The sequence below is a fragment of the Lontra canadensis genome, unplaced genomic scaffold (genome assembly GCF_010015895.1).
Source record: "Lontra canadensis isolate GAN:19392208 unplaced genomic scaffold, GSC_riverotter_1.0 scaffold292, whole genome shotgun sequence".
In the NCBI taxonomy this organism is placed as follows: Eukaryota; Metazoa; Chordata; class Mammalia; order Carnivora; family Mustelidae; genus Lontra; species Lontra canadensis.
This window is the reverse complement of record NW_022631286.1, coordinates 1-203,517: the sequence shown is the minus strand read 5'-3', so window position 1 is coordinate 203,517 and position 203,517 is coordinate 1. Positions and strand designations below refer to the sequence as shown.

General features: G+C 42.2%; 3 protein-coding genes and 1 non-coding gene across 15 annotated transcripts; 2 read left to right on the top strand and 2 right to left on the bottom strand.

Moving 5' to 3' along the window:
* The first annotated feature begins 16,992 nt into the window (after nucleotides 1-16,992).
* On the top strand, nucleotides 16,993-40,196 carry LOC116862663 (feline leukemia virus subgroup C receptor-related protein 2). Its single transcript, XM_032850027.1, has 9 exons — nucleotides 16,993-17,263; nucleotides 19,975-20,115; nucleotides 28,716-28,783; nucleotides 30,355-30,458; nucleotides 33,495-33,605; nucleotides 34,709-34,814; nucleotides 34,965-35,076; nucleotides 35,661-35,716; nucleotides 39,492-40,196. The coding sequence occupies exons 1-9, from the start codon at nucleotides 17,209-17,211 to the stop codon at nucleotides 39,576-39,578; spliced, it is 840 nt and encodes a 279-aa protein (XP_032705918.1). The 5' UTR covers nucleotides 16,993-17,208; the 3' UTR covers nucleotides 39,579-40,196.
* A 1,999-nt stretch (nucleotides 40,197-42,195) lies between these two features.
* LOC116862665 (probable ergosterol biosynthetic protein 28) lies at nucleotides 42,196-51,373 on the bottom strand. The gene is made up of 5 exons (XM_032850029.1): nucleotides 51,265-51,373; nucleotides 48,516-48,679; nucleotides 45,792-45,882; nucleotides 43,070-43,188; nucleotides 42,196-42,941 (listed from the first exon to the last, which is right to left on the bottom strand). Exons 2-5 carry the CDS (start codon nucleotides 48,646-48,648, stop codon nucleotides 42,862-42,864), a joined length of 423 nt encoding a protein of 140 aa, XP_032705920.1. The 5' UTR covers nucleotides 48,649-48,679; nucleotides 51,265-51,373; the 3' UTR covers nucleotides 42,196-42,861.
* Nucleotides 51,374-51,737: 364 nt separating this feature from the next.
* Nucleotides 51,738-196,692, top strand: LOC116862662 (tubulin polyglutamylase TTLL5). 12 transcript variants are annotated; one of them, XM_032850020.1, is made up of 31 exons: nucleotides 51,738-51,910; nucleotides 53,226-53,394; nucleotides 58,916-59,022; nucleotides 70,686-70,768; nucleotides 72,122-72,228; nucleotides 79,269-79,399; nucleotides 83,933-84,015; nucleotides 91,128-91,197; nucleotides 91,596-91,680; nucleotides 102,740-102,841; nucleotides 104,593-104,684; nucleotides 105,464-105,571; nucleotides 115,899-115,980; nucleotides 117,545-117,606; nucleotides 118,982-119,076; nucleotides 121,282-121,323; nucleotides 129,715-129,780; nucleotides 130,110-130,201; nucleotides 136,844-136,906; nucleotides 142,163-142,201; nucleotides 148,997-149,154; nucleotides 150,155-150,461; nucleotides 154,721-154,841; nucleotides 157,528-157,674; nucleotides 158,787-158,890; nucleotides 161,721-161,848; nucleotides 165,169-165,252; nucleotides 165,859-166,260; nucleotides 166,953-166,976; nucleotides 174,744-174,931; nucleotides 196,219-196,692. In XM_032850020.1, exons 2-31 carry the CDS (start codon nucleotides 53,321-53,323, stop codon nucleotides 196,426-196,428), a joined length of 3,456 nt encoding a protein of 1,151 aa, XP_032705911.1. In that variant the 5' UTR covers nucleotides 51,738-51,910; nucleotides 53,226-53,320; the 3' UTR covers nucleotides 196,429-196,692. The 12 variants fall into 12 exon arrangements, with proteins under 12 accessions (XP_032705911.1, XP_032705905.1, XP_032705914.1 ...); XM_032850014.1 differs by having other exon boundaries at nucleotides 129,715-129,828; XM_032850023.1 differs by lacking the exon at nucleotides 121,282-121,323.
* Nucleotides 60,661-60,850, bottom strand: LOC116862666. Its single transcript, XR_004381675.1, has one exon. It is a non-coding gene; the product is annotated as a U2 spliceosomal RNA (small nuclear RNA).
* Nucleotides 196,693-203,517: the final 6,825 nt, after the last annotated feature.

The following is a 203,517-nucleotide window of genomic DNA, read 5'->3' as shown; positions in this document are numbered from 1 at the left end:
TATACATTGAGGGTTCCCATGACCCCTACTCAGGTTCTATGATTGGCAAGAATGGCTCACAGAACGCAGGTAAACATTTTGTTTACTAGTAAGGTAACTCTACTCGTTATTATAAAGGATACAACTCAGGAACGGCCAAGTGGAAGAGATGTGGGGGTCTCTCTGGGCCTGTCACCCTGTCTCCCCACCCTGATGTCATGTGTTTTGACCAGAAAGCTCACCGAATTTTCTTGCTTATGTGTTTTTATAGAGCTCAATTTCTAGCTCCCCTTCCCTCTTCAGAGGTCAGGGGAGGATGAGGCTGAAAGTTCCCAAACTTGAATCACGTAATTTTCTGGAGATTAGCCTATCCTAAGGCCATCGACAGGCCGTGCTCTGAGTCACTTCAGCAGCATAAAATCAGGTGTGATGGAAAAGGGATTCTTATGAGTAACAAAAGACACTCCTACACTCACGAGATGCCAACAGCTTTCAGAACTCTGTATCAGGAACCGGGGACAAAGAGCAAATATGTTTTGATGATACCACAGGTACAAAGAGTACTCAAATTCAGAGAGACAGAAAGTAGGATGGCAGTTGCCAGGGACTAGGGGAGGAAAGAACGGGGAGTTACTGTTTGATGAGTATAGAGTTTCAGTTTGGGAAGATGAAGAATGTTCTGGAGATGGGTAGAAGTGACAGTTGCATAGCAATATACTTCATGCCACTAAACCATATAGTTAAAAATGGTTAAAATGGTAAGTTTCATACTATGTGTATTTTACAAAAAAAAAAAATCCATTGCTTGTGAGGTGTTTCCTTCTGGCTGGGTGCCTGCTCACCTCCTGTCTTCAACTCATTAGTGTCTGTGCTTGGAGGAGAGCATTCTGGGCCCTCTGTGTGCTTGCTGAGTTCACTGGGACACTGGGATACTTTGTTTCCTGATGGTTTGTGTTTTCCCCTCTTCCTTATCTTTTCTCCTGTCCTTCCCTCCCTCTCCCCGCCCCTCTCCCCCTTTTTCAGCTACACGGGAAACTTATCAGAGGGCTGGAAATTTGACTAATAAACCTCTCCCATATCTCAGAGCAGGGCTCTGGGTGTAACAGGTGCTGACAGATGGACAGACAGATTAATACACAGGAATTAAGGTGACTACCTAGTTGAGAGCTCAGGTCATTGGAGGAAGGAACTGTCATACCTGGATTTGTCTTTCTGATGTGATTCAGTCTTGTTCCTTCAGTGGAAAGAGCTATGCAGTCCTTACTGTGTGCCTTGAACCATGCCAGACCCAGGGTGGTTGAGAACACCATCGTTAGCTCTGCTGTGTTTGTTCAGACAAGTCCATTAGGTTTTCTACGTTTTGATTTCTTCTTTTGTAAGCGGGAGAAAATAGTGGCTATTGCAGTAGGTAAAGGAGAGGATTAAGTGAGACATAATGGAAGGCTCTCAGCTGGCAGAATTTGTCTGATAAAAAGGTGCTAAATGAAGAACAGATGTTATCAGTACTACCATCAATAAACACAATTGCTCCTTTGCACAGGGGGCTCCTGATCTAGAAGGAGAGGCCAACACTGAAAGGCTCATAATACCACCATGTATGTTCATGGGACCTTACAGGTCACAGCACATGGGAGGACATTATCCCAGTATGAGCATAATGGGGAGCAACCAGGACAGCTTCCCTGAGGAGGTGATCTTATTAGCTGATTTTTCATAGTGGAGTGACCAGGGGTTGGGTGATTAGGGAGGGCGGGCCATTCTGGGAAGTGTCCAGGCAGTATCACAATGGGGACTTGTCCCACTTGAAAGCCACTCAACTGGACAGCTATATGTAGGGGCTCGGAGGTGGTGTTTCTTTCCCAGCATGTGGTGATGACACCTGTTGTCTGTGATGAAGACTTTCGAGTCTCTGGGATAACACAGATGCTGTGTTATCATCAGTCCTTCATCTCACAAACCTAAGGTTAGGTGGACACAGCTGGTTTCTACTGCCTGGTTCTTGATCTTTTTCCAGCAATGCTGTTAACAGGATATCCTTTCCTTGACTTAGACTACACCCCCCATCCCCAACATCAAACAGCCCCGAGTGGATCTCAGGATAAGGGCTGGAACCCCATCAAGCGTGATAAAAAACTGTGTGGTTCACGTGACAGCCAGTGTCTCCTCTTCTTTCTTTGTTCTCTGTCTCCTGACTTCTACCCAGTACCATTCCTGAAGTGAACCCAATGGAGCATCTTTCTTCTCTTGGTTCTGAAGGACTTTTTTCTTTACTGAGTGGTTCCGAGGGGGGAAGCCTTCCTGCAGGCTCCAGTTGTCCACCTTGATTCTTCTGCTTTCTGACCTCATTGCAGGCATCTTTCCTTTTCTATGCTGTGCAAAAACATGAGCTCAGCTTCTCAGCACCATGCGGTTCAAGACGAGGCCTTGCTCGGGCATGCGGGCAGATGATAGAAGTGCCATCGGGGTGCTGCAGGGGAGATGGGAGGTGCACTGGGCTCTCATTGCCTGCCATCTTCTTGCAATCTGTGTGTCTCAGAACCTCATAATGGAGCAGTGTTGCTTTGGAGCCTGATTCCTTCTCTAGAGCGGAGGTGAACACAAGTCCCTTTCTTTTGATTGGACAGCTTTTGATTGGACAGCTCTGCTGGCTCCCGAGAGGCTTGTGTGGGGGGTGAGAGGACACAATGATGGATCCAATTTAGGAGTTGGGTTTTTTTCCCCTCCTTTTTCCCCTCTCCTCTTCCTTGGAAATACGTGCTTTCTGCCCCAAATTACTGTGTTGGCATGGCTGGGTCTCCTCTGATGGCTCTGGCGACCGCTCTCTGTACACGAGGCCAACTGTGGTGTCCATCTATTCCGAGAAGTGGGAGGGGCCCATTCCAATGGGCTGTTTGTTCGGGGTGGTGGCTGCCCCGTGAAGCAATCTGTGCCTCCTCAGACCTTTGCCCTGGGCTTCTAGTTCAAGTGCTGGGCATGTCTGTGGAACCACTCAGTGAGCTCACTCGGAGGACCGTTTCCTTTCTCCCGAGGAGCTTGGCAGGCATACAGATCCCTCTCTCTCCCCCCACCCCTATCTAGGACGCACAGGGAAGATAGCCCTGGAGAACAGTCTCTTGACTTCTTGCACTGAGGGCAGCCGAGAGCCACTGCGAAGGGAGGGCCCTGCGTCTCCAGCACCAGAAGCACCTGAGGGGGTGGGGGGGGTGTGTTAAAATGCAGATTCCTAGGCACCAAGCAGACCCAGGGAATCAGTGTCTCGGGGTGGGGCTTGGGAATCTGTGTTTTTGATCCTCTGTTAGGGATTCTGACACTCTCTGAAGTTTGAGAACTCCTGGGATGAAAGAGCCGTGGAGCCCGGACCCGGCGCTGCTTGCCGCTGTGTTTGGGGCATCCCGCAGGACACCAGCCCTCCTCGGGCATCAGCCTTGTGATCTGTAGCAGGAAAGTCTGCCTCCCAGGGTTGTTACCAGAATTAGGTGAGGGAGCGGGTGAAGGCTCTCGGAATCAAAGAAGCCCTCCGTAAATGGTTCCTGATCCCACACCCGCCTGCTCCCTCCGTACCACACTCTGCAGCGTCTTTCGATTTCAGTCACTTTCCTTCATCTCTGCTGCCATCCCTGAAGTTTAGGCTGTCAGATGCCCCTCCCCAGGTCCATACGTGGGGGAACTGAAGCAGCCCACACCCCATGTCCACTCTCTCAGCCTCTCAGCGGTGAGCTGGTTGGGGCCAGCCATCATCACCCTCCTGCAGAGAGGTCACCCTCCCCCCCCAACTGCTTGCTTGTAACACACCGACCAGAAGAGGCCACGCCTGGCACATAGCAGCGACTGAGGCTTTCTGGATGGAAAGGGGGATGTCTGGTGCTCTGGCTTTTTTACGCTTTAGCCATGGGACCTTATCTTCTCATCACCGAGGGAAGATTTCCAGAGCATTTTCTGTGATTATTGTCTCATACCCTGTCAGCTGTAGCCTCAGGAGGAGAGGAGTGGGGGTGAGGGAAGAATGTGGCTTGACTCAATTCTCTGACTAATCTTTTCCACCTTTTCTCTGTAACTAGGCCCCAGGAGAAAATCCCCTCCACTTAGAGCCTCAGTTCCCGAAGCCTTGGAAGCAGGTGGTCAGGAAAGGCAGCAGGTGGTGATAAAGCCTCCCTTCCGGGCTGCCTGAGGGGGGCAAGGCGGGGAAAGATCAAGGCTCTCCGGTTTCTGGAGCAGCTTCCTGGAAACCCTCCCCACCCCTATGTCCTGAGTGTCATTGGAGTATCACTGTCCCTGTCCCAAGGGATAGTCTCAGCCCCTGGCCTGCCGTGTGGCCTTGAGGCAGGCATCTCAACAGCCCTCCCTGTTGGTGGAGCAAAACCGTCCTTGCCAGTGTTTGCTTCTCAGGCTGTTGTGGGGGGTGGGGGGGGAGATGAAGTCGTGTTCCCAGAGCCCAGATCACTGGCCAGAGGTTTGTTTCGAGGGACCGAAGGAAACATTGACGTTCTCTCCTCCCATCGGACTGCTTTCTGATTCCCTATCCAGAAAGAACTTTGATAAGAGGTGCTGGGTAAATGTGTTTGCCATTTTATGATGACCCAAACACGTTCCTCAGTTCTACCACAAACGCCCTGCAAAGGAGTCCATCAGGCCCTGGGTCATCTGGAGTCTCAGACCACGTCTCCCAGGCACATGTGGCTGGTTGGTGCCTTGTCGCGGCTCAGCGAGGTTCTGTGGGAAGACAGCAGGGCCGGGAACGGGACCATCAGAAGTCCCAATATTTACTTCACTGCTCTGAACTCTGCAAGTTGCTTAAATTCAGTTAGGGAATGAGGAACACAGCATGTGCCTCCCAGGGCAGTGTCATTTCACCTGGACTTTGGGCATCCTGCTGTTGACCTTGACCTCACCGGGTTGCCTTGCTGCTCAGGTTATATGTTGTGCAAACCTAGGCTCTTAAGTGCCTTTAAGGAAAAAATGACTCTGGACTTGCTCAGTGACACTCAAGGAATAAAACGTTGGACATGCGTGAAGCGCATGTCCCGTTGCCTTTGTGAAGTGCGGTGTTGGAATGCACTTGGCTCGAGGATGGCAGCCTCTGTCTGCAGAGCTTGGCGTTCTTGCCCTTTAGAATCTCCTCTTCGTTTCCGAAAGCTCTCTGGTCATTCTGGCTGTAGGAGCCTATCCCAGAGCTTCTGGGTTCTGGAGACTTCCTGCTAATTTGAGCCTCTTGGCCTGACCCATTCTGCAGCTCCAGGAATCCTGCAGAACATTCTGATTCTTTTTGGTGGCCAGAAGGGGCTTTTGCCAAGCACAAAGCAGCTTTTCAATCTATATGTGCCCTGGACGGCTCCTTTCTTCAGTGAAGGTGGGTATCCATCGTGGCACAGCACAGAGCCAATTTGGTCTTCACGGAGGACATGGGGCCCAGAGTGAGGAGCTTTCTTTTGAGGGCATGGTGATGTTGGCCTTACCCTATTTCCACCCAGGCCCTTTACAGTTAGTGGCAGTGATAAGTGCTAACAGACAGGGACTGGTGGGGCTTGGGCTGTCCTTGTGAGGATATTGTCTTTTTTCTTTCCAGAGTTCCTTCCTTCTCAGAGAAGAGGCTACCCCATTATCTGCCCCAGGAATGGCTAGTCCTGCATTCTCATGCTGCTCCCCCAAAACCCATGGCCTTTCGAAGGGTGCTCCTGCCCTGGGCCACATCTCTGTCCCATGCAAATAACCCACACAGTCCCCTGGCCATCCTCTTTGTCTTCTTGAATCCTGCTTGTTCCAGATTTCATTCCCTCCAGCCAGCCTCCCCACATCCCCCCGGTTGATAGCAGGTAATGTGACTAATGGGAGCCAGGGAATGAAGGCTCTCATCCTCTTGGCCAGTCCATCTCAGGAAGGACAGCCTCGGGTTAGAGGTCACACACTGTGCTTCTAGAACTCAGTGCTCTCAGGAGCTATGGTTTGTTTCTTTTTTGTTTTTGTTTTGTTTTGTTGTTTTGAGACCGTGCAGCCCAACTGTCATTTTTGTATTGCACAAATGTTTAGTGAGCATGTACTTTGTTCTGAGCAGCAGTCTGAGTGCTAAGCATGAAGCAATGAATGGGAAAGAAAAGGTCCCTGAGTTCACATTTAAGAGAGGAGAGATGAAACTGTAAGGCAGCGAGTAATGGAATGATGAATGGTGGAAATATCAGGTCAAGGAGGAGGGGAGGTATCTTCAGAGCAGGATTTTGGGAGATGTTCTTGTGTAAGTAGGTCCCTGAGTATCTCCCTAGATCACAGAGCCAGATCGGATGATGCTGCTTCCTTGGGGCAGGGTTAGCTATGGGTGGCAGATTTCTCCTCGGGATCACGAGGCAGGGTTAGTTAACTTGTGCAGTTGACTTCACAAGCTGGAAAAAGCAGCTTTGGAACCACCCTGTCTGTTTCTGGTGGCACACCCTGCAGGAAGAGGAACTGGGTCTTTCCATGGCAACCCACAAAACAATAATTCTTCCAGGGCTTGCCCCGTGAGTAATCACCTGGGTCCGAACTTCACCCTTGAAATCAGAAGGGGAGGATGGTCACTCAGAAAGTCCAATCAGACTTTTGAAGAAATGTGGGAGGGATAGAAACATTTATTGTCACATGAACTCCTTTTAGGGATAACAGCATGTGACACTGCATGTGTCTGGGCTGTTTCCGCCATTTGTACCCAGGACAGCAGGACTGATCCATTGGCTACTATGTACGGGCTTCTGGGGCAGAGTTGGTGCAAAGTCCCAAAGTCTTTGAATAGAGCTAAGCACGTTGCCTACTTCCAGGGCGGAAAACTGGGAGTTAGTGAGGTCTGTGCTCCGCTGCTTTGGCCGGCCTGGTGGTTCGAAAGATGCCCCCTCGTTTTTCCTCTTTTGCAACAGAGTCATGGGGAAGTTCTGTGAGCCTGTGGTCATCGGCCCTCAGCAGTGTCAGCAGAGGGACCTTTGAGTAGTGAAGCCAGCAGCGCCACGGGCTCTTAGTGAAAAGGGAGGCAGAGGAGGCTTCACATCTGTGTTCATATAGACCTAGACTGACCCCTTTGCAGATGTCACCAGGAGGACAATTTCAAGAGGAACCCCAACCCTGAAAAGGAGGAGAGCCTCCTGAGTGGATGACTTAAGCAGGAACAGATAGGAGGTTCAGCTAAAAAAGAAAAAGAAAGAAAGAAAGAAAGAAAGCCCTTTGTAAAAAAAAAAAAAAAAAATTCCCTGTAGAACTCAGACCCCTCCCCTAAACCTAGCCTCTTCTCTGTTTACAGCCTAGGGCACCTCTGCTCTTCAGCTACCTTGCACCCCCCCCCCCAAAGATGAGAAGGAAACCCAGCTCCAAGGCTGTAGGTCAAGATCAAGGTATATTCGATAGCTTATAAGCTTGGTGATACAAGCGCTTGGTCTCCTCCCTTTCTTTTTAGTATACCATTTTGTGCTCAATCAGTACTGAATGTAGGTTTGACGGTGGGAAGTCCCATATCCCAGTGGCTTCCATCTCGGATCTTCAGAGCCCAAATCTGAGGTCTTCTCTAGGTCATTCCTCCTCACTTCTGCTTTCTTGTGGTGGTAAGCTCTCGGAATGGACCTAATTGCTGCTATACCCAACCTGTCAGCTGTAGATACTTGAGTTAGGTCTGAGCTGCACAATTCTGAGTTATCTCTTTACTTAGAAGCTGTTTCCCAAGCACCTTCTCTCCCCTTGGCATTATGCCTGGTGCCATGTGGGGAAGAGTCACAGAAGGCAATGTAAATCAGTGACCCTGAACTCAAGGTGCTAACCATCTATCTGGGGAGACAACACCACCCTACGTGGAGAAAAATCCAAAAAGCATCCCATAAGAATAAGAAATTGCGTAAGGTCTAACTAAGTAGTAAACAAAACAGACAATGGCTGGAGGTACCTCTCATCTCCAACAGCTAGACCTAGAGGGAGGGGCTTGATTTACGGAATGGAGCCTACAAGACTGGGGGCGTTTGAAGACACTCACTTCTGTGACAATCACCCTGCATATTGGATTTGGAGTCAGTCTTGCTGTTAGAAGCTGAGTGGCCTTGGGCAAGTCAGAGATGTTTTGTCATCTATAAAAACCGAGTTCGACACAACGATGTCAACTTCAGGTGGTTGCCATGGGGATTAAATGAAATAACGTGAAAAAATCACTTAGCGCACGGCCTAGCACGTAGTAGGTGCTCGTTATGCATCAAAGCTCTTCCTTTCAATTTCGCTAACAGCCAAGACCTGATCATTTAACCCAAGTCTTAGGGTACAGACTCTAGTCCAGATGGCCTGAGCTTGAAGTCTGGCCTTATCACATTATTATATGACCTTGGCTAAACTACTCAAATGTCATTTCCTCAAATTTTTTCCTCCTGAATGCTCAATTTTTAAATTATTTTTTAAAAGATTTTATTTATTTTATTTGACAGAAAGAGAAAAAAAAGAGAGAGAGCGCACAAGTAGTCAGAGGGGCAGGCGGAGGGGGAGGGAGAAGTAGGCTCTCTGCTGAGCAGGGAGCCCAACACGGGGCTTGATCCTAGCACCCTCGGATCATGACCTGAGCCAAGACAGGTGCTTAACTGACTGAGCCACCCAGGTGCCCCTGAACGCTCAATTTTAAAATAGGGATTAAAAGATTGTGCTTGTATGTGTGTATGTGGCTTAGTAGGGCCACGGTGACTCGGGCATGTGAGCTCCACGTATCAGCTGCTATTAGTTCTTTCCCTGAGAAGCAGGCCGTCCTAATTTCTCTAGCTGCTGCTTCCTGCATTTCCCTAACCTCTTTTCCCCTAAAGGACTGAAGAAGCCCAACAGTGTCCAGGTGGTAGAAGCCCCCAGCACAGTTGTAGATTTGAGGACAGACGCTGTGAATGGGGCGGGAGCCCTAAGGAAGTCTTGGGTTGACTAGCTGTGACCACTGTGACCTTGCTTCCTCAGTTCTTAGAGACCTCTGCTTAGCCTTCTAAATCCATAAACCCCCTTGGTGAGTGATTTCCTCCTAAATCAATGGGATTGTTTTTGTTCCTGAAGGTCTGCTCCCTCCTTAATCCTGAGTTGGTCTTTTCAAAAGAAGCCAAACGCTTGGATTTGGGAATTTCAAAAATACAGTCATATGAGTGGGCTTTGCAGGCACATTATTGCTTACCATGGCATTTCCTAGGAGCTGCCTGGCATTCCTAGGTGGCCTGAGGCTCACTTCTATAATTCAGCTGGTGTTCAGCTTTCGTGTTTCAATGTCCCGGCACCCACCCCATTCTCCTTGTTTTTTTCTGGGGCATCCGCAGACTCAGTGCCAGGATGCCCCTTCTGCGCCTCCCCCATAGATCCAAAGATGGCTTTCCTGCCCAGTGCCTTTCCTCTGGCCTAGTACCTTACATTTGGGACCCTGGAGCCCCTGTTTGCATCATTTTACCCAGACGTAGGTGTAAAAACAGATGTTTAAGTGACATACTGGAATGTGCTAATGTGTGTTTCCATAGAAGCATTTTTGCCGTGTTTAAATGCCCACACCAGCACATACCAGGGATGGCCAATGAGTGTTGAAGTCACTCCTGAGTTGCACCTAATTCCCCACGTGTATGTGGTCCCAGGAGACAAAGCGTGAGTGGCGCCGTGCTGTTCATGCCGAAGACACCGTGTCAAGCCACGCAGCCCCAGAAGTGTGTGGGCATAATTAGGTATGGGATGGAAATCAGGCTTACTGCATTTTTAGCACGTTTTGGTGTCCATAAATTCTGCATGGACTCAAATGACCTTTTGTGTAGTAACATTTCCTAACATTGGTCTGTGTAGTTGAATTTTTTTTTGAAGATTTTATTTATTTATTTGACAGAGAGAGAGACAGAGACAGAGAACAAGCAGGGGGAGCAGCAGAGGGAGAGGGAGAAATGGGTTCTCTGCTGAGCAGGGAACCCAACACAGGGCTCGATCCCAGGACGCCAGGATCATGTCCTGAGCCGAAGGCAGGTGCTTAACCGACTGAACCACTCAGGCGCCCCTGTGTAATTTAACTTTTCCTCAACTGTGGTACTCTGTGAACCTTAGCTTTGGGTTAATTTTTAGGGTGTAAGACCATTGCCAGTGTACATAGAGACGTGTAGGTTCGCACGTGTATCTCGTCACTCATGATATAAAAATACCCTCCTGGGGGTGGTGTTGGGCCGTGTGCTTTAAGATTGTTCACGTGGGTTGATGGGCTTTAAGCATGTGAAAATCTAGATTGAACCCCAATGTATCTTTCACGTGGCTCTGATTTTAAAAGGGCCTTCAATCACATTTTTGTTTTGTTTGGCTTGGCTTGGCTTGGTTTGGTTTTAAATAGCAAACTTTCTCTGAGAACTTGGTCTGCATTTCAATTTCCGGCAATGTCTTTCCCCAGGTCTAGGCTCGTGGCTAATCTGGAAGGGGAGTGAGGTGTTCCTGACATGCCAATGAACTGAAGCCTCTTCATTCAACACCTGTTTATTGAGCGAGCCCCTGCTCTGTTTGCCAGGCACCAGACTAGAGTCAGAAAAATGGCAGAAGACCAAGGGATTAGAGGAGTTCAGGGCAAGGAGATCTCTCCTCGCTAGGATAATCAAAGAAAACCCAGTAAAGGAGCTGATGTTGAGATGGGCTCTGAAACATTGAAAGAGGGAGCCCTTTCCAAGCAGGGAAGCTGCTTGCATAAAGGTAGAAACTAGACCACGAAGAGACTGGAATCGTGACTCGTCCAAGTCCAATCTGGCTGGAGTACCAGGGACACAGCAGGAAGTGGGTGGAGAAGGGCCTGGAAAGACAGTTGAAAGTAGGTGAAGAAAGCCAAGAACAGCAGTCTGAGGGGTTTGGACTTCCTTCCTCCCTCTGAGAGGCCTGATTCCTTGGAGGGGACCCCCCCCAGGGGCTTGGTGGCCAGCCCTGCACTGAGGAACGTGTGCCTGAGTGTGTGGCATAGGGCGGTAGAGGAGAGCCCATGGTTACCCGCTCAGATCGGGCTCCAGGGAGGGCTTGGGAGGCTCGAGGACAGAGTGAGTGTGAGAGGGCAGGGTCAGGGGTGACTGAGAGAACAGAGAAAGAGCCACAAGAAGGAAGGAGTTGGAGAGGGAAGACGAGGAGAACCGGGGAGGACAGTTTGACTGCCCTAAACAGACCATGCCTTCAAGGCCTGGTAGCTTCTCATGGTCGCCATTACTGTGAGAGGGCATAAGGGGAGAGCCGTGGCTGTAGCCTTCCCTTGGTGTGAAGCTTCCTGCTGCACAGTCCACTGAAAGGAGCTCATGTAGACCCCAGAACAACCGCGAGAGCTAGACAGTGTAACTAGATAATGGTATCTTCCTTTTGTGCATTACAAAACAGGCACAAGGAGGTAAATCCACTTCCCACAGTCAGACATGTAATAGCAGATAGAGCTGGGATTTGAACTCTGATCTCTCTGATCCAGAGCCTGAGTCCCTAACCACTATATTAGAGTGATGATGTCTTCCAGGACTGTTGAGATTGAAAGGAGGAAAGGTGGGGGTTTGTTTGTTTGTTTGTTTAAAGATCTTATTTATTTGAGAGAGAGAGAGAGAGCATGAGAGGGGGAAGGTCAGAGGGAGAAGTAGACCCTGCGCGGAGCAGGAATCCCAATGCGGGACTCGATCCTGGGACTCTGGGATCATGACCTGAGCTGAAGGCAGTTGCTCAACCAACGAGCCACCCAGGCAACCCGAGGGGTTTGTTTTTAAATATATGCAACATAGGTGTGAATTCTTTGGGAGTAAGTGAGCCCATTAGGTCAAAAGCAGACCATGTTTGAAGTAAGACAAAGACTTATCTTTGTTTTAAAGGGCTCTGTGGCAGGGAAAGCTGTCCACCAAGTTAGGGGACATTTTGTACCCATGACACCAGGGTGTCAGCTCCTGGGAGCCCAGAAATCCCAGAGACTGCCTGGTCCTGACCTGGTGACTGGGCCCAGGGGAAAAGAATGAGGCAATGTCTCAGAAATGGCCCAACCCTGGCGCGGAGTGGGCTCATCTCTGTCTGGATGGCAGGTATGCCCCAGGGAGGAGTGGGCAGAAGAGGGAGTTGGGCAAGTGAGAACTTGTTTGCTGAGGTGGTAGCCTTCTATCAAGAAGAGCAGTGTCCACCTTACCAATGGCCCAAGGACAGGAGGATGAGGTGCCTAGGAGCCTAGCAAAGGATTCAGATGGGGACCAGTGTTCTGTCCCTGGGATATTAGGACCAAAGACCTGACCATGGTGTTGGCACAGAGCTCCGTGCCTTTCTTGGAAGGCTCAGGGTCCTCGTTTGATGGCTTGGGTATCTTCATGGCCACACGACATTTAGGAGGACAGCTCTGTGCCACGATTCTGACTCAGTGGTGACTCCAGGGCTTTGCTAAATGCCCCATTATGGTCAGCGATGGGGATAGTGGTTCTGTGGATCTTAGAGCCAACATAACACATGCTTGGTCCCATGCAAAGGGATTAAATTTGGAAATCTTACCCTCTTAGAGGCAGCCTGGTGGTTTTCCAGGTTTCTTTTTGCTCTGCCAAATGCAGAGTAAGCAAGAACGACAAGGAGTGCCTTACACACAGTATGGCTTTTTCCTGTTCCCCAATCCCCTCAGGCGGCGCTGGTGTGGTTTTGACTGTGACACTTGCTCTGGAAGTACTCATGACTACTGATGCTGCAAGAGCATTTAGACATCACCCTTGGGTTTGCAGAAAGGGCAAAAAGAAAACAGGGTGTGAGCACTGAGTACCCCAGCCTGCCTGTTTTTCATGCTTGTGCTCATCACGTTTTTGTTAAATGCCTTCTTTGGGGTGAAGTGAACCAGAGTGATGAGACTGAACAGCTGTGTGTTCCAACTTAAGGTCTCCCGCTTCCAGCTGTGTGACCTGGGGCAAGTCACTTTTCTGTACCTCCCTTTCATTGACTATAAAACTGGGACAGCGGGACACCCACACCTCTCTTTCTGGGGTTGTTTCGAGGATTGAGATCCTCCACTCCGTGCATTTTACTGATCAGTATCACGTGCTAGGCTCTAGAGACCAATGGGAGCCCTGCCCTCCTGGTACTTACAGTCTGGTTGGGGAGACAGATGGTAATTGAATAATCATGCAAGTATAAAACTACCTGGGTGGGGCCTGACTTCAAATGAGACACTAGAGAAAGCTTCCCTGACCAAGTGTGGCTTGACCTCAGGCCTGAAGGATGTCTGCATTGACTTGGTGAACCGGAGGAGGGAGGGCATTCTAGTATGGTCAGAGGCAGCTGGTGCAAAATCCCTGTGGGTTCTTGGACATGAAGGTGCTTTGGACATTTTTTTAAAGAAGATTTTATGTATTTATTAGAGAAAGCATGCATATGAGCGGGAGCTGACTCCCTCTTGAGCAGGACGTGGCACCCAGACACCCGACTTTGGATGTTTGAAAGATGGAAAGGAGGCCAGTGGGGCAGGGTTTCAGGGAGCAAATAGTTGGCCTGGGCAGATGACCTCCAGTGCAGAACTTTGTGGGTGTGCTTAGGTTTTTGCCTAATTTAAAAGCAAGGGGAAGTCACTGCAAGGTTTTAGGTAGAGGAAAGACATAATCCAATCATATTTTGCCAGTATCACGGGCTGCAGAGTGGAAAATGTCTGCGAGCAGAGCCACGCGGAAGCTGTTAGGACACCATGACCAAACTGTCACCCAAGTTCCCTGGATGGGTGACAAGGATTGCCTACATATGAACATACAGGTACTCAGGATGAATCCCAGACCTGCGGGATCACAGTGGGGTCAAGGCTGGTGGCCTTTTCAGGCAACGTGGGCAATCTTGCTATTGGTACTGTAGAAATGACGAGAACCTAATTCCACTTGAAAAGCAATTTTTTTTAAAGATTTTATTTATTTATTTGACAGAGATCACAAGGAGAGAGGCAGGCAGAGAGAGAGGGAAGCAGGCTCCCCACAGAGCAGAGAGCCCGACGCGGGGCTCGATTCCAGGACCCTGAGATCATGACCTGAGCCGAAGGCAGAGGCTTAACCCACTGAGCCATCCAGGCGCACCTGAAAAGCAATTTTTAAAGCTTAAGTTCCTGTAGAGCCAAGACTGGATGGTTTGACTGTGTATTGTGTTTTTTGCCCATGACTAATAATTTGTTGAGGATGATAAAACTAGGACAAACGCTAGGACATAAACCAATCAAACCAGTTAGCAATTATTTTTAATCATTTTCATTCACGGCCCAGGTCTTGTTTTTGTAATGCAGGAAAGGAGCCGGCACACCCTCTTGGGGTGGCATTCTCCCATCTCTTTGAGTTAATCTTGTACTGACTTGGGCTGCAGGTCTCTGATTTTTACCCTTGAGGTGTCCTAGAAAATTCATGACAGAACTTGAATGGGTGAGAACCTAGGCTTCCATGTTGACTAGTGTCATACCAACTTGTCACAGGAGATGGGAGGTGAGCCCAGGTTCTGGAGTCAGAACTGGTATAGGAGGGCCAGCTCTTCTGCTAGCTGCCCATGTGACCTTAGGCAGGGTGTGGACCATCAGTGTTTCTCATTTTTGTCTTTATTGTAAAATTTCTTGGGTTAAAGGAAAAAGATAAATGCTGTTAGATACACAGTACATAGTAGATGCTCAAGAAATGGCCAGCCATCCTACCTTCTCCCTACCTCCTCCCCTGTAAACCTTTTTATATTCCCCTTACCCCTCTGAATCCAATGTGGTTTGTAGAAAGAACAGGGACCCTCATGGGCAGACCTGTGCGATACCACCAGCTTTGCGTAGAGAAGATTTTTCCACCAGTGTTCATCCATCCATCTGTCCAGCTAGCCAACATGACTGAACACCTGCCAGGGGACAGACTGAGGAATTGGGAGCAGAGCAGAGCCTGTAAACTCTCACTGAACACAGATCTCAAGAAGAAGGAACAGATACATCTTGAAAAAAACAGAAGAGGCAGCAGCAGTTAACTGTCCAATCTGGATGTTTTTGTTTTCCACGCTGACCACGGAAGTACCTCCAAAGTCAACTTCCTTCTGAAGAAAGGGTACCTTGTGGCAGTGTTGCTCTCTGGCTGGATCACCACAGGCCCCTACAGCTGACTGCCTCAGCCTGCTGTCTGGAGAAGGCTTCCATGTGGAATAGCACTCATTCAGGCCTCGTGTGTAGACAGAATGGAGTGTGGTCTCTGAGGAATCAGAGTCTGGTCTGGTGTAGAACCAGCTGGGAGGACTTCTTTCTCAAAGCAGAAGATTACTGAGTATTAGGTTTTCCTGTATCAAGGTCCTTTGGGGAATGAAAGAATCCTAGAGCCTTGGATAATATCCCATATCTGCCCTCATTCTTTTTTTTTTTAATTTAATTTAATTTTTTCAGTGTTCCAAGATTCATTGTTTATGCACCACACCCAGTGCTCCATGCATTACGTGTCCTCCTTAATACCTAGGGATGTTTTGGGGTTCGGTTGAACGCCTAGATCTCCAACACCGAAGTAGTGGGAGACCAGATAGAACCTGCAGGGGGCCCTGTTTTCCAACTGTGCCCGTTGTATTTGTCCCTTTGTCTTTGGCTGGTTTTAACCCCTTAAATTCTTGGAGATCAACCCTTAAGCTAGACTTAACTCTGGCAAATCGTCGTGACCAAGGATCAGAGAAGACTCCAAGGACATGAAATATCTTCTCTTCTGGAGAAGTCTGCTCACTTGGCCCTTTCTCAGGACTCTTAGCGCTGGAGAGACTTGTCAGGCCCAGTGGGGGAGGCCCTGGCCAGAGAAGCTAGGAGATCTGTTTTCTTATCTCAAATCTGCTAGAACTCTTATGACCCTGTGTGACTCACCTCCTGGAGCTTACCTTCAATTAACTTCCACTTGACCCTCTATTAATCAGGCTGTACTAGACTATGACAAAGGAACTTTCAAAACAATAACATCCTATGATTTCAACCCACAATAACCCCATTTGTGTTATTCTTTTGTATCTTTGTTTTAAAGTCCCTGCCCCCCCCTAGATTATAAAGTTACTTGAAAGCGAGAATTGTGCCATATCCATCGTGGTACCTTGGTAAAATATCTAGCAGAGTACTTTTCACACAATAGATGGTTTAAAGATCTGTTTGATTTATTGATTATATATTGGCAAATTTGGAAGAACCCTATACTGTGCCTATCGATGATGACTTTTGCCACTGTTCCAGAGCTGAGAATCACCATCCCGAGTGGTTGTAACTGACAGGCTGGAAAAGCAATCAAGGTGGTCAACAGACAGGTTGTCAATAGACATTGTTATAGTGTGGCATGAAACTAACTCGTCCTCTATCCCGCAGTTCCTTTCAAGTGCAGTAAAGAAAAGTGGGACCTTAAAAGATTAACTCATCTTCCTTCACTTTGGGAATTTGAGGCTTGCCTGAGTTCTTAGGCTGTTTTCCGATTTCTGCCTTGGTATGTATGTGTGGCGGAAGGGCTTTCGGGAGTTACGTCACAGTAAGCCATTACTGAATTGAGGCATTTGGGAACTTGGTAATGCCCAAGTCATGTTATCTGTCAGGTCCTGGGAATTTGAACTGTGAGGCAGGTATGAGATGTTTTAATTCGCTGGTGTGTGTGCGTGCATGTTTATAACCAGTTTTCATGTCCCCGTGTCCTGTGTGCGTACCTTTACGTGGTGACATGTGACTTCACACTATAGATGCTTTGTAAATTATGAGTTATTTACACAATGAACTTATTTTTTCACATGTGTGAGTAGGATAACAATTTTAGGCTTTCATTTCCTACTGAATGCAAGGGGTTGTAGGGTATAGAATTTTTCTGTCAGCCAGTCTCAAAGCTCCAGGTTAATGGATTCAGTGAGATGAAAAATTCAGTGGAAAAAAAAATCAACATTGTTTTACTCTACTATAGAGCACATTGTTCATTAGTCTGCAGCTAGAGAAGAGCCAGCCTGCCTTGAGAACCCCAACTCTAATGTTTTGCAATAGGTATCAATAGTTAGGGTGATCAGGGGTGAGTTTCAATCAATAAAAAGAGTTGAGCTGTCAATGAAATGAAAGATCTCTCTGGTGTTTTGAGAGGGGGGAACCAATCCCTGTTGGGGTTTTAAGGAGGCCTGGAAGTTAGGGTTTATGTTTCTTATCAGGAGTCTCTTTAAGTTTATGCTATCATCTCTTGGCTGTTGGAAACTGTGATTGATTGTCTCTGTCTTCTATAGCTTGGAATTGCAATTGGGTTCTTGGTCCCTCCTGTTTTGGTACCCAACATCGAAGACCGGGACAAGCTTGCCTACCACATCAGCATCATGTTTTACATAATAGCAGGCGTGGCTACTCTGCTTTTCATCCTTGTCATCATCGGTAAGGTCATTGGTAGAATGATGGGGGGCCATGAGGCAGGGAGGTTCTGCTGACTTGGGTGGGGACCTTGTGAACATGACCTTAGAATACCACGGACATTTACAGAAAGTAGATGCCAGGCTGCTAGTCGAGGTCTTCAAATGTCTTAGCCAATAGAGTGCTAGCTGATCTTGTGTACTTTGTTAGCTGCTCAGTAAGGATTTAATTGTAATCAACCGGTTCCCCAATAAAACCTCACCAGAATTAACGGGCAGGCTGTTGATCCCTGTGATGAAACCCCACTGAGTGCTTACGATATATATCCAGGCACTGTGCTAAGCATGCCTGATCTCCTTGAATCTTGAGGGAAATTCCCATCATCAATCCCATCAACCCCTCTTTCCAACAAAGAGGAAAATGAGACTTAAGGGGAGTTAAGTAAATTATTCAAGATTAGATGGGTAGTAAGTGGCAGAGATCGTCTAATCCTGTGTAACTCCATACTCTAAATTTCTGGAACAAAACTAAAACAGAAATGACCCACAAACACTAATATTCTTGTAGATTCATCTGAGAATACATGGGGACCACATTTTTTGAGGCTTTTTGTTTTTTAAACCATAAGAGGAATACATGTTGGTAATGGAACAATCTGGACAATATGAAAAAGCATAAAGAAAAGAATAGCCAGGGTGCCTGGCTGGCTCAATTGGTAGAGCATGCGACTCTTGATTGAGCTCAGGGTCGTGAGTTCGAGCCCCATGTTGGCGGTAGAGGTTACTTCAATAAATAAATAAAATAAATAATTAAAATAAAAAGAAATAACCATTAACTTAGACTGTACCAGTTAATCCCCACCACCAACCTCAGACAACCACTATTAATTTTATGTGCATGTACATTTGATCGTTGAGATATTGCTTAATATATTTATATATTCTCTTCTATCATCTGAATGTGTTGTGATAAATTCAGAAATAGCATAGTAGAGGCTTTTTAATTTTCAGTTAGTCATTCGCCTTTGAAGGTTAACCAGCTTTCTTCCTAACATTCCATCTCACGTGGTAAAGGTCTCATTCTTCCCTGCCATCCCCACCTCCTGTTTTATGATCGTGCACCCCGTTCCACTGTTCTCACTGAGTCACTCTCTCCCCCTGGGCTCCAAGATGAGAAAGTCTGATGGCTTTTCGAAGCTGGCAGGATATGTTGGGTGGAGGACTTGCTGATTCTGGGAAGGGGAGAAGCTACGGGAGTGTGGATGGCAGCAGGAAAGAACAGTCCACCCAGGGTCCCTCTTACTCAACCAGACCTTAAGTTTCAGCTTGTAACGTGCCCAGCTTCAAATGCCTGTGCTCATAGCGGATGAGCGCGTGGTTCTTTGCTTTTGAAATCCTGAAGGTAAGACATTTCTACGTTTTGACATTTTATTATCAAGCCAGAGAGTGGCTAATGGAGTAAAGAACTGAAAAATCTGATCTGAATTCTGGTTTGTAGTTTCTCCAGGCCCTTGGAGAAATGGAATAGAGATAGCCTCTTGACTTGCTTTCTTTCTCCTCATGCAAAGGGAGGTGAATGGACAAGACAGTGGATGAATGGTTTCCAACACCAGGAAGTAATCCAGGAGTATTTCTGGAGAAGGAAGAAGCAGGGCTCTGAAGTTAGGGCTCTGAAGGTTTTCTGCGGCGGAGGGGGTGGTTGATCTTCGAGAGTAAACCTCACGTCCAGAGCTTCCTCTAACTAGAGACAGTCTACTGACCTTTCAGGAGCGTTCTCATGGCATGTGGAGAAGCTACATGGAGCTTGCCTGGACCCAACTTGGGGTGGGGAAGCAATTTAACCAAACAAATGGTTACACTTGTTTGCCCCCAGAACCTGAACAGCGATCAGTGCCATCAAATGGATTGTACCAGCTGTGCTGGAAATCAAATACAAAATGAATGGTTTTCGTGCTATCTCTCCCCAGTCCTTCCTACCCCTCCTGCAGGGGTATGTGTTAATTCTCTTGTCTCTTCACGAGGCAGACATTAGAGTCAGAATTTGACAAACTAGGAATTGACTTGAGGTTTTTTCCAACAGAAGATCTTTCCACTTATTCAGGGAATATTCCTTGGCCGCCATGTGCCAGGCTCTCTGCTAAGCAGGGGCGACACAGTTCCTTCCCCCTTGGGAGGAGCTCTGGTGCTAAGCCATTCACTGGGCTCACTAACCCCAAACTTTCTCACTTTCTCTCTCTCCATGTGTTACTACTATGTTATTTTCAGTGTGCTGTGATATGTTATTTGCTGATTGATTATGGGACTCCTTGACCCTCGAACGCTGCCTGGGAGGCCCAGGGAGTGCAGCCATCTGGAGGCCATGAAGAAAAAGCCACAGGTGGTGAGAAACAGCTTCAGGAAAGAGGGACTGATGGATTTAATTGAAGAATTAATATTTCCTTTTTGAGTCTTTTTTTTTAAAGATTTTATTTATTTATTTGACAGACAGTGAGAGAGAGCATGAGAGAGGAGAAGGTCAGAGGAAGAAGCAGACTCCCCATGGAGCAGAGAGCCCGATGCAGGACTCGATCCCAAGACTCTGGGATCATGACCCGAGCCGAAGGCAGTCGCTTAACTAACTGAGCCACCCAGGCGCCCTCCTTTTTGAGTCTTAACCTTTTCTCTTGTCCATGTGTTAGCTCTGCAGGGGTGGGGCCATGGGGATTTGCAGTGATATCTCTGTTTCTTTCCTTTCAGTATTCAAGGAGAAGCCTAAACACCCCCCGAGCAGGGCACAATCTCTGAGCTATGCCTTGGCGTCCTCTGATGCATCGTACTTAAGTTCCATTGTCCGGCTCTTCAAAAACCTCAACTTTGTCCTGCTTGTCATCACCTATGGTAAGGTGCATGTGTGTCCAGGAGTGTGTTTAAATTGGTTACGTAAGACCTCATGTGTCTGTGTGTCTTACTCTTTCCAAATCCCTAGTGTGTATATAAAGCTATTGCTCAGGACCAACCCAGAAGAGTCAGTTGTGCCTCAGGGCCTTTGCATGTTCTGTGAAGTTCACTTAGAAAAGCATTCCCTCCCAAATCAAGTTGTCTTGACAAATGCCTGCTGATCCTTCAGGTCTTACCTGAGTATCACTGCTATAAAGGTGACCTTTACCTGTTTTATTACGCTGTTCCTGGTGCATCTTAACACTTACCATTTAAAAAGAAAATTCCAGGTCTCTTTTTCCCCTAGACTACGAATGTCCCAAGGGTAGGGATTTATGGCTTTTCATCTTTATAGTTCCTTAGGAGTGGCCAGCCTGGATTGGACACTCTAACAGTTATTTAGTGAATGAATGAATGAATGAATGAATGAATTCATGAGTCTTGTCACATAAACCGGTCCCCAACCAATCCTCTGTCATTTTGTAACACTGACTCTTTTTTTACCTGAATACAAGACAGTATCCCTCTTTTAGTTCCCTTTTTGGCTTTTGGAAGATACAGTTGAATATGCATTAAAATTCTTTAAAAGATTTTATTTTATTTATTTTAGAGAGGGAGAGAGAGAGAGAGAGAAAGAGAGAGAAAGTACATGAGTGGGGAGAAGAGCAGAGGGAGAGGGAGAGGGGAGAAAACTCCCTGCTGCACAGCAAGCCCAACATGGTGCTTGATCCCATGACCCCCAGATCATGACCTAAGCTGAAACTAAGAGTCAGACACAACCAGCTGAGACACCCAGGTACCCTTACTAGTTAGTTTGTTAAAAATCAAGAGTCAACAGTTGTGTAACATGCTTAGTAACCATTAGAAGAAAAGAAACAAGGTTGGTTTGACATAATTTATGCTTAGTGAAACCCCAGTTGGCTTTAACCTTGTTTTTTTTATAACAATAGCATTTGCTATGTGCCAAGACTTCCAATGTATGATTTTATTTATTTAACTCTCATCATGCCCATGTGAGGTCGGTACCATAGTTTTCCCTATTTAACAGAGGAAAAAACTTAAACTCAAGACAGGCTAAGTAACTAGCTCGAGAAGACACAGCTTTGCATTGGCAGAGGCAGAATTCAAATACAGGTTTATCTAACTCCAAAGCCTACACAATTAATGCCTATACCCCTTTTTGAATTATGCCAGAGTTTCATGTTAATTATTAGAGTGTTTATCTGCGGAGGCATGAGAGAAGAGGTAGTATCACACACAGGAGAGTGGCACGCCTATTTTTCAGGCACTCACAAAAATAAGTGATCTCTCACCTGGAAAAGTGTTGGATGAACAGATTAGTCTTCAAGGTCTCAGGTCTCCATTTCTCATTTCTCCAGCTTTTCCGTTCTGAGAATGTCTCTGCCTTCACCCACAACATGCAGACAGACTTTCCAATACTTAAGATGTCCAATTAAACAAGTTACGTGAGTTGTCCATAAGTAGGAGGCACTCAAGTGTAGATGGGACCAATCACTTAGTGGGGATATTTAGAGAATATCAGGCTATATAGATGGATAGTAAAGCCACATGACCTTTGGGATCCCTTTCAGATTTAGGATTGCATGGTTCCAAGAACTTTCACTTTTCCTTGAGTTAAATATCTCAAGTGCATTGACTTTTGAACACCATAAATCTTATTGCATCTGACATTAGGGTATTTTAGGCCTACCTTGGCATTCTAGGGCAGATGAGTGCTTAATAAAGTTTTGTTTTTTTTTTTTATGGGTGAGAATGATGATAGTGGTGATAAGTGGGCAATGATCCCAGTGTATAGGCAGGGAAGCAAAGCAACTCTTCCCTTCAGCTCTTGCATGGCTGGTTGCTTATATGGTCTTTCATTTGGCAGTGTGGTTTTAACACTGTACTTCTGCACATTCATCTATTTGGTTAAATGATAACACAGGAAATAGGGAAGCACTTCTGGAATGGTGGAGTGAGGACCTTGGATAATCTATTTTTCCATAAAGCAACAAGTACACTGACAAACATTGTCAAAATCAAATTTCCAGAACTCTTAAACAAAGGTTTGCAACAATCCAAGGGGCATTTATTCAAGGAAAAAAAAAATGACTGAATATCGGCAAGAACAGTGAGCTTTGTGTTTTAACTTGCCCTATTCCAATCCGCCTCTCCCAGTCTCTGTGGTAACCTTGACAACCAGCAGCCTAGCAGCCATGGTAGTTGTGAGAATCAGCAGCCTCACAGCCACTTGATGGGGCAAAAACAATTCTGGAGCTCCCCCCAAAACCCCATTCCTAGGTCATTATTTGATATCTGACAGTTCCCTAGAAGAGCCCCATTCAGAGGACTTGCTTTTATTTAACCTGACTCAGAGCTTGCTCTGTGGGAAAAGCACTATTTCTAGGGCATTTATTGAAAATCATCACTGTTTAGCATCATAACTGCCTAAGGTAGTAATAACCAGTTTAGGTAAACAGGAAGCTGGCCAAAAATCTTGAAACAAAAATCTAGAGAATGAGATGGTCATAGGAGCTTTGAAAAGCTCTGACATATTCTTAGGAATCTAGATAGAAGTCCACATGCATATGAGCCCTAAACTCTCACCTCTGGCTGACCTTGAGGCTCTGGGCAAGGAGGAAGTGAAGGCTAAGGCAGGGTTGACACCTGCCTGCTGGAGCATTGAAGGAGAGCCTCAGACCCCATACAGAGGAGGTCCTTGGCAAAGGTGGGGACTTACTGGTTTAAGGTATTTAAAGAAATATCTGTCTAATCATTACCTCACCACTAAACTGGTGTAGAAGAAACCAGCAGCTGCACATGACAAAGAATACAAACTTTACAAAATTAGTCCAGGAAAGTCACCAAGCAAACAGCAGCAATAGCAACAAATCCCAGGGAGGGAGGAGAATCTCATTTCCAGAGCTGACATGGTATTTAAAATGTCCAGCTTTACCAAAAGATTATGAGACATGCAAAGAAATAGGAAAGAATGACTCATACACAAGAGGAAAAAAAGCACTTAATAGAAACTGTTCCTAAGGAACATATGGACATAATAAACCTATGGACATAATAAAGATTATAAATCAACAATATAAATAATGTTCAAAGAACTAAAGAAACCATGCCTAAAAAATGAAAAAAAAAAGGTGGAGAATAATGTCTTACCAAATAGAGAATATCAGTAAAGACAGGAATAAAAAAGAACCAAATAGAAATTCTGGAATTGAAAGTACACTAACTAAAATGAAAAACTCACTGGAGGGCTCAAAATCGGATATGAACTGGCAGCAGAAAGAATCATTGAACTTGAAGATAGATCACATAAAATTATCCTGTCTGAGGAACAGAAAAAATAAAGAAGAAAAATGAGCAGAGCCCTAAGACCTGTGGGAAACCATCATGCAAACCAACATACGCATAATGGGAGTCCTAGAAGGTGAGGAGAGAAAGGGTGAAAGTAAATTGTCATTTAAATTGGGATACTGCTACCCAGAAAAACAATTTGCTTCTGAGTCTCTAGGAGCATTTGACTCCATTGCAGAGATAGAATTTATTAATTTTTTTTTTCTGTCAAAGACCTGGGGTTATTCCAGTGAGAGAGAGTTAAACTAATCTGGATGTTTGCATATATTTAATTATAGTTAGAAAACTGCAAGCCTTTTTCCATGATAGAAAATTGGACTTGGTGACTAAACTTTGTACCAACAAGGATACGATTATTAGGCTTAATAACAGATTTGGATAGAATTTTATTGAGCTATTAATGTATGTCAGGCCCTCTGTTAAGTGCTTTACATAGATTATCACATTTAATCTTCAGAACAATCCCATGACATCGGTTCTCAACTCCATTCCATTTTATATATGAAGACGCTGAGGCTCCGTTTAGTTCCTTGCCCACAACTGGACAGCTAGCAAGCAACAGAGCTTGGATTTAAACTTCTGTCTGACTGATGCCGAAGCCTATCTTCCTCACCACCATGCCATTTTTGTGTCCTTATGGAGAAAGGAACATCTAGAGACAAAGCCAGAGCTCTTTTAGCCCCACTTGTCTCAGTGGTCCTTGGGTTTACTTAGGGGAGGTATTTCCTTCTTCAGGTTCAATCCTCTAAACTAGCTGCCTAGGAGTTGCCTTCTCCTAAGATGCAGATCAGTTCTGGGGTTTTCAAAGCAGGATCAACTTATATTGACCAGCCATCTTTGGGATTTGGAAACGATGGGGTCTTGACTTTAGCGTCTTTCTAAGGCTTAGAGGTCATGTAAAGGCAGTGTTTGGGACTCAGTCCACCTAAGAATCACTGCTCTCCTACAAATGGAATCTTTGCTCCAAATTACAAACAAAACAAAACCCTCTATAAATTCACCTAGGTGTTTTGAAGCTCTCCCGAGTGTCCCACCACTCATCCTGTAGTTTCAGGTTGGGCTTTGAAAAATGAAATGGTTCATACTTTTTATATTGTACGTATGATGTTCATATTTTCCTCTGCATTACATGCACTTAAGAGCATGTGGCTTGAATCAAGCTGATGACAGCATTTCATGGGCACATTTGCTGGATGTGGGTGAACATGTCTTGGAGTAAGAGCCTTGAATGCTGGAGTGGTGAATTCAGAGTTGGCACGTAAGGAACAAGGAGTCTGGGTTTTAATGTCTGCTCTGCCAAATTACTGAATGTACCTCCTTTACCCATCCTGTGCCTATGAAATAAAAATCTCTGAAAATAAGAATCAAATTTGGTTCCCACTGGAGTGCTCTGAATGGTGATGAAAGCTTCTAACGCAGTCGCAGAGAGATACTGCGTGAATGCCCATTGCTGTTGTGTTGGCGAACTTGATTTCCCACGTTCTTTCATTGGTCTGAACTGCATTTCACCAGATAGGGAGTAGCTCCCATGTTGCTGGTGGGATGTCCAGTACTGTCTTTCTCATGGCTTTCCAAGTCTTCCCCAAGCTGCTGAGTCTGCTACCCAGAGTAGAGCCTGGTGAGGGCTTTGGAGGAATTTCAGGGGGCTTTTTCTTGTAGGCCTCTGGTCATACCGTTAGAGATAGGTTTGAGAGATATAATAAAGACTGTCCAACTAAATTGAATGTCAGTAAACAGCACATTCTTTTCAGCATAAACATGTCCCATGGAGTATTGGGGGCATATTTATGCTGAAAAAGTATTACCTGGGGACGCCTGGGTGGCTCAGTTGGTTAAGCAGCTGCCTTCGGCTCGGGTCATGATCCCAGCGTCCTGGGATCGAGTCCCGCATCAGGCTCCTTGCTCTGCGGGGAGCCTGCTTCTCCCTCTGCCTCTGCCTGCCATTCTGTCTGCCTGTGCTCGCTCTCTCTCCCTCTCTCTGACAAATAAATAAAATCTTAAAAAAAAAAAGTATTACCTGAAATTCAAATTATAACTGGATAGGTTGTTTTTGTTTTTTTTTTTCCTAAATCTGGCAGCCCAGCTTAGAGAGGAGGGGGCCGAGATGGGTTTTGTGTTTGATATTGCTGAAATCACAGGAATAAAAAAACTGCCTTTTCCTCTAGTAAAATATACCCCCCATCCCCTTCTCCAGGTTTGGCAATGCAGGAAGACCCAGGGCTGGAACCATATTCTCTATAGGTCTGCCAGAGTCTGGGGGCCCAGTGGGTCTTAGGATTTGTATCAGCAGAGTTGGGCAGTGGTGTGGCATCAGAGAATAACCTTTCCTTGGCTACCTTCTCCTTGAGTCCCTAGGCCCTGCTTTCACATGGCCCCCTCTTCTGTCCTATCATCAATGGCACAACAATTGCCACATTGAAAAAAATCACTGAAAAGGCTTCTCTTCTAAAGAATGTCCTCAAAGGGAACACTTTTCCATGTTGTCCCCCAGCCTTGCCTTCAGCTACCCTTCTGAATAATCTTCCAGTGCTGGACATCCAAACTCACATCCAAACACGGGAAGATTATCACCTTCCCTTGGGGCTTTCAAGGGCTTTACTACTGCCCACAACCCTATGGGTTTCGGGAGGGTGATTGCGCTTCCTCTCAGATCCTGCTTGAGAGTAGGCATAATATCCTTCTTGTGATTCCCTGCAGCTTTGCTGAGGTGAGGCTGGACCTTTAAAACGAGGGTTTACTACAAGTCCAGGAAGGAGCCAAGGGAAAGGAACACAGAGTATCCAGAACCCAGAGATAGAATCTGGGATCAGTGTTTCCCAAGCTTGCCTGATGACAGAATTGCCTGGGGTGCTTGGCTGAGTGTGTGCCTGAATTTCCCTGCCTTTCTTCTAGAAATTCAGTTTCAGAAAGTCTGGGTGAGGGCCTGGGAATCTGCTCTTAAAAGGCATTCCAGGTGATTCTGGTTTGCAGCAGCATTGAGCAGCTCTAACGTAGGGTCATTCTCATGGTCTTGAAAACCCTTCTCATACCATTTGCCGCCATGTTAACCTGGGAGCCTGGGCCTAGTCTTGGATCTTCCAGATTCCCAAGGTCATTTATTTATGAACTCTACTGAGTCTAAGAAATGGCTAGGGTTGTTGTTGTTGTTGTTAAGTGGGCTCTATACCCAGCATGGAGCCCAGTGCATGGCTTGAACTCAAGACCCTCAGATCAAGACCTGAGCTGAGATCAAGTCAGACACTTCATCGACTTAGCTACCCAGGCACCCCTGTTGTTATTATTATTATTATTATTATTATTATTTTAGATTTTACTTATTTATTTAATTTTTTAAAATATTTTATTTATTTATTTGATAGAGAGATCACAAGCAGGCAGAGAGGGAGGGGGGAAGCAGGCTCCCTGCTGAGCAGAGAGCCCGATGCAGGACTCGATTCCAGGACCCTGGGATCAGGACTTGAGCTGAAGGCAGAGGCTTAACCCACTGAGCCACCCAGGTGCCCCTTGCTTATTTATTTAAGATAGAGACAGAGAGAGAGTATGTGAGTGAGCAATGGGGGAGGGGTGAGAGGGGGAGGGACAGGGGCAAGGGGACTTCCCACTGAGCACGGAGCCCAACACAGGGCTCGATCTCGTGACCCAGAGATAGTGACCTGAGCCAGAATCATGATTCTGATGCTCAACTGACTGAGCCACCCAGGTGCCTGTTGTTATTTTTAAATTACAGATTCCTAGCTCTATTTCAGGAAAATCAGATTTAGTAGATCCAGGGTGGGGCCCAGGAATCTGCATTTTAAAACTCTTTTGCACTTAACTTTGTGTCTCATTTCTCTGGGAACCTGATAAAGGGAGTAAGTGAACTGCATTTAGGCAACATCGCATATGATAAAAATGACCTCAGTTTTAAAAATGACTGTCTGGATTGGGGGACCTTTTCATATCTGCTAGGAGGCCATTCTTTGTGCTTCTCTGAGTGTGCTGACTCTTTTCACTGGCCTGTCCTCTCTGGGGCCCTGAAGCTATGCCTCTGGAGATGCCACCAGCAATAGTGGCTCCTGCGAGGTGTTAAACCAGGGTGGCTGCCATGCCCACATTTCCCTGCACCTGTGCTATCACTGTGAGGCCAAAGAGGATGGGTTCTGGATGGCTCCATGGTCTAGGCTTCATGGAAGAGGAACCCCTGAGGCTGCCCTGCTCGTGAGCTGTGTCCTGTTACTTAGAGTCTTCCAGGGCATCTAATGTCAAGTGTACCAGTGATGGTCTTGTGAGCCTCAAAATTAGTTAAAATTAAGACCCCTGGTGAGCATTAAAAAGTGACTTTCTGTATTTGTTTTAAAACTGGGTGCATTTTCCTCATCTATAAAATGGGGATGATAATATTAGCTACCTTGCTATAAGGATTGTAAGATACCTAAATGGTATCTAGTACATAAAAATGTGCTACTGCCACCTTCCTCCCCACCTGCTTCCCCACTCTCCTCCTCACCCTCCTCCTCTCCATCCTCCTCCTCACCATTATCTTCCTCACCACCATCATCATCATTATCTTCATCGCCATTGGGTCAGTTTCAGTCTCATCAAAGCTACTATAGCTTTGCACAAATGGCCTCGTGGATTCTTACGGTATATTCTAGGTGTTCCTTTTATCCGTTGGATGAATTGATGAGTTAGGAGAGTCAGCTCAGTGCTCTTTAGGGTGCTTTCTGGTTTCAAATATGAGATTTTGTGTGACATTGGGCCAAAAAGAAAGCTGAAGGAAAAATGGGGACAGAAAAGAGAAATGACCCACAGAAGGAGTGATGTCAAGGGTCAGAGGCCTGGAGCAGTCTGGGGCGGGGACAGGTCATCAGGAGGAGATGGAAGGTGTCCAGTGGTTCTGCTGACCCTGTAGGTCAATAGGTCAATGCTTGAGAGGAATGTAGATGGTTCTGACCTGGGAGTAATGTTTCTAGCGCCTGTGTTTCCAGGGCAGGGTTAAAGGGATCCGCAGGCAGTGGTGTGGTCTAAGAAATGGTTAAAATAGTTACTTTGGGTTGTTTTGGAGTCTTGAGTAGCCTCCTACTTTCTGGGGACACCACTCATAATGGCAGTGAAGCTGAGGACTTCTGACCTCCCTACCTGCCAGGGGGAGACGTTAGCAGTGGTCCAGCAGAGGCTGCCCCTAATGCTGTGTGTCTCCCTCCTTCTTTCAGGTCTCAATGCTGGTGCTTTTTATGCCTTGTCCACACTGCTGAATCGCATGGTGATCTTGCACTACCCGGTAAGGTAGTCCCCTGAGCACGCTGAAGAGAGCTCTCAAGCTCTGTCCATCCCGGCAGGAGCTGGGGCAGTGGTTAACTCTAGTACCCCTAGCACCCTGCCCTCGCCATTCCAGACAGTGTCGTATGGTGCTGTGCTTACGGGATTTGGAGGGAGACGGCCCTGGTTCTCAGCCCCAGCTCTGGTGGCTCTAAATTGTGTGGCAGGCTGGTTAGCCTCTCTGAACTCTCATTCTCCTTTCTGCAAAAGAAACACAATTACTTATTGAAAGATTATTTTTTAGCATTAGAAACTAATACTATGTATGTGTGCCCATATGTATATATTCATATGTTCTATGTATGTAAAGTACATGGCATGGCGACAAGCTGTACAGTAGGTAAACCTACAGACATACAGATCATGTATGAAAGATTTAATTTGTAAAATAGGGGCAGAGTTTAATTTTGAACTCTTGGTTGCCCAACTGAAAGCATTTCTCCTTCTTCTTTTTTTTTTTTTTAAGATTTTATTTATTTGTCAAAGAGAGAAGAGGAAGAGTGCACATGAGCAGGGAGAGGGGCAGAGGCAGAGATAGAAGCAGGCTCCCCGCTGAGCAAGGAGCCAGACTATGGGACTCGATCCCAGGACCTTGGAAACACGCTCTGAGCCAAAGGCAGACACTTAACTGACTGAGCCACCCAGGCATCCCTGAAAGCATTTCTTAAATGTTTGTGGAACCAGCAAGGGCTGGATCCTAGGAGTGGGATAGTGTGTGTCCTGGAGTCCGGAATCCTAGGTCCAACCCCCTTTTGAAAGGAGAGGGGTCTCGGGGCACCTGGGTGGCTCAGTGGGTTAAGCCTCTGCCTTCGGGTCAGGTCATGATCTCAGGGTCCTGGGATCAAGCCCCTCATCAGGCTCTCTGCTCAGCAGGGAGCCTGCTTCCCCCTCTCTCTCTGCTTACTTGTGATCTCTCTCTGTCAAATAAATAAATAAAATCTTTAAAAAAAGGACAGGGGTTTCACACTTGCAGAGCTGGTAGGCCACTGTGGCTAACGTGTTCCCATTTTGGAGTTTGACAGGTCTGAGTTCAGATCCTAGCTCTGTTCTTAATAAATGCCTCACGACCTTCCCGCTAGCAGGTTCATCTCACTGTGCCTTGCTTTTTTTTTTTTTTTTCCATCTATAAAGCACAGACTATTGATTTCTAACCTCACAGTGGGGAATTTTGAGAAGCAAACGAGATTATATAACTGTCATATTCCTATTCTTTTTGGCACTAATAGTTCAAAAATTAAAAAAAAAACAACTAAGCACAGAATATTTGGATATATGTATTTCAGTCTCCCTGTTTGTGAAATGGGGATAATGACAAATAAGATAAAAGGGCTGCCGTAAAGATTAAATTTAAAAAGATCTACTTCAGAGTGGCTCTGGGACAGTTCGGTCACCTTGTCCTGGTACGTTCAGAGAATCAGCTCAAATGGAGCCTGAGTTACTTGCCTTTCTTTCCCCTGTCACCTCCTGCTGACTGTGCTCTGTCTGGTGTCTTGTCCCATGCCTGGGTGATCACGGGGGCTGTGGTTTTCCCAGGGGGAAGAAGTGAATGCTGGAAGAATCGGCCTGACCATCGTCATTGCAGGAATGCTTGGGGCAGTGATCTCAGGCATCTGGCTGGATAGGTCCAAAACCTACAAGTAAGTGTCCTCCTCTTGGACTGACAGTTGGGGACCCTTGTTTTGAAATGACACATCCCTCAGCAATTTGGCTCCAGAGGGTTGGGTGTGAGAGCTGGGGGTCTCAGTGGTCGAGCGGTTCACATTTATCTTCTCTAAGCCTCAGTTTCTCCATTTATTAAATGAGGGAAATAGTACCCATTCCATGGGGGATCTGATAAGATCAGAGACGGAGGACATGAGGCCTAGCCCAGTACTCTTTCCCCATCCTCCCATGTAGTTTGCGAAAGGGGCAGATGAGGGAGAAATGAAAACAAAGGTAGAAAAATGCCAGCAGTTGCAAAGTTAATGGAAATCCCAAAGAATGGCGATGAGGAAGTGATGCCCTGCCCTGTTCCCCTGGCTCCCAGGGGTTAAGCAAGGTGGCTGGGCTTCCTCTGGATTACATCGTATCATCTTGCTACTGCTTATACCTCCTTCGTAAATACCGTGATGGGCTTGGGGCCTGAATGCCCAGTGTGTTTCCAGGAGCCCCGAGCAGCCTTTCTAAGATTTTAGTGTATGCCAGGCTCATCCAGGATGCTTATTAAAAATAGATTCCTGGGCCCCATCCTCATGGCTGCCAGGTCAGTGGGGGAAACCGCCTTTGTAAAAAGCAGCCCACCCAGTGCCTCAAGCCAATAGCCAGGCTTAGAGGAAAGGCTCTGGAGAATGGAGACCTGACACCCTTCCCTTCTTGTTGCTCCTTTCCAGTGCTGTGTATACACTAGGTGCTCCATTAATGCGGGTCAGCTGGGGAGCTGCCAGGGTTGTCCTACCCTGGGGCAGGGTGGCTGCTTTGTCGAGGCCTCCAAAGCGCCCCGTGTCTGGAGGCGACAGACAGTGGCAGACCTGTTCTCTGTCACACAAACCCGCTTCTGTGAGGCTCTGGTCAGACCAGGTCTGACTCTGGCTGCCCCAGACAAAGGGCAGTTGAGGTCATCCCTGGGGATGTGGCCGCCTGGCTGAATGCGACGTGAAGCCTGGCTTGGCTTAATGACTGCTGGGGGAGCTTGGTTGCCGCCTCGTCTCTGCCATCTGTCAGTGGCTTGCTTCAGCCCGGCCCGAGGGCAGTGAGGACTGGCCACTCCCCAAAACCAGTGAACAGCAGTGTCCCTCTTCCCAGGGCTCGATCTGTAGCAGGAGAAGGAAGGGATTGGAATGGTGGTGGGGCTGGGATGTGCAGCCAGATGACTGAGAAGAACTAGAAAATACAGGGAAAGGGCTGAGGGCACACTTGAGGATGTAGACACCACTGTTTGTTAGTGTCCCTAATGTCCAGCTCCTGCCATCAGTGTGAGATCCTCTTCACCCTGTGCTATGACCCAGGCAGAGAAAGATGCTCTGTGATCGGGGCATTTTGGTGCCCCATTCTCTTCCCTCTGAGGTTCCCAGATTTGACCCATTTGACATGGTGGCTCGAAATTGGGTGGGTCACATCCCGTTATTTGAGGCTGGGACTACTTATAGTTTTTCTAAATGGGTCAGTGGTTTAAAATGAAGCTGTAGTTAAGCAAACTCGGCAAGAGGGGAGCTTGTATGGCCGGCAGAAGAAATGGGTATCCATGAAGTTGTCTGTTGTGGCGTGGGTGGGACCAGACACAGGTGCAGGGTGGAGAATGTGGAGCCCGTCTGCCCTCCACAGCTGCTGTGAAGCCCTGAGTGGGAGGGGCATCCTTTGCAGGCTCTGGCCTTGAGCGTTTCCAAAGAGGCAACCACGTAGTGTGTCTAAGTGTGTTAACGTATCAGGTCCTGTGTCCAGCAGTAGAAAGAGCAGCATAGGTTTCGATCCCAGGGCTGGGTCCAAATCCCAGCTCTGCATTTACTCAATGGGTGACTCTGAATTAACCTAAGGGGTCTGTGCCTCAGTTTCCTCATTTGCAAAATTAGGGGTAGTCCTACGTTTCTTGTGGGGCTTTTGTCAGGCTCGAGTGAGAAAATAAATGCACGTGAAGCACTTAACAGAATTCCTGGCATCCAATAAATGCGGGGTTAGTTTGATAGAACCAAAGTATACATCTACTGGTGCCCCCACCTTGTTTCTGGTTTCAGGGGGGATGAGTGAGGGTTTTTGGCTTTCAGTGTCTGAGTGCTCATTTCGTGGGAAGGTGGGCAGGGGAATGGCGGAGCCCGCAGCCTGCCATCAGCAGGGCAGGGGGAGGAACATAGGTCCGGTGGCAGGGGTGGGGCTGCGGCAGAGTCACGAGTGGGCAACGTGGGAGGAGAAATGTAGGGAGGGGCGCATGCAGGGCGAACCCCAGACGGGAAGCAGCAGACGGCTGATGGTCCTTCTGAGAGGACTGGCAAAGGGGAATGTCATGGGGAGTGGGCAAAGCTTTTGCACTTGGGCTTTGGACTCAAGCACTTAGTTCAGGGCTGGAGAATGTTCTTGCTTAGCTTCAGGCTGTCTGGAGCGGAGCAGTTTGGGTTTGACGAAAAATCTGCGCTGCCCCTGCGCCATTGGCAAGAGGAAGTTCCAGATGACAGAGAATCTAAAAACTCAGCTCACTGCCCGCCACGGCCATGGGGTCTTAGGGCAAAGCAGACCAGAAGGAGGAGGTGGCTTCTGAGCTAGTCCTGCATGCCACTGCTGCCTGACTGGAGCTGATGTTTGTTCTGTAGTTTTTTTGTTTTTTTGTTTGTTTGTTTTTTGGTGGAGGACGAGGAAAGGAGAGGGTTGTGTCCTTCTTGCTTGGGGTGCAGCGTGATATTGTTGAGAGGGTTCTGTGGGAGTCAAACACACACATGTAACAAGAGGGCCTCATCCTCTCCTGGGCTTCCCCTTTGTAGCACTGGCCACAGTGTATTTAAATAACTATTTGTGTGATCATTGGTTCAGTGTCCATCAACTTTATGGACAGAATGTTCTGTGAGAACTGATGTCCCAGCACACAGCAGAGGGCTTGACACATAGCAAGTGCCCAAATGATACTTGTATAATGAATGAATGAATGAATGAATGAATGGTCCTGTTATAGTCAGAAGCCAATGAGTCAACTTCTTTGTCTCTGCTTTTAGAGAGACAACCCTGGTGGTCTACATCATGACGGTAGTGGGCATGGTGGTGTACACACTGACCTTGAACCTGGGATACCTGTGGGTAGTGTTCATCACCGCTGGCACAATGGGGTAAGTCTGACCTCTGACTTCTCTAGCAGGAAAGTGGCATCCTGTGGCTCCTAGTGCTGCCAGCATCCTTGGAAGCAACACTCGTCCCTTTGTTGCCTTCTCATTGATCTCTGGAGATGTGGAAATCGTAGTCAGAGGTCTTGTTTACTTGCAACACTTCAAAAGGCTGCCTGGGGCTTCCATACTATTGGGATGGAGTCTGTCTTTCACAGAACTCAGGGAGGCTAGGAAATGTTTTGAGTCTCTTATAGCTCTGCCTGGGACAGTGGGGTGGGCAGAAAAAGTGCACAGGGCTAGGAATCAGGAAGTCAGGTCTTGGTCCCAGTTCCGCTGCTGACCTTTAGATGATAGGTGTATCACCTAACTGCCCTGAGCCTCAGTTTCCACATCTGTAAATGAAGATGAGAGTGGCCTGTCTTGTAGGGTTGTTGCAAGGAGTGAGAGAGAAATAAGTGTGAAAGTAGCCCAAAGTGTGCTACAGATGTAAGAAATTAGAGTTGGAACTTTCTGGACCTGTTGTATGAGAAAACACAGGAAACAGCACACCTTCTGTGGGGGCCTCTTCTTAGCTGCACATCCCCGTTATTTTCCTGTGGGTGCTACATGAGTATGTGTATGAGAACAGGGAAGACCGAGACAGAGATACACAGATAGTCAGTCCTTCTCAGCTGGTGAACCTCTAGAGGGAAAAAGGAGGACACTGAGATCCTCCTTCCAGGTCCCAGAGAGCAGGGAGATGCTGTTTAGTGTCCAGGGAGTTCCCACTGCCAGCACAGGGCCTGTGGACCGATGATGCAGAATTTCTCAGCTGAGGGCTGAACACCGCAGGCATCCTCATCCCTTCTCCCAATGCTGACAGTAACTGATGGTTGGGCATAGAAGAAGCAGCGGACACCCAGGGGGCTCCTGAACATGAAGCCTCCATAGGAACTTCTTCCTGACCTGCAGGGGTATCTCTTTCCTTGGTCACCAGAGGGATGGCCTGGAATATCTTGGTACTAGAAACAAAGCAGGAAAAGGAGTTCTAAGTGGGTGAGGTGGGCTCCCTATCCTCCTTGTTCTTGAAGTTCTCCACCATCTTGTTTCTATGATCTGGCCTTCAGCTTCTTCATGACGGGCTACCTCCCGCTGGGATTTGAGTTTGCTGTGGAGTTGACATACCCAGAATCGGAAGGCATATCGTCTGGCCTCCTGAATGTATCTGCCCAGGTAGGACTCTTATTTGGTGGTGGCCCCAAAACAGTGGCTCTTTTTTCCCTACTTGACTGGGCTGCCGCTGGCATTGTATCATGACAGCTCGGTGCTCCCATGGGCTGGTTGGCCAGGCCCTTGTTTCCAGTCTTCTTTGTGCCTTTCCAGGTGTTCGGGATCATCTTCACCATCTCCCAGGGCCAAATTATTGACAACTACGGAACCATGCCTGGGAACATCTTTCTCTGTGTGTTCCTCACCCTTGGAGCAGCCCTCACTGGTGAGTTGGGGCCTTAAGACAAGATGGTGCTTAGGCCGCTCCTGAGCTTAGGCTGTTGACGATTTGAGACCTCAGTGTTTTGATTGATCATACAGATCGTGGGTACACTTGCAGAGGGGCAGAGGGGAAGGCTTATTAAGAAATGTGTTTGGGGGGCAGTAGCATGTGTTGGTGGAATGAGCCTAGAATTTGGTGCCAAAAGACCCTTGTTTGCATCCAAGACCATGACACTGACCTCCATAGCTTTTTGACCTTGGACAAGTGGACCAACTTCTGGAAGGCTCACTTTCTTAAACTATAAAATGGGAGTTGTTGTAAGGACTAGCGCAACATGTGCAAACTCCCTGGCAAATATCACGGGTATATAAATGAAGGCCTAGGTCATCATTGGCTTCTGCCTGTCAGGCATATCGGTGATCCCCAGGCTCTGTCAAGTTGGTGGGGGGAACTCCATCTCCCTGGGATATCTATAGGTCTGAGATACCTGTGACCCTTCGGAAAGTGAGGACTCCCTCTCGGGTGAACTTCATCATTGGTCTGTTGTTAATTCTGTGTTTTGGTGTTTCTCAATCTCTTGACCTCAGCGTTCATTAAGGCAGATCTCCGGAGGCAGAAAGCAAACAAAGAAACTCCTGAGAATGTGAGTATGTGGAAGCTTGCTGGGCTGAGAGCGGGGTCCCAGGTTTTGTTTGAGGCTGTGGCAGCATGGGTGAGCCCGGGGGGCTCCCATTGTGGGAGGCTCCCACTCTGGAGGCCATGAGATCAGCTCAACTCACATAAACATGGCACCCAAGAGCTTCCTGGGTGAGTGTTCGGCCTGGCTGTTGTGCTGCTGTTTCCTGGCCTCTTCTGCTTTCTTCCCTTCTTCTGGCCTCCCTGCTGTGGTCCCCAGAGTATGTCACTGTTGTCACAGTCTGCTGAGCAGCAACCCCTCCTTGGATCCTGAGACAAGTCCCGAGACCCCGGCTCCACTGTTTTCGCCCAGGGTTCAGTGGCTGGAGAGGAAAGGTGGGAGCCTACCTTGAATGTGGTGGTGGTGGCCCCAAGTCAGTGGTTCTCCTTGCATGTTCCAGCCCCTTAGACAGTGCAGTAGAGCTAGAGGGGCTGGTGCCAGTGCATTTCCAACAGGGCTCACAAAGGGCAAGTCAGGGAGTAGGCAATGATGGTGGTAGATGGGGGAGGACCAGGAGTATGATTTAGAACACAAGAGGGTATCCCACCTGCTTTAATCAGCTAGGGACTATTTCAACCAAAATGTTGGGTTGAATCAAATCAGCCAGGATGAAAACAATTTCAAATGTGAGGAGGAAAAGTGGGATATTACTTAAAAAACAAACAAACCACCCAAAACCCATTACAGAGGTAATACATGTTCTTTGTAGGAAAATTTAAAAAATACAGAAAGGTATACAAAATTTAAAAATCATCTGTAATATTATCACCTAGAGATGAAATGCTGGTTTTTTTGCAATACTTACATGTCTATATCTACATATAATATGTATGTATATCTATATCTATATTTGTTGTATATATGGATATGTAAATTTTTTTAAACAAAGATGGAATCTTCTGCTTTTTTACTTGTGAACACCTTATCAGGTCATTATAACATGCTTCTCATTTCTACACAGTGTTTTAATGAGTGCATATGGATAAACCATGATTTAACAGTCTTGCTGTCTGTGGACATTAAGGTTGTTCTCAATCATTGTTATAAACAATATCATGACTAAAGTCCTGGAAGCTGAACCTTTGTGCATGTTCCCAAGCACACTATTTCCTTGAGAAATGGATCAGTGCTCATGCACATTTTTAAGATCTTGGTACATATTGCTGAACTGTTGTCGAAAAAGGTCCTATCAACACTATCAGAGTATATTGCTCTAGAAGTGTAGGAGTGCCAACACGGAGGCCTTATCATTTTGGAAAAGCTTGCCAGTTGGTGAGGCAAAAATGGTATCCGAAAGAGTATATTTAGTATTGTAAGGACATATGTGGGCAGATGGATGACAAGCTTTCATTGATTATTTGTCTTCTGATATCACACTCTGGAGTTGGCGGGCCAGTGGGTAGCATGTGGAGGGCAGAGCCTAGCGCAGGAAACTCAGTGGGGAGGCAGGGAAGGCCTTGGAGCCGAAATGCTGCTCTCTAGACTGGCGCGAGGACCCTGGCATTACCTCCATGAGGATGGGCTTTCACCTGGCCCCACTACAAGGAGGCATCAGGGTTTGAAATATAGAGTGAGCCTGGGAACAAGATGCCCTATAATAAAACAGGAGAGATTTCTTGTGAGAAGGTTTCAATTTGGAATGTGACATCTTGTGTCAGGGGATAGGAGGTTTTGCTGTTTACTTTGTAATCTGTGTTTGCGTTGGCAGATGTAGGCAAACAGGAAGAAAGAAAAGGTCACCTATAACCCTAATACCTGGAGATTAACATTGCGGCCCATCATTCAGGGTTGCTTTGTGGGAGTCTTCGGGAGCAGATTGGGGTCCTAGCCTGCTTTTTGCTTAACAGTAGTTTAGCAAACTTTCCGTATCTGCGTAGATATATTTCCATTTCCTCTTGTTTAATATTTAGGTTATTGCGATATTTCACCATTCTCGCAGCCGTATCTTGGTGCACAGGGACCGGGTTTGTTAGTCAAGGTTGGAGCTGTTGGCTTGGTCATCTTCTGTATGGAGTATAGGAAATAGCACTGAGTAGGAGTAAGGAGACAAATCCGGGGACGGTACTCCAAAGTCTGTGTCCCTGGATAACTCACCATGTGCCTTTGAACCTCCCTTACACCTGGGGAAGACTATTGTTTAGGGAAGGTCAGAATCATGGTGTGCTGACACCCTGGGAAGGCAGGGCTGTCACAGAGCCTCCCCCCTCTGGAACCCACCATTATGCACGCCATGGCAGTCCGCGTAAGAGAGACCCGGCCACCGGCACACAAATTCATGATCAGTGCCAGCTGAAGACAGGGCACCCAACATTTGTGGCCAGAGCTGCTCTTTCTAATCAGTGAGATATACAGTTTTGGTTAAAAGAAAGAAAGAAAGAAAGAAAGAAAGAAAGAGAGAGAGAGAGAAAGAAAAAGAAAGAGAGAAAGAAAGAAAGAAAGAAAAAGAGAAAGAAAGAAAGAAAAGAAAAGAAAAGAAAAGAAAAGGAAAGAAAAGAAAAGGAAAGAAAAGAAAAAAGAAAAAGTACGAACGAACGTCTAGCTTGGGGCTAATGGCTATTTGAGATGATGAGAATCTTGGTTTGGGTTTCCGTTTTTCTTCCAGTTGGTAGTTCTCCTCTAGAGACAGCGGCTGTACTTCTGCCCCCACTAATCTCTGTTTCTGGTTGTGATTTCAAAGTGCTGGCTTTGGAGGGGGCAGGCATGCGTGGGCGTGCACGTGTGCGTGAGCGAGAGGCGAGAGGCTGCTTGATTGACGTAAGCAGGCGGCTGGTGGCCTGAGTGGAAGCTACTCATGGCTGAGGCTGAGCTGCTGGCAAGGAACCGGCAAGAGAATGAGTAGGTTGGGTTTCTACAGCTGTTGTCCCAGCTGCGGACTAGGCCCGAGACAGTCCCTGGGGGAGAAGCACCATGTGTCCAGTTGGCACTGGGCCTGTAGATGTCCCTTGAGCTCTCGAGTGGTGATGGTGCAGTGCTGTGCCCGTGCCAGGGCTTTCCCGCCGACGGATGAGTGCTTGAGGTAAGAAGCAGGGCACAACATACACCTAGGGACCCCAGAGGATCATTTCCAGGCCATACTTAATTCCAGACCCACCTGAACAAGTGTGAGCCACAGGACTCTGCTAATCCTGGGCCATCTTTCCCCAACAAAGTCAAAGCCAGACTGATCCAAAGTCTTCTTCTCTAGGTATAAGGTATATATACATAATTTTAGCCACTGAGTTTATATCCTGCCTTTACAAAAATTCTCTCTTGCCTCCATTCCCTGCACACCATAATAACATTCCTCATGCTGGCGGCCGCCTCCAAAGGAAGGTAGTCAGAATTTCTGTGGGGGTTGTAGAGCTGACACTTTGGAGAACTACTCAGTGGTCAGTCCAGGTGAGTTTTAGTCAGTCAGAATGGGGAGGGAGGGTGGGCTCTGCTTCTCTCGCAGGCCCCAGAGGGAGCCTGAACCGTGGTACCCGGAGCGGGACCATTTGTGGTGGCCGTGGTGTCACAGAGAGCTGGCCTTTCTGGCTTTTCTTTGATGACACAGTGAGGGTGTGTGTGTGTGTTTAGAGAGCACACTGACAGAGGCTGGGTGCTGCTTTTCTACTTCCCTTTGTTTGCTCCTGGGGCTGCTGAGGGGCCTCTGGCTCTTGGTTTTCCCACTGATGACATCCCTGACAGGCCGCTGTTGCAGCCAAGGGTGCAGTCCTTTTCCTCTTCACCCAAAGGGCTGCCTCCTTCTTGTGCCTTGCAGAAGCTCCCGGAGGAGGAGGAGGAGGAGGAGGAGGAGGAGAGTAACACCAGCAAAGCGCCCACCACTATGTCTGAGGAGCAGCTCTGAGAGGAAAAGGTGGTGGCGACTCAGGGAACCAGACAGCACTCCCCACCTCTTCCATCAGCACCTACCGCCGACACATAGGCCTTTGCCGCAGCAGCTTTTGGAGGGAACCGGCTGGAATACTGGGGGCTTGGACGGCAGGGCCTCTGCCATCTGGAACCCACTCAAGAGCTTGCATGGTCTAGCTGGGGAAGATGGCACCTTCTACTGGGTGCCCGCTCCATCCCCGCCCCCCTCGCAGGCTGTGGGAGCTGGTGCTGGGAGAGACTGCTGGAGAGCCGTGGTGCCTCGTCTTCCCCCTTCCCCTCCAGCCCGCCAGGAGAGGGCCTGCAAAATTATCACGGAAAGAAAGCTTATTCAGGATATTAACTTTTTTTTTAGAATCATAAGACCCTTAGAAGCCCAGTTCTAAGGAGAGGCGGCTGCTCCAGAGAGGGGGTAATTTTGGGGTCATCACATTGTGGCTAATGTTCTGTGGGAGAGAAAGCACCATCAGAAAAACATCAGAATGAACCCATCAGGACTCGGCCTAGCTTCTCCTGCCCTAAGGCTGGGGTCTGTTTCCAGACCCTCTCCTAAGAGCTGATCAAACCCAACATCAATAAACTTGACAGAAACTTTGCTGTGGCCGTGAAGGAGAAGCCTGTCTGGGAGGGTGACCTGCCTAGCAGCGTGAGGCCGCTTGTGAAAGTCCAGCCTTTGGGAACTGTGGTAGCTAGATTTGGGGACAGGATGGTTCTTTTCTACAAGATCTGTGCCCAGGGACTTCTTTGTGTGTGTGTTGTCGTCACCGCTGATGCCTTGAGAAACTGTCATCAGCCTTAGTGCTTCCTTTCTCTGAAGGGAGGGAAATCCCAGCCACCTTCCTGTAATCTTTCCTGAAAACTTTGTTTCATTCCACCCTGAGAAATCCACAGCTTCTGAGAGAGGAGAGGAAAGGGGCAGAAGGAAAAGGAATTGAGTTGGCTTGAATTAAGTGCCTTCTGCCTCTGGAGGGGATCGTATTCGCACATCCAACCCCTCTCACCGTCCCCTTCCAGCAATCACCTTTTAATAGATGTTGTGAATGTAGAGGGATTCCCCCTTTTTTTTCTTTCTCAAGGGATTCCCTCTAAACCAACCCAGGGAGACCTCCTCGCCTGCCCAGCCTGCTATCTGGCTCTCCTCATGGGCTGGGGTAGTGTCCCCCCAAAATAAGACATTTGAATCATTTCTCCTGCGCTGAGCAGCTGTGATCATGTCCATGGTGCTGCTGGGCTGTGGCCACTGCCTGGTCTGGGCATCTGGGGGCAGCCTGGGTTGGCAGGGGGGCTGCTGCCTGAGGGGAGCCGTGTGTGTGTGTGTGTGTGTGTGTGTGTACAAACATTCCAGATGTGCTGTAAGAGAAATTCACACTTCTGCTAGGGGAGTGTTGGGGGGTGGAAGAGAGGTGGAGAGGAAGCATGTCTTGCTTTTTAATAAGGAGAAATGTGTTTACTCTCCAGCTCCTTAAAACTTTTTAACAAAACGTTTACCAGATTGGTCATTCCTTTAAAAGCGTAATTTGTATTTTCTACTTATAATGCCAGATATTTTAAGACAATAAAAGATTCTCCAAGTGGCCTGCCATGTCATTAGATGGAGCAGAGGTGTCTTGTGGTAGCCGAGATTCCAGCTCATTTGTGGGGCCTGGGCCCACGGGACGGGATGGGAGGGGCCTGGGGCTAGAGCAGCAGTTCCCAGGGCCCACTGCAGAGGTGGATCCTCTGTTCACACAGATGTGACCCTCCCCACGGCGCCTACTGTTTCAAGACAAGGCTGGAAGACTGAATGTGGGCCTATGTGGTACCTTGTACCTCACCGGCCTGCGCGTGACCCTGCCTGCCTTCTGGGCTGTGTACACATGTGAACGGTCCACACACGGGGGCGCCGCTCAGAGCCCGCGGTTGTTTCTGGCTCTTCCTCAAAGTGTGGCTGAAGTGTTTGCTATACGACTGCACCATCTGGCCCTGGCCAGAGTCCATGCTTTTGGCCTCTGCAGTTGTGTCACCATTTTTCCTTCTGAACTATCCGACCTACTGCCACTTCTCCCTTCCCGGGCGGGTGGGCCTTACGCTGTGGCTAGGACATGCTGCTCTCAGTTTTCTGTACGTTTCTTAGTGAATGCACGGTGCCTGTGGCATTCTGGCACCATTATCTGTTAGCAGTTCTCAGCTGGAGAGAGACTCGACGAATTTTACTTTAAATCATCTTGAAAGGGAGCCAAGATGGCTGTTAAAGAATGATAAAATTCATGATGCATTCTATTCTAAATCATCTCTTCAGATCCTTTGGGTCTTGTCTTGGCTTATCTGGAATTATGTTTCTATGACGTATGCTTAAAGCATCCAAATCCAGACCATGCATGCTTTCATTCACTTTCTAAGGTGAGCAACACGTCATCTACACTCACATGCTAACACCGTAAGATCACTGCTTTTCTTCCTACCTCTTGACAATAGTTGGTGGGTCCCTGGGTCCTTGAACTGTCCTACCAGTTAGGGTGTATTTGATCAGCAAAAAGCTTTGATTCTCCTACACTCTGGCTCGGAGAGGGGCAGGAGTGCTCCTGGCTTAGGGGAGATCAAAGTACAAGGACTGATCCAAGCAGAGGATTTTTCTATTTATTACAAAATTTGTTACACAAATAGAGCTGACCAGAAGGTCTAAAAACAGCCCAGACTCTTCCAACCCTGATCCACTTGTAGACACAAGTATGCGAGCCATGCTTACTCACAGGGGAGCCCTTCTTAGAAGAACTGCCTGTTCCTCGGATGGTTCAGAGTCTTGGGGCCAGCAGCAGAGAGGAGCCCAACCTCGGGGGGCGACCTCCTGAAGCAGCCCTTGGTGGCAGCTGCTCTGGGTAGCGCAGCAGCTGTAAGTTTCATAGTTCACGTGTTCCCACCACACAAGTCAGAGGAAGGGATGAAAATAAAGGGAAAAAGCAGAAGGCTGGAAAAGGGATCCTGGAAGAGACTGTAGGTAGGGGAAGGGCACATAGTGGGTTTCTGAGGTGCTGGACATCTCTTGATCTGGGTGAAGGGACAGAGTATGCAATCATTTAAAAGGATTCTTTCAATTGTATGTACACATTATATTTTCTGTGTGAAGGTTGTAGCTTAAAAATTTTGAAGTGTAAGAAAAACCCCAAACCTAAAAGGCTAGGAGTGGTAAGAGGGCTCAGGATGGAGCAGAAAGAAGAGGATGGAGGATGAAGGAAGGGGACGCAAGGTGGAAGACGAAGTCTCAGAGGTGGTTAACGCCGGCCTCAGTTTCTCTTCTTCTGTCTGGATACTGGTTCGACTTCTAGGTACCGGAGGCCAACTAGCATACCCAGGATTGAGAAACCTTAAGTAAGAGAAAAGAAAGGTGGCGGACATCAGCACAGCACTTTCTTATCCTCTTGTATGTCTGCTCTCCCACCCCAGGCCCTAGGGTACAGTTCCCATAGGAGGTCTGGGGGGGCAGGTGCTTACTTGCCACCATCAGGGGGGCCAAGACGCCAATCGTGGGAGCTGCGGTCCCAAAGACAAACAACTCGGACAGGAAGTGCCCCAGGGCGAGGAGGAAGGTCCAGAGTGTGATGTGGTACAGCCTACAAAGGAGCAGACAGAAATGGGAACAGGAGGCCTGCTTGTTCCGTGCACGGGACAAGCAATGGTCCGATTCCCACTCCCCCCAACGTCAATCCAGACTTGGGCCCAAGAAAGACCCATCTGCTCCACTACACTAATTTACCCTCTACTAGGGCAAAAGTGAAGGCTTCAAGGGCGAGACTGAGAGGAGAATGGTCCTGGCATCCAGAGTGGGTTTCTAAGTCACAGCAAGGTGGTGAAGCCAGCCAGAGCAACGCAGAGTCTGGGTTACGGCACTCCTAGCAGTAGAGACAGCTGGGGAGCAATCACGCTTACACATTCTACTTAATCAGACTGGCTTGGCTCTGTAGTCCAAGCCTACTTGGTAGGTGTTGGACCAGGAGCTGGTCAGTGCTCAGAGGATGGACGCCACAGAATGAAGGGCCTGAGTGCAGCATGAGCCGTGAGGACCTCTCTGGGGCTTTTAGATGCTCTTGCCATGCGGGCTGTTGTTATTTTGGGTCTTAGCCTGGGAACATGATCAGGTGGAGGACACAGTGATAACTCATGGGAAGAGAATGTGTTTCTCAGTTTTGACAAAGAGGTGGAGGGGAGAAAGGCTATAGGATGACTGACCACTTCGATTGGAGATCTCTTTTTTTTGACAATGACATTTTTAAGATTATGAAATATTGCAAAGGTACAAAAAAGCGTTGATGACAGAATACGATAATTAACCCATTTGCAACCAGTACCCAGCTCCATCCAATCAGGATGTTTTGGCATTTTTGCTCCAGATACTTTTTTCTAAGAAATGAAATGTCACAGATATCAGTTAAAGCATTCTGTGTATCCTTATCCCACCCAGACCCCATTCCCCTGCCTTCCCCTCCCCAGAAGGAACGGATATGTTAAATTTCAATTTTATCATTCCTGTGCATGTTTTTATACATTTAGTAAATATGTGTATATGGGTGTTGATTTTGAATTTCTGTTTAGGGAGGAAATAGAATCAGAATGTATTATCAGAAAGAGCATGTACTAAAGTCCCAGGTTACAAAAGGCTAGAAACAGAAGTCCGCATTGATGGCTATCCTGTGTCAGGACAAGGGGAAATGAATGGGATTATTTAATTCTTTCGCCCTCCTAGTCACCCTGCCCTCAGATCTACTAGTCTCATTGTATACATAAAGAGACCAAGAGGCAGAGGTCAACAGCTGATCCCCTGAACAACATGGGTCCACTTATATGTGGATTTTTAAAAAAACACATCGTAGTACAGTACGGTAAATGCATTTTCTGTTCCTTATGATTTTCTGAGTAACATTTCCTTTGCTCTAGCTTACTTGATTTTAAGGATACAGTACCTAACACATAAGACACACAAAATATGTCTTAATCAACTTTCTTATCAGTAAGGCTTCTGGTGGGTAGCAGGCTGTTAGTAGCTAAGTTTGGGGGGAGTCAAATCTATACAGTGGATTTTCGCTGTAATGAACTTTTACAGCTCCAAAAGGAGTTACTAACACAATGGAGACAAGGGCCCATTTTCTTGTTTTCATGCCTGGGCCCCAGGCTGTTTCCACTGCTACTTTCACTGGGAACCATAATGCTTCCCAAAACACATGTCAGTCTAGAATGAGTCAAACCATAGTTTCAAGTTCAAAAAAAATTTAAAAAACTTGGAGAGATCAGAGAATTAACAGCCCTGCTTCAAATCCCACTTGAGTCAGTCTTCCTTAGTTCAAATTAATTGCATCTCTAACATGTAGATCTGCAGACTCAGGAATGAAAATCATTACCCCCCAGGGCTGCTGGGAGACTTAATCAAGGTTATGCAGGTGAAAGCTCCAGGCATCATCAGGAGTGCTCAGTAAATATCATTACCCTCTTTTCCCAAATGCTGAGAACTTAGATATGGCAAAAAAATATTTTGGTGTGAAGTTGACATTTTGGTGGCCTCGGCCAGGGATCTGAGCAAACTTCCCCCTTTTGACTGTGGTGAGGATGGTTGGAAAGGAAGTTCAAGCCCCCTCCAGTGGTCAGCACCGGTTATAGCGTGATTCAGACGAGAGGCTGTGGTTGTCTGCAAAATGTTTCAGCCTGGTCTGAGTACCCTAGAGAGGCAGAATATAGGAATCCTGGGTTCACTTTCACCCTCACCTATGGACGGGGCACAAGCATGCAGCAGTCTCCTCGTGGGTTCCTTTTTTCGGGGACTGGAGTTTCTGTTCATTCCTATTTCTTAAGGAGGAATGTGAGAATAAGGTCTATGTGGGTGGCTGTTCTAAAAAGAGTGCACTACTCTCCTTCTTTAGTAGAAGAAAGGCTGATTCTTTAGCGAAGAAGTAGAGGGGTGTGATGCAGGCCACTGGATCATGACACGGCCTGTTGCTGTCCACTTCCAAAGAATTTTCAAACTGTAAAGACCTGTGAGGTCTATTATGGTTTCTTTTTTTTTTTTTTTAAGGCCTGGAAAGAATAGAACCATTATCTTTTCATTATCCACTTTCTCGGCTAATGTATGAAAATTAACAGGTCTCCAAGGGGAGGCCCACACTGGGTATGCCTAGCACCTGATTTCCAACGACAGGATGCTAAAACTCTTCCTTCCCTTACGTACGTCTTGTTGTGGATGTCGATGGCACAGAGGCAGCGAATCACTGATGACAGCAGTGTCCAGATCCCAAAAGTCCGAGCCTGGAGGCCATTCACTGTAGAGCAGAGAAAACCAAGAGTGTCGAGAGGGGAGCGTCAGGGTTCCCTCCAAACTCCTCTTACTTAACTGGTGGTTCATGGGAGGCAGGCTGCTGAGCCTGAACTCCCTTCAGCCGGACAGAGGGGAGGCTCTGGGGCTGCACATGGTAACGAGAAGGAATGGAAGGAATTCCACAGTGAGAACTGTGCAGCTCCTCTTCAGATGTCTACAGTTGGGCGGGGGCATTCCAAGAGTAAGAACCCAACAAAGAGCCCACACTTAGGCTGTAAGTCCTGACTGTAGCAGTTTCCACCTCTGTCCTGAAAACCACTCTGGTGCAGGTGACGTCCAGCCCGACTGGATCAGGATAGGTCTGAGGGAATGTTGCACACTGTGGGGCATCAGGACAAGATGCCTAGGAGGTCAGTAAGCCTTCAAGGCTGATGCAAGAGGGAGCTCAGAAATCCTGCAACATATTTAGATGCTCAATCTGGCCTTGAAGAGACCTAAGTCTTCTCCTGAAGCCAGATCTATATTATTTGAACAAAGCCCACACTGGGCAGGTTTCCTGTGCACTTGGTACTGGAACAAAGTGCTGCTTCCTTGGTGTTTGCTGAGGCCACCCTACTCTGGGTGACTTTATTCTGGTATTGCTGTATGAAATATCTTGTCCTGAAAGTAGGGATCACAGTCTACCACAGCAGGTTCTTAACTCTGGGCGTTTCTGAGAGTCAACTAAAGAAGTTTTATGAAATTACCAAGACCTGGGTAGCAGACCAATTAAATCATACTCTTTGGAGGTAGGCCCTGGGAGTAAGTATTTTCTAAAAAGACTTTCTTTCTGGGTGACTGTAGAATTCTTTATCTAATATATTCTGTGGCAGGGGATGCCATGAAAGTAAAGATACTTCCTTTGCTGGTCTATTGAGCAAGAGAAATTTCAAGGGACAAGACTGATAACCAAAGGTCTACTTCTTTTCTTTTCTTTTTTTTTTTAAACACATTTATTTATTTTTGAGAGAGTGCGTGCATGTACAAGTGGGGGGAGGGGCAGAGGGAGAAGCAGGCTCTGAGCCTGATGTGGGACTCCATCCCAGGTCCCTGGGATCGTGACCTGGGCTGAAGGCAGATGCTTAACTGACTGAGCCACTCAGGCACCCTGAAAGGTTTATTAATGTTTACTTGGGCCTTCAGGATTTTCCATCCTTTGGAAAACCACACAGTGATACCAATTCCTACAACACTGAAGACCTTCAGATGGTAGTAAGGTGAGAAAAAAAATTCCACATGCCAACCAAATATCTAGTGGTTGGCCCTGGAAGGCTACATTCTTTATAAACCAATTTGATAGCTCTTCTGATGAAAACACTGAGGAAAGAGTTCTAACTAGACCCAGAGCCCGAATCTGGGTCTAGTTAGTGAGATACAAAAGTGGAGTATTTCACCAACCCCAGGCAGGTTAGGCATCAGGCAAAATTCTGTGGGATGCTCCAGAACACTGTTTGCATCAGCTGAGTATTATGAGAGCCTCCTGATTGGGGGGGGGGGGGTGGCAGTCTCTACTTCTGGGCTGGAGGCAGACTACTCCTCCCAGCCCACCATGCTCCCTACCTCCCAATAGTTCTTCAACTCGACTATACACCCTTGAGTGAATCGCATAACCCCTGGGTTTTTCTGTCAACTTTAAACTTAAAGGACTAGACCGGATAATCCCTAAAATCCTGTGGATCTACAAAGGGTTCCTGGACATCAGAGAGCAGCATTTGAGGGGGACACGGTGGAAATGTCCTACCTACGTTCCCAGGTACTTTACTCCAATTGAGCTTTGTTCAAAGGGAGGCTTAGCCTACTTTGATCTATTCTGTATGGAGATCTTGCAGAAACATGAGCTAGGTCACAGCCCGAATCTGGGTTAGCTATAAATGTGACACAGAGTTGTCAGCTGCGTGAAATGGTGCTGCAGCTCAAACACCATTATCCCACACATCAGTGCAAGGAAGCACAAGCTGAAATGTGAAAATACGCTCAGCAGGGAGGTTCAAGAAACTGGGAAAGGCCACCAGAGGCCTTCTAAGTTCCACTCTGGGAGACCAGCTCAGTGGAATTTTGGATAGCTTCTTGGGGCCTCTTCACAGTTTAAGAAGTCCTTAGGTCAGTAACTCCCCATCTGGAACACAGAATAAACTATATGTGGCACAACCTAGCTTCTGAAGAGGAATGAAATAATATGAAAAGGTTTTTTATAGCTTTCTAGTGGGGCACCCCAGTGTCACCAAATAACTCTCTTCTCACTGCCCTTGTAATACTTTTTGTATTGCCTGTAATATGCAAAGGACAGTATAAAATAGATGAAAAGATATTCAGACAAGCTTGGGAGGAAAAAGGGCCAAGTGCTATCCACGAAGGCCATTATTCTAATGGCCACCAAAGGTTAGATTAGCCAGCATCGGAATCACCTGGGAAGTTATGAAAAATTAGGGCCCGACTCGGGGTGGAAGTTTCAGGAGCTAAGTCTAGACAAGAAAATGGACACCTGTGCTGTGTGTGTGTTTGTTTTTGAACGTCCTAGCTTGTTCTTAGGCACAGACCAGCCTGGAAACCACAGTTTGGGACCACTCCCATGAAGAATTCCATTCTCCAATTTCTTACCGAGATCCGGCTTGCCTGTGTAGAGCTTTTCATAGAGAAAGGTGTGGTCTCGGAAACTTTGCAGGGTGTTTCCTACGGCTATGATGGACACCATAACCAGCCAGCTTCGTAACACGTTCAAGAAACGGCTCATGACTTCCCTCCAACCCTACAGGGCTTTTTGCCTTGGGAACAAAGGCAAAAAAACAGGAGACAGCAGTTAGCTTACTCAACCATAAGCTCCCTGGCTTGGGTAGTTAACTTGTGCCCCACTCCCGGAGGCTACACGAAGCTTATCTTGGGAATCACTTCGTTAGTTCCTTTCCCAGTCCCTGAAGTTGCCCACACCCTGTTATCTTCCTGTACTATTCTTACTTCACAAGGTTCGCAAGCTGCCTGGACATCTACCCTAAACCCAAGGGTGCTAACCTTTACCAAGAGTGACACAGGCTAAATGCAGGGCCTAGAAATGGTAAGCCAAGCAAAAATAACGGAGAAAAAAGGGAACAAAGAGAAGGTGTACAGATATGACTATCAGGTAATAAAATGGCCTTCTGTGTAAGAGTCATAGAAACCGGTCTTGTTATTTATTTACTCTCACTGCTCGTGGTGAATGAACAGGATACTTTGCAGTAAATGGCACAGTACTTACTTTTGTCTAAGCAACTTCTCCACAGTGTTAGCCTAAATCAGAACCCTTTTCTCTTGGCTGGAATCAGTCTTTTAATATCTTTACTTCTAGCCCAGTTTTTTTGTTTGTTTGTTTGTTTGTTTTATGTAATTCCCTTGTAATCCAAGTGGCTCACTTAGATCTACCAACAGATACCTGCCTGGCTATTGATGACAGAACCTTCGAAGCTCACAAAAGCCACACACATTTGAGTGGTATCTATGGAGTGAAGGCAATATGTACACTCTTGGGTATTCTCTACTCTGGTTCTCAGGTAATTCGTGCTCCATAAGCTAGAATGATATAAAAGTTAAATGAACTGCTGTGACTTGAGAACTAGCATGAAAATTATGTGGAGGAGGACCAACAATGTTGGTGTTGCGTTGCAAGAGAAATTAAGATAGCTAACAGGTAGTGGGCACTTGTATGTGTCACGCACTGTGCAAGCACCTAACATAAAGTATCTCATTTAATCTCTAAACAAGGTGGATAGGCACTATCACTATTTCCATTTGACAGATGAGGGCTGGCACAGAGAAATCAAGTGATTTGCTTGAGGTTACACAGCTAACAACATGGCAGAGCTAAGAATCCTGCTCTGCAATACTGCCTGAGAATATTTTGATGAAGTTTCTATTTTTAAGGAAGGCAAGCACACTGTATCCACTTCTGTCTTGAAGTTGTATACAAAATATAATTACATTATTTACTTTTTGTTTAATAAAAAAAGCTTAGATAAACCCTTGAAGAGCAATGATTTCAATCAACTTGATTTATTTTTTAAAAGATTTTACTTATTCATTTGAGAGGGAGAGGGAGAAGCAGGTTCCCCACCGAGCAGAGAGCCCGATGTGGGGCTCAATCCCAGGACTCTGAGATCATGACCTGAGCCAAAGGCAGGCATTTAACCAACTGAGCCATTCAGGGGCCCCTTAATCAACTTGATTTAAATAAAACTCATGTAGATAAAGAATCCAATAATACAACTACTTCTTCTCATCTTCACTGTAGTGTTGTAGTCTGTGTTTTTTGGGTTTTGAGGTTTTTTTTTTTTGTTTGTTTGTTTGTTTGTTTCTTTTTTTGGCTGTCTTTTGTTTTTTCCAAAGTTTATCTGTTGTCAGGTTGACTTCTTGGGCCTGAAGTGGTGATAAACCATCAGGCTTCCTTTGACACTCTGACAGAAGTTTCAGTATGGTCTTATGCTACCCAGCTGAAATAAATGTGAAAGTCAGCCATGACCTAAGACAATGTGAAGCACTAAAAAGAAAGAACAAACAAAAAAGAGCTCTAGAGGAGGAAGCAAAATCCCTCAGGGAATGGTAGATTGCAACAATGGATGTTATTGAAGTCCAGGGAGAATAGAGTTTTACTGGCAATCAGAAGCGGTCAGAGCATGGGCCAAGATCCCCTGATCCTCCTTATTTTTCCCCATTTCTCAACAGGTGACTCAGGCTTTGTCCTCCCAGGGTCAGAAAAGCCATGTGGATGGCTCCCCTCTTTGAGAGAACTTACGCCCATTTCACGGAAGCTCTTAGAAATCCCAACAGATAGCTGATGAGGGCAAAGCCAGAGCACTCTTCGGAACTGCTCTACCAAATCCCTCAACCCCATTTCCCTAAAGCTTTAGGGCCTCCTAAAGTATCTAACATCTGTTCTCAAATTTTGTCCTGGCCTGGTCCAGCAAAGATGTGGTGTTAAAACTAGTCAGGAGGGAGGTTCCCATCGTTCCACAATCATTTTGTAGCTGTACGACCCTAGGTGAGAAATCTGCAAAACGGAGCTTTAAAAATACCTATCACAAGGGTTACTGTGGGAATTACAAGAGAAAGTGAAAAGGTTCCTTGCTTGCCCTGCGCTAGGCTCCGAGTGGCTGGTCATTCGTTCATTCATTCTTTGGTTCCCCGAACCTACCAAGCCTTCTTCATCTTCATAGTCCCAGCTCCCCCTTGTCAAGGTCTCTTGAACCCCTTGGTCCCCCCAAAAAGGTTGCTATCAGCGATCTTCCATCCATCTCACCTCCATTTTTCCAGACTCTCTCTATGCGCTCAATTAGATGCCGCAAAAACGCCTCCCTCCCTCTTCTCCCAACACTCTCGGTACCTGGTGACCGGACCCCCAGCACAGCAGCGGCAGCACCAGCAGGAGCAGCGGCAGCAGCAGCAGTGAGAACAGCAGCAGCAAAGCCCTGAAGCACATCTAGCGAGGAGTCCACCTGAGCCATTTGTCCTCGCCCCCGCCCACAGCCCGGCTCCAGGATTGGGTTGTTTCCGTCAGTCCTCGCTCTGATTGGCTGCTCCGGTTTTGCTCGAGCAGGAGATGGGGCGTGAATCCCTTTACTGCCAATCAGTGGTTGCCGCTGCCCAAGCTTCACCCAGGTACCGCCGCTCACGCAGCGAACCCTCCTGCTGAGCGTGGCGGAAGAACTCCGGGGCTGGAGTCTACCCATTAGGAGTGGAGGGAAAGAGAGCAGAAAAAAAGAAGTCTAGACTTCTACCGAGAGCAAAGCTCTGCGCCCGCGCAGCGCGGCGGTGACGACATTCCTTCGCGCCCGAAGCCGAGCGTTGTCAGCGCGGGGAGGCGGGCGCCTGCGCAGTGGCTCCGAGCGGGCGGTTGCTTGTTGGTTGTTGTAGTAACGGGGGAAGCAGCCGTCGGCGGCTGCAGTGAGCCGGGCTGGGGAAGGAGGAGGGTGGTAGGCGCAGAGCGCGGTCCCCGCCGGCCCTCCCGGAGCCATGGGAAGATGAGACAGGTAAACGCCTGCGCCTGCGCGCTCCCCTACGCGAGGGAGGTGAGCTCCCGAGCCTGGGCGGGCGCCGGCGGCTACACTTCCCTCTCGGAGCCCGGGAGTAGCTGTTGGCTTCCGGGCGCACTGGGCTGAATCGCTGCGGTGGAGTCATCCCTGTCCTTCCCTTGGGGAGCATCTGAGGATCTACCCGGGATTGGGGTGAGCCGGGGGTGGGGCCGAGGGGCTGATCCTTTAGGACGAAGACGATTCTTGGGCGAGTGTCCTTAATCTTCTTCCGATCTCCGTGTCTCTACTCTGCTGGCAGCCTGGGACAGGTTTGTCATCTCTTCCTCGCTTGGAGGTTTTGCTTGTTTTGTTTTAATTTAAAGGACTTTCCAACATTTTGGGAAAGATCTAGAAATCCCGTCGGGAGTCCTCGGAAGAACGCGTTTGAAGTTATTAGATACTGCCCATTCCGCTGAAGATCTGTAGGGATCGTCATCGGGATCGGCGGTTTTTTGGTCCCGATTACGGTCTTACCATATTTTGAATGTATAACAAAATAAGATTTGCAGAGATAGACATCAGATCGTTATCTCTGAGTAACAGGATTATGGTCATTTAAACTTGTTCATTTTCTTTATCTGTAACTTCGATTTCATCCTTAAACACACAACACACTTGTACTTTTTACATATGCAAAAATATTTTAAGTTAGAAATATCCTATTCTAATGTCTATTTGAGATTCAAATCAGAGTTTGTGATTTTTAGTAAGGGAGAATAATTTTTGAGAGTGGAAGGACGAGTTTTTGTTTGTTTTTTGTTTTTTTCCCCAGCTACTTAATCACTTTGATTGAGGAGAATATATTAATCTTTTAGTTTAGTGGTTGAATTTATTTTAGTGAAATATGAAGGCATTTCAGCTGTGTGCTTGTCCTAGTGTCTAAAGAAATATTCAAGGGTAGTAAATCTTGAGTTTTTATTTTTAACCCAAGTCAAGCTTTTCTAGCAAGGAGTCTATGTTTTAGTCAGTCAGCCACCTATCTCAGACTTTCCTAGGAGCTAATTCTTGTTACGTTTAGTATATAAAAGAAAAATGAGAAACTTAATAACAGCTCTCAAACTTAACAAAAGCTCTTTAAATACATAGAGGACAGACAGTATGTTTGAAACAATCTTGATTTTTGTGGCATAAGTGAGGCATTGTGATAGAAGGTAAGCTTCTTACCTAAATGGACGCCATTTAGGTAAACATTCGTATTTATTACTTGGAAGATCAATAGCAATAATCAAATAGAAAATGCCATTGTTTTTCAAATCATTTGGCTTTCTTGCAGGAATCAGTGCCACCTAAATTGTTTGATCCGGTGAATCTGCAAGAAAAGGTCTCTGAGGCCCCCATCTGCTGACTGCATGACAAACCCTAAAGGAAATGCCAGTCGTGATGGCCCGGGACCTGGAGGAAACAGCATCATCCTCAGAGGATGAGGAGGTGGTAAGCCAAGAGTAAGTAAGAGCGAGCCTGCGTTTGACCCTTTGCCTTTAGGGTAGAAAATAATTCTCTTTTACTTATACCTTCTTTCACGCGGTCTCCTTCCTTTGGTGTAGTCAGACTCTGGTTTTAGTTTCTATCCACAGTCTAATCCAGGATTTTATGAGTTGGTCTCCATTAGTTATCTGAAATGAGAGAAGGCTCTGTTTCTGGGCTCATGAATGAACATTGGCCCTAGGTACTGCTCTTCGCGAACTCTTGATTGGAGCTCCTAACGTAGGAGATTTAAATTTTGTAGATACGAAGGCAAAGGAGGTCTCCAAACCCTGTGAGACAGGTTACGTTATTTTCTCAGAAACCTTTACAATGATAGAATGATAGTCTATAGAGAGGTTAAGTAACTTATCAGAGGAACTGTGGGACAGTACATTAGAATTCTGTAACCTCTGCTGTGCCGTTGAACCACATTGCTTTCCCGAGTTGTTAGGAAAGAGTCAGGTTTCTTGACTGCTGGCTTCTTGTAACAATAAAAATGAATGATGGGAATAAGTGTAGCTTATCATTTGGCATAGATGATGGTGAGGGCCTTAACTGATGTGTCTCATTTAATCTGAAGATGTTATTATTTCCACTTTAGTAAACTCAGCCTTAAAGATCAAAGAACTTTTTCAAGGATGCAGAGTGTGTGATGAATTGAGAATCAGACCCAGTTTTCGTGGATTTTGAGGCACTTTACTCTTTTGCCTCTGTTAGCATTATTCCTTGACACAGAGGAAAAAGAGAGAGTCTGACTTAAGTTTAAGATTAGTTTTTCAGTTTCTCTGTGAGTCCTCTTGGATATGTGTGTGCTATGTAACTTGAAAAGTCGGGGTAATATCTCTCAGGCTGTTTTGTAGGAGTATGGTTAGGATCAGATAGAATGATATGTATGAAATGACTTTTTAAATGAAGATGTGCCATACAAATGTTAAGGGATTATTCCTACTGGCTTTAATTTTGAATTTAAAGTGCATTTCTTTCTATAAAGTAGAAGATAACATTTAATGTAACTAGAAGAAATTATTGAAGCATTCATAAAGCTTTAGGAAAGGTTTCTCATCACTGTGAGGTCATAGAAAATAAAAGAGATTTAGCATTATATTTGGGTCATTCTTATTCAGGATAATTAAATAGATAATTCCCTGTGGTCGCTTTATCTTCTTGTGACTTTTTGCTTTCTGTGTGCTGCGTCTTACCTATTTCACAAAATTTTTAACTTCTACAAGCATCAGTCTAATTTCAAGATCATTCTTTTACTTCATGGCTGTTTCTTTTATTAGTGGGCTAATGAGTTGGGTCTGATGAGTATTAGGTTGAACTCCATGAAACTGGTGTTTTGGTAGGTTAAAAATAGTCAAATATTGACAATTCCAGACGACAGTGTCAGATTTTCAACCTAATATTGCAGTGTGTACTCGGTAAATAGTTCAACTGAGTAACCCACCGACTGAATGAATAAATGGAGACTTTCTGCTTTAGATCATCCTAGAGCATGGGGTTCTAAAGGTTTTTGGTGTCATGTAGTCCTTATCAGAATAATATTTTTAGGTGCTTAACATAAAATACACATCATTGCAAGTAGTACCTATTACCTTGAAATGCAGTTATTAAAATTAAAAAAAACTTCAAACTTGTGATATTGTAATATGTGCTCTTTGCATTAAACAAGATTACTCATTTAAAACCTGGGAAAGTTAGATTTTATTTTGTAAAGACAGCAGCCTTAAGATTGTTTTGCTCAGTTTGCATAAGCTCATCACCCTGTGGGTAGTTGGGGTAGTCTTTTTTTTTTTTTTTTTTTTTTCCCCAATTTATCTATCCATTTTAGAATTGGGGTGGGGGAGAGAGTCTCAAGCAGTTTCTGTGTTAAGTGCAGAGCCTGGCTCAGGGCTTGAGCTCACCACCCTGAGACCGTGTCTTAAAACTGAAACCAGGAGTGGGATGCTCAACCAACTGTGCCATCCAGGTGCCCCGACCCTGTGGGGGTAGTTGTAAGTGGGGAATATTGGGAAGCATCATAGGTGTCTGGACCGCCACTGTGATGTGTCACCATTTAGCAGCTGAATGGTTGCTTGGGAGGAGAGCTGCCAAATTGTTGTCCAGCCTCATCATGCCAGATGAGGAAGATCGTGACCACAGGGGATCTGGTGGCAAGTGTAATAACTACCATAACTTAGAGGTAGTGGTAAATGTAAATGATATTTTGAGATATCTGCAACAGCTGTAATATGGTATAAAAAATGTATAATTTCAGATAGACTCAAAGACACAAATAATGCTTTGTGGCCTATATTCATAATTGAGAAATGGCTAAATTTCTAGTACAAGTAAGTGAACCTACAGGTGTAATTCCCTACCCCTTCCAAATTCATGGATTTTTTTTTTTTGCTCTTCCTTTCAGACTCCTGGTGACTTTTGCCAGTTAACGTTCCATTGGCTCATGTCTTGTCTATCAGACACTTATTATATATATTAGGAATCTTAAGTTAATGTGATTTACACTTGGGATAATATGCTTACATTTTTAAAGTTTCAGAAGTTGTAAGTCCTTAAATCATCTAAGGGTGTTGATGTGATCCAAAGATGTCTATCCGTGGGCATCTGCTAGATCTCCTCAGATCCCAAGGCTATGTTAAAGTGTTAATGGACTTTAGGGCTAGGATCTGTCCAGGAAATCCTTGTTTTGCACGACATTATTTCAAATACTAAGTTTAAAGGGGCCCTTTTTCTATATTTAGCTAACAGATCCCAAATACAAATTTATATATAGATGTGGAAGGATGTGATATAAGGTTTCTTCGGGCACTAAAAAAATAATTTCAATTCCTATCATAAAAGCCAGCTTTAATAGTAGTTCATGAACATATACATGGGGGATAAAAATATCTTCAACAAATATACAAAGTATATTTGTATACAAAGTATACAGTGAACACTACAGGAGTTCAGAGACAGAAGGCATCATCACTGTGGGCTGGAGGAGCTGGGGGAAGGCCCCACATGGATAGTGAGATGTCTTGGGCGTAAATGTGGGATCAGATGGACAGAAGCAGGGAAGGCATTTCCAGTGAGGGCATTGGTATGAATTAGGCCTCGAAGCTTCGAGTAATGTAGGCTAGGCCCCAGGAGTGAATAATATATATGCCTCATGAAATTCCTTCTTAAGAACCAAAATGTTAAGCATTCAATAAAGTGAACCTTACAACTGTTCTACTTTGGTAATTAAGCATCCAAGTTTGGTGTTCATTCATGCCTATACGAGCATGTTTTCTTAATATATACCAGTTTCTGGTGTGAACGAAAATTGGAAGTCCCAATTTTCAGTTTCCTCACCATTTTGAATCTTTTGCCTTTAGCACCACCTGGTGGGAGCGTGCTTTTAAGGATAACAGCATCTGCTCAGAGTGTGTTTTGGTTGACTGTACTGAATTCATAATGTGTCTACCACATCTTTTATCTTTTCATAGGTTGCAAGTGCAAGGATTTCTCTGACAGGGATTTGGCTTTCCACAAATAGCATAGCTGGGGCCTTGGCTCCTCTCAGCCGTATATCTGTTTATTGTGTTCCTGACCCTTGTCAGGCGTTTTAACTTGAAGCAGTAATCCATTGTTTGTAAATGGGAGGGCACAGTGGTGCCAGTTTGTAGCTAATGCTAGATTGACAGGAACTTTGGATAATTTCCAGAGTTTCTGTCCAAGACTTTGCAGTTTAGGCTGCCTATTTTTTCTCTATCCTCTGACTTAGAAATAGAGCGGAAAAATTATAGTTGGAAGAGATCCTAGGAATCATCTGGCCCCCTGCCCACATTTTACAGGTGTTTAAGATTAAAAAGCAAGCAAACCATGAAAAAAAAATCCTTCTTTCTAAAAAAAGTGCCCGTGATAAATACCTTTTCTCACAAATGGGCGCTATTACTCAAGTCAAAAAGCAGGAACAGAGAAAACAGGCAGTGAACTAGGTATGGTGTTCTTTGCTTTTCCTCACTAAAACACTTTGGCAGCTCATCCCAAGTCCCAAGGCCGCCTCACTTCTCAGACTGGTAGCCTGGCAGCCTGTGCATTCAAAATGGGGAACTTTTTAAACTTGGGTTGGGAAGGTCTGACTTGACCCTGAGATTTGTAGTATGACCTTTTTTAAAGGATGTGGTCATGTGAGTGTTTGAGAGCAGCCCAAATTTTGGCTAAGTGGATCTTATTCTGCCTTAAGGAACTGATTAGTGTACGTTCCCAAAAGGGTAGGTTTTGAGGTGTTGTGTGTATAAAACATCACTTAAATGTGATCAGGGAGATGGGAGGGTGTTAGAGCGCAGTCAGGCACTTGGGTTCAGATATCTGTTCCCTTACTTATCCAGCTCTCTGATCCTGAGCAAATCACTTATCCTCCCCGAGACACCTTTTTTTTCAGTTCATAGTGTGGACAAGAGGATTAAGTAAGACAACATGTGAAAGCTCTTACTTTAATTCCTGGCGCACAGTAGTGGCTCAGGTCATTTCTTTCCCTTCTGGCTCCCTAGCACTAAGGAGGTTGAAGATTTTCCCAATCTGTGAGTAAATACCTATCTGTCTAAGATTGATTAAACAGATTTCCTGAGGCTACAGTAAGAGCATAAAGTCGGAGGTCCTTTTCTGGAGAGTATTTTCTGGAAAAATATTGTTCTATTTAGTATAGGCCTGCTTTAAAATAATGTGGTTTTAATTGGAGCGCTTGTATTAATTTTGGGTTCCTAGCTCAGAATCATAGGATGGGTTATCAAATTGTCCTAAAAAGGGACTATAGGGCATAAAAAGGTATATAAATTATTGTAGATGCTACATATTAGAATTCTTTATATATGCTAGGGATTAAAATAAAAATTGTCCTAAATAATAAAAGGAATTTAAAAATTTCATTTTAAAGATTTTTTTTCCCACGGTCTCCCATAAAAGGGAATTTATTAACTCATATTTAGGAAAGACTTGATTCTGTAATGCCACATTTGCCTCTCAGGATCTCATTTTTCTCATTCTTCCAGTGGGGTTCCCAGTGACTTCCTCCTTTACCTGTAGCTCCAGGCTTTCCTCTCAAGGTCATAAGATGACAATTGCACTTACATACCTCATTCTCTTATACCATCCAGGGGAAGAGGCCATCTCTCATGTCACTGCTACAGAAGAGAAAAAAGATCTCTTTATCAGAGGGTCTCACAGTGTACCTTCTGGCACTCACTGGCTGCATTTGGTTTATGTGCTCATTCCGGATCCACTAACTAGAACTGAGGGGTGGAAGGCCCTGATCGGCTGAGGCCAATCGAAGGCCATCCCCGGAGCAAGGATGGAGTTAATCATAACTAGACCCCATGGCTAAGAATGGGAGCTGAATGGTTTCCCATAGGACATTTGGGATTCTTGTTCCAAGAGGAGGGAAAGTTGTTAAGCGGCAAACCATGGTGATTTGCTTCAGTCATTAATTCAGATTTTGAGCTGTCACTTAATAAAAGCCTTTCGTTATGGCTGTAGGGATCATCCGTGTATCATGTGGACCGGAGGCTGCAGGAGAATTCCAGTTTTGGTGTTCCACGCTGAGGCTATTTTGACAAAGGACAACAATATTCGAGTAATTGGAGGTAGGTATGGCCTCCCCAATGGCGGGCAGGGCTGGGCCTGGCCCTGGTAACCTCGTCTTAAAGAAGTTGGTATCATATGTAAATAGGAAAAGGGCCTAGGTCATGAGAAAAAAAACAAATCTCGTGATTTTTTTTTTTTTTATATACTTTGGGATTATTTGGAATTTCTTAAATTTTCTGCATCTGAAATTGCTTTCCTTCTTTGAACTTTTTCTTCAGAATTATGTGCCTGTGTTACTGTTATTTTTCGTGGTAACAGACACAGAACAAAATGTGCCCTTTTAAACATTTTAGAGTGTACACTTCACTGGCGTTTAGTACAGTCTCTGTGTTGTACAACCCACACCACTGTCTAGTTCCAGAACATTTTCATCATCCTAAAGTCAACCCCATTTCCATTAAGCAGTCACTCCCTATGGTTCCTTACCCCAGCTCGTAGTAAACTGCTCATCTCCTTTCTGTCTCTTTCGATTTGCCTATTCTGGATATTTCTTACAAATGTACTCCTACAATATGTAGTCTTTTGTGTCTGGCTTTTTTCACTTAACAGAATGTTTGCAAGGTTCATCTGTGTTGTAGCATGTATCAGTACCTTGTTACTCTCATGGAGGGCCATGTTTTGTTTATCCATTCTTCAGTTGATCGTTTGGTGGTGGTTTCCACCTTTTGGCTATTGTGAATAGTGCTGCTCTGAAGATGCACGTATGTGTTTTTGTTTGAACTGTTTTCAATTCTTTTGGGTCTATGCCTAGGAATGGAATTGCTAGGTCTTATGGTAATTCTATGTTTAACTTATTAAAGGGCTGCTAAAGGATATTCTGTAGTGACTGCACAATCCTACATTCCCACCAACAATGTAGGAGAGTTCCATTTTCTCCACATCCTCACGGACATTTGTTATTTTCTGTTTTTTAGATTATAGCTTGACTAGTGGGTGTGAAGTGGTATCTTACTGTGGTTTTGATGTTCATTTCCCTGATGACTAATGACACCGAGCATCTTTTCATGTACTTCTTGGTCCTTTGCATATCTTATTTAGAGAAATGTCTGTTCAAGGCCTTTGCCTTTTTTTTTTTTTTTAAGTTGGCTCCATACCCAGTGTGGATCCCAATGTGGGTTTGAACTCATGATCCTGAGATCAAAACCTGAGTGAACCGAGATCAAGAGTAAATGAAGCAAGATGGGATTGGGAGGGAGATAAACCATAAGTGACTCTTAATCTCACAAAACAAACTGAGGGTTGCTGGGGGGAGGGGGTTGGGGGGGTTTATTATGGACATTGGGGAGGGTATGTGCTATGGTGAGTGCGGTGAAGTGTGTAAACCTGGCGATTCACAGACTTGTACCCCTGGGGGAAAAATATATGTTTATAAAAAATAAAAATAAAGTACTCATCTAAAAAAAAAAAAAAAGAGTTGGATGCTTAAGCAGCTGAGCCACCCAGCGCCCCCCCCCCCCCGCCGCCTTTGCCTCTTTTTGAATTGGGTTGCTTCACTTCTTGTTGTTGAGTTAGAAGAGTTCTTTATATATTCTAGATACTAGACCCTTATCAGATATTTGATTTCCAAATTCTTTTTCCTATTCTCTGGTTTGTCTTTTTATCTCTCTTTCTTTTTCTTTTTTTTTTTTCCAATTTGGTGGGGATGCACCATTCCTGAAGTACTGCAATACCAGGTTGTTCCGTGGAGTGGACCCAGCAAGCTCCTATTCCATCTCTTGGCTCCAAAAATCCATTTAATATATTGTCCTTGGACAGAGGACTTATCAGATATTAAACTGATAAGAACAGATACTACATATGATCTTAGCCAAAAGGCCAAGAAGCGATATGTCTTTTTATATCTTGATAGTGTTCTCTCATGAGCAAAAGTTTTTCATTTTGATGACGTGCAGTTTATCTATTTTTTCTTTTGTTGCTTATGCTTTTGGTGTCACATCTAAGGGAACCATTGCCTAATCCAAGGTTATAATCCCTATGCTTTCTGCTAAGAGTTTTATAGTTTAAGTGCTTACATTTGGAGCTAAATGGTCTTTGATCCATTTTGAGTTAATTTTCCTATATAGTATGAAACAAGGGTCCACCTTCATCTTTTGCATGTGAATATCCATTTGTCCCACTGTGATTAGTTGCAGAGACTGTTCTTTCCCTATTGAATAGTCTCGGCACTGTCATTGGAAATCAGCTGACTATGGATGTATGGGTTTATTTCTAGACTCTTAATATTCCATTTATCTTAACTTTATGCCAGTGCCACATTGTTTTGATTACTTTGTCTTTGTACTAAATTTTAAAATTGGGTTGTGTGAGTACTTTAACTTTATTCTCCTTTTTCAAGATTTTTTGGGTTATTCAGGATCCCTTGCAATTCCGTATTAATTTTAAGATCAGCTTTTCCATTTGTGCAAAAAGGCTGTTGGGATTGTGATGGGGAGCATATTGCCATCTTCGTATGAAGTCTTCTAGTCTGTAAACATGGGATGTCTTGTCATTTATTTAGGTCATCTTTAATTTCTTTAGCAATGTTTTCAGTGTACAAGTTTTAGAGTTCCTTGGTTAACTTTATTCCTAAATATTTTATTCTCTTTGATGCTATCATAAATGGAATTATTTTTTCAGTTCCATTTGGGATTGTTCATTGCCAGTGTGCATAAGTACAACCGATTTTTATAAGTTGATCTTGGATTCTGAAACCTCGCTGAACTCATTTATTAGCTCTGTGTGTGTGTGTGTGTGTGTGTGTGTATTCTTTAGCATTGTCTGTATATAAGATCATGTCATCTGCACATAGAGATTTTACTTCTTCCTTTCCAACCTGGATGTCTTTTGTTTCTTTTTCTTGCCTAATTGCTCTGGCTAGAATTTCAAGTACAATGTCAAATAGACATTGTAAAAGTGGGTATCTTTCTCTTTCTTGTTTTTGATCTGAGGGGGAAAGCTTTCAGTCTTTCACCGTTCAATATATTAGCTATGGATTTTCATGAATGCCCTTTATCATGTTCAGGAATTTTCCTTCTATTCCTTTATTTGTTGTTGTTGTTGTTGTTGTTGTTGTTTTTTTTTTTTTTTATCATGCAGGGGTATTGGATTTTGTTAAATGCTTTCTCTGCATTAATTTAGATTTTTTTTTTCTTCGTTCTATTAAGGTGGCGTATTACATTGATTGACTTTTGTATGTTGAACCATACATACATTCCTGAGATAAATCCCACTTGGTCATGGTATAATCCTTTAAATATGCTGCTTGATTTGGTTTGCTGTTATTTTGTTGAGGATATTTGCATCTGTACTCATAAGGGATTTTGATCTGTAGTTTTCTTGTGATAGCTATCTGGATTTGGTATCAGAGTAATGCTGGCCATATAATGTGTTCCCTCCTCTTCTTTGGAAGAACTTGAGAAGGATTGGTGTTGATTTTTTAACTGTTTGATAGAATTCACCAGTGAATCCATATAGTCTGGGCTTTTCTTTATTGGGAGGTTTTTGATTACTGATTCAAACTCTACTTGCTATGTGTCTATTCATATTTTATATTTTGTATTGATGCAGTTTTGGTAGTTTGTGTGTTTTTAGTTTTTGTGTTTATCTAATTTGTTGGCATACAGTTATTCTTAGTATCTTTTTATTTGTTTTTTTTCATAGTATTCTTTTTTTTTTTTAAAGATTTTATTTATTTATTTGACAAACAGAAATCACAAGTAGGCAGAGAGGCAGGCAGAGAGAGAGGAGGAAGCAGGCTTCCTGCTGAGCAGAGAGCCCAATGCGGGGCTTGATCCCAGGACCCTGAGATCATGACCTGAGCCGAAGGCAGAGGCTTTAACCCACTGAGCCACCCAGGCACCCCTTCATAGTATTCTTTTGTAATCCTTTTTATTTCTGTAAGATCAGTTGTAATGTCCCCATTCACTTCTGATTTTAGTCATTTGAATCTTTCCCCTTTTTTTCTTAGTCTAAAGGTTTGTCAATTTTGATAATTTTAAAGAGACAACGTTTACTTTTGCTTATTTTCTCTATTGTTCTATTCTCAATTTCATTTATCTCTACTCCTCTTTGATATTAAGCAGTGCTCTGAATTCTGGGGTTAGCCTGTAGCTGTCTTCAGAGGTTACAGAACTCTGAACACTGTCAGAACTGGATCAGAACTGTTGTGTGATACAGTGGAAAGAGTCTTACATGGGTTGTCAGTCACTGGTTCAAATCCCGCTTTGGCATTTACTAGCTGTAAGTCTGGGGCAAATCACTTAAACTCTCTCAACCTGTTTTAGTATTAGTTAGGTGGAGATAATAGCTACCTTATAGGCATTGTTTATGAAGAATTAATGAGATCATTCAATATTTGGCACATAGTAGGCGCTCACAATTTGTGCTATTTACTTGTTGAATAGGATCTGTTCTACTTTGATATGACTTTAAAGTCTGTTCTTGCCCCACAATAAGCCAGGAGTTCAGAGGACAGTGAACACCTGCTTCTGGGATTTGAGCCCTCCCTCCCCAAAGGGTCCTGTTCTAATCCCTTTAGCAAGTTGCTAGGTTACCACTTAAAGGGATAGGTTCACTCATATTTTCTGAATTTGGAGGAACTGATGATTTTGCTAACATTGCAAAGAAACTCCCTCTCAATATGATTGGAGTCAAACATCAAAGGTAGGTAAAACAACAGAAGTAAATAATCTCCCCCAAACATACATGTTTTAGTCTGCTTTTCACGTAAATGAATCTCTGTATTCTGTGGCAATAAACAGGCCCTTCTTTTTTAGAATAGCTAGCATTTATTGGAAATCAGTATTCATCAGTGTTGTCATCTAGTTTTTCAAGCAATTCCTGTGTTTTTAGAACTTAAATGTCTTTTTCTTTCCCTTGACACAATCTTGTGATTAAAGAAAAAGCCACTGTACTTTTTTTTCAAACTTTGTTTTCAGATTTTCTGTATCTTTCCCATTCTTTGTGGTTTCATGATTTTCTAAACCTCCTTTATGAAAAGAACAATTTTTAAAAAAGATTTATTTACTTTAGAGAGAGAAGAAGAGAGAGTGAAAACAAGAGGCAGGGGCAGAGGGAAAGAGAGAGAGAGAAATCTTCAGCAGACTCCCCACTGAGCACAGAGCCTGACGTGGGGCTGTGTCCTAGGAACCAGAGATCATGACCTGAGCTGGAATCAGACACTTCACCAACTGAGCCACACAAGCACCCCTGAAAAGAACAACTTAGAATGAGTATTTCTAGTTACTGCCTCAGATTTCTGAATTGTTAAATACTCTGGGTCTTTTTTTTTTTCCCCTCCTCTCTTAAATAGCTGACATAGATCTGCTCAGATCATAATCCTGTGTTTAAATCCCCTTGAGAAGTGTTTCTGGGGCATTAGGTACCTTCTGCTGATCTTAGAGTGTTAGATGCCAGCCTTGTTTTTTCTGTTACCTGCTAAATGTTCCATTGAATTTACTTTTAATATTTTTGGTACAGTATGATTTCGTATACTTTATTTGGGAAATATTCCAGAAATAGATTTTTTTCCTTACTTAGCTCCATGGTTTTTTTCAAAATTGCGTATACTTTGAACATGTAAACGAGATTGCATTTTAGAGGCAAGAGAGATATTTTCAGTTTAAGGTAATCTGTTCCTAGAAAGAAACATCTTTTTATAATTTGCTTCTGAATGTGTCAATTGCATAAGTTTGCATTTGTGTAGGCTAGCACTGTCCAATAGAAATATGATATAAGCTAGGTATATACAAGTTTTCCAGTGGCCTTATTAAAAAATGTAAAGAGAAATAGGGGCGCCTGGGTGGCTCAGTTGGTTAAGCGTCTGCCTTCAGCTCAGGTCATGATCCTGGGATCAAGTTCTACATCGGGCTCCTTGCTCAGCAGGAAGCCTGCTTCTCCCTCTGCCTGCCGCTCCCCTTGCTTGTGCTCTGACAAATATATAAAGTCTAAAAAAGAAAAAAAGAGCAATAAGTAAAATTAGTATTAATAATATATTTTATTTAATCCAAAGTGTCACTTCCACATTTACTCAGTATAGAAAATTTCATTAAGATGTTTGACATTTAGGGGCTCCTGGTTGGTTCAGTCAGTTAAGTATCTGCCTTTGGCTCAGGTCATGATTCCGGAATCCTGAATTGAGCCCCACACAGAGCTCCCTGCTCAGTGGGGAGCCTGCTTGTCTTCTCCCTCTGCCCTTTTCCCCCAATGCTCTCATTCTTGCTGTCTCTCTCACATAAATAAATAAAATCTTTAAAAAAAGATATTTGACTTCTAGTGTATATTTTACACTGTAAGTATACAATCTCAGTGTGGTACAAAATTTTCATCAGAAGTTTTTATCAGTATTTAGACTTTATAAACATTATAGATGAAAAAGTAAATTCTTATGTTCAGGTTGTTCCAAACAAGTTTTCCAATAACTGAATTAAGTGTCCGTTTTCACATTTAAATTTAAATTAACAAAGTTAAATAAAATTTAAAATTCAGTTCCTTGGTTACACTAGTTACATTTCTTCTTCTACTTTTTTCTTTTTCTTTTTTTTTTTTAGAGAAAGAGAGAAAGGGAGGCAGCGAGGGAGGGACAGAGGGAAAATCTCAGGGAGGCTCCACACCTAGCACTGAGCCCCATGTGAGGCTGATCTGACAACCTTGAGATTATGATCTGAGCCAAAGTCAAGAGTCAGACTCTGAACTGACTGAGCCACTCAGGTGCCCCACACTACTTACCTTCCAGGTGCTCAGTAATTATATGTGGCTCTCAACTACCATCTTGAACAGTGCAGGTCTAGACCTCATTTTCTGACACAGGCAAAGCTATACTCTCTTGTCATTAGAAGGGTTATTCTTATATTCTAAAAGTTAAAAAAAAAAAAAAGAAAAGAAAATTCTGTTTTATCTTCATTCTAGTTTCCCAGGTTATTTTTGTCCAGACCTCTTAGGGCATTCATCACTCCCTAGGTGCTTCTGTGCTGACAGATTATTGGTTCCTTGTTTTAGTTCACCCTGCTGCTGCTGGTCCTGGAATTTGCCAGGAGTCTTGGTGCTTTAGGTTGCCTTCTGATGCACATGGGAGTGGTTGGAGAGGAGGAAATTCTGTAATCTCCTGGAATCGATGCAGAGTGTGTCCGGAGGCTCAGATAGCAGATGTTTGGCAGTTTGCTAACAAGACAGTTCCATGCCCTGCTTCTTGTTTTTATATGGAAGGAAATATGGATAAGGTGGTTATTTCTTGGGCAGTGGGACCACTCAGTTTATAGTCGCAAAGCCTCCATTTAACTCTTGCCGTGGGAGCAGAGCCCAGGGTTGCCAGGTCTTTCAAGTGAAGCCCAGAAATCGAGATTTTTATATGAATTCTTTCAATTTTAAAAGATTAGTGACTAATTCGGTTTTAAATTTAAAACACCACAAAGAATGAACAAACCATGTCTGCAGGCTAGATTTGGGCCTTGGGTCACTAGTTTATAACTGGTTATCAGCATTGCTGGACACAGAACATGAATGTGCATTAAAATCCCCAGCAATCACACTTGCCTTATGTCATTCCACCCTGGTTTTCTTGCACTCCCCTTTTGAAACATGCACAGGGTATCAGAGTTGGGTTATAGCTAGTTGGTATGGATTAGAAGTAGTTGATCACTGCTTGCTTGGGTCATTGAGTGCAGTGATAATTGCATTTTTCTTCTATGTTAGGAAAAGCAGGAGAAAAAGTATTAATAGCATTTTTATTTTTAAAATTGCTATGTAAAATGCATAATTTATGCATGACACTATATATTATGGCTCTTTTACCACATATTTACTTTTTTAAGATGATTTTTACTGTTTAAAAAAAATTTTTACTATGAGCGCTGGGTGTTACATGCAACTAACTGATGAATCGTTGAACACTATACCTGAGACTAATGATGTATGATATGTTGGCTAATTTAAATTAAAAAAAAAATTTTTACTACACAGCAACAAATGTTCTAAAAGTTTTACGCTTGGTTATTGATGCAGTGCTTACTCCTACCCCATGAGGTAAGTACCTTTATTATCAACCCCATTTGAGAAGGGGGGAAATTGACCATAGAGAAATAACTTATTCACAATTACAGGCAGGAAGTGGTAGAGCCAGGATTTGAGCTCTTGGCAGTTCCACTCCAGAGATATATTGTTTCTCTTATCATCTCCCTTTCTTCCCCAGTCCCTGGATAATCATTCTCTGATTTTCTGCTTGCCTTAGTGACTCCCTTCCCTATGGCCTGGCACTGCGAGGTGAGCATTGCTGAGCAGGCGTGGAATCAGGTACACTTCTGGTCTCCAGCACGGATGATGCTTTTGGCTTTTGCATGTGCAGAAATGGAGATGTCAGTGGTCGTGGTTATCATGATGAAGAGTCCTGATTTCCTTTCACTTTCTAAACATTCACTCTAAAAAGATTAAAAACCCTTAGACAAGCTGTAAGGATAGTACATTCATTGAATGTGTGTATACTGTTGCCATACGCTCACCACCTGGTAATGTTCTGTCATATTTCTTGTCTCTCTCTGAACCATTTGAGAATTAGTTCAGATACTTCATAATTTAACACCTTATTCAGCAGTGTGTCCCTAAGCTCAGGTGCACCCTGCGCATAACCACAGTACCACGGTGACGCTCAGGAAATCCGCCATTGGTGAGATACTCTGGCATACAGTGCTTATGCGCATTACCCCATTTGTCCCCCTTTTGATCTTTATAGCTGTTATTATTTTTCCAGAATCCAGGACTAAATCAAAGATTATATTTAGTTTTCATATTTCTCTTCTAATCCCCCAGACTTGGGGCGTGTGTGTGTGTGTGCGTGCCTTTCATGGCATTGACATGTTTAGAGATTTCCCAACTAGCTGCTTTGCAGATGTCCTTAAGTTTGAGAATGTCTGATTGTTTCTGTGTGTTTAGACTCAGGTTTAAAAATTTTGTAAGACTATCACTTAGTGCAGTTGTGTCCTCCTCAGTGTATCACATTAGGAAGGATGTGATGTCATTGTACTGTATTACTGGTGATGGCAGATTTCATCATTTGGTTGAGATATTGTTCACCAGGTTGGCTCATTGGAAGGGTGCCTTTCTTCTTTGTTACAAGCATTCTCTGGAGTGATGTTTTGAGATGCATGGATATCCTCTTTCCCAATAGTCTCTCACCCATGGGTATCCATTGGTTTTGGTCTGAACTACTTCCTCTTATGGTTTTTGTAAAATGCTGATTTTCTCTTTCTTTCCTTTTGTATTTATTAGCTGGATTTTCTGTAAAGAAGAGCTTTCCCTTCCATGGGAGGCAGAATAATGGTCCTTCCAAAGATCTCTACCTTCTAGTCCCCAGAACCCGACATGGCAATGGAAAATTGAGGTTGTAGGTGGAATTAAGGTTGCTAATCAGCTGACCTTAATTACAAGGGCCCTTTAAGTAAGAGGAGGCAGGGCACCTCAGTGGGTGGCTCATCAGTTAAGCGTCTGCCTTTGGCTCAGGTCATGATCCCAGGATTCTGGGATCAAGTCCTGCTTCGGGCTCCCTGCTCAGTGGGGAGTCTGCTTCTCCCTCTGCTGGCCGCTAGTGCGCAAGTGCTCTCTCTCTCTCTGTCAAATAAATAAAATCTTAAAAAAAAAAAAAAAAAGTAGGAGGAGGCTAGATGCTATATGAGAAGGACTAGACCTGCCATTGCTGGCTTTGAAAATAGAGGAAGTAAACTATAAGCCGTGGATCGGGGGCAGCCTCTAAAAGCTGAAAAAGGAGTAGAAATGGACCCATCCAGAGCCTATAGAAAAGAGTGCAGCCCCAGTCTTGCCTTGTTGACAGTCATATCAGACATATTGGTTAAGCTGCCAAGTGTGGTAGTTTATTTTAGCAGTGATAGAAAACCAGGAAACCTTACCTTCTTATCAGTGTGGACTCATTGGTAAGGGAATTGTAGTCTATCTCTGTCATATTCATATCTGTGTTGAAATTGTCTTAAATTTGGCCACTGGCATCCTTGTGACATATCCATTTTTGAGCACTTTTCCTCTTTCTTGGCAGAACAAGATATCTCAGGCCTGTCTTGTGCTTTCCCTCCCCACCTTGGAGTCACAAGACAAACTCTTAAGCAGGGCACTGTTTCTTACCTTCTACTCTGCGCCGGAACCAACACCGAGGACTCTAAACTGTTTTTCTTATGATAGTATTGCAAAGGCAACGTAATAGTGATTAATCACTGGGGAAACCCTGTAACTGGGCTTTAGAAGTTTGCCACAAGAATGAGAAGTATGGAGTGTCTGGCCTTTTCATTCTATTTTCTTCCTGTGTCTGCTTTGCATGGTGTTCCTGCCAGGGCTGGGCAAGTAGCAGCAGGGATTTATGGAGATTTTCACATAAATTCATGAAAAGGTGTGTGTCTCTTTCTAGAGGCTGAATTTTGTTCTAAGGCCTGTTCATAAGTTTCTGTATTATTCTCATTCAGAAAGTGTTCAATATGTAGTCCTTTAAAAAAGTTGTTCTGCACATGGGGTACCTGGCCAGTGGAGCCTGTGACTCTCAGGGTCATGAGTTTGAGCCCCACACTGGGCATAGAGATTACCTCATTAAAAAAAAAAAAAAATTTGTTCAGTAGAATTTTTGGCTAATTTTCTCAATTTGAAGGGATGCATAGAAATATTGCCTTTAAGGGGCCAGAATAAATGTTAGTCTTTGGGGATATGTAGAAATCTCACATGATTACAGACTTTTGTCTTAGGGAGCAGTGACTATGCTTGTAGAGCCTGGCAGGAAACTGTGGTGGGGACTGTGCTGAACTAGAGTGCCGGAGTCTGTGCTGAAGAGAGCGCTGGTGTTTCCCTGTTGACTCTTGTCCTGGCAAAGAGAGCTACCCCAGGAATGCCGGGGTTTTCAAGACGGGCCCAGAAATCTAGATTTTTACACAAATCCCTCTAGTTTCAAAAGGTTGGTAATTCAGTTTTATTGAGAAGTTAACACACAGGGAGAAATTAACAAACCCTATCTGTAGATTGGATCACCAGTTTGCAATCTCTGGCCTAAGATACACTGGTAAGCAGCATCACAGCACACAGAGGGCTGTCCAGAGCAGGGGTTCTTAGCCTTCTTCTGCAGTGGACCAAATGTGTAAGGGGTGGGGAAGCCGGTAGGTCTGTTGTCAGAATAATGTGTTTTAAGTGTATAAAGAAATCTATAGGATTATAAACAGAATCAATTGTATTGACATGGAATTACCAAAATATTTCTTAGAAGCTAAATTTGTGACATATATGCATTTTTATTTGTGCATTAAATAACATGATCTTGTGGAAGGTCTGTTCATTAACGGTAACTTCTAAATACTGTGAGAAGTGATATTGTGAGATAACCGTAACAACTGTAAAATAATATTAAAACACCTAGTATATGTAGGAGGCAGGGTCACAGGAGTTTGCTACCACTGCTCTCTTTTATGCCTACATTCATAACTGTAGGTCATGTAAAATGTAGACTAGCAGTGGAAACGAAGATGTTATAACCCCCAGTGAACCTCACGTTAAGAACCCTTAGTCCAAAATGATCTGCAGCCCACTCATCATAGCATGAGGGGAGCAGTATATATTCTTGAGTATAATTAAGAATTAAGTCACACAGTTTAGTTTTGTCTCTACAATTAACTTTCTGGTTACCGAATTTGACTCTGTTTTTCTTTAGAACGTTATCATTTGTCTTACAAAATTGTGCGAACAGATAGTCGCCTGGTACGCAGCATTCTGACAGCCCATGGATTTCATGAGGTAAGTTCATTTTTACTATCTCACCTGATCTGCTCCAAAGCTGAAAATCCTAGCCCCCTGACTACCGGTTAAGAGGGCAGCTCTAGAAGGTTCATGGGACCTATGCTTAGTGATAATGCAGAGCCTGCACTGGATTTCCGAGTGGCTTTGTCAGTTTTTCTTGACATACATGGAAAACATTTTCACAAGATTTCTCTCTCTCTCTCTCTCTTCTTTCTCTTTTTTAAACAAACAAAAGCCCAAACATTTTGCTATGATTTTTTGGGTTGGGGTGGAGACAGACTTGCCCCTAAGGGATCCTCTGATACCTAATTAAGGTGCTTTGATTGCAAGCAACAGAAACAGAGTTTGCCTAACTTAAACCAAAAAGGATTTGTGGGTAAGGTATATACAGCATAGGTAGCAGAATCAGAGGAAGGGTTGAGAAGGTGGGCCTTTGGAAGGAGAGAGCCTAGGACAAATCCTGGGGATCTGGAAATAGGAATCAGGACTGTCTCCTCAAGGCACTGCTACAGAAGTGACTCAACTCCTTTCACTGTCCTTGTGCTCTTCTTCCCTGAAGAATCACATTCTGGAGATAATATGGCTGGTCCAGCTTGGGTCATGGATCTACACCTTGTAAGGGGGGAGGGTAGTGTGACTGGCAGTCTTTTGAAACTAAGTAGTATGTTATTCCCCCCCCAAAATTGGGAAAATTGGGATATTGATATCAAAGGGACAGACAAAAATGTTGGATAGTCTTACCCTGTAGATATTTCGATAAATTGATAAAAGTCTAGTTGCTAGCCCCTTACCTTAGGTTGAGGTTTGAAATAGAGTATTTGAGGAAGTTCTGTTACTAGTTCATATCCTGTCCTGTTGTTTTATCTCCAGGGCCTAACATGGTACATATCCCATCATAGGCGTCAAGTACATAATTGACAAATGAATTCTTAGGAATTAATGAATGGATGGCTGATAGTCTAAGTTGGTTTGTCACCACAAGGTTTTAGTTCTGATCAGTACTTTATATCCATCATCTGCAGGGATATGAGGACACCCTGAGAAGGGAGTTGTGGGGTTGAGCCCTCTTCTCATACTTTGATATGCAAGAATGTTAAGAGACGTAACAGACTTCTTTAGAAGGATTCATTTTTTCTACTTTCTGCATTTGAGATTTGCCCAACTATCCCATTCTTTAAACTTGATCGTCCCCGTGTTCTTTATACTCAGCTTTTATTTTATTAGGCTTATATACTAACTGGGTACCCACTGTGCTCTGTAGGTGAGAAATCTCTATGGCCTTTCTTGCCGTCTCTCTTTCTGGAGAGAGGCTATCTCTGATGTTTCCTTTATCTTTTTATCTGCCCTCAGGTTCACCCAAGCAGCACTGACTATAACCTAATGTGGACGGGATCTCACCTGAAGCCCTTCTTACTTCGCACACTCTCTGAAGCACAAAAGGTTAATCACTTTCCCAGGTAATGCTCTTGTAGCTACTTTGCTCCATTTAAAGGCGCCTGACATTGGGCATGTAGCCAGCAGAGATAATTAGTGTCCTTAAAAAAAGAAGTCTGTGATACAGGGCAGCAGTCTGCAGATCAAACTGAGGTGTTCACATCCATAAGCATGTATTGGACTATGTAGACATGGATGTTTCTGAAGGAAACTGTTTCTGGATTATAAATTCCATAGGTTCTCTTTCCTAAAATTACGCAGCTTGAGAGCCCTTCATATGGATGGGTTCTCCCTTCTCACCTCGTTTTTCCAGTGTTATTGTTTTCCCCTTTATTAACAGTGGCCCCGTTAGAATCTTCATATGGTGCAAACATTGTCCTTGGGTGCAGACAGTTTTCAGGATTCTAAACAAAAGTACAAAAAAACATGATGTTGAATTGAATTCTGACAAGGACAAATGACCAAGCAACAGAAACCATCACGATGGTGATTTCCATTTCCTTACTTTTAATGGAACTAAAGGAGGACATAGGTTGTTAGCTGGTAGACCATTAATTTGAATTTTTAATGATAGATCATCTTGTGACTTTCTGACACAGAACGAGGGAGGAGTTCAGAGAATTGAATGTCATTGCTGTAGAAAACTCCTTCCAATCACATTGTTAATGGCAGCCTAGGGAGGCAATGCTGCCTGGTGGCCAGAAGCATGAGCTCTGTAATCAGTTACCTGGGCCTAGATCCCAGCTCTGCTGAGTGATCACCAAACATGACCTCTCTGAACATCAGTTTCCTCATTGGTAAAAAGATGTTGCTAAAGACAGACTTTGTATAACTGTCATTAGGATTTAACCTATTAGGATCTAAGACGTTTAAAACAGTGCATGCCTGTCACATAGTAAACACTGTAGAAGTCTTAGCTACTGTTTTCGTGACCAGAGTTTCTTAGTGTTTTCATCCGCGAAAAAGAAAATAGGAATAAAACGGATGCTAAAGGGGAGCCTGGGTGGCTCAGTGGGTGAAAGCCTCTGCCTTCAGCTCAGGTCATGATTCCAAGGTCCTGGGATCGAGCCCCGCATCGGGCTCTCTGCTCAGTGGGGAGCCTGCTTCCCTTCCTTTCTCTCTGCCTGCCTTTCTGCCTACTTGTGATCTCTGTCTGTCAAATAAATAAATAAAATCTTTAAAAAAATAAATAAATAAACGGATGCTGAAACCCTACCTTATTCTGGCAGTCATACTCAACCATGGAGAGATAGATAGATGACCTTATAGAGAAGAAGGAAACAAATCTCATTTAATGAAGAGACGGAAATCCAGTACAAAATTTTTTAATTTGGTCAGTAATTATGTTTTATATTATTTCCAGGACTTATGTCCTACAAAATATTCTTATGTACTTAGGCTAACAGGTCTCATTTTCAGTTATGTTCATAGGCTTTTCTCATTTTTATCTCATGAAATTTCTTTCTTGATTTTTCAGTTCTGTTGTCTTATATCTCGTCACTGTGTCTAAGTACCTGGCCAGTGTCAAATAGTTTCTTCATCGGGGATAAATGTGTGTTTTGAGTCTTCATAACAAGTTCCAGTTTTATTTGATGTCTCAGCTTCATTCGCAGAGAGTAATTTAAACTTTATTTTCTTCCTCACTGTCTGGAAGATGTGGATTTGGTATTCTAAATGTGTGACTGGATGATTGAAGTCAATCAGATGCATCTGTTTTAAATAGGCATTGAAAGAGTCCTTGAAATAGCCCACATTAGAGTCTGCATTCCAAATTCATGTGAGCAGTGTATTATTTATTTTAATAGTTTCTGAAATACTCCCGTTGGTATATAAGAATTCTATCTTAGTTTAGGCTCAGTCAGTATTCATAAATTCAATCCTATCTTCTCTTGAGTACTTCTTGAATGTATTATTCTTGCATGTTCGAGCACATTAATAATCCATTATCTGGGGGCACCTGGGTAGCTCAGTGGGTTAAAGCCTCTGCCTTCAGCTCGGGTCATGATCACGGGGTCCTGTGATCAAGCCCCGCATCGGGCTCTCTGCTCAGCGGGGAGCCTGCTTCCCCATCTCTCTCTGCCTGCTTCTCTGCCTACTGGTGATCTCTCTCTCTCTGTCAAATAAATAAACAAAATCTTTAATAATAAAAAATATATAATCCATTATCTAAATGCAATGTCCTTTGTGGCTTCTGCTGCTCTGTTTCTCATGTTTTCAATCCAAAGGCTTGAACTCATATGCAAGAGGAATTCGAGCACTAAAATGTTTCTAATGTTATTGTCAACTCTTTCTTAATACAGTTTTTTAACTTTTTAAGTAATTTTAGACTTCTAGAGAAGTTGCAAAAATATAGTTACTCAGTATGCTTTACCTTGTTCTTCCAACATTAACATCAGTTACAACTGTGGTATAATTATCAAAATGGAGACCCAAACATTGGTATAATATGCATTTTAATCAAAATTTATAATATTTATGGTGTTTTGATGAATCGTGTACTACAGTAGTTGCAGGGAGAGTCAATTTAGTGTAAGTGGTTTGTAGCCGAATGATTACAGGGAATTTGAAAATAATGCATATTAATTCACATGCATATTTTATTGTAGAGAAGGTATGCTATGATATAAAAGATCTGCAAGCATTAATATGTTCTGTGAGGCTAAGCCATTCTCTGGGGGAAATGGCATAGGAGAATTAAAAGCAAGAGTGATTGGGGGATAATTCCTGGGTGGGAGGATGAAGGAGGCTTCTGGGGGTGCTCACACAGGTGACCAAAATTCATCATGCTTTGCATTTGTGATTTGTAGACTTTTCTGCATATATATTACCTCCAGTAAGAAGTGTATTTTAAAAAGTGAAAAATGTACTGACAGAAAAGAGCTTTCTCTTTGATAATATTTTTAAAAGGTATGGTAGCTGTTGAATCCTGATGTTATTTAGGTTCCCTTGAATATACTGAAAAGGGTAGTATTAGGGTTTTATTTTAAAATAATATTTATCATTCATTGGCTCATTTGGGACAATTTAAGTTGTTTTTTTTTTTGGTTTTTTTTTTTTTTTTAAGATTTTACTTATTTGAAAGAGAGAGTGAGCAAGAGAGTGCACAAGCTGGGGAAGTATCAGAGGGAGAGGGAGGAGCTCAGTGTGGGACTTGGTCCCAGGACCCTGGAATCATGACCTGAGCTGAAGGCAGATGCTTAACTGACTGAGCTTCCCAGATACCCCTATTTAAGTTTTTGATGAAGAATCTTAGATGTCAACTAAAGGATACATAGTTTCCCAAAATTTTTATAGGGGGCATTAAGCAGAAGGATTTGGAGACCACTAGGATTGGGCATCTATAGGAAATGTATTCCTTTTTCTTGTCCTCTCCTCATTATTTCTAACTGATGATAAACATCACTAAGGATCCTTTTTAAAAATAGACAATCACACACACACAAAAATATATAATCATAGATCCCATTGCAGATTCGGGGACTCACCATATCCAGGGAAGGTGTATATTTAAAAAGTACCTTCTTCTGGGTGATGAATATCAAGGAGGCCACATGTTGTGACTAGCATTGGGTGTTATACACAGTGAATGAATCATTGATCTCTACATCAAAGGCTAATGATGTACTATATGTTGGCTAACTGAACAGAATAAAATAAATAAATAAATAAATAAATAAATAAATGCCTTCTAGGTGCTTAATCTTCCCAGGTAAATATATACCTAGAAAGCTATATATTTAAAAAGCACTAGGGTGATCTATATCTGGGAAGTTTTAGGAATTACTATTCCAGACTAAATCAGCATTATAGTGTGGACCATCTGTACCAAAATCACCTGGGACACTTGTATAAAATGCAGAATCCTTGGCTTTATTCCAGAATTGTGAGAGCTGGGGGCCAGGAATGGTAATTTTAGTAATTCACTAGTTACAGAATTTAGTAATTCACTTTCTAGGTGATTCTTACCTGAAATTTAAGGACCTCTTCTCTGCATTTATGAAGAGGACAGTGGGTTTGTGATACCTAGACTTGTCAAAGCTACCTTTGAATTTTAGAAATCATAGTGAAAAATTAGAATGGAGGAAGAGGCACAGTAAGTTTTTAGTGGTTACAGCAAAGATTCTTAGATGGTTTTTAATTAGTAGAAGAAACCGTGACTGGAAGCCGGTAGTGGAGCTCATGAGTCCAGCTGAGGCCAACTGAAGTAGCTGCTGTAGAACTCCAGAACGTACTCACTGATAGGTGGCATTTGCTGCTTGAAGTTTATAGGGGTCATTTTCTGCTTTTCTTTAACATTTTATCTTTTACATATCCATCTTCTAAGGATGTAAATTTGGTTGTCAGTGGGATCCTTTTTTTTTTTTTTTTTTTTAAGATTTTATTTATGTGAGAGAGAGACCGTGAGAGAGAACATGAGAAGGGAGAAGGTCAGAGGGAGAAGCAGACTCCCTGAGGAGCTGGGAGCCCGACACGGGACCCGATCCCAGGACTCCAGGATCATGACCTGAGCCGAAGGCAGCTGCCCAGCCAACTGAGCCACCCAGGCACCTGTCAGTGGGATTCTTAAAGTAGTGATCTGAGACTTTACTCCAGTAGGCCCACTGTAGTTTAAAATTAAGGTCTATCTTGGACGCTATGTAGGAGAAACATATCAGACCCTTGATTCTTGTTTTACTAATGATGATGCAAGTTCCGTGTAGTTATAGCAAAGGTTGGACAATTATTGCTGTTAAATATGGGTAAGGTAGCCATATCTTTTATTTTCCTGAATGGTACTATTTTCAAGTATGCCAACCTTTGCCCAGGCCATGTTTCTCAGAAGGTCAAATCCTCTAGATATCTTTGTAAAAATTTCCAGAATGCTTTGGGTTTAGAACTTGTTAGTTGGGGTACTAGTATTTTTTCATTATTTGGGTAATCTAGATTTTTTTTTTCTACTACTAAAGAATTGTGATTCAGTGAACATACAACATGTAGTGTTCCTAAATGTTTCATAATTATTTTTAGTAGTGAATAGTCACAGGCTGCTAATGAAGCTAGAATTTATTTGATGTATTTGGTTTGTGGACCTTGAAAATTTGAATATATTTATCAAAAGTCAAACTTAGAAACAGTCTTTTTTGCTTAAAACAGTCTTTTTTGCTTCTTTATATTTGAATTCTGTTTTAGAACAGATTTTATACTCATAAGACCCACTTGGCAAAAAGAATCGGATTTAAATCTGATTCTAAAACTAAAAAAATTCTAGAAGAAAACATAGGAGAAAATCTTCATGTGCTTGGATTTAAATCATAAAGATTTCTTAGACATAACAGTAAATGCACAGTCCATAGGAGAAAGACATGGATAAATTGGATTTCCTCCAGATTTAAAATGTCTGCTCTTTGAAAGACATTGTTAAGAAAATGAAAAGATAAGCCACAGACTGGGAGAAGATATTTGCAGAACACGTATCTGATAAGGAATTTGTATCCATAGTGTATAGTGAACTCTCAAAACTCAATAATAAACAGCCCTCCTTTTTGCAAAATGGGCTAAAGATATTTGAACAGATGCTTCACTGAAGAAGATAGATGTGAAAGGACGTTCCACATCAGTAGTCACTAGTGGAATTAAAACCACTTGAGGTACTTCTGCCTACCTGTTGGAACGGCTGAAAACAAAACAGTAAAAACAGACAACACCAAGTGCCGATCAGGACTCAGTGCAATGGAAGGCGGAAACTTTGCCAGTGGGAAATGCAAAACGGTACAGCCGCTTTGGGTCATAGTTGCTTAGAAAGTTAAATGTATACTCATACATGTGTTAGTTCTAAAACATGTCCACAAATTCCTTGACATGGCCTTCAAAAAGTTGAGCTTAATTTCTCTGTTCTTGGGTGTAAGCCAGCCTTTGTGCCTTCTAATGGATAGAATATGGCAGAAGTGACAGCCTATTGCTTCTGAGGCTGTCATTAAAGACATTGCAGCTTCTTCCTTGTTCCCTTTCCCTCTTGAATCACCTGATCTGGGAGAAACCAGCTGTCATGTTACAAAGACAAGCCTTACAGAAGAATTCACATGGGAAGGGACTGAGGCTTCTTGTCAATGACCAGCCCCAGGTGAGAGAGCTATTTGTCACGTGGGTCCTTCAGTCCCAGTCAAGCCTCATGACCGCAGCTCTGGTCAGTGTCTTGACTGTAGCCTCATGAGAGACCCTTGGATAGAACTACCCAGGCCTGCTACCCCAACACTCCTAACCCACAGAAACCAATAGAAAATGTTTATCATTGTTTTGAGCTATAATGTTGTGGCAATAATTTATAATGCAACAATAGATAACTAATAGAATTTACTAAACAATTTTACTGAACTTGGCAGTCTCATTCCTGGAGAGATTGGAATTTATGTCCATACAAAAACTTACATTCTTACAAAAGTCTGTGCGTAATGCTTTTAGTGATTTTATTCATAATCTTCAAAAACTGAAAAGAGCTTATATGTCCATCTACTGGCAAATGAATAAGCAAACTGCAGTCTTTCTGAGCAATGAATTACTCCTGAGCCCTAAAAAGGAGTGAGATCCTTATGCAGGCAACAGCGGGGATGAATCTCAGTCGTTGTCAGTCTCGGGGAAAGGAGCCAGTCTCAAAAGGACACATACATATGATTCCATGAACTTGACCTTCTGGAAGAGGCAAAACTAAGGGACAGGAAACAGATGACTATTTAATAGTGGCAGAAGGATTGGCTCCTAAGGGACCGGAGGTAACTTCTTGGGATGCTAGAACCATTCATAGTAGCGATTAAATAATTGTATATGTTTGTTCAAACTCATAGAATTATATACTAAAAAGGGCAAATCTTACTGTAGGTCAGTTATACCTCAGTGAATAAATCTGAACAAAAAAATCCAGTTCATGAAAATGATTACTAAACTTTGGGGTTGACGGAGTGGTCGATCTCATGTAATACTGTCCTTGGTACCCGTTCCAGCTCTGAACTACGAACTCTGTAGTATGTGGTAACACAGGAAGGCCTCGGAGTCAGACTTTACTGAAATGGAAAACTTTTATGATTTTTAGGTCCTATGAACTAACCCGGAAAGACCGACTCTACAAAAACATCATTCGAATGCAGCACACACACGGATTCAAGGCTTTTCACATCCTCCCTCAGACCTTCCTTCTGCCAGCCGAGTATGCGGAATTCTGCAGTAAGTGCTTGTCTGTGAATGCCCCCTTCCTCCCCCACCACCTCACCCCCGCAACTGAGCTCGGGGCAGACTTACCCCAAGGGCCACCTTGAGTTAGTAACTACTTAGGGCTTTTCAAATCCTTAAAACAGTGTGTCTCTTTAGTAAAACAGCTGGAGGGATGACTTTAAAACCGTTTTCGTTGTGGTTGTGTCCCTGTATGTTTATTTTTAGGAAGCCTGTTGCTCTCATTTCTAGAAGGATACATGGGTGTCACACCTGTGCCCCTGTCTGGTACAGAGCATTTCTTCACCAGCAAGAGTCAGTGCCTATGGAAGGGTGTATATACTTCTGCCTTTGAACTATATATGCTTCCTTTTTGTTGTCTGCTTTTTCTTGCCATTTAAGGAATATTCCTATCCCCTTGATTTCTCGACTTGTATGACTTATGAGGTACAAGTATCACGCATTGTTTAGTGTGAGGGTTTAGAGGTACCCTTTAGTCACACTCTGGTTGGAGTACCCTGACAGGTGTTAGCCCAATAGGGATCTAAATGTCCACTTTCTTGCCTGTAAAGCTCGCTAGGAGCATGTGGCTTGCTTCCCAGTCTCAATGGGGCCTTCCAATTCCTTTTGCCTTGAAGTCAGCTATCTTCCTCAGGTCCAAGTAGACGAAATGGGCTATTTCAGACTTTCCTCTCTGGGGGCAGAGCCCGAGTCAGGAGGCCTGGTGCATGGAAGAGGTGTGAGCACAGAGAAGGTGGGAGGCAGGTCTATTGTGAGAGTCTGAAAAGTAACAATAATAGAAGCTAACGTGGAACGAACATCTTGTTTCTATTAGGCCCTCTTCTGAGCGGCATTTCTACTCTGAGGTAGGTACCATTGTTTTTCGCAGTTTTACAGATGAAGAGACAAATGTACTGAGAGGTCAGGAGCTTTCCGTAAGTTGTGTAGTTTGCCAACGGTGGTTCAGACTCTGGTTCGGCTTCAGAGACCGTGTTCTTCACCACCAGGCCTTACTGCTTGAGGACCCGGGGCTGTGTGTACACATGTCAATTTCCCAGTACCACCAGTGAGAGAGGCCTCTTCCGTGAGAAGGGTCTAAGGACAGACACATAGATCCCTTTCTTCTCAGTACGTCCAGGAGAGAGACTAGGCCTGTCTTAGGAAGCACAGAGAGAGGAAGAGAAAGTTCTCTCTAGACTTCCTGACTTGTGATTTTCTTAACTTGTCGGACATAACAGTCTGATCTGGTTGCCCAGTGGGGGTGTTCGTCCTCTGGGATTTCCGTCATTGGGATCTCCCGCTTCACGTCGGTGAGGCCATTTCTCTGATAGCACTCCTTGTTCAAGCGGGGACCATTAACATTAGATATGTTCAGTGTTTGCCCGCAGAAGGCTCTGAAATGGCTCAGAAGAGACTAGTAATTAAATGAATCAAGTTCAAAATGACAGTGGATGCAAAGCTGAAAACTTACAGTTAAGAATTTTTGTTATGTGACTTTAGCCACATTACTTAAAACACTGTGTCTTAGCTGCCTCCTCTGCAAAATGGGATTATTACTAGTACTGACCTCATAGTATTGTTGCGATGTTTAAGTAGGTTAATACATGGAAGGCACTTGGAATGGTACCCAATAGGTGCTTAATAAATGTTCAGTATTACTCCTTATTTCGAGTTATGTTGAGATATATCGTTATGTAGTAAAGGTAAAAAATTATGCAATAAGCCCAACACGATAGCATAAAAATACTTCAGTTAATGTGTTAGCAGCATGTCCCAGATGTGAACTCCTCCTGTTAACTTCTACAGTAATTCCCTGTTGAAGTCTACAGGAATCTGAGATGAAAATTCCCTTTGTCCTCTCTCTGCTATTTCTTATTTTTCTGTTTACCCTTTGGAGGCAGGTTGGGGGGGTGGGGGTGTTCCTTCAGATGACTGGATAGACTTAGGGTTCCTCCATCAGTTCAAGCATGACCTGTCTTTTAGTAGGATTGCTTCTTTAGTGTATTATTCAAACTTGTGTGCATGCTACTTTTTAACAAAAATGAATTTAAAAGGTCAGCAGAACACATGGAATTAATATAGCCATAACTCAAAGCCACCACGCTTAGCCCCAGGGCAGTTACTGTAGGCAAATGGTGTTCCTCAGTCCCCCAAACAAATCACTTACTGACGTTATCACCAAACACCACAGCAGGGACTCACTGTGTTTGTGGGAAAGGGGAACAGGGACAACGTGATAGTAGAAGGGTCTTCTTGGTTTCAGTCTTGCCAGGATGCCAGTGATTCTTTACCAGTTGTCTAGAATCTATGACCTCTATGCTAAAATTCATTTGGCGGTGGGGAAAGGATCCAACACTGTAAGGTTAGTTGTGTTGCTAAGGTTACGTCTTAGGGGAGAAACCCACCTACTGGTACCACTTCCTCTTTCAAAGAGACGTTCCTCTTCTTCACGAAGTCTGTCTTAAGTTCTTCTCTTCCTTTGATGTCGTGTCCCCTTAGCATATTGTAACCCAGAAATTTCCATTTTCTCCATGATTTTTGTGTTCCTGTCCCTCTGCAGCTCACTTGAGTGTGGGCACTAGGAGAGTTTCGAGAAGGAAAGAGGCACAAACAGATTAGCCTTTAGAAAAATAACTGTGAAATGAATCGGAGGGCGCGAGGGGAAGAACATGGTGATGACTTGGAGGTTACGAAGGTAATCCAGACAAGAAGCGTAGTTGGATTGAGCTAGGTAGCTGGAGTAGAAGAGAGGGAGCAGAAAGAGTGGTAGAGTAAAGTGAACCAACTGTCTGTGAGTAGTGAGGCAAGGGCCAAAGATGGCTGCAGAGGGGTGACTGTGAGAAGCCAGGAGCCTCAGCACGTCTTTCACCAGGGAGCGTAACCAGGGCTGTAAAGGAAGAGCTATTAAAAGGGATGAAGAGTGTGAAATTTGGGTCCGGGTACGGATTTGAGAGGCCTACAGGTTTCCCTGGGGTGATTTGCTGGCAGCTGTAAAGCCAGAGTTGAGTTCTGGCCAAAGGTAATAGATCCTGGAAGTTGCAGGGATGGAAGAGGAGGTGATTATTAGAGAAAAAGAGAAGAAGCACCCCAGAGAGGAGAGTGAGCTTGAAGATATGAACAAGGGAATGGGTCCCAGAGGAGACAGGAGAGGGTTAAATCAAGAACAGACATGTGGAAGGAGGCTCCGCGTCACTCATCAGGGAAACGCAAACGCGAACCCCAATGAGGTGTCGCCTCACACCTGGCAGAATGTCTAGTATCAAAAAGACAGGAAATGACAAGTATTGGCGAGGCTGTAGAGAAAAGGGAGCCCCTTGTGTACTGTTGGTAGGAAAGTAAATTGGTGCAGCCACTATGGAAAACAGTGTGGAGGTTCTTGAAAAAATAAAAATAGGAATAGCATATGACCCAGCAATTCCAGCTCTCGGTATTTACAGGAAAAAGATGAAAACACTAATTCAAAAAGTTCTGTGCTTATTGCTGCATTATTTACAACAGCCAAATTCTGGAAGCAACCTCACTGTCTATTGATAGACGATGGATAAAGGTGTGGTATATATACACGATGGAATATGACTCAGCCATAAAAAGAATGAAATCTTGCCATTCATGACAACATGGGTGGACCTAGACGGTATTACACTGAATGAAATACGTCAGAGAAAGACAAACACTGTATGATTTCACTTATATGTGGAATATTAAAAAACAAGACAGATAGATAAACAAAAATGAGAAGACTCCTCAATACAGAGAACACGCTGGTGGTTGTCAGAGGGGAGGCTGTGGGCGGGGGGGAAGGGTGAAACGGGTGAAGGGGATTAAGAGGTACAAGCTTCCGGTTATGAAATAAATGAGTCACGGACATGAAAAGTACTGCGTAGGGAAGGCAGTCAGTATCGTAGTAACTGTCTGTGGGGACAGATGGTAACTATGCTCATTGTGCTGTTTCATTATGTATATAGATGTTGAATCACTGTATTGTACAAAAAAAAGTAAAGGGCACCTTTCGATCACTTGTAAATTAATGTCCTCTTGCACCACTTGCACACAGTTTGACTGACAGCGATTTTTTTCATCCAAGCCAAGAGAAATCACTTAAGGAATGCTATCATTTCAGGTGATCTAGTGTTTGACCCCCAGTGGCACTGTCTGCAGTGGGAGCCTCCGGAGGTCCTTGGGTTGACGGAGGCGAGAACCTCAGATTCCCGTAGGCCATTCGTGATAGTCATAGACCAGTATGAGAGAGCTGCCTTACTTTGTTTTCATCCTCTCATTCAAGAAGGAGGGGGAATGGTGGAAGTGATGTGTAGTTTTGCTGCCTCCTCCTTCTTCCTTTCCTTCCCCTCTCTGTTTTTGTGTTGATGTTTGAAGCCAGTTCAAAAATATAGGTATTTTAGCCTGGCCGCCCTCCACTTAGAAATATGGAAACTTCTTTGGGTGTCTGAGTGGATAAACCATTGTTGAAATTTAAAATAATAAACTCTTGTCCTTTCTTTCTCTCTGTTTCTCTCTGTCCCTCTTTTGATCTCCCAATATTTTGAGCAGATTCATATTCAAAGGACCGGGGACCTTGGATAGTAAAACCAGTGGCCTCTTCTAGGGGGCGGGGCGTCTACCTGATCAACAATGTAAGTATGCAGCAGGTGGCACCCTCTCTTCTTCCTCTTCTATTTCTTTCTTCTTCTTCTTCTTTTTTTTTTTTAAGTAAGTTTTATACCCCATGTGGGGCTTGAACTCATGATCCCAAGATCAGGAGTCACATGCTTCACCGGCCGAGCCAGCCAGGCTCCCCCTTACCCTATCTTCTTACTAGTTTTTTCTTGTTTCACCCTTTGTCTTAGCTACTAATATGATTTTCTTTTTTTTTCAATTAAGAGTAGGTGCTCCCTTCTGAAATCTGCATTCAGACGTGTGAGTCGAGGGTGGGTATGAGTTGGCTACTAGTCCCCTTACCTAAGCAGTAACCTCTTCCTGTTCCAGCAGTTACTCCGTGGCTAAAAAGTCAGTTGATCAAATGTTAGGGAAGAGAAGCCTTTGGTGTCCGCAGAAAAGAGGTTCCTTTTCTACCTGAAGCATATTGTCATATTAATTCCTCAGTACCAAGCATTAATTGGTAGCATATACATTTAGTTTCTTAGTGTGAGAATTGTGGGTTCCTGCCCTCGAGATCATTGAGGAAATTAACCTCAGTTTGGTATGGCATCCTTGATGCTGTTTCTGCATCTCCCTCCCTCCTCCTCATCCTCTTCTTTTTTTCAAAACTTGTCAGTATCTTGATTCTTTGCAAAATCCTTATTAAAAGTGGTTTGTAAGTTGAACAAATACAGAATAAATAAAGTAAAATCTCAACCCCAGGCTCACTTCCTAGAAGACTTTTAACAGTAGTTTATAACCTAATGGAGTTGATTTTATGTTTCTTTTCTTGGCTTTACGTTGTGTTTGTTAAGTCCCAGTTTGATGTGTATTGTATTCACATAACCTCCTGCCCTCCCTTCCACACTCCTGTTCTTTATTGTTTTTATATTTTGAAAGTTTATACAATTATACTATCTTCAGTAACTGTGATTCCATTTCTCTGCTTTATCTATAAGTTGAGTAAAAAGAATTAAACTCAATAGTAACCTCACAGCATTGGAATTCTGAAAAAAATTTTCTAAGTTTTATTTGTTTAAGTAATCTCTACACCCAACGTGGGGCTTGAACTCACAATCCCAAGACCGGGAGTCATATGCTTCTCCCACTGAGCCAGCCAGACACCCCTGGAATCCTGAAATTGAATCAGTATTTCACTCTGGGTCTTTCCTCATTTTTACTCCTGGACATTTGGTCAGCCCTTTTAGTCTGGAAACTAGTGTTTTTCTTTGGTTTAGGGAAAATTATCCTTTTTTCTTTTGCCTTTGTTTCTGCTTCTAGACCTCATTTTTGAGGCATCCTGGGTCTTTCCTTTATGTCAACTTTCCTCTGGTATTAAATTCTGTTTTTCCCCATATTGATCTTTCTGGATCACCAGTTTGGACTTTATCCATTTTAGTATTCATTTTATCTACTATATTTCTCTGTTGGCTATCATATTTTATAGAAATCCTTACTTTCTGTTTGCCTTTTTTTTTTTTTTAATTAAAAAAAGCCTGTTGTTGCTTAATGGATTAATGGGTGCGGTTCGCCTACTGGCCTTAGTGAGGATATCAGTTGAAAGTTTTTTGAAAGTTCTCTTTTGTTTCATGATTTTTCTTGGGATTGTCTTTTTTTACCCCCTGCTGTTGGGTTTTCTCAGTGTCAGTGACCTTGGGTGTATTTATGAACTTAAAGACTAGACTGACTGAAACTGACAGCTGGCCCCAGTTTTGGGTACTCTTGTTTAGGACTGATTCCCTGCAAAGTTTCTCCCTGGACAGAAGGCGAACTCAGTTTGGTGCAAGGACAAACGGTGTTGACTGACAGGCCGTGCCTCAGGTGGGTGTGAGTGAGGAGCATGCTTCTTCCTGCTGCCCCCTACCAAAACAGAACAGGCCTAACTGTGAATTACAGAGGAAGATTCTGGTGATTTCCCTTCTGGGCAGCACTATCTTTCCTGTCTTTTCCTCTCTGTGTCTGTTGTAGGGATAGAGCGGCCTCAAATTCCACTCTTCTGTCAAATCCCTCTGCCTACACAAGATGTCCTCCTCAGAGTATTATCATTAGGTTTTATCCTGAGGGCAAAGCTCTGGGTGTTGGAGGAAGCCCCCTGAATGAATTAAGAATTAATTATCTGATTTTCGTTCCTTGGCCCATTCCTGCTCCTCATGTTTGTTTCCTGCCAGCTTGGAGCTTCTCAGAGGCTCCTTGAGAAGATCATTCTCACCTCTGGTATTTTGCTTCCTTTGCTCTGTTTTCTCAACCTGATCCCATCTGCTTTCTGTCTCTGAGGGTTTCCTTCAACTTTTGGTCTCTTACTGGCTCCTTTAAATGTTTTCTAACTTTGTTATCATTTCGTTCTTTTAAAAATATCTTCTCTGTCCTTCCAGTGGGACTCTGGAAGGGAAGAAGGGGAGGTAGATATGTGTGTGTGTGTGGTCAAGTACTCTGTTTTCAAATTCCCCAATTTTCTTTTTATGTAGTCCGAGCTACTTCCTACATGTGCACAAACTAACTTTCTGAGAGGTCTTTCACATCGAAAAATCCTTACATTCAGTCTGGACTGAAAACTATTTGGTGACTACTGATGGCCGGACCTTACTGGGCCTCGTTCTGGTACAGGAGCTACTCCAGCCTGAGGCCTAGGCTATAAGTCCTGTTACCTGGCCCTGGGTCAGTCCCTCTGGAGGCCTTTTGCCCCTGAGTCTCTTGTGACAGGAGGCCCTGGTCATATGGCTTGGAGCTCTCTTTTCTTGTTTCTGTTCTGACCTTGGCATGAAGGCTCCTGTCTGACAGCTTTTCCTTCAGCTCCGTGCCAGGAGCTCCAGTGTTGTTTGAATCTCATAGACGGCACTCGTTTGGGTTTGGGTTTTAGCTGCCAAATGGAATTGCTATTGAAAGTCAACTGTGGTACAAGTTTGCTTTTTATTTTCTTAGACATGAGTCAAAAGGAATAGGATCTATTTCCAGCTCATCTGGGACGTTTTTCTTTTGGAATGCACTTTTGCTCTAGTGATTTGTTATTTTGAAACCAACATTATAAAGAATAGAAAAGTTAAACTTTACTTGGTGGGGCTGAGAACCCGGTGCCCTAACTCTTCCCTGGATGGAGTCTCATAGAGGGTGACAAGTCTTTAGAGAATGTGTTTGGCAGGCTTTCCTTCTCCCTCCCACTTCTCCCTGGGCTGAATCCCTAGAGACCCCCTGCATAGATCAAAGTACTTGGCAGGACCCTTTGCCTCCCTCCTCCCCCTCAGTGAAGCTTTGGAATGAGTCTGATTCTTTGAGGTATTTGGTGAAGGTGCCAGACAGAAGCCTGGGAAGATGCCAGCAGGCACCAGGGGAGCTGGCAACATGTGGACATAATGGGAAAATATTCCCGTTTCACTCCAAAAACTGGAATTTTATCACCTTTTACTCAGACCTACAAACCATGTAGTTAATACTCTTCTCTCTCTCCTTATACACAAGGCCTCACCATCCTGTCTTTTCCATACCTGGATCCTTTCCCATGGAATATGTGACCCATTAGCCAACTGGATGAAGTAACTCTTTCCAAGGCTGCTGCCTGCTTTCCTTTTAGATTTGGTGGGGGGGGGTGGGAGTGCTCAGGCGGAGGGTCTGTGAACAGAACTAACGGGAGTGGGTGAGGGACTTGGGGGGGGGGGGTGGAGTTAGGTGTGAAGGCCAAATGAAAACATCTTTCCTTGTCTTTACCACTGGAGAGGGCCTCTTATTGAAAATTCCCAATTATAGTCATAACCTCCTGGAAAATGTCTACAAATAGCAACTTTTACCATTACAAGAACAGGATAAAGGATAGAAAAGGCGTTACTTTTATGAAAGACCAAAGGGAGAAGCGTGAGCTCTTACAGACGGAAGTACCTTGGCCTCTCAGCTAACATGCATGGCTTCTTAAGATGTGCTCTTTACCTCTAGAAATACAGCACAGAGGAGCACAGTTGCGTTTGCCCCAGCTCCCTCAGTAACCATGACTAAATGCCATATTTTCCCAATTTAGTATATTCAAGTTAAGGAGGGAAAGATCTGGCATTTTCTGATTAAGGTACAAATTTGATTATGGAGGTCAAATTTCGTCATCCTCTTCTCACACATTAGCCACAGTAAATACAACATTAATGTTTTCTTTGAGATTTTGAAGTAGCAGGAGAATAGGTCACTCTATTTGCTTCCTATATTTGTGAATATAATTCTTTATAGTGCTCTTTCCATTTGTTTCTATTTGTTTATATGTTGTCATCTAAAGTGCTCTCTATTTTTTATCATGGTTCAAGAACTATTTAGGGAGTCCTGTGCCAGGTGCTGCCACTCCTTAAAACCTTTTGAGGAATAGGGATTATCTCTTAATACTAACACTGATACTAAGCTAATGTGTCTTCATTATGACTTAGTGCGCAGCTCTGAGTGGAATGGCACGTTGTGCGCCGTGATGAAGGCTGTTGAGTTACAGAACTTAGTGGAACCATAGAGTTACTATTGACTTTACACTGGTAGGTCTTGAGCATTTAATGTGTGCCTGTCATGGTACCTTCCAAATATAAACTCAGTTAGTCTTTAGAAGAACCCTAGGTAGTTACTGTTATTTCCTTAGTAAGTGGTAGAGTCAAGATTATAACTCAGGTCTAGCTGATTCCAGAGCATAACACTCTTAACCACTGTACCATTCTGCCTTACAATAACTTAACAGATACCATGAGCTTTAATCTCAAAGTCCAGTTAGAAAAATGGATATGTTTCCAGCTTTCCCAACAATTTAGATCTTGCTTTAGCATGCTTTAGAGGGCAATTTGAGCTTGGAATTGAAATCATTTGAAATGAGTTAGTTAGTTGGGGAATGATGAAAAGGAAACAGGCTTGAAAATACCAAAAAGCTTTCATTAGTTGCTTCTTAGTATGTAACATTATACAAAGAAACTATACCCAAACTATTTTTTTCTTTGATGAACTACAATTTAACTCCTGATGTAGGTAGAAATGAGAGGCTCAGACCACTGAACAAATATTAAAGTTAAATAATGTACGAGATAATGCATAACTCAAGGGATACATGTGTGTGATGAGGGAGGGGAGGGAGGAAGTGGGCAAGGACATTAGATGTGTCATGGAGTGATGGCCATCGCCAGTGTAGTCTCTGGTTCCGAGGAAAGTTGGATGGTCACGTATCTGCCGAAGCCTATAGGTGTTACTCAGTGGGAAGAGGTCTGCATTTGTTTAATTTTAGGTTTGGAACACAGCCTGAGGCTTGCTCCTTTGTACTATGATTCATCACTTCTTACATACTAAGCTGACTTAAAATGGAGATAGTGCTTGTGAGAAAGTGATCAAGAAATGTAAGGGAGTCCGGAAATGGTGTGGGCGATCAGGTCCATGAGTCTGAATCAGCACTGACCGTCGCCGGGTCCGTGTGATGCAACAGTGGGAGATGAGTGGGGAATCTCTTTATCTTAACTCTGGGGTTGCTCATCGTGGTTGTGTATGATGTTACAGGCCACAAAATTATCCTTATTTCATGGTAACTGTAGTATTTGGGGGTAGCAAATGCATTATTATAAAGACCGTCTTTTGAATTTGGGGGTTAGTATGTCAGGTCAGAACTTTGGGGAAAGATGTTAATCGTACTCTAAGAGTTAAGTCTCTGAGGCAGACTGGCTGGGTTCCAGTGCTCCTCTGTCACCATGTGACTTTGTCACCCTCTCTGACTCTTTCCTCATCTGTAATATTCGAATGGTGATATACCTACCTCAGAGGGTTGGGTGAGGACTGTAGGAAATAATATTTGTGAAGATTTAGAACAGAGCTGGACGTGTAGCAAATGTTCTGTGCATTTATTACATTTCTTTTCGTGCAAATGTTAATAGTTACTTCTGTTGCTTCTACTGCAGCCATTATCATTACAATTATGAATATAGCCACTTCCCTTTTCCAGTCCTTTTGTCCTGTATAGATTGTGGTGGCTTCCAGCTGACTTTTCTCTCTTCATCTAATCTCACTAAGAGTTGTGCTATTCCATGTATTTTAATCTTACTATTAAGAATCCACAATCGTTTCCTCCTTCCCACCATGTTCAGGCTAAACTTCCTTTGTTGGGGGTTCAAATCCCTTTGCTGGTGGTGTCCCCTCACTCCTGATATGCTAACCAGACCTTTCATTATTCCTCAGGTCGGTCTTTTAGCCCCAGGTCAGTGGTCTGCGTCCTCTCTTTTCTACTAAACTTTGTTCCTGCCACCTTTCCGTGGCAGCTTCCTTTCCTTTCCACCATGTGCTAGTAGCTTTCAACACTCGCTTCTGCACCTACTCTTCCAGAATAGACCTTCCTTCACTGATTCACGAAACTGGGCAGTGCTTGTACTGTGCAGTCCCATGTCTTGCGCTTGTAACTATGCTGCTTTGTGTTCTTTTAACTTGTACATTTTACTGTCCCCTTACCTAAATATTAAACCCTTTGGAAGGATGGATTAGGGTCTCTGAGGGCAGGGAGTCTCTCTGTCTTCACTGGATCCTCAGTGCCTTATGAGTATCAATCAGTCCTCATGATTCTTTATCGTATAACAACTCTTTTTTCATTGAAAAACTCTTTAAGATCTAGTTCAGGCTTTATAAAGTAGCATAGGAAATACAACTGAATGAATCAATGAAACATCTGTCCTGTTTCTCGAGGAAAATGCCAGGATCCATTGGGAAAAGATCTGTAAGTTCTCTAAACAACTTGATGAAAGCCTTTGCTTAAGAATAATGGTAATATTTTAAAATTTCCATCACACCTTACATTTTGGAGAAAGCACGTTTTTATTTATTTTTTAAGTAGCTTTTGTTTTCTTGGCATGTAACTTTTTAATACCATGTATATAAATCTTTAAAGCTGTTATTGCTCTCTTTATTATGTGAGAAGTGGTATGTAAATTTATTTTTCCCTCACTGTAATTGGATACCCATAGTGTTTATAAGTCTTGTGTTACCTGACCAGTTGAATGTAGGGGTAGGTTGGAAGAAAACTTTTCTTAAGAATTGTAGTTTTCTGCTTTATTGTTTCTGAAAGGTCGAGAACTCTGCTCCCTCATTGTGAGTTAGGATTTCTGTCCTTTTATTCTTTCTCTTTACTCAATAGCCGAACCAGATTTCCCTGGAGGAGAACATCCTGGTCTCCCGTTACATTAACAACCCCCTGCTCATAGACGGTGAGTTGAGATTGGGCCCTTGACGGGCTTGATCTTGCTAATTTTAAAGAATATTTTCACAGTCTTCTCTAGTAAGTCTTTATGAAGCTGGTATAATTCTTGGCAGCTGTGGCTCCAGAGATGAGGCTGGTGCCCTACCTACCTCATAGGATTATTTTGAAGGTGAAATGAGAGAATAGAAAAGAAAAAGTGCTTTGTAGTACATCTACTTGAGAGCTGCACAGTCTGTATATGTAAGCTCTCTTTCTCAATGGATGTGTATGATATATATATATATTTGTAGGAAATGAATAATGATTTATTCTTAAAGGGCAAGGTATGAAGGCAGTATGTGTTTTGTGGGGAGAGGAAGACTATTCTTTCTTTCATATTCCTTTATGAACCCCAATTTTTTCTAGATTTCAAGTTTGACGTGCGCCTCTACGTGCTTGTGACTTCCTATGATCCTCTTGTCATCTATCTCTATGAAGAGGGATTGGCTAGGTAAGAGACTTTTGGGGGGAAGGGGTGTTTATCAAAATGGCTCCATTTAACAAGTGTGTTAAGATCAGGCTGTTTCTGTCACATTCAACTCAGAAGATGAGAGTGTACCCAGATGGGCTTCAGATGGCAGAACATCAATCATGTTACTTTGCAGTCTCCCTTGCATCTCTGCACATAGGAACGTGCCTCTCTATAAAAACCCACACCTTTCCCAGCAGGGATCCAGGATCACTTTGTGTTTTCAGGCCACGGTGGTAGTTATGATGACCCTAGGGTCATACCTGAGATACCCTGAGATAATTTGTCACTTTTCTTCACAACCGATCTAGGAAGGAAAAAATCCAATATTGATATACCTGTTCTATAACAGACATTTATTTCAGTGCTCCCAACAACCTTGTAGTTGATGCAGTTTTGCAGTTGGGGAAACAGGCTTCTGGGAGTGAGGAGAGAACTTGGTCACTTTTCAGAGCTCTCCCAGCTGGATGGTAGTGGAGTGGGGCTTTGTACTGGTGGATATCACTCCAGAGCTCATAGCCTGAGCTGTTTCATGGCCTCTTGTTGCCCTTTTGTATTTTGGAGACATTAGCTGCTTTTTTTTCCCCCTACCTGTAAATAATATTCCTTACAGTGGTTGTATATACGTTTTAAGATAACAAAAGTGACTTACTTAAAAAATTAAACTCAAGTTATAATAATTTGAAGTTTTTTTTCCACAGCCAGAAAATTTTACCGGTGACATAGGCCTTTTAAATTGTTTAGAATAAGTATGTAATTTTGCTGTGCTTGTATTCTTTTCCCCTACAAAACTAATATATAAATCTCTTTACTAACTAGCTTGCCCTGAAGTTCCTTTTCTGCTTGGTGGCCTTTTAGGACCCAGCAGTTGAGGACTTACTTTGCGTCTGCAGTCAGCCATGGCAGGCTAAAAAGTATGGTCTGTATTTGTGTATTTTAGAAAATGCACTTGGAAGATGGGAAATATCACGGTTAAAAGAAGGCTACCTATCTAAGTTTAGGTGCTTTGACACAAATTATTGTCCTCTGAAAGCTGTTATTTTTTTTCTTTTTTCTTTTTTTTTTAAGAATTTATTTATTTATTTGACAGAGAGAGATCATAAGTAGGCAGAGAGGCAGGCAAAGAGAGAGAGAGAGGAGGAAGCAGGCTCCCCACTGAGCAGAGAGCCCGATGTGGGACTCGATCCCAGAACCCTGAGATCATGACCCGAGCCGAAGGCAGAGGCTTAACCCACTGAGCCACCCAGGTGCCCTGGAAGCTGTTATTTTAGAATGTTATTTTAATTCTGTCATGGACTCACGTTTTTGATGCATCCTGTGACTATAATCAGGGTGAGCGCCTTTAACCGGCTTGTAGCAGTTTAAGGTGAGCCTCCCCTTCCCCTCTAGGTGGCAGCGACAGCATTCAGAAACACGGTCATGGAAGATTCCTGAGTCTGAGTGTGAGGAACACTGGAGGCTACTGAAGCTCCGTGGTTCTAAACTCTTGTTCCTTGGAAAGGAGGGGGAAGCTAAAGTCTTTCTCAGTTCTTAGGGAAAGGGCTGATCCAGGCATCTGAGCACACCAGGCCTCCTAGCTCTAATCAGCTTTTCATAGGCAGACAGTTTTCTGTCCTGTTTGTAGACACACTTGCTCTCAGACTTTGAAGTAAAGGCTTAAAAGCTGAATCCCCATACTATGTAGATCAAAAAGAAGGGAAAAGATACCCTTTCCTCCTGCTCAGAAGTATAAGATGCTGAGGGGTTTCCATTTTCTAAGTCGAGGTACATGAGCTGACCCTCTTGTCCAGCGTGAGCTTCTCCACCTCCTTTCCTCCCTGCCTCCTCACCCCATCTTGCCTCCTGTGCCTTTTGCAGGAACTGATTATGTCCTGCCACAAAGTGAACTTCTTGAATAGGGAAAAGACCTCAAGGTTACACCCACTGTTTCTCAAGGATGCCGTACCAGCATCTTCTGCATATTATTCCGAAGACCTTGCACTCACGCTATCAGTAGCCCTCTCTCTTGATAAAATTGAGTGTAGCTTTCAGGCCTCACTGGTTCAGATATGAAATGAGAGTACTACAACATTGGTTATAGAACTTCCTACAGATATGCGAGTGCTGTGTCTACCGGGTGTGTGTGGGAAATCAGATCCTCTGAATTGAGTAACTGTCTTCCCTCACCCCCAGCAGGGACTGAGTGTGTGTATGTGTGGGTGCGTGTGTGTACTTTTTTTCCCCCACCAGAATTATTTGGAAGAGAGTTTTTTTTTTTTTTTAAGATTTTATTTATTTATTTGACAGAGATCACAAGTAGGCAGAGAGGCAGGCAGAGAGAGAGGGGGAAGCAGGCTCCCTGCTGCGCCGAAGGCAGAGGCTTTAACCCACTGAGCCACCCAGGCGCCCCTGAAGACAGTTTTTAAAAAAAAAACTCAGACCAAATTGAACCAAATAATAATAGGACTGTTCAGGGCTTGGGCTCAGTTAATGTAAAAGTACAGGTACATCTCCAGGCTTCACACAAGCATGGTGAAGTATGGCCTGTGCCTGGCATTGGTGAGGCCTGCGAGGCTCCGCTGCCGTTCACAGCCACTTCCATGTGCCCGAGTTCCTGTGTCTTAACTCACTGTGTATCTTGGCATTCGTCTGCTTCTTTTTAATCCTCAGAATCTGCTCAACTGTGTCATTACATTCAACAATAGTCCGTAGCGTCTCCAGATCTGCAGCCTCTGGTAATTTGGGGTCACGTGTGTTTTCTGTAGACATTGCTGAAGATAATCAGTTCGGGATGAGATTACTAGGCTGTTTTACTTTGAGGCTCAACAAGGAAAACCATAATTTTTCCTGAAGAGAAAGCATTGGCAGCAAATTCAATTGGCTTCCTCTTTAGAAAAGAAGGGCCTTCTCCTGTGTCACTCCTGTTTTGGGCCCCGAATTAATGCTTAGGAGACATAGAGATTAAGTGCATTTCCCAAGACTGTTTTGTAAACTAGATATTTTGTGTCAATTCTTGACCTTTTTAAACTTATTAAGAAAAAGACCAGAAATAGTTTCTTTTTAGATTAATAATTTCCAGTTGTCTTTGTTGTTTTATTAACACAGAAAAACTGTCATTGTTTTCCTATACATGGGCAAACTATGGAGATGTTTAGAAAAAAAACTGGGTTCCTCGTTATTTGGGCCCAGCATTTTTGCCCCAAAGGTTCACCCTGTTTTTGAGTTTGACAAGTGTGTTCCTGCTTTGCCCCAGCAGGGGACACTCAATTTCCAGAAAGGGATACCATTCTCTACCAAAATGGTGTAGATTCTTTTTCTTGTCAGAGGTGGGATCCAAAAAGACTTTGTCCTGGATTTTACAGTTTTAAGTGGATCCAGTATGTGGTCTAAACGATTTGATGAGGCCTTTTTTGAGACAGAGCTAATAGGCACATTTTCACTACAATGGGAAAAATAAAAAGTCAAAATTGACTTGAAAACCAAGTGTGTTGTCAGACACCCAAAGGTAGGTCGCACTGGCAACTCGGGGGCAGCAAAGGTGCCCATCCACAGAACTGGATACTCCCATCCACACTGGAAGGTGGGAGGCGAGGGCAGTGAGAAGGTCCGTCAGGCCCTGCCTCTCTTCTGCCTTAGCCGCATTATTCAACAGGAATTCAGAAAAGACCCCAAAGCATTTGTAATGCCTTTCCCTTCTTCCCCACCCCCCAGTTCCTTCTTCAGTAGCCTTCCTTGCTAATTAACACTGGCTCCGCAGGGATATTTACCTTTTCTCTGCTGGATTCCTGTGGTTTTGAAAGAATTCAGGTACTCGTTGGTTGCCAAGGAATTCACATTACCTCACAGGCTGCACACTGTCCAGAATCTGCCACAGCATTGAGGGGGGTGGGGGGCTGTGGAGACAGCATCGAGGGCAAGAAAACCCTCTCCGGTGCTCATTGTCACCCTCGCTGGCAGGCCTCTGCTGTTTGTGAAGTTTGAGTCATTTCTGGCTCCGAAGACCAGGGATCAGGCTGGTAATCCCCTCCCAGACGGCTCCGTGGGGCGCTGCCTAGTCAGTGCAGCGCGCTGGCAGTCTCCCGCCTGCAGCTGGTTGACAGCAGATCAGAGAGCCCTTGGGCCTCTTGTTCTCGTCCATAAGATTTGTCTGGGTCAGGCCAGGATGAAACCCAGTGGCTCCTGGCATGGCCGCCGGAGGTGCTGTCTCTTCATTCTCCGGGCCTTTCTGGCTCGGAATGGCTACACCTGCCGCAAGATAATTCAGGTGCCCCAGCCAGGGGCTCCACGGGGCTGGCTTCCTCTTTCTTTTGTACTTTTGGACTGAAGGTTTGTTAGACGATGTGGACTCTCAAAGGGGAGGGGCTCACTGCCCTACTTCCAGATTATCTCTGACTCCTGCTATTCTGCTGTATCTGTGAAGAACAACATAGGTTTTGAATGGAGGAAGAGAGTTAAAAGGATTCCACTAAGTCTGTGCTTTCCTTCCTGTTTTGGTTCCACACTGGTGACGTTCCTGGGACAAGCAGCTCGTGTGCAGTTTCAGTTCATGCTTGTCCAGTAGCTTCTATGTGCCTAACACAGGATCCCTTCCCATGGACACTCAAGAGTTTTAGGCAGATCGTTACTGTTGTCCCCATTCTCATGGAGAAACATTAAGAAGCAAAAAGGAAATGTAGCTTTTGACTTCAGAATTCATTATCAGGGGGCACCTGGGTGGATCAGTGGGTTAAGCCTCTCTCTTCCGCTCAGGTCATGATCCCAGGGTCCTGGGATCGAGCCCCACATCAGGCTCTCTGCTCAGCCGGGAGCCTGCTTCCTCCCCTCTCTCTCTGCCTGCTTGTGATCTCTTTCTCTGTCAAATAAATAAATAAAATAGTAAAAAAAAAAAAATTCATTATCAGAACAAAGATTATGTATTTCAGTGTGGTTTATAAAAAGGCGTATACTTTTCCATCGGTGGGCTGTAAAATAGTAAACAGAGTTTCAGATTTGGCAAAGAAGTCCAGGCTACCCCCCTCTCGTATTTTTTATTTTTTTGGTTTAAAGGTCAAGGCTGTGAAATGCTGTCGTCAGAGCTTTTTCTAAATTTTGATTTCATTAAGAGGGAGGTTCAAGACTCAATTCATCACTTTGATTTCAGTATGTGCCAGCATAAGTATTTGCAAATGTGGTCCTGGAGTGGCTGGTGAATTACGTTTTTTAGGTTGTGGCTAATGAAGAGCTCGCGTTGAAGCTTGCAGACCTAGATGGGTTGAAATTTGATATGTGAAGTTCTAAATCAGGGGTCACAAACCTACAGACTCCCAAGGACATTCACTGAGAGGGAGCATGAGTGTGAGTAGGGGGAGGGGCAGAGGGAGAGAGAATCCCAAGCAGACTCTGCCTTGAGCAGAACTCGAGGCTCCATCTCATGTCCCTGAGATCACAACCTGAGCCAAAATCAAGAGTTGGACACTTAACTGATTGAGCCACCCAGGCACCCTGAGAATATCTAGATTTTTATTGAGAAGCTTACTTCTGTTTTTAGACTTTGAATTTTGAAACCATTTCAGACTTCTAGAAAAGCTGTAAAAGTAGCGCAAAGTTATCTTTTACCCTGCATGTAGAGATCCCATTCAGATTTTGCCATTTGTCCTAATAATGTTCTCTGTAACAAAAGCCTCTGAGCCCGGATCACGTGGTTTATTTAGTTGTCATGTCTCTTTGGTCCCCTTTGGTCTGGAACGGTCCCCTCCGTCTTCCCATGACTTTTATGACCTTAGCATTTGTGAAGATGACAGGCCAGTCATTTTTTAGGATGTTCTTCCATTGGAATTATCTGATATTTTTTCATGAGTAGACCCAGCTTATGTATTTTTGGCCAGAATACCACAGAAGCGATGCCATGTTGTTATTGCATTAAAACTGATGGCACGCAATAATGATTTATTGGTGTTTGGCCACTTGGTTAAGGTTATGTCTACTAGATCTGCCTGCTGTAAGATTACTTTGTTTTCCGCTCTCTCATTAATAAGTGTCTTCTGAGGAGATTTTGAGACTACGTAAAATCTCATCCCTCCTCTCACTTTAATTCAGTGATTTTACTATCCATTGATGTTTCTTGCCCGAGTTATTACTAGGACAGTTGCCGAATGACGACTTTCTGATTCCATTATTCCTTTTCCTTTTAGTATTTGGCATTTTATTCCAAGGAAGAGCTGTCTCTTCTTCCCGTTTATTTATTCATTTATTTATTTATACCAGTGGACACTCAAGGACTCCTCTATTTTATTTGATGGGTTATAATCCTTTATCATCAGGATTTATTTTGACATCATATTGTCTCAGATTTGGCCAGTGGGAGCCCCTGTAAACTGGCTTTTGTGTCCTCTCGTTTCTTTGAGCACAAGATGTTTCAGGCTTCTCTCATTCTTTCTGCAGCCCAGCTCTGGAATCAACCATTTTCTCAAAGGGGCACTAGTTGCTTATAATGGAGAACAGTATTTAGAAATCAAGATCCAAGAGCTAGATAATCTTATTGCTCTGGGATATCTCTGCTTTCAGGTCCTTGAAATGGGTAGACCAAGGAAATCTATGTTTGTGTATATATATATATGTATATATATATACATGGACAGAGACACACATTGCCATTTATATTTATTTTTGTATCTGTTTCCATACGTTGAAAAACAGGAATTTATATGAATACCTCCAGTTCTTCAAAACTACAGAGTTCATTTGAGACTTTCTCTGTCCTTGTTTTTTATCTCTCTTCTCCAACAGTGAGAAATCTGACTCTCTTTATCTTCAACATATTTATTTACCCAATTCCCTTGTGTGTAGCCAATCTCTGGACCTCGTTGTCCACGGTCTCCCACAGATGCCCTTCTTGTGTGGACTCTGACCCTGTAGGGCCGCCATCCTGCACAGATAACCTCTGTGTACTGCATGTGGGCTGCCTTCCTATGCTGTCCTCCATCTTCCTCCGTATCAGTCATGGCTGCAGGAAGGAAGGTCTAGTTTTTAAACACTGGCCAAATCATCCAGGTTTTTTGTTTTGTTTTGTTTTTTTAAAAACAGTTTGTTTTAAATCAGAACTTGATTGGTAGGCTGGTAGAACCTCTAGTCTAGATAATACGAAGGAGATGTTGGGAACTGGTGACCAGAGATGAACATGGTCTTTTAATAGGGGCTTTAGTGAGAACCTTATCATTTTAGGAGGGAAGAGATGAGCATGCATACACCTATGTGGCCTTCTACATTCCCCATCAGGCTAAGCAAAATAGAGTATGGCTTTTGGCCCTTTTGGTAACTTTCCACCGAGCCTAAGTTTGTTTTTGTTTTTGTTTTCTCTAATTCTCACTTCTTACTGCTTTTTATGCTCTTTAGAAGCCACTCTATGACACCAATAATCTTGTCCTTGCTGGAGTTCAGAATATAAATTCCTCAGGGAAAAGGAAGATTAGGACGAAGAAACATTGTTAGAGATGCAGTCCGATTGAAAAAAGAAGTGTGGAAATGACAGATGAGTGGAGTACCAGGTTACTCAACTGGCAGGCTTTTGCCAATCTTTTCATGTTGTCGATCAAGTTAGATCAGATCATCATATCAAGGAGAGATGAAAAGCCTCTTTCTCTGAAGCAGAACCTTTTCCCTCCCTCTCCATTCTTTTGGAGGGAGAGGATGGCAGGAGGTATGTCACTGTGAGGTAATGTCTGGGTGAGGCAGGCAGGCCCCATGGGTCCTCTTTGCATTTCTTAAGAATTCAGAGAATGACTGTCTCCCATTTGATTGGGGAATGGCTATAGAAGGAAGATTGGGATGCATAGGTAGGGTTTACTTACCATGGAGTGACATGGTTAGAAGTTAGGTGATAACTACTGGAAGTTTCTGAAAAATCAGAGGTCCTTCTCACGCACAGACATAATGGACATCAGACCCTTGTCCCTTAGCCATACTTGCCTGGTCAGCATTTTCTCTTCGTCCACATCCTTCTTCCTGTCCTCATGTTTGTTTATTTTAATTTCGGGGTTTTTGGGGGTTGTTTTTCACTTTTCTTTCTTTGGCTTTCATATATATCCAGTACAGGGAATTAGGAAGCGGAGATAGTGGGTGGGTGAGAAGAAATAGAGAAGAGGAACATTTTTAAATGCTGCCCTTTAATGTGGTGGAAATTCATGTTGACTTCATAGTCTGAATAAGCATATGTAAATAATTTGTAAATCATATGAAAATAAACTTGTGGCCTTCCAGGATTTTTTTTCACACACTTGGATGTGCCTCTTGGGAAAACCACTTTAGCGAAGGGTGATATGGTTATGGCGGTATGTAAACAGGGGTTGATACTTACCATAACCATTCGACTCAAGTGTCCTTTTGTTGATGTTGCGCATCACTGGAAAGTTTTCTCTTTCCCTGGTTACTTCCTTCAGAGGCACGTATATTTTATACTTCGGTCTTCTTTTGGCAGTAGTCCAGGGTATCAAATTGCTGCTCTGTTTTCAGTGGGCTCCATGTTTAATCCCTCCGTCTTTTGCCTTCATTCCAAATTCAGGAATTAGTCTCCTACACGATGCTCATATTTAAGCTGTTCTTGCAGACCTAGGCTTTGTGTGCTGTTAACGCTGCCATTGTTATTTCTTAACATGAAATTTAAAGATCAGCTCTGGTATTTCTGCAGATGAGTTTTAAATCTATATAACCTTATGCTGACAGTTTTTTCTTTTTGCTTAATGTTGTCCATAGAATCCTATGGTGCCACGCACTGTATCCACACCAACGGGGTGTTTCTTGACCAGCTCATGCCCTGTCATCCACAGCATCCCACACACAATTTCCCAGGCATGGGTAACTCTGTTTTCATTTTTCACCCTTCCTATTGGTCTAAGGTTCTGTAAAAGTAGCAGCAACATGTGTTGCAGAGTCAGTGTAGGGGGTGGGGAATATTGATGAATTTATTCAAGTTCCATTCTTTGAACTTAATGTTACTTATGGAAATTCAGTGTGTTATTACAACAGCCAGATCTGCAGACAGCAATATGGAGGGTGAGAAAATAATTCAATTTAGGGAGAAATGATTATTTCAACACTGAACCAGATATATATGGGACAACAACATTGTGACTAAGAACATGAGTTTTAGAGTTGGGACAGCCTTGGTTTCAATTCTGGGGTGTGCTATTTATTTTTTTTTAAGTTTTTATTTAAATTCCAGTTAGTTAACATACAGTGTAATATGTGTTTCAGGTGTTACAGTATACGGATTCGACACTTCCAAGCAACACCTGTGCTCATCACAACTAGTACCCTCCTTAATCCCTCCCCATCCTTCACTGTGTAGAAGTTTTTTATTTTGATGTAGTCCCAATAATTCATTTTTGCTTTTGTTTCCCTTGCCTCAGGAGACATACCTAGAAAGAAGTTGCTATGGCCGATGTCAAAGAAGTTACTGCCTGTGTTCTCTTCCAGGATGATTTTTATGGTTTCAGGTCTCACGTTTAGGTCTTTAATCCATTTTGAATTTATTTTCATGTCTGATGGAAGAAAGTCTAGTTTCATTCTTTCACATGTGGCTGTCCAGTTTTCTCAGTACCATTTGTTAAAGAGGCTGTCTTTTTCCATTGGATATCCTTTCCTGCTTTGTCCAAGATAAGTTGCCCATAGAATTGTGGGTGCATTTCTGGGCTTTCTGTTCTGTCCTACTCATCTGTGTTTCTATTTTTTGTGCCAATACCAGTACCACCCTGTTTTGATGACTACAGCTTTGTCATGTAACTTTGAAGCTGGGAATTGTGATGCCTCCAGCTTTGCTGTGCTTTTTCAAGGTTGCTTTGGCTATTCTGGGTCTTTTGTGGTTCAGTACAAATTTTAGAATTATTTATTCTAGCTCTGCAAAAATGCTGTTGGGATTTTGATAGGGATTGTATTAAATGTGTAGATGGCTTTGGGTAATATAGACATTTTAACAATATTTGTTCTTCCAGTCTATGAGCATGGAATGTCTTTCCATTTCTTTGTGTCCTCTTCAATTTCTATCATAAGTGCTCTATAGTTTTCAGAGTACGGATCTTTTAGCTCTTTGATTAGGCTTATTCCTGGGTATCTTACTCTTTTTGTTGTAATTGTAAATGGGATTGGTTCCTTAGTTTCTCTTTATGCTGTTTCATTTTTGGTGTATAAAAATGCAATGCATTTCTGTATGTTGATTTTGTCCTGAGACTTTACTGAATTTATCAATTCTAGCAGGTTTTTGGTGGAGTCTTTTGTGTTTTCTATGTATAGTATCATGTCATTTGCAAATAGGAAAGTTTTACTTCTTCCTTGCCAATTTGGATGCATTTTATTTCTTTCTGTTGTGTGACTGCTGTGGCTAGGACTTCCATTACTGTGTTGAATAAAAGTGGTGAAAGTGGACATCCTTGTCTTGTTCCTGATCTTAGGAGAAAAGCTCTCCGTTTTTTTTCCCTTTGAAAATGATGTTAGTTGTGGGTTTTTTCATATATGACCTTTATTATGTTGAGGTGTATTCCCCCACTAAGCCTACTTTGTTGAGGGTTTTTATCAAGAGTGGATGTTGTAGGGGCGCCTGGGTGGCTCAGTTGTTAAGTGTCTGCCTTCGGCTTAGGTCATGATCCCAGGGTCCTAGGATTGGGCTCCACATCTGGCTCCCTGCTCAGCGGGATACCTGCTTCTTTTCCATCTCCTACTCCCCCTGCTTGTGTTACCTCTCTCACTGTGTCTCTCTGTCAAATACATAAAATCTTTTAAAAAAAAAGGAAGTGGATGTTGTACTTTGTTAGTGTAATTTTGGACAAGTTACTCAATTTTTCTAGGTTACCCTTTAGTTTTTATATCTACTCTAAAAATGAGATATAATATTATCTACTTCAGGACTTGCTTTAAGGAATGAATTAAATACTATATATGAAACACTTACACCATGGGAGTGGGCACTTACCAAGCACTCATTATTTGTTAATGATGTTAGCCTCCTTTTATGAATATCACATTGATCCTGAGTTCTAGACTGCATTTCCTTGAACCCCTGTTCCTGACATTTAACTTACGTCCTTTCTGTCAGGTTTGCAACTGTGAGATATGATCAAGGAGCCAAGAACATTCGGAACCAGTTTATGCACCTGACAAACTACAGTGTGAATAAGAAGAGTGGAGACTATGTCAGGTACCAGCTCCGTCTGAGCCAACATCCGCCTGCGGGTGTGGTGCTTGTGGAAAGTCAGCTCGCTGTCCTACATTTATCTTCATGGAACCTACGGGAAGCTGTCGTCATCTGGCACATTTAGCTCCCGCTTCTCCGTCGCTTGCCCTCCCTGTTAGAGTGTCGCCTTTCTGTACCAAAATATGCCTTCCCACATTTCGTCTTCACTGTCTTTCCTCACTTCACTTAACGGGTGGGAATTTAATAGGCATATGGAACTTTTTAGAAGTCAAGAAATGAGGTTATTTCAGCACTTGGCAAAATGTATCAAAAGCTTTAAAAATATTGGTACCCTTTGACCCAGCATTTCCATTTCTAGGAACTTAAGCTTAAGAAATAACAAGAGATGTGCACACAGTTTCAGAGAGAAGAACGTTCACGACTATACATTGTCAGGTGGAAAAAAACAGATTGCCTGACGCTACTTGCAGTTTAATTTCTTTTTTGAATATATAAGATAACTAAAGCTGTTTATGTTTGCCGAGGGGGAGAAGATAGAAACTAGAAGGATATATACTAAAATGTTAGCAGTGCTTAACTGTGGTGGACGGGATTATGGGCGGGTGACTTCTGTTTTCTTCACTGTGCTTTTATGTATTTGCTACATTTTTCTGAAGTAAATACTTGTATGATTGGGGGGAAAAAAGTTAGGAATAAATTAAATGAAGAAAGAAATGAGGCCATCTCAGAAAAAGATTCGGTGGAAGGGAGTGCCAGCCCAGCTGTGTGGAAATATTCCTTCTGCTCTGTTTTCTTTCATCCTGATAATTTTGCCAGAAAGTGGAAAAATAAAAAAGAAACCCAAACAGTTACTTTCTCCTCAGACTAAAAATAGGTGTCTAGAAGGTCCAAGGAAAGAAAGAAAAGAATCTGGAAGTGATGGCACAGTTGCCAGAGCTCTATAGATTTCATGGAGTGTCCTGTGACCAGTGTTGGGAATGGCTGAAGATACTGTATCCTTCACTCTGGAAGATGAGCAGACGCGCAGCTGGTGGGTGGTGGGGTGGTGGTAGAGAATGAGGGGGCAGCTGTGAGACATGGTCACACATTGCAAGACCCTTCCGGTGGTCATGGCAGTGTACTCCATTTGCTAGTCTGCTGCTCTGGCCGTGGGGTACTTCATCGCTTTCTTGTTGCCTCAGTGCCTTCTCCCTTCAGTGTTACCTCAGAAAGTACCAAAAAAAGACCTGTGTCTACCGCTAAAGAGGAGGGAGCTTGCTTCAGATGCTAATGCGGTTCTGTGCTGGATTAGCTCATTAAAATGCTACATGCTACACTACCGTAAGCTCATTAGCCCACAGACTCAATTCTGGTCTGAAAATGGCATTAGAAGTTGTTCTGTGGGCTCGTGGGACATTTACCTCAAAGACTAGGTTAGTATCCCTGAACGTTTCACTTTATTAATGTATCCACTCTTCCGTTGTTAACATTCTTCCAATACATTTCTTCCACCTTTTCATGATACATTATTGTTTGCTTAAAGAGGAATTTGCTGCCTTCTCCCCACCACCCCAATCAGGGAAGCCATATGCATTTTCATTTCAATGGTAGATAGGGCGTATATATGACAAAAAGGACCAAGAAAACTTGCTGAGTGGAGGCCAGCAAAGGGAATGTTTTCCTAATGATTAAAAGGACAAGTATTTGTAAAAAAGTCTGATCTCTACTGCCAGGCCTATTTGCGTGTGTGATCTTGATCTATTCCTTTGTTTCAGCTGTGATGATCCAGAGGTGGAGGATTATGGGAACAAATGGAGCATGAGTGCCATGCTTAGGTATCTGAAACAGGAAGGCAGAGATACAACTGGTGAGTACCAGGCCTTTTTCCTTGTTGACCTCTCTTCTCTATCTAGCCTGCCCTGGCCTCTCAGCATGAATCACGCTCTTTTAGTTCTGACTGTGTTGCTGAGACATCTGATGGGGTCACTCGTGGTGCTGTCAAGTTTTCCTATCCTGTCCAAGATGGAGAACAGGCTTTCCATGAGCCCTGAAATTCCTTTTCTTATTTCTAGTTTGGAAGGCACACTAAACCCTTAGCCTTTAGTGAGTTAATCCTTCTTGAGTGTTGAAGTGCAAACTGAAATACTTTCTCCATATTGGCCCGGGGTGCAAATTCGTCCATGTTAATCTCTCTCATTCATGTTGCTGAGTTGGAGAATGAGCAGTGTCAATATGAGCTCAGGGCTTGGCGTCAAAATGGACACTATTGCTGAGCCTCGAGCAGGGTGGGAAGTGCGCAAAAGGCTAACGCTCAGTCCACAAAGGGGAGAGTGATAGGAGAAGGCCGAGAAGGGGGGAGTAAGGCTTCTTTCCCATTCCATGTCTATCTTTTGTTGTAGCAGGCCACTCGAGCACAGTCCCCAGCACCTATTTTCTGGCCTGTGTCAACTTATTCATAGATAATGCCTTCTCCAAGAGAAGCACAACCACCACCTAGAGACTTTTTGGAACGAGCACACATGCTTTTATAAATCACATTGTGTTCTGGAATCCAGTCTTTCTACTCCATGCATTATAGTGTTTCTTCCTACTTCTTCTTCTACTGTTCCTACTGCTGCTTTTTCTTCTTCTTCTTTTTTTTTGTAGCATTGATGGCCCATGTGGAAGACCTGATTATTAAGACTATCATCTCTGCTGAACTAGCTATTGCTACAGCCTGTAAAACCTTTGTTCCTCACCGCAGCAGTTGTTTTGGTAAGGAGATTCAAGAAGCTTAATATGTTTTATGAAAAGGGGCTTGGGAAGTTGGGATGGGATCCTGGGGTAGAGAGGCTTAGTGATTCTGTAGGAGTAAGAGGTGTGTGGTGGACTTTTCTTTCTAGGCTCACATAGCACATGAAGGTCCCACTGAGAGGCCAGTGGTGAGCTTACTTGGAGGTCCCCTGAGGACTCACTAGCTTTCTGTATGGGAGGCAGGGGTTGGAACCAAAGTATGGGTCTCTTTGTCAGAGAGCAATCAGAAAAAGCCAGCAATAGGCTGTACAGGAATCCAGCTCTAACAAATATATTCCAGAGCTCTTTGGCAGCCAGACTGGGAACCGTTCCAAGAAGCTCTGGCTGGTACCAGTATGTGCTTTCTCCCAGTTTCCAATGACTCCTCCTTTTTGTTTTAGTCTTCTTTCTAGTGGGTTTCTCCCCCTGGCTCCCTTTCTTCTCCTCCTCATCCTCCTTCCGTCTCCTTTTGTTCCACCCATGACTCCCCAATTGCACAGAGAAGGAGTAAGAAATAGTTCACAACTCCTAGATCAGGAAGCCTGTTGCCTACTGACCCACTGGCTGTGACTGGCACCAAGGGTGCCTGCGCATATTTGCTTTCTGTGTGGATATGAGCTCTTCAGTGATGGCCAGAGCCAGTGTCTGTAAAGTCCACGAGGCTTTCAGCAGGTGGTAGGCTTTGTTAGTAAAACACGCCGGGATCATTGCTGGGGGGGTATTTAAAGTAGTGCAGTAATGAGGATATACAGCATGGCTTGCTTGGGAGGCAGGGTAACAGGAAAGTAAAGAACATGGGCGTTAGAGCCTGAGGGAGTTAATTTAAAAGCCATTCGTTTAAAAGCCATTCTCTTACTAGTTTTCTCATTTTCAGCATGTTACTCCAGTCCTGTTTCCTCAGCTTTAAAATGGCAGTAATGATGGTACCTACCTCCCAAGGGTACTGTGGAGATGAGATGAGATTAGATATGCAAAGCAACTGGCCTAATGTCTGCTTCTCAATTTGTACTCAATAGAAATTATTTCTTTGTTATTTTTATAACTAGAATTAATAATTCTTGACCTCTTTCATGGATTATCATAATAGTCTGTACTTGAGGGACACTAAACAAAGGGAGTTGTTGAGACTCTGAAAAGAACATAGATTAACCAGGACCTGAAATTATATAGGAAAAGAAGAGGTTGTGACATCTTTTCTAGATGTAATTATGTTCATATCTTGTAAAACCCTCACATGGCTCCTTAGGCTTAACTAGTAAATAGAAACTTGACATGACTTCAAGGCTTCTAAGGACCTGACCCCAGCTGCATATTCTAGAAACTTCTAGAATTTTCTAGAAGTTTCTAGAATCTCCTCTTATATTTCATAATCCAACTACACCACTGAGCACTCCATGCCACTGTGCCTTGGTATAAATTCTGCTATCCTGTCTGCCTGGCACACTTCTGTTCATATTCTAAGACTCAGGTTCACCATTGCCTTTTCTAGGAACCCTTGCTTAACACAGTGCCCTGTTGTGTCTCCTTTCTCGCGCTGTTTGATCCTTTGTTCTGTTGTGTTCTTTTCCTATCATATTGTGATGGTTTGCTTACACATGCACTTCCTTGGTAGTCTCTGAGCTTACTCTCTCAATTCTCAGTAACCACTGTGTGTCTCCTTCCCCTCTTACCATCTTTTTGTCAAACAGACCTTTCACTGTCTGCCTAGGCCTGCCAGGTCCTTCCCTTCCCTGTGTCTTTGCACCTGCTTTATCCTGTGTCTGATAAATTTTTCTCATGTTAACTTTACTTATTGATTACCAACATCTTTTCAAGATGAAGTCAAGTGTCAATTCTTTGGTGAATTTTTCCCTAAAATTTCCAGTCACAGTTAGCCCTCCCAGCCCCCAGCTTTCCATTCATAATCTGCAGTGGTACCTGATTGTCATCTGGTACCCATTTATGTGTCTCACTCCCCTCCTGGACTAGAGGCTCCTTGCAGAAAGGAGTGGTGTCTCCCTGGTTTCTGTTCCTGTTGTGCACAATAGCATTGTTTTTGCTCTTAGAGGATGTTCAAGAAGTGTTTGTTGAGTGAATCATTGGTACTTGCTTTTTTGCCCTTTGGTGGCCTGATAGTGGGCTTCTCAGTAGATCTGGTTTGGTAAGGGCCTAGAGCTCTTAGCATTATTCTAAACTGTTTGAGCAAGGGGTGATAGAACATATTTTCAACTTCAGAAACCTCACTAGATTAAAAACTTTTCCACATCTACTTGACTCTTATATGAGGGTAAATTTCCTGCCGTAAAAATCTTTGTTGTAGAAATAATCATAAGCTGTTCTGAAGGTTTCCTCTTCTATTTGTTTTATTACCTGATTGCCTTTTGGAAGCTTGAGAATTTCTGGAACTTAGTGGCAGTAGAGATTCCGATATGAAATAAGTAGTGACTTTCTCTGACTCAGTGAAATACCCCTAAGTCCATTTCATCATCCCTGGGTCCCCCTTCCCCCTCCCTCCTCTTCTTCAGCTTTAATAAAGTGAGTGCATCTGGAGTTTTTTAAGTTGTTGACTGTCTTGGCTTTTGTGGTTCTAATTCCACTTCCTGTCAGCCCTGGGATTTTGTGTGCTTCGTTAACCTCCCTCATCAGATATGATTCTGCATACGTGTGTATATTTATGTGAGTCTCTCTGGCTCCCACTGACTCCTGCAAACTTCCCCTGGGGTTTAAGTTACAAGGAATAAACTGGGTTTGTTTTTTTTTTTTTCTTCCTTTCTTTCTTACTTGTTTTAGAGTAAACAGGAATTGAGAGCTTCCCAGAATAATTTGGCTCACACAGAGCATTGGTGCTTTTAGTGGAAGCCAGTAGTCCAGTGATAGGGTCCACTACATTCTTTCAAGTCGTGGTTTCACACGTACACATTAAGGATCTTGACCAGGAGCAGCCCATTTCTATCTAAGCGTTTCTGTCCTTATGATTTCTTTCCCACTCTACCACCTGTAATGCCTGACGATTGCTTTTGGTACTGCCAGTATTCTGTTCATCTGTTTATCTATGCATTTAACTTATTTTCAGTCCCTGCTGAAAGGCATAGATTGTAAGTGTTGTTCTTCTCAAGCTGGATTTTACATGGATGATATCTACATACACCTGCATTGTATTATTGGTATTTAAATGTAGACCTAGGAACCTTTGCAAACAATCTAAGACTTAGCCGTGTAATGCCTTCTCATAGATTATACATCTGGAAAGGACCCCAGAGAATAATTAGTCCATAAAAAGAAGTTGAGACCTGAGAAACTGGAGCCCTTCCTGAGGTCCCAGAGCTCATGAATGGAAGAGCCCACATGAAGGAGACCCAGCCTGGAGGGCAGGGGCCCACAGGATGGTTGGCTGTCAGGTCATCTTAATCATTGGACTCTTGACTTACAGACTTTTTGATGCCTCTCCCAATAAAATAGATTTTTTGGCACTCTAATTTTTATTGCCTTCAAGGTTGTAAAAATATGGTACCATGTGAAATGTATGTGTAAACAGCAACCCTTTAAGTATGCTTAGGAAATTGGCACTGTGACATAACTGGCAACGAGAATGGCTTTTTTGACCAGTTGGAGAAAACCAGCCAAGAGCAACAGGATGTTAGCTGTCCTTTACAGATGCTGCTGCTGACAGCAGTTTTATCTCTGTGTGAGGACAGCTAAAGTAACAGGCTAGGAGCCTGGTCCTCTCCTGCTTGGGACTCCTCTGAGCCAGCTGCCATGCCACTTGTAGAGGCGATGTGGCTGGCTTTGTTTAGGTTAGAGGTCAATGACCTCTTTGCTCGGGATGATCCACGCTCAGTACACCTCTGTCTGTTGAATGAATGCTACTTCGGCCTTCCATTGCTCTTATCCTAGACCATTTCATAGGGTAAGCTGACATTCTCAGAGGGTGGGTGTCCATAAATATTTGTGGAAGGCACGAAAGTGGGCAGCATACATTCCCCAATTATGTAAACTGCTTGACCATCACCAATAGAAGTCAGCAAACAGTTCATTTTTCTTTCTTTCTTCTTTTCTAACAGTTCACTTTTCGAGAGAGTCTCCTTTCTGCTTTATTCTATGCTCCTCTTCAGGTGGGAAGGGAAGGGAAGTTCACTGTGGAAGGTTCGGGGGAGGAAGTACCTACTGTTGTCAAACACTTTTCATTGGTTATTCCCTTTCGCCCTCTTTTGAGAGTTTTGTTGGTATTTGTTACCGTTGGTTTTATAACAAAGACAAGGGATTCGGAAAGGTTAAATAATCTGTTCCTAGGTCATGCAGTTAACAAATGGCCAAGCCAAGTTTGGGAGCCAGGTCTCTCTGGCTCTTTCTCCACTCACATAAAGACAAGTTCTGATGAGTCTGACCACTTTGGGCACATCCCATATCCTGGATTCTTCTCCTGCCCTCCTGTAACTAGATCTCAGGAAAAATGATATCACTCTCTCTAGCCGATCAGGCCTGAAAAAGGCACTCTTTTGGCTCTCATCAACAGTACTGAGTCCTAGAAACGGCTTTCAAATCTACCTTTACATATGGTAGCCAGATACCATGTCGATGTATTGGACTAGTTAACAAATTGGCTCTGGGCTTTCTCTTTTATTTAGCTCATTTTCCTGTGGGATCTTGATTTGCTTTTTTCCAACTTCTCCTTCTGGACCCCAGATAAAGACTTCCTCCTTAGGTTTTCAACTCAAATCCAAAGCCAAGGTAAAAAGAATTTCTTTATACAATAGCATTTGACTGACAGTGCAGACTGGCTAATGTCAGCACTTTCCAATGACTCAGGATTGCAGCTGCAGCCAGGGCTTTGTTTCTGGAGAGGGTGAGTGGATTGATTCCACAATTAGTGGTGTGACATGTTTAGTAATCTTTTAGGCGTTGGATGTGTTATTATTTGCCCTATCAAATCTTTTTTTCCCTCCCTTCCTAGACCACCCTTTATCAAGTTTTTTAAAAAATATGTCTTAATATGTAAAAATCTTAATAAAAATGCCTCTTATTGTCTTTATGGTTACTAGCTTTATTATGAATATTTCGAGTCTTGTCCTAGGGTTACTTTGTGGGAGTAGCTACATATTACTTGGTCTTTTTCAAAAATCATACAGTATTTTTTACTTAATTGGTTTTCTTTTAGCCTTTTCTTTTTCTTTCTTTTAGCATTTCTTGATTGCTTCCTCTTCCACCTTTTTATGGTGTAGGCTGCTTGTAGTATACAATGAATGAGGCATGGCTCTATCCTCCGGTGGTGGGGAGGAGCAGACATGAAATGATAAACGACAGTATAGAGAGTAGAGGGACTCGGGTACTCTTGGAATACACCAGAGCTACCGGCTATGCCTAGGGGAAGCCGGGGAAAGCCATTTATAACAGAGGGAATAGGATGTGTCCAGCACAGTGTTCAGACACAGTGTGACATTTTTTGAAGTGGGAAGCTCACTATGATGAGATAGAGCCTGCATGGGAAGGGGTGACAGGAGAGGAGATATGGAAGTAGATTGGATCCTGATTGTAGAGGACTGACATGTTTAAATTTATCCTGTAGATAACAGACAGCCACTGGAGTTTTTTGAGCCCGGAGAGCAGTAAGATTATTATTATTTGCTTTCATTTTTATCATGATATGACCCAAACTGGTAAGACGGAATTACAATAAAAGGAATACTGTACAACGTGACCAGAAGTAACTAAAATCCTGCAGGAGCCAACCTGACATCAAGTGTCTGTTGTTGGGGCAGTTCACAGTTTGTCTCTATCTGACAGATTGACATCTTAGAAATTCTGATAGCCATATGGAGCACGGACTGCAGCAGGGAGAGACTAGTCCTAGGGAAATGGATGGGGAGGTAAGAAGTATGTAGTGATAATATAGACTTAGCAATCCCACTTGTAGCTGTTTACCCAAGAAAAGTAATACACGTTCACACAAATACCTATACGTGAAGGTTTAGAGCAGCTTTATTCATAATCATCCAAAATCGGAAGCAACCCAGTTGTCCATGAACTGTTGAATGAACGAATAGGTTGTGGTATATCCATAACATGGAGTAAAAGGAGTGGACTATACTGTTGAAACACAGTAACGTCAATAAATCTCAGAAGCACAATGCTGAATGAAAGCAGCCACTCTCAAAGGCTAATACCATATGATTTCCTTTATTTGACTTTCTGGAAAAGGCAGAGATCAGATCAATGATTGCTGGTGGGATGGGGAGTGAGAATTGACTATAAGGGGGCATGGGGAGTGTCTGATAGAATTGTCCTTTATCTTAATTGTGGTGATGGTTAAGTAACCATATACATTTGTGTAAACTCATCAGACTACAATTGAAAAGGGTTTTGTTGTATGTAAATTATACAATCATTTTATTGTCTCACTTTAAAACAAGAAACAATAACAGGTGGATGAATCTCAGAAAGGCTAAATGAAAGAGCCAGACTCAAGAGAGTACACACGGGATGCTCCCGTTTATAGGGCTTTCTGGAATGGACAAAATGAATCTATGGTGAAAGAAAGAAGAATAGTGATTATCTGGGGGTGTGATGAGGGGAAGCAAGGTATTTACCAGGAAGGGGCATGAGGGATCTTTCTGGAATATGGAAATGTTCTCTATGGGTTGAGATGAGTGTGGATTACATGGATGTATCCAATTATCATGCATGATCATATTGTACACTTAAGATCTGTCCCTTTCATTATATATGAATTATATGTCAAAAAGGAATTTATATGACTGGATTAAAGAGAAGTAGAGAAGAGATCTGGTGACATGTAGGATTTGGGACGTGGTGAAGAGAGTGTTTCTAGCTTTGGCGACTGGCAGATGGGGTTACCATTTTCCAAGGTGAAGAATAATGAGAATTCAAACAGGTTTGGGGGAAAGATTACAAGTTATGTTCTGTTGAGGTTGAGTACTCATGGGATATCCTAGTGAAGTTATCTAGAAGGCGATTGGAGTTATGGATTTGGTGTCCCAGAGACACTTGACTAAAGATAGAGATTTGATTGTCATCATCATCATATTAATTGCAGCCATGAGAATATATGAGATCACCCCAGAAGAGAAGTAGAATTGAGAAGGAAAGAGCCCCGAGGATGCCGCCCTGAGCAAACCTACCAGTGAATAGCTGGGCAGAAGAGAAGGTGTGAAAGGGGGAGGAGAATCAGAAGAGGGCAGTGGCCTGGAACCAAGGGAGAACAAAGTTCCAATAAGTAAGGGGTGGTCAACAGTTTCAGATGTTTGGGCTTCGCAGTAAGGTGGTCTTTGGTGATCCCAGTGAGAACAGTCAGTGACTGTTCTCTGACACTGACTTAGAGAATGGGAGCAAATCCCTACGGGCTGGGGAATGGAATAGGCTGTAAGAAGGTTAAAGCAGCTAAGTGTAGATCGCTTTTACAGGAAGCTGCATTCAAGAAGTAGGGAGAAAAGGGCACCGGTGTGAAGTAGAGGTGGTGCCAGGCTTCCCCTCACTTAGTCACGAGAATATTTTCAAGTTTGTTTTGATTTGGCTGGGGGCTGAAGGAAAACATCTCATGAAAGAAAATTTTCCTAAGGGAACATTGTTGAACAAGGTGGGAGCAACAGTTCTTTGAAAATACTTGCTCTTCTGTTGTGGTGAGGACAAGAGAGAGGAACAAAGAAAGTAGCTCTCAGAGCGGGAAAAACCTAGTTTGCCTGCACCCTTTAATGACAGGAACACTGCTATATCTCATCCTGGATTACCAAGTTTTCAAAATTCTAGACACTGGCAAAACACACAATATTGAAGGTGAAGTTTAATATTCTCAGTGCAACCTCCTTTTTACCTTTTAAAATCTTAAATGTCCATGAAAAAGACCAGTCATAAGTTAAAAGGGTCCTTATAAGGACTTTGTAGCCTGTCTAGGGCCCAAATTATTTTTCTTAAGCTGAGTTGATTATTTTAAGAGATAAACCTGATACAAATGCTACTTTTTCATACCATTTACCATTTCCCACCCCCCAGACCCCCTTCCAGTCCCAGCCTCTAAGGGGAGCTGGGCTTGGCTCTGGGTTGTAATGCTGTCCCAAACTTAGCCCAAACTTAGCTCTTAGATGGTAGTAGATCTAAGCCTTGTGCGCATACAGGTGCAGTCAGAGTCAAAACTGATTTGAGATTGTTAAGCCCTGACGGGTTTCATTCACCTGAGTAAACATGCAGTTGGTACTATAAAGGGCATTTTCTCTCTTTGGTTATTTTATTTTATTTTTTTCTTCCTAGAATGTTAGTTCTCAGACTTTCAACTGAGATACTTGGAATTTGCCTCTTAATTTGGGAAATAGTCCATGTGTTGGCTGTTTAATGCAAGGTGTTTAAATGATGGGGCTCATGGGTTGTCATTCTGATTTTAGCTTGTCTCCGTTTCTGGTTGTTTCCGCAAGTCTGGTCACTCTGTGCATCAGGCAGTATTCTTACCCTGTTCCTCATACTGTTATTATTAATAATATTACCACTTTATGAAACAGTTGAAGCCTGTATAATCCCACTTGTGTAAGGTTAACATGAGCTTGTAGATTTAGCAATTTAAGTTTTTCTTTTTAAATGCCTTATTGAGCACCATATCACAAAAGATTCTTCTTTCAGATTAAAAGGGGAATATTCTGTAGGATGACTGAAGATTAGGTAAAATATTTAAGAAGAATGTACTGGCCATAAAAATTATGAATTTGTTACCTACAAGAGATAGGAGCTTTCTTTTCTTTACATTTTGAAGTACCAATAATTGGTTCTTGTGTAGTTACATGAAGGAAAATCCCACCTCACACTCTCTTTTGGTTTGAGATTCATTTTGCAAGTTAAATTGAATCCTGAATAAGTACCATGGAAGCAGATTCATTCATGGCAACTTTTCCTGTGAGAAAAACTTGAATATGATTGTGTAATCAGTGTTGCATAAATAGGAATTTTGGGTTTAGCGTTACTGAGCATACAGGTACTGACAGGTGGTGATTAATAGAGAAAAATGAAAGGAGAAGAGAAATGATGTCCCCACGTGCCACAGTGAATAAATGGTAGAGTCATGAGAAGGAGCCAGGTTTCTAGATTTCCCTTCTAGGATTCTTGGTCCCATATCAGACTTCCTGTTCAAAAGACAGTCTTGGGCACCATCTTTCTAGAAACTGACACTTACTTTTCTGTGTTCTTGAGAGGATTAAGAAATGGGGAGAATCCTTCTTGAAGTAAAGACATTTGTTTCAAAATGAGTTTCCAGAAGATCCATGGTTGTGTTCTATAGGTGTGAGCTGTGGCCTGTGACCTCTGTTTGAACTGTGAGGAAGCTCATCTTTTCTCTTGGAAAGAAGATGTAGACAGTTTATTTGAGGGACATGGAGTGGGAAGTTTGAGAATGAGTGGGACTTCTGAAAGTCAGATGTATTTGATGTGTGTATCCCAAAGAGGACTGTGGAGAGGGTCTCGTTAATGATAAGAGTGAAGGTTGCCGGCTGAGGTTCCAAAGTTAGCGTCCTATTATCCCTGCATCCTGGGTGAAAAGCCAGCTCATGTTCTTGCTTTACTTTTTACAACAGTTGAGGAATTGGGGAAGAGAATCGGTAAAGAAACTGTGAAAAGGAAACCAGAAACCATGGAAATTTGGTCTCTGGCTCCTTCCCTTTTTCAGTGATATTAGTGGTGCAGGATGGCTTATCACAGTCCTGCTCTGTCTGGCATGGGTTCCCTCCTTTCTCTTCTTTCTATATTGGGCCATTGTACTTTATTTTCTGTCTCCAAAGGGAAATTGAAACCATAGGAGAGGGGAAGAATAAATATATTTTACACTTAAATATCTTCTTGACCTAGGCTGCAAAAACAAGATACTGGTTTAGGAAAATGTAGTGGAAGGGCCCAGGGAGATTCCTTCAGGAGATTTTTCTGTTTCGGAATATGGGGGGACAATCCAGAACAAACTCAAAGCAGCTTTGAAGCTTTGATGTTGGATGCCTTTGTGGCATTCCCATTCCCAACTTTTTTCTTTTTTCTTTTTTTCTTTACCCATATGCACAGCAAAATCGTGCTTGCCAACTTTTACAGGTCAGGTCACTTTCTGTGTAGAACTCAGGAATGTCAATAGAGTGGATGATAAAAGCAGTGGAATTTTATAACATTATCTCATGATCTCTAGAACCTGATTAATTTATTTTGAACTGGAAAGATTCTCTGCTTCTACTTCCACTCATTACTTATACTCCCCAAATTTCTATGCCTCTGGTGGGAGTTGATTGGCTTCAGTCTTTCAGATTTTTGTTCAGTTGTAACATCGAAAATGATCTTGTATGTTATATTGTATTTCTAGAACTCTATGGCTTTGATGTGCTCATAGATTCTACTCTGAAGCCATGGTTGTTGGAAGTAAATCTCTCCCCTTCTTTGGCCTGGTAAGTAGTCTGTTCCATCAACTGGAAAAGGACAAACCTTCAATGAATAGCACTAAAAAAACTTTTTAAAAAAAGTTGTTTCTCTTGGCGCTAGATTTTTTTTACCCTAGTTATTAGATAGAAATGACTAGAATTTCTAAATTTGAGGGATTTGCGACATATGGTTAACCTCCAGATGGTAACCGTGTATCCCTATCTTACTAGTCAATTTGTGATCTGATAACTGTCTTCTTGAGCGTCTAAGGGATGCTTCTTGTGTTCATTTTTATTTCCAGTTCTCTCTCTTTCTGTCTTTTAACTTTGTAGCTGTTCTGCCAAGGCTAAAGAAATACATGAGATATTATATTTCCTTTATTACTAAAGGTTTGTACAGGTTCAAATCCACATATACTGTAAGGTATAGAGCTGGGCCTAGGGTATTATATATATAATGTTTGGTCCTTTTACCCTTTCTGTATTCTGGTATGCATCTAAGATTAGAGTCTAAAAACTTCAAAACAATCTTAAAATTTTTAAACCCATCATTTAGAAGAAGGAAAGAAACATATTTTTTCAATACCAGAGAAGATTGTGCTTATATCTGCAGCTGTAGCCAGAGTTTCTATTAGCCATACACTTCTCTAAACAGCTAGAGAACCCTAGAGATTTATGCTACAGACCACCCAGCAGCTGCATGTTTAAGGATGAAAAATGTTGGCAAAATGCCAAGTCATCAAATAAAGACAGATTAACTACTTCGTGGGGTGGGAGTTCAGCTTCAACCCAGCAGTAAGGTATAGAACTAGATCTCACAGAGATGCTTCCGATGTTGGGCTACTCTTTTGTTAAGTCAGCTCTTAGCAAATTGCCCAGCCACGTACGTCCTCTGATGTTAGAGATCCCCGGAATGATGCACTGATCCAGCAGCCAAAGTAATCTGGTTCATGGAAGAATACCTCAACACCAAAGCCAACATGGCAGCCACTGGCACAGCGAGCGTCCAGCTTTCAGTTCATGTTTGTGTTTCCATGTGGGTTCCTGCTGCATCATCTGGTGATATTTTGGTATAAGTTGTATTTTTTTGCCTTCATTCGCAAGCCTAAAAGCTTAAAAGGATTGATTTAGAACAGAAAATGAAGCCTTAAAAAATGTACAAAGATGACCAGAGTTTCTTCTCTTGCATGTGAATGTGATTTGACTCTTGTAGCAGTAAAAAATAATTTGAAGGATGGACACACTCATAAAAGAGCATATTAAAGGTCTAAACCTCTAAAGTCTGCAGTGCTAATGATGCAGTGTTCTTGTACACAGTTTGAATTGCACAAGACCTTCTGGAATAAAAAGATTGCATGTCAGGGAATCAACTTTGGTGCTGGACCTGCCCTACAGAGGATGAGTTTAGCAGTGGGCTTTTATTTCAAGTATTTTTGCCCAGATTTCTTTTTCTTTTTCCATGGGTTTGGTATGCTTGATGTGTTGCCTTTCATCGACATTTGGAAGCTCTGCTATATTGAGGCCCATTAGGGGTACCTCTTCTGTTAATTTCTAACATTATCGATTGGCCTTTCTTTCTCTCTTCTATTAGCGATGCACCTCTGGACCTAAAGATTAAAGCCAGTATGATTTCAGATATGTTCACTGTTGTAGGTGAGTAGTGGTGTTTTCTGAAGACTCACATAAAAGTTAACCAGAGCATCCATTTTGTCGGGCTTTCTAGGTGTTGCCAATTGGCAGTTCTAAGCCATGCTGAGTGTTTTGTACTGAGAAATTATATTTTCAGGCAAGTGTTTATATGTTTTTACTCCCCCTGGCTCCATCCTGTCCTGAGGCTGAACCACAACTAGGGCTGAGAACTAATTCCTGGGGCACAGGAATTACAAGCCGAGAAAGAGCCTTAACCAAAGGTCTGGAGACAGTCTATTTTTTTCAGAGCTGGGAGAGTGTGACTGACTGAAGAAGCTTTGTTACAAAGGAGAGTGGCTCTGTTTCCACTAGGCAGTCTCCTCTCCGCTGGTGTCAACATGGTGCCACCACCCCCCCCCCCCCCGAAGTTTTAACTGAAGGAAGTCCAAGGAAGAAATCCCTTTTTTAGCAGATAAGCCAAAAACTTTGAAATGGAGATGGGCAATTTTTTTTGTGGGTTTGTTGTCGTTTCCTAAGTACTCTACTAAGGCATGACAAAACACATTTGAAATGAACTAGTACTTGGTGGACCAGCAAATGCTGTAAAACTTAGCCACTCTAGTCTCCCTGGATGGGAGTCTGCTTCTTTTTAGGAAGCAGGTGAAGTGAGCACACACCTAACTGCTTAAGCCGTAAATAATCTAAGAAGCCCACTTTGCCAGGAGACCATCTTCAGCTGTTCTAGGAGTAGATTTTTTTTTTTTTTAAGATTTTATTTATTTATTTGACAGAGATCACAAGTAGGCAGAGAGGCAGGCGGCGTGGCGGGGGTGGGATGGGGAGAAGCAAGCTCCCTGCTGAGCAGGGAGCCTGATGCCGGCTGCATCCCAGGACCTTGGGATCATGACCTGAGCCGAAGGCAGAGGCTTTCACCCACTGAGCCACCCAGGTGCCCCAGGAGTAGATCTTGTAACAGGACAGGACCCCTCACCTGCTCTTGGATTCTCCCAGTAAAAACAACATTATTTTCCAGTCACCCTCTAGGAGGCCACTTTAAAATAATTTGTTTTTATAAACAACTGTGTATTTTTAAATGGTGATTTACACTTTTTACTCTGAAATTCATCAAAAATCCACATCTCTTTTTGAATCAGAATCAGCTCCCTAGCAAGGAAGGTTGATTTATCTGCATATTTTCCATTCTCGTGCTGTCCAGTTTTGGTGGTTTGAAGTTCAAGTGGAGTGTGTGTCTGAGAGAGCCATGCCTCATCCTTCTGAGGATAGATCTCTAATATTTATGACTATGAAACTGACTTTGTATCTCTAAAGAAAAGGTACAGCTAAACCTGCTAATTTCTTAGAAAATGGTAGGTTTTAATGTTTGCCATTCCCCATTCAGGATTTGTGTGCCAGGATCCTGCCCAGAGGGCATCAACCCGGCCAATTTATCCCACCTTTGAGTCTTCCAGGCGAAACCCTTTCCAGAAACCTCAGGTAAGCAAATTCAGCAGCAGGGAGCCCAAAGAGGCTTACTGGAAAGTGGTAGCTGATGTAAATGAGTGAGCTGAAGCGCTACAGATATGACGTCACTGAGAGCAGGAGAATTTGGGGATCATTCCAGACAGGAGGCAGTTACATTCCGCTGTGGCTGATAGCATATGCTTTCATTGCTTTCAAGCTAACTTACTGTCTGCTTTTTGTTTTTCTTTTCTTTTGCCTTTTTTCATTATCTGTCCTTTTTTCTTTTTCTCTTTAAGAATCACCTGCTCTTTTCCCCAAATCGATATGCTCATAAACAAGGCACAGAGAGGGAGCCGACAAATTCCTAGTCGTTACTCTGCTACATTCTTTCTGATCTTCAGGCTAGCTTTGTGAAAAGATGCTTGTTGAAAGAACATCTTTTCTACAGGTGCTCAGTGATCATGAGGTGTTAACTGAGGTTCAGTGAGATCAACGCCTACAGAATCCTGTGTGTGTCTGAAACGTCACTTGATCAAGCGTCGCTCCCATCTTTGTGTCCTCTGCATCTGTGTTCCAGTTAAACCAATCAGCTCATTGTTGTGCCTGCTCGGTCCATCATCTAATCCATCCCTGCCTGTCTAGACCGGGCTAGTTTCTACTATGTTCTTTGCCTTTAACATTTCTTCTTAGCTAAAAGATCCACCTTCCTCCTCTCTTCCCATCTAGATTGATGACCTTGCCTGCTCAGAAGTCTTGAAATCATTTCCTATTAAATCCATCCCATTCTGGCATGACTCCAGTGCATGGTTTTGGCATTCATTGATTTGTTGCTTTGACATTGTCCAGTGTTCCTCTGCTAGACTGTAAGCTCTTTGAAGGCAGAAATAGCTGCTTCTTCCCCCTGCCTCCCCTTTCCCTTTCTTCTCCCATCCATTGATTCCTCCTCCACTTCTCCCTTCTCCTGTCACCACTCGTTCTGCGTTTTTTCCTTTAGCTTGCTGGTGTCATTTTGAGTAGCGCTATTTCTGTCTGCCAAGCTTGTCACTCTTACTTACACAGCTGTATTTCTAAGTTTTCATTAGAACAGGGTGTCCAAGCTCTACTGCCTAGAGGGGTTGCGGGCAGACAATGGGAATGGGTAAGAGGGCCGGGTACAGGACAGCTGGGAGGAAGGGATGCAGCTGTGCTGGACTGGAGCCTGTGCCCCATATTAAAAAGGGGCAGCTGTTTTCTGATGTGCTGTAACTGATCATTGCCGTGCATGAGTGTGGAACACATGTTGTCAGAACCTTCCTCCTATCAAGAGAAATGAGAAGTCTTATTTTAAAATATTGCCAACTGGTCCCGTTAAAGAAAAAATACTTTGCAGACCAAATGCAACGTGTCTTTGAGCTAGACGCACTCTGTGACCACCTGCTCTAGGATCGTCCCCTGTTAGCACTAGAGTTGCGACGTGGGACAGGGTGTACTGGATTTTAAGGGGTATTGTTATCTTGGATTAGAAAGAAAACCGGGCAGCAGCATTGTTCTTGATCAGTACATTATCACAGGTCAAAAGATTTTCTTTAATTTTTTAATAAGAAAAAGTAGAAGATTGCCCTAGGTGTACTAGCAAAACTGAATTTAGGCCATCACATTCCTCTGCAGGTAGTTTCCTGCAGTATCTGTGGCAGAGCCACAGGATTGTGTGTAAAGGATTGCAAATGTTTCTGTGCAGCTTTCACAAGAGTTCCTGCCAAATTTTACTCTAGGGGTTAGCTGTATGTCAATCTTGGATGAATTGGCTACTTTTCTTAGCCTGCCTCTCAGCGTTTATTGGCCGCTCTTTGCAAATCATAGAGAATCCGTCCACCATTTGATTTGCTAATTGGTAGGTCATGGCATGACTTCATCCATAAGGCACCTATAGGACACTTTTTTTTAAAGGGTTAAAAAACTGTAGATTAGTTCTATGTACTCTGGAACAAATTTATCAGGTGGAATAGTTGGCTTCAGGATGTATAGTAGGATTTTGCTTTCCTGCTTAGAAGACGAAACTGGGATAAATACACTGTAGGAGAAAGTGGTGTGAAGCATAATAATGTTCTGGTCTTACAAGCACAAAGTGTAGGGCTCTTGCTTTTGCTTTCTGCTTGGAGATCATCTTCTCCCTTGTGAGATCACAGACATCATAGAGTTGGAAAACCTCACTGTGGTAGGGGAAGATAAGGCTTTATTCCATTTTTCTATCTCTTGTAGCGTCCAGTGTCTGCACGGTGTCAGTCCTCAGATGCCAAACTGGTAAGTTCTGGATCACTTGGAGACTTCATTCAGATTCTTATTTCTAGTCCCCAAATGGAAGGCCTTTTAGCTTTGCTCTTTCACAGTCTGTGTTTGATGTACCTGCTTTTTGAACTTTAATAACATAGAGTTTAAGTGAAAATGAATGCACAGAGGTCTTTCCAGATATAGAACACAATAGGAGAGGTTGCAGGAATTTATGAATCCTCTTTTCCTGATAGTGATCGTGCTGTGAAGGAGGCAGTTGGATTTAAATGACGAACAGGATTTAGAGGCATATCTATCGCTTTGACCAGAATATTCCAGGAAGGAAATATAGTTCACAGACACCCTTTCTTTTCTTCAGATGTCTTATGAAAGGTACTATTGTCAGTAGCTTCATACTGAAAACATTTTCACATTGGGTATTGGGCTGCATTTGATTTTACATATTTCTTATACATCGTGATTTGCAGTTTTATGAATCGTGGAACCTTTGCCATAATAAGTGTCTGAGATGCTACCTTTAAAAATAAACTCAAGGGGCGTCTGGCTGGCTCAGTCGTTAAGCATCTGCCCTCGGCTCAGGTCATGATCCCAGGGTTCTGGGATCAAGCCCTGCATTGGGCTCCCTGCTCAGCAGGAGGCCTGCTTCTCCCTCTTCCACTCCCCCTGCTTGTGTTCCCTCTCTCTGTTTCTCTCTCTCTGTGTCAAATAAATAAAATCTTCAAAAACAATAAATGAAAAGAAAAAAACTAAAAATATATTTTTTAAGATTTTATTTATTTATTTGAGAGAGAATAAGAGAGTGAGCATGAGAGAGGAGAGGTCAGAGGGAGAAGCAGACTCCCCAAGGAGCTGGGAGCCCGATGCGGGACTTGATCTCGGAAGTCTGGGATCATGACCTGAGCCGAAGGCAGTTGCTCAACCAACTGAGCCACCCAGGCGCCCCAGAAACTAAAAATATTTTATCCCCAACTCCTAATGAACAGTATTTGTCCTCCTTCTGTCCTTGTTAGCATATTTGAGATTAACTGTCATTTTCTTCTATGAACATCTTTATTTTCTTTTAAACATCTCGTCGAAGTGACAGGGTAGCAGTGACGGTGCTGCTCCTGCTAGCTGATACTCCGAAATGAGGGCTGTAGATGTGTCAGACATAAGTGAGCCCCTGCAACTAGTAGTTCTTCAGCAAGAAGCTCCAGGATATTTATTTTGGCCTTGGTACTCTCTGATACAGTGACCGGACAGCTTGGGAGCTTGAGTCGTAACTCCTGCAGCTACTGTTTTTGACGAAGTGCTTTATGTGGTTTATATGAGTCCAAGAAGTGAAAAAAAGGCTTATTGGTTGTCTTGTCTAGCGTTTGGTCACTGGCTGATGTGGTTCCGTAGGTGTTTCGTTGGTAGAATTCAAAACGCTGTAATGTTTAGTGTTTTATGTTTAGCGAAAACCTAGGTGTGCTAGCTACTCTCTGTGCCAAACAGAAAACAAAACAAAAAAACAACCACAAAAAAGCCCCAGAGCTGTTGACTTCCAAGGGCTTACATTCTGAATACCTTTTAGGGATATCTACTCTTCAGGAGAACTTGAAAAAATCCTTAATTCATAGCCTTCTGAATTTGATTCCAAAGAAGTGTCTTTGCTGTGTAATTCTAATCTTAACTTCCCTTCACCCATTTTAATTTTCTCATGTCTGTCTAGCTCTGCTTGCCAGAATGGCCATAGACTGTGATAGCCTGTGGCCGAGCAAGGCCTCTCCCTCATGGCTGTGTAATTGAACACTGCTCCAGTGACACAAAGTCTTTCTAGCTTTATTTGGCCAACTTGATACGTGTGGAATTCTCTGACTCTTGTTCTTTGCAGTGTTCAAAGTCACCGACTTTGTGTGAATGAAGCGTTCTCAACCCCATGGGGGTTTTGTCCGAGCTAAGTTAGAAACGAAAACAAGTTCTCTGCTCTGGCCATGGACACTTTGTCAAGCTTTCTTCTTCTGTTGCTGTCAGATTGTGCAGTCATAGTTCTTTTCCCGTTGTCTATTCCTTTTTAGTCCATCGTCTCTTTCTACATTTCTTCCTTCCCTTGAATTCTTCTAGTTCAGATTTCCCACTCATCAGAAGTCACTTTTCAGGGTCGCCAGGCAGATGACATAGTTTCGTGGAAAACACACAGTCAGTCAGATAGCTCCCGGTTCAAATTTGTTCTGCCACTACCTAACTAGCTGTTAGACTTCGGTCAAGGTCCCTTGTGTCTCTGAGGCTCACTGTCCACATCTGTCCAATGAAGATAATACATACATGGAGATAGGGTGTGAAAGAAACAATAAAGCATAAGTAAAAATTTGGGCTAGTTCTGGACACATAGTTTACCTTGGACACATAGCTCCCTTTACACTTTTGGGTCCTGTTAATTTTCCTTTTACGCATTTGTTAGAGGCATTGGGAGTTATTTCGATATTCATATCTGTAGCCATTCTTTTCACATTTGCTTTCATCTACAAATGCAGATTAATTACTCTATTATCTTTTTATTTATCCATCCTCCCAGACATCAGTGAAGATTCTAAGTAATGCTCAATCAGTACCCATTCTGAAAATCGCTTCCTAATTTGATTCACTGCTGTTTATCCTACATAACATCTTTCAACTCTTTTCAGTCTTTGTTGGTGTGTTTTATTCATTATATTATGACACTAAGCCCCAATCAGAAATATAATTTAGAATGGAAATTTTATGAAATTTGTATAAATGCTTTTGTAAAACCCAAAGACATTAAATGTATTTGCTCTATTTCCCCTTTTTTGTAATTTTTGTCCTAAACATAAACATTTTAAGCGTGTTTTAAAATAAATAAAGCAGTCTCCATACTTACTCTTTATGAGCTCATTAAACTCTAAATGTTTACGGATTTTTTTTCTTTTATTATTTGTTCCATTATTTTACTAGGGATTCAAGTTAGACTTACCAGGCAGTAGTCACCAGAAACACATTTCTTACATTTTTGAAGATTGGTACCTCATTTGTTTTTTTCTAATCCTCTGCTACCTCCTCAGTTCTTCATGATTTTTCAAACATAATTGTAAGTGGTTCTGTAAGTTTTTGTTTTTTTTTTTTTAAAGATTTTATTTATTTATTTGACAGAGATCACAAGTAGGCAGAGAGGCAGGCAGAGAGAGGAGGAAGCAGGCTCCCTGCCGAGCAGAGAGCCCCATGCGGGGCTCGATCCCAGAACCCTGGGATCATGACCCGAGCCGAAAGCAGAGGCTTTAACCCACTGAGCCACCCAGGTGCCCCTGTTTTGTTTTTTAAAGCCAGTTCCCTTAATAACAAGATGCATGTCTTTTAGACCTGCTGACTTGTATTTACGCCAAATTTCCAGATGTTGCCTGTCTCTTTTTGACTGTAACACAAGTCTACTTACTTTCCTTTTTTTTTTTCCTTCCCTGGTTTCAGAGTATATTTCTGGTTGTCAATTACATTTAGACCTTCTCTATTAGCTATTTTTTGTTTATTTCCCACTTAGATTTAATCATTTGTGGTCCTCTTTGTTGCTTTTGTTTGATAGCATTAGTTCATTTTGCTTTTTAAACTAGATTTTACCTTTTATTTTCTAGGTGGCAAGATGTATCATACACAAATTGAGCTATTTCTAGCTCATTTGTTTCTAACACAGAATTCCACACTTTGTAAAACTGCATTAGGACATTTTTATTCCTCGTGTATGTTCTCTGTCAAAGAGGTTTTATTCTTGCCCCTCAATTATGGTATCTTTTATGATGCCTCACCTTTTTCATATTCTGAGTTTTGTTCGGTTCTTCTCATTGCTGGTACCTGCCAGCTTTCTCTAGGCAGAGAATCATTTTTCTGATTCAGCATTTGTTTTTTTTCTACTTTTAGTGGAGACAAGGGGTTCCTCATCTCAATGATTCTCAGTCAATTCTTCCATAGTGATAAAGGTTAGATGTGTAAAGGTTTCTTTTCTGCATATATTTCTAAATCGTAAGTTGCACTAATGATAATTTTACATCTTTGGTGCATGCTGCATGGCAGAATTCTGGCTTAGGCAGTAATTTGGCGGTTTAAAATCTATCTGAACACCCAGTAGTTAAAATCCTGTGTCACCTAGACAGAGGCAATGGTTCTGAGTTCAGAAGAACTTTATTTCCTCAGTGCATGTTTAGTCAGTTCCTGTGCTGATAGGCACAAGATCAGTACCACAGAATGGCTTGCATTTGGAGTGTTTTGTTCTTGTTTTTGGCAGTCCTGATGGCCTTCCAAATCCGATCCCCCCCCTTTTTTTTTGCTTTGTTTTTAATCTCCAGGTATGTCTTTCTTGGCACTCATAAGCATTTCTCTATCCTTTCTTTTTTCTTTGCTATCCTTTTTCTCAGTGTTTTCTCTCACCTGTGTCTATAATTCACGTTACATTTCTTTTTTTTATTTTTTTCCTGAAATCTCTAAAATTTAGTTTATTAAGCCATTTGGTTTTAAAAACATAACAAATATAATTCAAAGTTGGCCCTTCTTGGTTTGCGTAAAGAATGCAGGCTGTCCATAAAATTCCACCGTGCTGGAAGTAGTAAACAGTAGGAGAACACATATTTAATCTACAGTTCATTTCATTAACAGATGTTGGTAAGGATTCAACCAATTGTCTATGACAGTAGTGCTTTGTAGTACGTATGTAGCCACACATCTCTATAGATCAGTACAGCCGATATTATGCTGATACAGAAAATTCTCTCTAATCTCAAATTTATTGAAAAGCTGAGATTGGCAAAATACTTCTGACTTTCTAGTCTTATATTTTTTAGCAGCCTCCCCGAAGACACAGGAGACCTGGGTGGATTTTAGAGAGGCATTTGAGATACACAGACATTGGTAGTTACAACTTTCCGTATCTCCCTCTCAGCCTTTTTAGTAGTTTAGTTTGACGCAAATAGGTGAAGAGGTAAAAGGCGTTTCTAGCCATCTTTTTTCCACTAGGCATAGCATTGACCTTTTTCTTTGCAACCTCGTGATATTTGTGGCAATAAAAGAGTAAAGCCATCAGCCAATGGGAGTTCACAGCTAGAGCGCTCACCTAACAAACACCATTATCTTTCAGCCACTTCCATTTTCAAACCTCCTGAAGGCCCCAGCTGGTAGGACCTCCTGAATTCCCCCGTGCCTCACCCGGACAGCTCATGTACATACACAAGTGGCCGGAGTTAGAACCGTGGGCCATGCATAATGAAGGAGTGTTTGTGAACCTGTGTTGGAGACAGCTCTTTGAAAGTGACTTGGGAGAGAAGACTGAGAATTTTGGGGGGTGTCAGTTCATTGTTTCTAGGAGCAGGTTTAGATGAGTAGAAGAAGGTGGCAACATCATTGTAATCTCAGTCACTGGAAGCCAGGAATGTTGTTCCACCTCAGAGCAATTCCACAAGATGAAAATTAGGTCCTAAAAAAGAGAGAAAGAAAAAAAAAATGATACAAAGATCAACAAGTAAAATACAATTACAAAACCAGTCATAAAAAAAACAGACAAGAAAATGAACAACAAAAACAAAAGAAAGACAAAAAGCAAAAAAATTTAAAAAAATGAAAAACAAATTGGAGGTGCCAGTTAGATGTTTTTCAATAGTGGTTTGATCCATGTTCTTGTAAATATGATGATGCATTTCTTTTTTTTTTTTTTAATTTTTTAGAGATTTATTTATTTTATTTTAGAGAAAGAGAGAGTGAGCCCCAGTGGAAGGGGGAAAGAGAATCTGAAGAGGCTCCATGTTGAGTGCGGAGCCTGACAGGGGCTTAATCTCAAAACCCTGAGATCGTGACCTGCGCCAAAACCAAGAGTCAGTCGTTTCACTCACTGTGCCACCCAGGCTCCCCAACCGTGTATTTCTTAAAATAGCTAATAACTACTTCCTAAAATATTTTTATTACTAACCTTTAATACAGATTTTAGCTTACCAACATTTTAAAATCCGTTTTTCCATTCTAAAATGCTTAATTTGTATTTTTATTATACATTTAAATGTATAATTTATTATACATTTAAATGTAAAATTTATAATTTATATTCTCTCTTACATAATTTCAGAGGACTTTAAGGTACTTGTAAATAGTGTGAGTGATGAGGCAACTTGACCTTGGATAAGGCACTTGACTGACTGCCAGTAGCTTTCTGATCAGAGCCGTGTCATCACATGTGAAATAAAGTATTTTTAGCCAACGATAAGTAGTGTGTGAAATGAGAAAAGTCCTTAAAGCATCCAGTTAATATTTTGGCTTTACTGAATTGTCACTATATAAGTGTTCGCACTTTAAAATCTTTTCGAAAAGATCATATTACTTACATGATTCCCTTCCTAAATCTTTGAAGTTGCCCTTTGATTCCCCTCTCATCCCAACATGTGCTGTTTAATGCATACCCAGAAACTGGAAAGGAGTTAAAATTTTCCCCTAAATCCTCTGCAAAGCGTAGTTCTAACCATGATTAATCTGCATTTCAGTACATTCATTCATTTATTTATTTCTTCACCAAATATTTATTGATCTCTTACCCCATGCCAAGTACTGTTCTGGGTGCTGAAGATACCATAGGAAAAGCTAAACAAGTGAAAGTCCCTGCCTTTACGTGTTGCTTATATCTGCTGATTTCATGGCTTTTTGCGCTAAAGGTATCTATCTCATCATGCAGTCTCCTATCAGGAAATCTGTCTTTTATAACTCCCATGCTAGCTTTGAAGGTTGGTATGTATTCGTCTCCTGTGTGTCAAAGGTAAAAGCATTCGTGATGTGTATAGGTGTGTGCTATTAGTTTTTCTTGGGCTACTGTAACCAAGTACCACAGAAACTTATTCCTCACAGTTCTGGAAGCTGGGAAGTCCCAAGATCAAGGTTCCAGCAAGGCAGGTTTCATTCTGAGGTCTCTGTTCGTGGTTTGTAGACAACTACCATCTTGCTCTGTGCTCACATGACCTCTTTGTACATGGTCGGGCAGAGAAAGAGAGTGTACAAGCTCTCTGATACCTCTTCTTTTAAGGGCATTAATTGCATCAGGCAAGAGTCTCACCCTGATGACCTCCTTTAATCCTGATTACGTCCCCAAAGCCCCATGTCCAAATACCATCAAATTTGGAGGTTAGGGCTTCAACATAGTGGAGGGACATAAACCTTCGGTCTGTAACAATGAACATTGCTGAGAAGGTTGAAAGCTTTTCCATAGAGAGTGTACGCAGAGAGGAAAATAAACGTAGTTCCTGACAGTAGGACTGCTTTTCTCTCATCATGTTCTAGGAATTTAGGAAGACAATTTGCATGCACATTTCCCAAGTTACTGCTTCTTCTTCTTATTGGCAGACGTATTTGTCTTATCACTTTATCTCTTTCAATAATAGTGTGTTCACAAGCCTCATACCATCTGACTTCCTCTGTTTATCTTTATATTTCTTTGCTCACGTAACATAAGAATTACTTGAAACTTTTTTTTTTAATTTATTTTTATTTCTTTTCAGCGTAACAGTATTCATTGTTTTTGCACCACACCCAGTGCTCCATGCAATCCGTGCCCTCTCTAATACCCACCACCTGGTTCCCCCAACCTCCCACCCCCCCGCCCCATCAAAACCCTCAGATTGTTTTTCAGAGTCCATAGTCTCTCATGGTTCACCTCCCCTTCCAAGTTCCCTCAACTTCCTTCTCCTCTCCATCTCCCCTTGTTTCATTCCAGATGACCTTTGTGATGGGCATTCAGAAGACTGAATGAGCATGGCCCATTTGGCTGCCACCTTGGAGTGCCCAGGCAGTTGTCCTTGGTCATGTTGCTTGAAGTCCAGCGGCTACAGTGTTTCTTTTGGTCACATCTCTTGTCTGTGTCACTGATGACTCTTACCTCAGTTTCCACCCCCCTACCCCATGCCCGAGTTCTAAAACATCTCATGGCCCCATTTTCACCTGTGACATAATAGATTGTTCCTTGGCTTTCTGTCTTATGTCTCATTTCTCCTAACCCATACTTCCCCACTGCTGAAAAGAATATACTTACTGAAATAAATACTCGTTTAATCTTATGTGGCAGTTATCTTCAGATTTCTTCTATATCTTTGAAAATGTCAGATGTGCTCTAAAACCAGGATTAGGACTAAGAACTGGATTAGAAAGTCATGGGGACATCTTTCTTGTTTTTCTCCTTGTTTTCTTCTCAATCCATAGTATTTTTCTTCTATTCTGTTTTCTCTTCTTGCCTTTGAGTCTACTAGCTTTCATTTATTTCCCAGGGTTTAAGGCTAAGAGTAATGACAGAAAATGGGCTTTGGATTTGAGCCTATCCATATTAGGGAAGATAATGATGTTGAGGGACTGAATAAAGAGAAATGAAGAAATGATGATGAAAACATTTTGTTTGTTTCTGTTTTTCCTTCTCCTTAGCGTTCCCGTCCACTGTCTGCCTGTGATGCGGAAATGAAAAACCTTGTGGGCTCAGCCCGAGAGAAGGTGCCGGGGAAGTTAGGTGGTTCTGTGCTTGGTCTGTCAATGGAGGAGGTAAAGATAACTCAGGCCTTTGTGGGCTAATATAGGGTTCAGTGAAAATTACTGAGTGATTTATAACATTGATGACCAACTTGTATCTTATATTGAACATTGAACAAAGATTCAAGATGGGAGAAACTTGTTCTTAGAAAACAGAATCTTAGATGGAATTAACTTCTCCCTTCATGCTTCTTTCATATTTGTGGGTCGTAACTCTCTTCCTCTGCCCTGTAAACACATTGATTGCAGTTTTCAAAATGAGTGCTTACCCGATTTTCTCTTTCTGTATATAGATCAAAGTTTTACGGAGAGTGAAGGAAGAAAATGATCGGAGAGGTGGATTTATTCGCATATTCCCTACATCGGAGACATGGGAAATATATGGGTGAGGTGACTACCTTTTTTTTTTTTGATCTGTGCCTCAGGTCCACAGAATTGGGTTAATTATGACACAGGTGTTGGCATTGCTTTCCATGTGTGTCTGTCTTACTTTGTGTATTTACCAATCCAATACCTAGAGCATTAACAGAAATTTAATCTACCTGTGCATTATTCCTTTAAAAAAAAAATTCCCCTGCCTCCTTTGTAATAGCCCCTTAACCCTAGGTTAGACACTTTTAAAAATTTTAATGGTCATCATTACCTTTGAAGTAAAGTAAGTTATAGTAACATTTTACATTTTACCAAGAGTGTATGAGAGTCCTAGTTGCACCTCCTCTTTGTCAACAGTTGTTAGGCTTTTTAATTTTGGGCATTCTGGTGGGCATTTGTCTCTGTAAATAATGATATTGAGCCTTCATGTGCTATTGGCCATTTGTGTATCTTCTTTTTTTCCATTTTAAATTTAGGGTTTTTATTTTTTTTTGATGTTTGTGTTATAAAGGACTCTTGATACAGATCCTTTCTCAGACAGTCACATTGAGAATATTAATATTTTCTCCAAGTCTGTGGCTAGCTTTTTCTTTTTTTTAAGATTTTATTTATTTATTTGAGAGAGTGCACAAGTCAGAGGAGGGGCAGAAGGAAAAGAAGAGGGAGAAGCAGACTCCCTGCTGAGTGCAGAGCCCTATGCAGGGCAGGGCTCAATCTTAGCACCCCAAGGTCATGACCTGAGCCAAAATCAGATGCTTAACCAACTGAGCCACCCAGATGCCCCAAGTTTTTTCATTTCTATAATGGTGATTTTCAAAGAACAGGAGTTTTTAAGTTTCGGTGAAGTCCAATTGACCCAAATTTTTAAAAGATGCATTTTGTGTTTCCTGTCTAAGAAATTTTTGACAACCCCAACATCATAAAGCTTTTTCTCTTAATGATTTCAACTTTGACTTCTTATATTTTGGTCTGGAACAGTATTCACTTAATTTTTGTGTATGGTGTGAGGTAAGGATTGAGGTTCATTTCTCTTCATATGATGTAATATGTTTATTTCAGCACCATTTGTTGAAATTATTCTATTTAATTACCTTGGCATCTTTGTTGAAAATTAGTTCAAATATATGTGTGGGTCTATTTCTGGACTTTATTCAATTTCACTAATTAATCTGTCTCAATTACTGTAACTTTATATTGTCTTAAAATCAAATAGTGTAAGTCTTCCAACTTCTTTTAAGTATTTTGACTAAAAATAAATAAATAAAGTATTTTGACTATTATGTCCTTTGTATTTCTCAGGGCATTTTAGAATTCCCTCATCAGTTTCTACACAAAAACCTGCTGGCTTTTGATTGGGATTGCATTGAGTGTATAGATTAATTTTGGGGCAGTTGGCATTTTAACAATATTGAATTTTCCAATCCATGAACATGATAAATTTCTCTGTTTATTTAGGTCTTCTTTTTTTTATTTTTACCTTTTAAGTTTTTATTTCAATTCCAGTTAGTTAGCATACAGTGTCGTATTGGTTTCAGGTGTACAGTGTAGTGATTCAACAGTTCCATACACCATCCAGTGTTAATCATGACAAGTGCACTTGTTTATGTCTTGTCTTTTTCTTAGCAGTGTTTTATAGTTTTCAGTGTAAAGGTCTTGAATGTTGTTTTTTTTAAAATTTGTCACTTAGTATTTCATGCTTTTGAACAGTATTAAAAATGTTATTTTTTGGGGGCACCTGGGTGGCTCAGTGGTTAAGTCGTTGCCTTTGGCTCAGGTCATGATCCCAGGGTCCTGGGATCAAGCCCCGCATCTGGCTCCCTGCTCTGCGGGAAGTCTGCTCTCCCTCTCCGACTCCCCCTGCTTGGGTTTCCTCTCTTGCTATGTCTCTCTCTGTCAAATAAATGAATAAAACCTTTAAAAAAAAAACACGTTATTTTTTAAATAGCTTTATTGAGTTAGAAACTTTATGTCTTTAAAGAGTATAATATGTTACGTTCGTTTTAACATAGGTATATACCTGTGAAACTACCACAGAAATCAACATAATAAACTTATTTGTAACCTCCAAAAGTCTTCTTGTGCCTCTTTGTAATTCCTCTCACCTGCCCCTCCTGGCCCTTCCCTGCCTATCCCTGTCCCCAGGCAGCGATGGTCTGCTTTCTGTCAAAGATTAATCTGCATTTCCTAGAATTTAATTTAATAGAATTCTACAGATTGTTCTCTTATTTGTTGGGTCTTTCTTTTTACTTTATTATTATTAAAATTATTTTTAGATTCATACATGTATCATGTATCAGTAGTTTAATTCCTTTTTATTGTTGAGTAGTATTCTGTTACAGGCGTATGCCAGAATTTGCTTATTGTTCATCTGTTGATGCGCAATTTGGTTGTTTTCAGGTTTTTATTACAAATGAAGCTTCTTTGAATGTTTATATACAAATTTTTGTATGACATGTACTTTTACTTCTCTTGGGTAAATACCTATTTGTGGAATGACTAGATCATATTATTGTATATGTTTAACTTTTTAAGAAACTGCCACACAGTTTTCTGGAGTGGTTGTACCATTTTACGTTTCCATATTAAGTGTATGAGAGTTCCAGTTCCTCCACATTCTCACCAACAGTTGGTATGGTCGATTTAATTTTAACTCCTTAGGAGGTGTGTAGTGATAGCACATAGGTTTAACAGCCTTTCTGTAATGACTAATGTTGAATGTCTTTTCATGTGCTTATTTGCTGTTTGTATGTCTCTGTCAATCAAATATTTTACCCATTTTTAAATGAGGTTATTTGTTTTCTTATAATTAAGTTGTGAGAACTCTTCATATATTCTGGATATTCCTTTATTCCTAGCACTTGAAAAACGTTCCATTATCTTTTGTTTGCATTTTTCTGGCAAGAAGCATGTGGTAATTCTTATTTTATTTTATTTTATTTTCTGTGCAGAATGTGTCTTTTTTTCCCTATAGCCTGACTTTAAGATTATTTCTTTATGACTCATTTTCAACAGTTTGATTATGATATATATGCCTTGGTGTCATTTTCTTCATGTTTCTTCTACTTGGATTTGTTGAGCTTCTTGGTCTGTGGAGTTATCATTTTCATCAAATTTGGAAAATTTTTAGCCATTATATCTTCAAATAGATATTTTTTTTCTGTTTTCTTCTGCTCTCCTTTTGGGACTCGGATTTCATGATTGGCTGATTCTGATTTCAATTGGCTGATACTACACTACAAGTCTGGCCCTCCTCATTTTTTTAAGATTCTTTTTCTTTACTTTGGATGGTTTTCTGTTTCTCTGTTTCTAAATTCATTCATCTTTTTGTCTGCAGTCTCAAATCTCCTATTAATTCCATCCAATGAAATGTTCATTTCAGTTACTTTATTTTTCAACTTTAGAATCCACTGTTTCTCTTTATATCTTCTTTTTGTTTTTTCCCATTATTTTCATGATTTTTTAGATTTTTGTGCATATATTATAATATTTATGGTAGCTGTTTTTAAATCTTTGTTATTCTCTGTCATTTCTGCATCTGTTTCTATTGACTGATTTTCCTCATGTTCCCATTTTTTCTTCACATGTACAATGATTTTTAAACATTGGATGTTGCACATTATAAATGTATTGTTGAATTGGTTTTATTGCCTTCTTTAAATGCTTTTGAAGGTTTTTTGGCCCGATAGGTTACTTTTAGATCAGTTTAATCTTTTCCAGGCTCATTTAAAAACACACCAAAATTTTGGCATAATTAACATACAGTGTAATATAGTTTCAGGTGTATAATGTAGTGATTCAGCAATTCTGTACATTAGTTCATTTAAAACTATTCCTGTGGTTTGCTTAGGGTAGCTTTTTGTTTAGATCTAGGGAAGTTTTACTATTAAAGACTCTTTGGAGATGTCTGTTAAATGAGCCCATTTAACCCAATTCAATGAAATTTCTCCATTCTGGCTGATGGATGAATTCTGGAAAGTACTCAGCTTATACTTTCTCTTTAATATTCTTTACCTTGTCACTTGCTCGTTGCCCAGCCTGTGGACAAAATTACTCTATGACTAAGCAGATTTGTGTTCACTCAAAGACTCAGAGTCCCTTGTGATGCTTTTTCTTTTATTACTATAATGTTGAGAATCTCTGTACTAATTTATAGTTAACATATTTCTCTTCCTCTGGTGATTGGCTTTTGATCTAGTTGGGATATTAGTGGTTCTAAGTATAGAGCTAGAACTTAGAAGAATTTTTAAAAAGTACCCATTTTGTGTTTGGTTTGTTTTGAAAACCCAGCTGTTCATAGAGAAATCTTCCTTTCATCTTACAAAATATTCTATGAATGTAATTATGCCTTAGAAAGACCTAGGAGGGGCGCCTGGGTGGCTCAGTGGGTTAAAGCCTCTGCCTTCAGCTCGGATCGTGATCCCAGGGTCCTGGGATCAAGCCCCGCATCGGGCTCTCCGCTCGGTGGGGAGCCTGCTTCCCTTCCTCTCTCTCCGCCTACCTGTGATCTCGGTCTGTCAGGTGAATGAATAAAATATTAAAAAAAAAGAAAAGAAAAGAAAGACCTAGGAACACAACAGAAAGATATTGCTTGGGTTTTCTTTTGATATGTTTTTGAAGAATTTAGATATTTACAGTTCCTAGAAAACATCTTTTAATTAATGAAAGTGGAAACCTCTACTCTTGAGTATTTCAAGAGGCAGGATCTTAACTTGCATCCCTTTTCTCAGGAACCAATTACAGGTAATGTTGTGGTCTCTTAACAGAGTCCAGTAATGATTAGTTTGATTATACTGATTTGATTCTGAGCCAGTGGAAATAGGACAAAGACTAAGAGAGGTGGAGACCAAATTATCTCCTTCTTTACTGATAAAGTCTAGGCTGGGAGATTTGATTATTATCTGTCTACAAGCAAACACACTTTTTGTGCTCAACAAAAAGTTGAACTTCTGATATGGGCAGATTTGCATGCCCATTTGTAGGCAAGGTTAGACTGGGCTATGTGGGAGGAGCACCTGACCTTGTAGGACCAGCAGAGGATATATACTTCTTAAGGGGAAATTGTCTCCCAAGAGAAAAATGGGACTTGCTCATTCATGCATTTCTGTTTATTCTTCTTTTTTTTTTTTTTTTAAAGATTTTATTTATTTATTTGACAGAGAGAGATCACAAGTAGACAGAGAGGCAGGCAGAGAGAGAGAGGGAAGCAGGCTCCCTGCTGAGCAGAGAGCCCGATGCGGGACTCGATCCCAGGACCCTGAGATCATGACCTGAGCCGAAGGCAGCGGCTTAACCCACTGAGCCACCCAGGCGCCCCTGTTTATTCTTCTTAAATTACCAGTCCAGTTAAGTCATTCCACCTCTTCTGGGTCTCTGAGGAAAGAGGCAGAGTTGGGCCAAGAATATTAAACTAATTGAGCTGCCGTCATGTAGGGTAGGGACCTACCCTACATGTATTTATCTATTAGCAAATATGCCTTTTTACTAATATATATTTATTGAGCATCAGCTAGCTGTCTAGCACTGTGCTTGCTGCTTTGGAGTATAAAACCAGTATTAGATGGGACCCCTGCCCTTTGAGAGTTAACAGTGGGATAATGGAGAAATTACTTATACATATAATAAAAAGAGCTCATTTGTATGGCTTTTCGTCATTATAATGTACTTCATGCACATCACTGTTATTCCAATTTAATGATACGGAAAGTAAGGCTCTGTAAGGTTACATGACTTGTCCATGATCACCCAGGGGACTTGATTCAGGTATTCTGACTCTGAATCTGACTTTTTTCCCGCTATATCAGGCTGCTTTCTGAGAAGAAAACTTTTCCTCTATGAGACAGTGTATGACAGGTCCCTCCTTGGGCATTCAGGAAAAGCTAAGGTAGTTCAGACAAGGTCACTCCTCTAGTCTCAGAGCAGTCCAGTCAGGGAAGGCTTTGTGCAGCAGACTGGACTTGAGGTGCTTTTTGAAGGGTAGATCATAGATTATTGGAGAGGGTGTGAGGAGGTGTCCAGACCAAGGCGAAAGGATCACTGGGAAGTGTGGTGCGAGAGGAGTTTAAGGGAGCTTGTGTGGCCGTACGGCAGGATCAGTGTTGAGGAAACGTCTGGAGAAAGCATGAAGATACTGGTTGTGTAGCTTACCCAACTTTTGAAAGCTTGGAAGAGAAAGAGTATGCCACCTACAGTAAGCGTCAAGGAGCCACTGAAAGCTCTTGAGAAATAACGATTGAAACCATGTTCTGTCACATTTTCACACCCTTTATGCATCTCCCCATTCCCAGCTTCATTTGCCCTCTCTCTTAGTTTTATATGATTTTTGGTGGTGGCTTTGTTTTGGCCTTACAGTTTTATTTTCTGAATGTAGGATGTCACTTTTTATTAATCCAAGAAATCCCATTATTTTTTCTTTTTACTTCTAAATCAGCTCCTCCATTTATCCTTTTCATTTTATTGTATCTTCTGCTCCTCTGGTATTTTATAATTTTAATTTAAGCAACTTTCTCTTCCTTTGCCACTGTAGAGAACTGTACATTTATTTAGAAACCATATATAAGTAACCTGTCCCTTCTGTGCTTGATTCATGGCTTTATTTCCATGTTTTTTTCCTTCAGCCAAACTTAAGAAATAGCCAGTTTCATTCTTTGTCTTTCAGGTCCTACCTGGAACACAAGACCTCCATGAACTATATGCTGGCAACGCGTCTCTTCCAGGACAGGTAGGGATTTGCTGATCTCGTAAATTCGCTAATCTTATAAGATCACTAGATCATGTGATAAGGAGAAGGCACATACAAAAGAAGGAAAGAGGCTTTATTAAAAAAAAAAAAAAAAAGGCTTTCGTAAAATCTCTGCTACAAAGGGCCTTAGAGAAAACACAGTATCATACCTATTGTTCCAGAATTCATTAACTCTTAGCACTGAATGTAGAGGCCACAAATTAAACCATAACTATCTTTAAACAATCTTAACAAATGCCCTAAACTTTATTCTTCTTAAAGGAAGACCTGTACTCTGTGCCTTTTTACATCAGACACATGTCGCGTTAGACACAATTTTTTTAACGATTTTATTTATTTATTTGACAGACAGAGATCACAAGTAGGCAGAGAGAGAGGAGGAAGCAGGCTCCCCGCTAAGCAGAGAGCCCAATGTAGGGCTTGATCCCAGGACCCCGGGATCATGCCCTGAGCCGAAGGCAGAGGGTTTAACCCACTGAGCCACCCAGGCGCCCCTAGACACAATTTTAACAGACATGATCATGTGTTTTTCTAGACCAGAAGAGATTAGAATAATCAGATTAAGAAAGGTAGAGCAGGCCAGTAATTCACAAAATAAATACACCAGGGGTTGTAAAAAATGACAATTTATAATCTCAATACAAGGGATATTAAGGTAGAATGATGAAAAATGGACATTGGAATTCAAATAGCACAACAATCAGGCACTCCTTAGTCCCACATACTTTTATTATCCCTAAGACATAATTGTCTTGCAGTACAGTTTAGTAATTGACTATCAAAATAAGGAACCTCAGTTATTTAGAGAAATTTACATTATATTCAGGGTATGTGTACTTTTTCGCAGGATACTTAAAACAGATACCCAGATTTCAGTATTTCTTAAAATTTCATGATCTATTATCAGGAAATATGTGCAATTTGCCATTTCTCCCCTTAAATTTGTGGTTATTACCATTGATAGAATAATTACACTGCTTCGCTTCTAATGAAACAAACCTTCAGATTCACTTAGAAGACTAGAAACTCCGTTCTCTCTAAAGTTTCTCTCTCCTCCCCCACTATCGTAGAAACTTTTATAAGGCTCCTTTATATTTAAGAGTTTAGGTGTCTTACCAAGATAGGTTTTATCTAGTGTGTTACTTTTCATTAGTTTGGTTTTGCAGTGGGTGAGTCGCTGGAGTCTGAAGATTTAAGTCTTCCATCTATGGAAATATTCCCCTTGACCTCTCTTTTTCCTCTCCTTGAGAACTTCTGTTAGATGAATTTTGAATCTTTTGCTATATGCTTCATGTTTTGTTTTGTTTTAGCTTTTTTTTTTCATTCTTTTGATCTCATTGTTTCTTAGCTTTAAATTCTGGAAAGTTTCTTGAACGTTTTCTTCTAAAATTTTAAATTGATCTGCAGCCTGATCTATTTTGTTATTCAGTACCAGACAGGCGAAGGTTGCTCAGTTTACCTTTTTAACTTTGGCACCATTTTATTTTATTTATTTATTTTTTTGGAAGGTTTTATTTATTTATTTGTCAGAGAGAGAGAGAGAGAGAGATATCATAAGTAGGCAGAGAGGCAGGCAGAGAGAGAAAGGGAAGCAGGCTCCCTGCCGAGCAGAGAGCCCGATGGGGGACTCGATTCCAGGACCCTGAGATCATGACCTGAGCCGAAGGCAGAGGCTTAACCCACTGAGCCACCCAGGCACGCCAGCAAGTGTCATTTTAATCCAAGAACTACTTTTTGATTTCTGGCTAGATTTTAGAGTTCATGGCTATAATATTAAAATGGTTCTGGTACCATTTCAGTGTGAGCGGGTTCCCCCACAGCACCAATCACTTGCCTGCCTGTTTGGATCTGAGAATTCAACTCAGTTCTGGCACCATCTGCCCAGAGATTAGCATCAGATTGTGCAGTTTAAGAGTTCAGGCCTACAAGACTGTGTCATTCCCCATTCCTCCGCCTTTGCCTGACTTTGGATGCCTGTTAGCAAGGCCAGGTTGTCACCTGTGCTGCCAACTGACTGGCCACAGTTTGGGGTTTCGAACAACCTGGTCCTGGGCCTTTAATTCAGGCACGAGTTGCAAGTTGAGGTTGTTACTTGTACTTCTGACCTACCAGCTAAAAATTGGAGGTTCCTACCAGTCTCTCCTTCCTTTCATTTGATTAATTTGCTAGAACGGCTCACAAAACTCCAAGGAACATTTTGCTTACTAGATCACTGGTTTGTTATAAAAGGATATAATTCAGGAATGGCCAGATGGAAGAGACACTGAGGGCGAGGTATGGGGAAAGGGTACAGAGCTTCCATGCCCTCTCCAGGTGTGGTAGGTTTCCCCAGATCTCCATGTGTGCCCCAGCCTGGATGCTGTCCTTTTGCATTTTTATGAAAGCATCATTACATAGGCACAACTGATTAAATCATTGGCCGTTGGTGATTGAACTCCCCATTTCCAGGCCCTCTCCCCTTCCTAGAGGTCAGCCGGAAGTTCCACCCCTTTGATCACATGGTTGGTTCCTCTGGTGACCAGCCCACATCCTGATGGTGATCCGGGGCATTCCCAAAGTCACCTCATTGGCATAACCAAAGGCACCTTTACGGTGCTTACTGCTTAGGAAGTTCCAGAGGTTTTAGGTACTCTGTGCCAGAGATGGGAATGAAGACCAAATACATATATCTTTAATTTCTTTATTTTTTAAATGTACTCATTTATTTTAGACAGAGTGTTGTATCAGTCTGGACTGACATGGACTCTGTGTTTGAGGCTCAGTCTTTCCAGCCTTGGGCTTCCCATTAAGGGAGAGGGAAGTAAACCTTTCCATTTGGGAACCATCACCAAAATGAGATAGCATTCTCCTAGGGGGAGCATAACAATGAAGAGATTTCAGAGGTAGTAATATATGTTGTTTCTTTATTAATGATTCAATAAACAAGATCACCAGTGGGTCTGATAATCACCATAATTTCAAAAGTATGATACATGTTGCAATATTTTGAGATACCAACAACATCTCTAAAGTAATGTAAAAAAAGATGTGTTGGTTTTGTCGGGGGTGGTTTGGTAATAAAATCATATGAACACTGCTGCAGATGGTTTCCCACATGTATATGAAAGAAATGCTAAATTTCAGTTGGAAGATTAATTTTAGCCTGATGTCTACTTTTTCACATCCACCGATGGCTGATCTCTCCGTGTCAGCTTACTCTTTCATGCCTCCTCCTCACACACTGCTGTCCCATGGAATAGCCTTCAGTCCATCCCTAAGTTCTCCTGGCTGCCTCTTTCATCCTCTCATCCAGGCTAGGAGGAGGTTCTGCAGCCCTTCCGATCCCTCAGTGTGATCAGATTGCCACACTGCCTTATAATTGCTTGTTTACTTACTAGCCTGTCTACTTTACAAGTTGGCTTTGGAGAGTAGTACTTTGTTACCTTCATCTTTGTCCTTGTCAGTTTCTAGACCATACCGCCTGGTAGGCACCTTCACACAAACATGCACTGGAGAAATGAAATGCTATTTGTTGCATAACATCTTCCAGAAAGTTTGTTTCTCTTCAGTCTGAACTGATACTTTTCCTCGAAAATCCCCTTGTATCATTGTCAGAATTACTTTCAAACTAATTCCCTAATTACTTCTTAGGGAAATCATTTTCCTAATTGTTTGTCTTTCTTACCTCCCTCTCATCCCGCACCTGCCACCCTGCCTGGCAAACAGTATCTTACCTGCGGTCTTACAGTATGATGGCAGTTTTACCCTGGCTGCGTATTAGTAACACCTGCAGATTTTGTAAACCCTGTTGGTGTTCTGGCCCCACCTCCAGGCTGAAGTATTGGTATTTCTAAAAGCGGCCGAGGTGATTGTAAAGTGAAACCATGACTGCATATTACTGGAACAAACCATTATCTGATGAGAAAGTTAAAATCATCTTGAGGCTTTCTGATGATAAGGAGACATTGCCATGAAAAGAAGACATGGGAAGGGAAAGACTAAACATTTTAAAGATCTACTTTTCACTTGATTTTCTGTAAATAGAAAATCTTGACATTGATTGCATTGGTCTCCTTCCATAACTTCTTTTTTTTTTTTTTAAGATTTTATTTATTTATTTATTTGACAGAGAGAGACAGAGATCACAAGCAGGCAGAGAGGCAGGCAGAGGCAGAGAGAGAAGCAGGCTCCCCACTTGCAAGGAGCCCGATGCAGGGCTTGATCCCAGGACCCTGAGATCATGACCTGAGCTGAAGGCAGCGGCTTAACCCACTGAGCCACCCAGGCGCCCCCTTCCATAACATTTTTGAAAATTTTAAATGATAAATTTGAAATGATAAAGTTTTAAGATGAAGAACAGATTAAAAGGACCCAGGGGTTAGGTAAGAGGTGTGTGGTTTTAAAAGGATAACTGACACAAGGGATCCTATGGCCATGGGATTGTTCAGTGTCTTGCTGGGGTGACGTCTCCATGAATCTACACAGTGATAAAATTGTACTGAGCTAAATATACACATTCACAAATGGATACAAGTAAAACTGAGGAACTTAAAAAAGAGAGAGTGTGTATGTTAAATGAAAGGAAATTAAATGAGGAGAGAATGTTTTAAAAATAAAAGCTAATTTAAACATAAATGGCATTCACATCCTGTAGTGAGAGCCCAATTCTAGTTCAGACACTATGGAGAGCATCTCTTTTTTAAAAGGGATTTTTTTTTTTTAATTGTGAAAAATCGATTTCTCCTGAGCACCCTTTTTGAACCCTGTGAGGATTGAGATTGTTTTCCTTTACATAAAACAATTCGGTGAAACAGTTCGGTGAAAGCCTAAAGAAGAGCACTGGAGTCTGAGACCTAACCTCTGGGTTCCCATTTGAACCATTTGGGTATGTCACTAAATAATCTTATCTACCCCCCCCTGCCTTTTTTTAAATAAATGAAACTAATAGTAACCTTTTTCACATGGTGGTTGTGAAGAATAAGTTCAATTTGATTTGTAACTAAAGGTACAAATGCATGTAATTGTTATGCTTCTTTTCTAGAATCCATTTGTCCTTTCCCTTTTGTTTTTTATTGCTCTTCCCCCATGCGTATGGGACTCTCTTTTTTTCTCGACACATCTCTCTGCTTCTCCCCAAAGAGGCCCACCCTGGCATAATTCCATGTTATCCAGGAGTATGAGTGTGTGTGCGCGTGTGAAGTCAGGAGAGAATATCTGACCACTCCTCTAACCCAGTTGTCCTTTCTACTTCTGTAGGGGAAACCCAAGAAGAAGCTTATTGACAGGAAGAACACGGTAACTGATTTTTAAAAGTTGAGAGATTCTTTCCATGTGCACAACGTGTGACCGTGCAGGGGCTAAGCGTGATATTTTATGTAACCGTTTTTGGTTTGGCTCAGCTAGAATAGTAACATAAAAAAACGTTTCTATTCAAACACTATTCCAAGGCAACTTTTTACAAACCAAGTTTGGGATTTATTTTTATTTTTTTTATAACTACGGGTGTATCATTTGGCGGTGTGAAAGACACCAAAGTATAACTGAGATTTCAAAACTGTGTTAGAGTCATGTTAGAGTCAGATAAGTGGTTATGGTTGGCCTTGATATACTTGGGACATGTAATTCGGTGCCCTGTGGAACTGAGCAGAACTGCTCCCAGTTTGCCACAGAACTGAAAGTATGCAGAACACCTGTGACTCTTTACTCTGGTGGGGGAGAGAAGGGTCTCAGAGAAGGGCTGGGGTGGCCTTGACCAACCAAAGACCAGACCCCCAACAACTCTTAAACCTAAGCATATAACCGCCCTAGCTTGAGACCTTACATACATCCCCTTTGTGCTGTGCCTCTTTAGAAATCAAAATGGCAACAAGGAGAAAGAGACATCCTGTATCTAGCATTTATTTTTACATTTAAGGATTAATGAAGATAAACCTGGGTTCTCATCGAAACCCCTTGAAACATAAATCTAATTTTTGTTTAAAGAAGGATAACATGTTTTGTTTAAAGAAGGGAAAACTGGGGAAAGTCAAGTTTGTAACTTCCAAATGAAAGCCACAGTAAATTTATAAGTTTCCTCCAGTTTTTGTCAAAGAAAATGCTTCCTGGAGTATATTGCTATGAATTTGGCAATTAGATAAAAACGAAACAAAAGAAAAAGATCTTAATAAGACTATTTAAAAGTCAGTGGGTTCTGGCCTTTCTTTGTTTTTGACACTCATTTTATATTACCTTCAGGAGTTTTTTGGTGGCATAGAGATAGAAGCAGAGGAAAGCTGGCATATGGCTGACGTATGGCAGACCATGTACTGTTGCATGAAATACATCTTAATACATTTAAAAAATAAAATCATAAACTGCATGGTCTTTGACCATAGTGGAATTAGAAAAGCAGTAACAACAGAAAAATCTCCAAATATTTGGAAATTCACACATTTCAAAATAATCCATGGATCAAGGAAGAAATGAGGGAAATTGGAAAGTATTTTAAATTGATTAATAATAAAAATATAACATTAAAATGTGTAGGATGCACTAAAGGAGTGTTTTGGGAGAACTTTATAGCTTTTTAAATGCTTATATTAGAAAACCGAGGCCTACATAACTGATCTAATGTTTCATTTTATGAAACCAGATGAAGAAGGGTAGCCCAGCGTAAGTAGAAGAAAGGAAATAATAAAGGGTTGGAATCAATTAAATAAAAGACAGACAATAAATAATACCAGTAAAATCTAAAATTGCTCACTGATAAGATAGCAGAATTGACGAACTCTTACATAGATTGATCCAATGAAAAGAGAGAACACTAATTACCAGTATCAGATAGGAAAGAGGAAAATAATTTACAGACCCTACAGACATAAAAAGGATGTTAAGGGAATATTATTAACAACCTTATTCTACAACTTTGATGACCCAGATGAAATGGCTGAATTCTTGGGAGGGAACACTTAGCAAAACTGACACAAGATGAAATAGAAATTTTGAATAGCCCAATATCTATTCAGAATATTGATTTCATAATAAAAAAACCTTGCGACAAAGAAAATCCCAGGCCCAGTAGTTTCACTGGTAATTTCTTTCAAGCATTTGAGGAAGAACAGCAGCAATCTTACATGAACTCTTTCAAAAATACAGAAAGGTACACTTCGGAATTCATTTATGATGTCTGCATTAACTATGACATCAAAACCTTGTCTTTGTTAAGACATTTTTAAAAAGAAGAAAATTACAGGTGTGACATAGACATGACATAGATACAAAGATTCTTCAAAGATTTTTAGCAAATTGAATCCACCAGTATAAAATGGGGTAATACACATGACCAAGTGAGGTTTTTCCTACTAGTACAAAGTTAGTTTAGCATTTGAAAATTAGTATTATTCACCATGTATGAAGGAGAAGAGTTAGTTGATCATTTTATTAGATGCAAAAAAAGCATCCAATATAATTCACATTTATGAGAAAAATTCTTAGCAAGTCAGGAGTAGAAGGGAAAGTCCTTGTGTGAAAAATCTATTGCTAATATCATACTTAATGGCAAAATATTGAAGGCTTCCTTCTATATTAGTAGTATTGCAAGATGTCCACTTCTGGTATTTGTAAGCACTTTATACTGGAAGTTGTCCCAAGCCTGTACAATAAAGCAAGGGGTGGAGAGTGGGGTAGAAAAGGCATACAGATTGGAAAGGAAGAAATCAAATGTCTTTAGTCTTAGATGACATGATCTGGTTAATAAGAAATCCTAAAGCCTCCACAGAATAACTACAAGAACAGCTAAGTGCACTTAGCGAAGATACATGGCCAATATACTAAAATCGATGGCATTTTAACATAATAGCAGTAAATAAAAATTTAAAATTTTGTTTATGATACATTTGAAAATATGAAATTCTTAGGGATAAATTTTATAAACTATGTTCAATACTTATACAGTAAAAGCTTACTAAATATTACTGAAAGAAATGAAAGAAGCCCTCAATAAGTGGGGAGATAAGTGATGTGCATGGATTAGAAGACTCAATTTTGCCAAAAAAAAGGTTCATTCTCTCCAAATTGATCTAAAGATCTGGTGCAATCCCAGTCTATTCTATTCTATTCTATTCTATTCTAATCTATTGCAGTAGATTTTTTTTTTTGTAGAAATTGACTATATTTTTTTTATCACCAGCAGAAAATGACTTAAAGAATTTTTTTTTAATGTGGAAATACAAGGATATCCAAAGTAATATCCAAAAGTAATCTTGAATATCCAAAGTAATCTTGAAAAAGACTTAGGGTAACTGACTGAAAGAAATACTATAATGCTATAGTAAGCAAAACTGTGGCAAGTCAATCAGTGGAACAGAATCAAGAGTCCAGAAATAGTCCTATATTTATATAGTCGTTTGAGTTCATCAAAGGGCCCAAAGTCCAATGGGAAAAGGAAACTTTCTTATATTAACATATAATGCATTGTTTCAGGGGTACAGGTCCGTGATTCATCAGTCTCACACAATTCACAGCACTCACCATTGGAAACTTTTTTTTAAGAGATGATTTTATTCAGGCTATCATAATAGGAGAAATGTCATTGTTTTCTTTTGTTTTGCTTTTTGGGTGTTTTTTGTTGTTGTTATTGTTTATTTATTTATTTTTAGAGAGAGAGAGAGAGAGTGGGGGCAGGGGAGGAGCAGAGGGAGAGAGAAAAAATATTAACCAGGCTCGACCCCTCAGCATGGAGCCCAACACGGGGCTCAATCTCACGACCCTGAGATCGTGACCTGAGCCAGAATCAAGAGTTGGAGGATTAGCTGACTGAGCCACCAAGGCGCCCCAAAAGGAAACTCTTTTTAACAAATAGAGCTGGAACTGGATATTGTGCTCTTAAAATTGAACCTCAACCCCTACCTCCCAGGAAAATCAGAGAGGATTCATGGTCATAAACATAAAAGCTGTTACTATAAAACTTCTTGAGAAAAATATCTTTGTGATTTCGGGCTTGGCCAAAGTTTTTAGACATGACACAGAAAGCAATACCCAAAAAGGAAAAAATGATAAGCTAGATTTCCTCAAAATAAAAAACTTTTGCTTATCATCACATACTGTGAAGAAAGTGACTAGGCAAGCCCTAGACTGAGAGCAGATACTCATCAAACAAAGGACCGGAATCTAGGAAACATAATGAGCTCCTCCTGCTGAAGAATTAGAAGACAATTAATCAACCCTTTTACAAATGGATGAAATATTTGAACAGACACTACCAAAAGAAGGTGTGTGAGTAGCCAATACAGTCGTGAACACGTGCTTAACATTAGATACCAGAGAGTTGCAAATTAAAATCGTGAAATACCACTAAACATCCAGCAGAGTGGCTAAAATTCTGTCATCATGTTGCACACTTTAAATGCCTTACAATTTTATTTGTCAGTTACAGCTCAGGAAAGCTGGGGGTGGGGTGCAGAGCCCAAGTGAACGACAGCATCAGATGGTGAGGGCGGGGAGCTGATGGGAGTCTGATAAGTTGTCGTTGACAGCATAACCTTGTACAAGCACTTGAGAAGGAGCCTGCCAGTTTGTTAGCCTAGAAAGCGCCATGCTGAGATCTTTACCCAGAAGGAATGAAAAAAATAACCACAGAATGACTTGGTACAGAATTCTTCCTAGCACCTTTATTCATAATATTCCCAAACTGGAAACAACCTAGGGGGTCCAACAACCAGAAGGTGGGTAAACTGTGGATTATTCACAGTGGACTAATCCTCCACAATAAAAAGGCATAAATATGGATACGCACAACACAGATGAACCTCAAAAACATGCAGAATGAAAGGAGACCTACACACAAGAGTCCTCACTGAATAATTCCATTTGTATGAAGTTCTAGAACAGGCAAACCCAATGAAAATGTGATGAAAAAACTTAAGACAGTGGTCTCCTTTAAGAGTGGGAGGGGGAGGGATTGACTAGGAAGAGGCCTGAGAACTTTCTGAGGGGGTAGTACCATCAGAGTTCAGGTTATATAGTTCTAGGCATTTGTCAAAACTCATCAATGGGCATTTAATTGGGAATTTCACTGTATGTAGTGTTTAGCTCACCAAAAAAACAAAACAAAAGCAAAAAACAAAAACACTAAACCACCAAAAGCCCTGTAAAACAAATACTGAACTCTAGTGACTTAATGATGTGCATGTTAAAGCATTTAGGAGTAAATTGCACTGACTTCTGTGTATAACTTTGAAATGCTTTAAAAATTAGATGGATTGATGGTTGAATAGAAGAAGGGACGGTTGGATATATGTGCTGAAAGAAATATAGCAATATATTCATGGCAGAAACAAGGCTGTTGGTACATGGATGTCTGCTGTCCTATTCTTAAAACTTTTGTTTGTGTAAATATTTTCATAATAAAAAGTTGGAAAAATAAAATGAGGTAGATGTAGCTAAAAGATGCAGCTTATTTATACAGAATCCATTTATACAGAATTCAATTGTTTATTCAAAAATATTAATGATATGTCATCTGTGTGCTGGGTTGTCTCATGGGCATCTGTAACCCAGTGGTTGACAAGACAAGCATGGTCCTTACCCTCATAGAACCTTAATTGTGTTTATCAGAAATGTTTATCACACTTTCTCCATCATTCCCTACCTCCAACCCTTGTACTATTTGAATTTATTGCTCTGCTCATGGTTTCTTCGAAGCTCACAATTGTTACTTTAAAATGTTAGATTTGTTTCATTTTCTTTATTATTTAATTGGCTAAATATTTTCACAACCATGTGGGTGTGGTGGGGGGGAGTGCAGTGTTCATTTTTTGGGATGATGGTAAGCTAGGTTTGGGGTATTTTTATTAATTTGCTTCTGGTTTCTGCCCCAATGTGTCAGGACCATCCCTATTCCTGGCCCAGTTTCCTGCTCTAGAGAGAAAGTTTCTAAAAGACTCACTGTCCAGTTTATCCACTCAGAAATCCCTAAAACTCCTACATAGATCAAAAGACACAGCCTTTCCATCATTATCAGAGATTGAAAACTCCCAGAGAAAAGATGATGATTCCTTGACCTCAAAGGGAATACACTTCGAATTCTAGGGAGTTCAGTTCTCTGAGGGAATTCATAGCCAACCAGTTAGATCTTGAGTTCTGAGTATACACAGTCAGCTGCCTGCTTTCAGACACTGAGACAGATACTTCTTTCCTGACCCAGTGACCAAGACCCCCTCTCTCCGCTGACCTTGTTACCTCTGCCTGCATGGTACTTTTCCCGGTCCTTGTTTGAACTGGGCCTGATACCAGTTACTTCCCTAACTTACGATTTATCTTACTTTAATGCCTAATGTAGCTGCTGCCTTCCCCTTCCCAGCCCACCTCCCATTCACAGCATGATTGAACTTGGCTTTGTCCAACATCTGCTACCTTTCCTTGTTTGTGCCTCTGACTCTTAACTCCTGACCTGTACTCAATATTTGGAGATGCCCTATCACCTCCCCCACCCCATCCCTCTTAACTAAGTAGACCCTAAGAGAGGAGTTCCTCTTGTTGGAATGCTAGAGACTTGGTGTGTCTCTGGGCCTTGGTAACTTTCCTAGGACACTTCCCCCGTAAGTCTTAGCTCTGTGCTACCATATTCACAGGTATCAGCTGTCCCTCCCCTTGTCTCAACCTCTGCTAAATCTGTATTTATTAAGTACTATATACATTCAAAGAATATTTGTGTAAGTCTGAGTAAATTATAATGAATAACAATAAAACAAACACCTCTAGCCACCACCCAGCTTAAGAATTAAAGTGTTACCAGTGTTGCCCAGTCCTCCGTGTAAGGTTTTGGGTAGCACTCGTATGGGTCCTGACATAAATAGTCAGCCAGTATGACCGAATATTTAAAAACACTTAAACACTGTCTTCAGGTATATTTTTGTTTGACAAATTCATACAGGCCATTAGTGGAGTTTTCACGTAGATTCCAATTTTCCCATTTATCTGCCAAACCTTGTACAATTCACTAGAGGTACCATATCCATCCTGTCGTCATTACAGAATTCTGTCAAGAGTAGCCTTGGAATAAAGGAGAAAACTCTCTGAAGACTGTAGCTACCATCTGGTTTTTTCCCATAGACTAGCTGCTGACGGAACCCCGGAACTGAAGGTAGAGAGTATGAATTCAAAGGCCAAACTGCACGCTGCCCTCTATGAGCGGAAGCTCCTGTCTTTGGAGGTGCGAAAACGTCGACGACGGAGTGGCAGATTGAGGGCAATGAGGCCAAAATACCCAGGTACCTGCTGGTGAGCTTACGCCAAACTCCACTGACCGGGTCTTGCCATTCTGAATTAATTGCCTTCTTAAGTAATACTCAACGAATAAGAACCTTCCTGATCACATCCGCTTAAGGTTTTTGTATAGTCTTTTTCTCCAAAACTTAATTTCAGGAGGATTGTAAGTTTTTAAACCTTCCATTCTGTGATATTTGTACTGAAGAATAACTAAAACACACATGTTTTTGGCTTTTGCTCTTACTTCAGCATCGTATAACTAGCTGGTACTCTAGAAATACTTGAGCTATAAAAATATAAAGAAATGCTTTACCTTAAGTTTAATGGAATCCTGATCATCATTATTCAGCTTTTTTATGATGAGGTATTAAATCTAGTTCACCCCTTGACATTGCTGAATGGTATAAATATTTTAACCATGAACAGACAAGGAGGAATTTCTTTCCCAGATAATCTCATTTTTAGGTCTATTTATCACTGACCCTTTCTCTCCTCTCCCCCCGCCCTCCTTTGTTGAGCACCTGTATCCGGCACGTTAGTCACTAGGGCTTCATCAATAATAAAAAAGATAGGTACCTTGTGTATCCGGCACTTTAGTCACTAGGGCTTCATCAATGATAAAAAAGATAGGTACCTTGTCCTCACAGACCTGCCAAGTCGGTGAAAGAGAAAGATAACAAACGTAGGATAGAAAGATATTCCCCTGCTCTGTGTACCTCCATAAAAGGTGCCCTTCTAGAAACCTCTAACACACTGTCAAGATTACGTAGATATTTGCCTGAAGTTGTGAGAGAGCCATTGCTATTCTCCTGAGAAACATGAGCTCTAATGCAGTTGGGTTTTTAGAGTGCGAAAGGCTGGAGAGGGACGTGTATGCTGTTCATTTTGTGTCTCTTTTGTGGTCTTAGAGATGGGTTTTTACTAAAAAGATGGAAGGAAGGTATTGGGAGAGAGGAAAATTTAATCCTTTTTTCAGCAACATTAGTGATTCTCCGCATTTAGTGATCACTCAGCCGGCCGAAATGAATGTTAAAACTGAGACAGAGAGTGACGAGGAGGAAGAAGTCGCGTTAGACAATGAAGATGAAGAGCAGGAGGCTTCCCAGGAGGAATCCGCAGGGTCCCTTGGAGAAAATCAAGCCAAATACACCCCCTCATTGACTGTTATGGTAGAAAATCCGCCCAAAGAAAATGCCATGAAAGTTTCTGAATGGAATAATAAAGGTGAACAGTGCTGCAAAATGGAGACTCAGGAGCCAGAGCCTAAATTTAACCTGATGCAGATTCTACAAGATAATGGCAATCTTAGGTATGTACCTTTGGTAATTGGGATAATAAAACCGATAACCTGCATTGTGTTCCAGGCACCATGCTGGTGGCTTTGCAGCTGTTTTCCTTTTCTTACAGCATCCCTGGGAGGTAATGACCGTGATTTTATTGTTATTGTTACTGTTAAGGAAACTGAGCCTTAGAGAAGTTGCCTGTCCAAGGTATAGAGCTATGATCCAAAACCCATGTCTCATGGGCCCAACGAATGTTTGTTGGTTTGAATGTCAGTCACTGTAAGTGCAGAGTTCAAGTGGCTCATGGTTTAATGTAGGGATACTCAATGGGCAGGGGCCCCAATATGGACAAAGTGCTCTTAGGACACAGAGAAAGGAATGACTAGTCCTTCCTGGGAAGGCAAGAGGGACGTTAGGGAGGTGCAATATTTGAACCAAGCTACAGCTGATGAGCAGGGATGCCAGGAGGGCTGGGAGGTGGCAGCTGTGTGTTGGAGTACCCGTAGGGGAAAGAAAGGCAGAGAGATGCGATGGTTTGGTCAAGTCATTCAGCCCCTCAACAGTGGTTTATTGAGCACCTGCTTTGTGCAGGAATTGTGCTAGGCTATATAGTTATGTGGAGAGAAGGGTGCAGTGAGAGATAAGACCAAAAAAATGGATGCCATTTAATTATAAAGTTCTCTAAGAGGAGCTGGGACTATATTTTCTAGATGGGTAATTTTTAAGCCGATGAATGATATGGTCAGATCTTGATTTAGAAGGTAAATTCTGGGTGCATTATGGGTCAGTGATTGATAAGAGGAGAATGAAAAGTAGGAAGATGAGTTAGCAGCTGTCACAGTAGTCCAGAGCCAGAAGATGAGGCCTTGGCCAGAGCCATGGCTACTGGAATGGAGAGAATGGGATGGACCGAGTGAAATTTGCAGTCAGTCAATATAAGGAGCATAGGAGTTGGTTTCAGGACAGAAGTATGTTTCATTTGGGACACAGTGAGGCGGAAGGGCTCTGGGATGAAGTTGTTCAGTGGATAGGTGAAGATACAGCTTTGAAGGTCAGAGTTGAACAGAACTTGGCAGTTGGGAATGTTAGAGTGGGTGAGCTTGTCCGATTCACTTTAGTCCAGCAAGCCCAGACAGGAGAAAAGGAGGAGCGTTGAGGCCTGGGGAAGACCAGTGTTGAATAGTAAGAAGATAGGAACCAGCAGTTAAGAGAGGTAAGCACCAGGCCTAGGAGAAGGGAGTATGGTAGAAGCTCCAGAATGAGAGTTCCAAGCTGTAGTGTGCCTCAGACAGCCCGAGAGAGCACGCAGAGTGAGAAGAGACTCCTGCATTTCTGACCCAGGGCCAACTTGTGAGTTGTGAGAAATTGTGAGTTGTAGAAATAAGAAAGCAGGTGCAAGCCAACTTTTTCAGAGGATTTGGCAGTGAAAGGGAGTTGAGAATGCATCAGCGAGAGCAAGCGAAGAGAAAAGGATTTTTTTTTTTTTTTTTTTAAAGATGGGGATTCTGGAGTGTATTTATAGACTAGGGGAAGAAGGGTTTGAGGGAAAGAGCATTAGGGGCACCTGGGTGGCTCAGTCAATTAAGCATCTGACTTTTGATTTTGGCTCAGGTCATGATCTCAAGGTCGTGAGATCGAGCCCTCCATCGGGCTCCCCACTCAGAGCACACTCTACTTGAGGTTCTCTCTCCCCCTCCACCTTCCCCCGGCTCATGTTCTCTCAATAAATAAATAAATAAATAATAAATAAATAAATAAAATTGTTTTTAAAAAAAAAGAAAACAAGGATTAGAGATGCAGAAATGTATATATTGCTAAGAAGGGCCCTAAAGGAAGGTAGAAAGAGGCCACTGGAGGGGTGTCTCTTACTGTAAGTCGGAAAGAAAGCACTGGGATGAATGCAGTAGTTAGAAGTTAACCAGGAAGGAAGGTTAAGTATTTATGCATTTTGGCCTTTATAAGTTAGAGGTCAGTTCTTATATTGCAAGGCTGGTGGGTAACATTGGGTTTCGGGGAAGTGGGGAGATGAAATTAAGGTTTGGAACAGTGTCCATGGAGAATAGCATAGTTTTGTTCAGTGGAGACCACACCAAACTGTCCGAAGACCTGGATGCTCACTTTTTAGGGCTCACCGACGGACTGTGTGATCATGGGCTACTTAGAGAGCTTCTCCACGCCTCAGTTTCCTTTTCCTTTAGGCCAAGGTATGGGGTTAAACAAATGTTTTTCAAACTGTGCTTTCTGGAGGGGAAAAAAGATTCCACTGAATTGAAATAGAACATTTGAAAACCACTGGACTATATTCTAAGGCCCTTTCCAGCAATAACATTCTACTTAGCTGTTGTAGAAATAAATTATTTCTTCATAAATCTCAGGGATCTGACTTTCAGTGAGTAAACTGTTGCAGTTGCCTGGTGTGTTAATGCAAATCAGTGGTTTTCAGACTCTGTTGCCTCGAGCTACCCATCATCCCGTGGGGCATCTCCATGGCTACTGAGAGGTCTCAGGGAGGTCATGGCAAGGATTCGAGACTCTCAGCCCTAGCCTTTAGTTGTGTAGTTTTTATACTAAGGATCCATATAAGCTTAATTTAAAAAAAAATAGGGGTTTCTTTGGTATAATCATTCTAGTTTTCATTCTTTCATCTTTTTGGGTTTGTTGCATATGACTAGCTGACCAATGTGTACAGTACCTTAAGGCCAGTCCCAGAATGAACAAACCCAGGTTGTTTCAAGAAGGTTTATAGAAATGAAAAACACAGTACTTGTTCATTTGATCTGTGGCAATGATTTGCAACAAAATAATGGTTGAAATCTCAACCTCCAAGGGATAATTCCCTATCCAAAAGACCTTTATGTTTTAGCGTTAGAGGAATAGTTAAATCAGATATTCTGCACTTTGGAGGTGTCTGAAACATGCCATTTCTACCTCATTCGATAGCAAGTGAATTTGTGAACCAAAATTAAGAATCTTTTTCACTTGTTTTGTCATGAAAAGAATCTCTTGTGGAGAGAAGACTTTTGGGAATGGTTGAGGGGAAAGTGGGATGTGGTCTCCAGGTGAACAAGAGTGTAAGTGTTGCCCTTGTTGAGAAACATTCGAAAATTTAAATTTGTTTCTTCAAAATCATATTGTACTCCCATAAACTCTCCCCATTAGTAAAAAAGATGTAGCCTGCCTTATATTTTATGCTCTGAAGATCTTCTCTATTAAACTCTCAAGAGCAAATCTACTTCTCAACCTGATTCCCCTCCCTTTCAGTCCCTCCACCACAAACATAGAAGTTAGACCTAGATCTTCTTACGCTGTCCACTTCCCTCTGGAGAAGTCCTTCATCCTAACTGTGGAGGAGCAGTGAGTAGAAAGCATTCAGTGATTGCATGTGTGAGGGCTGTAAACAGAGTTTGTGTTGGGCCCTAATCTTCGCTGATGTAATTTTGGCTGTAGTGTCAGAAGGCCGATCAGCTGAAGTAACCAAAATCTGTCCTGAAGGAAAACAGATCTGCTACAATTAGCAGCTGAAGTGAAAATCATCAGTGCGTCTCTGGTATTTCTGCCTTCTAAGCCATAGCTTGAACAGATTTCCTTATTTCCAACCTAGACCACCAAGCAGAAATGTGCTGGGTTTTTCAGTGATGTCGCTGAGGTGCTCATTACTATATGTAAAGATTTCTTTTTCCCACTGAACATCTGGGCCTGTCCTAGCCTGTCAGTTCATCTATGCCAAACTCTGTTGGACCTCACTCATTTGTTCTGGGCTCCAGCCATTCCTGTCTTGTAGTTGAGAAAAGCATGACCTTAAAAATTTGGTCTCAAAAGTTCCTTTGTAGGATTTATCTATTTCCTGCATTGGAGGCCTTTGCACACCAGAAATATTAGTTGCCATATCAAAAGCATACTTTTGTCCCAAATGATAAGTATATAAGGGCCTCCATGTTCTTGTGAAGGTTTAGTACTTTTCCTGTCCCATTTCCCCCAAGGAAGTTGTTAAAAAGTTCAGAGATAAGGTAAAAGAGTAGGAAACCTGATTTCCTATTCTTGTTTGATTTTTTTCCTCCCACATTAGTAATAGAGAAACTAAATAGGATTCTTTAATAGAAAAAAAAATCTCATATACTCTGTAGAAGGAATCTTTATAGTCATATGATTGCATAATGGGCTTCATTTGTCTCTGCCATCCTAACGGGATGATTGTCACAGTCCACTTCGAGTGAAGCAAGTACGTATTTGGTAGGCTTACCATTCTGTCTCATAACAAACACTATGTTGTTTTGGATTTCTATAGCAAAGTGCAGGCCCGGATAGCATTCTCTGCCTATCTCCAGCATGTTCAAATTCGCCTGATGAAAGACAGTGGAGGTCAAACGTTCAGTGCCAGTTGGGCCGCCAAAGAGGATGAACAGATGGTGAGACTCTTCTTGCTGGAACCTTTTTACTTGCCCTCTTTCTTTTCTTCTTTTTCTTCTTCCTCTTCCTTCGCCCCACCCCAATTAGGGTAAAGAGCAATATAGTCTTGTGGTGAAAGAGTTGTTCCACACTGTAGATTACAGATTTCCCTTACTTTAACGTGATGTAAATCTTTGATCTGGGGCCACGTTTATCACACCATGTTGAGGGCATCGGTTTATTTTATGCTAAAAATGGAAATTGGTTGCTCATTAGATGTCAGGCCCTGTCCAAAGCCCTCAGAAAGAACAGTAATTTAGAACCCTTTAACTCTGCAATTTCCCCATTGCATTAACTCTTTGACGTGGGCACCGTCATCCCATTTTGTAGCTGAGGTAACAAAGACCGAGAGCAGGGATGTAATTTGCCTCTTGTCCCACAGCTTGTGTGGGGTGAGACTGAAACTCGCACTCACAGGTTACGATTGTACAGTGTTTGCTCTTCCCTTGTTTCCATGCATCACAAGGCATTTGTTTTCTGTCCTGAGGGGGTCCGGTTAGCCCCGTGAAAGTCAACACTTTGTCGTAGGCTCCCTGAGAATGTACCGTCCTCCATTTTAACATTAATTCTCTAGTAGTTGAAGTTTTATAAAGTTGTGGAAACAAACCGTGTAGTAATGTTTGCTGCCTATCAGTCATTTGAACATGCCTAGGATTTAGTATTCTAGCAAGGTGTTTCTTTTTGAATTGGAAGGACCGGGAACTTCATGTTCTTCGTAAGGTCAACACTTGTAGAAGAATCCACAGCCCTTCCATAGCCTTTGACCACAGGGATCAGTTCCCCACAAGAGAGAGACCTTTAAAGCTTGAGAAAGCTGCATCCTTTGTCCAACTCAGTGGTGACCCTCCCATAATTTTCAGTTCTCCACATACAAGAAGCATACTATGTGCCAGGCTTATTGTAAAAACACCATGGAAATCGCAGAAAACAACCTGTGAATTTAAAGTAGTCTGTACAACCCAGAGATAAAACCTTGTGTGTTGTGAATAATCCTTCAACCATCAGTGGAAAATGTTAGCTCTGCTCTTTCCAAGTGGAAAATTGAAACTGCCTTTTTGAGAGTCAGTTTGTCTGCTCCACGGTGAAAAAATAATGTTTTAGTGTAATAGCTTAAACCACCTGATAGTAAAGACAGCAGAGTAGAACCGTGAAATCCAACCTGTGGTTATGAGGCTGTTCCTTCATGCTGGAGTAAATTGGCACCAAAGAACAATGAACCAAAATCACATTCAGGAATTAAAAAAAAAAAAAAGCTCAGAATAGAATAACTCCTGCAAGCGCTGGCTTGGAACCCACATAGGATTTGGGGGCAGCGGGGGGTTACGAGAATACTTAGGATCATCACTGCAAAACTTAATACCAGTTCTGTGCATTCCTGTTTGAAAATCTAGCTGGAGAGCTACCCTAAGCCCTCCCTTCCCTGATAACTGCAGCGGGGGGCGGTCTTGACAGGGAAGGTAAGGGTTAGGATTGTCTTCTCTGCCCCAGGTTAGGGTTAGACATTCTTTATCACAGAACTCACAGGGGGCACGTCCATAGAAGGTCCTCAAACCTATCATCTTAAGGCAATTTTAACATGTTGTGGGGGCGTGAGGAGGGAAGGAACAATTCTCTTTAAGGCCCTTGGTCTCACAAAATCTCTCTTGGAAGCATTTGTTGTGCTGTGAATGATCTGATTGGTATCTGTTGAGATTTCAAAATCCTTGGCCCCATGTCAAGGGAGATGTACTCTTTGGACCCCTTAATGACTTTCCTCTGTGCCCCTCCCAACCCCCTTTCCCGTGGGGAAGGGAAAAAGAAGCCACCACCTCTCACGTATATACAGTATTGGTTCGTTCTTTTTCTTTATCACTACACTTTCTAAACGAGCGGTTTCTGTTCTTGATTACCTGTGCTCTCCTTGGCCTCTTCTTCCTATTCCTTTTCCTTCCTTCAAGTGTTCTCTTGAAGTTATCTCACAATGGCCAGATCCACAGCCTTGTCTTGGTCCTGGGTCTTCTCAGCTCTGGTCTCTTGGAAGCTTTTGACATGGGGCCGTTAAGTCCCTTGGCTTCCATGACACTCTTTTCTCCTAAGGCTTTGTTTTTGTTTTTGTTTTGTTATTTTGTTTGGTTTGGTTTGGTTTGGTAAATTTCTGGTGTTTCTGCCATGGGTTTTTTGTTTTTGTTTTTCTGATTCTTCCTCCTCTTTCCTATCTCTAAGTATGAATATTTCTGTTTCTTTCTCTGCCTTCTCACCTTTGATGATTTCATCTGCTCCCATGGTTTTAATTTCCACTGTCTATCCTTGAAAGCTACTTCCCCTAAGTAGCTCTCTCTGATCAACCTACTAGCAGTGGTATCCGCACATTGAATTATTATGGCACTATTGGCATGTGAGTTGTGGTACTTTTACAGTTACTTCTCTAATATATAATTATTTGCGTACATAATTCTTTTGATTTTCTGATTGTCAGCTTATTGAGGGAAGAGTAAGTTTCTTTTGTCTCTCTGTCTCCTTCTTATACCTAATGCTTTTCCTCTGGGTCTTATTTGTTGAAATGTTCAGTGTACCTTTTCTCATATCTCCATTGGGTAAACCCTTCCTAGCCTGTCTTCTGGTGCTTAGTACAATCGCTGTTTTCTTTTCCCCGACAACTCTTAATAGGAGCTAGTGGTTCGCTTCCTTAAACGAGCATCCAGTAACCTCCAACACTCACTGAGGATGGTACTACCCAGTCGACGATTGGCACTTCTGGAACGCAGAAGAATCTTGGCACACCAACTGGGTGATTTTATTATTGTGTACAACAAGGTGGGTGGTTTTTCTTTCACTCGTGTGTTTTAGATTGCTATACCCTGTTAGCAGCAGGCTAGAAGCCTGTGTCCTGCTGGGTGGAGAGGTCCTTCTTTCTTCTAGTGTTGTCAGTCCTTGTGTGTAACTATTACAGGCAGCTGGACCTCACCCCTTAACCTAGCTGGTCTGTAAAGCTACTTACTACTTCTAAAAGCCCAGTGGCCATAGTTAATGCTTATCAAAAAGCATATTCCCTTTGAATGCTGTTGAGGCTGAGATGAACTATGGATTATGTGAGTTTGCATTATCATTATTATGCCTATAGACAGTGGTGAATTGACTATTTGAGAGCAAATTAACTGTGGATTTAATAGAATGACATAATCTTCTTTCCTGAGAGAGTTACACTTTCTATCCGAGAACATCTTAGACGGTGACATCATTTTACAACCAAGACTAGGAAATATACTACTTGGTTAGAATATTTTGCAAAGTATCTGCTGTCCAGAGGGTCTTAGAATGCTTTGGAAGTATCAGTATTTGGGAGAAAAAAGTATGGTCATTTAGCAGAAGGGAGAACTGAGGCCTGGAAATTTAAATGGCATTTGTAAGAATGTGTGGAATGATTAGTAGAATATCAGTATCCAAATCGATAGCTGCTATTTACTCCAGATCTGTTGAGAATTTTGAGATGTCTTTTATAAGTGAAGAATTTACTCAGTTTGGATGCTGGTATAGGAGTAACTTCCAAAACCTCTCTTTCCTCTCCCTAATTGTAACAAAATACAGTATATCTGTTGTCATATTGGTAAAGCTGCAAGTGTGAGCACAGATGTTACTAAGCTACTATAAAGTTCTTTTTGAATGGGTTATGTGGGCAGAAGGCAAAAACACGATACAAATTTATATTTATTCTGCAACTTTTATTTGGAAATTCCAAAATGTTTTATGAAATAATGGCAGAGAGTAATATATCAAATTTATAGGTGGCAAAAGTACATAGGGAAGTAAATGTCTTTACTCTAGAGACAAATGAACCCAGTGGTCATGAAACCAGCTGATGAAGTGTGCATTTATCAGGAGTCAGTTTTATCTTAATTGTTTTCTTGTGTGGGTTGGGGACTGGGTAGGAAACAGAACAGATGGCTGAAAAGAAATCGAAGAAGAAACTCGAAGAAGAAGAGGAAGATGGGGTGAATACAGAAAATTTTCAGGAGTTCATCAGACAAGCAAGGTAGAAGATATCCTTGATTAATAAAAATTATCCTACTTTATCTGCCATACTGCCTCGTTCAGTTCTTAATACTTCCTTGTTTCTAACATATGGATGTGAGTAAAATCTCTCTCAGAATGAGAAAAAGAGTTCCATAGGCTTGGCCTCTCCGTATCTCAGTCAATTATGTTGTTGTTGTCATGGTTTCAGTTATCAAAACACTGCTGCTGGGTATTTGGGCTGTATTTCTAGACAGCCTTTAAAGTACACACCACTTGGAGTACTGAGAGAGCCCTTTGGAAAGTTGAAGTTAGAGGCTCCCAGTGTTTACTGGATCTGAATTTATCCCTGACCTACTGATGCAGTGGCGATGACCAAATTTTGCCTATGTTGAGTGGGTTGAGGAATTGGCAGTTTCTCAGCACTGTGAGGGTTACGCCTAATTTATATAAAATAGAACAAGTCCTTCATGAGTAGAGTTAGCCTTTAAGGATTGAAAATCTCAGCAGTCAGCTCTATCTTGATATAATTCAGTCAGGCCATTTTGTCCTTTTACAATATGTTTCCAAAGGAAGAGGTAACAAAGGCATTTCATTTAAAATTTTGTAAGACTCATACTGGAAGGCCTTTTTCTAAAACAGAGAGTCATACAAACTACTCAAATAAAGTGTAAAACATCTATACAATCCCATTAATTAGTCTTCAACCATCGAGGTCACTGTGGCAAGAAAAGCAGAAGAAAATTCTCTGTTGGTTTATGAAGTTAAATCAGATGGCGAGTTATCAGTGACCAAGATAGCATGATCTGTGTTTAAGACCTTGTGTAGACCTAAGTCTACACTTACAGCCTCACTATCGTGTGCTTAAAAACACACAGCAAACAAATACATCATTTTGTAGGAGTTTATAATAGTGTATTGTTATTTTGATGACATTCTTGGGTCTTGAATTGTATGACTGATAATTCAGGTACAGAAACAAAGCAAGAAATGATTTCTCATATCAACATTATACAAATAGGAAAGACAAACTAGAGTATGTTCAGAAAATGACTCTACTTTAAAAGATTAATTTTCAGTTCCTCCTAGGGGTCTTCAAGATCCTTACAATATAAACAAAGAAAAGGAAAGCCAACTTTTTTTGAAAAGTGGTGTATATTCCCTTACCAGGCCTAACTGGAGGCTAAAAGTGACTGACATGTACTAAAACAAGTGATACAGAGTTAGTGATCGAATATGCTGGAAGCTGTTTATTACTGTTGTACATTAAGTGTTGATTGTCGGAAATTTCTTCTAGCATTGGCTTATTATGTTTGAGGGGGTATATGGATACCTCCATCGAGGCCGGTAAATCCAGATACTTGCAGGAGTCAGACAAGGAAACACAGATTATGAAATGAGCAAAGGTAAAAGAGAGGAGGCAGCGAGCAGTTTGTATTTTGACCAGCCTGAACCTTTTCTTTTCCCTTTCTGTGAATGACACACAGAGTCATTCACACGTTTGTGACCTCAGCTGCGTATGGACCTTTAGTAGTTCCTTGAGGTCCTTACTATATGACACTTCGCTACTCTAGAGATGGTGAGGTTTACTCTGAGATTCGTAGAAGCAGTTTCCTAGGTTGTCATTACAACATATTCTCAAGATGGGATATAGGTCCTTTGTGATAATGCAGGACTATTTTTACCTATTCAAAGGCCGTGAATCTGGGATATAACTTGGCTCCAGCAAAAAGATGCAGAAAGCCATTGAGAACCTCCCACAGGTGTTAAAAAACAACAACAACAACAAAAAAAAACAAACAAAAAACCATGCATATGGGAGCATCTGGGTGGCTCAGTGGCTTAAAGCCTCTGCCTTCAGCTCAGGTCATGATCCCAGGGTCGTGGGATCGATCCCCACATTGGGTTCTCTGCTTATCAAGGGGCCTGCTTACCCCTCTCTCTCTGCTTGCTGCTCTACCTACTTGTGATCTCTCTCTCTCTGTCAAATAAATAAAAATCTTTAAAATTAAAAAATTTTTTAAAAATCCATGCATAATATGTTTACCGGAAGAGTCCTGTGGGCCCTCATCAAACTCCTTGTACTTTCCGTTTTGTGGATTTCATAAAGTGCGTACAATTTCAATATCTGAAGTGACCTAGAACCATCTAGTTCCATCTCCATCATTGTAGCAATGGTTAGGGAACTGTTCTGTGGCCTTCCTGGTAGGTCTCCTTATTTCGGACAGAAGGAATTAAAATGACGAGCGGCTCCTTTAGTGAACATACTTCAGTTATCTGAAAGTGGAGGGCAAACTGTGAAGGGCCAGATCATAAATATTTCACACTTTGTAGGATACCTATGATCTTCATAGCATGTTCTTCTCTAAAAAGATAAACACCGTTTGTAGCAGGAAGCCATACAAGAACATGTGTTGCTCATCAGTTTGCCAGTTTTGAGCTCGTAAAGTCTGTAGTTTATTGACTTCTGATATAGAACTTGGCTGCCCAATAGAACTTTCTGTGTTGTGGCTACCGAGTACATGAAATGTGACTAGTCTAACTGAGAAGAATCTTTAAATGTGCTTAATTTTAATTCACTTAAACTGAAATCATCATATATGCCTCCTGGCTACCATATCGGACAGTGCATCTCGAAAATTCACTTTGGGTTGAAGAAAGCCTTATCGTGTTGAAATTTTTCAGACTGCTTTGTTTGTATTCCTATGTAACCATCTACTAATAGGGAGTTTTCAGCTTGTACTCTTCATTTTCCCCTTCTCCAGCTGACTCCATTTCCAGAATAAAATCTAGTGGAAAGATTTTTCCAGAACAGCTTCCTGTTCTGACCATACTCTCTCTCCTTGTTTCAGTGAGGCTGAGCTGGAGGAGGTGTTGACTTTTTATACCCAAAAAAACAAGTCTGCAAGCGTCTTCCTGGGGACTCACTCAAAAAGTTCTAAAAACAGCAACAGTTATTCTGATAGCGGGGCAAAGGGTGGTAAGTATGACGGTTTATTAATGAAAAATAAGAAGAACAAGTGAAAAAATGAGACATGCCAAAGAGAGACAAGAATCCTGTGCCGCATGAGCACTAACAGACTCCAAGATGGTGAACTTCTGTAGCGTGGGGGTTGGGGCTGAGGGGGCATTCCATTTTTGTCCTCAAAACAAGAGGAACATGGTCCTTTTTTAAAATTTTTTCATGAAAATTAACAGCAGAGAGCTTTCAAAACAAGCTAATAATAGCTAACATTTGAGTGCTCATATTACTATAATCTGCTGGATGTCATCTAATTTTTTTACTTTTAAAAACTATATGGAGTGGGTGGAATTACTCAGTTTCTTTTCAGATGAGAAAACAAAAGCCGAAAGTGACGGAGTAACTTGCCCAGGAGTCCCCTTCATAGTGCAGTGGGATGGGAATTTGAACCTTCTTTGGCCCCACTCAAGGCTTATGCTCTTCATCTGTGCTCTTCTGCCTTTCCTAATGGTTATTTCCCATTCTTAAGTTTTTTACTTCCTCTGGCTTAGCTGCATTGGCATTTGGGGCAGAGGAATTATTTGTTGCGTGGGACTATTCAATACCTGGTGGGATGTCTAATATCCTGAATCTCACATCCTAAATGCCTTTAGCTTTCTTCAGTCACTGTGATAGCCCAGGATGTTCCCACGCATTTCTTTTTCTTTTTTTTTTTTAAATATTAACGCACACTTTTTTAAAAATTATATTAAAATCAGGCAATGGTCTGACAATAAAAAGGCTGCTTATGGAATACTGTTATGTTCAACTTTAATTACAGGATGTTAAATCCTTAGAACTAAGATATCCCCCAGAAAAAGATTAATGGAAACATCGATTGCTTTTTCAGACTTGATAGTTGCTGCTTCAAAAGGTGGTTTTATATAAACACTAAATAAAAAAAAAACCCTTTAGAACACAATGAATCGCTTTTATTTCGGTATGCATCCACATCTCAGCATTTAGTGGTCCTGAACAAAAAAGTAGAAAAATGCAGCAATTTGCCAGGAAGTCAAGCCCGCCAATTTCGGGGATCTGCTTTGCACACCGAGTTCTTAATCCCTGCTGAGGACCGAGAGAAAAGAGCTCCCTGCGGGGGAACTCGGTGATTGGGGATTTGGGATTAATGTGGACCGAACTCTGTAGCTCATGTCATCTGATCTAAAAAATAGCAGTGATGTTCTGTTATAAACAAAGCTCTGTGCCTTAAAGTAAGATTCATTTAAAATCTAGATGGGAAGCATAAGACAGGAAATCTACACCAATTCTGTCGGTATGCTAAGCACTAAATTCAAAGACAGAGACTCGTTCCCTGCTGTTAAGACTACCATAGTCTGATGTGGGAATAGTGAGGATAATTGGTCATTTAAAACATGGAGTGAGGGGTTCCTGGGTGGCTCAGTGGCTTAAAGCCTCTGCCTTCGGCTCAGGTCATGATCCCAGGGTCCTGGGATGGAGCCCCGCATCGGGCTCTCTGCTCAGCAGGGAGCCTGCTTCCTCCCTCTCTCCCTGCCTGCTTCTCTGCCTACTTGTGATCTCTGTCTCTCTGTCAAATAAATCAATAAAATCTTAAAAAAAATAATAAAAAGTGGAGTGAGTTTTCCCAAACAAATAGGGTAAAAGCCTATTTATATTGAGGTCACTGTATAATCGAATATTTCTAGAAGTCCCAGCCCAGCCCTCTTTGAACAGTCCTAGCTTATCTAAGTTCTGAAGTTGATTCATCTGTTTTTTCATTCCTTCTACGCATTTCTTCCGAGCACCTGTTGTGTGTCAGACATTGTGATGGATGCTGGGTAAAAAGTGACCAAGGCTGTCGTGGTACCTTGACTCATAACGTTTCTTGTCTAGTAGATAGAATTGGGTGCGTAAATGTAGGAAGAAGGTTGGTGGAAGCTCTGAAAAGCTCCTCTAACAGTTCTTACAATGAGGTTGGGGTAAAGAAAAGCTCGTTAACCTAAGGAGATGAGGGTCTACATTGGCGTCCAGATAGTGATTTTTCCCTGGGGAAGCCCTGTGGGGAAGCCCTGACAGCATCTGTTTGTACATATGGGTCCCTGGAAATTCTGGAGTTCATGTATTAAGGATGACCTCTACATAAGAATATCTAGACCTATCTAGACCTATCAAGAATAACTAGAAAGGCAGTAGGAAGGCCTCAATCCAGGAAACCACACTATGACATCTGGTAGCATCTGGACTGATTTCAAACATGAGCAAACACGTGTGACAGTATCACTATGGCTGGTGGTGACACACAGAAAATAATCCCTACGTCCTTATTCTTTCATTCTGAAAGATGGTGTGTAAATTGGCCTTTCTTGAGTTTTTATATGAACTAGCCCTGACAAAAGATTTTGGAATATTTCTGCAAATATGTGATTAGCCCTGGCTGTCTTGTTTCACAATTCTGTGGTAGAAAAGAAAAAAAAAAACAAAAAACAAAAAAAAACAAAACTAGTTTATTAGAGTGGAATTTATTTTATTAGAGTGATTTTGTCATGAATGTACTGATCACCCTATCTCAAATAAACTCACTCGGCTTGCTCCGGTAAAACTTAGACGTTCACTTGCAGATCCAGAGCTATTGTGGGAGCCTGGGTCGCTCAATCAGGGAAGCGTCCCACTCTTGATTTTGGCTCAGTTGTGATCTCAGGGTGATGAGATAGGGCCCCGGGCCTTGCTCTGTACTGGGTGTGCAGCCTGCTTCAGATTCTCTCTCCCTCTCCCCCTGCCCTTATCCCCCCACCACTCTCTCTCAAATAAATAAATAAAAAGACACAAAGTTCTGGTAGTATTCAGGTATCGTGCCAACAAATATTGGGGCTGTTCTATCTTGGTCATTGCACTACTCCATACGATTTCTTTATTCCAGTGGGTACCACCGACAACCTGGGTTTCTTAGTTTCCCTAGTTTGAATTCCTGGTAGAGGCATCTGACTGCCTTTACTCTTACTCTTACTGTTACTCTTACTCTTACTCTTACTCTTATTCTTACTATTATTTTTTTTCTTTTCCAGGCATGTCCTAGCTTGTTGCCATCCATGGATGGCTGCCCTGGGTTTAAGTACTTTTCCCTGGTTCAGTTAGCTGGAATTGGGGTTGTGGATAGTTGGGAATCTTCTGACTGGTTGCCCACTCAGCAGGGCTGTAGATGTGGCCAGCCTTGGGAAAGTGTGGTGGGGTAGGCAGTGTTCCTGCGATCAATTAGGAGTTGTGTTATATTTTGGGAATAAAATTATATGTGGAGCATTTGATTAGTAGGAGAGCCTAAGCTCAGTATTTATCTTCTGTTTCAGATCACCCTGAGACGACAGAGGAAGTGAAAATAAAGCAGCCCAAACAGCAGCAGGCAACAGAAATTCACTCCGACAAATTATCTCGTGAGTGACTTCAAACCTTCCTAGATTTGCCGCTCTCTTATAAATCACTAAAAGGGGAGGAAAAAAGTCGTCAGATAGTAAATTATTCTAAAGCGCAAGGCATTACCCCAAAGAAGCTCCTTTTCTTTGTTCTTTCTCTTGACTTAGAATTTCCTTCTGTTTACTGATAACCTGTTTTCCTTCTGAGGAATTTTTCATTTTCTTAATATTTAGAAATTCTGAGCACTTTTTTTTTTTTTTTTCCCCCTAGAAGGGTGAAAAGCAGAGGGAGAGGAATTAGCTGTCATCACCAGAAACTTTTGTCTTAATGTGCTCACATTTGTAAAATGCCTGCTCTGGTTGATGGAGGTAGCCTCAACTCCAGCTTTTAGAAATTCTAGGACTAAAAGTAAACTGTTTCTGTTGCCAGGTTGTCTTGGTAGGCATAATTCATTAAGTTCATGATGCCCAGTCATTAAAGTCTCTATCTTTGATGATTTCTGTTTCATGCCATGATTATTTTGATGTTTAAAAATGTTTACTTCATGTTTTATAGAGATTATATGTCAGTTTTTCCTAAAATGATCTGTTTTGTTTTGTTTTATTTGTTTGTTTTTGTTTTAATAGGATTTACTACTTCAGCAGAAAAAGAGGCTAAATTAGTCTATACAAATTCTTCCTCTGCTTCTTTCTCTGGTCCTGCTGCTACTCTTCTGCAGAAAATTCCCAATACCCACTTGTCATCTATTATTACAACCTCTGACCTCTCAGCAGGGTCTGGCCACCATTCTTCTTTATCTCAGATTCCTCCAGCTATCCCCAGCATGTCTCACCAGCCAACAATTTTACTGAGCCCAGTCCCTGACAGTGCCTCTCCCTCCATACATCCTGGGACACAGAACGCACCAAGCCCTGCTGGCCTGCCACGCTGTCGATCAGGCAGTTACACCATTGGCCCCTTTTCCTCTTTCCAAAGTGCTGCACACATCTATAGCCAGAAACTGTCTCGTCCCTCTTCAGCAAAGGCAGGTGAGTGTGAGAAAATGAAAGGCAGCCTGTGATGTCAGCTTCTCCCCAGCCCTGATTAAAAAAAAAAAAAAAAAAGAAAAGAATGCCATCTCTTCCCTTTGCCTTTTCTTTTGAAAGATAAAGGGACACATGCATTGTTTTAAGGAAGAGTCTTGCATTTGGTCCAGTAGGATTCATCCATTAATACAAAATGAATCAGGATTTCTTTGAGATGCTGGATAAAGAGATGAATGACAAGGACCTTACAGTCTAGTCAGGAGATTTTCCATCACAGACCATCATAGACCTACAAGTGTGTTATATACATTCTTTCAGAGTAAATTGTTATTTTTCAAAGTATTTAAAGTCAAGTATGACCTGAATAAATAACCAAGGAACTCTTAAGGTATCTAACTTTAAATGAAGTAGGTAGACCCATATTATCAGTGAAGTTTTTCCCTCCATTTTTGATAACCGTTTTATTGAGATACAATCCATATACTGTGAAATTCACCACTTTAAAATGTGCAATTCAATGGTTTTTAGTATATTCACATCGTTGTGCAAGCAACACCACTGTCTCTTATTTTAGAACATTTTCTGTTTTAGAACATGTTTCTGTTCTGAAGAAACCCCATACCCTTTTGTAGTCAGTATCTGTTTTCTCCTTCCCCCAGCCCTGACAACCACTAAACTACTTTCTATCTCTGTAGATTTGCCTATTCTGGACATTCTATGTAAGTGGAATTGTATAATTAGTGGTGTATTGTGAATGACTTATTTCACTTAGCACAGCGTCTTCAAGGTTCATTCGTGTTGTAGCATGTATCAGTGCTTCATTCCTTTGTATGGCTGAATAGTCTTCCATTGGATGGATATACCATACTTTGTTTATCCATTTATCAATTGAGGGATATATGGGTTGTTTTCACTTAAGTGCTATTATGAATACTGCTGCTATTAACGTTTGTGTATGAGTTTTTGTGTGGACCTATGTTCTCATTTCTCTTGGGTATATACATAGCAGTGGAATCACTGGGTCATATGGTAGCTTCATGCCTTTTTTTTTTTTTTTAACTTCCAAACTGTTTTCTTTCAAAGTGACTACATCATTTTGGTTCCAGCAATGCATGAAGGTTCCTCCACATCCTTGCCAGCCAATACTTACTATTGTCTGTTTTTCTGATTTTATCTATTCTAGTGGCTTGGAAGTAGTGTCTCATTTTTGTGGTTATCATTTCCATTTCCCTAATGACTAATGATGTGGAACACTTTTCATGTGTTTTTTGGCCATCAGTAGACCTTCCTTGGAAATGTTTATTCAAATCCTTTGCCTGTTTTTAAATTGAGATACTTGGTTTTTTTATTGTTGAGTTATGTTCTTTATGTAGTCTGGATACAAGTCCCTTGTCAGATACATGATTTTGAAGTATTTTCTCCCCTTCTGTTGCTTATCATTTCATGTTTTTGAAGCACAAAAGCTTTTAATTTTTGATGACATCCAATTTATCTGTTTTTCTTTATGCTTATGTTTTTGGTATCATATTTGAAAAATTATTGCCTAACCCACAGTAACAAAGATTCATATGCATGTTTTTTTCTAAGAATTTTATAGTTTGAGTTCTTTCATTTAGGACTTTTATCCATTTTGAATTTAACTTCTGTGTAGGATGTGGCATAAGAGTCTAACTTCGCTCTTTTTCATGTATATATTCAGTTGTCCCAGTGTCCCAGTGTCCCAGTTCAACCATTTGTTGAAACAGTATTATTTCCCTATTGAATTGTTTTGGCATTCTTATCAAAAATCATTTAATCATGAATGTAAGGGTTTATTCTGGAGTCTCATTTCTGTTCCACTGATCAATATGTCTAGCCTTATGTCAGTACCACATTATCTTGATTGTTGTAGAATTATAGTAAGTTTTGAAGTCACCAAGAGTGATTCTTCCAATTTCATTCCTTTTTTCCATAGTGTTTAGAATATTCTGGATCCCTTGCATTTTCATACGAACTTTAGGATCAACTTGTCAGTTTCTGCAGAAATAGGCAGATGGGATTTGGATAGGATTGTGTTGAATCTGCAGATTAATTTGGCAAATGCCTTACCATTGGCCAAATTTAAACAGTTTAGTAATATCCATGTTAAGATGAGTTACAGCTAAGCTGTTTTGTAAATAGTCAATTTATATTTCTTAGTATCTGATTTCAAATGAAATGAATATTACGCAGCTTGAATCAGATATTGAATGTCTAATAAGTCATAACTATGAATATGGACATGTATGTGTGTGCTAATTTTGAGTGGTTATTCTTGAGACTTAATCTAAGATCAAGAGTAATAATAATCAATGATGTTCTGGTTTGAACTATTTTCTCCCATTTGAGAGAGATTAAGTAAGATCGTTGTCTCCAATACCTTGTGTTAATCAAAATTTTCTTTAAAAAACCTTCCTTTTTCACATTTTTCCCAGAGAGGGATAGGGAACAGCTAGTCAGTTCAAAATATTTTTAAATTTCTGTTGTAATTTATCCGTTGACCCACGGATTGTTTATAAGTGTACTGGTTAATTTTCAGGTAATCGGCGTTCTCTGCTTCCTGTAATTGTCTATTACGCTTATTTCCGTGGCGGTCAGAGAACACACCCTGAATGGCTTAAACAGTAGTAGACAACAACGTAATAAATGACGATAGTAGCTTCCGAGTGATTTGAGTTCAATTTGTCTGTGGTTATTGAATAGTTTGAGAGTGAGAGTAGGATATGATTTAACTTCTCACATTTTAAAGATAAATACACAGTATAAAATTTCAACGGTTCCCACCAAAAGAGTAAAAATATGGAAATTCTAAACCTTTTGGAAGAAGAAAAATGAAATGAGAAGGAAGCTTAGAAAAAGCAGGAGAAATGAAACTGAAAAGATAGCAAACCAAGTCCCAATGTCAAGAATCAAATAAATGTAAATGGGTTGAACTTGTTAGAAGAGTGTCGGGTTGAATTTTTAAAAAATCCAGATATGTGCTGTTTACCGGAGAGAGATACACCTAAAGAGAAGAAGAAGGAGTGGTTGAAATAAAAGGATAAAGAAAGAGGGGCACCTGGGTGGCTCACTGGATTAAGTCTCTGTCTTCGGCTCAGGTCATGATCTAAGGGTCCTGGGATCAAGCCCCGAATGGGGCTCTCTGCTCAGTGGGGAGCCTGCTTCCCCCTCCCCTCCCTGCCTGCTGCCCTGCCTACTTGTGATCTCTCTCCCTCTGTCTGTCAAATAAATAGATAAAATCTTAAAAAAAAAAATAGAAAAAGAAAAAAAGAAAAATGACTCGCTTTTTAAAAAAAGGATAAAGAAAGAAATGCCATGTAAATACCAACCAGAAGAAACATGGTATAGCTATATTAACATATGCTTAAATAGACTTTGAGGTAGAAAATTTTCTTACAGGTACAGACAGTAATTACATAAGACAAAAGGTAAAAGTTTTTTAGTTCAGCAGAAAGATAAAGCAGTTCTAAGTTCACCTAATAAAAGTAACTTCCAAATATAATATTTGTTCCAAAACAAAGACTGATACAAGTACATGAGTACATGTCTTAGTGGGAGATTTCTACATACTCCTGTCAGTACTGATAGACTAAACAGATTGTTTTAAATCAGCAAAGATAAAGAGGATTTAAACAAGTTGATCAGCTTTATCAGTTGATCATACATAGAACTGTGGATCCAATAATTAGAGAAGACACCTTTGTAAGCACTCATAATATATTCATAAAACCAATCATCCTACATCATTTAAGACAAATATCACAGAATTGGTATCATACAGGCACATTCTCTGTCACACTGCAGTTAAATTGAATGGCAATAACAAGTTATAGTGTATAACAAATCCTCATGAATTTCCGGATTAAAAAGAGTCAAACACTGGGTGTTGTACGGAGGTTTGAATCACTATTTTTATATCTGAAACTATCATTACAATGTATATTAACTAAGTGGAATTTAAATTAAAACCTGAAAAAAAAAAAACATAAAAAGCGTCAAGGAAGAAATCATAATGGAAATAAATGTAAAAGTATTAGAACTGAATGATAATGAGAAAACTGTGCATCTGAGTGTATGGAGCACAATGAAAGCATTATGAGGAGGGAAATTGACTGCCTTAAAAACTTTATTTGAAAGTAAAAGAGGCTGAAGATTAATTTCTAAGTATTTCAGACATTATAAAAACAAAACATCATAAATCTAAATAAAGAAAAAAATAATAAAGATAGGGCAAAAAAAATCAGAGAATTCAGAAATAAAGTACACTAGAGAATATCAAAGCCGGAAGTTCTTTGAAAACCCTAATAAGAATGACAAACCTCTGTTGAGACTGATCAAGAAAAGAGAGCAGACCCGGAGAAATAGTACAAGGGATGGAAAAGCTATAAAACATGCAAATATTGTGTAGGTGACAAAAGAATTCTTAACTGTTTTATTCCAATAAAACTGAAAACTTATAAAATGGACAAATAGAAAAGTATAACTTACATAAAAATGACTCAAGAAGATGAAAGCCAAGAAACTGAATGTGTTGTTAATACAGCATTCTTTATGCTCACTAAATGAGGTATTTTAGTAAGAAGTGAAATCCAGGGGTGTCTGGGTGGCTCAGTTGGTTAAGCATCTGCCTTTGGCTCAGGTCATGATCCCTGGGTCCTGGGATCAAGCCCTGCATTGGGCACCCTGCTCAGTGGGAATCTGCTTCTCTCTTTCTCCCTCTGCTACTCCCCCTGCTTGTGTTCTCTCTCTCTGTGTCAAGTAAATAAATAAAATCTTAAAAAAAAAAAAAAAAGATGAAAGCCTCAACAGTCCTGTAAATATTAAGATAATTGAAACAGTAGTTGAAAATCTCACAGAATTTGAGGCCCAGATAATTTTATAAGAAAGTTCTAACAGTCTTTCAAGGGGCAGATAATTCCAATCTTAAACTCTTCTCGAAAATGGGAAGAGAAAACAATATTCATCTCTTTTTGAATGCCTAGTTTTATCTTAATAACAAAACCAGTTGAGTATAGTATTAGGGAAATTACAGACCAGCTACATTTATGCACACAAATGCAAAAATTCTAATCAAACTATAAGCCAGCCAAATCTAGCAACGTATGAAAGAGGACACCGTAAACAAGTTTATCCAAGGAACACAGGAGGGGCTTAACATTAGAAAATGTATAACTGACATTTGTCACATCAGCAAACTAAAGGAGAAGAACCATATTCATCTTAGTAGATGCAGAAAAGAATTTGATAAAATTCCACACTCATTCATGATAAAGCTCTCCGCATACTAGGAAGAGAAGGAAGCCCTCTTGAGCTGAAAAAAGCTATCTGCCAAAATCCTACAAGAGGTATCAGTGTAAGTGGGGAATGTTAAAAGAATTCTTTTTAACATTAAGAGCCATAAAAAGATGCCCACTAATATTGCTTCTATTTAATGTTTTACCAGACCCAGCATAGTAAAACCAAAGAAATTAAAAACATAAGGATCAAAAAAGAGGGAATAAAATTTGCTTATTTGCAGAAAATACATTATCTGCATAGAAAACTGAAAGCAATCTACAGATACATTTTAGAAATAGTTATCTTAGCAGTATAGATGGCCACAAGATCAATATTAAAAATCAGTAGCTTTTTCTGTATATTAACAAAAAAGAGTTAGAAAGCAATTTTTTTGTAGTGTGGTTAAATTTATATAAAATTTACCATTTTAACTACTTTTAAGTTTTTGTATATTTCTTTTAAGTCTACTTAATTTTTTTTGTTATGTTTATAAGTTTACAGCTCAGTGGCATTAAGTACATTACATTGTTGTGTAAGAGTCACCACCAAGGAAACAATAAATTTAGGAATATAATTTAGGGATAAATTTAGGAAAGGAAGGAAATTTTACAAGGCTTTTTGAGGGACATTAGAGAACACCTAAATAAAATAGAATAAATAGCCTAATGTGCATGGATGGAAAGAGACAGTGTCCTAAATGTTTCAGTTCTCATCAGATTGATCCCTAGGTTCAATACAATTCCAACCAGAACCTCAACAGGTCTGTTGTTACAGTTGACAAGCCCATTCTAAATGTCCAGTAGTGAGAACCTACGAAAGAACAAAATAAGGTGGAGGAACACCTTATTATGACTTATATGAAGATATAATAACTAATGGGCCGCCTGGGTGGCTCATATGGTTAAGCGTCTGCCTTCAGCTCAGGTCACAATCTCCAGGTCCTACAATGGAGCCTCGCATCTGGCTCCCAGCTCAGCAGGGAGTCTGCTTCTCCTTCTCCCTATGCCTCTCCCCCTGCTTGAGGTCTCTCTCTGTCTCTGTCTCTGTATCTCTTTCAAATGAATAAATGAAAAAAAAAGCTAAAAAGAAAGATATAACTAAGAGAGTGTAGTTATAGACAAATGGACTAATAGAAAAGAGCAGGAAGTTAGAGACACACAGATACATATTCTGTGTTTGATACATATCCAAGATGGCATTGTGTATAGTGGAAAAGGAGGGGTTTCTCAATGCATGGTACTGGGATGATTAGTTAATAACAAAGAGGGAAAAAAGAAATCAGGTCACTGACTTACACTCTGTGTAAAATTAATTTCAGATGCAAAACTTAAAATTTCTGTAATAAAATAGGAGCACCTGGTTGGCTCAGTTGGTTAAGCATCTGACTCTTGATTTAGGCTCAGGTCATGTTCTCAGGGTCATGAGATTGAGCCCTATATCAGGCTCTTGAGTTCAGCAGGGAGTCTCTGGGAGATTCTCTCCCTACCCCACTCCCCGCACTTGGGCGCATGCGTACATGCATGCACTCACTCTCCTTCTCTCTAAAATAAATAAATCTTTAATAAAATCTTCTAGGATAAAGTAAGATTATCTTTAAGATTACAGGGTATGGAGCAAGTGAAAACATAAGGAAAACTTCCATAAATCAGTAAGAAAAAGATAACCCAATAGAAAAATGATCAGTGGTATCAGAAAAGAGATAACACACACTTAGCATCATGGTCAATCTGTGAATGTAAATGGAGACTACAAGGAGATTTTTACCCCCTTAGAAGTGGGAAGAATTAAGATACTTGACAACACTAAGTGTTAGAGGGGACGTGGATCAGCAGGAACTCTCATATTTTACTTATGGGAGTGTAAAAAAATGCCACTTTGGTCTTAACACATAAATTTAAAGATTTATGTACTCTGTGATTCAACAATCCCATTCTTCGGCATACATACAAGAGACGTTCTTTCACACATTCACCAAGAGATGTATTCAAGAGTGTTCACCGCTGCACTGTTTATAATAGCAGTAAGCTTGAAGTAACCAACACACCCACTGATGGGGCAAGAGAAGAATAAGTGGTAGTGTACTTGCAAAATGGAACACCAAGCCGCAGGTAAATTAATGCATTTTAGGCTATGCTTAGCAAGGATGAATCTTGAAAGTATGGTATTGAATGACAAGAGTGTATCTCAGGAAACTGCTACTATAAGATACCACTTTTGTAGAGCTTAACACCAACCAAAATTACCTAGTATTTTGTTTATGCATACACACACACATGCACACAAATACATTACTGAAGATATTTTTTAAAAGGAAGGGAATGAATGAATGACGATAAGGGATGTCTCAAGAGAATCATACAGTTGATGTATATTCAATGGTAATATGGTTTTTGAGTTGGGTAGTAAGTTCACGGGTTCATTATAGTATTCTCTATAATTTACACATCTGTTAAACGAAATTTTCTATGTATCACACAATAAAGTAAACATGAAACAGTTAACAGATTTTTATAAAGCAGTGTCACCAAATTGTATATACCTATGATCACAGTTATATAAGCATTAAGCCAGAAAGAAAACATGTTACAGTGTTTTCTAGGTTAAATTTTTTTTTCCAGTGAGATGTGTGACTTTAATCATAGAAAAAATATGAACCTTGATTTTATATTAAATAATTTCTTTTTGCCAGAATTTCAGTGCTCAAAAATAATAGAACTCTGATACTATAGTTGGAAGAAGAGCATTTAAGTCTGAAAGGAAAATGAGTCATTTCATCAATAACAGATTATTGCTGCTTTTCTAATTACACTGTTTTGCTTTCATCTGTTGTCCCTTTTGAGCTTGGTAAGAAGGTGGGTTATTTGACCGTGGATGACATAGACGACTGACAAGTAAAGTCCCATTACAAGAAATATTAAGAATTATACTGGGTTTTAAAACTACGCTTTTTTATTCATCAAAATTAGTGAATTCTAGGAGTGGTTTTTTCCCACTGCATATGATGAAATCTGGTGTGCGTGAAGCTTTCCCGGTAAACGAAAACATGTTGATAAATGCTTGCGACAAGTTGTCAGAGATCCCTGGGCTTCCGTAAAGTATCTGTTGGCTGAGATTTCTCTGTCCTCACCCTAAGTTTTTCAGGGCTTATTTCCTAAGAGGGTAAAAACTTTTCTCTCTTTTTTTTTTTTTAGCAGGCTCATGCCATCCAAACAAGCCGCACTCAGGAATGGCTAAAACACAAAGAGAGGGAGAAGATGGGTCTCTGTACAGCAGACGGTATAACCCAAGCATGGTCACGGCCGAGCTGCAGCGGCTGGCTGAGAAGCAGGCAGCCCGCCAGTATTCCCCATCCACCCACATCAGCCTCCTCACCCAGCAGGTATGGACAGTTGGGGAGCCAAAGAGCTCTTTGGTTCCAAGGATCGCATTAAGGACAGGGGACTCTGTCTTTTCCTGCCTTTGCTCATTTCCTGTATGCTGCTGCTTGTTGAAGGAGTATTAGTTGGGGTGAGCTAAAGAGTGTTCCTCTTCATCTTTAAAGAAAATGAGCTTCTGTTACAGGTACTCCAAAGTTAAGTCTGCTCCTAACTCTGATGTACTCATTTCATGGATAAACTGACTTGAATGTTCAGCTGTCAAAGAGACTTTTAAAGGATCTTTAAAAATAACCTCTCTCTTTAGTAAAATTTTCCAGTGAATTCTCATTTTAGAAATCTTTTTACCAGAATGCCATAACATTACCTTTTTTTTTTTTTTAAACTATACCACCTTTCATCTCTTGCTCTCAGGATGTGTTATGGCTACTGACTGGTAAAATATTTCAGTACACCTTTAGTCAACACATGTCATTCTCCTCATTTTACAGATGGGGGAAACTGAGGCTGAAAGAAGTGATACAATCAGGGTCATTTGGGAAGCTGGGTGGATGGAAATAGATACCACATTGTTGACCTTAAGTATAGATACAATAACAAGCCTACAACACAATGAAGTTAGATGAAACTTCTACAAGAACTTTGGGATTGTTTTTGCCCTCCTTGCTGATCGTCTTCATGGTATTTAACCAGAAGTCGAAGCCGTATCTTCTCCCTTTCCTTAATGCAAAATGGCATCAAAGTCCTCCTAAGAAATTACTATAATTTAACTCCACAGTTACATTTTGCTATCTCTCTGCCGCAGAGTCTTAATTAGTGGCAACTCTGTAAAGGTGATCAAGTCTAGGAAAAAGCGAAGCTGAAAATGACTATGAGCACATGTTAAAAGTAGGCAACACACTGCTCCCTGGTGGTGCCCTGCTTCTCAGTATGAAATTTAGAACCAAAATTAAAGGTAAGCTTAAGCTTTACTTCAGCCTCATCCCAGTGTGTGAGGCTGTAATGAATATTCTTTTTCAAATCCCTGATCATTTGAAGGGAGTAGATGAGGAGGCCTGATTTGAAATAGGAAGCAAAGAATCTTATGAGAGCAGCTTTGAGACTTGAGCGGGTGGACGAGGTAGATTTTACAGATAGAGTGATAGGAGGAAGGTACTAGAATGTTATGACGATGATAGAAGAAGAAGGAATTTTGAAATGTGAAGTGGGTGTGAAGAAGGGAGAGGGCCAGTGGTCTGCTACCCGTTTTTCGCTGGGTCACTGACAAGAGTCTGTGTTCCCAGTTTATAAATGAGCAGCTAGAAGCAACAAGACATTAGGAAATTTTCTTTGCAGTCATAGTAAAAAACATAGCCAATATTAGTGTTTACATATTTTCAGCTTCTGTCATTTGGTAAGCTGCAAAGCTTGCAAAATGACATGATTCTGATCCTCTGGAACACCAGGGAGATTGTATTCTAATTCAAAGTCATTTCCTTCAGTCCATCTTTCTTGTCGAAGGAGAGCTTCGGAGCCAGAGAATTAAAAGTCCATCAGACTCCTGTACGTAGGAATCTGAACTTACCATTAGATGTCAGTCTTAACTTTTAGAGTCTGGTAAGAGGGTGGTTGGTGCTCCGGACAGTACTGAGGGAGGGGCTGGAGCCTGGAATAAGCAGGGTTGGCTGGGGAAAGCAAGCTAGACCAGCCGTCTGCAGATCTGTCTTCCACCACCACGGACCAGCTGTTGATCTCGGACAGGTCACTCAACTTCCAACCTAAGGGTCTTCTCTTGTTGTTGGAGTGAATACATTAGGCTCCTGAGGATACTATGCAAAAACTACTTTGTAAAGTCTAAATATCAGATATTTGGAAAATATTGGTATTTCTGCCATAAAAGGCTTTCAATAATAACTTATTTCTAATGTGATTCAAAAAAGTAGTTTTTAGATAAAATATAGTGTTACCCAAATGAACTTGGTTATTGAAAAGCTCAATTACATGTTTTCTGGGTCCTTCCCCTCAGAGCAAGTAATTCCTTAATTTGGAATTTGGAAAATTCTTTTATCCTTCTTCTAGCAAATAATAACCTGTTACAATGGCTTCATAGGGGCTCTGGCCCATGTGTTTACTAGTGGGCGTGCAGACCCAAAGTGGGGGCTGTTCTGCCTTCTCTCTCAGCTTGGGCCATGAAACCTTCATGGCAGATTCATCAGAAGCAGCTTTGTGTTCAGTAATTACTTCGAATGCATTTTTACTTCCTCATACCTGTGAGTATTTCCTTATTTCCAATTCCTATTTCAAGTTTGTGTTTTCTTTCCTTCCTCCTTCCTCCTTTCCTATCCCTTTTCCCTTCCTTCCTTCCTTTCAAATCCAATAGGGTTAATGTTTTCTTCCCCTGCTTCCCTTTTTTTGATAAGATCATTCTGGTTAAATTTATTCATTCTATTGTTTTAATGTTTTCTAATTGGTTGTTTTGTTTTGTCTTTACTAATTCCCTTCCTTCTGCTTTTGCTAGCTTTTGTTTTCTCCCAGTCTCTTAAATTTTCTCCCAGTCTCTTAAGTTCATTCACTCCTGTTTGTCACTGTATTTAAAGCTATGAATTTTCCTCTGAGTATCACTTTCATCATATCCCATCAACTCTGATGTATCTTTACATTGCTTTTCTGGGTAAGGTGTTACGAAACGTACCACTACACAAGGAACACAGATTTTTAATTACTTGTGTCTTGGAAGATGAGTATAAAAAATTGAAATCCTTGGGTCTGTTTTTGAAAAATCATTTTCTTTTGTCTATAATTTTAGCTGCTTACCCCATTAAACCTTTTAGTGGCATTGTTCATAAAACTTTTAATTCAAGTGTGGTTTTTTAATTTATTCATTCAAAAACATTTTATTAAGCTCTTAGGAATGTTCCAGGCTTTGGTACTAAGCCATGGGGATGATATAAGACATAGTCCTTGGCGTGAAATAACTCACAATCTGGTAAGGGTGACAGCCACATAAACACATCAGAGTGCTAGCATGGAATATGCAAGCAAGAGACATTTCTAGGGATCAGCAGAAGTATCAAAGGGCATACTACCTATCTCAGCCTGTGTATGGGAGTGAGAAGGCCAGAATAGCCTTCTTGGAAGAGATTATATCGAAACTGAATCTTGAAGGTAGGCAAGTGGGTGGCAGGAGAAGGGTGAGGGCAGGTTCCAGAATAAAAGCTAGCCTGTATGTGTATAGAGAAACAATAGGCTGATCAGTGGAGGGTAGGGAGTCAGCAGAGAGCAGCTAGGATGGAAGCTGGAAGAGAAGACAAAAGCTGATTTAGGGAAAGCTTTCTCTGTGAAGGAACTCATCTTCTTCTCATAGATGACGGGGCTGGAGAAAGGGGTCCCAGAGACACGGTTGGCTTTGCCTTTTAGCTTGATCACTCAGGTAGCTGGAGAGGAGGGGGGGTTGGAGGGTGAGGCAACGTCACCACATTTCCTTCCTGCTCACTGGCGAAGACGCTGAGGAACAGTGAGCTAGCCAGAAGTAAAGAAGCAAACTACCCTGACAGCCCCAAAATTTTATAATAAAACTTGGAGGTACCCAGAATTTACATGAGAGGCTAAATTGTTATGGATTTGCGTGGCCAAGAACTGAGCCTTATTTAGCTTGTGATTACTTTCACTACTTCTGTTATGATGTAACTTTATAGCCTCCAGCACAGGCGAACATCAAACGTTCCTTGCCCCACGAAGTAGCCACAACAGCCACTTCAGAAATGTTTGTGCCGGCATGCGTGCGCCTGAAATAATGCTCGGAAGACGTACGTGTTCTTAGTGGAGGTTACTCAGCAAGTACCCTACAGACCCGAACGGAGAGCAGGCCAAATTTAGTTCTTCCCCCTGGCACATGAGAGGCGGGCTGTCCTTTGGGGCTGGGGTTCTTGGGAAGCGAGTGTGTCCGTCTCTGAAAGCAGGGTGTTCTAGAAGCATCTTTCTCCTGTGGTAGGGAGCGCTGTGGTCGCTGACAGGAGTAGAGCTTCGGTCTCCCTATCTCTGCCTCACCCAGTGTTGGGAGAGGTGTGCGTTCCCACTGCCGCACTCTGCCCGGACGGCGCCCTTTGTGGTCACCGCCGTGAGTGAGCGGAAGAATGTGGCCAAGGAGCCCAGCTCTGTGGTGAGGAGTGGGAGGCAGCCACTCGCAGGGAGCACCGGCCCTCGCTGTGCGGGCGAGTGTGAGGTTTCAGGACCCGGCTATCATTAGGAGCAGCTCCAGCCCTTCCAGCCTGGGAGTTTAATCAAAGGAATAACAGCAGACCACCCAGGCGAGGGCTCCAAGGCGAACGAATGTGCTGCGTCAGTCTCTGTTCCTCAGCCAGCCAGTGCCCGGGATGTGGCCAGGCCTCCTGGAAATGTGCTGACAGATACATAAGAGGGAGGAGACACTTTCTGCTTCTCACATTTTTCATGTAGATGGAGAGTGGGGAAAGAAAACCATTCAATTTCTCTCATTTTTTGCTCCTCACCGTGGTACTTTTCTAGAGCAGTTCTAGAGAAGGGTGTATGCTGAGGTGGAGAATGTTTGGTTTCCTCCAGCTACTCGTTTCTCTCACGCATTCACGTATGAAGGAATTTCTCATTTTTTCTGCTTCAAGCTGGACCTTGAGTGAATCGTACTTTCAGAATTTCCAGTTTGAAGGTGAAATTGGCAGAGAGGGAGCTGAATTTCCGAAATGATGATGAATGTTCTCCAGACCTGAGGCAGATGGCCCCCAGTTTATCACAGGCTTGGGTGTTTGGGAGCGCTCCTCCTGCCTCTTCAGCATGCCTGGACGCATTTGAGCTGCTGTGTGTTTATGTTCTGATTTGGTGGTAGTTTTCCAAGTCTAGCTCCTTTGGTCCTATGTTCTTTCCGGGTAGAAATAGTGACACTTCTTTATATCATATATATTACTTTTTCCCATTTCTAGAAACAGAAAAGAATAAATGGAAAAAACAGGAGCTCTTGAGTCAATGAGACCTTAGAGAAGTTACTTAACCTCCTTGGGCTTTGATTTCCTTCTCTGTAAAATGGGGTAATTTTAATATCGAGACTAATTCTCCTCCCGGATCCCTGGATCAGCTGGAGTGATCCTGTCTAATTCGCTAGCTCTTCTCTCTCTCTCTAGGCTTTCAGCCTGCAGTGTTCCTTAGTTCCTTAGCCTTATTCTAAAATAAAATAAATCCTTATTCTAAAATAACCTTTCTTTCACCCTGCCACCCCTTCAAGTTCTTGTCTTCCCTGTACCGCCAAATGTTAAAGTAGCATGCCCTTGCTGCCCCAGTGCCCCTGACCGCGTCCCCTCCACAGTTACCCTTGCAGTCTGGCCTTATCTCTTACCATGTTGTCCAGCTCTCCCTCAGAGGTTGCCAGTGACCTTGGAATTGCCAACTTCGGTCACCTGTTTTTAATCCTCCTCCTGCCTCAGTATTCGGCCCTATTATTAACCACCTCCTACCTGAAAACTTTTCTTAGCTTCTCCAGCCCTTTAGCGATTCCCCTGGGAGCTCATCCTCCTCTTACCCCTGAAGGCTAGATTCCATTTGCAACATTTTTTAAAAGCCACTGGCATAGAGACCTCAAATGTGTAAAACCGGCAGTGGTAGGCTCCCCGTTAAAGACAGTGGGATGATGCCTGGGCATCTGCTTCTTCCCGTTCTTCGGAGCCCTCCTCCAGCGTACCTCTGAAGTCAGGGCACAACACAGTGGTTTTTTTCAACACACAGTTTCCCCTTGGGTACATGTTCTCCTCCCATAGCTCCATCTGGCACTGTTCTGTGGATTTCTTCCATGCAGGCATCTTTAGTGTGAACCTCTTTGCTGAGTGCCAAGCCCAGACTTCCAGCTGTCAGACATCGCCCCCTAACTATATTATCAGCATCCATAATACGCAATGCATTTTAAAATTTTTTTATATAAACCAAATTTTATTTATTTATTTTATTATGTTCAATTAGCCACTGTATAGTACACAATTAGTTTTTGATGTAGTATTCAGTGATTCATTAGTTAAGTATAACACCCAGTGTTCATCACAACACGTGCAATGCATTTTTTAAATTTTTTTTATTAACATATAATGTATTGTTTGCCCCAGGGGTACAGGTCTGTGAATCGTCAGGCTTACACACTTCACAGCACTCACCATAGCACATACCCTCCCCAGTGTCCATAACCCCACCACCCTCTCCCTACCCCCCTACCCCCAGCAACCCTCAGTTTGTTTCATGAGATTGAGAGTCTCTTATGGTTTGTCTCCCTCTCAATCCCATCTTATTTCATTTTTTCCCTCCCTACCCCCCACAGCCCCCCACCCAGCCTCTCAAATTCCTCATATCAGGGAGATCATATATGATAATTATCTTTCTCTGATTGACTTATTTCGCTCAGCATAATACCCTCTAGTTCCATCCACATCGTTGCAAATGGCAAGATTTTGTTTCTTTTGATAGCTGCATGGTATTCCTTTGTATATGTATACCGCATCTTCTTTATCCATTCATCTGTCAGTGGACATCTGGGCTCTTTCCATAGTTCGGCTCTTACGGACATTGCTGCTATAAACATTGGGGTGCATGTGCCCCTTTGGCTCACTATATTTGTATCTTTAGGGTAAATACCCAGTAGTGTGATTGCTGGGTCATAGGGTAGCTCTGTTTTCAACTCTGTTTCAGCTCTGTTTTTGAGGAGCCTCCATGCTGTTTTCCAGAGTGGCTGCACCAGCTTGCATTCCCACCAGCAGTGTAGAAGGGTTCCCCTTTCTCCTCATCCTCGCCAACATCTGTCGTTTCCTGACTTGTTAATTTTACCCATTCTGACTGGTGTGAGGTGGTATCTCACTGTGGTTTTGGTTTGTATTTCCCTGATCATGCACTGCATTTTAAACATATTTTGAAAATATTCAAAAAAAACGTTCAAGACAGGGTGCCTGGGTGGTTCAGTTGTTAGGCGTCTGCCTTCAGCTTGGAGCGTGATTCCAGGGTCCTAGGATCGAGTCCCACATCGGGCTCCCTGCTCAGCGGGAAGCCTGCTTCTCCCTCTCCCGCTCCCACTGCTTGTGTCCCCTCTCTCACTGTCTCTCTGTCAAATAAATAAATAAAATCTTTTTTTAAAAAATGTTGAAGACATCTAAAACCTATTTGTTCATCTCTCTTTTCTCTCTCTGTATTGGTGACACGGCAGTCCTCCTCGGAACTTAGGTATGGCACGTTTGATTTATCATTGTCTCCATTTGCTTCTTCATTCTCTCTGCATCCAGGCAGTTGCCAAGTCTGGTTGATGCTGAGTCCAGAATGTTTCAAATCTATCTTCCCTGTTTCATTTTCACATCGACTGTCCTGCTTAAGGCCTTAATGATCTCACCCGGACAGCTGCAGTTACCTCCGAAACGGTCTCCTGTCCACCTTAGTCTTTGCTATAAAGGAATCTTTTTGAATCACAAGTCTGGTGATAAGAACTCCTTTGCTCAAGAATCCCAAGGGGGCTTTCTGTTATACACAATGTGAAGCCTGAGCTATTAAATGTTATTCAAAGCCTTTATGTAGAATCTGGCTCCTGGCTACTTCTCCAGTCTGTCCTCTCCCATCACACGTGTTTTTGTGCAACTCGCTCAGAATTTGTTCGTTTCCATGCCTTAGTTTTTGCTACCTTCTCATGGGAAATGTTCCCCTGTCACCATGTCTGACTTTATGCGTCCATCCAGGCTCAACATAGATGCTATTTGGTTCACGACCATCTCGGGAGCTTTCCTGGTATAATCTGAAAGTGGCCTCTGTACTCAGAAAGCAGGCAGACACCAGGGAAAGAGGCAGGCCACTCAGTGTTGGTAGGCAGCTTCAGTGCCAGCAAAGGGAACTTGCATACGAGGTTCGTCTTGGGCAGCAGCAAGATGAATGGATCCCCACACCTGCCGCCAAATCTTAAAAGTTTGTAAAGAGGCCCTGACTGGGGCCCCTGGGTGGCTCAGTGGGTTAAAGCCTCTGCCTTCCGCTCAGGTCATGATCTCAGGGTTCTGGGATCGAGCCCCGCATCGGGCTCTCCACTCAGCGGGGAGCCTGCTTCCCCCTTTCTCTCTGCCTGCCTCTCTGCCTACTGTGATCTCTGGCCGTCAAATAAATAAAATCTTAAAAAAAAATAAAAAATAAATTTAAAAAAGAGGCCCTAACTGGGCTCAGTCATGTGTACTGTGCACGTGTTTTCAACACATCACCATCTCAAAGCCGTGTCCTTAGGCATCTGGGAGCAGGAAAGGCAAGTGGCACCCACATTCCAAGAATGGAAGGAGGGGCTGAGGAGCTTCTCAGTGCCCTGGGCTAGCTCGTGGGTCTGTCGGCAGCCGTGTCTTTCTCACGGCGCTCCCCAGCAGGTGCTCCTTCGCTTGGATGCATGTCACTTCATAGCTCACTCTGTGTCCGGAGAGCTATCTCCTGCCTCGGGAAGCTCTGGGGGCAGTGTCCTACGCCACCTCAGAACCTGACTTGTGGGTAATACTCAGTAAATGTGCTCATTCTACTGGATTGTAAGTTACTTGGTTGAGGATGGGGACCCATTTTTCACCATTTTTTTTCAGCTTTGGTATAGGGCATGCCCTGAATACGTTTTTGAATAAAAAAATGAAGAACCCGCTGCTGCCCCAGCCAGAAGTCATCTTTCCACGCTCCCTGCTCCTACAGCCCCTCATTAGTTTCTCTGTGTAGTAAACCTGTCGTAGTGATTTTGCACCTCTTTCCTTTTGAGTTAGATCTGTGTGATGACACTTCTTTCTAATCTGTCACCTAGCACAGCACCCTTGCACTAGGCAGAAACTTGTCACAGCCTCGCTAAGTTGGAAAGAATTTCACTTCTGCATTTTGTTGGTTTTTATATCCTTTTTTAAAACTCTTCTTCGTCCTTGTTTTCTCATTGATATGACCACACCTGCCCTTCATCATAAAGCAGCCAATGTTAACTGAATGTCTGCTCTGCACCAGGCACTGTGCTGGGCTCTTTATGGCCATGATTTCTTTAATCCTGGGATGTAAATACTTATTTATAACAGGTGAAGCTGGAAAGATAAGTGACAATTCTAAGGTCACACAAATGGCAAGTGACTGAACTCATGATTCAAACCCAAGTCTGCCTGGTGCCACGCTCTTCCCCTCAGAGTTTTCCTGCTGCCTCCTGTGGGAATCAGGGATCTAACCTCTCATCAGCTGCACATGGCTATAGAGTGCCAGCCGAGATGGTGCTTGAGCCTGCAAGAGAGAGCCGAGGACTTGAACTTGCTGTTTTCATGATTAGAAGTGCTTCTCACTCCAAACAGGTTGAGAGGTGTGTGGCTTTGTCTAGATTATCAGTTATTTGTTGAGAGAACAAGTATTTGTTGAGTGAACTCTGCATCAGATTATTTTATGGTGAAAGCCGTTGATCCTTTGAGCAGGCAAAACTCAGCCTTCTTAATCTGCAGAGATGTAGAAAGAGTGGATCGATTTACTGTGGTGGTGGCAGTTCTCATTGACTTCTAAAAACCAAATGTATACATTGGAAACACTCTCAAGCAATTTGGCTGTTTTGTGAGGTTTCCCAAGAATGTCTCAAATCCTAATCTGGAACTCTTTCTGGATTTTGGAGCGCTGAATGTTGATATGCCTATCTGTGTCATGTAAATGACAATGTTCAACAGAAAGGGGATACATGACAGAACTTGGTGTTGATGTACTAGAACTACAGAGATTCCCAGCTTTTCCTAACCCCTTTTAAAATTTAGTTAACATTACAACTCACATCTCTTGGTGATCAGAGTGTAGATTTCTTGAGGTTCATTTTATTGGCATCCAGGAACTGATACAGGAGTTGAAACTGTCTTAAAACATGTTGGTTGGTGTGGCTGATGATATATACATTCTCAGGAGATGCCCTTGAAGCAATGGTTAAGAAGGTAGCTGTTTAAGGATGATTTTTTTTTTCATGTTCTTGATTGAATATATTCTCTACTATTTCTCTAGTGATAAAAATGATGTAGTAAGTGCAAATCAGGCACTTTTGGTTTTCCTTTTCTTTTATCTTGAGGAAAGTGGATCTTGGTCCACTGGTGTTTCCTATTTAAAGACTGCCTTCGGTTCTAGCTCATACACTAGGACTTGCTGCTGCATTTCCCTATTCCAGATCACTCAAAGCCCCAAGGCCAGGGGGAATGAAAGTTTCCAGGGCAGGTTCTGTTGATCTAGCCATATTCTGATCAGTCTTTGCATATGAATGGCACGAAGACATTTATTCTCAAGGTGATATTGGTGTAGTTCTGAGGACATTATGAATGCAGATTTAGACAAATTGATCTTCATATCATCCCGAGTGATTCTTAACCTTTTCGGAGTCAGAGATCCCTTTGAGCATTGCATGAAAGCTCTCTTCTGGGAAAAAAAAAGTGCATTCAGACTTAGAAATTTGCATTCATTTCAAAAGGTCCATAGACACCCCTCAACCTAGACTTCCTCTTGATGCTCTTTGGACCCCTGGTCTCCAAGTTAAGAACCTCTGAAAATTTTAAGATAGCATATGGCCAATAATACCAGGAATTTGGCCAAAAGTGATCACCTTTATTCACACATTCTGTATATATTTCAGTGATATCCCCCAAGTAGGGTGTCATGTCACTGAAAGCAAGGATTTTTGTTTTGTGTGTTTTTTTCATTCTGTGCTTGGTGCTGAAAAGAATGCCACAGAGTAGCTGATAAATATTCATTGGATTAATGAAATAATCTGTTGATGCTGCATCTCTTGGCCTCACTTGAGCTGAGCCGAGATCCCGAAAGCTGCACTGGGAGCGCTGTGTCACCAGTTGGCTCACGTGTTAAGCTGTTATTTGGTCTTTCATGTTGAATTCCCAATCTCCATTTTGATAAATAAGATACATGACATTTACAAAGAGCCTGGTGAAACTGACGCTCAAGATCTGTTTCACTCAAGATAAAAGGAACACCCCAAGTGCCAGATCCATCCTTCGTAGACAATTTTCATCACTGGAGAAGTACTAGAGTATGTATGCAACCCAATTTCAGATGGAGTTTTCAGTGCCAAGGAGAACATTGTGCAGTCAAGGAACGAAAAATGTATGCAAAACTCTTATTTCCCGCATTTGAGAACCTTGCCCAAGGCTTCAAGACCAGGTAAAACTCATCTCTAAAATTATGCAGGGCACTAGCAAGAGCAACACTTACCCCCCTCTAATCACTGATTATTTTATTTCCCATTATTGCAACGCAGTCCCTCCCTTGTGGTATTTGCAGAAAGAGGTAATTTGGAACCTTTAATTTCCTCTCTGGCCTTCCAGTGACATTAATCACTTTTCCACTCACTAGTGAAACTAGCTGCTAGCTAGAGGCAGTGGTGTGTGTGTGTGTGTGTGCGTGTAGGTATGTATTTAGGACTAGATGAGACCCACTTCATTTAGTATATAAATACTTTTGTGCCTGCTGAGCTAAATTCTGAGGATACAACAATGAATGAGATACAGTAATTTGTGGGTCAAGATAGGCAAATAAACGTGCAGTTATAATATAGTACAAATCATGGCATGAAGCTCTTTTAGCTCTACCACTATGCTCTTTTTTTTTTTTTTTTTTTAAGATTTTATTGAATGAGAGAGGAAGGGGGAAGGTGGGGGTGGGGGGTAAGGAGAGGCAGACTCAATGCTGAGTAGGGCGCTCAATCCCAGGACCCTGAGATCATGACCTGAGCCGAAAGCAGACTCTTAGCCGACCGAGCCACCCAGTTGCCCCACAACCACTATATTTTTGAAACAGTTTAATGACAAGGCTTCTTTACAGCTAAGGGAGATTGTTTATAAAAAATAAATTTGACATTGGGAAGTAAAATGCAAGGTAGTAGCAGCAGGATTTCAGGATCTTACTGTGCTGAAGGGGTTTGAAGGACCTTCTTAGAGCCAATGATAAAATACCAAATTAAGCTTCTGATCTTTCCACTTCTTGGTTGTTTTTTAATGACCACTGTTTCTCAAGGCAGCATCACAAGTAGACTTGGGATTTTCTGAACCTTGTTCTAAACTGTTTTATCCACGTTTGCATCCTTGGCAAACTAAATTATCACTTGGGGATAATCCCTGCCTCCTGGCGTAGTTACTTGCTGGTTGGATTTTCCCCAGCAGCAATGATAATCCTTGGTACTATGTTAAGAAAGGTAAAGGTCACGTGATAACCCACAAGCCCCAGTCAGCGGAGGGCTGCATTTGTAGAAATGGAGAATTCGTGGTCTGCTATACGTGGAGAGTGTCTCGTCCTTAAGGGGCTAATAGCACAGGCATACACGGAGGCAAATGCTGCTTTCTGATCAATCTGGTAGCAGACTCGAGGGCTCACACGGATGCCGGCATCTTATATTTCAGTAAGCTGTGTCGTCTTGTCAACATCTACTAAAGCTTCACCATCCTTAAATATCTGTTTGATTTTGTGGTTCCATGGTAGCACTGGAAGTGACCGCACATGTGGTCATTAAACACTGATTTAGGGAGAACAGTGCCTAGAATCCAGGATTCCATAGTCACTGCCTTGAGGTTCAGGAGAAGATGCCCCCGGAGAGGGTCCTTCAGGCCATAGCCTCCTCTTATTACTGTTTTTGGTTCCAAACTCCTGAGTGGAGTTTCTAATTGGTGACTTGGGCTAGAGAGTGTATGATCCAGTGTCTTCTTTTGCCCACCAGGCTTCAGACCTCAGGCCTCAGGCCTAGACCAAAGCCATCTAGTCAGACCTCTCCCCACCCAAGCCCACCCCCTAATCTTGATCCTCAGGTGGTTCTGTTGAAGAGAGGCATGGAAAGATAAATCTAAGAAAAGGTGTATTTGCCCTAAGGCCCACTCTCTGACCTTCCCTTCTTAAAATGCCGGGCAGCGCCATCTTGGCTTACCAGCTGCATGGGAACATAAATCCCAAAGAGGGCTGATAGAAGAAGAGACTATGAACAATGAACACATAAACTCAGGAACTTTTATCCTCTGATTACAAAGCAGGTCTCCAGCTACAAGGCCCAGCATTCTTCCTGAGCTTTAGGTGGAAAGTGAGAGGAGCCCAGCAATGGTACATCCTGCATCCCAGACTTGGTACCTTTTGCCTGACTGCCGTGGCTCTCCACAAGTCTTGGTTTTCCTTAATAGCCCCTTTCACCCCAGCCCATGAAAATAGCACTAGATTTCTCTACCTACACCACAATTCTGACAGAGCACTACTCTTACCGGAACCCTTGAGCAAACTTCCTGTTATATCTTAGGTCAAGAGCAGAATCTTTTAGTCTGGCATTCAAGGATCTCCCCAGCCATTTTTCTTTCTTTTCCTATCTTTTATTGTTCTGAGCTTTAGCCAAATTAGATTGCTTCCTGTTTTTCAGACATTCTTCCTGCTTATCTGTCTGCATTTTTACTTAGGCTTTTTTGCTCTAGGAAACCACGACCACCCTGCCCTCCCCCCTCCCCCCCAGTAATCCTCTTACCTGTCCTTTTAGGCACAGCTCAGAGGTGGTCTTGGAATTTCCTTTGCCTTTTTATTGGGCCAGTTACCACTTTCTAGCGGCCTTAAATATTAACTGTCTAGGTGTCTTGTCTCACTATATTACCAGTTCCTTCATGGCTTGAGGGCAGGGGCCACATTTTAATCTGTGTATCCCCTTAGGATTTTAAAATTTATTTTAATTCAGTTAATAACATCATAGTGTATTATTAGTTTTAGAGGTAGAGGTCAGTGATTCATCAGTCTTATATAGCACCCAGTGCTCATGACATCCTGTGCTCTCCTTAAGGCCCATTTCCCAGTTACCCCATTCCCCCCACCCTCCTTCCTATTCCCTTAGGATTTTACCTGAGGCCTTGCTTATGCTAGGCCATGCAGTGGATCTTTATTGGATTCTCTCTGAGGTTTGAACTTCTTTTGCACATTCAGGTGTGCAGCATTTCTAGAGCATTCCAACTATAGCTACAGTGATCTAGTTAGGCCTGGCCCTGGATCTTCTTTAGATGCCAAAAGGTTATGTATCTGGGTGGGTGGTGGGTATATTCTGGGAAGCCATCAGGGCAATGCCATCATATTTTAATTATAGCACTGGCAGCAGCCCTCCTTTTAGCAACAGCAGTAACAAGCAGTAACACTTGGGCGGGCCAGCCTCCGGAAATTGGCCTCCCTCTCTGTGTTTCTCCTACCCCCTTTTCAATCCATCACCTGTATTTATTCCTGCTGTAATTTAAACACCTGTCTAGATGGAATGCGGGCAATGTGTCCTTACCCCACACATTCAGATATTTGCTCACCTGCCTTATTCGGAAGGCTGGCTCTAAGATAAACAGCGTTTTGGTATTAAAAGGAAAAACTGCACCGAGGTCACCGTGGCAATGGACATGAAGAAGGGAACAGGAGTGGAACCTCTGGATAAGCTGCTCCAGGAGAGTGGGAGCAGAGGAGGAGGAGGAGGACAGCAAGGGGTGAAGCATCTGCCTAAGATTTAGGCAGCGGTGGGATCCTGTGACTCGATTTTCCCGCAGGCAATCATTCACTTAGCTGACTAACCTGAAAAAGGCCGGGGTGGAAGAATATTGAACAAGCTGATTTTTTTTTTTTTTAGGATTTTTTATTTTATTTATTTGACAGACAGAGACGACAAATAGGCAGAGAGGCAGGCAGAGAGAAAGTGGGGGAAGCAGGCTTCCCGGCGAGCAGAGAGCCCGATGCAGGGCTCGATCCCAGGACCCCGGGATCACGACCCGAACCTAAGACAGAGGCCTTAACCCACTGAGCCACCCAGGCGCCCAAGCTGATTGTTTTTATGCATCAATTCTTGGTTGTTTTTTAATGACCACTGTTTCTCAAGGCAGCATCACAAGTAGACTTGGGATTTTCTGAACCTTGTTCTAAACTGTTTTATCCACGTTTGCATCCTTGGCAAACTGAATGATTATTCATGTCATCATTTGAACATCCAGACAACATTGAGAAATAGTAACATTTTAAATTTCCTGATGGAATTATCCTCTCTACTCCTTTCCCTTGCTTACTCTTCACCCCATCAAGGCATTTCTTCTGGTTTTTGGAAGATCCCTTGACCTTTTTGCAGGGGAACCCTTGAATTCTCTTTCCTTTGTCACCATCTCCCATGACAAGTCCTTCCTTGACATTAACTTGCACGTGAATTACTTGTGGATCTTGTCAAATGCAGATTTCCTTCCCTGGGGCTGAGACTGGCTAAGAGCTTGCTTGTCCATCAAGCTCCCAGGGATTGCAGTTGCTGCTGGTCCATGGATGGAATTGTAAGCTCCAGGCTCAGTGGGGCAAGGCAGTGGGAGTACCACAATGCCTAGAAACTACAAGGTTGGGAGATTTTGAATCAGGGTGACCAGGAATTGAAACTAGGGGCCAACATGGAACGATTATTTGTGCTTGGGCAAGTTATTTTGCCTCTCAACCCCAATTTCCCCATCTGTAAATGAGGGCAATAATTCTACCTACAGAGTTATCTTGAATATCAAATGAGTTTATACACACACGTGTGTGTGCGCACGCGCCCACACACGCACAGAGAACAATGCCTGGCAAAAATTAAGTGCTCATTGAATTAAGCTATCATTAGTGCTAATAATATGACTTTGTTTTTACAATTACTGTTACTGTAGTGAATCTAAGAGGTTTTGTATTTTCTTAAAAATTTAAAATGTTTTGGAGGTCCAAACAGACTTAAACAGTTCTTATAGATGTGTACTCTTTCTCACACATAAAGATGTTGATATCCATTATCAGCAAGACGTGTTATTTGTGTCATAGTTTCAGTAATTAAAAGCGTTTTAAACTATCCCACCTGTCTCCCGACTGTTGTGACCAGGGGCTTGAATTCCCGAGTTGGCTAGCCTAGACTTAGTAGCATAGAGTCTGGTTATTGACCCAGAGAAACCACCTGGCCCAATGGCTACACCCTCCACCTTAATAGCCTAAAATTCCTAATAAAAAATGATGAGCTATCTCTTTCATTACTGATGCTATGTCTTTATGTGCTGTAATTCTGTCCTTTAAAATTCTTTAGCATGAAATGTTCATCGTTAATGAAAATCAGATACATATATGCCATTTTCCACTTTCTCTTCATCTAATGAAACTTTGTTTACCTGGAAGAATATAGGTGGACAGAGAAGCGGATGCAACCTGGTGACAACCATATTCGTCATCGTCCTGTCCTGTTAAGGAGGACCTTCAGATGTGAAGCCTAACTGGCTTGTAGAGTTTAAGGCCTGGCCCAATGCTGGGAGACCTGCCCTGCTCTTAGATCTTCCCTAGTCAATGCCAGGTACTTCTAGGGCCACAGTTGATCCTTGGGTCCATTCTTGTTCAGTGACTCCTTCTGCCCATCCTAGGAAAAATCTGGGAAACTGAAAGGAAGAACCAGAGGCTTTCTTAAGTCATTTAATCTAGAAATGATTCACTTGGACCAAACTCTTAACAAGGCATCAGTCTGTACAAATAAGATTCAGCCAGATCTGGTGGAGGCTTCAAAGCCTTTATACCGTGTGGCTATCACTACTGTATTAGGTGATACAGACTGTAGAACATTTTCATCATCACAATATATTCTACTGGATTGTCCTGTTCTAGAAACAGGGGTTGAAAAATAGGTTTATCTCCTTTGTCACTTCTGATTGATTGGCATTGGCTGTCTGGAGGATTGTGTAAAGAAGGTTCTGAGGCCATATCTAAGTGAGCCCCAAATGGTTTGATTATTTACTAGCAACGTATGTCCTAGGAAGACTGAGCTGGGTGGGTGGAGGTAGTCGTGGCATAGGTCCTGGATGTCTCATAGACAAAACCACAGAAGTAAGAATAGAATATTTAAAATAGAGGGTCAGTTGTTATTATTTAAAGAGACAGGTTATATTTTTAGCAGGAATCCTTTGGAAAGAAAGATGAGAAGCTTTAATAGTTTTGTTATTCTTTATAATGATCTCTCATTAAGTAGTGGTCCCTTTTGCTATTTTCAAAATAAATTAACAATGATGTTTTGCTTTTGTGTAGAAGGAAATCACAATAGCTACCCTTTTTTGGTTTATCCATGAAATAAGGAATTGATCTTACATGTAAAAACAAAACCCACCAGGAATCTAAAATTAGTTTCATGTTCATGCCACCTTTTTACTATACCTGCTAAGAAACAGAACTGATTGAGGATGGGTGTGGGGTTTTTTCCCACTCTTCATGCGCTCTGTTGAAGGATATTAACAACACGCATGTTGTTAACAAATGGGGAATAAAATTTAAGGCAAAGAAGGAAAAACTGGTATAGTTTGGTAAAGTCAATTCTTGTATAATCACTGTTGTCAGAATTTGAGGTATCTAATTATATTTTGAAAAATTTCTAATAATTAAGGATAATTTAGGATAACTGGGCTGTTTCCTACTAGTTTTAAAATGGGAAAATGGATTTTATTTTTTTTAACTATTTTTTTAAGATTTTATTTATTTATTTGTCAGAGAGAGAGAAAGAGTGAATGATCACAAGCAAGGAGAGCAGCAGAGGGAGAAGCAGACTCCCCACTAAGCAGGGAGCCTGATATGGGACTTGATCCCAGGACCCTGGGATCTTGGCCAGAGCTGAAGACAGCCACTTAACTGAGCCACCCAGGAGTCCCGGATTTTATTTTTTTTTAAAGATTTTATTTATTGTTAGAGAAAGAGATAGAATGAGAGCACAAGCAAGGGAAACAGCAGGCAGAAGCAAGCTCCCCACTGAGCAAGGAACCTAATGCGGGGCTCGATCCCAGGAACTCGGGATCGTGACCTGAGCCAAAGGCAGACACTTAAACTGACTGAGTTACCCAGACATCCCTAGAAAGTGGGATTTTAAAACAAGAGTACCACTTCTGCAACTATTATGTAACCTTGAGCAAATTAGTTACTATAAACTCTCTGAGCCTTAGTTTCTCCATCTCCGAAAGGGAGTATAGCAGTGTCTGCTTCCATGAGTAATGGGTAAGGAGTGAGATATAAAACCTCACTTTTAAGTACTGGCCATTGCTACTGCAAGGGCTCAAACATTAAACTATGTTATTTGGGAAAAGTATACCACATGCACTTGGAGGAAACCATTCCCTGTTCTCATCTTGGCCCTGCACTTAGTAGGTGTTTTTAGTGCAGTTGTGATTTTTGTGCCCTTGTTTACCCTTAGAGTTATGTGATTTTAGTTTCCTCTTTTGTAAAATGGAGGTAACAGGAGAACCTGCTTCAGGGGGCTTGCTCAGGATTACATGAGATAACGCACATCGAGACAATGCAAGGACATCTGATGCATGGCACACGGTGAACATTCAATAACTTAGCTATTATGATGAAAATGATGATGTTTGAATTAGGGGTGGCCTTGCCAAAAGAGAGAAGATTCAACAAATCTGATACTTCTTTTCCTTCCCATTCACTAATCTCTAAACCATAGTTGATACTAAACATGGTGAAGTGTGTACATTTTGTTTATTTTATTGCTGTTCCACTATAAATTATTAATACGCCTCTGTTATTAGGGTTTTGGCACACGAACGGAGGCAGTAATTGGAGAAGCTGTTAGTTATCACAAAGACCTTTCTCACTTACTGTTTTTATAAGCTGCAAGCTCGTGTCTAATTTGGAAGGCCAGGGAGCAGAGCAGCAAGGAAGAAGGCTCAGTGTGGGGCAGGAGTGAAGTCAGTCCTACAGGGAGCGGTTTGATCGTCTGACAGTCTGACTGCTTTTGCCACTGAGGTGCAGGAAGAAGGCAAGGCTCTTCCAAGATTCCATGGGCCAGAGAATCCTGCAATAACCTGCCCCGGGATCTTCCCTCCCCACTTTTCTTTAGTCCCTGTGTGTCTTCTCGCCTGATAGCAGAAGAAGGGGCTCCGAAATGATGATAAGGCAAGGTTGGCTTCTGAGGCTGCTTCTAAAGACAGGCCCACATTGGAGGGCACAGCTCTGGTGTCCTGGACCTCAGCCTCCACAAGCACCAGGAATCACTCCTGAACTATGGAAAACGCGTTCTTCCCCAGAAAAATATTTGAGTCCTTTGATGTGAAGACCTAGTCCTAGGCCGTTTTCATGTACTGAGTTCTCTAATTAGGGATGAGGCACTGTACTGTTGCCAAAAAAATAAATGATCTATGTTTCTTTCACAATTTTCAGATGAGGGGTGCCCGGGTGGCTCAGTTGTTTAAATGTCTACCTTTGGCTCAGGTCATGATCTTAGGGCCCTGGGATGGAGCCCGAGTTAGGCTCCCTGCTCGGCAGAGGGCCTGCTTCTCCTTCTCCCTCTGCTGTCCCTCCCCGCTCATGCTTGCTCTCTCATTCTCTCAAACAAATAAATAAATAAACTAAAAAATAATAATGCTAATTTTCAGATGAAAAAGACGTGACAATGCTCCAGAATTCTCCTATCTGTAAATGTCAAAATTACTAGGTTCTTAGGACAGTTTCCCAGGAGAACAGTTTTCCTGGAATGTCCATCTCCTGTGCCTCTCCTCTCTGGTGTCTCACACCCAGCACGTGCATTCACACTGTGCCCTCCCTCTTTTCAGCATCCTCTCCCTGTGCAACTGATTTTAAAATGTTTTTCCAACCGTCCTTTCTTTTCTGACTTCATTCTCATTGCGCAGGCTTTAAGCTCACCTCGTGTCTGTATTTCTCATCATACCTGACATTTTCTCGTTTGAATTATAAGGGTAATCCATGCAGTTCATGAGTATGTATCCGTGTGCGTGTGTTGAAGGAAATTGGGTCTGCTTTCTGTAGTTTTATAGTGTGATTTTTTTGTTGTTGTTCTTGAGATATCAGCATGGTTCTTTATCAATAAGAATTCCTCGAAAAATTGTGGTGATACTTAATATTCCCTCATATGCACAGAGCAAAATTTACTTAACAACACTGTTAGCCATTTTGATCTTCCCATTTTCCAATATTAAAAATATAAAATATTTCCAATATTCCAATGCTTCTTTTCAAAATCTGTTCACTATATAGGGTCATGAGTAAGAAGATGAGTTTTGGAGTTCCAAAGACCATGTTCCAGATTCTAGTTCGGCCATTTGTTCCCAGGCCTCAGTTTCCTTCTTTGTAAATGGCGATTATAATGGTACTTACCAATAAAATTATGACAGTTTAAAACAGGTTGTATATAATGTACTCATTTATATTTTTTATATTTATACAGAGCTTCACATATTGCAAGTTCTCCTAAATAGTAACTGCAGTTATAATAATCACCATTGTTAATCATGGGCAGTTAGTTTTTTGGGTTTTTTTGTTTTCTTTTTTTTTTTTTTAAGATTTTATTTATTTATTTGACAGAGAGAGAGATCACAAGTAGGCAGAGAGGCAGGCAGAGAGAGAGGAGGAAGCAGGCTCCCCACCAAGCAGAGAGCCTGATGTGTGGCTCGATCCCAGGACCCTGAGATCATGACCCGAGCCAAAGGTAGAGGCTTTAACCCACTGAGCCACCCAGGCGCCCCATCATGGGCAATGTTTTTAGCACAGGTGCTGAAAGTTAGATGGTAGTACAAATACTATGATACCTTTAATAATATTGCCAAATTCTAGAACGATTCTACCAATTTATAGACACATAAATAGTATAAGTATGTATCTAATATCACCCCTTGCCTAAATTAGGTAGTATATTTTTATTATTGTATATCCATGTATACACAAAAATGTTATCTTGTAATTTGCATTTCTTTGATTGTCAGTAGAAATGTCTAGTTTTAAATGTTTAGTTGGCTAATTATATTCCTTTTTTGTAAATTGTTTATTGGGGTCAGTGCCCATTTTTCTTTTGCCTGTGCATCTTTTTTCTAAATCAGCAAGTAATTTGTGTGTCATAAGAATCATTCTTATTATGTATAACTAAAATTTATTGTGATTTCTAACTTGCAGATGAGGAAACATGGGCCAGAGAAGCTAAGTAGTTTGCCTAGTGTGTCAGACGGACCCTTGCCTGGCACAGAGTTAATACACAGTAAACTCTTGCTGTCTTTGTTACTAATCTTTGTATTTCACAGCACCTGGCACAATCCAGCACTTTGCACACAGTAGGGGCAGAATCCATGCGTGGTTAACTTCTGTTGACACCAGCCACCCTCACTTCTCCTCTTTGGTGTACGCAGAAGCCAGCCTTTAATGACCGCCTTGGTCACAGCCACCGTTTCAGCTCAGATGATCAGCATTCCTGAACTTGACTTGATTTTCTCCGTCTGTTTTTTAATGAGACTTTTTGAAAATGCTGTAAAATCAGGTTATTTCCCCCTCACTTCATTTCTAGGTAACAAACCTGAATTTGGCAAGTGGCGTCATAAACAGAAGCAGTGCTTCAACCCCCCCCACCCTTCGGCCTGTCATCAGTCCTAGTGGCCCGACATGGTCAATACAGTCAGACCCCCAAGCTCCTGAGAGCCACTCCACCCCTCCTGGAAGCAGGTATGTGAAGGGTCTTAGAGCCAGTGTTTGGGGCGCAGAGACAGCCTGGGTCTGAGGAGGGCCATTCTCACCTTGAGCTCCCTGCACTGACACCTGGGAGACACGTGCCTTTCCGCCTGTCCCAGTCCTCTGGCACTTGAATGGAGGGCCTTGGTTTACTCTTAAGACAGTTTGCAGGCAAACCAAAGGCAAAGGAAATTTCTGATGCAATTCAGACAGGTTAAAAGAGGAAGAATTCCTACTGTGTTCAATCCTTGCCTGTAGTCCACATTTTCTTGTTTTGACTTTTGACATTCTCCCCTGTCTCCTCATTCTTGTTTATACCTTGTTCTGTGTGTGTCTCATTAACTTTGGACTCTTTTTGTTGAAGGTCATATTTGTTTTTTATATTTGCATCTGGGTTATATAATTAAACTCAAACAGCCTCCCTGGACAATGCTCATTTGGGAAGTGGGAAGGAAATTTCCTTTATGTAGTTGAGCAAAGAGGCAGAGGATAAAATCTAAATAGATTCTGGCCATAACATAAGAAACTTCTGAATTAAAAAAGAAGCCACTGTATTGAATTCTAGTTTCAACCCATATTTTAAGTCTCCTATTTTAAAAAAAATGTAAGAAATGGATTCCCAGGAATCTTGCATTAGTGGCTATTAAAAATGGCTCTGATTGCATCTGTCTCTGAGTTAAGTGAGCTAGAGAGGAATGCGACTGTTACGATGAAGTATTCTGTTCCCTCCAAGTAAAGATAATTGCTCCCTCCAAGTAAAGAAGCTCTGCCACAGATGTCCCAGCGAGTCCCCACCCTGCACCAGCACTTCCAGCCTCCACCAGCCGGCCAGCTCTTAGCATGCTGCCTTGCCTCGTGGTTGCAAGGGGTGACCAAAGACTTAAGGATGAAGGAAATACCTATTTGCCATTGAAGTATCTGTTAGTGTCAGAATTATTACTGAAGGAACTAATTTGGGAAGCAGAGACTCTGCCCAGGAAGCAACATAAACATAAGCACATTACATCATGCTTGAGTACAGTGTCTTTCATACCAGTAATCGTTGTGGTCAGGGGTGAAAAGAATCATCTTAACTGAGAGTTATAAAGAGTTGAAGACTGAGAGGCAGGACTGTTTCAGACAGGACATCCTCCCACGAAGTTCTCTTTGCAGAAGTCTGTCGTTTGGTGATTTACAGTCTACAGAATAACCACATTCCTAAAACATAAGTCGTAAAAAAGAATTCTGTTTATACCGTAGAGCTTTATTTTCCATATAAAATATTTCCAAATATTCCATTTTCATTTTACAGTCAGAGCCTTGTTTCTATGGCAGACACGTTCCCTGCAATCTTAGAGTATATTATCTGCCTGTAGGACAAGGCTGGAACCATTTTCCATACTATAAACAAAATGTCAAAACTCCACATCATGGCTGGGTTCAGAACCTTCTTTGGGTAGCACCTGTTTGGCAGTGCTGGGACCCAGAAAGATGTGGGAATCCGTCCAGGTCAGAGCCCAGACCTAGAGTCCAGCACTGTGAAAGGCCTTCTCCTAGCCAGACTGTGCTTTCCTGAGCAGCAGGAAAATAGCACATTATACCATTGACTTCAGAGCCCCAGCACCAGAAAGTGGCCCACGCAGAGTCCTCGGGCTTTTCCCCTTTCGGGTTAGTTGTACCCAAAGCAGCCCTCTTGTCACCTGCTCTTCAAGCCAAAGGGTCGGTTGTCAGGTCCCACTTCAGTTGAGAGTAGCCCTGAAAACCTTCCTCTGAGCCCAGGTAACCTCTGGTTGCCAGAGCAGCCTGGAGGCACCTTGTGGAATTCCCAGAGGTGTCTACCCAAAAGCAGCGCTAAGTGAATTCTCCAAGGTTCTACCAGAGCTGGCTGTGATGTGGGCCACAGCCAGACCTCCAACAGGCATTCTACACAGTACCGTACCCCAATTTCCATTTTTACCTGGTAAGTCACTGTTTTGTGGATGGGCTCTTGTCCCTCGCTTAGTAGTAAGGGTGACTAAGCCCAGTGAATAGAGGATTAACAGCTTAGAGATCTGAGTTTTATTACTGGTTTTGACACTAAGTGACCCTAAATTATTCATTGAATCTTTTTATGGGGTAAGCATACTTACGTATAAACCGACCTGTTTTGAGAGCTTTTAAATCGCCCCTATGGCACTTTGATCTCCCTGGAAGTGGCCGCTACGTAAATAAGAGGTGCTCTTACTAGTTCATCTGTCATAGCAACAGTGGATTGCGGCGCTGATAAGCTCTGATAATTCACTAAACGAGGGGCTGCCCCGTCAACGGAGACAAGATGTAAAGAGAATCCTTTGCTGGCTGTGCTTTTCATCTGCATGTTGGAGGATTCAGTGACTTGGTAGCCACAGGAATGAAAACTGGTGACTCACAAGAACTCGGCAAATCGTGTTATTTTTCATTTCCCTGTGGTGTTGCTATTGTTCTCGATTTTATGGATCACACACGTTTTCACCAGACAATCTTGTTCTTCCCCCGCTGTTTTGAAACCACCCCAAACGCAGCCTCAGGGCTGTCGTCTCCCATTGGGTCAGTGTGAGCTCAGCCCGGCTCCTCAAATCCCTTGGTTCCTCTGGTCTGTCTGGAGTCCGTATTCAAGCTTTGTTGTGGGAGAGGAAAGCAGAGAGCCCACGACTTGCCCAGACAGTCTGAGGCCTGGCCATGTAGCTTGCAGTTCCCTAGACGCTCTGGAGCTGGACTTGGCCAGCCATTCCTCTGTTGTTACTTTTCAGAGGTAATAAGTGAGATTAATTGCAGGCCATTCTCCAGAAGAGAAAGTAGTCAGGGCCAAAATCAGTCACATGTTGAGAAGCCTGAGGTGTACCTCTAAGCGAGGCCGATTCAGAATTCTACAATAGGGCCTCCGGGATGCAGGTACTAAGTGTTCCTGACCTCCTTCTTAAAGGGGTCAGTTTCGCTTCCCAGATGCAGATACCTGGGTATCTAAGCTTTTCTTCAGCCAATGAGATGGCGGGTATTTTTCAGGTAGCCTTTTGAGTGTACGTTTTCTGGGCCCAGGGGGTGTTGTTAGAGGCTCGAAGCCATAAGCAGAGGCATCTCCCCAGGACTGCCAGCCTTGCCTGGAGTTGGGCAGAGTGTTTTCTAGGTGAGGAGCACTCAGTGGGCTCACAGTGCATCTTTCTTTCTATTTTTTTTTTTTTTAAGATTTTATTTATTAGACAGAGGTCACAAGTAGACAGAGAGGCAGACAGTGCGGGGTGGCGGGGGGAAGCAGACTCCCTGCTGAGCAGAGAGCCCGATGCGGGGCTCGATCCCAGGACCCTGGGATCATGACCTGAGCCGAAGGTGGAGGCTTTAACCCACTGAGCCACCCAGGCGCCCCACAGTGCATCTTTCTTTGTGAGACCTGGAAGGGTTACTGTAAAGTCTTGGCTGCTGCTTGGAATGATTTGGGAAGGACAGGGCCTCAGACGGCTTGGCAGGAACCTGAGGCCCTGTTTTTTTCCAGTCCAACCCTTCCTTGTGGATCGAGCTGTCAGGGAATCCCACGAATGTCTGGCTTCTGCCCCTTTGTATGTTTTTCCAGTATTTGTCATTGAATTATTTTTATCCATCTCTGGCTTTTTCACACATGCAACCTGGGGATTTGTCTGTTCCTCGATATTAAAGGTGGGGGAGGTTGAAAGCAAAGCCATGAGTTTGTGCCTCCTTTTTGCGACTGGGCAAGACCTCATGGGCTTAGGGTGCTCGGCCTGGCTAGCCCCCACTGTAGAGAATGGCACAGGGGAATGGGGTACAATGAAGTGCCCAATCTTGGAAATTGGGGTATATGTCACATTGCTCTGTCCCTCTGTCCTCTCACTCTCTGGAGCTAAATTAGAGAGTCTGATACCCTACTTTACATAATTTTTAAGAACAAGTTTTTCAGAGATTTTGATTCTAGTTTAGCTAATACTTTTCTCCCTTCTTTATCTCTTATAAATGTTGCTGGAGAGTCAAGTCTCTTTTCCATTTTTCATTCTTAATCCTCAGAAATACCAAGTTTGTTGTTGTTGTTTTTAAAGTCCCATTCATGTTCTCCATGTCAGGCATTCGATTAGATGCTGGGGAGTCACGATAAATAAAACATGATAATGCCTGATCTCACAGAGCTTACAGTCTGTGATGTATCTTTCACATTCTCCGCGAGGGTAGTTCTGGGCGCTGGGTTGGTCTAAAAGATTTGGAAGACGTGTTTGTTTGTTTGTTTGTTTGTTTGTTTGTTTGTTTTTATCACTAAGAGGTTACTACCTAGCAGAGAAGAGGAGCCATAGACACATGAAACAATTACAGAGTAGTGTCCAGTGGCATAGAGCAAAGATTTAAATTTTACAGCACAGGCAATTAGAAGAAAAGATATCAAAAAGAGTGTATGAGGTTTTAATCTGTCACCTGCTACAACATAAGTGAACCTCGAGAACATTGTGATAAGTGAAATAAGCTGATCACAAAAGGACAAATACTGTATCATTCCATTCATATGAAGTGTCTAGGTAAGTTAGAAATGTAGGTTGCCAGGGGCTGCAGGGAGAGGGGGAAGGAATTAGCATTTAATACCTACAGTTTCAGTTTTGCAAGATAAAAAAGTTTCAGAGATCTGTTGCACAACCATGTATATATATTGAATTGTATACACAGAAGTCGTTAGATGGTACATTTAAACATAGGGGTTTTTTACTTCAATGAAAAAGAGTATTGTAAGGGCTTAAAAGAGAGCACGACAATTCCACAAAAGTTGTACTTAGTGACTAAAATGGCAAAGTTTTGCTCCTGTCCTCTGCCTCTCTGTAGGGGGTATTATCTTGAGCCTAGTCCTTGAAATGCTTCTGTTTCTTTAAGAGTGTGTTAACTTTATAGGAGAGGGTGCCGTTGTCCCCTATGAAGAAGGTGGCATGGTGTAATAGAAAGAGAAGGAGCCGTTGAGTTGGAGGGGCCTGGATGCGCCTCACTAAGTATGTAACCACCGGCAAGTTACGTTGCTTCTCTGGGCCACAATTTTCCCATCTGCTTAGATATGCAAGTAATACCTACCTCCTTAAGTTGTTTTAAGATTTAATTGAGTACTGTATATGAAAGGAGCCTGTGTACTGTCTGGTTTTGGTGTAGGTTGTCGATAACGTTTCGTTTTCTTCCCCCAAAGGAGTAAAGTTAAAATTGGATTTGCTTGGGATATGGTGTTGCTACACACTTGGGTTAGTATCTTGTACAGAGGGGACTGGCCGTCACCTACAGGTGGTGTGCTCCTCGGGCTGGAGTACAGAGCTGTGCCCTTTGCAGCTGAGGAAGGGAAAGCACAGAGTGGGGCCCACAGGAGATTCTTCCTTTTTCTCTGACCTCTTTGTTGAAGGGAGACTTCGTTCTACTCACCAGGCCCTTCCTTTCTGCTATCATCTTCTGAATGTTGAAATTTCCACTGAAGCTCGATGTTCCAGCCAGTAAACACTCATATTTTCCATCTATCCTGGGGGTCGAGCTTTGGGAGAGCTTTTCTCTGGAGGAGTTTGGAGCTTATAATTTTGTACTTTATACTGTTATGTAAACAACACTCTCTAGCCAAAGAGCACAATCACAAAAGAAACCAATTTTGGGGGGGGTGCCTTAAAAAAAAAAAAAAGAAACTCTTTCATGTTCAGAGTTCTGTAGAAGTGATATTTCACTTCTTATTCTCCTTCCTTCTTTCCCATAAAATAAAGTTAACCTGACCTTCCTTCTCCTGAGTCTTAGCTCTCACCATTCCTTCCCCTTGAGTAAAATGTTTCTTCAGCACAGGAGTGATAAAGGCCTGTACTTCTATCTAAAATTTCTCTGCTTCTTTTCTCACTTGCCCGGGCATATAACCTCTCAGGGGTTATGCTCTGTGTCAGTTCAAGCTCTGTGACAGATTCCACAGTTCCTTCTTACCCGAGAGAGCTGAGGGCCATAGGTGCTTGTGCCAAGGGCCGAAGGGTTGGGCTTCTGCCTATTGAAGGAATGTGGGTAAACCCAGGAAATGTGTCAAAAGATCGCTGGCTGGACATCATAGCGGAGCCTGGGCAAAGTATGTGTGGGAATGTTGGGGCCTAGTATCAGGAGTGAAAGAAGTAGATCTTTTATCTGCAAGCCAAAATGCAGGTTGCTTTGTGGTGTGCCAGTGTTGTGTTTTTTCGTTCAGCAAGCCGCCCCCCCAACCTCCCCAGAGTACCAAAGAGAAACCACCTCACCTTTCCTTGGGATTAACACATAGGCACACGTGTACACTTGCACGCGCACAATCTTGGAGGCAGACCCTATCTTATTTGACTGTTCACTTTATGATTTTATATTCAGCCACAGTTGGTGATTATTTTGGCTTTAAGAGGCCTGAATGCCAAAAGTCTACATATTAAGCTGAATGAGACTCCTTTTCTAAAATGAAGAAATTATATTAGAGTTACTTTATTCATAATTCAGTTTAATTCTCACATGGTTTTTCTCTCTTCTTTCATCTTTCCAAGTTAACTCCATTTACCAGCCTTAAAAGAGCTTAGAAAGAGTCAGAGTGGCAAAGAACCTATCTTTCTTTCTGACTCCTGTAGAGAGACATGCTGATTGAGTTTTAAAGCTTACTGTTGACTCCATGAATTTTTAGATGGAAGACCAGCTAGCTTTCCCGAATCTGTAGCTGAAGATCCCATCCTCCCTCCCACTTCTTTCTATTTTATTTTATTTTATTTTATTTTATTTTATTTTATTTGGAAGGGAGAGGGAGAAAGTGAATCCCAAGCAGGCCCCACGCCCAACATGGGTCTCGATGTCACAACTCTGAGACCATGACCTGAGCCGAGATCATGAGTCAGATGCTTAACCGACTGAGCCACCCAAGTGCCTCGCCCACTCTTCTTTTTGTTAAGATTTTCAGCATGTTCCCAATTAAGTACAACTAAGAAATCATTGCTTTTTCTGTTTTTTAAGATTTTATTTATTTGAAAAAGAGAGGCAGCGCAGGGGAGCACAATGCGGGGCTTGATCCCAAGACCCCCAAGATCATGACCTGAGCCAAAAGCAGATGCTTACCCGACTGAGCCACCAGGCACCCTTCCTTTTTTTTCTTTCTTTCTTTTTTTTTTTTTTTTTAATTCCTAGGATTTAAGAGGCTAACAGGAAA

Coding starts and splice junctions, on each gene's coding strand:
- LOC116862662 (XM_032850014.1), top strand. CDS start 53,321: ATGCCAGTCGTGATGGCCCGGGACCTGGAGGAAACAGCATCATCCTCA. Junction 105,572..115,898: donor TCACCGCAGCAGTTGTTTTG/GTAAGGAGATTC, acceptor TTGTATTTCTAG/AACTCTATGGCTTTGATGTG. Junction 119,077..121,281: donor ACCCTTTCCAGAAACCTCAG/GTAAGCAAATTC, acceptor TATCTCTTGTAG/CGTCCAGTGTCTGCACGGTG.
- LOC116862663 (XM_032850027.1), top strand. CDS start 17,209: ATGTTTTACATAATAGCAGGCGTGGCTACTCTGCTTTTCATCCTTGTC. Junction 30,459..33,494: donor GATAGGTCCAAAACCTACAA/GTAAGTGTCCTC, acceptor CTCTGCTTTTAG/AGAGACAACCCTGGTGGTCT. Junction 33,606..34,708: donor ATCACCGCTGGCACAATGGG/GTAAGTCTGACC, acceptor TCTGGCCTTCAG/CTTCTTCATGACGGGCTACC.
- LOC116862665 (XM_032850029.1), bottom strand. CDS start 48,648: ATGAGCCGTTTCTTGAACGTGTTACGAAGCTGGCTGGTTATGGTGTCC. Junction 45,883..48,515: donor CACAGGCAAGCCGGATCTCG/GTAAGAAATTGG, acceptor TCTGCTCTACAG/TGAATGGCCTCCAGGCTCGG. Junction 42,942..43,069: donor GGCCCCCCTGATGGTGGCAA/GTAAGCACCTGC, acceptor CTCTTACTTAAG/GTTTCTCAATCCTGGGTATG.